Source organism: Mercenaria mercenaria, chromosome 3 (assembly GCF_021730395.1).
Source record: "Mercenaria mercenaria strain notata chromosome 3, MADL_Memer_1, whole genome shotgun sequence".
NCBI classification, from domain to species: Eukaryota; Metazoa; Mollusca; class Bivalvia; order Venerida; family Veneridae; genus Mercenaria; species Mercenaria mercenaria.
In genome coordinates, this window is record NC_069363.1 from 82126400 (window position 1) to 82411737 (window position 285338).

Genomic DNA, 285338 nt, shown 5'->3' on the forward strand with positions numbered 1-285338 from the left:
ATTTTATTGCAAAAAATGTTGTGGAAGATGAATATCATTTTATACTGGTATGTCCTGTATGCAATGTCCTTAGTGAAAAACATATACAAAACAAATCTATGAAAATGCAAATGCGCATCGCCTTGGAGATGTCATTAGCTAAAATACCATAGTGGAGTATAAAAAATTGAGTACCAATACAACGGTAAATATGTCGTCTGTTAGCCCTGTGTAGCAACCACTAAAAATATTCAACCTATCGTTCACATATGGATATCTCAACTTCACAGATACCGTTGCAAGATGATAATTCTTTCGGAAAGTTTGTATTGCTAGTAAAACGAGTGAGGTGTGCGTCAATGTGTATAAAACTAAATTTGGTCTCAGTGTACATTGTTCTTTTGCACCAAAACGTTTTCAGTTTTAACACATTTTAGGTCGCCTGGTTCCCATTTCTAAATATCATGGTCATTAGTAACATCGGTTTGATTAAATTTACTAAAATTTATAATTCAGATTGATCGGCATATGGGTATTTCTTTGAAAGTGTACACCTCTATTTTATAAACATATACATTTATAAAAATCTAAAAAAATCTCTATTGTTTTGTATATACCACAATTTATGAATATTTATAGCAGAGATTATTATGACATTTCTTTACTTATTACTTACTTATTTACTCATTAACTCCCATTTATTCAAAATATTTTGATATTACTAATAATAAAAACGACATTTTTGATCATCTGACTCGAAAATGAAATATGTATATGGTTATAGAAGATATATTTATGTAAAATACTATTCGGATCGCCATTACTGTTATTGCCAGGGTTACTGTATGATGTTCCATTGTCATTTTTTTTTCTTTCTATTTCTTTGAGCGGCCATATTGGACAGATCAAAGCACACGGCTAGCGATGTAGTCAACATACAGGGTTGTGCAATGATTTGTCCGATCCTTCCTATATCTATTTAATGCATCGATACAACATGACCTTCCATCGCAGTAGGTCTAAGTAATAAACTCAAATCCCAACAGATTAAAACCGCGGATAGATTTTATAGATTATTGTCAGGATTGTGATACGTTTGCCTTTTGTAAATGAGATCGTTCCTGTCTAAACGAAATCAAAATAAAATAGAACTACAACGAGCGATGACGCAGTTTCTTTGATGTCTTTATAGTAGAGTACTCTAAATGCACTATAGCGAAGAAGATAATGCAACAACCAGGAGATATGTCATGAATTATGTGTGCACTGTCTCTTGAAGTATTTCAAACCTTTTTCAGGTTGAAATTCATTTGGTTTTACGGCGTACCAACACACTACAGTTTATATGACGCCAAACGGAACTACAATTTTACTTTCACATCTCATTTAATGTAAGGCATCGAATCAAATTCTTACACCTGCTGGAACCACAACGATACAGCCAGACCCTATTTGTCACCTCTTGTAATCATGCAATGGTCAGACAGTAGTAACCGTTCCAATTCTTGTCATATACAAGTTTCATATACAAATTCCCAGCAACCACATTGCACAGTAAAATCTGTAAGAAGATCCTGTGGAGGCACAGAACGCAACCAAGGAAAATAACTGCAGACTCGGTTTGATTGAGTCTGTTCATGAGAGGTAATGAAATGTGCAACACCCCTCACACCCCCAAGCACCGGCTTAAGTGAAACTCTATTATCCATAAAAACTGAACCCGAAGGATCAGAAAATATAATAACATATTGTGTCGATATATCTGTTGAATTTCGTCTGCTATCGTTATAACAAATACTAGTATGATTAGTGAAAACATTATTGTAATAGAAAAATATCTGTAAGAAATACAAGTAGAAATAAAGATGGAGACATTATCTGCTTGGTCTCAAAACAGCCTAGCTGGATTACATGTTCTTATTGTTGTAATCCTTTGAAAATGTTTTAACTCGCCGATAAACGAGATACATTTGCTGGTATTGTATAGCGTTATTTCATCCCAGACATTTGTTGGAAAATATTTTATGGTTTAAAAATAATTAAAACTGACAATATACCATCTGCTGCTAAGCAGCATAATATGATTTAGGTTTCCACTGCAATTAGGGGGATGAATTGTACACCTGTGACAGTAGACTCTTAGACAGTCTATTGCTAAAGGTAAAGGGTAAAGGTAGGTAAAGGTAAATTTTATTTACGATCGCTTTCAATGTACATAAGCTCTGTAAAGCTTTTGAACGACCCTATTTTAAGAACAGTTAAAATCAATTACATGTATACCATTTCCCCGGCAAATTGCTGGTACCCATTTACAGTTGGGTCGACTGGGGCAATCGTGATAAAGTGCCTTGCTAAAAGGACACACTGCAGTAGGAGTTGCCGGGAATCGAACCAGGGGCCTTCACCTCCGTAGGACCACGTCTTAGCCCTCTCGACCAATGCGTCCACACTGAGACTTCTTGGCGCGAGAAATGCTGAAATGGTAAAGTAAGAGTACTTTTATTTTATTTTGTGGAACAATGATATAATATGCAAGGACTTTTAAAACGACATGTCTAAGCATTTGGAACAATTGACCCCACAAGATTTTCATAAGGCTTATATTTATGAAATATACATAATATTCAAAGGGTATCAAAAGTAGTAACTATTATTTTTCTAAATAAAGCGTGACTGTCGCTCATAAAGCTATTATTCGGATAAGTTTTATTCGGATATTTCGAGATCCGGTTATCGTCGACGGAAAAGATTATGGAAAATCTGTTGAAGGCGTAGTCTGGGAATCCAGTTTGACAATGTTTAACTTTTTTTTCCCCTGCAAATTTACAATTGATAGTATCAGAAACTCGATGGATGCCAGTTAACACTAATTAGCGCAAATTTAGTGGGAACTTGAATGCATAGATATTAGGTGTGATTTTCTCTGACAAAGCGCAAATTATCAACGACTTCCCAGGCTATTGAAATGAAATAAGGCACTGCCTCAATCGGGAATCGATCCGACTTCAACTCATCCCATAAGGCAACAACACAACACACGGTACATTTGTAGCGCCCTCTCTTCTTCTTCTTCCTCGTAACTTCATCCCTCATATTGAGTATTGTCGAAAAATATGCTATTTTCAGTCTTGACGGGAAATAACTCGTGTTTACCGCTTTAGTCGTTCGTTTTCTTTTCAGTCATTACAGCTAGTCCATCAGCTTGCCCACAAATATGCGTTTGTATCAATTTAAAAGTAGATTTTGGAATAAAAAATCAACACTGCCCATATTTCTACTGATGTGCAAGACGTTGCTGTACGGACAAGTTATTATATATCTGAACGCTTATAAAGCACAAGGAAAAACTGCGGCGTATTCTTCCAAAAAATCCGAAGTCAGACGCTCTGGGCACGTGCCGGAAGTACACATTGTTTAATTCGATAGTATATTTCATTCGGTAAATCGCATGTTACCGTAGAGAATCGGTAGGATCGATTCCCTATTAACCGGATTTTCCAATAATTAACGTGTTCGGTTGATTATTACGTTGTAAAACGCCAAGGTAGGTGACGCTCACGAATTTGAAATGTTCATGTGGCGGTATCAAACAATGAAGCCCAGAGCTGCAGTCTGCAGTATAATTTCGGTGACCCATTACGATATTGTGTCTGATGTTGTCATTCTAAACGGTTTCAGTAAAAGATTTTGAGAAACACCAACGTTTTAGAATAATAAGAGTCGAGGCATTTGATTAATAGGCCTTTAACTTAATGAAAATCGGAAATTGTTTGAACGAGAATGTCAGTAATAGATTTCAACATGTAATAACATTTAACTTTTGTAAATGTGTGCAGTGAATTTTGTGTTACGTGAATTACAGTTCGCCGGCGAGACAGGCAAAGCTGTGAATTATATATTTTCGTGATATAAATTCGGACAAATTTTTGAAATATGAGGTTGATACAAAGATTTTGCTATTTTATTTTTATGAGGCCACATAAGAAAATCATCAACGAATTAGAAATTTTAATTCTTTCTTGACGCTCATTTGACTGGCTTTCTTTTTCTTCATATGACCAGCATATGGATGGTTTGATGGAACGTATTGACCCCAATATGATTAGCAGTCATTGAAGATTTCTCTGTTTATTTTGGAATTCCTTCATTTTTTATTCTTAAAATGTAAGTATTGCATAGAGGACATTATTAAAGATATAATTATATTTTCGTACACTACAATTCAACAGAATCCTCACGCACGTGTTTTATATACACGTATTTCAAGACAGTTGAGTCGTCTGGGAAAATGTAAATATTTAACTAAACACGCATTAAGATAATAATGATATGCTTGAACAATGGCAACGGTTCCTCTATGGCCATGTAGTTAAGATTAACTGACTTCGAATCACTTGCCCCTCACCAGTGTAGGTTTGAAACCTCATTTGGCGGCGTAGAATTCTTCATGTTAGAAAGCCATCCAGCTGGTTAACGGAAGGTCGATGGTTCTATTCATGTGCCCGCAAACGCCTAAAATAGTGCCTGGATGGGCATTTGATGCCTCTTTCCACTGCCAGAAAGCTTGGAAAATCGATATATGAGCCGCGCCATGAGAAAACCAACATAGTGGCTTTGCGACCAGCATGGATCCAGACCAGCCTGCGCATCCGCGCAGTCTGGTCAGGATCCATTCTGTTCGCTAACAGTTTCTCTAATTCCAATAGGCTTTGAAAGCGAACAGCATGGATCCTGACCAGTCTGCGCGGATGCGCAGGCTGGTCTGGATCCATGCTGGTTGCAAACGCACTATGTTGGTTTTATCATGGCGCGGCTCAATTAACGCTAAACCCAACAAAAAATAAAATATAAACAATGACCCTGTTATAAAGCCTATGTATATATTGTAATGACCCGGGGTCTACATGAGTAAAGAGGATAAATAACTATAGAAATAATTCTATTAATTAACTACATTATAATATAATGCGTAATAACATTTAAATGCCAAGGGGATATGAGTCACATCTTCCCGATACGACAGCGAAACTCGGTCAGAATGATTAAATTTGGTCATTGTGAAAATCGGCAATTAAAAAATTCGAATCTTCATTTTTGTTGACAAACTCGCCCATTCTGAAAAACTTGTTTTTTTTTTGTTATTTTCTTTCTGACAAAAATATCAACATTTTGTATATATCACAGATCTCGAAAGGAGCTTAAAATCTTCATTGCAATTATTACAGCTATTTTTGTAAAACCTTAAGTGTTCTTTTTTTTTTCCTTTTTTTTTTAATTCTTTTTTTATTCTCTTTTATTGGTGCCTTGGAAATTTGAGCCTTCTTTATCAAAACAAGAGAAATTCAAAACTACTTATCCCTATTGCTGTCTTAAGATTAACATTAGAAAATAAAAAATATTTTATAGTTTATGACAGAAACCATCACTAATAAAGTGGTTTTATAATGGTCTTGTAATTGTGCTAAAGGGAATCAAGACCTTATGCTTTATTGTTCTCAGCTAAATACTCAGGTTGTTTTGAAATCACTTAATGATTATAGCTTTGCACTTCAAATAATTCCTATTTCAAATTAGTCTCATGACTATAGAATTGCGCCTGGTGTATAATAGCCTACAGTTTAACCCTTATCATGCTGAACATGACCGATTCTGCCTTTGCGACCAGTGTAGATCATGATCTGCACTGTTCGCCATTCAGTCAGTATCTTTTTGGTAAGCACCCCTTTTACCAGTTAATGGTACTGTCCAAATTGAAACATGGACAAATTCATTATAGAAATTTAGCAGGGTAAGGGCTAAGTCTTCTTTGTATAATAGAGAATTATGACGGGTCGTGGTAGAATTATGATTAGCATCACCATCAACAACATTGTAATTATTATTGTTATTATTGATTTATTTTAAGGCCCCTTTCTGGGTGGCCCCGTTTATTTTTTTATATCTATTGTATATACATTCATTACTAGACCTAGACTGGATGTTGGGGAATATGACGCCTGCCATGGGCTCGGCTGGAAATAAGTTGTTCCATCCATTCCAGGTGGACATTTCGTCGACTGCCCACGTTAAACATAAAACTTTACTTTACCTTTACCATGAAATCCTTTGAATATTTAAGTTAGCAAATACTATCTTTATTCTTTTTCACCAAGTCCCCTAGCGGCCAAGTATTGGCGAATTTTAAATTATTTGAGGGTCACAAAAAGGAACATTTCTGTAAAAAATATTTCGAAATCTGTCCAGTGGTTTTTGAAGAAGACTTTTGAAGTGTTTCATTTCTGTTGCAATGGCAATCAGAGTTCTGCATGGAATTGACTTGTTTAACAACTTTGAAACCCATCCTTACTTCATTCCATCAACTGGTTTAAAGAAATTGCTTACAGACGACGGACGGACGGATGGACTACGTTGAAAAATCATAATTGCTCGTAATTAGCACGTTGTGCTCTCGTTTGCTAATAAAAAAGGTTTGTGATTTGTTTTGTCTGAAAATATTTTCTATCTTGTTAATGTCGTGTTTTCTTTATTTCTTTGGAATATAATTGTATATTGATCGAATAACCAGCATGGTTATTCATATCATAGGAGCTTGTACTTTATATCAATTAACAACAACTATGTAATCTGTTTATGATTTTGTTCTTTTGTCAAAGTTGCAAAGTGTATATTTTGTCTTGTTTATTTTTTCATGATTATTTTTATTTTGATCCAAACACATGTAATGTATATACAATGATGGAAATCAGTAAAGTTACTACTGTCTATACTTTTGCCTGATGTATTTGACAATAGCCACTAATATATGGTTGATTCAAACTTTATCGAAAGAGGTTAAGAGTTTTTGTCTTCAAACTATGTATGTTTAGATCGAAATACGAATCCGTTGATTAAGCATATGTGTGACCATTATTAAGAAGTACCAGCAGATATCAATAAATTAAATGGCGTCTTTTATGTACAGTAGAGATTTACTATCGATCGATGAAGCTAATTTAAAACTCTTTGAGCACTGTTTCCTTAAAAATGTTCAGTCTGTTGCCATAAAAAATAATCTTTTTTGTCATAGAAAATATTCCCTTTTGTCATAAAAATATTCCCTTTTGTTATAAAAAGAATCCCTTTTATCACAAAAAAATAATTCCTTTTGACACTACTATAACAGGTTGATCACTATACTGCTTCATAGAAATAACCGGTTAAGTGTAATATGATGATAACTACTTTGACATTGATTCTTAGAAAAATCCAGTCTGATGTGATATGAGTGTAATCACTTTTGACACTGTGTCATAGAAAAGACCAGTCTGCTGTCATATGAGAATGATCAATTTTGATACTGCTTCATAGAAAAGACCAGTCTAGTTTCGTTTGAGTATAATCAATTTTGACACTGTGTCACAGAAGAGACCAGTCTTAATCATATGAGGATGTGAATGGCGGTTTCAAATATTTCTCAGGTTTTCTTTGCACTGCAGAGCATTTTTCTATGGCATGTATAGGCTTGATACGTTGGTAGTATTTTCATCATGAAATAATTGTACTATAGAATCAACCATGGAAACTTTGACCATACACCACCACTACAATTTGGGACATCAGTTTTAAGCTGCTTCTTTGGCAGCATGATTGTTTCAAAGAACTATGACCCCAACCTGTTATTTTGATTACAATATTGCCGTGAATAAATGCATTAAAAGAGTTTATTCATTATCACGGTATAATTTGTCTGGAAACAAATGCTATTTCGTAGAATTACAACTGATCAACTTGATTTTTGACATGTCATGGATTTTGTGAATGAACTGTACAACTAGTTTAGATCCTGAGTTTTTGTATGAACTGAAATATATTTAATTTCCTAGCCTTGTTGCCAAACCAAGAAAGAGCATTTTCAAACGTAAATGCAATATGTGTATAAAAATATATATTGACTGATTTTTTTTTTGATTTTTTTTTTTTTTGAATATTGGTAAGGCTGTTTTATAATCGTCATAATTGGTAAAATGGAATAATAACTTGGTAAAATATTTAGAAGAAAAACAAATGCTTCGTTTAAACAGTATTTATTGATATATTGTGTTCATAAATTGTTTTAGGAAAAAATATATCAAAATGAAAATTTACAAAGCAATCATGGGATTATAACAACGGGATTGGACACGAGTATTGTTTGTTTGTTTTGTTGTGTTTAACATCAAACAGACAAAATTATAGATAATATGACGGTCTTCCAGCTTTTGATGGTGGTAGAAAATCCAAGATGTTCCTGTGGGTATTATTTCAGGCATGAGAGGGATACTGTAAGGGTCTGTTATATTTTTCTAAGTTACTGTACACCATTAATACATGAACTTTTGATGAATAATTGAGGAAAGACTTACAATGGAACTTTACATGGAAATCCTGGTGACATTGTGAAATCCTGTGCCATGAACTGATCTTTACAAAGTATAGATACTCTTACCTTATAAACTTGCCATACTGGTGTGAACTGGTTAGAAATGAACATTTTATATATGAAAACCACAATAACATTGTGAAATACTTACCTTTTTGACAGAAATTTGTCAGTCTTCTCAGATTTCATTGTTACCAAAAGTTTCACTGGCGGAAATATTTGAAATCCGCCCACTTCAATATTTTCTTATAAGATTTCCATTTATAGTCAAAGTTTCTACCTAGGAACAATTCATGATCTGTATTTATTTGTAATTTATGATTGTTAAACACCAAGAAATCCATCAACTACCATTGTTATATGCAATTTATCGATCATTTTTCTTATTTAATTTTCGTGCTGCATTTCAATATGGCGGCTGCTGAAATGCTGATTTCAGCCTCGGAAATCCTTCTATCATTTGAATTGGTGGATCTTGGTGGATTTCTGGATTTTACTGTTTTGATTGGTGGATTTCAGATCCAAATGTTTATAAAAGCCGGTAAGAAATCCTGGCTAGCACTTCGGTCTTGACCTTCAAAAGCGTCACATCAAAAGTGCAACAACCGCCAACTTTCAATTTCACTTTGATTCAACCAACTCCTGTTTGTAAGTATTTGTGATCCAACTGTATGAAGGAACACTGTTGTTACTATAATTATGAGAATATTACTAGATCTATAACCTATAGTAAAAGTACTTTTAAACTTGGAAGAAATCTTTATTTATTTTCTCGAAATCCTGACAGATGTTTACAATACCTTTGTAGAACCACCGAATTGGATGGCTTAGTAGCATGAAACATTTTTTTATCCTAAGCAAGGTTTCGGACGGACAAGCTAGCATTGGGTGAAGAATTCTTTCATCTTATCTCAGCATTATTAAAACCAAATCCTAGAAAACTGACGAAACCATGACAACAAGAAAAATGCATGCAGTTACAAAATCAAACATTTAGATATGTATGTCGTAAACAGAAACAGTAAATACAGATTAATTACAAAATGAATGGTTGTGAACAATCTAGTAGCCATCATTCATGTCCGATAATAAATATGCATTAGTGTATTAAAAACGTTGCCCATTGTTTTGGAGACATAACAGGTTTACTCAAGAGGCATAGTTCCATTACTGAATTGCAAAAAAAATAAAGCGATACATCACTCACAAACACACTTTTCATCACGTCTAGTGTTTGTCATTATACAAACAACATTCACAAACATAATGCCTAGGATTATCACAAAGATTACTGTACGTGCAAGTTATATCGTCTACGTCATGAACTCTAAAGGCTGTACAGTAGTAAATAAATTTGCTGTTTGTTCAATATAAAATTAACAATATTCTGATCTGTAACTCATAGCCAGGTCCATTTTATAGAAGAATTACTAGCCTTATTTTCTTAAATGAGCTATAAACCACCAAAAACACAAAGACAAGTAGGGGTCATGTATCTTCTAAGAGAGATTTTTTGTCTGATAGGTCAATACTATGGAATATCTTCAAAACTGACAGCTAATATGGGTATGAACACATGAGTAATAAGGTTAGCTTACATTTCTATAAATGCAAAAAATCTCCTTGTAAATACTACCAAAATGTCAAGTATAGGTCCACAATGAAATAAAAACAAGAACTGGCTTACATAAAACATGTAAATGCCGCTTTAACTGGGGAAAAAATGAGGATTTTTTCTTTTCGCCATTATCCGCCCATTACCTGTTTAGTACTTTTGTACAATGAAATAAAAACAGAAATTGGCTTACATAAAACATGTAAATGCCGCTTTAACTGGGGAAAAAATGAGGAGTTTTTCTTTCCGCCGTTATCCGCCCGGAAGGGCTGCTTGATTACCTGTTTATTTCTTTTGTACCAAAATCATAAATCACGAGTAAATGGTATGATGTATGCGTTGACGGACTGAAAACTGCCACGTGTCATTTCACCCCTGGTTCTATATATCTGATCATTTTATAAATGACTATATAGTTTCTTTTGGGAACGGCATTAACACAGTGGCAAAGAGGTGACACAGGTGTTTTTACTTTTTATGCTATTGCGTGCGCCCATTATTAGTTATTGCGTGCGCATGTAATAACTAATTCATGCGCATGTAGTAAGTAATACATGCGAAAGCAATATATGTCACTTCTGTGCCACCGTACATTAAACTCATAAAGGCAAAAAGTAAGCATGGAAAGTAAAACTTTAATCCAAAGCAAAAGGTAGCCGCCCCATTCCAACTCCTACTTTCGATGTTTTCTTGACTTGGCCAGATCATCAGAACTTTGGTGATCATTTTTATCTCAGAAGAACGCTTCAGCCTTACTTTTCGGTTAAAACTAATAAAGCCTAACATGCACGCTCATTGTACATGTACTGTATGTAAAAATCAGGTAACATTTCCAACTATAACTGTTTTGCTATTTACTAAATTTTCAGCAAAAGTATTTTGCAAGTAAAAACTGCCATGCAGGGCCTCAAGATTGGCATTGTATTTCATCCCATGTCAGTATATCTATGAAAATCATGAGAAAAGTCTTTAAATATGAGATCTGTAATTGGTGTCAAAATATTCATCAAATCATGAAGAGACTGGTAAAATTGAATGCATGTATTTAATACGATATTACGACTTTAAACGACAAAATTTTAACTAAATACTCTACGGGCGATAAACTCCTTAACTTCATAAATTACAAACACTGAAAAACAAGTTTGTATTTAACACTGCTTGTTGCAATAACTGGTCCACCTACCCATACTTTAAATGAATAATTTAACTCAGTCGCCCAACTGCGAACCACAGTTAGAAATTAAAAAAAGAAAAGCTTAAAAACAACTTCTCCGTTTCAACCGTTTAATAGATATTCGCAAAACTTGGTCAGAAGCATTGTCAAAAGGCCAAGGTCAGATGAGCAACTTAGAGCCTTTATGACATCTTGTTGTATAATATGCTGATATAGAACCTATACTGACCTTTGCCTTTGCTACATTTAATAAACTTTTGACTTGACTTGACTTGACCGTCCTTTAAAGGAAACAATCACCAGAATCATAAACACTTCAGTCTCATTACGGCATAAACAGTCGTTGTCTCTGTTCATAACAACGAACGCTAGTCTCCCCTGAGGACCAAACATGCGACATTGATTCGTTGAGAATCAATTCTTCCTTCTAGGTGTGTCTAGATCCAATTGATCAATGTGTTAATGCTTTCATTTGTCGTCATCAAAGTAACAGTTTCTATATCAAATTATAAATTTGTATCTTGTTTTGATGAATCCGTTACAGTCAAACCTGTCTTAAAGGGACTGACCCACACATTTCAGGCGAAAAAAATATTTTTTCTCAAAAATCCATAAAAAGTGAGTACGCTGCAAGTGACTGGTGACACAAACTTATTGACATAAGTTTTTTGCAAGATATTCTTATAAATAAACCGTTGCAACGCTTTTGAAATAATGCAGAAAATTTGCATTCTTTTTGCGTTTTTACCATTATCTAATTTTTATTTTCATCCACTTTAGCATTTTTCAATGCCATATATACATTCTATGCCAAACTTGGTGGAAATCATAAGATATTCTTATAAATAAACCGTTTGCAACGCTCTTTTGAAATAATGCAGAAAATTTGCATTCTTTTTGCATTTTTACCATTATCTAATTTTTATTTTCATCCACTTTAGAATTTTTCAATGTCATATATACATTCTATGCCAAACTTGGTGGAAATGAACAATGTTGAAAAATTTCACTCAAACTATGGGCTAGTTGCTTTAAGCAAGCTAATATTTTTCGGTAACTTGCTACCAAGAGTATTCAGGTTATTCTAAAATATGAACGCCAGCGGGCGTAGTCATCCTGTAATTATTTTGTTGTTATACGATTTTACTTAAAACTCTACTCTTAAACTTATGGTCAGAATAAAGCCATCACTGGTCTACAGCATGCTGGTATGTTACTTTCTTATCTTGTTTAAATTGTTGTACTTTATATCTTTATGGACCCCAGGAGAGATCATCTTTCAATGACTTTTTTTTCATGAACCACGCCGTGGATCCTCAAAACACTTGGCCTAGTGTATCTACCGTATCACTCCCAATGGTTCAGCTTGATTCCACCAAGGGTTCGCAAGAGCTAAATAAAGAAAATATTTGAAAGAGTTCTACTTACGAACCGCTTGGAAGATGTTTACCAAACTTAGTCAGAAGCATACTTTATATATATTTTCCTCAACTTTTACCACATGAGGTCACCAAAGCTAAAGATAGAACTTTTTTTATGAATATTCACGAAAGTTTTTTCCAGGAGCTTCGTTAGCTTGACATTTCTTAAATGGGTGCGTGCATGTGTGCGTGCGTGATCACTGTTGTTTCTTTTTGTTTGTTTGTTTGTTTGTTTTTGTTTTTTTCAAATTGACCCGCCTTGATTTCGTTTTCTTCGAGATTAAGCTATGTGGACTAGATTGTGAATAACTATGTATTTTATTGGGTTACGGGTATGCTTCAGAATGAGGTACAATAATTTCTACCCACTCTGTGCTTCCGGAAGTAACCCATGAAAAAAACACATCAACCTGTCCCTTGCAAAGTATAAGATACAAGAAACTATTTTACGTCGGATAAAGATTGATGACTCGTGAGCCATTTACCGACAAACAAACTGAGAACAGAAATTAACAAGAATAAAGCGGCTACAATGAAAGATAAGTGAATAGTTTAAGCTTCTTCTTCTTCTCGTACGCGACTACATTGTCAGACCATTAGCCTCGATGAAACTTGTGGTTTGCCGCAGATCCTCAATGCCTCCATACAGTTTCTGGTGGATTGAGGTATCTATCGGCCAAGTCGCAGCTCGCTCCCGGTCATGCCTTTTACGTCTCTGAAGTATATGCTCCGCAGTCTGATCTTCCTCACCACATGGACAAGTTGGCGATGATGCCAGTCTGTATTTCTTGTACATGTGAGCACTGAGCGGAGCCTGACCATCATCACTTGTTCAGACCGATCAAGGAGATGAAAAGCATCTTCCTCCATCCTTGGTCTCGTTAGTGCCTTGATGATGGTGACTTTCTCCTTGTAAATCACAGGTTCTGTTGGTTGTTCTGACTGAGCTCCTAGCTTAGCCAGTTTGTCTGCCTCTTCATTGCATGCAAGTCCACAATTGGATAGAATCCACTGAAGTGCTACTTTGCAGGTTATACTCAGGCTCTGCATTCTCCTGGCTAGCTGCGGAGCTTTATTGTTGATCAGAGCTTCCATGACAGACAGTGCATCTGTGAGAAAGACGACTGAGGAGCTTTCTTCTGCCGAGTCTTCAACCATTGAGACGGCCTTCATGAGTGCTTCAGTCACTGCCTTGGTAATTGCTGCAGTGTTTTCCTGTGGCTGCATGTAGTGTTTCTCTCTTGCCAGACGGGTATTGAATGAAAACTCCTGCTCCTCCATCTTTGACGGCGCATGTGGCTGATCCGTCTGTATAGACATGAGTCCATGATTCCGGAGGATAGTCTTCATTAATCATAGCAAGTGTGAGGCTCTTCCGAATGCCTTCATCCTCTTGCTTCCCGCGGTCAAGATGAGGAACAGCAAGTCTCACAGTCACTGAGGACAGATCATTCGCTAGTGGGTTTATAATGTCTTCACTACCTAGGGGAGTCTTTGGTATGTTCAGCTCAGTTTTGAACTCTCGGTTGAGTTTCTTTGCCTCATGAACGAAGCTGCTACGTTTGAGCCGAATTTGGTGTAGCCATCTAGCTTGGCTTTCATGGGATGGTCTTGAAAAGACCTAACTTCTCTGCTTGAAGCAGGACCTTTACATGTCTCCTGTAACGGCTGTGTGCCTGTTAGCTTCTCCATGAAGCAGATTGGTGTAGACTTTGTAGCACCTGTCATGATCCGCAATGCTTGGTTCTGAACCAGGCAGTTGAGCTATACTCTAAATGGGGTCTCACTGTTCCCTGATATACTGTCTTGAGTATTTGCTCATTTGCTCCCCACGTTGTTCCAGCAAGTTTGCGCATCATGGCAAGCTTCCTACGGGCCTTCCCTTCTGCTTGACTAATGTGGGGCTTCCAGATTAGCCGTTTGTCAAAGGTCACTCCAAGGTATTTTGCCTCGTCTGCTTCAATCAGCGAAGTACTTCCCATCTTGATTTTACCCGCCCTCTGCTTTGACGACAGGGAGAATAGTGTGGTGGACGATTTCTCCGTATTGATTGATACACACCAATCTTCAGCCCAAGCTGAAAACTTGTTGATGGCTTCTTGCATCCTGTATGTGGCTGTAGTGGCATGTTCTTCCTTACACCATAACACCGGATCGTCAGCGTAGAGTGCAGCCTTAACTCCTTTCGGTAGTTCAGACACCAGATCATTGATGAAAACCAGGAAGAGTGTCGGGGATAAGACTCCGCCTTGTGGGACACCATGACGCAACAGGAAATTTCTACTGCTGGCATTTTCTAAACTGACTCTTACTCTCCTGTTGTGGAGGTATGACTTAATCCACCTCACCATGTAACCTCCTACTCCAGTCCTCATCAGTTTGACGAGGAGTCCATCAGTCCAGACTTTGTCGAACGCTCTCTGCAGATCAATCCATGCTGTAAGCACGACCTTCTGCTCTTGGAAGGCGTCCTCTATCTCTTGCGATAGATAAGTGGTCTGGTCCTCAGTGGAGCGGAATTGTCTGAAGCCAGCTTGTTGCGTTGCGAATAGGTTGTTAGTCTCCATGTACCACTTCAGGCGTGCATTCACAATCCTCTCCATGGTCTTTCCAACACAGCTGGTTAGGCTGATTGGGCGTTAGCTTCCAGCCTTCTTTGGATCCTTCCCTTTCTTGTGGATGGGGATCATGACTGCCTCTTTCCATATCTGTGGAAGCAGTCCTTGTGTCCAGCTGTAGTTGTAAATTTTAGGAGTTTGCAAATTGCTGCAGTGCCTAGATGGGTCAGCATTTCATTTGTGACTCCATCTGGTCCAGGAGACTTCTTTGTCTTCAACTGCCTAAGAGCTGTCTGTAGCTCATGCAGTTTAAGACTCTGCTTCATGCATTTTGGTGTCACTTTGCTTGTCTGCCTTTCCCCTTTTTCTCTTCGGGCTTCCCTTTGCCGTTCCCTGTTGATGGGGATGTTGGAAACATCTTTGTAGTTAGAGGCAAAAGTGTTTGCTGCTTGTTTACCCGTCAGCAGTTCACCATTCTCTTCCAAAGTTACTGAGCCTCTTCCTGTTTCTTCATTGTTCAGCTGTCTCGTCAATCTGCACAGCTCTAGGTTGAGCGAGGCTGTTTTGTTTCTCCAGCTCTTCCTCTGTGCTTCCCGTTTGTGCCTGAGGAATTTGGCCTTGGCTCGCTGTAGAGAGATGTTACTTTCTTGTGAGGGATTGTTTTCTGCTTCCTCCCTGGCTTCTGATAACTTTGCCTGTAGATTCTCCAACTCATCACTCCAGTAGGACTTATAGTCCTTTCTTGCTCCCCTTGGAATAGCGCTGTAAGCAGCCTTAAGTATACTGGCGTTGAAGTCTTTGACAACCCGGTTGATGTCTCTACCTTTCATTCTGATGTCTTTACAGAGCTCATCACTCAGACTTTGGTAAAAGGTCCGCCTGGCCTTCTTGTAGTTCCATCTGGGGATGTTAGGTGAAGTAGAGGTTATACGGTCCATAGTAAGTTGGACTGGGCGATGGTCGCTACCTCCTAGTTGTTCATCGACTTCCCGCTTGACATGTCCATGTATGTCATCAGTACATAAAGCAAGATCAGGGGTTGATGTTGTTCGCCAGCTTCTGGAGTAAAAAGTTGGGGATCATCTGGCTTGTTGATGAGGTTTAACTTGTTATCATCTTGCCAGGTCTCCACTTCCTCTCCACGTTTATCCAGGTGGTCATATCCCCAGCTTTGTAAGTGACTGTTAAAGTCTCCTACAATGATGAACCTGGTTTCATCAGTTGTAACTTTGTCAAGTGACAGAGCTTTGTCACTTGGAGAGTATATATTAACAAGTTTCAAGTTGAACTCGTTCTTTCTGAGGCTCAGAACTTGGAACTCCGAGTCATCCATATGCGTGTTGGTCTGGACAGCGCTGATGTTGCTCCTGACCAATGTCATGATGCCTCCTTTTCGTCTGCCAATTCTGTCACAGCGACAACACTGGTATCCTCTGACTTTGAATGATTTCTCTGGCTGTAGGTGAGTTTCCTGAATGCAACAGACATTGATGTCTTTCTCATGGAGGATATGCTCAAGTTCAGCTTTCTTGTTGAAGACACCCTCCGCATTCCAATGCAGCAGCCTGAAAGGCTGATGCGGATTGGTTCTTCTCCTTGGTATGTTCCTCCTTCTTCTCTTTGCATGTTGTGGATTGAAGGAGGGACCCCCAGAAGCTGTGGGTGGACTCTGTCGAGGCTCAGAGCCCGGCACTGAATCCCCCTGGAGGGACCTCAGAGATTCAGCACCACATTCTTGAAAACCGGATGGCTGTGTAGTCATAGCGATATTGCATGGTGCTGTGGTTCGTTAAGAGAGTGCCAATGGCCCAGCACCTCTGTCTTCAACTCTCTAGGTTTCTTTCGGGGTTACCTTACCCTTAGTTCCGAGTTAAAACCCTATCCTGGGAACACAGGAGCGATTTGTCCCATAGCTGGGGGTCTGTTCATAGGGCGTGTCAACACCCCGTTGGGCCTGCCATGCCACATGTCTGGGGGCAGACCTCCTCCGAGTCCCCTGCAGTTCTGCCTGAGGCCGCAAGGTGCTCAGTTACCGTGTGGCGCCAACTGGGAGGCACTGCAAAAGAGCTTGTCTGCAGAGAGGCTATGTACTGGCAGGGAAGACTTACGCACTCGGCTCCTTGTTCACCAGAAGGCTAGCCAGCGGTGGAGGCTGAAAGCGGAAGGTGACAACACACAACACACCACACTTGACGCATCAGCAGACCAATGCCACACAAGCATATTACAGCATTATAAAGATACAAGGATTAAGGGCAGTTCTACTAAAAATGATATGGTTAAATGTTTAACAGCAAACTTACACATACATGTAATTCATAGCACATATACGATCGAAAGCATAAACCTGAAAAAAGTGAAGTACATTTTTGTAAATAGAAAAAAATACAATTTGCTGACATATATACAGTATGAAATAACTGCATAGAATGTGCTAATCTTGGCAGCAGGGATAATAAAAAAACAGTTTCTATAATCTGAGCAAAAATGCATTATATTTTAATTAATGCTTAATAGCATGTCCATGCAGGTTAGTATGGCCTATTAGCACCTTCCTCTTGAAAGTAAAAATTCTTCATTGAAAACAACAACAGACGAACAAAACACTGTCTCTCACTTTGCTCTTACTGACGTTTGAATGTCTGATCTGTCCAGCAAGCGTATTCCTTCAGTTAACAACAGAAAAACTTCTCTAAGACAAATAGAAAAAAAATCACAAAGGGCAGCAGTGTCTTGCAGCAGCAAAGGTAGACTACAGGCAGGTATGTTCATAACAAACCAACACAAAAAGCAACTGCGAAGGAACATTGCAAATCGTACACAGCAAGTTAAAGCTTTTAAAGAAAGAAAAACAAGCAGGTGCAAAGCAGGACAACAGAGGAAACGATGCTTAGTTACTCGCACATGGGACATTTACATTTGGGCTCTGTTCAGATGCGGATCAGCTGGAAAAAATCTTTGAACTAATCAACTTTACGTAGGTTGTTTCACAGACTATTCCACAGTAGGGGTCGTCCTCTTAATAAACTCAATCATGTTATCAAGTTTGAAGGTTTTGGGTCAGTGGTTCTCAAGGTATTGAGCGGAACCGTTTTTTCAAGGTTCAGGCCCATGTGACCTTGACTTTTGATTTACTGACCCAAAACACAATAAGGGCCATCTGGTTTATAAGCCCAATCATGCTGTCAAGTGTGAAGATACTGGGTTAAGTTGTTCTCAAGTTATGGGCAAACAAAAGTGAGCTGTAACAGTCTTAGCTGTTTCATTGCTTGTGACCATTGTGCACAATCTAATTTGGTAACATGTCCAAGACATTTTACAGAACACACTTTAGAAAATAAATTTCTGTCTTTCATCCTGAACATTTTTCTACTTTGTAGCAGAGCACACCGTCTGAAAATTCCCTATTATAAAGGGCAGTTTCATTTGTATTGCACATATTATCTTCAGGAAATCGGACAGAATGTTCACAATCTAGATTTCTATCGCTAACAGGTCTGTGTGTTTTTTGTGTGTGATTTTTTTCACTCCGCATGCGCTTAATTCAATCGCAATGCGTTTGCTTCCAACGTGAAAGCTATTTTTGTTGGAGAACGGGGTCCTTGTGTCAGTAAACCTCGCTCCTATAGAATATCTTTTTATTTTTGGTTTGTTGTTTGGTTCGAATTACAATTAAACTTTGTCATTTTTTTTTATATTTTAGTTTACTTAACATTTATTATTGTTTATTAGTTACTATATTGTTAATTAATTGCTTATTATTGTTATTAAATCATTATTTCGTTTAAAATTACAACAATTGGCATATTTAGCATAAATATACTGTATGGATGTAGGTACATATTAAGACATTGATCCTTTTTTGTATATTCTGCTGGAGATTTACTTAAGGAACAAAAATGGTAATGTTTCAGATCATTGTGTCATTACCATCGCCCACCCTCTTTGATATGAACATGTTGCAAAAAGAATACTATTGGTTGCAGGACAGTAAAATATGCCATCCACATTTAAATTCAATAGCAAGGAGAAAAACTCTTACAAGTATTGTTGTAAATGATGGTGTTATTATGTCCCTTACAAAGGTGTACCATTCAACAGTTCAAATGTTAAGTTATAACATTATTTTAAGAGAGTTGGACGTTGAGGATCACTATTCTTTAACGCCCTCCGAGTCAGAATAAGTCAGTACTCGGAGGAATTCCTCGCTATGCAAGACTTTTCCTTCATGCTCATGCAGTGTTTTAAGCGAATGACTCGGAAAATGGCCTGTACTGGTTCTTCCCCGGAAAGACGGCTTCGCGTGTATCGGTGCTAAACACCGGGCACGTTAAAGGATCAGACTGTCTATTCACAAAGAGTAGGCTAAGCTAGCCGGACAGGCCTGTATCTAAAAAGGATGTCTCTCTATCTGTTATGGGGGCTTTATCTCATTCTGTCCATCTGGTCAGATCGCCGCTGTGTCTGTACTAGTAGAGAATGAATTTCGCGCCGTGTGTGGCTGCGTTTGCTATATGTAAAGCGCCTTCGAACGTGGGCGGCTATATAAATCTGGTAGAATAATAATAATAATAATGATAATAATAATTTTCATGTTGTATGCTAAGTAGGATAGATGATGTATGTGAATTTTTCAAGGATTAAGGTTTAGCAGTATATCACCAAATCACAGAAATGTTTGGTAAAGGAACAACATTTTTACCAACAATCTACCTGTTTTTTAAAATACATGTTTTACCTTACTGTCCTGTACCATTGGATACTTAAAATATTCTCAGAAGTTGTCCCTCTTTATAAAAGAATGTCATTTGTAAAGAAATAAAAGTAAACAATTGTTCAAATCGATGTTTAACCTAGTTATGTGAAGTTTATTAAGCACTGGGACATTATTGCAATTGCATCAAAACAAAGACATGTAACAGTTCTTTAAAAAAAGTGGTTGTTTAAAGGCGTTGAACTGTTCAGAAGTATGGCCCCTCCATGCAGTACCTTTCCAGAATTCAATAAATATGTGAGCAAATTGATGATGGTTTATATATATGCTTCATATGCTGTTTAATTTTCATGTAAAACAATTCTTTCTTTCTACGATTTGGTGATGTTCGTTTTTGTTTTCCAAAACCTGGACCTAACTCTTAATATAACATATTCAATGAAACGTTCTACGAAATCGGTACTTTCAGATTATAGAAATACATGTTTGTCCACAGGACACTGGTGCCCCCATAGAACACTGATGCACCTATAGGTCAATGGTGCCCCCATAGGTCTGTGGTGCACCCACAGATCACTGGTACCCCCATACGACACTGATACACCCAGAGGTCACTGTATAGTCATGTGTTACTTGTTGACGATGAAAGACTACCGGATAATTTTCATACTACCTCAGGGTGGAAGTGTCAGTCCTGGGGATGGGGGAGGTACTACCTCAGGGTGGAAGTGCCATTCCTGGGGATGGGGGAGGTACTACCTCAGGGTGGAAGTGCCAGTCCTGGCGAGGGGGAGGTACTACCTCAGGGTGGAAGTGCCAGTCCTGGGGATGGGAGGTACTACTCAGTGGAATGCCATCCTGGATGGGAGGTACTACCTAGGTGGAAGTGCCAGTCCTGGGGATGGGGGAGGTACTACCTCAGGGTGGAAGTGCCAGTCCTGGGGATGGGGGAGGTACTACCTCAGGGTGGAAGTGCCAGTCCTGGGGATGGGGGAGGTACTACCTCAGGGTGGAAGTGCCACTGGGGATGGGGGGGTCTACAGGTGGAAGTGCGTCCTGGGGATGGGAGAGGTACTACCTCAGGGTGGAAGTGCCAGTCCTGGGGATGGGGGAGGTACTACCTCAGGGTGGAAGTGACAGTCCTGGGGATGGGGGAGGTACTACCACAGAGTGGAAGTGCCAGTCTTGGGGATGGGGAGGGATGCTTCAAAACATCATCAAGAAACAGAAGATACAAGAAACTGAAAGAGTAAAAAACATTTTGGGTGTGTTGGGGAGTGGGGGGTGTGGGGGGCAGTAAATCCAAAATAAAACTTCTCGTACACAACTTCACATGCTTCATAACATTCCTGTAATGTTTCGCAACTCTTGGCTAAATAAGTTTAGCTACATGTGACATCAGTCTGCATATTTCTTTCACTAAATTAAGGGCAGTAACTCTCATCTTGCTAAGAAACATTTCAAAACAAAACCATAGGCTCACAACTAAAATTCCTGCAAGGTTTCACGACTGTAGGTAATTATACTTCTAGGCTCTTTAAGCATTTTTTGACAAAGCAAAGTAGTGAGATGTGGGATACAAACTTCTAGGTCATTTAATATTTTGACATGTTAAGGGCCATATCTCTGGTATAACTTAGGGAAATCCCAAATAAAACCACAGGTGCATAACTTATATGCTGATTGACAATCCTAGGATATTTGAGGATTTTATGTCCATAGTTTTAGCAGGACACAAATTCTAACAGACATATAAATGTACAGACTAGGGCAAATCTAAGCATTGAACCCCTAAACATTTTGCAGACAGAAAAACATTGAAAATTTACCAGAAAAAATAACTAGACTTGGTGAAAACACCTGATAAAGCCTTTTACAAGTGCAAAGCAAGCAATCTGGTTTGGTTATATTGTGTTTAAGTCACAACTATTGTAGTCATATGGTAACTTTCCAGTTTTGATGGTGGAGGTCGACCGAAGGTGCCCCTCACAACATTTTTTCATCACAGGTATTTCCATCGTTCACAGGCACCTGGGTAAAACCAACAACCTTACGCAAACCAGCTGGATGGCTTCCTCACATGGAGCTCAAGCCCACGGTAGTGAGGAATCAGCACCCTCAACCACACGGCCACAGAGTGCAAATTAAATTCAGATGGCAGTGGCATCAGTTCTAATGGTAATAACAAGAGGACCAAGATGGCCATAGGTCGCCCACCTGAGAAACAGACCATAACAGTGTAAACATGTCTGACCTAGTGATTTAATGGAAACAAATATTCTGGCCAATTTTCGTTAAGATTGGACCAAAATTGTGGTCTCTTGAGTTTAAACAAGCATTTCCTAAGACGGACGCCGGACAGCGAGCGATCACTAGAACTCACCTGAGCATTGCTCAGGTGAGCTAAAAAGTGAAGCAAGGAAATAACCACATACAAATCCATAGATTTTATTGTTGTTCAATAATCAAATTGAATAATTTATACAAAATCTTCATAAATTCTTAAAGAATGGCTTTGTTTGTTTTAAAGTCTCGCATAGAGACCACAACTTATAATTAACAAAATCTTACATACAAGTTCACAATTATGAGACAATGAGAACCACTATAATTCTACTGACAAGCAATGGGAAAATGGCGGCGACACTGAAACGATGAGATATGAGGTCAATGACGGAAAGAAAAAGTGAGGTAATTTATACGTAAATTGTGAAAATTGCATGATAACTGTTGCAAAATCTTGTCATAAGATACACATATTGTGTACACATAAATTGTCTGTACAAACACAGTGTAAACATAATCAACTTAAATTAAAGAACTATTTTTTTGCACAAAAATAACAAAAAAGTGAAGGTAAAAAAAAAATGACTTCTAATGTTGTCTCATACAGGCTAATTAGTAGCATAACAGGTGTTCACTTATTATTATCGGTTTTGAGAAATGTAAGCAACCAATCAAATATACCGGTACATTATCAATATTCTACAGTTACTGTTATCTCAACATTATCCCATTGAAGTCAGTATACAACAATTTTATGAACATGATGTGTAAACTTTTTCACAAAAAAATCTGAACAAAATAGTAACTTAAAACTTAAACAAAAGTCAACCTACGAGCCAGATCATGACAAAAGAGTTCTTTCATATAACTATATTGTATCAAGACAAATAAGCAAAAATAATAGCAAACGTTTTTTTGTTCCATCGAGATTTCTAACTCATTACCGGTGTCTTTTACAAAATTAATGTATTTATAACTAAGCCTATACAATATTAGGGCTTTACAGAAAACTGTTATAACTCCTTTATTTAATCCTTAGCCTGCTGGCGGCAAGTGATTCTGCCTTTGCGACCAGAGCAGGCCAAGATCAGCCTGCACATCTGTGCAGTCTGATCATGGTCAGCACTGTCCACCATTCAGTCAGTATCTTTTTTTAACGGTTAATGGTACAGTCCAAATTGAAAGATGGACCAGTCCATTTTAGAAATTTAGCAGGCTAAGGGTTTTAATACGAGTTATGTCAGTTTTCCATCCAACCCTCAACAGCTGTACAACTTTTTTTTTTTTCTCAAAAATATCAATCTATTTTTCATCACGGAAAGATCTTTCCGTCATGACAAGGCTCATACTTAATGACACAGAAACATAAACTGGCCAAAATGTATCACTCATAATTTGCCATACATATACTATGCACTTTAAAATATTTTTTTCTCAAGACATAAAAAAACACTCTTGATGTAAATGTATTTCATGTATCGTTTTACCTTACAGTGACCAAAAAATGTTACTGGTTCAAAATATATTAAATGTAGATGTTCAAAATATCTTTTTCATGTAGATATAGCAAAGTTATACTTAAGAACACTGTTCATTTTCTAATGACAATATAACAGGTAACCCGTTCATAATATATTACCTGTAGAGCTTGAAAAGTTGCACTGCCGACCTACGGTCATTCTAGCATATTTTTTATCAGAGGCTTGTAACCATGGTTTCCTGGTTGAACCTCTTGCATGTTTCCCTGATATTTTAGTTTGTTTACAGTAGAGGTTAAAATTTCAGTTACTCAGTGGTGTTTCATAACAAATCTTACCTAACCAATCTAAACATTTGTCCGCGAAAAGTACGGCCACGCCAATTTCAAAATCGACTCTAAATTGCAATGAATACTTTATTTCTCAACACGAATTTCTAAATATCCAACAAGAAGTAAATCTTTACTAATCACAGTAATTCTACATCACTTTTTTCATTTTTATCAAGTTCTTTTATTAGATGTTTTTTTGAATTTTCAATTTGGTGGGTTAAAAACATTAGCCGACACCATTACTTATAAAGTTTGTTCATGAGTCGAGGCCCCTCTATAGGCAGTCCATTCCTTAAAGCAGCATCAACTGTATACTAAAGTCCCCTTGAGTAATCTATTTGCAGCATTTCTTTTTCTGATAAATTATTCCACTGCATATAATATTTGCATCCATTTTTGAGAAGGAAGCCCAGTAGGCTTTCAACTTATAGTATCTACTATTCATATAATACCTTGATCAATTTTACAGTAGAGTCGCCATACTACAAAACCAGTGGTCACAAGTTCAATCCCTTAGTTCTGCATCTTGCATTTACCATCAAAATCAATACAGACTTAATATCCATCTTGAGATGACCCCCAAATGGTCGACCAGTGGTGGCTATAAATAAACTTAAATACACATTTTGTGTAAACATAAATCTATAGGGCCATGCTATCATTAAGTCAAGTGGACTGAAATAGAACAGTAAGAATGATTCGCACATAAATTTTCTCATTTTTCAACATTTAAACAATTAATATAGCATTTGAACAGCCTGTGACAATTAAATGAACAGGAAAAGTAATACTTTTTCAATACAATATTATATATTTAAATACAACATTATGTATGTTTAAAGCATTCATGCAAATTAATGGCTGACAGATCTTTTACCCAAAAATAAGATTCTATCATGTATACATGTATGACAAAGTAAAAGAATAAATGATGAATATAGTTCATAAATAATATTTGAAACCAGTTCATAAATAAAATACCAAAAAACTCCTTCTGGTAAAATAATAGCACACATTTTGCTTTTCCTCTGATATTTACATTTATAAATAGTGAAAAATCTGTACAATTTTAAATAAGTCCGCCATTAAGTATACAGAATAATTGTACACTGTTACTACAGTATGTCAAAATTACAAAAATGCTCTTTATTTGTGATGAACGAAATGAAAAGAATACAAATCCATCCATCAGTGAACTCAAATTATTTTACAGGAGAAAAAGGAAAACTTTTCATTCAAGTGAAAGATACAACTACAGATTTGTCCAATTCTTTTGGTTACAAATCAACAAAGAACATATACACAATTTTTCTTCTTTTCGTTAAAATCTGCTTAAGAGTTCAAAAACAATTTCTGCCTAGAATGACTGATAGTTAACAACCTTTACTGTAACTCAACAACTGGGATAATCGATATTCCATTATAAAACATATTCAAATGAGTTCCTAGAAATGAATAAAATAATGAAAAAAAAGGTATGAATTTAAAAACAAAAAAATGAGACAAACTTCCTTGCATCCAAAGTATTGCTTTATAAATCTACGTGATGTGAACAAGGTAATGGACCAAAAACGATAATCAAGAATTTCCTTGCGAATACGTCTTCTCTATGTACTATTTCAGCATCCTTAGGTCATAACAGAATCATTTTTTTATAACAACCGGAGAACACAGAAACTGCATACAGAGAATTTGTAAATAAACGGAAATTGCCGATTGTCATTAAGGGTCAACTACCATAAACTTGAAGAAATTCTACAAAGCAGGAAATTACAGTGCAACCTGTACGGCTCGAGGAAGATTATAACAGTTTGCTATTTTCTTTTAACTGGACAAATGGCGACTGCCCAAAGGTTTAAATCTAGTGTAAGTTTGTAGAAAAATTTCATAAAATTAAGTTGTACTGCACCATGGCTATTGTCAAATATTTTTCATGTCATTATAATTTTGAAAAGACTTTGCTGTGTGGCAATTTTCAAGGCATTGAAAAACATTGAAAATTATGCTAATTAAACAAATTTTGTTTGTTTATGTTTGGCGAGTGTAACACCATTTTTCAGCACAATTTCAGTGACTAACAACTTTTCCACGACTTCAGCAGAAAGACTCATTCATACAAAAAATTCTTTTGAACATAATTCTAAACAGATACTGTTAGAAGTGTATTCGCCAATTATTAACAGCAGTAGCCTATCAAAATGTCTCCCTTATAAATTTTTCTCGAGCCAGTAATCATCTAAATGAAACAGTCGTACTGCTGCAGTGTATGATGACTTCCAAGTACAACATGTTGAACAAAAACAGCCTGATGGTGATGTACAAATGAAACATCTTGACTGGAAATGTTTTAGATAATGGTCTTTGTATGTCACAGATACAAAATGAGGTAGGATCACTAAAAAAAAAAACCTAATGATAAAAAAACGTGCTTATTTCACATACACAAAACAACGGTGACATGTTACGTCCCCCGTTCTAAAAAATAAGAGTTTGTATATATGCATATTAATAATGGACAGATCTAGAATCAAATATCGTATATCAGTTCTGATCGTATATCAGATATAAATAAGAGCAACAATACGCTCACAGTAAATGTGCTTAAAGCACAATAATCACTATACATCATTCTCTCTCTTTCATACAAATTACAATAGAATCTATACCTGTGAAACCTTAAAAGGTTTGAATGAATTAATTTCTGTGGTTGCCTAAATTCTCAAAATTAATTGTCAAATAAACAAATAATATTCCTAATAATTTCATCTTTAACATTTGCTATCTACAAATTCATGTCGCCTCAAACAATGAAAACAAGAAATGTCTTGCCTATGATAAAAAAATTGTATTTTGTATTTTTATCCATGTCAGTTTTTCCCCTACCCCTCTCATCTTCACAAAAAAATACTCCCCCCATCCCCCAAAAAAAAACTGTTTCAAATCCAAGTTTTAAACCCTGTAAAACTTGTATTTAATAGCAGAAAAAACCACTAACATCAGTCGGGCCTCCTAGCGGCCAAACAAAAAAAAAGGTTTTAAAAAGGGCCCCAAATTAGGAAAAATACGGCCTTTTATGTAAAATTTTAAAAAAATAAAGAGTAAAAAAAGGCTATTTTTGTGGGAAATTCTCTTAAAAAACAAAAATTATATAGGATTCTAAAAAAATTTAAATTTTAATAGGGAAACCCACACTTAAAACCAGATATCAGAAACAGGCATGCTGATAAAACTCAAACTGTTGAATTATACTTAATGATAAAAATACTCCCTTAAGGGTATCCCACTTTACGGCACATTAAACCCTTTTTTGAATGGTTCCTGCTTTTTTTAAACTTACGTTTCCAAACACTTTTTTGGCAAAACTTGGGGCTAAATTAGGTTTTTTTGGCCAAAATTAGGGCTATTTTTGAAAAAAAAGGGGGGTAAATTGGGACTAAATCCCCAAAAGGTAAACCATTTTAAAGCCCCCCCTTTTATAATTGTTGCTTTTTGCGGGTGAACCATTCTAAAACAAATGTGTCTCCAAAAAGTTTTTGTTTTAAACAGGTATGAAATGGTGGACACGGGTCCCTTTTTTTTTTGGGGTACTTCTCTAAACGGGGGGGGGGGGTTGGGGGGCTTCCCCCCTGGAAAGTTTTAAAATACAGGTAGAAATTGGTGCTTGTGACAATTTTGTATTTTTTTTTCTAATTTTTGGGCATAGGGTGTACCCCCCAAATTTTTTGGGGAGGTAAGGATGCTGCCACCCTCAAAAAAAAATTAAAAAAAGGGAAAAAAAGCTTGATTGTAGTGCACTTTTTTTGATCTAATTTTGATGGGGGTAGAGGGAACCCTGTAGTTTTGGGGGGGTCAGGGAGTTTTCCCTTGAAAGTTTTGAAATTAAAATAATGGGGGCCCTTTGGGGAACTATATAATTTTGAGTCAAAGGGGGCAATCCCTCATTGGAAAGGGGGTCAGGGTCCCCCCCTGGAAAATTTTGAAATGAGAAAGGAATGGGGGCCTCTGGGCATTTTTGGGCCGATTTTGAGAAAAAATTTTTCCTTGCCAAAATGTTGGAGCAACTTTAAATGAGCCAAATGGGGGCACAGGCCACTGGGCCCAGCCAGGATCTAGGCTGATCACATAAAGAAGTAAATATATTTTCATGAAGATGTGCCTGGGAACTCATGAAACTGATAAAGCAACCTTGAAAAAGAATCTGTGAATAAGAAAATAAACTTCAAAAAAATTAATTGAATCATTATATGCATGACTGTTTGCAAAGACAAATTTATGTTCAGACAATATTACAAAACTCATAGGGACAATTGAAAAAAATAAGGCTTTTTTGGAATATTGGCTCTGTTTGAGCAATTGTTAGGATTTTAGGAGACCTAAAAAAATTAAAATTTTTTAGGAATCTTTTAGGGCCACTTTAAGCCTGATTTGTAGAGTCTGACACAACTTTGCTCAGATGCTGTATCTTTTAAGTTTACAGACTGTCCTGTTTACCATAGGTAAAAAAAAAACATGCCCAAAAACCATTTCAATAACATACAGCTGTCATGTCCCTTAAATTGCTGAATACATGGAAACACCTATGGTCTGTGAACACTACTGCAACATCTACATGTAAGTGGCTAGTGAACACAACAGCATTCCTGAAAAACTCAGATGAAACATGAACCAAGCATGAATCCTAATATACAACTACAAAAGGAGGGAAAATACACGAATAACTATTACATGCTTTAAACTGGCACGGCAAGCATGTCTGAACAAAAAATAGTGTTTGAGTGTAAAATTACAGGCTATTTGCGTTTTAAAGGTTTTTTCCATGATTTCTAAAAGTTTTAAAAAAAGGTTGCTCTGAAATAAAGGTTTTAAAGTTAAAATGTTTCACTAGAGCCTGATACAGACTTGATATCTTGAACTCGATTATCTCAAATTTCCGAAGACATTTTCAAGTCCCATCCCAAAAACACAAGCGCAAAATATTATTTTAAAGCTGAATTTCGGTTATCTTGATGTAAAACGCTCGATCCCTTGAAATTTGAGGTATTGAGTTTCAGCTGTATATAAATGTATTATTTTTCTCAATTGTAACTAATTTAAAGAAAGTAAGGTCTGAAATACCATAAAACATGAAGCTGCATTATGTTTGAGGAGAGACAACCTAGTTACTTACTCATTAGTTTTGCTTTCCTTTTTTTCTATTTCTGGTAAACAAGGTAATTTGTAATGACTGTTCTGGTAAACCAGACAATTTGTAATGACTGAAAAGCAACAGAAAAGTGTCTTCTAGCTTTTACAGCTGTTTTGATAAATTTGTTTGTTTGTTTGTTTTGGGTTTAACGTCGTTTTTCAACAGTATTTCAGTCATGTAATGGCGGACAGTTAACCTAACCAGTATTCCTGGATTCTGTACCAGTACAAACCTGTTCTCCGCAAGTAACTGCCAACTTCCCCACATGAATCAGAGGTGGAGGACTAATGATTTCAGATAAAAGACAGAAACATTTTCCCCCTTATCATACTAAACGAATATGAAAGCCTAGTTACACCAATTGTCCCTTATGTCATTTCATGACAGTAATTAGCAGCTCCCGTCTAAATATATCTCACAATCTTTAAAAAAAAAAAAAAAAAAAAAAAAAAAAAAAAAAAAAAAAAAAAAAAAACTATAAAAATGTACCTACAAGGTCCAGAAAACTTGACATGTTAATCATATACATTCTCAAATATATATCATATATTTTGTTCACTTTTTCCCCTCACATCCTGACATTCAAATACAAATCTCTGTATAAAAACGACAAATTAAATATCTATTATAAATTGTTCATCTTAAATATTGTCTTGCATCTATGACAGTATTAAGGTAGTGGCCCCATACTGATGATTGGAAATTTCCATTTCATTGCGTATTCTCCATACCTGACCACTCCTAATGAAGGGAAAGCCAGGTGCTCATACAAGCTACACAGTGGTCAGATTTTGACAAACCTGTTCTCCGCAAGTATCTGCCAACTTCCCCACATGAATCAAGAGGTGGAGGCAAATGATTTCAGACACAATATCTTTCATCAATTTGTCAGGGAGAACATAACACCCTATCCAGGGATCGAACTCAAGACCCTGCAATCCCTAGATCTGTGCTGTCCCTATTGAGCTAAGCTTGGGGAGAATGCCAGAACATTCTATGGTATGAACAGAAAGCCCTGCGCTTGTACAAACTACAATATCATCACAAGAATGCAAAATCGCCACATAAACACTTAATCTCACGGACATTACCAGCCACCATTCTGGGTGCACTACCTTAAATAGTTTCACTGTTAACACTAATATATACTTCCTCTGCCAAAATATGACTAAACACTTAAATAATACATTATTTATAAATACTAAACATTTCTCAAATGTTTGTGCCTTTACAAATAGTCCAACTGATAAATCAATCAATGAACAACTCTGTTCTTTTACAATAATAAAGTCGAACAAAAAAAAAAGATACTATGAGAAAAAATATCAGTGACAATAACTAACCAATACTTAGCAATAGAAGTAATAAATAGGCCTTTTTAATGGCACAAAAACCTACTTATACAATAACATATGAACATATAAGCACCTTTGTATATATACATTAAAAATTGCAAGAATTTGCATCAACATTGGGAGAAAAATGATAAAACCATTGTATTTAGACTGCACATAAATAGATGTATAAATGCATGGAGGTAAAAAGAACTTTGGCCATTACTTTCAAAACGCAGCAACTCGTCAGCACATCTATATTGGCAATACCTTTCAACATAGCAACAAATCAGCACATTTCTGCTGCCACTTCCTTTTAAAATATGGCAGCTAAATCAACAAAATTTCACTGCCATTCCTTCCAAAAGATGGCAACAAATCAGGACATTTTTGCTGCCATTTCCTTTCACAATATAAGCAACAAATCAGCACATTTTTGCTACAAATACCTTCGAAATTTTAGCAGCAAATTAGCACATTTCTGCTGCCATTTCCTTATAAGATATGGCAGCAAATCTATGTATTACAATTCTGCTGCCATTTCCTTCTATGATATGGCAGTATTACATTTCTGCTGCCATTTCCTTCTAAGATATGGCAGCAAGTCAATGTATTATATTTCTGCTGCCATTTCCTTCAAAAATGTAACAGCACATCAGCACTTTTTGCTGCTATTTCCTTTCAAAATATAGCAACAAATTAGCACATTTCTGCTGCCATATATCCAAAACTATAGCATTAAATCAGCATATTTTTGCTGTCATTTCCTTTTAATACAAATGGGTAAATTCAGCACTTAAAAACCTGCAATTTCTATCACTTACTGTAGCGAAATCAGCACACTATTGCCACATTCATTGTAGAGCAGCTGCACACACTTAAAACTCACAACTTCTAAGCAGCAACCAGCTTTATGTACCCAGTCAACTTTACAATTTCTGTTATGTTTTGAGACCATTTTTTCCACTCTACTGTGCTTGCAAACCAAAACTGGTTTCTAGAATTGATTGTACCATAATACAAAACAAAGTAACAGTATTTCATTAACAGATAAAGTCAGCACAAAAATTGTACCACAGTGTATACACCAGGTGTGAACAGTCATTCATAATAAATGGTCCCAAATTCAAACCTTACATTGTTCTCGTTTTTTTACAAATCTCCAATTTCTTTAATACTACTTAAAAAGAGGTACAGAATGCTGTCTCCAGGATATATGTCTTTTACTATATTTTTTGATATTTTACTCAGGTTCTTACAGAATGTACCACTGTCTGGAGAAAAAATGACAAAATATGCTCCATATCCTACAGTATAAACTCTCTCTGAAATGTGTTTGTAAAATTACCTTTGATTTTATGTTCTGTTATTCTGAAAAATTCATTCCTAACAAATTAATCCTAAAGACTTTTTCTAAATATAGAACTCTAGGGAAAACAATAGCAGAAATTGCTCAGAACCACAAAATGGAAAAAACTTTGCTGGAAGATTGTGATACCTTTAGACAGAGTAAAATACCAAAGTTTTCTGAATCATGCTACAAGCCTTCCTACAGAAATGTGTCCTTTCAAAAAAGTTACTGACCACCTGTACTATAACTGACGGAAATTGTTATAATAAACAGCAGAACATAAATGAGCCATGCCATGGGAAAACCAACAAAGTGGCTTTGCGACCAGCATGGATCCAGACCAGCCTGCGCATTGCGCAGTCTGGTCAGGATCCATGCTGTTCGCTTTTAAAGCCTATTGGAATTGGAGAAAGTGTTAGCGAACAGCATGGATCCTGGCCAGACTGTGCGGATGCGCAGGCTGGTCTGGATCCATGCTGGTTGCAAAGCCACTATTTGGTTTTCTCATGGCGCGGCTCAAATATGTCATATGTACTCAATGTGTGAACTGAACCCTGTTTTTACTTTCAAACTTGCCTAAACACTCAACACGACATCACAATCCAAATCTTTCTTTGATCAAAGACATCAGCTTTTTCTTTCCTTTATACACAAGTTTCATGCTTTCTATCAACTGCGTAAACTGCATATGACCGTCATGGGCGAGAAGGAATGTTTCCCGCGCTTTACTGAGGAAGTCTATAAAATCACCATAGTGACGCGGACTGATGTGCGTGAGTTTTGAATGAGTTGTATTGATATATGCACAGATGGTTGCTTCCATAAGTTGTCTCAATGGCTGTTTATCATACGACAATAACTTCACAGCTCTTCGTTTCCCGTCGGTGTTTGCCAAACCCGGAGCTGAATGGGTGCATCGACGCAAAATGTCTGATAACACAGTGGCACATTGCACGTTTTTGACTAGGAGAGGAATCATGTTGCTAAGTTCAACCCCTGGAGTGACTAGGCCAGGCCATTGTTTTTTTTAAGCTGGGGTGTCTGATTATTGCTAAATGAAAATTTTAATGCAATGTAGGGAAAATGTTACGCCGTTTGGGTGGGTTTAATGTTCATAATCTTGACGAAAAAAGAGATTATATATAAAGGGGTTGCAAAACTATTGGTAAGCGGGTTTGAAGAATTGCGTCTGTTACACATGTAACGCCAGGGACCAATTTGGGGGGGTTTTTCCTAGCCAAAATGAAGGGCCAGGCCCACCCGCAAATTTTGCAAGTTTCTTCAAAAAGTTCAAATTTAGTGATATTTTCTGGGGCATTTGACACCCAGGGCCCTGTAAATATTTCAAAAAAACTTTTGTACAATATGGAGAAAAAATATGCATCCTTAAAGGGCCTCTTAGAAATTTGGAACTGGGATGTTTTTGATAAACTTAAACCAGTTAAAGGCACGCCTCCAAAGGCAAAAATTACCCAAAATGAAGTTTTTTAAATTATTAAATTTGTATTTAAATTTTTTTTAAAGTGCCGGACTTGGGGCGACGGGTACCAAAATAAAATTTTAGGGGTGTTAAACCCTTCCGGAGGATACACATGCCTTAAAGTTTTAAATTAAGCCTTATACTTAAAGTTTCCCCTCTGGGAAGGAAAAAACTCTTTCATGTGGAAAATTTAAAAAAACAAATAATTCTGTTCTATAGTATGAAAATTAGTTTTGGTTTTAATTTTCAATAACTCATGTCTAAAAATATTTTGGTTTGTTTTGCAACAATTTTAAGAGGTCTGTATTGAAACCTTAGTAAAAGACATACCAAATAGGCAGTTTTTTTCCTTAAAAACCATTCCTATAATGTCCCCGCAGGGAACGAACTGTAAAATTTAAGTATTTAAGTCTTCACTGGTTGGGCTCAAGGACCCCACCTTTACAGATTGGTAATAAAAGACATCGAAAAATTTTTAAAATTTTAGAAACTTTTTCGATTATTTCGATGGCCCTGTAAAAATTTTAACAAAAACATCTTACCTGTAGCTTCTATTGGCTGGAATAGGGTGTACCAATTCTGCATGATTGACATCAAGGCCTGAATTCCGACCTCTGTTGCACATGTAACCAGCCAGCGGACCATTTCTCGTCGCCGCCAGTTTATTGTCATCAAGGGTTCATTTGCATCCTTGAGACAATTTTGTAGAAAGATTTTAAAGCGTAATGTTTGGGGTTGTTTGGTGGGGTGGCTATTTGAAAGCCCTGTGCCAGTTTGAACAATTGTGATGAGCTATGAATATGCGCGGGGCTGCTTCTAATACTGTTTTGCAATCTCTTGGGGACCCCCCCCCCCCCCCCCCAAATACAAATGAAATTTCTTCACCTTCTTGCACCTGAATATGCTTACAATAATCAATGATCACTAAAAAGTCGAAACGGAATTTGTGTTTTCAATACAATAATGAAAAAGTTTTTCCCTGAAAATAATTTTTCATGATTAAAAAAGTAGCACAAGAGAAACTGAAATTTTAGCTACACATGGTTCTTAAACCTTACCCTGAAAATTTCAAATGGACTGACCCAAACATTCAGTTTGGCAGTACCACTTATTATCCAAGGGGGATTTTACTGAAATTAACTGACTAACAGCGAACAGTGCAGCCCCTATCAGCCTGCCGGATCTTGGCCCCTGCCCCTGGTCCCCAGAAGGCAGCCACTTGCCACCAGCAGGCTAAAGGTTTAAACTGAGTTCACCCCACTGAGTTAACAAGCTGGGCAATAAATCAGAGTAACTGCTATATATTTACATTAGCCAAGATGTTATACGACCATTCATGCACGTAATTTTGCTGCCTGAACTTTCTGAATGAACTTTTAAAACAACCATCCTTTCTGATACCTGTGAGGCATCTCGGCGTGAATTACCCCTAATTACATGATAATAATATTGTAGACCATAATAAAATCACTCCTGTACTTTTCTACCTCCTACTGTGTGAAATTAGTAACCAAGGTTGACAGGTCAAAAAAAAAATTTAGAAGCTCGGAAAAATGCATCAGAACAAACGTATAATCCTTCCCTCTAGAACTTTACTTTTAAACATATTCAGGCATTTTTATACATCAAAAGCCATAGAGACATCAGATTTTGAAGTTACCAGCATTAACTGTTGTTGCGCAGCTGTTCATAATTATTCAGCTGGAATTATCCCTTATCATGCTGGACACGACTGATTCTGCCTTTGCAACCAGTGTAGTTCATGATCAGCCTGAACTCTTGCAGTTTGATCATGATCTGCACTGTTCGTTTTTTCAGTCAGTATATTTTTTGGTAGGCACCCTTTAACCAGTTAATGGAACTGCCCAATTGAATTTATTTATTTGTTGGGGTTAACGTCGCACCGAAAACAATTTTAGATCATATGGGACTTTCCCAGCTTTAATGGTGGAGGAGGACCCGGGTGCCCCTCCCTGCACAATTTCATCACGGGGCGGGCACCTGGGTTAGGAAACCACCGACCTTTCCGCAAGCAGCTGGTGGCTTCCTCACGTGAGAATTCTATGCCCAAAATGAGGTTTCGAACCCACATCGATGAGGGGCAAATGGTTTGAAGTCAACGACTCTAACCACTAGGCCACGGAGGCCCCGCCCTAATTGAAAGATGGATGAGTTCATTATAGAAATTTAGCAGGGTAAGGGATATGTTAGACAGACAGTCATTTCAGCTTTCCTGGAATTCACAACAGTACACAACAGCTCTCCACAGAGAAATTGTAACTTCCCAAAATTAACCTGTATAGTGACGGATAATCATCTTATATGTAATACCTTTAGTCTGGTGTTCATACAAAACATTCATTTTGCTCTAAAAGTTGAATTTATGACCTTTCATTTAATATTCTTGTGCCCTCTTGCCCAAGCTAAGCTAACCCATACAGTATGAACTGAAAATACCTTTCGCTGCATTGAGGAGTGTACAGGCCAGTTCACACTGCTGACCTTCCACATGTCCCAGTATGAACCAGCGCGGGAACCTAGACAGCACCACTGACCCTACATTATTGAGACCATCGTCCAGTTCCTCTGTATTTTCTAATACTGGTAACCTGCAAAAAATAATCAATTTAGCAATTTTACAGAGAGAAAATTTATACCAATTTTAGTTATTTCACAGAAATAAGTTTGTAATTATACAGAAATATAATAAAATGAATGTTAAAACTTTTCCCCATTTGTTTGCACAGAATGAGCATTGCCTTTTAATATTCAAATGTTATAGTAAGATTTCTTAAACCGTGTGCATTTCTGAATGATCCATTTTAGTGAAGCAAAATATAAAATATTTGTGTGTGTGTGTGTGTATCCATGTTCCTGTTTAGCGTCTTTTTCAAAAAATTTTGGTGTCTCCTTTATTTGCAGCAATGAGCACAATGCCCACCTTTATAGTGCTGTCACATTGAAATATCCATAGACACTCCCATCCAGATACTCAGCTGACCAGTCCTAGAACTATACTCTAAATGCCCTGCACCAAGCAATGAAGCTACTTGTACCATTTTTCACGTCATTAAAATATCGAGAGAAAACAACAAATGTAGACTAACCTTAATGCCCGTAGACCAACCCTGTACGCCAGGTCCTCACTGTGTGACAGTAAACTATTGAACAGGTACTTGGCAAAGGTATGCATTGGGTAACTCTCCGTGTGTATCCCCATACCTAAACCACACGTAGGACCACCTGAAAAAGACATCATCAGTCACACTATTATAACCACGTCTTAAACATATAATCAATCATTCATTGTCAATTTATACTTTCTCCACTGTATATAAAGCTAAAAACTATTAAAAAAATATGATTACTTTGGTCTTTTTTTTTTTTTTTCTGAAAAAAAAATCTTTGGTACTTTAATGTACAAAGGGAAAACAGCATTGTTACCCATGGCCTTCAGGTTAACTCATTTCATATTTGGAACTGATGTCTTAAGACACTGTAAAAACTTCCTAAAAGAAGTCTGCGCATCTGTCATAAATGAAAGCTTAAACTAATTCCTCCTAAAAATGACTGAGAACTTCCACAGACAGACAATTTTCAAATGGTTTGTTTGAACAAATAGCAAGGGACAAATCAAAAGCTACCCCGGCAACCCATAACAACCAATTTATGCAGGTGAGAAAATGGTAGCTACATTTAAGAAAGCCAAAACAATAAAATGGCAAAAACTAGTTACCATCTAGCATTTGAACACATTGTCGACACAGAACTTTGACAAGGGTACTATCTAGATCCAGAGCTTGTAGTTTGGCCAGCAGTTTCTCTTCTTGTTTACATGTCTTCTCCTGGGCATACAATCCTGTTGGCATATTTCTTTGCTGATCCAGTCCTACAAATGAATACATTTAAGACATTATCTTTCAGTTCCTTAATTTAATGCAATTTTTTCAAATTTTATGGACAAACAACATGCTTTTTACAGTAACATAAAGATCACTTAAACTAAAAGTATATTACCATAGCTTTTTTGCACTATCACAGCTTAATGTCACAACTTTTGTAGGCAACATACATATCTTAATGTCAGGCGAACAAAAATGCAGACCAAGTTAAATGTCCATAGAAATTTTTAGCATGACAAGCATTTTTGCTATTTTCAAGCTTTAGAGTTTTATACAAACACACATCACCAAAGAAGAGAGACTGAGCGAAACATAAATTTCTCTAAAATTTTGCTTTTGGCAACACACTCAGTAAAACACTTGCCAGTCGGGGCTTCAATGGGAAGAGCAAGATGCTCAAATTACCCAAGGTTTTGATTGATCAAAGCATAGAAAATATAACTAAATGCCTAGTGACCACATGAATTGGTCAAGGGAGCCCAGGTGCTCAAGTGGTGTTCCATAGTTAAAATTTATGTCTTCATCATGTACATCATTCCTCATCATTTTGTGTATACGTACCAATAAGTGCTACCTCTAACGCCAGCGTGAGATAGGACTCACTGTTGTCACAGTGACCAGGGATTACTTTATGCACATATCTAACTGGCAAACAGCTTGACCCGTTCTCATTGAAGAATAATCTACTGCTCAGAGGATCTGTTAACAAATTATTGAAAATTAGATAACTGATATTTCATCAAACATCTTCAGAATTTGTATATACTTCTGACATGTTTAAAATCAAGTAAAAAGCTTGAGTAAGTTCTGGGCCCAAGTCCATAAAAACTGAAACTGAAGATCAGTCTATAAACTCAACATCAGGAACCAGTTGTTCGAAACTTTAACAGGCGATTAAGCTAACGGTTGATTAACTTTTAGCGTTATTTTTCGGCATTTCAGAAGACTTTGAAAAACAAATGTATAGGGTAAGAATTTGGAAACACTGGAAAATCTTTACAATAAAATTTAAAACATCATATAGTGGTTTTCCCACCAATGTCTAGTATTTTGAATCAAAATTTAACTGGAGATTAGTTTAACAGCCGGTTAAAGTTTCGAACAACCGGACCCTGATTGGTTGCTTCTCCACATAATTTTGAAACTGACCAATGGAAACATTTCATTTCTAGACTGGTCTAAATATTCTACTTATTTGTTCTTCTTGATAAAAATACATGATCTAGCTTAGTATTTAATTCGGCATGTAAAGTCAAGTTATCTTATCAACAGAAACAGTGAACTTAGTGACTTTCACAAGTTTTTAACTCATACCTAGCTATCAAATAAACTTGACAATCTGACATTCATCACCATGGTGAAAAATGCTAGGAAAAGAAACATGTTTACCCAAGATATCTTATAATTCAATCAGAGCTGAGGTAAACATGACAAAATTTTGTCAACAGTATTTCTCATGTAGTATAACTTTCAACTTTCTCTGTTCATTCTGTTAGGTTTAATGACATTTCCCAACAGCATTTCAGTAACCTAAAGGTGGTCAGTATGTTTCAATTTCTAAATACTTCCAAAAGTATGGCTAAGACAAAAAAAAAAATAATATGAATATGCATCAAAAGAAAAATTGTCCTTGCCTCTGACCTTGACCTTTGAGGTATTGATTTGAATATCTTCTCATCATCCTTAATATTTGTGAGAAGTTCTATTTAATTCCCTTCAATAGTTCAAAACTTATGACTGAGACGCAAAATATTCTTTAGTTTGTTTTGGGTTTAACATCGCGCCTTTACACATTTACAGGTCATTTGGGGACTTTACAGCTTTTACAGTGGAGGAAGACCCCTTGTGCCCCTCCCTCCATTATTTCATCAATGGCAGGGGTAGAACCACTGACCTTCCATTAGCCAGCTGGATGTACTCCTCACATGAAGAATTCAACTCCTCAAGTGAGGTTCAAACTCACATCGCTGATGGGGGGGGGGGGGGGGGGGGGGAGACCCCTTTAAGATTAAATGAATTCCCTGCTATGACTGACACACAAAGTGCTTCTGACTTACAACTTCAGAAAAGGTACAGTGCAATTACTTTTTTGCCACCCTTTGGATGTAATGGTCACTCATTCATGAAATGTGTCCCTTCCCTCCTGAATCGTACTAGCATATAGCGTGCATGTTCTAAAAATGTATACATGCCTGTATCATAATGTAAAGCAGTTAACATTCGCTTTCTGTAGTGAATAAATGTAGTATCAAACAAACCCGTCTTTGGTTAGTCATTTAAAATACAAATCCCTTTAAAGGTCAAAAATGTTCATATATATAATCAAATCATTACAGGGCACATAAAAGAATCAATATTTTTCCAAAGGTTCCACTACTGCAATACTTTTCAATTATGAAAATCAACTTTCTCAATAAAAAGGTGTCTTTCCAGTAAGGGGAGAGTACTATATAGGAGACTGCCTCAAAGTTAGATGAGCCGTGCCATGAGAAAACCAACATAGTGGATATGCGACCAGCATGGATCCAGACCAGCCTGCACATCCGCGCAGTCTGGTCAGGCTCCAAGCTGTTCGCTTTTAAAGCCTATTGGAATTGGAGAAACTATTAGTGAACAGCATGGATCCTGACCAGACTGCGCGGATGCGCAGGCTGGTCTGGATCCATGCTGGTCGCAAAGCCACTATGTTGGTTTTCTCATGGTGTGGCTCAGATATAAATTTTACATTAAATCCTATGCAGATCAGGAAACTTAAAATGATCACCCTATCTCTGAGAATAAGTGTATCCACCAAAATGTTTACCTAAATTCTGTGGACATTCTTCTTTTGCTTTTGAAGCCTCGAGCAGGGTATCAAAGAGTACGCTAATAGGGTCTAATGGATGTCCAACCCAGGCCTCCATATTGGTCTGAACTAAGAAGGAAGTTCCGGATCCTCGACTAGTACTTGGCATGCCTGAAAATGGAGTAGATCTAATAAAACCAGATTTCATTAGTACTATGCGTCATTTCTTTGATGAAATAATTTTCATCTCCTGCAGTGTATAATAATGTGACACTATGAAGATAAATAAAGTAAATTATACTCAACCCTTACCCTGCTAAATTTCTATAATGAACTTGTCCACTTTTCAATTTAGACAGTGCCATTAACTGTTAATAGCGGTGCTTACCAAAAAGATACTGACTGAATGACGAGCAGGGCAGATCATGATCAGACTGCACAGATGGGCAGGATGATCATGATCTACACTTGTCGCAAAGGCAGAATCAATTGTGTCCAGCATGATAAGGGTTAAAAGAAATGTGACGGACAGAGTGACAGACAGACAGATGCATGCCCCATCACAATAATACCTCCATATTTCTAAAATGGGCATATAAATTGAAAACTTTTGTTTTACATTTAAGATCGAAATATCTTCCACTGGTGAACACCAGATTGCATATTTCCAGTGTTTACATCACTCATGAACACGTTTAAAAACTATTATAGTAAGCATTCCATCATTTTTATTCATAAAATCAAAACTAGGCAGCAATAAATTAATAAAACTTTTGTCCAACCTTCCATTTCTATTTGATGCTTTTTATGATTGATCATCTGCTGGTGTTTCAATGTTTGCACAATAACCACAGCCAATCGTAGACCTTCGCTGCTGTAACCATGGGAACGCAATGCATCTACTCTAGCACAAGCTGTCGGTAGATGTTCTGAAATAAATATCACCAGATGTCACGTGTGTAACTAATCTGTCAATAATTGGCCAGATCTGTATAATAATAAAATATGACAGAAAAATAAGCAAGTAGGTTTTTTTTTCAATTTTTCGTCACAGGTATTTTTTTCATCCTCATTTACCATTCTATAAGGAAGGGCTCAAAGATATGACCATGCTGTCAGCGTATCAGCATATACAATGTTATAAGAGAGACACATAACCAAAGCTCAAAAGAAATCTTTATTAAAATCAATGTTACTGAATGAAAATTTTTCAACCACAAATATGTTGATAACATACCTTCTGACATACTAGACTGTTTATACAAAATATGTTTTCGATGCCTCTTCATCACACACACTGTCAGCCTTTTAGCTTGAATTTCTGGTATAAACTGACTACTCAAACAGCAGATGACAACATAATGTATATGTACAATGTCTTTGGACCTACTCAAGCCCTCTGGATTTGTAATTAAAATTTTAATATTGAACAAGTTCGATCAGCCTATTTGAGAAATGTTCATACGTCTTGCAATATTTTTTTGTAATTTTACGGTATCAACCATAAATACCAACCATGCCATAAAGGAATGCCTCTACAGTCAAACATATCCGTGTCCTTGTCTGCTTCATCAATGTCAAGGTCATGTCTCAGTATCAACTGTAGGTGTTTGTCACGCCACGTCAGCTTACTTGCTTCCAATGCACGCTGAAATATGGTTCGCGCTCGCACTGGCTGGGGATTCAATGCAGCACCTGTTTTAAATACAAATAAATAAGTACTAATAACGTACCGTTTATTACTTAGGAGTGAAGGCTAAAGCACCGAAACAGTTCAGGGTTCAAACACTTCTCCTGGGCTCCACCTACCGAGCTAAGTAGTCCAGCACGAGACCATGGCATAGCATGAGAGACCCGAGTCTACGGTTGGAGACAAGTCTCAGAATGTACATTGGTAACAGGTTACAAAACTAATTTTGTAGTCCAATCTAAGAATGTACCTTGCCAACTGTCAATTTTAAAAGTTACCTCAGAAGTAACCAGTCAAATACCAGAGTTTCGAGACTGATTTCAAACTCGGCTTTAAAACCTAACAGCTTTATTAACTTGACCCAAAGTCTGTTCTTTACTGCTAAGGATGTGCCCTTTCAATTCATTTCTCGACATAAATGACATGATAACTGTTAAGAATTATACCTGGGGGTTACATACATGAAAATGAATTAAACCAAATCATATAAAGAAAGCTTTGCTTCATTTGAAAATTGAACAACAAAAAAAAAACATGTTTATTATGCGACTAGAGATTTGTCTTTTTATCAACATACATATGCCTAAGAAATGACTCCAGGAAGAGGTTTCAGTTTGCGATTTCTAGAAGTTTTTAATATGAAATTATTTTTGTAAAATTGTAAAAACTTTACAATATATAATGTATTTGCAATAAAGCCCAAGTCTTAAATGTGAAAATACGTAAGTTTTTCTTTTTTTTTCTTTTTTCTTTTGCAATTTATACAGCAATAAAAGTCATCAATTTTCAAAATTGTTGAAAACAATGTCAAACCTTGTTATGTGAACTGACAGTAACATTATTGCAAAAATGCCCCAAAATGAAGATATGTAATGGTGTGTTTTTTAAGGCACTGAACTGTCCAGAAATGTGGCTCCTACATGCACTCCGTTTCAAGAATTCATGGCATATATCAGTATTGAGTAAATTAACATTAATTTACATGTTTTACCTGCTGTTCAATTATCATGTATAACAACTCTTTCTTTACAGAATTTGGCAAGGTTTGCACTTCCTGCAAACAAATACCCATCTAAGTGTTAACTGACGTACTTTCAATTATCAACTAATTTGGAAAATTATCGAACATTTCTGTAAACACTTTATTTATTTTTAACATATTCTCACTTGAGAATCTGTGACGTTGAAAATGAAGATTTTGCAACATTCTCCGTAAACAAAAATCACAGTGTTGTAACTTCAGTCACAAACACATAACAAGAGCACCGCCTTGCGGGTGCTGACGCTCATCTGATTTTTTTTGTATAATAGAAATATTGTCCTACCCATGATTTTCTAAGTCTAAAAAGGGCCATCATTCTTGCAAAAAGCAGGATAGAGTTATGTTTCTTGATGTACAGTGTCCACTTATGATTGTGAAAAACTGTTGCAAGTTTTAAAGCAATAGCTTTGATAGTTTATGAGAAAAGTTGCCTTAAACATAATACTCAACCAAGAAAATGATTTTCTAAGTCCAAAAGGGGCAATAATTATTGCAAAAAGCAGGATGGAGTTATGTTGCTTGCTATACAGGGTCAGCTTATGATAGTGAACAAGTGTTGCAAGTTTCAAAGCAATAGCTTTGATACATTAAGAGAAAAAGTTGACCTAATAAATCTTGCAAAAAGCAGGATGGAGTTATGTTTCTTGCTGTACAGGGTCAGCTTATGATGGTGAACAAGTGTTGCAAGTTTTAAAGCAATAGCTTCGATAGTTTAGGATAAAAGCTGACCTAAACATAAAACTTAACCAAGAAAACTGATTTTCTAAGTCCAAAAGGGGCAATAATTCTTGCAAAAAGCAAGATGGAGTTATGTTTCTTGATGTACAGGGTCTGCTTATGATGGTGAACAAGTATTCCAAGTTTCAAAGCAATAGCTTTGATAGTTTAGGAGAAAAGTTGACCTAAACATAAAACTTAACCAAGAAATCTGATATTTTCTAAGTACAAAAGGGGCCATAAATCTTGCAAAAAGCAAGATGGAGTTATATTTCTTGCTATACAGGGTCAGCTTATGATGGTGAACAAGTCTTCCAAGTTTCAAAGCAATAGCTTTGATAGTTTAGGAGAAAAGCAGACCTAAACATAAAACTTAACCAGGCAACGCCGACGCAGACGCCGACACCGACAACCGCTCAAGTGATGACAATAACTCATCATTTTTTTTCAAAAAATCAGATGAGCTAAAAATTGAGCCACGCCATGAGAAAACCAACATAGTGGCTTTGTGACCAGCATGGATCCAGACCAGCCTGCCCATCCGTGCAGTCTGGTCAGGATCCATGCTATTCACTTTCAAAGTATAATGCAATTAGAGAAACAGTTAGCGAACAGCATGGATCCTGACCAGACTGTGCAGATGTGCAAGCTGGTCTGGATCCATGCTGGTCGCAAACCCACTATGTTGGGTTTTCCCATGGCGTGGCTCATATATCTTACCATTCCAGATTTTACATATTTATGTCAGGTTTCTTAATGTGTGGGTTTTGTATTTGCAATTCTATCCTGTCTTTATATCAAATTTGTGTCATAAAACAGTTTGGACTTTCGTACCCTTTGTACAGAATTTCAAGAAAAATAATTTGTTGTTTTACTTTTGTCTTTGTAATACAATGTCATCACATTTGAATACTACTGCAGCTGTATTTCGTGTGCAAAAGGAACAGGAACAGTTTGGAACATCATATTTTAAGATGTCACTGTTCTGATCCAATACTCATTCTTAGCATCTTCAGTGGATAAAGATCCCTTATCCCGCAAAGACTTCATGTCTCAAACATAATTTATTACTAAAAACTTCTCTCTGCAACAACTAGCCTACATGCATTATGAACAATGTTCTGTGTCATTCCTCAATCTTACAAGTCCTCCCAACTCCAGACTGCCAATGGAATACACCTTACACTCTTCTTGAAATTGAAACAAAAAACTAAGTTATCTGCCCCTTTTTATATGATTTTATATATCACAATTACCTAAGTTGTCTGCTCCTATGTGTGTAATTATATTTCGACTGTCGGCATCTTCTAGAGGGCAGACTTGATTGGAAGACCACTGTTCGAGCAGTTGTTGCCACTGTTCCTTCTCAGCGCAACTTGAATTGGGGTTCAGAACCACACATACCCATAGCGCACCTGAAGAAATTAGAATAAACTGTCCCTGTCTAGACTTTTGATACTAATAGCTCACAAAAACAGTAAAAAATATTCTATAACATATCTGTTCCTAAACATGTTTCAAATATCCTATTTTAATGTATAAATCTAGTTTGTAATGAAGCAAACAGATAAAAATTCCAATTAATGTTGAACATCATCTTGACTATAAAAGTGCTTTAACAGCATTTAGTCTCTTTGCATGCATGTTTTGAGTTAATTCTGTTTTCCAAGAGTATATTAGTTAATATGTAATGTTTACACATAAATGTATAAAAAAAAAAATAAAACAAGAGCACCGCCTTGCGGGTGCTGACGCTCATCTGATTTTTTTTTGTATAATAGAATATATTGTCCTACCCATGATTTTCTAAGTCTAAAAGGGCCATAACTTTGCAAAAAGCAGGAAGAGTTTGTTTCTTGATGTACAGTGTCACTTAATGAGTGAAAAACTGTTGCAAGTTTTAAAGCAATAGCTTTGATAGTTTATGAAAAAGTTGACTTAAACATAATATTACAACAGAAAATGATTTTTCTAAGTCCAAAAGGGGCATAATTATTGCAAAAAGCCAGGATGGAGTTATAGTTGCTTGCTGTACAGGGTCAGCTTATGATGGTGAACAAGAGTTGCAAGTTTAAAGCATTAGCTTTGATAGTTTAGAGAAAAAGTTGACCTAAACATAAAACTTAACACAAGAAATCTGATATTTTCTAAGTCCAAAAGGGGCCATAAATCTTGCAAAAAGCAGGATGGAGTTATGTTTCTTGCTGTATGCAGGGTCAGCTTATGATGGTGAACAAGTGTTGCAAGTTTTAAAGAATAGCTTTGATAGTTTGGATAAAAGCTGACCTAAACATAAAACTTAACCAAGAAAACTGATTTTCTAATCCAAAAGGGCAATTAATCTTGCAAAAGCAAGATGGAGTTATGTTTCTTGATGTACAGGTCTGCTTATGATGGTGAACAAGATTCAAGTTTAAAAGCAAAAGCTTTGATAGTTTAGGAGAAAGCTGACCTAACATAAAACCTAACCAGAATCTGATATTTTCTAAGTACAAAGGGGCCATAAATCTTGCAAAAAGCAATGACTAGTTATGTTTCTTGCTATACAGGTCAGCTTATGATGGTGAACAAGTATTCCAAGTTTCAAAGCAATAGCTTTGATAGTTTAGGAGAAAAGCTGACCTAAACATAAAACTTAACCAGGCAACGCCGACGCAGACGCCGACGCCGACGCCGACGCCGACGCCGACAACCGCTCAAGTGATGACAATAACTCATCATTTTTTTTCAAAAAATCAGATGAGCTAAAAAAGAGAGAGTCAGTATGTCACATGTACAAAAGAGAGTCAATTTTACTACTACGGGAAGTTTTATGGAGACATGCTTTCATATTCAAGAGACTAGGCAAGTGTTTCTATATATAAATAAATACGTGTAAATACTGAATAAACAATAGTGTTTCTATATATAAATAACATGGATTATTTTTAAAAAACAACTGACAGCTTTTGACACTTAGATCAAATGACTTTAGACACACCGTCTTCCATCAAACCATTGCAGAGATCATATACATTGTGCTGAAATCTTATGCCGACCAGGGTGGGTAATTCAAATATTTTTTTACCAAGTTCATCCCAGAGTTGTCTGCACTTGTCGTTCATTTGAGTCCCCTGTGTTCTCCAGACAACAAGTCGCGGGTCTGCCAGAAATTGTTCGGTGATGAGGCGCAACATTCTAGCACCATTGGAATCTTTTGCTTGCAACATTTCTCGTACCTGAAATAAAAAGTAATATAATATATTATATTGATAGAGCAATTTTCACACTGACTATACACAAGATATACTAAATTATTTTAACTACATTTAATGAATGGTTTCCCTGAAAAATGTAAAAAAATTTGTTGTGATGGAGGAAGACCCCAGGGGTCCTCCAGGAATTATTTAAGGCACAAGCAGTAACCTAGGTAGAATGAACCATAGATGTTCCATCTGCCAGCTTGACGGCTTCGTCACATGAATGACTTCTACACCCCGAAGTGAGGTTTCGAATCCACAGCAGTGCTCAGCAAGCTTTAACATCTGACTAACACGTCCCCTATAGGTTGTTCAATACCCAAAACTTCTCATGGATTGTTTTAAATACGTGTAACAGAGAATAAATTTTTCTTAAACTCAATTTTATATAGGAAGTTTTAATTAGACCTGTCTTCATATTTAAGAGACTTCACAAGTGCTTACATGTTTAAACAAATACTATATATAGAACTGCCTTAATCACCTCTGTTTCACTTTTTACTTGCTATTATTAAAGACTGATACTATAAAGTTTAAAACTGGATAGAAAAAAATCTTCGAATATTGTCCCCTTGAGATTGTATCAACAGTTAATAAAGACCCATCATCAAAATGCAGTTAGTTGCAGATGTTCAACTACTTAGATATAGGAGAGGAGAATAAAATCTTTCATTTTACTGCAGGCACAGTAACAGCTTTTATAGAAAACCATAAAGAAAATATTTTTTATTTCCAGCTTTACATATACTAAAACCGATATGCTGCTGTAAAATCTGTACAATTCGCATAGTTTTTATTTTATAGTTGGGAGTGAAGATCTGTATTAGCATTGCATTCAGGATAATATCTTGCAGACCTGTTCCAGAATATTTTGAAAACAAGTTTTACACACTGCCACTTTAAAGTTGCCACTCAAAGTAGTCAAGAATTAACACCGAAAACAAAACCATCATAAATATTATCTTATCTATGCATTATTCCGAATAATCAATCTACACGTCTCAGTGTAACACAAAGCCTATTACAAATCAACACAAAAGCCTATTTACTCATCGGCATTAATTTTCAAGCCTACAATTAGATTATTTGTTATGTATCGACATTACATTTGCGATTAAATATTTATCTTGGGAGACATTACATCCGAGGTACAATCAAACATACCTCGTTTTACACGTACTTAAACTAAAATGCATTCAGATTTTTCACAGAGGCTTAGTAATAGCTAGATTAATGATTCCTTTATTCTATTTAAATCACTTAACAAATCTGTGTATATGCATTATGTCGTACCCAATGAAGGAACGTAAGGTTTTCTTTAGCGATCTAAGCTCCATTTGTACGAAAACACTGATTTTGTACCTCGTCTATCAAATCTTGATGATGACTCAACCAATTGGACTTTGATTTATAACAATTTCAAATTATTCAATTGTAAAAAACACACACCTCAACAACTGTTACGTTTGTTCTCCAGAACAACAATTGAGTCATCTAGTAATTGTTATATAAGACAGACTTTCTCCAATATGCCTTAAGAAATTTGAACATTTAACATTATATTTAAAAACATCTTTAGCAAATTAAATGCAGATTAAATCAAGAAAAACACTCATTGACAAATGGGCTCTAGCCATTGAAAGTTTGATCAGATTTCAGCGCTGACAGTGAAGACAAAATCAAGCTAGCCCTAAACATGTGCTGTGAAAGGCCACTAGTCAGAAATGAAATGTGTAAACCAGCTTAGGCTGTAGAGGGATTGGTTCATGCTTTTGTGGTCACAATTTATTCACATCAATTTCTTTATGACATAACAGCCAGAGTTTTACTGAAAAAAGTTGCCTCACTATAAAAAGTAACAGGAAAGGCAAGTGAGAAACATTCAGGCAAGTGAGAAACAGAGTTTTTGTTACTTCCTCTCAATGTGAATATCACCATGGCATAAAATATTACCCCTCTTCTGAAAGTTGCACATGGAAGGAAGTTCGATAATATGTTGTGGGGAAGCAACAAAATTACCAGAATTACAGCCTTTATGCCAGAATTTAATAACCTTCATAGCTAAAACAGGGCTTCACTTCAGAGAACTGCAAAACACAATATCTGACAATTTGTCATGCCTGTTTTCATTTAACACAATCTGGTCTGTTTCCCATCAAGAATGCTTCACCTCACCTAATCAAAAATTCTAACAAAACAATGAACAAACTTTCTTACAAAACAATGTTTATAATAAATCAAGCACAGTCAATCAATGCCTTTGTTTGTTTACCGTAACTAATCAAGATATCTAGAAATTTTTTGTATTTCTTAGAAAGGAAATACTGCATCAAGAAACTGCAAAAATATGTAGTGAACAATCTCCGGATTTTACTACAGATCTGTTTTCCACGGCTATTGAAACTTTAGTTTCGTTTCCGTTTCACTTACCTTACTAATATTATAACAAAACCTCAAATATTACGTTACTTTGAAATTCACTGAAAACGCAAGTCATACAGAAATTATCAGCCGGCGATCTGAGTGCATTGGCTACTTCTCCTTTGAGACAGAAACATTTTGATATGCCATATAAAGTTAGCTGAAATAATGGTTCAAACATCCATTCAGGCAAATAATCAATGCTTTATCTTGATCATATAAACACCTTTTTTGTTATTTTGCAGAACCTAATGCGTTCAATTACATGTTGACGTGCCGATTACAAGGGAGCGAAACTGTATCAGGCACAGAATGAAGGAAAGGTAAATAAAAGGATAGGGGCCTCATCCTACAGGATATAGTATGATAAAATTTCGTGATACTTAATACTTTGGTGGGAATCATTTTACTTTATTTTAGGCTGAATAATTAGCATTGGACTTCAGTTGTTAATACAGGTATCTATTGCTAGATCATCTTTCTGTACACAATTTGTTGTGTAACCTCAGCATCAGAAAAAAATTTATTAACTTATCCCAAACACCAAGGTCCATTTTAGTATTTTCAGCTAAAAAGTGGTTCATACCTTACTTAATATACTGCACGACTGTGTGATGATTAAATCAATTGAAATTAAGTCTTGAATAAAAAACATTGAACAAAAGGCCATTTTACAATATCTTATTAGACATCAAGTTTATAAAACTGAGTTTACAAACATTTCCCAGGATGCAATTCTACCATAAGTCAGTCCCGAGACTGTGCTCCCTGATACAGCAAATCAAATACTTGAAATGCGAGACCAACCTAAAAATCTGGGATTTCCAACCTTAATATCTTGGTATTCAGAAACAGCATACTGCACAAGAACATTTAATGCTAATCATAATGACCCTCATTCTTATATCCCTGTGTTGAAAAAATCCATATGGAACAATGTATTACATTGACAGGACGTTCCTCTTCAATACGGCTAATTAATGCTAATTTTTCTCCGAACATAAATGAACCCTTATAAGTGGAGCGAAAGCTATTCAAACTCCTCTTTTCCCTTCAATAACATAAAATCTAACGAGACTAACAGTAAAAATAGCCTTTCTGTCCACAATCAATATCGACTATGAAACATAATCCCGGAAAGAAGAACTTCAACATCTGCAAGACATGTTTCCAGGACAAAAGAAACTTTTCTTCGATTACATCTCCGTTACATCTCCATTACATCTTGAAGCTGTAATTTGGTACTGAAGCTGATAGAAATAATATTTCTAGATTAGTGATTGAAATGTGTAACTTTAACGGAGTTGACAGAAATCATGTGTCCCTGTGGATTCACAAACATGAAATTTACAAGACTTGTCAAGAAGAATCAATTATAGGGAATTTTCTGCAGAAACTTGTCTTGATTTTGTACAACTTGATCTGAAATTCACAGTCAAATTGTTAACAGAAACAGGTCTGTGACTACACAGAACAAAAGCACTTGTCTGGCACCATATCTTTTTCTTCCATTTTTTGTAAAATCTACATTCAGTCATAGTAAACCAAAGGAAATAAAAATCTTTTTAGTTTGTATTTGGTATAATGAGAAAACTGAGAAAGTTTATATTTCTGCATGTAGGAAAGGGTGTTGGCTGGGAACTTTCAGCTATGCTAAATGTCAAAAATTCACATTCACTTCTCTTAATTATTCTATGGAATATAACTATATGATCAAACAACAGCAGGTCTAAAAAAGTGATATTTGAGCCGTGCCATGAGAAAATCAACATAGTGGCTTTGCGACCAGCATGGATCCGGACCAGCCTGCGCATCCGTGCAGTCTGGTCAGGATCCATGCTGTTCGCTAACGGTTTCTCTAATTGCAATAGGCTTTGACAGCGAACAGCATGGATCCTGGCCAGACTGCACGGATGTGCAGACTGGTCCGGATACATGCTGGTCTCAAACGCACTATGTTGGTTTTCTCATGACGCGGCTGATATTTCAGAACATTCATATCCTACGAACTTTATAATCAGATAAAAAAAAAAAATACCAGTGAAAATTAATTCAACTGATACAAGAATATTGCTGTTTTGGGAATTATCAGTAACAAGATGCAAATTTCAGAATTTGTTTTAATTGTTGTTGTTTTTTTTTGCTATTTACTGCGAGACAACTAATCGGTGTGCCTGTAATTATCACGCAGATGTAATAATCACACAATACAGAATGAAGTGCTGATCAATATGGCTACTCAAGAACAGTAATTGCCCAGAATTACATGTCAAAATCAATAGAGAAACTATCAGTGCAGGCCATCTCAGGTTCTGAGAAAACAACGGTTGCAATGCTTCCCGATGAAATTTTTCTGTAATTTCTTTAAATGCAAGCAAATATTGATAAAACTCTATTTCTTTTATTCCTAAAAGGGTAGGATGGATTTATGGTTCAGAAATCTTACAAAATCTTCAAATTATAGTACATAATGTTAAGTAAGTATTGGCTCATCATTTTTACTAGTTTTTTTTTTTTTTTTTTCAATACAAATAATAGGAATCAATAGTACAAAGGGACAAAAGAAACTTTTATTCGATTATATCTCTGTTACATCTTGAAGCTTCTAGATTTATTTGTTTTCATTAGAACTAGGCTGTGCTCCTCCAAAAATTCTCCACAACATCTGACATAATGGTCAAAACCCTTGGTCACTTCATCAAAGACGTTAAGGAATCATCCTCTTTCACTGAAGCTTATCTGTTATTAAAAGCCCTTGAATGTGACATCTTTTTTTGCATGAGAACAATGTGAAATAGATCAGCAAGGAAATAAAATTGTAAAAACTTCAGGGGTAAAAAGAATCATCCTTTCTCTTTTTACATAAACGACTCTTATTTCTTTATAGGATTGATAATGATTTTATCTTTGCAATTCAAACATAATATTTTTATTTCCTTTAAAGCATTTCTCCCTTATAGCATCTAGTCTTGTTCTTCACTTTTTGCATTGCATAAAATGGATTTCTGTGTAACTTAAAACATCCCCAAGCACTACCGTCTGTTTATTATTCATCAATAACCAACTTTGCCATCAATAAATAAGTTCTAAAAACCCATTATTTCCCTTAACAGAATACATCAACTCAAGTTTGAGCCAGTAGGCTTTATATCGGCCAAGACTAGGCCGTCTGACAGTAATCATTTTTTTATCAAACTGGTTACCATGGAAAACAATGGGCAGATATTTTTCTCCAGATAAGCCTAGATCAATAGACATGCCATAAAGACCCCAGGAGCAAGATCGGAATTCTGAAGTACCTTCCACATTCTGTTGTTACATTTTAATGAAGAAATCAATCGCCTATCACCATATTTGCCGGTGCCTTTTGGGCGCTAAGACGCATTTTCCTTTCTTGATTTAAGACAACAGCTTCGAGACAACTACAGATGAGATTGTATGCGATTATGCTACTGCCAGTGATTAAGAGTCGTCTAGGTGCTAGACGAATAGCACAAATCAGCTGGTGGAAACAGAAATGTAATTCAATAAGAACTTTTTCTTTTTAACGGAGACACATTATTCATTTTCTTCCTCTAAAGTTGATGTACCTAAGCTTAAATTATAAAAACGTCTCAGTTCGCTACAACATTTTAAGTGGTTTAGCTACAAGCATTTCAATTTTTCTTAACAGTACTAGCCTATTCTCCACAAGTAACTGACAACTTCTCAAAATGAATCATAGGTGTATCCTAAAAACTTACAAAATGTTCTCCATCAGACAAGTGAACATTATCGCCTCAAGTTCCAGCAAAAACAAAGAGCTGTGTTCAATAAACGCTTGATGCCCCCGGCTGCATCCTTGTTGATACAAAGCAACCTAAGTCCAAAACGAGGTCAAGTTCAAGGTCTAACTGAGGTCAGGTGATGTCTGAAGATGAGGAATGGTCACAGGTTACATCTGCATTAGTATAAAGTCATTCTAGTAAGGGGTATTGATGCTAGACGAAATGGTCCCATTTGGTTAACCTCGTACGAACGGAAGGACAGGGCAATCACTATATGCCTCCTGCATCAGTAGATGCCGAAGGCATAAAAAATCAAACAACTTAAGAAAATTCTATTTCAGTACTGTCTTCACAACAGCACATCACTGTCAAACTAATCAGTATGAATCATTAAGGATTATGAGCATGTCCATTAACCTTTATCCTGCTAAATTTCTAAAATGGACTGGTCTATCATTTAAAATGAGTAGTACCACTTATTATTCAATGGGGTATTCAATGAAAATTTACTGACTGAATAGCAAACTGTACAGACCATGATCAGCCTGCACGTCAGTGGTCTGCACTGGTTATAAAGCTGCCAGCAGACTAAAGGTTAAGACTAACCACTTGCATTAAGAGACCATTTGAGCCGCGCCATGAGAAAACCAACATAGTGGGTTTGCGACCAGCATGGATCCAGACCAGCCTGTGCATCCGCACAGTCTCGTCAGGATCCATGCTGTTCGCTAACAATTTCTCCAATTTCAATAGGCTTTAAAAGCGAACAGCATGGATCCTGACCAGACTGCGCAGATGCGCAGGCTGGTCTGGATCCATGCTGGTCGCAAACCCACTATGTTGGTTTTCTCATGGCACAGCTCAGTTTTTTTCAGTTTCTCTGTATTGTTAAAGAACTATTTTTAATATATTATAAGAGACCATTTATGTCAAGTGACCACTTTTGGCTCTTCCTTTAGATACTAAGCCTCTCAGTGCTATGTACTCTGTTACATTTTATTGATCTGTTAGTCAGTTTAATGCATAAATGTCATTTGTTTTCAGATGTACACTATGAATGAAAGTAGGACTTATATCTCAACAAAACATAGCAAGTCAGTCCTAAAGGTTTTTTTTTTCATATTTCATAAAAAAGTTCATATCTCCACTGGTTTTAGCGCAAACAATTTTGGCACAAGACAATGATAAAAATCAAAGGCCTGAATGGCCTGAGTCGGCTAATGATTGATGTACTGACAGTATAGTCTACCAGTTTCAGTTTGTTTTCAGTTTTTTTCTTACAATTTCATAACACAGCTCGATATTTACCCAAAATATTATATCCGAATACGATTACACTTTTCTCCAGTTTGAACAATATATTTTACAAATTGTGATGATACGAAGACATTTAGCAGCAATTGGCAGTATCTGACATTGAAGTTTACGGTTAAATTACCTCTTATTTAAGTCTTTTCATAAAAAAGTTGTTTCGTTTCGCCAAACATAGACGATCTACTTTCGATTTCAAAAACTACAAGAAAATACAATTTAATGTTTCGCCGATTTGTTTATTTCTCGAAAAATAAGAATTAAAATCATTTTTAATATCAGTAGTAACTAAACAAACCAGTAAGAGCTTCTTCTTCTGATAATTTATCCGTTTACTGACTGCAGAATTCAACCCACACAAAGTTTATAGAAATCATACGATGCGTGTTTACGTTCAATGTGGGAGAATTAAGGCTGATCGGCTATGTTACCTAACGCATCCAGACGATTCAGATTTTGTTTTTAAAAAAGCATTGTGTGCGTTTCTGTAATTTTATATACGTTTTTATACGCTTAGAAATTATTAGACATGCGTATTTGCATTATTTCTATACGCAATTTACGCTAATACGCATCTTATCTGGAGCCCTGCTGGAACTATTTTTTGTCTTTCGCTGGATGTTACCCAAGCTTTGTAAGCCTGCGCAATTCTTCAAATGTACATTTATGCTTAATGAGTTACATTCGAGAATTGCACAATTACAAATCATAAATATGACAGATTACATCGTATATTGGTCATAGCAAAGGGAATTGACACAATTTAACTTGATTCATGCAGTGAACTGTTTGAAGTTTGAGAAATCTAATGGAACTACATCCCTTCACTGTGTTATTTGGTCCATTTAGAGAATCGTTGGATAGCAAGGACTCGTCAAAAGGCTTTCAGCCTTTAGCCGACTCAATTATGGCTCTGAACACAAGAATTCCAAGTCTTAAATGAGGATTTTGCCTGTTCAAAAATATCAAAAAGATTAAGCATTTTAAAACTTGATCCCAGGGCTATGTGTTCATAACTTCAAAACCACAGAAATACAAATAAGTACTAGTGCTGCAAAAGCAAGATGAAATGGCGTTGGTTTCAAGTACAATGCACTTGCCTGCATGGTAACTTGAAGACACCACAGGATTCTGTTGATACTTAAACTAAGCCTAGATCATCTTAAAATTCTAAAAGTTCTCATATTGACAAGATATGGGAGGGTAATCACAGAATAAACAAGAGCATTGCCTGCGGGTGCCATCGCTAGTCTGCAAGTGCTTGACAATATGTAAGAAGAGTTATAGTTCAAATTTTCTAAGTATAAAAAGGGCCATAATTCTGAAAAAATGCAGGTTCTTGGCCTACATAGTCCCCTACTGATGATATGCATGTGTACAAGGTTTCAAAGCTGTAGTTCTTATAGTTTTTGAGAAAAGGTGGACATAAACAAACATTTTAACCAAGTTACTCAAATTTTCTAAGTACAAAAAGGGCCATAATTTTATCAAAATACAAATCAGGGTTATGGTTCTTGGCCTACATAGTCCCTTAATGATGACAAACAAGTGTGCAAAGTTTCAAAGCTGTTATTTATAGTTTTTCAGAAAAGGTGGACCTAAACAAAAAATTTAACAATACCTCGTAGGTTTTTTTTAAAGTTCTGTTTTCATATTTGTAGCAAAATCGGTTTCTTTTATAACTGGCTGTCCATAGGACATGCCCCGTTTTAACCACTATTTAAAGAGAATATAGTTTTTTTCCTTTCACAGAATTTTTTTTAATTCACATATATGATAGGAAAATTTGTGCTGAAAACAATGAACAAATAAAAACAATAGGTCACCAGGCTTGTTTTTTGTGAAAAATTGTTTTGAAAACACCCACTGTTGCTGAAACTGCCAGCGATTTTTCAACATTTTCTGCTTTTTTATAAATACCAACCAAAATATACATCAAGACAGCACAATACGTTTTTTTTTTCTTTTTACAGATTTTATTATATACTTATTTGATATCATAGTCATATTTGTAAACTCTGTCCTTACAGTAATTGGTACAAATGAAAAAAAAAATTGTTTCATATTTACTTTTGTGAACTTTTTTCAATGAAAAATACCCACAGTGAAGAATATTTTTTTATTTTTTTTATATTCTTTCATAGAATTTTTCCTGTTTTTCTTGTGTATAGATAATTGTATTGTGAGCATGAAAATGGCTAAAAATACATGGGTCACCAGGCTAAATTTTATGTTAAGACCGCTAGAATACATCGCCTGTTTGGACGGAAATGGCGCAAACCTGGCCAAATTAATTACATGTATGTCTGCTAAAAGTTAAAAAAAGTTTAAAAAATTCTTAATTCTTTCTATAATTGAATACTAAATAATCTGAAAGGTGATATTGTCTTATCAGTACTAAGTCAATTATCTTACATTATATGAACAACACTGTCTTTGTACTAAAATGTGATGTGAAAACACAACCACAAAAATAGCAAGATACCTGTCAGGCATGATACTTGTCAATACAACATAAACCAGTATCAACATTTGATTACTGATAAAACTTATCAAAAATGTCATTTCATTCAAGATTCCTCATATTTAAGGTTGTCTGTAACATGTTTCAACAAATGTTGACTTCAGTTCAGTTTTCCATAGAAAGTGTCGGCTGTGCAGAACGATGCGCATAAAAAACTATAGGAATTCCCTTTAACTAACTGCAAATGTCAGCTTTTTTTTGCCTAAAATATTAATAAATGTTATTTTTTCGCTGGTACTTTTTTTTTATTGATTTAAAGTACACAGTGTATCTACCTGAACTTCTATATTAAAACATAAATCTTTTTCTGTTAACTAGCATTATCCACAAACACCTCTCAAGTACCACAGTTCTAGGGTAACCTAAGATTTTCCCGAACATCCTTCATTTTTATTAATCTTAAAGTATTAAGGAGACATTTTCAAAGCACTGCTCAAGTTTCTCTGCCACTTGATCATCTTCTCACATGTTGGCCAACTTCATTTTCTTTTCCTCTTTCTGTATCTCATTTGAATAGAAGGCTATTTACTTTTGTAGCGAGTGTCAATTTGCTTTCGGTTGGCTTTAGTACAGTCAGTCAGTTCGCTCAAAAATATCGGCATTTTTCTGTCAGTGTGTTCACAATTTTATTGACTCTTGGCTACGTCTAGTGTTTGCAATGGACTTTGTTTGGGAGAAGAAATGAATTGCTTTTTGTCTTTCGACAATACTAAAATAGGAAAGGCAATGATCATTTTAAGCCTATGATAAAAGCTGTTTTAGGCATTAAGAAGACGCAATTGCATTCCTTGGTTAATCCTATATTGATACGGGAATATTTACACTCACTATTTTTAATGCCTTCTCACAAATTCTACAAAGAACAGAAATAACCAGAAATTAATAATACAAGAGATTTTCCTTTTTGGTTTATTTTGAGCTAATATGACAGGAAGTGGAATTGTTTATTCTCAGTTATCTCACCAAAAACTGCAGTACGTAATATCTTTGAACTGAAAGTCCAAACTTAAGGAAAATAACTAGCTAAGAATCTTTGGTCTCAAAAAAGGCTCTTCACAAAGCATCATGCTATATCACTCAGTACACGATTAAAAATTAAAGCAGAACTCCCAGGGCTGTATTCTTCTGTACGCTTTTAAGTGGTGCTGACACAATTTTAAGTCATATGGTGCTGTTCCAGCTTCAATGGCGGAGAAAAACCCATGTTGCTCTTTCAGCCATTTTTTCTAGCATGGCCTCTAGTATACTCAGCACCCTCGCACGTTGACCCTATCAGGGCTCAAACCCGAAGAGAGGAACTTCTGATTCAAAGTCTGTTACCTCAACGACTTAACCATTTAAAGGCATCAAATCCATGAGAGAAAAAAAACTTTAAAAAATTCATTCAAAGTGGAAGTTGCGGTTATATGTAACAGAGGTGATGGTTATAGTTTCAAACATATAATTCGTCTGTTTGTTTTCAATTTATCACTGTTTTCCAACAGAATTTCAGTTCTTTAACCAGGGATACTTAAGTAACCAGCATTTCTAGATTCTGTACCAGTACAAACCTGTTCTCCACAAGTAACTGCCAACTTCCCCACATGAGTCAGCAGTGGAGGAGGAAGAATGATTTCAGATTTCATGGAGAACATGCTCCTTGCCCGGGGATCGAACTCACGACCCCATGATTCGTAGATCTGGGTTCTCCCAACTGAGCTAAGCTGGCGGGTTTTCACACAAACAATGGAGATGAAGTGATCTGCAAAAATGTAATACCTTTGCTACCAGTATAGAACATTTAGAAACAATGCCTTACCTTTGCAAACATAGAGTTGAGGTGATTAGCGGAGCTGAGGTAGTTTCCCTGAGAGAGGTAGGATCGGACTTGCTCCCGGACTTGATCCTCGTCAAGATGCCAACTGTTGTCATCATCGACGGACGCACCTGCGGTAGGATCTGGAGCACCTGAAATATACAATAGTTAGAACAATTATGGTACCTACAAGACACATGGTGACTTTGCTCTCCATATCATTTCAACAGGCTGTAGAATGAACAGAAAGATCTAATAGGTCTCTTCATATACTTACATGCCATTCTCAGTGTCTGTGTTGCTTTGAACTGAATTGAACACAATTCAATGCATGGCTATATATGCACAGAACAATTATAATAGAGTTTGTATTTGTTGCGTATGTCACACAATCATAAGGAAAATGGTGACTTTCCAACTTTTCATGGGGGAGGGAGATCTCGGGAGCCCCTATGGCCATTATTTAAAGCACAAGCCAAAATATAATCTGTAAGCCAAATACACAGGACATAAAATTATGCTCATAAGTACCTTAATATATTAGAGTGAAAACTCACGACCAAGTACAAAGATGTTAAGAGAACTTTTTCTTATTGAACTCTATGACTGAAAAGCTGCTATAATACCACAGACTGTTCACTTTCTCAAATATAAACACTGACACCATTATGTTTAGTGTGGTTTTACACGTCAAGCAAAAAGAAATCTTTGTAAATACAGGAAATAAAGAGAAAGTTTAGTCGTTTTCCATTGTTTAGATTTCACTTGCCACTCCTGGTATTCTCTTACTGAAAAGGGTATTTTCAGTAATTAACTGCACTGACACAAAGGAGGAAACAATTAATAATTAGAAACAAAACATCCACAAAGCACAAGAAGTAACAATAGTTGTTCATGATGCCACTGCCACCTTTACTTTTGACAAAATGGCTCCTAACACAATACGAGAAATAGACCATCAACCTATGAAGTTTGAAGAATATACGCCAAAGCATTTTTTAGTCATAGAGTAGAAATGATCATAGTGTGTTTGCGACCAGCATGGATCCAGACCAGCCTGCGCATCCGCGCAGTCTGGTCAGAATCCATGCTGTTCGCTAACAGTTTCTCTAATTGCAATAGGCTTTGAAAGCGAACAGCATGGATCCTGATCAGACTGCGCGGATGCGCAGGCTGGTCTGGATCCATGCTGGTCGCAAACTCACTGTTGGTTTTCTCATGGCGCGGCTCAAATATTTTTTAGCTCCCAGGAAATTGTAACCTCAACCCTTGACCTACTCACTCAAAGAACAGTACCAGTCATCTACTAACCACAGGTAGTCATCCCATGAACACTGACCATTATAAAACCAATCAATAGGAAACCAAATGGTCTACCATCCAACAGACAGACTGTCCAGCAATGTGCAAAACAATAACACTCCCTCTTTGAAAAGTGGGGAACACAATTAACTGTAATGACTTATAGAAGCCGTTAATGACTTGCTGCCCCTAAGGTGACAAAATATCCTATTAATAACTTATAATCATCTCAGACAATCCTAAAATACAGATTATTCTGAAAAGACAAATTTTATAAGTTTTCCTTAAAATTTGAGGTAGCGCAGTTCTGCATGTCTTATTAAACAGAAGTCATGGTGTAGTGTCATTTATCTGGGTAACATAAATTTAAGTAAAATCATCGTGCATATAAATGTGGTCCCATTTGTAGAAATGGTAACATTACTTACTTTCTACAGATAACAAAAATATTTACGAAAATTTTGACACATGAAATCATTTGAAATCTGCTTAGAATTTGTGGATCCTTTAAATTTTTGGCAAATATCGCAAAATTTTAAATTAGCACAAGGACATATATATTTTATTTGATCATATAAAAGATAATATGCTGATTCACAACTTAAAAAATTTCATCAAAATCCAAGACGTAGAAAATTTTCTTTTTGTGAAAATGCCATCTAAACTGTGACTTTCCCAAACAAAATCTGAAGCATATGGCCCCATCTTAAGTTCTGCAAAAATGAGGGTTTTAATCAAATTCTACATTGTACATAAACTTAACTGATCCAAAATTATTATATAATATCTTAAATTAAATTCAATGTACTAAATTTTGAGCAGTCTTCTTCATTAACCTTTAGCCTGCTAAATTTCTAAAATGGACTGGTCCATCATTCAATATGGGCAATACCATTTATTATTCGAAGGGGTTTTCACTGAAAATTTACTGACTGAACAGCGAACAGTGCAGACCATAATCAGACTGCACGGATGTGCAGGCTGATCTTGGTCTGCACTGGTCGCAAAGGCAGAATCACTTGCCGCCAGCAGGCTGAAGGTTAAAGAATGTCATAATGCCGTTTCTAAAAGTTACAATAAAAACATTCAACATTATAAACTTGTTTCGGATTTCTGACAGATAAAATACGTCATGGCATAGTTATGTAAGCAAACGTCAGTATTCACCTGGCTCATTAATGCTAACTAAATCCTACCACCAAACTTTTTTATCCTAATTTATTACCATATTCTGACAACTTGTAACTTAAAGGGGAATATTTGCAATTCATATTTCCGTGATTAATAACAAAACATAAATGGATGTGCTGTTTTTTTCCTTTTTCATGATAAATCATGACAATCATGTTTCTCAGAATGAAATCATGCGAATCCTAATTTTAGTGCATCGTAACAGTAACACACTTTCAAACACTGACAAAAGAAACTGCTGACACGATGATTTGTCATCTCGGCATGAGAAGTCTGTAACTGCAGCAGTTAACCACTTTTCCTGGCCTCAGCCTGAGGCACAGACTTTCTGCGGTGAGGTGAGGTATTACAGAACTGCCTCAAACAACTTCTCACTAGAATTTAAACTTTGGTTACAGAATGAATGTTGGGAGACGGTCTTATAATCAAGATTAAATTTCCAGAAATAAACCTTTTGACTCACATTATTTTTGGAATTTTTTTTTCAACAGAAACAACAAAAAAACAACAACAGAAATGCCTACTGTGATTAAACTTTGAACCAAAATCATTTATAGACGCTGTTAAATAATAGCTATGAAGCAGAGAAGGGAGTGAGGGTAGGGGTGGGAGCGGGGGTCATGTCTTTAAAATAGTTCTTTTGGACAAAAACAATTTCCCGCCAATAAAATGTCAGCCTCATGTTGAGAAAGTCCACAACTACTGCAGGCAAAATGGAGAAGCTGTCTTGACGTCTGCTACAACATTAACAGAACTAAAATCTTAACATTTCATAACTAACAGTATGTCCTATAGGAGAAATATTTATGTGCTCCCAATTCAGAAAACTGAGATAAAGAAAAAGGAAAACGGTGAACAAAAGAACAAAGTAGAAACCACTTGAAGGAGAAATTTTCTTTGTTTCACCAAGTCACCAAGGACAAAACACACAGAGACAAATAAATATGTAATGAACAGTACTTAATAACTTCTCTAAGATGTTTCATAGCTTGTATGACATATAAGGAATACACTGAAAAGTTGGGCAATTTAATACACAATCTTCATAATACAAGAGATCACAGAGTGATCTTGGCGCCCACCAATGTGCCATTTTTGTGTGTTCCAAATTTCAAGACTTATTGACTAGCTCAAGGTCAAATTTCCTTTCCGTACATAACACTGTGCATGTGGTCTAAATTCGAAAGCTGTAGCTTGAGAAATGTGAAAGTAGGTCACTAGATCAGTTTCAAGGACAAAGTTCTTTGTACACAAAACTATGCATGTGCATCAAGTTTGAAGACTGTAGTTTGAGAAATTTGGAAGTAGGTCACTAGGTCAATCTTAAGGTCAAAGTTTATTTCGGTACACAAAACTATGCAAGTGGTCCAAATTTGAAGGCTGTAGCTTGAGAAATGTGAAAGTAGGTCACTAGGTCAAAATCAAGGTCAAATTTCACTTCAGAACACAAATCTATGCATGTGGTCCAAATTTGAAGCCTGTACCTTCAAAAATGTGAAAGTAGGTCACTAGGTCAATGTAAAGGTCAAAGTTTGTTTCGGTACACAAAACCATGCATGTGGTCAAAATTTGAAGGCTGTAGCTTGAGAAATGTGAAAATAGGTCACTAGGTCAAAATCAAGGTCAAATTTTATTTCGGAATACTGAATTATGCATGTGGTCCAAATTTGAACCCTGTACCTTTAAAAATGTGAAAGTAGGTCACTAGGTCAATGTAAAGGTCAAAGTTTGTTTCGGTACATAAAACCATGCATGTTTTCCAAATTTGAAGGCTGTAGTTTGAGAAACGTGAAAGTAGGTCACTGGGTCAAAATCAAGGTCAAATTTCATTTCGGAACACGAAATTATGCATGTGGTCCAAATTTGAAGCCTGTACCTTCAAAAATGTGAAAGTAGGTCACTAGGTCAATGTCAAGGTCAAAGTTTATTTCAGTGCACAAAACTATGCATGTGGTCCAAATTTGAAGGCTGTAGCTACAGAAATGTGAAAGTAGGTCATTAGGTCAAAACCAAGGTCAACTCATATCAAGGTTAATCTTGCCACTCAAAACCATACATGTGGTCCAAATTTGAATGTTGTAGGTTATTGACAAGAAGTTTTTAAAAGCTTTTCCCTATATAAGTCTATATGAACCATGTGACCCCCAGGGCCATATTTGACCCTAGAGGGATAATTTTAATAAACTTGGTAGAGAACAACTAGACGATGCTACATTACAAATATCAAAGCCCTAGGCTTTGTGGTTTGGACAAGAAGATTTTCAAAGTTTCTCCCTATATAAGTCTATGTAAACCATGTGACCCCCGGGGCGGGGCCATATTTGACCCTAGGGCGATAGTTTGAACAATCTTAGTAGAAGAACACTAGATGATGTCACATACAAAATATCAAAGCCCTAGGCCCTGTGGTTTTGGACAAGAGGTTTTTCAAAGTTTTTCCCTATATAAGTCTATATAAACCATGTGACCCCCGGGGCGGGGCAATATTAGACCCCAGGAAAATAATTTTAATCATCTTCGTAGAGGAACACTAGATGATGCTTCATACCAAATATCAAAGTCCTAGGCTCTGTGGTTTTGGGCAAGAAGATTTTCAAAGTTTTTCCCTATATAAATCTATGTAAATTATAGAAATAAACAAAGGGCCATAACTTACTAAAAAATTGTTGAACCAGTCTGATTTTCAGAGGGACACAACTAGGGTACCAATACATCATTCTGACAAAGTTTGGTCAAAATCCCCCTGGTAGTTTCTGAGGAGATGCGATAACGAGAAATTGTTAACGGAAGGACGGACGGAATGACGGACGGACGGACGACGGACCACAGATGCAGAGTGATTTGAATAGCCCACCATCTGATGATGGTGGGCTAAAAAGACCAGTGACTTTTTAAGAATAAAAATCAATGTACCTGTTTCTTCTTTTTTTTTTTTATTTATGAACTCTTTTGAGAATTGCAACAGACTAATATGATATGCAGTAATCTGTCTGTACAGACTGGCAGTAGACAGTATGCAGTACACTGTCAAGATTTCAAAAGACAGTATGCAGTACACTGTCAAGATTTCAAGAGATTGCAAAAGACAGTATGCAGTACACAGTCGAGATTGCAAAAGACAGTATGCAGTACACTGTCGAGATTGCAATAGACAGTATGCAGTACACTGTCGAGATTGCAATAGACAATATGCAGTACACTGTCAAGATTGCAATAGACAGTATGAAGTACACAGTCGAGATAGCAAAAGACAGTATGCAGTACACTGTCGAGATTGCAATAGACAGTATGCAGTACACTGTCGAGATTACAATAGACAGTATGCAGTACACAGTCGAGATTGCAAAAGACAGTATGCAGTACACTGTCGAGATTGCAATAGACAGTATGCAGTACACTGTCGAGATAGCAATAGACAGTATGCAGTACAATGTCGAGATTGCAAAAGACAGTATGCAGTACAATGTCCAGATTGCAATAGACAGTATGCAGTACACTGTCGAGATTGCAATAGACAGTATGCAGTACACAGTCGAGACTGCAAAAGACAGTATGCAGTACACAGTCGAGACTGCAAAAGACAGTATGCAGTACACTGTCGAGATTGCAATAGACAGTATGCAGTACACTGTCGAGATTGCAATAGACAGTATGCAGTACACAGTCGAGATTGCAAAAGACAGTATGCAGTACACTGTCAAGATTGCAATAGACAGTATGCAGTACACTGTCGAGATTGCAATAGACAGTCGAGATTGCAATAGACAGTATGCAGTACACTGTCGAGATTGCAATAGACAGTATGCAATGCTATCAGCTGCAATTGCAGTGGACATGTATTCAGTATACTGTATGTCAAGACTGGAAAAAACAGTATGCGGTACTGTCTGTCAAGATTGCAGAAGACAGTATGCACTCTATCTTATACAGTACACTGTCTGTTTGAAGTACTGTCTAACGATACTGCTACAGACAGTTAGCAGTTCTGTTTTGTGCATTTGTTTGCAGAAAGAGATTTTTTTTTTTAAAAAACCCTGACATTTTCGATTACTGTAAAGCATTACATATCTTTTAATTACTTAATTAAGTGATACAGTTAGGCATTACATATCTTCTAATTACTTAATTAAGTGATACAGTTATATCATTAGGAAATTCCTATACTATATATAACCTTTATAATTCATCGGAGAGTTAATTATTTCTGCAGACTTTAACATTCTGTTTTGAGATCATTCAGAATTCAAAACCCAGCGAACAAACAAATTTCTTACTGACATTAATTTTTCTTTAAATGTAATTCGTACCCAGGGAATTTTGGCCAAAATCACAGTATATTAACCTTTCGCCTGCTAAATTTCTAAAATGGACCAGTCCATCACTCAATTTTGGCTGTACCATTTATTATTTGAAGGTATGTTCACTGAAAATATACTGACTGCATGAATAGCGAACAGTGCAGACCATGATCAGACTGCATGGATGTGCAGGCTGATCTTGGTCTGCACTGGTCGCAAAGACAGAATCACATGCCGCCAGCAGGCTAAAGGTTAAATTTTTATCTTTTCACACTTTTTATTTTTGAATATTATAGATGCAAGTACAGACTAGAATCTAACAAGGGAAGATGTTATTATAATTTATTCAACCCTGTGTTTTGACCATTTAAATTTTAATTTAGGTCTTCATCAAAGATGATTATTTCAATCCTGAATATTGCTAGAATCTCTCACAGATCAACATGAAACTTTACCATACATCAATGCCAACTTTTCTGCAAAGTTTCAAATGAATCTATCAGGTCTCATGGAAAATAATAAGACAGGCCTGAAAAATATACCCAATATGCTAAACCTAATTCTGACAAACCAGTTAAGGACTGAAATATTGTTCTATTACCCATATGGAACTTGCGAATCAATGGCAAAAACTCATCAATAATTCTATCCAATTTGTTCTAACTCGATTATTACCTCATATTAACCAGTACACTGATGTATTAACTTATTGAACAAAGATCTGGATGGAGAATGGGTTTAATCCTCGTACAGTTTCCTGGCAATGTGCAAGATACCATCAACAATTCTTATCAAAACAGAATCCGCTTCTATGTTTTAAGCCCGCCTTTATATTACTAAGCTCTCCGAGAACAATGGGGATTACATCCAGGCTCCGGGGCTAGTGTTCCAGACATATACATTTATCACTAAAAAGCCAACATGCCTTTGTTCTAAAAACTTAATGAATTTCATCAGTCGAAATGAATGCACTGGAATAAGAAATAACAACTGAAATGAAATAAACATTATCTTTAATTCAATATTTTGACAAAAAAATCTCCAGTCAAGTTTATGTCTTTATCAATCAATTTTCCTTCATTCAGAGTCTTGGGACAACCGACCATAGAAAAAAAAATATGAATACTGGATTCTGAAAGTTCACCCTGTACATGCAGAAAACAGGCAATATGTCTTCTGAAATCTAAAAATCTACAAACTGTATAATCTGGAATAATGCTTTGTCACAGTGTATTCAGTACTACAGTCATAAAAGCATGCCAGCATGAAATATAATCACACAGTTTCTGAAATAATCAGCAACTTCTGTGATAATTCCCAGTAATTTTCAGTCATTGATCTCCATTTCTGTATCAAACATGACTTTTCCTTGATTCCGGCAAGGCCGTAACTTGCCATTATAGAAAGCATGATTTACTCGCTGCCAATAAAATTGCCGGCAAAAACCAGGAAATACAATGAGAGCCAACTACAGCAAATCTGATCCAATATCATACATATTCATCTCACGGCAAGAACACAAATCAAAATTACAGTGTCAGAATACTCTTCAATAATCTTCGGAACAATGGAAATTCCACAGAAAATTATGCAAAAATGTGAGCATTCTTCAGAATTTATTGCAATTTGAAATTTTAACTGTATCCAATAATCAAAGCATGAAATTCTAGGAAAAATTAAAATTACTAATAAATTTAGGCATATGAAATGAGAAGACAAGTTTTGTTTCTTTCTAAGAAGTTTCTATATTTTGTACAGCCTCAATCAGACACATTGTTTCAACTAAACAATACATTTAAAACATAAGTTTTTCTATCAACTGTATCATTTCTTTTTTTGATTTTTGTTTTTGTTCTATGTATAAATCATGTAAATCATTTGAGGTTTTTCGTGGACTGTATACATGCATGAACCTGCTGGACAAAGGCTAAGTTCATTTTATTATAAATGTCAAACACTAGTGTTTCATCTGAACATAAAACAGGAGCGGTCATTCAACGTGTCTGAAAAAGTATATATCACCTGTAGTAAAAAAAATGTTTTTTACGCAAGCATTAATTTGACTAACGCTTGTCATCCTATATTTAGAACATGACTGAGGTTTGACAAAAATTATCACCACATCAACTCTTGTCAAAAATCTTTTTATTTTTATTGCGAAATCATTTAGTATTCATCACGGGGACGTAAGTTTTCTCGGATGTGTCAATCTATGAAATTCAAACCCCCACAAACAATGAACAGTACAATTCATTCTTATCTTTAAAATTTATATAATTTTATTAATCCATAAATTTTTCACTGCAAATAACCATTTAAGCCGAAACAACAAATTATATGACCACAAATTTAAAGGATTCTACATTAATTTATTCAATTTCAAGGTGTTTTTTTTTTCTCAATATTTATGACTTTTACAAAAACATACATATTTACAAAATATTATCTTTCAATACTCACTGTAAATAGCGGTTTTGCATAACAAGCCAGAGAAGCCACAAGTATCTTTATTTCGATTTGCCAAAAACTTCTTGTCTCGCCAAAATAAATTATTCTGGTTAACAAAAAATTAAGCTAACTATTTGCCGAATTATCAATCATTTTCATTTTCTAATGAGTTTAACACAAACCAGAAAAGTTCATGTAACAACTTCTTGTTTTTCTAGCAAAAAGTCTACTGTCTAGACTAGAGCCTCTCTGACGAATAACAGGGCTGTTTATTCTGATTCCGGGTTGAATATGGTTCTCTTTTTTTAAAATACAGGTTAATATGCTAGCCCAATAACACAGCCAATCTGGATGCTGCAAGTTTGAGCACTAGTCCTGGCACATGTCCACCCTAACTTTGTTCTACCTATGTGGATCTCCATTTGTGTTAAATGTGGGGAAGTTGTCAGTCATTTGCAAAGGAAAACAACAATTTGAGCCGCGCCATGGGAAAACCAACATAGTGGCTTTGCGACCAGCATGGATCCAGACCAGCCTGCGCATCCGCGCAGACTGGTCAGGACCCATGCTGTTCGCTAATGGTTTCTCTTATTGCAATAGGCTTTGAAAGCGAACAGCATGGATCTGGTCTGGATACATGCTGGTCGCAAAGCTACTATGTTGGTTTTCCCATGGCACGGCTCAACTAATGTTACATCAGTATGATGAAAAGTTTTCATCGTTCTAATAAAACAAAACCATTGTGCAGCAGTTTTCAAAAATCTCATGTCAATCTTAAGTAATCGGGTACATTAGGGTTTGGAAGGGGACAAAAAGGTTGCTTTAACTGGTCTTTATCTTGGTTAAAATCTTGTTTAGAAAGCTTGAGAATTTTGAAAAGCAGTCAACTTAGATTTATATCTCAGTAAGAAGCTATAAATCTCGGACAAAAATAAAAAGTTTTATGTCTATGTAACAACGTATTAATGCCAGTGTTCTCTTGCATTGTCAAGTTTGACAAAGGTACAACAATAACACAACAGCAAGAAATACTTTTCTGAATTCCGTCCCCATCGTAACCTGCCAACAAAGGTAGTGTTGTTACCGCACACCTATTATTGTCCAGACAACCTATCCTGTAAGCCATTGTGTAAGTCGCAAACTGTATGCAAACTAAGGATTTAGGACAATTTTCGATAAAATTAAAATTCCCATTTTATTACGATTCTACATCAGTGACTTCATTACAGGCCACGGATATACTATTATCGCATTATATGATCCTTGACATATGAATAACTTAGTGTCAGACCAAGCACACATTGTGAAGGACAAGAAAAATTACTGTAGGTTAAAAACTGCTGCGTGGGACATCACACCAAAAGGGGTCATATTTTTCAACTCTCAATTCCTCGAGGCTAAACTGCTTTTGTTACACACAAAGCATAGAATTTGTTTACTATTTAGCAACATGTTTTTGCAAATGGTCCGCCCAATGAAATTTCTCAAAGTAAAATTTAGCAGAAAACAAACGGAAGTTGCGCGAAATAAGCTACAGCCAGACAGTCTTCTATCCTTTCGAAAAAACAAAAAGCGAAAGATCTAATCTTTGAATGTAATACTAGAAAAAGTTTCTACTCATTAGAACTGTTAATGATTTGAGTACTTTGATAAGATCTCACTGTTATTTATACATTCAGCTTGAAATAATTTAGTGCAGTTTAAAGTTATAACTTCAATATGAGTTAAAACAAAACATTACTGGTATCTTTACTTCACAGAAAATCTTGAATTATTCTATAATAACTCTATCTATGGAAAAAAAGGTTGCATCGCATTCTGTGAAAGTTTCAGAAATCGTTTAGCACATGTCTCTTTAATGGCTCCCTACAGTTCGCACACTTACCGTTTTTAAGATGACATTAAGTGTGGCAGATCCCTGTCTCCACACGTTGCCTACTGGGATTGTAATCACAGTCTCTCAATTCTTACATTTTTTTTACTTCTCAAAAAAAAAAAAAAACCATAAAAAAATAAAGAGAAACCCTTTTCAAGATATGATCAGCAAAGGGTGTGTTTTTTTCCTCGAGATCAAGTGGGGATTTGCTTGTATACATGAAAACGACTTTCACAAGATTTTGCGATAAAACTTCCCGGCCTCCTTTGAAAGAGAGAAAGTGATATTTTCTCTAAATGACTACTGTTGCTCTTTTCAGATGAATACATTAGCATAAATGACGAAAATTGGACAAAACGTCAGTGGGTTTAAACAAATTTAAAGCCATTTGAAGCCATGAATAGCAATTATTCATATCAATGACCAAATTAGTTCAAGAAAATAAAATTTAAGTACAATCTATAAAAGGAAAATATTTTTCATTGGCTGTAGCATCCCACATTGGCTCTTTAGCCTAATTTAAGTGTAATTGTGGCAAACAATTAGGGGTTTGGTCATTAACCTAGAAATCAAGACTGACTGAAAATAAAAATCTGAATTATGGTTTTCATGCACAATATTATAAAACTTTAGATTTTAATTTGTGATTTAATGGTACTTCAAAGCCCAAAAGCCCAGTGGTTGGAAAATATAAAATGCTTCCCAGTTTTGTGTTGAAAGAATATAATTAAGGTGTTGCAACGGGCATCTTCAGGGCATGATCGGGTATCTTGGTAGAAACACCCAATCCCAGGCTCCCTCTCAAGCCAGCCAAGACCAGCTTCCTAACATGAAGGAATATGCCATTAATAAGTTAGAAAACTTTCTTTTTCAATGATGTTTAATAAGTGTGTTTAAAACATAAGTAGCAAAATTAACTTAAGTAGCCAAATGTATTTATATTTGAAAGAGTTCCTGGAGTCTAAAATCTAGCCACCTGCAGCTCATACAAATGTTACCTTCAAAGAAAGGCAAAAAAAGCTTCAATGGTAACAAGGTGCACTAAATGCTACTTAATAAAGAGGATAATTGGGCATGTCTTAATGCATATGCGTGCACAAGTGCAATGTACGCACTCCGATAGACTGAACGCTACACTTAGTTTAATACCAACAAAAAACGTAATCATGTTTGTAATTCCTTCAGTACAAAAGCTATTGTGCATCCTTCAAAATCTGGCCACACCGTCTCAAATCGAGATGTCAGATGTCAGAACGCAAACTTCTATGTTTTAAACTTCAGAGGTCTGGTTAGATAAAACTTTTTACTCAAACAAGCTTTTAAATTTTCTCTGAAACTATATCCTGTATCCAGTGAACCTTTTTAATTGCTCCTGAATAAAAGCTTCCACTCAAAAAAAGTAGCCCGACTGCAAAATAAATCACATCTGAGCATGTAACTACTATGGAAGGCACAGTGATTCAGTCATAGATCTTAAGGCTCCGGACCTGGTGGTCATGGGTTCGAATCTGCCACGAGTGCCGAGTTTAACTCAATCTCTTAACATCGCTCAAAAACTGGTAAAAAGGTGCAGGAAGCAGTCACTGCTTGAGTATATTGTACATATTGTGTGCAACAACTGGAGTAAGTAAGTTCAACTTAATCTGCAGCAAAAAAAAAAAAAGTTTTAAAACCTTTATGTAATTGTGTGATCATAATTATTAACACCTTTCTAAAGGGAAGCAAAATTACTCTATTGTGCTTTTCAACATACTGCACTCCTCTTCCTTCCAATTGAAGTTTAAACATCATAAAAATAATTATAAGGGTAATAAAATCTTTTTTCCTAACATTAAACATTTTGTTGATGTTGTTTATTTTCTAAAAACATTAAAATATTAACTACCAGCAGAATATAAATCAAAGGTTTTTCAAGTGCAAATCTAAAAAAAAATCGCACAATGTTTAATAATTTTCAATTGTTCACATTTTCGCTGAAACATCAACAATACGTTTATTACCTCTAAGTCTGTACTGAATAGGATTATTTAGAAGTTCATCAATAGGCTGACTAATATGTAATGAATTCGCACAATATCTATTATCGGGACGCAGATTGGATAATGTTGACATACTCCAATCTCGGGTGCATTTTTCATTCAGTCGTCTCTGATCATTGCAAACTTGAGTACAAAACCTATAATCCTGTTGATTAATGAACGACATGCTCTGTGAGCTTAAGGGTTACACTGATCATGTTATAATGTAACACAGAGACAAAAAAGCCTACGGTATGCTGCGTGCACAATTAAGTTGAGGTACATTGCTGTAAAATTCACGAGAGGAGGTATCGAGAAAAATCATAAAACATTAAAACTGTTCTGCGTGTGGTACCTGATAAAGTGCATATTTATACAAAATCAAGAGCAGTCTATTCAAAACGTATTAATTTCCTATATAGGCACTCCTTTAAGGCTTCTTTGAGGAAAAAAAAAAACAATTAATTTACTTTTAGTACTAAATATAATGTCCCCTGTTACGATTTATGTACTCTGGTCTGAATTAAAACTGCATTTTCGTAATTTGACTAAATTCCAAACATCAACCATTCATGATGTACCTCCAGTGCACATATTTCTGGTGGTTAACTTTTGCTAGAAACTGAACTACCTTATTAAAAGAATGGATTTTTTAAAAAGACTTCATGAAATAACTTTTTTTTGTCTGTTTCTACATCAGACAAAAACAAAACTTTAATGTGCAGTACATTTACGGTAATTGTAATATTTTCTTGAAAATCTGTGAATTTACTTTTAAAGGCGTGTACTCAGGCCTCCAGATCGTTACGACAACTAAAAAAGACAAAGAAAAATAGGTATCAGGAAATTAATGCTGTATTTCTTAAGAAAGCTTGGAAACTTAATTACTGACAATATGTTATGGAAACACATGAGAATTATTTGTTTCAACTAATTTTTACAATGAAAATCGAAATTTTCACTGTACAAATATAAGATAAATGCATTTGTACAATGACCTGCACAACTGATAGTTTATCCTAGATGTTTAATACTACCTGTCCTTAAAAAAAAAAGGCACATTTAGAATTTAATAAAGCAACTTCAGCATTTTCGCTACCCAATGATTTTTATTCTTTAAATGAGCACCTTTTTAAATTGGGATAATTTTCATTTCAAAGGGATAATTGTCAAATTGTAATTCTCTTTAAAAATGAGTGACATTTAATATGTACTTGAAAACCAACATTGTAATTTGCATTAAACCAAACTATATGATTGAAACTGTTCTGAACATTTAGAATCTGTCAGATGTTTAGGCTTAAGACTGAAAATTTAAATTTTTTCATTTCCTGTATAAATTTTACACTTAAAATTCAAAGACTTTGCATAGAAACAAAAAAAAAACGTAATTATTAGCATAATTAATTTGTCCAAAATGAATAGAAAAAGTTTTCATTTTATGCACTTTTACCCTAGGTTTACTTTATACTGGCTTTAAATACTGAAAAAAGACCAGGCATGCTTACTCAAATTAAGATAGAACTAATTCATTTTAGCTAAGATAGTTTTAAAATTAATCCATACCATTAAACCTCTGTCACTGTTTTTGAACTATTTTTACCATTTTTCTAAATGAAGTATGTTACATCAGTCAAAGTGTGTGAACTATTTTACAAGGTCTTTGTCATAATTGTGTAATTCTTCAGTCATGATCCATGCCACAGTTGATCGAGAAGTTCTTCACAGGATCTTTGTCATATTTCATGAGCTTGTTTGACAACATCTTTGGCATCTTTGTCATAGTTCATGTGCTGTTTTGACAGAATCTTTGGCATGGTATGTGAATTATGTCACAGATAATGAGCCATTTTGACAGAATCTTTGAAATAGTACCGTATTTTAGTGTGTATAGGTCGCACTTTTTCTACCCATTTTGCTGCCTGAAAAAGTTCCTGCGACCTATACGACAGAACATTGCCAGCAGTTTTTTTTTTCGGGCCAATTTTCTGACCGTAGCTCTCGCAAAATTACGTGCATCTGTTACGAACAAACAAAATGGATAAAAAATATCAATATCCGCGGCTTTTCAACCAATAGCGGTTACTTTCAATAAAATATATCGTAAATAACCCATACAGACTATTAAAATTACGAATGACTTTAATTCAAAGATGTTTTTGCTGTCTGAATTACGTTTGTTTCTACTTTCGTTTTACTGGACGCCATTGACATGTACTCCGGGTTGGATAAAATCCAGACAGATCCGTCTCCATTCCAAACATTGTTTATACTAATTCTTAGTGTATTAAAAAGCTTGAATGATTATTTTTTACTTTTGATTTTTAAATAAAAGAAAAAAATCCAAAAAGAGATATTTTGTTAATCTTTTTACTCAGAATCAAAAGAACGCGGTTAATTACATGACACGGAAAGGTGTTATAATTGCTGTGCAAACAATTCACACTTAAACTTGCATGATAACAGACGTCTGCTGCCAATTAGTGTCAAAAAGCCGCTTTTCTTTGATGTAGTCTGTTACCGATACTACTGTTGGTACGAAACGGTTGGGAACGAAAATAACACAGTCCGATTTCCACCAATCAGGTTCTGATAATAATTCAGTCCGCGGCATCAATATGGCCGCCGCCATAACTTTTTTGCCGGTAAATATTAATATTGCTGGGGAAAAAATCCGAAATTTAACTGCGACTAATACGCTAGAAGTTAAATTTTCTGACCATTTCCAGAGCAAAAATTAGATGCGGACTGTACATTACCGCGACCTATACACACCAAAATACGGTATGTGAAATTCTTCACAGGATCTTTGTCATACTTCATGAACTCTTTTGACAGCATCTCTAGCAAAGAATGTGAAATCCTTCACAGTATCTATGTCGTAGTTCATAAGCTGTTTCGACAGCATTTTTGGCATAGTATATGTGAAATTCTTCACAGGTTCTCTATCACAGTTCATGTTTTGACAGCATCTCTAGCACAGAATGTGAAATTCTTTAAAATAACGGATTTTTGCAGTAGTTCATGAACAATTTTAGTGAGTCTCTGTAACAGTTTGTGAACTGTTTAGAACGACCTTCACCTCAGTTTGTGAACTGTGTAAACAAAACCTCTGTTAGGTCATGAACTATCACACAGGTTCTCTGTAATTCTACCAGTTAACAAATTAAAATCATGACCAGCAGTGTATTCTGAAGTTCAAACATTCATTATACTCAACCGCAAGCAAGGGATTTCCTACTCAGTGCACAGGAAAAACAGGATTTAGGACATAACTCTGATAATAACGCTGCAGGATTGGGATAAGGTGCAAATATGAATAATCTGGAGATGTAACAGGAGTGCCAAGTTCTTTCCGGTCTTAGTGACAGCTCAGGCCAGATTCCAAGCAATTTTTCCACAACAAGGTGATCTTTGGCAAAACCCTTACTGTACAAAAAGAAGGTTGTACTAAATGCACTACATGATCTCATTTGCTACAGTTAAATCAGTGCTGTGACAAATCACTGTTTTTATTTTATTTTTGGTTGCTGTAAGCTACAAATTCTTCAACCATACTGAAACAGCAATTGACGAGTCAAGAGGGGAACTAATTATAGATTGTGAATCATAACATACATTATTATTTATTATGTGAAGATAACTATGAATTGTTTTGATACAGATAATCATAAATAGTAAGTATTTTGCACCTAAATATGAGCTGTCAAAACAAAAGGTACCATATTGTTGCTGGGGGGTTCAATGCTAAGGTGTGATGTAAAGTTCACAGATAAACCCTGCCTTACTTTATAGAATCCTTAGTCACATTTCTCAAGTAAATTCTGAAAATGTAATTATTTAGTAATCACAGAGATACAATGAAATTCCACCAAAATTTTAAAACACAGAATTCCAAGTAAAAGTGGGTGTAACTGACTTATATTGGTGTGAGAGTAATGCACCTTGAGTTATATGGTGCGAGTAATGATGAGGAACAACTATTGAAGTTCGAAGCAAATCCACTAAGTAACAGTGCAAATAAAGTGAAACACACCAAAACTTCAACAAGGCAGTGGCCAGGGACACTGGGACAAGTAGAATGGCTCTCCATGTACTTCATAAAGTCAAGCTTAAAAGTACTAAAAGCTAAACCCTTACCTGGTAATTGATTGATTTGTGACTGAGCTTGTAAAATTTCATCAGCAATATTCTGTGCTGTCGGTAGGACATCCGTATGGTGTTCTGATATTAAATACTGAGCAAATTTTTGTAACTGTTCTCTATTCATCTGTAATAATGTTTCTGAAAAGAACATACACATACCAGTAAGTTTCTCTTTATATTGTACTTCTCTCTTTGTCTTAAAAGTGACAGAAGGAAGTCTGAAGCTTATTTGAATTACAAGACCAGTCTATAAACTCTTGCAACTGATTGGCTGTTTCTGAGAACAGTTTTAAAATTGACCACTGGCAAGAAAGCATTCTGAGACTAGCCTCTAAACTCAGTTTTATAAATCTGAACCCTGGGGAAAAAAACAGTACAAGGTGCTGCGATGGCCTCATTGGAATCTGCACCTCTTCTCTTGGTTTGACAACCAACACTCTCTGCTGCAAAATTACAGTAAGAAGGATCCTTTGTCACACATTCCCTTTTTAATCAAGTTGAAATTACAAAACTGTGCAACTGTGAAGTAAAAAAAAAAAATCTCAGTAACTACTCAAGGTTTTTCTTATTTTTAACTTAATGACCTCAAATTTCACCCAAATTTACAATTATTGCCTCAATTTCAGCAAAAACATCACCAATTTCTGTCAAGTTGAAAAAGCAAGTATCAAAATACAACTATTTTGCAAACACCTTAAATACAGTGCAAAAAAATAAAAGAAAAAAAAATCTCAATTGTCCTATTCTCCACAGCTTACGAATTATTTGCAATTTTTAACATAACTTCCCTTTGATTGATGGCAGGAAAAAAAGCTGCTTCTTTTGAATTATCAGTCAATACCCAGAGAAAACTACAAAATTACTTGAAATTTGACAAATGATGAAGGAGCCTAATATCACAGCAAGTGTGAAACCATTAGCTCTGTCTTTATTATTGAGTTTTGATCCATACATCACAATTATGGACAATTAGATCGACAATATGATAAAGGAAACGCAGCTACACCCTGAAAAACATTAAAATGCTGGAGCTGTATTCAGTGTAGTGACAGCTTCAGTATTATACTTTTTGTGTTTTGTTTTGGCTCTTAAATGTAAAGAAAACCTGTTAACATCAGACTTTTTTTAAATATCTCTGTAATTAGGATACCGTTGTTCACTTCTCATTTTTTGTTTTTCAATGCCAAGATACTCTTTCACCCCTTAGACAGTAAACAAGGATACAGAAAACACCACTCCCTCGTACACCAATCACACCGAGCTCCAAAAGTCACTTGAGCAACACATGTGGCCCTGATAGTTTTCCTTCTATTTTCAATGTTTTAACAGCTCGAATCCATGGATATCTGAAGTATTTTGGCCATCCCCCTTGTGACCTCGAGCAATGCATGTTTAACCCAACCTTTCCCTGAGATATTTACCTTTCCCAAAGTGAGCAGGAGAAGTTGACAAGTCTATCATAAATATAAATCCGATTTGCAAACTAATTTATTTGCAGACTTAACACTATGCCCATAAATAAAAACTGTGATGTTTCGATATTTTGGAGTGTCTTTAAGACACTAAGTAAAACTTTTGTTATGTTTAATCCTTTTAATGCTATTTCAGACAGTATTTCAGTAATGTAATGGCGTAAAGTTAACCGAACTGACTTGTTCTCCACAAGCAACTGACAACTTTCTTTCATCGGATGAATGACTTGAGACACACCGTTTTCTGTCAAACTGTCATGAAAAACATGCTGCGCCCACAGATTGAACACTTAACCATTTAAAGATTGAACACTTAACCATTTAACTCATAATCTTATACTCTACCATTACCGTACACAACACAACGTTTAGACAGCATATACTGTGTAGCCCAGTTAAAATATAAAGTGTGGATGGCTTTGTTCATATCATTCATTTCTTCAGGAAAGAATTCAGAATTACAAGCCGGAGCCGAGCTGTAGTGACCTTTAGTAATTTATACTATTTTATACACCTAAGTCTTGAAAATGACAAACACTCACTTCTTTCAGAGGTTACATTTGCAATTCAAGTTCGCATGCTTACCTGATATAGGGACCCGTAATTGGACGCTTTTAGCTTTCCGTATTCTATACAATGATAATGCTACTACATGTTGGCACCAAAATATATCTTTATTTCCACAACCACATTTTACTGAAGTTATCTTGCACCTGCAATAAAAAAATTATGAAAACAATTACTTTAAACCTGCATTTATAACAACTTCAAGTTATGCCCTAATATGCTATTTATCACCACGACACAGATAAAATTTTAATTGTTATTTTCATTAGTTCCAACAACTTGAATAAATAACATATTAATTTTCCTATTAATTTTCTTTGGCGACATGTTTTAAAAGGGAAAACAATGGATAGAAGGGAAAGCAAAGTGAAATAGAAAGAAAACAATCGTATCAATCCATCAGCAGGTGTGCAATCTTCCATCAGCAAAGTGAGATCATTTTAATTATTTCAAAGCACCATCATATTTCAATAAAAAATGAATAAAATCTGCCTTTGTCTGCACATATCAATATAAGCATTATCTCCAGATCAAGACAGATTGTATCAATAAGCAGACATAATCTCTACTCCTTGAATTTCTATTTCCAGAACAATTGTACATCACATCTTCAAAAGAAAACCACTATACACATTACCCTTACCCGCTATATTTCTAAAATGCTTGTCCATCTTTCTATTAGGACAGTACCATTAAACTGTTAAAAGGAGTGCATACAAAAAAAGATACTGACTGAATGGCGAACAGTGCAGACCATGATCAGACTGCACGGATGTGCAGGCTGATCTTGGTCTGCACTGGTCGCAAAAGCAGAATCACTTGCCGCCAGCAGTCTGAAGGTTAAGCATCAACTCCACAAGTTGCGTGTCTATATTAAAAGTTCTGAGTGTCCCCCTTTAGAGACAAGGCTTTTAAGGCCTGTAGACGCCTTTCTGCTTTTTTAACTTGCAATTTGCTTCATTTTGTTGGAAATTAAACTATAAACTTACCTATCAAAACTAATGGAAACTTGAAAGACACGCTCTGGTTGTGAGAATAATGGACTAGCAGGTTCTCTGACAGTACCACTCAAGTGGAAACCTGAAAAAAAATAACATACATATAGTACCTCAGCACAGTCTATTGAATAAAGTATGAAATGCTTTAATAAAGATAAACAATGACACCAGAAAATTTGCCTTCAGAAACAAGGATAAGACTGTTCCATACATGTATATCTAAGTACTTGCTGCAAGTGCACTGCAGTATTATATGCTGAAATGCTTGCTTTCATGATCTGAGATCATTCACACTGCTGGCTGCATCTGAGATTTTCAGACCTTTTATATATTTTAAGATCTCAGTGCCTGCTGCATGTACATGTACCAGAAACTCGGTGCTTGATGCATGCTACAGAATCTCAAATACTTGCTACACGCACCAAAAAACCAGTGCTTGACAAGGCACACGGACCTCAAATGCTTTGCTGCAAGCAAGTGAACCTTAAATCCTTGCTATGTGACATGGATCTCTATTGCTCAAGTGTTTGCTGCAAGCCAAATGACCTCAATGCTTATACAGAATGAATTACTTCTCCCTGCACATACAATGCTTATAAATTAAGACAACATGCTGAAGAAAGTGCAACATAAAGTATTTGAAGTCCTTGAACTTCTATATGGTGTACAATTCGGGTTGAAAGTCTCATTTGCTAGGGCGTGTAATATATGTGCACGTATATAAGTATGTGTGTACATCATACACAGTATATTAATACATGCACCTATATACATGTATATATTTGTAAGTCTATAAGTGCACACTTTGTTAATGTACACACATATGCATCTGTGCATGCAGAATTACGTGTCTTTATTTGTGTACAGTTACAATAGTTTTCCTCTGAGCCTTGAATTATATATTTATTATTTTACATTATATGCGAGCACCCATATATTAACAAGTGCATGCACAGAAAAATAAACCCACATATAATTTTGCAAGTGAATAAGTATATAAACACAAGTGAAACATGTATGTCCATATATGTTCTCACCTACAACTGTATGTATGTGTGCAAGCAAACTTTAAAATGATGGAATGTGTGCACTACATCTTTTGGCCCAAATGGAACACCATACTTCTAAACAATCTCAGAGCACACATGTAAGAGCTAGCTAATGAGAGACACCATTTCAGATGATATAAAACTAGAAAATCAGCCACATAAATTCAAGTCTGTATAGTTCACAGATGTATGGCAGTTCATTCCTTTATTTACGATCTGGAATTCTCATTTCTGCAACCACAATTTTTCAACTGAACTTAAAGACACCACTATAAACCAAAATGCTATATCTCACAACAGTTCTTGCTTCTTTCTGTGGTTTTTGATGCTCATCTAACAACCACAGAAAGACAGAATAATTACCGTATATGTCATTATATATGAGCTTGTACCGTATTACATCCTTCAATTCCTTGGAAACCATAAAAGTTAACTATCAATCACTAAGTTACAGCAGATATCACAAACTTAATCACCTCATTTAAGAAAGTATTTTCATGTCTTCATCGTCACAACTGTACTCCTGATGACATTACCTTTTTTTTTCTATTTGTCGTTCTCCCAATCTTATGCAATTTAAAGACTGTGCGCTAATAAAACATCACATAAATGATTAAAAAAACAAACAAAAAAACGTTCGTACAAGTTGCCATACTTCAAAAAATGTTCTTAAACTGCCAAAAAAAAGGGACAAAATTAAAATTGCAAAAACTTTCCCAAAATAGAACTGACCTAAATAAATACTCCATATAAAACAGGTGACTGTACACAAATTTAGCACAATCTCATTAACATTGACCTCAAAAAAAGACACCTATGATTTATAGTTCCTGTTGCATAAGCAACATCAATATTTATATATTATAAATTATAATTTTTATTTACCACTTAAGACATTTATGTTCATTAATTAAGTTAAAAGATTCTTTAAGCATTAGCATTGTAAATGGGATAATTCAACTTTCTAAACTAAAATGACTATGTTTTATTCTTCTGAAGTTTTTGACTTGTAATTCTTTTCATAAGTGTTTCTGAGTTATATACTGTATGAGTCAGCTGGTCCTAAATTCCTCACCAAGGCAGTATATATTAACTTGTTTCTCCACAAGTACATGATAACTGCCTCATCACAGAGACTCAGAAGCAACAAACGAATGACAAACATAAGGGGGAAGGTCTGATTCTCATCCATCAGAGGTTCGTCAAAATCTCGAGACAAACCTCTGATTTATTTATTTCATTTATTTGGTGAGCATGCGCACTCTTAATTACTAAGGGAGTGGTTTCTGCCAATCAGAGTTCGCCACTGTTCGAAAACACGCCAAATTTAAACTTCAAACAACATAAAGTAAAGTACTTGCTAAAAATGAATATAGACGATATTGCATGACTGCGATTAATAACGATTTTTTCCTATTATCGCATCTTTAGAAATTTACCTCAAGAAATATATTTGTTCCTATAGTTTTGCGTCAATATCCAAAAGGACCCGGTCACGCATTTCACAGTTGATTTTGATTAGTTTGCGATGATTTGTCATGAAACGTCGCCGACTGGCTGAAAAGTTTTACATGCAATGTTACCAAACTGAAGATATCAGTGAAATGTGCCAGAGGTTAAACCCTTAGCCTGTTAAATTTCTAAAATGGATTGGGCCATCATTCAATATGGGCACTACTATTTATTATTCGAAGGGGTTTTCACTAAAAATTTACTGACTGAATAGCGAACAGTGCAGACCATGATCAGACTGCATGGATGTGCAGGCTGATCTTGGTCTGCACTGGTCGCAAAGGCAGAATCACTTGCCACCAGCAGGCTAAAGGTTAAGCAAACCTCGGTAGACCTCTGGTATGTGAGAATGGTGGAACGTAACTGCCTAATATGATATTCAAACCTACCACTTCCCAGCTGGACAACAGCTGTTCTACCTAGTACTGGTTACTCTGATCTTTTTGGTTATTATGTTCATGTAGTTGCAACATATTTTGGTATGATCACATAGTTATGTTAATTTCTTGATTTCCTACATTCAGTAATAGTGTTAGTTCACGTTCTTGTCATAGGTTTCTAAATATTTCAATTAACAATAATAGAAAGTATTTATGAATTCACGCTTTTATTACCTCCCTTTAATAATTTCATAAGCATAACTTTATAATTTTGAACAAGTACTTTTCTACTGACAGCTGCTTTATCTGTTTTTAACATTAAAATAAAAGCACTATGAAAGTATTAGTTCAATGTATATTACTTTTCATGTCGACTCCTACATAATTTTGCATTCTACATGTTATTAAAGCCTTAGAGCTAAATTTAGTCGGTTTCCATTTAAAAACACAACGTAATTATTAAGAATATCTTAAATCTACTTTAGAAAAATGAAAAGATTGTCTGGACCAATTCAGAAAATACTTTCTTTCTAACCAAGCGTTTTTTTTCTATTGTAAAATTTCTATACAAATTATTTGATTTGATTAAACAGTAATTTATTAGACAATACAAATACCTTAAGTCTTTATATTTTCTAGTAAAATGGCTTAAATCGTACACCTGGTATTTGAAGTGCGTATTATTCTGCTACATTGGACCAAGCCCTTTCAAACAGAAGTATGTTTAACAATGTTACAATACGAAAAGAATAGAAAAGCCGAATGTGTCAAAAGCTACAAGAGAAATAAAGTTTTGAAACCCTAAGAAGATTAAATGGGGGAGATTTTCCTGTTTTATCATAGCTTTGGAACTTCAAGAAGGTCTTTCAACGAATTTGAAAAGACGACTGAAGTGTTTTGCTTGATACAAACCAAACATGATAGCCCTTCCTTGCCATTTGGGAAGTTTTTAAGCTATCTTTCAGTGCATTTACAAACACCGATCAAACATAAAATATCAAATTAATTGTACTAAATCTCAACACTGTAAAGACATATGTAAATAATTTGCATGGGGGGAATAGCATGCAGACAAGAAAGAAATGTCCAAAATTAAATGCTGCACAAAGAAAATTGGCCACATTGAGTTACATTCGTTTATTGCACCCAAAATTTTGTAATGTACATCATAATTTATCAAACCTCAATCCTGAAGGACAAAATCAGGCTCAAGTAAGCTTCCTGGAACAACAAGTAGCGTTACTGTGAGCTGGTGTGGTCATGACTCCAGCTTAGGTCTAGAACTTCGTTCTCCAATGCTCAGTAATAAGCTGAAATACCACCCTAATCAACTACATTAACTTACCTGTTCTGCATATTTCTTAAGTTTTAGGTGTCTCATTTAGTCTACAGGTGTGTCAAAGCTACAAATGTAGAAGAATAGACAACTGACACTGGAACAGAAACTTAACGTCAACCCAAATGTCATTAACGCATGTCAAGCAGAATACCCAAATCTAAAAGTCTGAAAGATTCTTTTCAATGTCATATGAACTGTTTAAAGTGACAATTGCTGAACTGTAACATGTATGTGTAGTTACAATGTGCAAAATTATTAATGAAACAAGAGCCGTCTGAGGACAGCAATGCTCGACTATTCAACAGCGTTGTCACTGAATGAAGTTAAATGCACAAGTTGAAAAAGGGGCATAATTTTGTAAAAATATAAAACAAGAGTTACTGAACCCGTGCAGTGCACGTTTGATCATTATAGTGGATTCCCATTAGTGAATACTGACAATCTGACTAAAGTACATATCCTATTACGCTACGCATAGGATCTGAGAACGACCTATTCATTGCCTCGTTCTGACGACCCTTTCGCTAGCCAATCAGAGCTTAACTTACAACATCTTGCAAATCTACCTGTAGCCTTGACTTTTGATATTTACAATTCTTATGTCATAATGTATCAGATAGCCGGTTAGCTCAGTCGGTAGGCCACTTGCTTTGTAAGCGAGGGGTCCTGGGTTCGAGCCCTGGAATAACTGCACATTTTTCTTACTCTTTGACATTCGAACATGTCGTCTGATTGGATAAAATAAAAAAAGCAATACTGGAAATCCAAAATATACAGAAGACGAATGTGAATGGGTCGTTCTCAGATCTTCGTTTAGAAGATCAAGTACTTTAGTCAGATTGTGAATACTGAGATAACAGCTTACTGTACACACAAAAGTTGAAAAAGGGGCATAATTTTGTAAAACTGCATAGCAGAGTTATAAAACCTGAGCTTTTCATGCCAGATCATTACAGTGAACAAGTTTGTGAAGTTATAATCCTGTCATGTTTCCCACAATTGGTTAAGGAAATACCAGCTTATTTTCAAAAGCGAAATCAGAATGCAGACGCCGACAAATTGGTGAGAGCAATAGCTCTACCTATTCTTCCAATAGTCAACCCAACCCTTTCACGCACTTTTCCTTTACATGCATCCTTGGGATTGTCAAATGCAAACGCACTTTTCCTTTACATGCATCCTTGGGATTGTCAAATGCAAACGGCATGAAAAAGATAACAGATATATTTGAATTGTATATGCTCATAAGAATCACCTGGTGGAAATTTTCTTTCATTAATTTGTGACATAAAACCTTTTGTTATAAAATATAAATACCTCATATAAATATTTTAACACTGGAATACACATTTAATATGACATATTAACCCTTATCCTGCTGGACACAATTGATTCAGCCTTTGCGACCCATGCAGTCTGATCAAGATCTGCACTGTTCGCCATTCAGTCTGTATCTTTTTGGTAATCACCCCTTTTAACAGTTAATGGTACTGTCCAAACTGAAGTTCATTATAGAAATTTAGCAGTGTAATTATTATAAGGATTAATTCAATTTCTAATACAGGGACTGCGTTTTCGGCGAAGTTGACCGATAACTTCGCTTTTAAATATTTCACTTCGCCCTTCCCGCCCAGAAAAGCGAAGTTCAAGTCGTCCTAAAAATGGATGAAAGGAAAACATAATCGGCAATAAAGTGCGCCGAGATTATACATCTCAGTTATGTAAAGTCTGTAAACACAATACGCAATACACAGGATGTCACCTGGAGGCATGCGGCGAAACGTGTCCATGACAACAAAAGATGATCACTCGGTTTCAGATTGACGCCGCAGAATAAGCTGCTAATTGTTTGCATTTAATGTGATTGCAGTACACGATAATCAAAGAACGAAAGAGTAATAATTGAAGTTGACCGAAATCGGAGATCAGAGAGCCCGAAAACTTCGTAAAACGGCGATAATTAACTTCCGAATTACAAACCTAATTACGTGATTGACATCTGTCAGTAGCTAATTAACATACGATGCTCCGCCTACTGTCATAATTCCGTTTGTGGCAGCGAACAGTATTGAAATTGAAATTCACTGAGATTTTGATTGACAAAGCAGAACTTTCAAACTCGAGACGCATATCGCGGATCGAGCCGACGCACGGGACACTCTTTTTTGTGCGGGTCAAATTCGAGTTTTTCTTGATTTTCGCGGGTCAAAACACGGAACCTCGGGTCAACCGCACGCCCTCGGTACTTTATAAGGAGATGTCTTATCCAGTAATTCATGGTTTCGGATAAAAAATCGTTTCGAAATTTTTATTGCCATCACAATGTAGACTACCCGTTACTCCCGACGTTTATTTTTCAATCGGATCTGCTTACTAATCATTTTAATCTGCATTTCTCTTTCATTAAAAAATATGTTAAATATCAGGCCCTTGACAAACTATTAAATTTGTTGTTTGATAAAAATAGCAGACAACTCTTTTAGTACATTTTGAAATGTGTTAAAGGGAGGTATTACACTTAACCAAATTTTAGATTTTTTATGTCAAAATATGTAGTTTTAAAAAATACTGCCCCTGATTTTTAAGTCTTTTATCTACTGATCAATATAAATAACATTTCATTGTAAGTTTGAGAGTTTTTTAAACTCTGTAGTTTGTTAAATTGAAGGAAAAACATATAAAAATTTTAAACTCAAAATGCTCACATGCGAGAAAAAGCTGCTCTAGGAAGGAAGAAATCCAAGAAATATTATTATTAAGTAATAGTAATATGAGGAAAGATTTTTTGTGTCAAGTTGTCAAACATTTTGCAGTAAAACAGTGCAAATATGTACTGTATTGTTGAAACATTGCACAATTTTTATTTATGTCATAAAAAGATAATACTACAAATGGAACTGAATAAACATTATTATTGTTATTAAATGCATGTAAGCAATGTCCTGCCTCATGTCTGCTGAACTTCTCCCAAAATTTCAAAACTTCTCCCTATTTCCCCAGGAGGGAGAAGTCACTTCTCCCTAATTTTCCAGGCTAAGGTAGTCCCTGCTAATATAGCACATGTAATTTCTAAGCAAATTTGTACAACATCTATGACGGTCCTTTGGAAGCTTAGAATGCAATCGAGTATAACAAAGTAACAGATTCCTTTAGAATAAGTCTGTTCTGAGAGGTAACGAAAAGTGCAATAATACCCCTCACACACCCGGGCCAGCACTGGCTTAAGCGGAACTCCAGTGCACAGACATTGAATAGACTCCATGATCCCAAACAACCAAAAATATAACAACACTGATTTTCAAAGATGATTACATATAATTATTTGAATTTGATGATACCCTTTAAGGCAACTTATGTCTAACTATATAAAAGAAAGCTTTGAGGGAAATATTAAAGTCACATAGAGATATTTTCAATACATCAGTGCATGCCCAAAGCTAGTACAATTGACAAGTATTTTACAATCTAAAATTTATCAATCTTCCATTGTTTCTAATTAAACAGTACAGAATGACATTTTGTTTTATGTAAATACAATAATATCTGTACTTTTAGCCACAAGCAAGACCAAGTGAACATTAAAACTTTACATATTACAGATTTGGAGAAAGCACACCCCCAGGGCATAAAATTCAAATTCTAGGACGACCCCATCCATCACCTACCTTTAATATTACCAAAGATACGAATTACTATTATAATGTGGTCATACAAAGACTTTTTTATGCTGAACTGTACTTCAAAAGGATATATATTGCACTAAATTTAGTACATTGTAGTTGCCATGATCATATTATATATACATTAATAAGTTCATATTTTACTATGATTATATCACACGGCTTTGATCTAGTATCTTACCAATCCCACGAAATGATGCGAATTGACGCATTATTTACAAATGCAACTCATCAAAATGCTCTTTATTTATTTCCATCTTTATTTTCGTTACACATCGTAACTTCAGCTGACTAAAATGCCTTTGAGCCCATCTCGTGAATTACCATGGCAGGAATATTACATCTTAAGTGTATAAAGTTCTTTCAAGTTTATGAACATATTTCATGTTTATGAATTTCTTTCAACTGGAGAACCATTGAATTTCAAGGAAATGTTGGTTGTATATATATATAACCCTTAATATATCCCTTTTTATGGCCATATGCTATTAAAAAAAAGTTGGGTATATGATAAGTAGGTAATAAAGTCCAATTCCTTGAAAGAAAAACTCTCAAATACATTATATTTCTTCAACTGAAAGCCTTTCCCCTTATCCCCATCGATCCTTATTTCAGGAAATAATGAAAACTATTTAACCCTAAGCGGGCTAAATTTCTAAAATGGACTGGTCCATCATTCCATTTGGGCAATACCACTTACTATTCAAAGGGGTGTTCACTTACAATTTACTGACTGAATAGCGAACAGTGAACAGATGTGCAGACTGAACTTGGTCTGCACTGGTCGCAAAGACAGAATCTCTTAAAGGTTAAAACTATACAAACTGAGAGGGGCTTTTTTCACCGAGTTCATTATTTACTCTCGTAAGTAAGTTAAGTGCACCAACTTTCCTTTTCGTACCTAGATGTTATATAGGTGCAATTTAACATTGATCAGGATACAGATATAAGAACCCTTGACGCATTTAGTGGTTTTAGTATCTGATTGTAGCTCACACTGCATGACAAGTATAAAACACTCCAGATATATGAGAATGAGCCAGTTTTAATATTATTAATATAAAGAGATGAAGTAAACAGAGCAAAGACAGAACTTAAAGTAGGACAGATTGAGCACACGAAAATTTAACTGGACAACTTGAAATGATAAAATTCACTGTTTGTACCTTAAAATTTTGTATATACCAGAAAAAGAAAGTGATGCCACAACTATTTTATTAGTAATATAACGACAAAACGAGATAATAAATGCCCCGAAACATGCCCAAAAATGCTACAATTGTCTGCACAAAATATGCCAGATTAGGGGTTAGGGTTTAGGATTAGGTTTTAGGGTTAGAGTTTGTGACCTTGACCTGAGAGACCCAGGTCATAAGCACGACACAGTCCTCAATATGGTTAACATTTGTATCAAATTATTTTCAAACCCCTGTATGAATGTTGAAGTTACAGCCCAGACAAGAATTTACAGATGGACAGACAGTGAATTAAATATCCCAACCTTTGGAGGAGGGGCATAAAAAGCAACAAAAAGACACTGATTTGTAGAATCGATATCAAACATGACCAAATTAAAAATATCACAAAACCAGTAATTCTCTTATTACACCTGTTATAACATGTTCTGGCCCTGTATTTCCCCATATAAAATAGCTGGAGTTCTTGCATGCAAATTAATTATCACAGCATACATAGAAAAGTCTGAATGTCATACCAAGGAAAAGAGATAATCTTGTCACAAAATGGATCAGCGTTTTATCTTATCTTAATAGCTTATTGAACTTCAGATTCTCCGGCAATCCAAATACCCATTGTATCCCTGATAAACAGACAATTGTCGATCTCATTTGCATTTCAAAAAATGTAAACAGGCTTATCATACACTGATAATATCATTTAGAAAGTCAATATAATGTCTGGCTAACAATTTATAAAATATTTCAGAACCTAACCTACTTATACTAAGTTCTTCTTAACCAAATTATCAAAAGCTTTAATTTCTACAAGAATATAATACGTACAATCGGAGAACTACTTTTTCTGTAAATATTATCAAGATCAATTTAATCTGAAAAAATAGTTTAAATCACATATTTAGCTGGTATGGTTTTTACTGGTACGATTTTTTAAAATAAAGTTTTATATAATTTTTTTATGGAGGACTGAAATCAGAAATGCAACCCTGCCATTGCTCACTTTCAAAATTGGGCTTCAGAAACAACCAATCAGACTGCCGAGTTTCAATTTTTTGTGGCTGATCCTCAGTTTCAATTTTTCTTTGAAGGTAAAATTGTACTACCATATACCCTATAATATATCCCCTCACCTTCTTTGGAGGTAAACTGCACTACCATACCCTATAATATATCCCCTCACCTTCTTTGAAGGTAAACTGCACTACCATACCCTATAATATATCCTCTGACCTTCCCTACATAAAGAAAGAACATTATATATAATTATATACAATACAAGCATACTATCATTATGTAAACACGCTGCCCTGCTGGGTGGGAAAAAAAGATGTACCAATGTTACCAATTTTAACCCATCCCTCTACTTTTAAATAACATAAAGATTTATTTATACTCAGAGGACACTACAGGAGTGGGAACCCTAAAGAGAAACAAGAGCAATACAAGCAGTTAAAGCTACTCGCCCATAGCTTGGCTGAAATTTTTCAACATGTTCCTTTCCACTGAGTCTGGCATAGAATGTATATATTATTGAACACTGCAAAAATGGTAAAGCGGGCAAAAATAGAGATTATCATTACATATTGGTAAAAATGCAAGAAGAATGTAAATTTTCTGCATTAATTTACCTTCTGCACAATATTTTTGGTTATTCATAAGAATATCTTGCAAAAATCTTACATCAATAAGTTTGTACTAACTTGTCACTTTCAGAGTACTCACTTTTTATAGATTTTTGAGGACTTATTATTCACCAAAAAGGTTTTGATTAGTCCCTTTAATTTTACAGTAAGAAAGTGTTCATGAATGTTGCAATTTGAAATTTGATGACAACATGACTAAACTACATTCATGACAGCGATCAAATAAATAATTTAAAGAAAAAAAAAACCTTTATTATTTATCTTTATTGGATCCTGATGAAGGTTATGGTAAATAATCAAAACTGGTAGATTAAATTTTAAATCAGTTAAACTTGACTTGGTGTTTGACGTGTTGTTCCTCGCTTTTATTATTTCCCAGTTCTTTATTATTTGAAATTATAAATAATTTTTTTCTTATTTCTTCATGTAAAATTTCTACTATCAGATATTCGCAAATATTTTGTAACACAAAGATATTCACTGATATAGTACTCTTGGACACATTTATATCCGGCACAAAAATTTTATCATTCTAAACCCAAACCTGTTGATACCAGAGAAGAATACACAAGATATTCTGTGTAAACAAGGCTTGTTTACTGTAGATATGCAGTTGAATGGATGTCATAAACTGAAGATGACAGAAATAAGTCAAAATGACAAAAACGGAGGTATGAAAAATCTGAACAAGTAACTTCCATTGTATGTCTTAGGTTTCAAGTCAAGGTAAATGAAAAGAGAAAGATCCCCCCCCACCCCATCCCCCCAACACCCGATTGTGAGAATGAAGAGAGCTCTTCAGTGGTTTTGTTGACTATGCAAGGGCATACTTTAAATCTATATCTAGTAAGCATACCATTAATGCACGAAAAAAAGTCCATGATTTCGAAACTTAATTTTGAGACCATTCAGAAAGCAGTGTAATAAGCCAGTAAAAGAAAGTTTAATTTCCCCATCTGCAAATGCAGAAACCAGATTCTGCTAGGAAGGTGAAAAACAGTGACATATGCACAGGAAACCTTAGAGTCATGTCTGACATTAATTTCAAAACAGGATTTACACACATCCTCAGCAGATAGTTCCCTGTTAAAATATCACTTCCTGTGAGTTACCCAGAGTTCCTGCTTCACTTCCTGTGAAAAACAGCAGCTGCCAAGAAGTGTGTCCTTGACACTGGTGCATTTTTTACAGCATAATGTATTTGACAGTCATCATAGGGTCTGCCAGAATGAAAGATGAAAACTTTAGAGCAGTCTACTTTGGTAAGCTATTGGATCTGGTCAGTACTTTGTTGACGCTAGGTCATATTAATTTAACCCTTACCCTCCTAACTTCTATAATGAATATGTCCATCTTTCGATTTGGGCAGTACCATTAACTGTTAAAAGGGGTGCATACTAAAAAGTTACTGACCGAATGGCAAACAGTGCAGATCATGATCAGACTGCAAGGATGTGCAGGCTGATCCTGATCTGCACTGGTCGCAAAGGCAGAATAAAACGTGTCCAGCATGATAAGGGTTAACACTTATAATGGTTCAATGTGAACTTAATACAAAATAATCATTATAGATACTTTTAATGTTTGAATTTACTATCCTTCCATGGTTCTGACCAACCAAGATATTTCAGCACAGTCGTATCATTTTGATAACATTACCGGTACTGTAAATACCTATGAATGTTATAGATTTAAAACGTTCAAGACTTGCACTTATTATCATAATCTATAATTCTAGAGTTGAATGCAAATGAGGTGTAAATGCTCCATTATTTATATGCACTTAGACTTCTTTCACGTTCATCACTCGCCACTTGCATTAGTTAGAAATGCAAGTTTGAACAATTATTATTACCTCCCTTTTGCCTATCTTGTTTCTGTAACCAACAGAGAGACTGGAAACAAATGGTTGTTAAAATACCCTAGTATTGAATATAATATCAAATGGAAATCTAACACTAGAAATTAAAAGAAATGAACTTTTTAAAATACTTTCAATTAAAAAATGTTAAAGATGATGGTGTGTGTGTGTGGGGGGGGGGGGGGATCATCATATCATAAAATGGGGGGGGGGGGGGAGATCATCATATCATAAAATGCTGCTTATATATGAGATTCACAACCTGCAGGTGTGCATCTAACTGTCACATATACATTGTTAAACAAATTTTAGGACAAAAGAAGAAAATTCCGATTACCATCCCCTCATTTTGAAAGAAAAAGCATACTTCCACAAAGATAAATACAATCATATCCAACATATCAAGTTACAAGGGAGTGCCAACTGGGATCTCTCAAAACGAACATAAAAGTTTGTTTTATTGAAGCAATGTTTACATGCTGTTGTTTTCATACTGCTAGAAAATCTGTTTTTTTCATTTATTTTCATCTTTGTCTATCTACAGTAGAAAGAGCCATTCAAAGTTGCACAGTATGAGACAACTGTGGAAAGTATTTCATATGTAATTTGAAGTGGCATACCAATGACACATTGAGCACACTTCTGGAGAAGTCAGCCGCTTCTGGGGAGGAAGTGCTGATAACCTCTGGATCAGGTTACACATTTAAAACGAATGATGTGCCACAGCCGGCATATTATAAAATATTACATACATCATTCTTATTCTGTTGATAATTCAAGCCACAAAGTGTACTCCTGATTACCGGAAGTAATGCAAGTATGTGTGCTACATATGTATAATGTTTTAAATGATTAGGGCGTGTCTGTTGTGTTTTATGTCACAATGACACAATAAAGATCATAATGCTACTGGTGTGGTGGAGGGAAACAGCTATTAGTAGTGCCAATGTTATTTCAAGCAAAGCTGGGTAATATTAAGTACAAACATCAACCTTAAAAAAAAATCATGCAAAAAAAGCCGGGATGCATTACTAATATGGGCGCTAATGGGTTGAAATTTTGGGCTGAGTAGAGCAGGAATTTTGAAATATTTTTAGTCATGTTACATTAGCAAAATCCAATCACAATTTCTGATAAAGATACAAGAATTATATTTTTCGAGTATGAAAAAGTATCTTTTTCTCCAAATTTCTTTAAAATTTTCAAGTCAAAAGTATTCACTGCGTAGGATACAGTTGCCCAAAACAGACTTTTTCAGGCCGAACAAAACAAAAATGGTTATACTACAACTGACCAGAATGACATGAGACAGGCTTCAAACTGATGGCGGCAAAGACTTTTGCATAACCTATCAAAAGAAGGCAATGACTTTTGCATAACCTATCAAAAGAAGGCAAAGACTTTTGAATAACCTATCAAAAGATGGCAAAGACTTTTGCATAACGTATCAAAAGAAGGTAAAGACTTTTGCATAACCTATCAAAAGAAGGCAAAGACTTTTGCATAACCTATCAAAAGATGACAAAGACTTTTGCATAATCTATCAAAAGGCCTTATGAAATCTAGTTGGCAAATATAATTTTCTTAACAGCTGCTGAAGTTTCTAACACAAAGTCTACTGCTTGTAATATTTACATAAATTTCCTTTAACATACGATTTCTTTTCAAACAGATAATGCAAAATCAATGCAGGAGCCATCACGGCTGTCACACCTAATTATTAGGTGCAAATCAAATTCACACTTTACTGAGTTTTATAAAGGTAAATGACCAATTATATGTAAATTAGCAGACAATAACAGAATATGCTGTTGCTATCTACTGGCCAGCTGCTGCAGAAATCTCCAGTAAATATGTAAATGAAACTAGACAGAATGTTGCCATAATATTGGGTATTCTTGCCCTCTTCTATGAATAATAAATACATACAATTTACAGTACTTATTTAAAATGGACCATCGATATAATAACAGTGTGCGTGTTCAAAGAAGAATCGGTAAAAGCAATCAATTTTGCATTTTTCATAAGTCAATTTCAAGCTTGACTGTGAGCACTGAGAAACAAGTTCCAAACAGCCAATCAGAATCTAGAGCTTTAAGAATGGTCTCGAAACTTAAGATTCACAAAACTGAATCTTCTTCAAAAATCTCCATAAAAAGAACTTAAAACGGTACCTAAATTTTAAAGCTGTAAATTTTGTTTTATAAACACTCAGTTTACATAAAATTATTGCACACAATATTAATAAATATACATTTTACTAATGTATCGCATACAACAAGTGCACGCACCTAGTGACCTTTGCACATTATTACTGCACTTTGTACTAGTCATTTATATCTTGCAATATGTAATAATTGTAACCCTCAGGCATATAAAATCAGCAAGCCATTTCAGGTCAAACACAGGCAATGGCAGGTCAGAGGAATGGGAGTTTGCAGGTTCACTGAACTGATACACTCTTCTGTATTGATTAAATACCCATGGATTCAGCTGGAGAATAGTGCCAAGTGGTTTACTAGTCCAGTTGTGGCCATTTTTACTGATCTTGTTACATTAGGTACCCGTATCGACTGATGCACAATACCAGTGTACAGAGCAGGACTACCAGTTAGCCATACATTATTTACATTATTTTAAAATAATTCTAGTGCCAGATCAGGTTAAATCTTTACTGTCATTACTTTTAAGCATTTTTTTTCTTTTCTCATGCATAAACATAAAAGTATGCTTTAAATTATTAACCCTTTGTGCTGGACACAATTGATTCTGCCTTTGCGACCAGTGTAGATCATGATCAGCCTGCACATCCGTGCGATCTGATCATGATCTGTACTGTTCACCATGCAGCCATTAATATCTTTTTGGTAAGCATCCCTTTTAACAGTTAATGGTTACTGTCCAAATTGGAAGATGGACAAGTTCATTATGGAATTTAGCAGCTGCAAGGGTTAACAAATTTTACACTCTCGCAAGAATTCACTAGCTTTACAACAATCTGTCAATGTAGAGAGATATATGCCCGGTTACCAGACAAGGCTATCAAATATTCTGGCAAATAATTTGTATTCTGGCAATTATTGAACAATCAATGGCTCAATACCAGTTGTTCCATAGCAACAGCTTATTATATCACTATAAAGCAATAAAGTACACAAACCAAAAAGTGCTTTTCAATGATTCAAACCTCAAGGTACAAATCGAGGGCTTAGAGCAAAACTAGTCTATCTGCTTCTATTTCTATATACAGATAGACCAGTTTCGCTCTAAGCCCTCGAAATAATGTAATTGAAGTTTCCACCACAAATACAACAGACATTTAACACTTGTAAGTTAATGCATATATATACTAGTATTTGAATTTATGACTTTAGTACCTGGTGAGTTATGGAAACAGAGCCAATTATTGAATTAAATGTATTCTTTTACCTTATAGTCAATTGACCCTCATTTTGAATGGTATATCCATAATGCCACAAGGTCTACCAGAAAAGAAGCCAGTTTCCTTTCCCTTTTCCAGCACAAGCAATGAAGGGAGCTAGTTGTACCATTTTATATGTCCCAAGCATGACAGTCTGGGGCAAGAAACCACAACAGCATTTGGGTTCTTTCTTTTGTTTGTTTTGGGTTTAACATAGTTTTTCAACAGTATTTAAGTTATGTAACAGCAGACAGTTAACCTTACCAATGTTCCTGGACCCTGTACAAGTACTTCCCGTTCTCCGCAAGTAATTGCCAATTTCTCCACATAAATCAGAGGTGGAGAACTTGGTTGCTGGGGGCTGACTTGAATAACATTGTAAAATGGTTGCACATGTACTTATCCAGACAAAATGTGAAAGTTGTGTCAAGACTTTTAGAATCCAAAATTTGCAGAGAATATAACTTATGCCCCTAAAAGTGATAAAAATATGCTTAAGAACTTTTGAGTCAAATTTTCTTTGACTTATACTCAGCGAAAGCAAAATTATGGCTGAACGGAGGTGAGATACGAAACTGCTAAACTAATTTGCAGCTATGATTCTGTTAATTTTAAGAACTCCCATATCATTATCACTGGCTTGCCAACTATTAAACAAGACTCAAACTGTTAATTTGCCTAGCCAGTAACATTTCAAAATGTGGAGCCTGGCCACTGACTTTACAAAAACACACATCGTTCTTCACAAATGAACTGGCAACAAATTGAAAAATTCTTTATCCTTGAAAAAAAATGTTTTCTTTTCTTTTATTGTTTTTTGTGGAAACATATCTAAATCCTTTACCGACTGATTATATATTTTTGTTTAGTAGCTTGTATTTTAGTCTGTGAACATGGACCTGACTGCTAGTCCATCAATGGGCTTTTACTGTGCCATCTGAAATTAATGCATAAATGCAGCATCTTTAATTTTAAAAGCATACTGAGGACTGCATGTTCCATGTGCCAATATGGCCAAAAGTAACCAAATACACTCTTATATAAAACACTTGCTTTATTGTCTCCATTGCATTCATTTTATCCTTTGCCTCTCACTTACTCAGAGGGATACAAAACACATTTGTACTTGTGCTGTTTAGGACAAAAATATATTCTATTTAGGTCAGTGTTTTTGTAAAGTTTGCAGCTGACACTTCAAAATTATTACCTCCCTTTTAGGTCATGATTGTGTGATTACATAGAAGGTTTTAAGCCTTGATTAAGGAGATGGCACCCTGAACCAACCAAACAGATTTAAGATATTTTAAAGGCTGTTTGAAAGTTTACAAAGGTACACTGTAACTTAAACTGATCAATGTATGACACAAAGCATTTTATCTCTTATGTCCACAAGGACTTTGGTGATAAAATCTGTATAAACACAAAATCTCTCTGGCCTACAGAGAAGGATGTAGCACAAGAGACACTTGGCTTCCCACTTCATGTTAACTAAGTACAATAACCTTCCAAACTAACAGTTTCTGCAAAACTGAAACAAAGAGTAGCAGTTTCCCAAAATTTAATTTCAATTTCAGGACCTCCCCTGGACCTCAGAAAGACGTAGCCATTTTTTGAGAGAAACTGACAAATTGAAGCTGAACTGCTGAAATTTGGCCAGATTTTAATAAAAATTTTGTCGCCACTTTCAAAAATCTGTAGCCAGTTCATTGAATTTGTAGCATTTGGCTACATTGGCGAATGACAGAGGAGCTAGGCTTTTCCAGCTCTGATGGTGGAGGAAGACCCCAAGGTGCCCCTCCATGCATTATTTCATCAAGAGCGGGCACCTGGGTAAAACCACTGACCTTCCGTAAGCCAGCTGGATGGCAAAAACAGTAATTCCAAAAACCTTTAAATTACTTAATTCTCATGTATAACAGAATATAGAACTGCCAATTTTTAGCAGAATACTATATAATAAGCTGAAAATGGCTACATATTTCTCTTTTGGAGATTGGGAAATTTTGCTACACTTTTTCAACAGTGCTTCTAAGGATCTGTCTCACCTAGAGATGGTAACGACAGAAAGAGGCAGCAATACATATATTGTTGTAAAGTAAGTATTGCTATTTTCAACAATGAAACAAAATATGGTAAAAATTAAAAATCAATGTAGTCACTTTCTGTAAGTAATATTATTATGATATCAGAAAAAAAAAAAGATAAAATAAATAGAAATTTATTAAACACTAGCTATGGTGAAAAAGCAAAAAATACGCCGGATACAATTAAATCAAATTATTATCTCATCACATACAGCAGACTAGGTGAAATCACTCCCAAAACAAAATTAATTTCAACCAGGAAATATATGATACTTTAAACATAAATTAGTCACCTATTGTTCCAGATCACTGGTTTTATGAACTGTTTTATTTGTTCCATTTGACAAAAATAACTACTTAGTATTATCATAAACTCAGAATAAAGATGCCTATTATTTATGTAAATGTTGGCATTGAAAATGCAAGCTACATTTCTATGTCCCAAAATAAATTTGCATTCTCAGTGTGTCAAACTGTGACCCAGTTCTTTCCTATTTTATTCAAATTAATTCTGTACTTGCAGCAAAGAATGAAACATTATAAACTGTTGATATACCATAAAGAAGATATAGGTTATAAATAACATTTGTATTCAAAAGCATAATTTTCACTTTTGATTAAAATGTACCGTAAGTTTTAGCTTAGTGTTGTAACTAAATTATTTTTAAGTGACATGCTTGGCAAATGCTACACCCCTGATATCACCATTAAACTTAACTGGTAGCTTATTTTTACTGAAAACGTCAAATTTCACTGCAGAAGGGCAATGTTAATACTTGTATCAAATCATGCAATATTGTGATCATGCCTGAGAACTTAAAGGCGTATGCTAGAATTCCCTGTATATGAGATGGGCGAAAATTTTCCCAATAACAGAATTTCTTTAAACTTTGGATATTGAAGGACAATCATCTAAGAAACAAAAAAATGCAATAAAAATCATAGGTCACCGGATTCGAAAAAGAGTTATCTGCCCTTGAAGACGTCATTTTTGGGGGAAATGCCGTTTTCAAGGGCAGATAACTCTTTTTTGATACCGGTGACCTATGATTTTTATTGCATTTTCTTGTTTCTTAGATGATTGTCTTTCAATATCCAAAGTTTAAAGAAATTCTGTTATTGGGAAAATTTTCGCACCAAATTCTAGCATACGTCCTTAAGTGCAAAGTAATTTTAATGGATTTCTATTTGTTTGTACACCTACATAATTGTAAATGTAATGTAGTCTACACACACAAGTGACTGTTCACAAGACCTACATTATATTTACAACATTACATGATTAAATAAATGAGTTAAGGTATATTTTGCCAAAATTTCAGTATGACAGAAACAACAATATTCTTTTAACTATTTTAGGCAACCTCATCCCTGAAAAAAAAAACGAAAATCAAAAACTACTGAAGGCACTGTTCAAGCAAGGGTATGGAAAACCACAGGTACATAAAACAAAAGATTTTTTTTAATGTGTTGTATGGGATATATACTAGAATACTAAGCTTATTATAGTATATAGCCCATATTATATACTTATTAAATGACTTGCCGGTCAATATTCAAAATGCTGCCCAAGGTCTGAAGGTTAAGAGTTTTTAATAATTGACAGACAAGCCATTTAGAAGTTTTCACAGTTCACAATATTTTTTAAATTTTGACTCATCAAGTTCAACCAAGTAAACTGGTGTTGAATATTGTATATACAGAAAACTGGTAATATATTTATATTTGGAGTCATGTAAAAAACAAATTATTGAAAGATACTTTTCAAAGTTCTGAACTTGGGTTATAGTTAGTATTCAACCCAGTTTTTTTGCCTTTATACTTAAGAACCAGTTACAAAGACCTCTGCAGGAAAACAGACACCCCGTGCCATCAATAAGAATGCCATGGGAATATACGGCATGTTTCTTTGATCTTTTGCCAAACGAAGCGTGACAAGTTAACTCCACTTTTCTCACCTATTTGTAGCACTTTATCAACAGCTCCAGACTCCAAAAGTTTAATCCCTTGATTGAATGGAAGTTTGTCACTGTCTGCATTTTCCTTACCAACTTGTGAAAAAGATGAATACATGCAAATATCTCGTTCATTACGAGGAAATGACCAAAAAACTATCCGACTTTGAACTGGTTCGGGTATCCTATCGAACCGCTGCTCAATTTTTTGAAATGGTATATTTTCGCCAACAATTTTAGCACATATGTCAAGAAGAGACTCTGTATTATGTAATTTCCCACTTTTGGAAGAATTTCCTTTTGAATAAGATCCATTTTGGTCCTTTGAATTTTCGCCTAGCGAAACTCGCATCCGCTTAGCAGCCGCCATTGGGAACATCTGATTACTTAGGGGTGTGTGCGCATGCGTCAATTAATCGGAGTAAACTTACACGCATGCGCAAGTCAGCTGTCAATCAAATGTATGCTCGATACGGGCTATTGGAATTCCCATTCTTCCGCAATATATTGTTATTGATGTGTATTGCCGCCCTGTAGCTAGCATTGACGAATCCCATTCATGTATTGATTACTAGTAATAAAAATGTCAACAATGCGTAAATGATGTATAGTACTTTTGTAAAGTTCGGAGACTGACGAATATTTGTTATTTCGAAATGCGCGTCAACAAGTTTAAAATACTGACAGTGGAAAAAAGAAATTTTACAGTTTGATATTTATGTAAATAAGTATCTTATACACGCGACAACGTCTAACAGACTAGCTTGCTATTTAAAATGCTTCAGTTTTTATACTCGTATTTTTCAAGTCATCCTATTATGATCATAATGCATGTAGGGCGTATTTATCAAAAATTATTTTAACTTCCGTGCCCGTGCAATCACGCTGATTTGATTTTTGATTTAATCATATTTTATTGCTCTTTGATATGTTATTACAATTACAATTCAAACATACATAATCAAAAGGCAAAAGGGTCGGACAACAAGTTCTGACAACATTAGAGACTGTCCTTCCCTTATTAAGCTGTAGATAGAAAAAACGAACACAAAAAATAACATCATATACACTCGAGCAATAATAAACTACAGATGGCGGATATACAAGTGTTTATAAGAGAAAAAAAAATGATGAAAATGAAAACACTTTTTCGTAATGAAAAAAAAAACACACACACAAAAGAAAAATACAAAGAAAAAAACTTTCAATATGATGGTATGAGTCTCTCTGTCTGTCTGCGACTGTCACGAGATGTTTCACGTTTATATAATTTTGAACAATGGTGGATAAATTTAGTCAGATACTAGTAAGATGTTGTTTTATCTGTTGTTAATACTATGTATTATTTAAACCTTTCTGTGTTTTATAAACTTTTGCACTTCGTTGAATATCAGTGATTTTTCCTCCATTGTTAAATCTTCTTTAGACTTTACCAAATAATAATGCGTTAATTAGTACTTAGGGGATGATAGGAAGGTGTGGATGTAAAAATTTGGTGTCTTTGATCTCGGAAACGATTGAATTTTAACAAGAAATGTTCAGCATCTTCAATGCCATAGCCACATTCACACTGAGCTGAATCTCTTAAATGATTTTTAAAAAGATCACCATTTAAACTACTACATCTATTTCTAATTCTGGCGTGATAAACAATGTCCTTACACCAGATAAGTAAAACACAGGAACTTCTGGAGGTTTAAATTTTTCTTTGAGACTTGTCTTAAAAGCGTTTAAAGTGGAAGATTCTCGAATATTAATTTCTAGATTGTTCCAAGCAGAAATAGCAGATGGTAAAAATGATTTTGAAAATATTTCTGTTCTTCTTGCAACTGTAACATAATTATTATCTTTCTTAAGTTACATGGAGTAGTTTCTGAAACTTCATGTGGAAAGAGAGTATTAAGATAGTCTGGTAAATCGCCGTGTTTAGTTAATTTTTGAATCAATCGACGGTCTGATAATGATACCCATCCTGTTTCTTGTAGTAACCTTTCGATCGAAACGGACTTTGTAGACTTACACAGTCTGTTGAGATTAAACATTTCCCATTTTATTTATTTTTTTTTTTTAAATATATATCAAATTTTCTGTAGCTCCCTTTTACTGTGGCTTATCTCAACAGAGACAGAGGCTAGAGATATTGTAAATTTTATGAGAAAGTGGTATCAGAGAGGATTTTATGGCCAAGTGCTTTACAGGTAATGACTCTAACGACTGATGCCAGTCTACGGACTTTGTTAAACCAGTAACTAACCTTGCAGCTTCGTACTGTAATCTTTCAATATTTTCTTTTTCGTATTCGGTACAATTATCCCAAATTACACTGGCATACTGTAATATAGGCCGCATGTACGAAATGTAAATTTGATTTAAAGTTTTCCTGTTTAATTTGAATTTTAACAATCGCATTGATCCCAATATTTTTGAGGCAGATTTAGTTATATTTGAAATATGTTCATGCCAAGTACCGTCTTCACTTAATGCAAGACCAAGATGTTTATGGTGTTGGGTAAAATGTAACTGAACATAATCAAAATACAAAGTAGGTTTAGGATTATTAGTAAAAGAGCAGTAAAGTACTTCTGTCTTGTTAGGGTTAAATGTATGCCCACTCTGTTATCCGTTTGAGGTCTTCATTGAGAGTAAATTCTATATCGTTTGAGTCGCAACTAGTTACAGATAAGGAACTGTCATCAGCAAAAAGACGTGTTAAACATTCAAGGTTTTCAGCTATATCATTAACGTATATCAAAAATAAAAGAGGATCTAACACTGGCCCTTGAGGGACGCCTGCATTTGCATATATAACATCAGAATACGAGCAAACAACAAAAACTTTCTGACTTCTGGATTCAAGATAACTTTTAAACCATACGTATAAAATGTCGTTAATTCCATATTGCTGCAATTTGAATAGTAGCCCTTTGTGCCAAACTCTGTCGCAAAAAATCTATGCATGTTGATTTTTTATCATCAAATGACTTATAAATCTGATACCTGTCCTATTTTTTATATTATTATTATTGTAATTTATACTGAATTTCAGTTGATAATGACACTGTGTTAGATTTTGACCCTTGTTCGAGTCTCTACACCCCTTGTACCTACCTATACCATATATGAATATGTTCGTAGATGACTTGGCTTGCATTTAAGCTACTTACAAGTCCATATGATGCCATCAGAGCTCAGGACAGGTATAAGAAAATGACCAAACTTGTTATATGCGGTAGGGTGCTGGCCAATACTAAGCTGACCCGACCCGGGGAGCCGTGAGAATTGCTCCAATGGTGTCATTGGACTCAGTGAAGGCAGTGCTTGGGTTTTCAGGACTGTCTTGACTTCTCTGACAAGTTCATATTTTGAGAATATTACTGGAATTTGACCTACGACCTTGGCCCCTAGCCGACCTGGTTCGAACCTGACGTGGCCTCTTTTCTCTAGGTACTGACTTGCCCTTTGCAACAAGGTATCAATTATTAAAATCGGACATCAGGTTATGAAGATATGGCTCCTCAGACAAGGACCACCCCTCTATTTAATATAAGAAGAAGTATGCATATTTTCACGAAAAATGATACATTTTGAGACGGTTCTCCGACGAAACCGTCGGCGATAAAAGTATACAAATTAAATATCCGTTTAGATGATATTTGAATTTAATTCATAAAAGTTATTTCATTAAATTATCTTGTGTTTGGAACATTCTACAATTATTTGAAGTTAATGAAAAACACGGACATTTTCCGTACGGAAAAGTACGGAAATACAGCTTTTATCCTAAATTACGTACAGACGGACGAACAGATGTTGTCTTTTTTTGTCACAAACATTCAGATTTTGTCATTTTCTTTCAAAACAAGTTTTTATTTGCAGTCATTTACCCAAAATAAATATTTTATAAGCACGTTTTCCTTATTTTACTGCTAAAATTTTAAGCCAAAATGGCAAAGTTCAGCAAATGTTCCCGACGGCGTGCCCGTCGGGGAAGAACATTGTTTTTAATATTCGATTAGGCAATACTACTTATTAAAAGAAATTTCAGTTTGATGCCTTACTTTTAACGCTTTTAATAATAAAATGAAATTGATGAATTGTTCGAAAAATGCGACCAAGATTAGCCGGTATTTATTTAAGTGAACACCGGTATTTATTCAAGTGAACAGCGGTCGACGCACGGCAATGCGATACGACATCGCGACAATGTCGTTTAAGAATGTCGTTTGTTGTATCGCATTGTCGCGATGTCGTATCGCATTGTCGTGTGTAGTATCGCGATGTCGCGCGTCGTGCTATTGGCACACAGGCGACACACGACAATGCGACACGACATCGCGACAATGTCGTTTGAGAATGTCGTGTGTCGTATCGCATTGTCGCGCGTCGTATCGCATTGTCACGCGTCGCTAAAATGCAGGACACGACGCGCGACAATGCGATACGACATCGTGACATTGCGACACGACATAGCGACAATGCAATACGACGCACGACAATGCGATGCGACAGACGACAATGCGACGCGGCATCGCGACATATCGTGCCAAATTTGCCAACTCGACGCACGACATTGCGAAGAGACATCGCGACATTTTGAAGAATGTCATATCGCATTGTCGCGCGTCGTATCGCATTGTCGTGTGTCGTATCGCATTGTCGCGATGCCGTATCACAATGTCGTGTGTCGCCTTTTTGACGACAAAAATGGAACTGATAATGTAATAACTGATACGTATTTATTTATCTCGGATATTTATGCAAGTACAAAAAAAGAAACAGAAACAAGCTTGAAATGGGAAACAGAGCTCAAGTTATGAACCATTTTCCGTTATGTAATAGCTAATTCCAAATTGAGGGAAGGTAATACTGATTTTTCACATCTTCTGGACAAACAGAAAATTCCCTCTTTGCTTAAGCGGGCGAAACGGTGGACATCAAAGATATTTTTAATGGAAGCCTATGGCAAAAATTGTATTCATACTTATGTATTTTAGCGCTGTATTATGCCTTTCGAAAAAAAAGGAGATAACTTTCTCATTTCTGAGCGAACGTTATTTATTTCTGAGTACCTATTTTCTTGGTTAGATTATTTCCTCAAGAGGATGAAATATTGGTGCGGAAACGTGTTTACCTTGAATTAAATGGATAAAAATAATGTGTTCATCATGTCTTTTGTACGTTATTCGGCACAGATTTACTTTTTCTAAATCGAGAAACATACTAGAAGTAAGAAAGAGGTACTGATACTGTACTTGGTTCAAACAGATTTTTGCAATAAAAAATCAAGAATTTACAATATTAAAATGTAGTTTACAAAATTAAAGTCGTATTTCACCCTTGGGTGCAAAATGGAGTTTTTCAGCATCACTGAAAACAAAGGAAACTCCTATCCGGATGCCAAAAATATATAACTTTTTGAAAACCCTGACAATATCAAAATTGTTTAAGGGATAGCCACACTCCTTGAATTTTACAAATACACTAACTACGGTGCTCAGAGCAATTGGTGTTTTGCCCATTCGCCGAGCAACGACGAAACGGTTCGATGATGCGATAAACGCGAAAGCACAATGCGAATCATTCTCGCATACCAGAGGTCTACCGTGGTTCCCCGTCTCGGGATTTTGACGAACATCTGATGGATGAGAATGAATGCGAATATATAAATATCACACTTTTGCATTGTTTTTTTTTCGCATCGTATTATAGCACATTTTTCTTACGATCTAAAGGTGCAATAGTGCGATGTTAATATCTCACGTTTATGTGATATCGCAATTTAGCCCTTAATCGAGAGGCGATATTGCAATAAACACGAATGTTGATATCGCGTCTTCGCATCATGTTTTCGCATCGTCTGATCGAGAATTCGCATCGCTTTATCACATTGTCGCAAAGGGGCGAAACGCTGGCCCTGATGAAACACCATACTTATCCGAACTTGAAATTATTCGTTACGTCATTTGTCAGTGACGGAACTCTAAAAAGACGTCGTTTCTATAATCACGACGTCTTTGATACTGACGTCAAAATCCAAAACAAAAGCTTGTCTGAACTGCTCACACGATTCTTTTGACGAATTTAAATATGGGCTGTTGTCTTGGAAAAATTAAAGCGAAAAGGAACAGTGTTTCGCCTTCATATATTGAGGATGAGATACGTAAACGAATATCGGGGAAATCAGTAAAACGTGATGCGCCTGGCGCATCACTCTTGAAAGAAATGGCCAAACAACTGGAAGATGGTAAGAAACTTATGAATGTATTTCATTTTAAAATTATACAACACAGTTATACATAATTATTTTTAAACAGGCTATAGAGAAATCAATTTATTGATATGAGAAACAAAAAGAAATCAAATTATACTAAAACGTAGCAGAGCAATTTTCAAGACGCATTGCGGGGTGGGGGGGGGGGGGGGGGGTTTACAATTCAAGAACGGAATAGTCCTTTTGCAGAATTAAAGCAAATGTTCTTTCGCTTATTTCATTATTTTGCATATCAAAGCAAATACATTTTGCATATCAGTTCATTTGAAACTCAAAGCGAATGTGTTGGGTTTTTTTACATAACAAGTGGGTTTTTTTTTCAAACTTAATGCAAATGTTCTTTTGCATAACAAAGCGGATGTTCTTTTACAAAATCAAAGTGAATGTTCTCCTGCATGTCAAAACGAATGTTCTTTTGCAAAATCAAAGTGAATGTCCTTTGCGTTCTTTTGCATATCAAAGCCAGTGTTCCTTTTCAAAATCAAACAGAAGGTTCTTTTTCATATCTAAGTAAATGTTCTTTTGCATGTCAAACCGAATGTTTCTTTTTTACATATCAAAGCAAATGTTCCTTTTGCCAAATCACAGCGTATGTCCTTTTGCATATCGAAAAGATTTTCTATTGCATATCATAGCAAATGTTCTTTTGCATATTTAAGGTACTGATCTTTTGCATATCAAAGTGAATGTTCTTATAATTACTAACTTTGAATAGTAGAGCTTTCCTGTCACCCTTTCATCTGTGTGGGTATCTAATCACAAAAGGTTTGCAAGTAAGGTTTCTCGAAAATGACTGTGCGAAATGTTTTCAAACTTCACACATGTATTTGGCATGAAGAGATGACCTGTTACATACAGTGATCCTACCGCTCGCTCAAGCATTGATGGTTCAAGTACCGAGGCTTGCTCGAGCAATTCTTTAGCTTTTATCTTGTCAAAATTATGTCCCATTTTAAGTTAGAAATTTTGGTTAAGTTTTGCATTTAAGCAGGGTTCTCAAAAACTGCTAAGCCAAACGCTAGGTCTTCTGCATAATGACAGGTCCAATCTTAGTACAATTTAGCTTCAATACATTTCTATATATTTCTGAACATCTTTCTGAATATTTCTGAATGACCGACTATTTCTGAATTGATATCTGAAATTTTCTGAATATATTTGAACTGATGTTTAAATATTTCTGATTTATGTCTGAATATTTCTGAACTGATATCTGAATATTTCTGAATAGATGTCTGAACATTTTTTTTTTAAAAATGTCTGAATTTGTTTGATTTTTTTTTCTGAATTTGTACTAAATTGTGCCAATTAAGCAGGTATTGCACAACTGAGCAAACAATGGCTTTTCAAACAGATTTTTTTTCATGATGAATATGACATTTTGTAGCAGTTTTTATGTACTTTCCTAACCTGACATACGTTAGTTAGGTTAGCAATCACGAAAAAGTACACACTCATGACGTCAACGTAAGAAATTATCAGCCTGATACGTCATAAGTATCAATTGTTCAATATCATCTAATTATCCACCTCTGTATCCCTTTAAAGCCATTTTCATTAATACATATTTTAAGTACTCATTTCTCTTAAAATGTGTTTGAGCAATAATAGAGCATCTTCAGAATACATAATTCTTCTGTGGGTTTTACTAGATCAAGAACAGAAGCAGACCAGTTCAGAATACACAAATTTTTAACTGTTCTTACGTTGTTCTTGAAATAACTTTAAGAACTAAAGAGGAAATTTTGTAGAACTTTCAATGGTCATGATAAGTCTTTAGAATGTTCAAGAACATTACAAAACTGTTCTTTAGTTGTACTTGAAGTAACTTCAAGAACAAAAGTAGAACAGAGTTCAGGATGTTCAAGAGTGAAACATGAACTATTCTAATTTAAAGAACTTAATAAATTCCAGAACAAGTTGGTGAACTGTTATTAATGATGAGTTACCTTTCAAGAGCAAAATGTTCATGAACATGCATAAAGCAGTGTTCAAGAACTATTTTTATTCTTGAACTGTTTAAGCAATTGTGCGTCTTTTTAGGGTAGCAGGCCAGCACTGACTGACATTTCACTTGGAACTATTTAATTCCCTATTTCTTCAATTTATTATAGAACTTCCATCAAAAGTAAGTGTAGGAAAAAGAGGTGTTCAATAAAGATACGTAAATAAAATCGTATGTGCTCGTTTAAATATTCATAGAATAGTGACCTTTGACAAATTTCTTCAATGATTCTTGGTAGGTTCTTAATAACTCCAGGAACAAAGTCGAGTATTTTTAGAATCTTTTATATCATAACAGGTCCTTAAAATGTTCAAGAACATTACAAGAACTATTAAAGAAATTCATGAATTCCTAAACCGTCCTTTAATTATACTTGACGTAACTTTACGAACGAAATGAGAAAATTTTAGGAAAAGTTGTTAAAATGATCAAGAACGTAACATGAACTATTAAAGAACTTAATGAATTTTAAACAAATGTTGATGAACTGTTTTTAATTAATGTTCAGTTACAGTTCAAGTACAAATGCTCATGAACAGCCATAAATCACTGTTAAAGATCTGTTTTTAATGTCATACATCAATTATTGAACTGTTAATATTAAAATATAAGAACTGAATTTCGCAGGATGTAAATTATTCTAACATACATTATGATTTGCTATTTTTTAAGCTGAAATCGAGGAGTCCAAGATGACAAAGGGCGGCGTTTCATTCACTCTAGATTTCAAAACCGGTGACCCCACTAGGATGCCATCCAGACTCGCTGATCAACTGGACGGGGCTCTAACCCCAACCGAAGACGAAAAAGAGGTATGACTTCCCTGGCTTTGAGAGATCAAGTTTTAATTTTGACACTTTGAATAACTGCCCTAAGGAAACAACCATGGAATTGCTTGTCTCTGAACTTAACCTGTACGCGTTTTTTGTATGTGTTTTTTTGTTTTTTTGTTGTTGTTTTTTTTTTTGGAAAAAAAAGAAAGAAAATTAAGTAATAATTTTACTCAAGTGGACTTCATCTGACAGTGTTTTAGTTGCGGAAGAATTCGAACGCCATTTGTGAATAGTATAAATAAATACATGATATGCAACTTGTACGGTCAATGGGGATATCTATATTACAATATAAGTGCTCACATTAGAAGGAGATTTTCTGGCCACGCTTTTAACCTTTAGCCTGCTGACGGTTTGCGACCAGTGCAGACCAAGATCAGCCTGCACATCCGTGCAGTCTGATCATGGTCTGCACTGTTCGCTGTTCAGTCAGTAAATCTTCAGTGAACACCCCTTCGAATAATAAATGGTATTGCCCTAATTGAATGATGGACCAGTCCATTATAGAAATTTAGCAGGCTAAAGGTTAAGGACGCTGGCTACGAATCACTTGCCATTCGCCTCTGTGTGTTCGAAACGTCGCCAGTGGTGTAGAATTGTTTCATGTGAGCAAGCCATCACGCTGACCCACGGAAAGACGGTGGTGCCCACCCGTGCCTAAAATAAAGTCCGAAGGGGGCAACTGGGGTCTTCTTCCACCTCGAAAGTTGATAAGTCTCCAAATGACCTTGTGTCTTTGTGACTTTGAACCTAAACAAACTCACATAAGACAGCTATGCAAAATAAATCCGAAAAAAAAAAACAACAAATAAAATCATGTTGGAAATCTTGAGTAAGTAGAAGTCGTTATGAAACATTTTAATGTGTTTAGAACAGTAATAATTAGTATTCAAACATTAAAAACACCGACTTTGACATCATTTTAGCAGGTTATAACGGGCGACCAATGTAAACAATATTTGTTACAACCAAACTACTGTATGGCGACATTTTTCATATTTTCAGGTACATTACACAGCCAGTGAAAAGGAGCTGCTTGCAGAGCTGTTACGCGAGGATATTTTACGAGAGAAGAGTGTCAAGGCTCGTAGAGATGTACAGCTGTATGACGCAGCAAGACGCCGAGCTGCGTATAATACTTAGACAGGTATTTTCAATATTTGAAAACAATATTTATGGCAGGATATTAACAAACCAAGTTTTTTTTTTTTTTTAAATTAGCATGTATCATTGTTTAACAGGATAACTACATAGAATTAATGATTATCACCAATTAAGACACGAGATTTGTCGCAATAATCTAAAGGAGTAATCTTAGGCAATCTATTCATTAACACATCCGAATTATTCAGCTCATATTTAGGTGCAAGGCAATTCATAAACATGTTAAAATCTTTTACAGGTCTGTACAGGGCCAAGCGTAGAAACAGAATGCGCTGACGAAGATAAAATTATTTTGTATATATATATAGATCTATATGAAATAGTTTGTAAATAGAGAGAAAAACTGTAATCGTGCAACAAAATAAAGTGCTTCAATTCTGAGTCTTCTCCGTCACTTCTCAAATCAACCGTAGTTTTTAATATGCTGTTGGGGTTGATGTCTGTACGGACAATGTTGTAGTCGCGCTTGAAGTAAGCATTACAAAAAAAACAAGAACTCTTACCAGGGCTTCGAGATCCAAATATCACATGCGTGCGCAGCTTGTGCACTGGAAATATTTCAGATGTTTTCTAGACTGGTAAAGTTTAAGATCGCTATTTTGTTCAAAGGCTAGGTGAAAGCACCAGACGTTCCTTTCTACGAGGATACCTGTTACATATACTGGTCCCAATTCCAGCCCTGGCAGTCGATTCCCTGCTACCACTGTCTCCGATAATACATTTGAACAGTTTATGTGTAGATACCGTTTACATACCAAGTGAAACATTTATTATGATTATGATTATTATTGCGTTTAAGACTTTGAAATGGTTTGACCTATTCTATTAAATGGTATTGTAATCATCAAATGGTTCATCATCAACAGGGAAATTAACTGAATAATGATATACAGAACAGAAAATAAAATCAAAATTTTGTTTTGAAGGATATTTCCGCGTATAAAACTTTTCAGAAGAAAGGTGTTGCCATATGGTTCTTAACATAGTTCTTACTTTTTGTAATTTGCAGTATTTTCTGCATATTGATGTGAAACATTTTTTTTTACAAAAAGAAGCGTCGTTTCATCTTTCTGACTGATCGGACGGTGGTTCGCCTTTGAGTAACATCGAAAAAGAAGAGTGGAATGTGACTTTTTATAACCTCAATGTAAAAAACCATAAATCTATTTTTGCGAAGCATGTCAGTTAAACCTGAAAATAAATATGTCATTTTGCAATCATTAAAAGGATTTTTTTTCGTCCATAATTTCACCTGTGTATCCCTTTAATTATTATCTTTAACACTGAATTATAAACAGAAGATTTGCAATCTAAATGAAATAAATAAAGTTAAACACCAGCGTGTAACATTAAATTTTTTTAATGTCTCTTGTATTCAAAATAATATTATTAATATAAAATTTATTCAGACATATGGTAAATCAAACTATTTATTATAACCTGACACAGCTAAACAAAGGTGATGTTTATTTCATAAGCGAAATGGATAAAATTTTACCTATGACGGAAACTGTTTTGCATATACCAAACAATAATTGCTTTTCCTGTATAAAGTGTTTTGAGGTTTATCAAAATAAAAATGCATTGTTTCATTAATGACTTTAGTTTTGTTTAAATACACGCTTTAATTTTGTAAAGAGTGAAAGACATATTGTTAGTCTGTATAAATACGTTGATGTGCATTATTTAGTGTCATCTAACTACAGGTGGTTATTATAGAGAAATATTGTCATTTTGAGGCTTTTATTGCTATACTTTTGTCTTTCATCAAAACGAATTATGTAATATACATTGTAGATAAAATCATAAATATTCATAATACTATGTCATTCCTCCACTTCTAGGTAATACAATGATATTTCTCATTCAACATTTTTGTACATAGATAAAGGCTTTACGAATTCATTCATCTGTACTAAATACATGCTGGGGTAAACATAGACGTAGGAGCAAGGGGTGGGGGAGGGCTGTCCCCACGCATATGCTTTGGCCCCCAAACTGTCGATCCCCCAAAAATCTGATTTCGTCAGAAATAACAGTAGATAAAGGAAAACAGCATTAACATGTACTGATAAGGATTTGGTGTGATATGTTTTGTCAAGAAGGGGAGTTTTTTTTTTGTCAAAAATTTCAGGGAAAATACGGATAGGTTTAGCTGGCCGTTCCACCATTGCCCCCCATCCCAACCCCAACATTGAGATCAATCCTAGATCAATGGTAAAGAAGTCAATCGGTAAAAGACAAACTAGAGGGATCTAGATCTATGTGATCAGTTGTCGTGACTTCAATAACTCAGTCCGCATCGCCTTAAATAAAAAAGTTTATGCTAAATAGAATCTACTCACAGACAAAGAGCAAATGTATTCATGTAATCAAGCGGATGTAGGAATTATTTTTGGGTAGTTTAAACATCAATGGACACCACACAACTCCATACAGTCCACCCACACCATTTCATCTTCCATTCTATATAACATAGAGCATGACGTCACTACTGTCGTCAGTGTGTCAGTATGAAAACACTACCGTGCACGGACAACAAAAACAACAACAAAGTATACCGATTTTACAGCGAGTTAAATTTTATTTAATATAATCTCTTGACATATTTTACTGTAGTCTTTAAACAATAATAAATTTATACGAAGTTCAGTAGCATAAATCAAGTATACAGATAGACAACACAAGTAAGCAGCACTTACACCAAGAAAGAATCAGATGCTTAAAGTTTTACTGGGGATTCAAAATACTTCGTTTCCTGCCTCAAACAAAGTTATTCCCCATCCCCCCACCCCAGTAAACTTTATTGACAAAACCCCGAAAATGGTATCACTGTGCCCCTGTACTGTGAAATCAGTAATCTCTATAAGGATTTCTTTCCACAATAAAATTTCACATTTTTGATTGCTTTGAAGTATTTTTGCAAAAACTCTGAATGTAATCAGTTATTCTTGCAGGGGTTGGTGAAAGGAATTTGATCTTACATAATTATAGATGAATTTCAAAATTTCTAAACATTTTAGTAATATAATTTTTTTTGTAACTTTTCTCCTTCTGATTATGGCATGATTTATAAATACAACAAAAACTAAATAAAAGAAAACATTAAAAATGATCTATAAATACATGGTTCTTAGTGCAACAGCACTTACATACACAAATTAAAGAGATAATCACATTTTCTAATGAAAACGATCTATGACATAACATCTATAACATATCTGAACTATTTTACTCAATGAAAGGAAATGGAAATAAGTCCTTATAGCCAACAAATCATGCTCAAAAAGGGCCACATATTTATGTAAACTAACAATATGTGACATCATGAAAATAGGTGGTCAACTGACAATCCAATGAAGTTGTAAATGTCCAAAATTATCAATACACTAATGGTAGTAACTGTTGTTAGATACACAAACATAAAAATGGTGCAACGCACTTTCCATTGACATTGTCTGATATAATGACCGTATCTCATACGATGACATTAGAACAAGTGTTTTTGTCCCAAATAGTGTTTAGTCCCCAGAAAATGCTCCACTTTAATGTCAGTATTGTTCATAGGAACTGGAATACAATCCCTGTAGTACATACGTTTTATCGAAGGAAACACATTTTAGGTAGAAATATTTTATAAAATGAAACTGTGCAATGCTACAATTCCATAACTTTATAAGTACAGATATAAAGTTGAAAGATAATTAGCTTTGAATTGAGAATTATGTGCAAGCTCTGCAGAGAAAATACTTGAACTTTGGCTTTCATATGTGACCTTGACCTTGAACCTAGTGACTTGGGTTGTGACCTCTGCACATTGTTTCGATGAGGTAAATAACTGATGCCTGTTTTATGAAAAAATTCCCCTGCAGTTTATTTTTGGATTTAACGTCACACCGACACATGATAGGTCATTATGGCGACTTTCCAGCTTTAATGGTGGAGGAAGACCCCAGGTGCCCCTCCGTGCATTATTTCATCACGAGCGGGTACCTGGGTAGAACCACCGACCTTCCGTAAGCCAACTGGATGGCTTCCTCACATTCCCCTGCAGTTTAGAAAATATGGATCATACAATAATTACGGTCTGATAGACAGGTGTACAAGCATGACTCCAATATAGTCCCCATATATTTTGTATCTCCGGGTATAATATTTTCATTAACATACCTCCCTACTCTTATCAACATTATATAAATTGTTCTTTAGTCTATGACAAACAGAAGAATATCACCATTTCTTAATATTTTAACATGATGTTACACATTAAAATGAGGCCACACATCTGATATGAAATCTGGATGTCAATATGGAAAAATATTGACCGGTCTTAAGTCCTACTGCATAGAGACTGAAAATACTTCTGTAATAATGCATAATATAGACATAACAAAAGATAATATTTTAAAGTCTGGTTAATCACTTATGTTACAGTACGTAAAAATAAATGATAAGATTGCCAACTGTGATGTCTTTATATTGATTGTATCAAATTTTAGCGTGTTAACACTGTAATTAAAGTTAATGTGACAAAATTGTACAGTAATTCAGAGAATTGAAACAAAAGAAATGTTGTTCAAACAAACTTGTTCAACAAATCAGGAGGGGTTAAGTCAAGAGTATATATCCATATCCTAAAATGGGGCTGAACTTTCTGAAATTTATCTACCTAAAACGATATTAAAATGATCACTTACAAAAACACACAAAAATGGTTCAAAAGGACTTATGCATATATGCATATAAAAAGTTTTAAAATGAAATTATGAACGTAAATTGAAGTTTAAACATGTATCTCAATGAGATTTTAGAAGTAAATCTACATTTATACTTAATCACTTTCTAAATAATAAATAATAATACAAAATGAAACCCTACATGAAACAAGAGGCCCAAGGCCTAAAAGTCACTCACCTGAGACCAACTTTGACCTAATTAGATCTTGCTTGTGACAAAGTATTAAATTTAAAAAAGAATTTTTTTTTTTTTTTAAATAGAATTTTAAATTAAAAAGCTTAGTATTTCTATTTTTAGCTCTAGTGGCCCCTAAAAGGGGTCAAGTGCCCTCATTTGAACAAACTTGGGAGTGGACCATACAATAGCCCATTTCACAGGAACTTCAGAATTTATCGGAAATTTTCGTAAAATCAAATCACGTGGAGGCTTATCATCTGATCGACTTGACCAATGAAATACTGGTTCTTAATTGTACATGACTGATTTGTAATGGCGAGTGCTTCAGCAGCAGACGAGCGTCCTTTTATTGAATTAAAAGACGCTTATTCTATTGGAAAACTGCCACAGAATTTCAGAAAATTCAATATTTCTACTATTTTTACTTATTTCCTCTATACGCATTCCGATTTTCGCTCAATCAGAAAAGTTTCTTTCGAGCACTACACGAACGGACATGTCCGAGTAAAGTATACATGTATATTGGTATCATAGCGTATGTAGGTCAAGTTCCAAGACAAAGAAAAGTTAGTTGTGAAGTTTTTCCTGCTGGACTGTTGTCCTTTTTTCACATTACCACTCTCTGGTTAAACGTACTGAGTGATAGTATAAATAATGAAGTAGTTTCAGTTGACGTTTTTACAATAAAATCCATACTTTAAAAAGTAAATACGCGCCGTTGTTTATGATTTATGTTACTATTTAAAGCGTATTTTGTACATGTATCCTCCAGCATTTGATTGGTCAGACGATTTGATGTTCGGATCATGATCGCCGATTTCCGTGGATTCTCGTTAAAAACCGTAGTGAAATGGGCTATTATGCTACATACCAAGTTTGATGAAGATCCATCAAGCAGTTCATGATAAGAAGTTGTTAAAAAGGTATTTCTATTTTTAGCTCAGCAGCCCCTTAAAGGTGCCAAGTGCCCCCATTGGAACAAACTTGGGAGAGGACCATATAATGATGCTTCAGACCAGGTTTGATGAAGATCTATCAAGCAGTTCATGAGAAAAAGTCGTTTCAAAGTATTTCTGTTTTTAGACCTAACAGCCCCTAAAAGAGGCCAAGTGCCCCCCATTTGAACAAACTTGAGAAAGGACCTTAATGATGCTACAGACCAAGTTTGATGAAAATCCATCAAATTGTTCATGAGGAGAAGACGTTTAAAAGTATTTCTATTTTTAGCTCTAGCGGCCCCTAAAAGGGGCCAAATGCCCACATTCAAACAAATTTTGGAGAGGACCATATAATGATGCTACAGACCACGTTTGATGAAGATCAATCAAGCGGTTCATGAGAAGTTGTTTAAATGTATTTCTATTTTTAGCTCTAGCGGCCCCTTAAAGGGGCTAAGTGCCCCCATTTGAACAAACTTGTGAGAGGACCTTATAATGATGCTACAGACCAAATTTGATCAAGATCCATTTAGCGGTTCATGAGAAGAAGTTGTTTAAAGTTTTTTTCTATTTTTAGCTATAGCGGCCCCTAAAAGGGTCAAGTGCCCCCATTTGAACAAATTTGGGAGAGGACCATATAACAATGCTACAGACCAAGTTTGATGAAGATCCATCAAGCAGTTCATGAGAAGAAGTCGTTTAAAGGTTTTTTCTATATTTAGCTCTACACGGGGCCAAGTGCCCCCATTTGAACAAAATTAAAAGAGGACCTTATAATGATCCTACAGACCAAGTTGGATGAAGATCCATCAAGAGTTTCATGAGAAGAAGTTGTTCAAAGTTTTTCTATTTTTTAGCTCTAGCGGCCCCTAAAAGGGGCCAAATGCCCCCATTTGAACAAACTTGATACAGGACCGCGCCAGGATGCTACAGACCAAATTTGGTGTTATTCTGACCAGTAGTTTCAGAGGAGAAGATGTTTAAGTAAAAATTTGGACGACGGACCATCCACCATATACTAAAAGCTCACCCTGAACCTTCGGTTTAGGTGAGCTAGAAAGTGGAATGATGAAAGTTAAACTGCCAAATAGGAATGAAATACGCAACATAAACGACCTTAGCGGGGCAATCAGTGCATTTTTTTATTGATATTACAAAATTTACAAAAACCAAAAATTTTGAAATTACTGCTATGTAAACTAACTAACAGGACAAAATTTGCAAAATATTTCAAAGCCTTGAAACAGCAACTACTGATTTAAAGAAAAAACATTTCGCTAACTCCTACAAAAGAAAAAGCAGTGCATCACTAAACTTTAAGAATTATTAAGCAAAACGCTAAATAACTGTGTTAAATATGTATGGAAAATTCAATGAACAGTCAAACCTGTATATACAGACCATTTCTGCAAATACAAAAGGGTAGCCTTTATGTGTATGCAGTCTTTATTCACAGATGAATATACACTGCAAATGTTTAACCTGTAAATGAAACTTGTGACCTTAACCTTTAGCCTGCTGCCGGTAAGTGATTCTACCTTTGTGACCAGTGCAGACCAAGATCAATGGCTGATCATGATCTGCAGCACTGTTTGCTATTTTGTCAGTGAATTTTCAGTGAACCCTTTGAATAATAAATGGTACTGCCCAAATTGAATGATGGACCAGTCCATTTTAGAAATTTAGCAGGCTAAAGCCGTATTGTTTCTACAGTGGTCTTCAGCACAGGTTTGTCTGTAATTGTTTCATGATCACAACAAACAAATGAAAGACAATCAATGGCAGGCAAAACCAAACCATAATATACTTAAAACTTTCATTCATCTAATTAATTGATTTTTGTCTACACATCTAAATGTATTTTCCCTCACACTTTGAACTTTAATTTCTAAATGCCCAAGTAAAAAGAGAAGATTATATTTTTTGGCTTGCATAGTATCAAACCTCTGTCCCATGGTCACCTGCCTTTGGTGGCAAGCCAGTGGCACCACTTGCATTCACTCTGAATCTTAAATTAGCACCAGTGTTATCAGTTTGGTTTTCATCACCTATTGCACTTTGAGAACTGTCTGAACTGTTTAAAGGTACACCTTCACTTGGTTTGTTTTCTAAATTTAGTCTTCCTGAATCAGACTGAGTATCACATGTTTCTGACTGTGTCACAGATTTAGTTTCTGAACAGGCACTTTCAGCACTGCAAGCAGTATCACAGTCTGGAGATTGTAAGTCTGCAGAAACTGAAACACTGTTTTCTGATTGGTTTAAAACATTACTATCTGACTGAGTCTGGTTAGTTATCAAATCACTCCTATGGCTATTACTTGAATTAACTGGCATTTCTTGACTTGCATTTACTTCAGGCAAGTTTTCAGTATTTGATACTGTCTGGTTATGACTAAACTGCAACTCCTGAATTTCCTCTTCTAAATTTTGTAACAACTGTTGGTCAATATTAAACCCCCCAACCTGTACATCTTCAACACCCTCAAAAATCTCATTTAGTAAGCCCTGATCTACATTATTTTGCAGAATGTGGCGAACTCCATCATCCCCATCATTTGCATCTGTAATTATATGACCGTTTGCAATATTGGGTTGTTGAGGATTTGTCGTATTCTCGTTCCCGCCATTTTCTGTTGTCGTCTGCTGCGCATTGTTACCAGTGTTTGGGGTGCTTCTGTACTGTCCTGCAGTAACTGTGATATTAGCATTTCCATTACGATTGAGAAGCTGCTGGACTCGGGCTTGTTGCAAAATTGCTGGGAGTTCGTAATGATGGAAAAAATACACCATCGAATGCTGCAATAAATCAATACAATGTTGCGTTATCTTTAAGTATATAAAGTCATTAACAATGAGTTTATTACTAGTATAGTGACTAATACAGCAGATTGTAAAATATATTAATATCTCATTTGAACCAGTAAAACAATGTACACTCTTTACAAAAAATTCTTGTTTAAGGTCAACTGTCCAACAGGATATAGATTTTGGTTGGTTTTCTCCACAGTATTTCAGTTATGCAACAACTGTAAATTAACATGACCAATGTTCCTCGATTCTGAACAAGTATTAATTTGTTCTCCCAATGCATCTGAAGACTTTTCCACATGACTCAAAATGGAGGATAAATAACTTCATACAATTACAGTACAATTTTATAATACCAATAAATGTGATCATAGCAACAGGGTAGGGCCACAAGTTCTGCTAAAGTAAGTAAATAAATGGCCCTTCTCTTGAAAAGGTAAACAGTGCATATGTAAATGAATTTTCTGCCAAGAGATAACCCAGTCATCAATATACAGGATCAATCGACCAGTACCTAGTTTCAAATCCACATACAGTGTGACAGACAAGACAGCCACAGCACTGAAAAACAACATTTACTTCTTTTTCCTAATTGAAGACACTTTTTACAGTTAATCAGTAATATTAGGTATTTCCTTGAGGTTAAAAGTTAGCTACACTCAAAACTGGAATTGGTTTGCAGAGTAGCATATTCATGGCCATCTTGTGAGACACAAAGAGCTAGTTTTATAATTATTTTAAAACATTTTCATGAAGGCAGACTGTTAGTGAATATAGTAAAATTAAATCCTTTAGGAGAATGTCCAGTTTTTACAGTACTTAATATTTACAGCTAGCACACTTTCCGTTATTCAGTATAATTGAGCCGTGCCATGTGAAAACCAACATAGTGGGTTTGCGACCAGCATGGATCCAGACCAGCCTGCGCATCCATGCAGTCTGGTCAGGATCCATGCTGTTCGCTAACAGTTTCTCTAATAGCAATAGGCTTTGAAAGCGAACAGCATGGATCCTGACCAGACTGCACGGATGCGCAGGCTGGTCTGGATCCATGCTGGTCGCAAACCCACTATGTTGGTTTTCCCATGGCACGGCTCAATATGATTCAAATATTACAAACATGTGTGCCCATGTTCATGGTCTGTGTGAGATTACTGGGTATGTAATTTTTCAGTCTCCAGTACAGTGATAATTACCTTTGGTATGATGACCCTATAATGTAGAGGTCACTTACTCACAACAGGAAATCAGCCTATGAAATTTGGCTGCAGCTGGCTGCAGCTGGCTCCAGCATTTTCCAGTTATTCATTTGAAACCATTTTCTTTCCGAAGGTTACTGAAACCTTAAGGGTCACCTTATGACCACAAGCAACCTTCCTGTGAAGTTTGAGAGCTGTAGGCACAAGCACTCTATGGACCGACCAACTGACTGTAAATTTATATATTTCGAAATATGTACAAACCTGAATAAACAGCCATGACGTGAAGAGAGCCAACCCGCTGTACTGTCCGTTAAAGCGATAGTGGTACGCATAAAATGCAAAATGGTACAAATAGAAGAACCTGAAATAAACACAATATTTCATACTGACTGACCAATCCTTCAACAAATTCTTTACATGAACTAAAATCGTATTAGAAAACATATGAAAGAACAAGAGCTGTCTGAGGAAAGCAATGCTCGACTATTCAACAGCCTTGTCAGACGAATGAATATAAGTGGAAAAAGGGGCATCATTTTGTAACAAGACGGCCATGATGGCCCTAGGTCGCTCACCAGAGTAACACACCATAACAAACATGTTTGACCTAGTGACCCAGTTTTTGACACTACTTGACCCAGTTTCAAACTCGTCTGAGTTTTCAAGGAGATAAACATTCTAACCAAGTGTCATGAAGATTGCAGCAAAAATGTGGCCTCCAGAGTTTTTTTCTTTGATTTCGCCTAGTAACCTAGTTTTTTACCCAACCGGACCTAATTTTTAACCTGTCCGAAATTTCATGGAGAAAAATTCCTCCTAGTGCACTAGTTTTTGACCCCCAATGACCAAGATTAAAACTTGTCGATGATTTTATGAAAACAAACATACTGACAAAGTTTCATGAAGATTGGAGCAAAACAGTGGCCTTTAGAGTATAAACAAGCTTTTCCTTTGTTTTTACTAAGTGACCTAGATTTTGACCCAACATGACCCAGAGTCAAAACCATACGAGACTTTATGACACCAAACATTCTGACCAAGTTTTATGAAGACTGAATAAAAAATATGGCCCCTAGAGTGTAAACAAGGAGCTGCTTTCAACAAACGCTTGATGCCCCCGGTGGCATCCTTGTCGATACAAAGCAACCTAAGTCCAAAACGAGTTCAAGGTCAAACTGAGGTCAGGTGATGTTTGAAGATGAGGAATGGTCACAGGTTACATCTGCATTAGTATCAAGTCATTCTAGTAAGGGGTATTGATGCTAGACGAAACGGTCCTATTTGGTTAACCAAGAGATGTCCCATATAAAGCAACCTAAGTCCAAAATGAGGTCAAGTTCAAGGTCAAACTGAGGTCAGGTGATGTCTGAAGATGAGGAATGGTCACAGGTTACATCTGCATTAGTATCAAGTCATTCTAGTAAGGGGTATTGATGCTAGACGAAACGGTCCTATTTGGTTAACCAAGAGATGACCCACATAAAGCGACCTAAGTCCAAAATGAGGTCAAAGTCAAACGGAGGTCAGGTGGTGTCTGAAGAATAGGAATGGTCACAGGTTACATCTGCATTAGTATCAAGTCATTCTAGTAAGGGATATTGATGCTAGACGAAACTGTCCTATTTGGTTAACCAAGAGATGTCCCATATAAAGCAACCTAAGTCCAAAATGAGGTCAAGTTCAAGGTCAAACTGAGGTCAGGTGATGTCTGAAGATGAGGAATGGTCACAGGTTACATCTGCATTAGTATCAAGTCATTCTAGTAAGTGGTATTGATGCTAGACAAAACGGTCCTATTTGGTTAACCAAGAGATGGCCCATATAAAGCAACCTAAGTCCAAAATGAGGTCAAGGTCAAACTGAGGTCAGGTGATGTCTGAAGATGAGGAATGGTCACAGGTTACATCTGCATTAGTATCAAGTCATTCTAGTAAGGGGTTTTGATGCTAGACGAAACGGTCCCATTTGGTTAACCAAGAGATGGCCCATATAAAGCAAACCTAAGTCCAAAATGAGGTCAAGGTCAAACTTAGGTTAGGTGATGTCTGAAGATGGGGAATGGTCACAGGTTACATCTGCATTAGTATCAAGTCATTCTAGTAAGGGGTATTGATGCTAGACGAAACGGTCCCATTTGGTTAACCTTGTACGGACGAACGAACGGACAGGACGATCACTATATGCCTCCCGCATCAGTAGATGCCGGGGGCATAAAAAGATTTTCCTTTGATCTGACCTAGTGCCCTAGTTTTTGAACCCATATGACCCAGATTCAAACTTGGCTTAAAGATCATCAAGATAAACATTCTGACCAAGTTTCATGAAGATAGGGTCATAAATGTGGCCTCTAGAGTGTTAACAAGCTTTTCCTTTAATTTGACTGGGTGACCTAGTTCTTGACCCCATATGACCCAGATTCAAACTCGACCTAAAGATCATTAAGATTAACACTCTGACCAATTCTCAAGAGTTTCAAACTTAAAACTGTGGACTGTAGAGTGTTAACAAGATTTTCCTTTGATCTGGCCTGACTTAGATCATTAAGATTAACATTCATGAAGATACAGTCATAAATGTGGCCTCTAGAGTGTTAACAAGCTTTTCCTTTGATTTGACCTGGCGACCTAGTTTTTGAGCCCAGATGACCCAATATCGAACTTGTCTGAGATTTTATTGAGGGTAACATTCTGACCAAGTTTTATTAAGATTGGGCCAAAATTGTGACCTCTAGAGTGTTAACAGTCGAATTGTTGATGACGACGGACGGACAGACGACGATGGACACAGGGCGATCACAAAAACTCACCTTGAGCACTTTGTGCTCAGGTGAGCTAAAAATGCAAAGTGAGTTATGAACCTTGTGTTCAAACTGATCACCACCGATAATATCATATTGAAAAATATATATCTGAATGCCTGTAGTAAATGTGATAACGGTGTTAATAACTGGGCCAGTAAGGTAAAAACGTTTTTGCATAATCTAGGATTTGCTGAAGTATGGGATTTCCCCCAAAGTGTTGAAATAAATTTATTTTTACCGATATTCAAGCAAAGATTAATAGATTGTTACTTGCAGCAGTGGCGTACTGATATAAGAAATAATAGTGTGTTAACACATTTATATTTTTATATTAAAGAAGATTTCTGCTTTGAAAAATACCTCAAACTATTTCAAAGTAAAACTTTCAGGTCTGCTTTGACGCGACTTCGTGTATCTGCTCACAGGCTCCGTATTGAGTCTGGGAGGTATGGTAGAAACCGTCTAGAACGTCATGAAAGAATATGTCAGTTTTGTGATTTAAACGATGTCGAAGACGAGTACCACTTCATTTTGAAGTGTAAAGCATATGAGCAATTAAGAAGTCAGCTTATTAAACGTTATTATTATACCCGCCCTAGCATGCTCAAGTTTACGCTATTGTTACAGTCCGAAAACAAGTCCATCTTACTTAATTTATGTAAATTTATTGTAAAAGCAAATAATAGTCGAAATGAACTATCTACTCACCTGTAGATTACCAGTTAGCAAATAGAGTAAATGTATCTTAAGAGAACTTTTATATTTCCTATACGATTAAGCATCTCATAGAGTTTAAATTGGAAAACATATCTCATTTTCGCTTTAATTCTGTTCATTCTCCACTTTGTATGATGAATTAAGGATTAAGTCAATAACTTCTAAATATTTCTTCTTTTTCAGCTCAGCACATTTGTATTGCTTTGATGGAATTATGTCTCTATTTTATATTGCAAAAGTTTTCCATGTGTTGTCATAATATTAGCCAATTTCATTATGCGTGACCTCTAAAATTGTATTATGTAAATCATGTTTAACAATGTACCTGTAGTGTACTCGTTAATAAACTTTCTGTTCTGTTCTGTTCTGTTCTGTGTAATGCATGTCAGATCATCACCAGAGTTGATCTGGCCTACTGACCTAGTTATTGATCCCACATGACCCAGTTTCAAAACTGACCTAGAGAGATCATAAAGATAAACATTCTGACCAAGTTTCATAAAGACTGGGTTACAATTGTGACCTCTATAGAGTGTTAACGAGCTTTTCCTTTGATTTGACTGGGTGACCTAGTTTTTGACCCCGCATGACCCAGAGGTCATTAAGATAAACACTTTGACCAAGTCTCATGAGTTTCAAACTTAAAACTGTGGACTCTAGAGTGTTTACAAGATTTTCCTTTGATCTGGCCTACTGACTTAGTTTCTGACCCCACATGACCAAGTTTCGAACTTGATCTAGAGATCATCAAGACAAACATTCTGACCAAGAATCATAAAGATTGGGTCACAAATGTGGCCTTTACAGTAAACCTCACTTATAGGGAACTCGGATATAAGGAACACTCGGTTATAAGGAACAATTTTCAATTCCCCAATCTTATTCCTTCTTTATTCAATGTAAAAGTCTTCGGTTATAGGGAACTCGGTTATAAGGAACACTCGGTTATAAGGAACACTTTTTCCAGTCCCAAAGTACGAAATTCAATGGAAAACCCCTCGGTTATAGCAAACAGACATAAAGAATAAAAATTATTGAAAACAGGAAATAAACAGGAGAATCGCTAATGATGTCAGAGTAACATCTTCACTTTGCACATGAATAAACACAAATTATTTCATTTCAATGATCTTTAGTTTGTTAATTCACGGATACGATAAAAATAAAATAAAATTATATAATATCAAATTACCAAATACTAGACGATAGTAGACTTATATTTACTCAAGATTATGTTCGAGAGCTACATGTATCAGGTATTTCATGTTAACAATAGTGAACGAAAATCAGTCACGGTCATACTATCCTAAATAAAAGTGCTAATTACACGTGATTAACAATGGCAAACAGTCCAGTTTACCAAATTTCCAATTATAAAAATTATAGCAGCCGGAGGTGCTAAAATGGACAATAGCAAAAGTATAGGTATAATTTACACTTTAATCCGTATGTATGGCGCCGTTGTCTAGTCGTAATATACTGTATGTCATAAACACCCTACTTTTAAATTTTAATGGGTAGTCTAATTTAACATTTTTGTAATAAAAAATTTAACATTTGTTTTATATTAGTATTGATGTATATTCACATAACATGCAGTCAAGCAAGGTAAGGGGAGTAAATGCAACATTTCTTATAGTCATCATGTAGCGCTCTCTAAAAAGAAGATAGAAATAACCGGCAAAAAATAAACATAAATTACGGTCATTCTTACCGGCGAACATTTTGGCTTGTTTTAGGTTTAACGCCGCGTTTCAACACTATTTCAGTCATGCAGAAACATGCAGGCAGTTTACCTTATCATCCCTCCAGGAAAGGACCGGTACTAGAAATGCAACTTTCTCGCATAAAGGTCGGCTCGGAGTGTGAACTCATAGCCCTTATCAAACGTCAGTCAAATAGTGTTCGCTATACAAATTGTGTTCGTTATACAAACCTCGGTTACAAGGAACTAGTTCGCTATACGGATATAAGGAACCTCGGTTATAAGGAACAATTTTTAGAGGTCCCAAGCTGTTCTTTATAAGCAAGGTTTACTGTAGAGAGTTAACAAGGCAAATGTTGACAGACAACACCGGACAATGACTGGTGAGCTAAAAACTTAACTGAAAACTGCTATTCCCATTAGTGGGTACTGTGGGTACTGTGCAATGTACGTCAATTCATCACAGTGAATAAGTGTATGAAGTTTCAATCCATTCCCACAAGTGATTACTGAGATACCAACTTACATACAAATACTTAACAAAATCGGGACACTGATACAGACACGAATGCTGACACACGGGTGAGTCCAATAACTCTACCTATTCTTCAAATACTTAATAAGATGGAAAGACAGGCAATCTAATGAATATGCCTACATATACAGAATACAGAGAAAGTTCACGCAAGTTGTTAAGCACCTTCAACTTAAACTTCAAAAGGCTAATTTTTTTGTTCTGTCATTCTTTGATAAGTACAGATTTAAAATGTTTGTTTGTATTGGGTTTAACGCCGTTTTTCAACAGTATTTCAGTCATATAACGGCGGGCAGTTAACCTAACCAGTATTCCTGGATTATGTACCAGTACAAACCTGTTCTCCGCAAGTAACTGCCAACTTCCCCACATGAATCAGAGGTGGAGGACTAATGATTTCAGACACAATGTCATTTATCAAATAGTCACGGAGAACATACGCCCCGCCCGAGGATCGAACTCATGACCACGCGATCCGTAGACCGACGCTCTACCTACTGAGCTAAGCGGGCGGGCTAGATTTTAAATGAACCTTTACTTTTCTGCAGCTACAAACAGTTCTGCAATTTTTCAATAGTATGAATCTACTGTTAATAAAATTATGGCAAACTGAGTATTTGCAGTTTTCAAGTCGAGGTCTCAGACTTTAAATGATGAATACAGGCCCTGGAGTCCGACGCACTAACTTTGCTCAATATACATCATGCCTACATAAGTTGCCACCTGTTTTAATCAGCTTTACACAGGCTTCAGATGCAGTAACAAGTTACATAACCTAGTACCACTGCAGGTCAGTGTCACAAAAGGTCTGTGCCCCCCACCCCCACCCCCCAATAAAAGTGAGGCCAGTGAAAACTTACCTAAGCCAGTGGCGTTTACTGATGTTCTGATGACAACATATAGCATCATATTGATCAGCTATCCATACAATAAGTATGATATAGAATGCTGTTGTTGTATCATTGAAAAATTCAGACATTATAGCCTCCATACCTGAAAAATTATCATATATCATATATATCAAAGAAAACGATTACTTTGTAACACCGTAATTTCATGAACAGACAACTACACTGTTAATGCTACAGGCATGATTCATACCTGTAGCATTAAGAGTGTAGTTGTCTGTTCATGAAATTATGATTCAAAACATGCTGCAAAACATTTTAGATTATATGAAATAAAGATGGTGCTTCAACTGCTCTGCATAAAGCCCCCACAGCATACAAATTATGTTTCTGATAATAAATTCATTAGTTCAACAAAAATCACATGTTGTGATTAAACCTTATTTCAAAAACTATCATTAACCTATAGTCAAATCGAAGTGCTTAGCTTCAAAAGCTCTAGTCCTAGATTTGTCTATTTATAATATAGTTGAACTTTCTTCGCTCGAACTCGGGTAATTTGAACACCACCCTTTGCTTGAATTGTTTTCCAGGTCCTGGCAAAATCCCTGTTTTATATTGCTCGATAGCACAAACTACTGATAACTCCAATAAATTCTGTCAGTCTTGTCGAGTCCAAGCCAATGAAGTTCGACTGTATATTGTTAACATCTTTACTCTGCCATGAGCAAACTATGTTCTTGTCACCACTGAAGCCTACAGCATGAAAATTTTCAATGAAAGACATAGGGTCATATCATCAAGTTTATATTAGTAGTTACAAAAGTATACTCACCAACTAGCGCCAGTATCACAGTAAGTAATGGAGCTGCTGGGAATGCTATCGTCACATTCATTTCTAACATCTGCAGCAAGTCAACTGTAAATCATATACAACAATTAAATAAGATCATTTTACTTACAACTTTAATGTGAATACTCCCAAATAGATGTATGGATAAGACAAAAACAACAATGCATATCCCCCCTATTTTTAGGATGACATAATTCCAAGAGAGTAATAAAAATTCGCAATAAAATGAGGTAATTCCAAATACATAAAGAAGGGTGATCCCAACTGAGTACAAAATCAAGTGTGATATGGCTGGGTGTGAGCCATGGAGGACGTGCCCTCTTGTTGGCCTACATCTTCCCTGACCGGTTTCGTTCAGCAGTTGTGAATTTCTTAAGAGGACTTCACCGTACTAGACAAATTTTGTAAATGCAGTTGAGTACAAAATTAAATTTATGCTCCTTACACTTGTAACTGAACAGACTGTGAACAAATGCTACATAGAAAACTTACCAATAAACATAAATATCTGATGATGAGAATACCTCAGTAAAGTTGACACCGACACAGTCTGAAATTATAATATTTTACAATTTAAATTCGGCCATGTTTGAACAATGAAACAAACCTACTATTTCATGTCTTTCAATGTTTTACTGAAATTTAACAGTACAGTGTTATCCTTTAATATTGCTTTCAGATAATTTACTGTGTAAGTGCATCAAGAACAATACTACATTTACTTTTTCTGTCTTTGATTGAAAATTTACAGTTCAAATGCGTTTCCTGCTACAAACCCATATACAGCTTATAGATTTCGACTCCCATGAAATCTACTGCCCTCCAGAACCGTGCGTTAAATATCTTAAAATTCAGTGAAACTCTTTGGTGGTAAAACACCTGTATATGCAAGACATCATTTTCTATTTACAGAGCGATTATTTTCTAAAGCATCAACAGTGTAAAAATAAATAAACCCTTTGCAAAAATCAAAAGAACATTCATCAATACAGATTACATAGAGTTTGAGAAACTGAGGTTTAATGAGGAAATCTAGAAATGGAAAACACTGATTTCTTGACAGGTGGCTTTTACAGAGGTTCAACTGTATAGTCAAACCCGTGCTAAAGACCACCTGTGACAACAAACCAAACGACCCTAAAGGCCATCCATTTCATTTCCAATTTAAACAGTTGTCATGCATTTTAACCTGTAACTAAAGACCATGTGCAAGTAACGACCACTTCAAGAGTTTCCCCCAAGTGTGGTCTGTGTATACAAGTTTGACCGTACTTACAAATACAAGCATTATAAATGCCGCAGCGAGGTAAGAACTTCTAGCCATCCACATGCTCACAAAACGGTAATGGTCTCCTGTCACCACATTACGTAAGAAACCTGCGGATTGAAAAATCTTGGATAAATAAATGGGACTACCAATATACTTACAAACATAAGAATAATAGATGCTGTTGCAAGGTAAGTGCTCCTGGTCATCCAAACGCTGACAAAACGATACTGATCACCTGTCATTCTATTACGCGCAAATCCTGCCAACAGAAAATAGTGGTTGAAATTCATTCTCAAAGAACAAGTGTTTCAAAACCTGTCCCAAACTCCAGCACTGATGTTGAGCACACATAGAAAGTGACATGTGGTACCAAACCTATAATTTATAACCTTAGGCTGTGCTTGTTTATTTCTGGGAGCAATCTAAACAATGACCAATGGCAATGCTGCATTCAGAGATAATTCTCCAACATCAGTTTTATAACCTGTAATCTGATTGGTTGTTTCTGAGAGCAATCTGAACAATGACCAATGGCAATGCTGCATTCAGAGATATTCTCCATCAGTTTTATAACCTGTAACCTGATTGGTTGTTTCTGAGAACAGTTTTGAAATTGAGCAATGGCAAGGTTGCATTCTGGGACTGGTCTACAAACTCAGTTTTATAATCTAGGAGCCTGCAACTACTCCTGTTTTAGTAGCCTAAGCATACACTATTAACCATTTTCCAAGCAAACAGAAACCACTGCTATAGTATTTAAACAAACAAAACATTTTACTTTCATTTTTGAAATTTGAAACATTCAGACAAAGTGACCAGTTTCTTCAGCTGAGCAAATACTAAACAGTCTTTTACAGTAGATTCCAGACAATGTCAGACAATATGTGTAGATGAAACTCAGTTTATTAGCTTGCCGTCACTGTCAGGAAATGCAGTTTATTTATTTTAGGTCACTAAAACTCCAATAAATGCAAGTAAATCTGGTCTGTACTCACTACAGGAATACAAATTCCCCCATAAATCAGTTAAGTTTATCTCTAACGTAAGTTTACCTACAGCTTGAATATAACCAGTTCTGTGACAATGCCGTTGCTGTGCTTTAACTCAATGTTTTAACCGTTAGCCTGCTAGCAGCAAGTGATTCTGACTTTACGACCAGTGCAGACCAAGATCAGCCTGCACATCTGTGCAGTCTGATCATGGTCTGCAGTCAGTAAATTGTCAGTGAAACCCCTTCGAATGATAAATGGTATTGCCCGAAATGAATGATGGACCGGTCCATTACAGAAATTTAGCAGGCTAAAGGTTAAAACAGAATTTCTGTTATATTATGGCTGTCAGCACAAAAATTAACACAAATATTTAATACATTTTCTAGAACTGTCTTTTGTGAAATTATCTCAAAGAACGTTCATCTTAACTGGGGCAAAAACATTCAGCTTTTGTTTAATCGGTCTGTTTTGTACTAAGTTACATACATTTATTCATTTATTTATTTGGGTTTTATGGCGCATCAACACAGTATAGGTTATATGGCGCCAAACAGGGCTACAAATTTTGGTTTCATATCTCATTTACAACGAAATAAAAACATGAGGTATGGAATCAAAATTTGCATACCTGCTGGAATCACAGAGTTACAGAAAAACCAAACGTTAAGACCCTATTAGTCGCCTCTTACGATCATGCAAGGGTAAGGCAGTGGTTCCAATTCTTTTTCATACATAGATCGTCCCAGAACCACATGGGGCACTGGGGCAAAAACATTCAGCTTCTGTTTAATCGGTCTGTTTTGTACTAAGTTACAAACAGGCAGTTCACTTTATAATGGTTTCTTACTGGATTTTATTGCGGATTATGATGCTAGGTGCCACTGTGGACATTATTTCATACACAGGTGGATACCTCGGCAGAACCACCAACCTTTCGAAAACCCGACTGATGGCTTTCCCATATGACGATACTAGAGGGGTTCAAACCTAGAGAGGTGTGGGACAAGTAAACTACAGTCAGTGACCTTGAACACTTGACAAGGGACAGCCTAACTTCTGGTTTTGAAGAATGTGGTCACCTGTCACAAGCATCAATGGACATATATGGGTACGCTGAGCTTAACCCTTAGCCTGCTGGCAGCAAGTGATTTTGCCTTATCGACCAGTGCAGACCAAGATCAGCCTGCACATCTATGCAGTCTGATTATGGTCTGCAACTGTTCGCTACTCAGTCAGTAAATTTTCAGTGGACACCTCTTAGAATTATAAATGGTACTGCTTAAAATGAATGATGGACCAGTCCATTATAGAAATTTAGCAGGCTAAGGGTTAAATGAATGCTGTTATAAAATGAAACATAAGACATTTATACAAAATTGAGCAGCACCATGAAAAAACCAACATAGTGGCTTTGCGACCAGCATGGATCCAGACCAGCCTGTGCATCTGCACAGTCTGGTCAGGATCCGTGCTGTTCACTATCAGTTTCTCTAATTGCAATAGGCTCTGAAAGCGAACAGATGGATCCTGACCACACTGCGCAGATGCGCAGGCTTGTCTGGATCCATGCTGGTCGCAAATGCACTATGTTGGTTTTTTCATGGTGCGGCTCATATCATAGTATAATCCAGCTCTAACCTTTATTATCTTCTTGTTCAGCCAGCTGCTTGATACTGGACATGAGTATATCATCATACCCCAGGAACTCATCTAGCAGAAACCTGCTGAATGCGTCTCCGAAACAGGCATCCCTCTCCGGATCTGTGATGTAACAAGCAAACACAGTGAGAAAATACTATTTCAAAATGAATGACATGTTTTCAAATCTCTTACTGAAACAATATGGTGAATACAGACTATGCACATTTCACAATTAAATTCAATAAATAATATCTGATGTCAGTTTTTTTTTTAGCACTGTCTCTACCTCATATCTTAATTGGGTAAACCAAACTGTCCTCAATTTTGCACACCTGAACCTCTAGTATCAAAACTTCTATTTCTAATTTTTGTGAAATATTGGTCACATGAAATTATCTGATATTACAGTAAGTTGCATATGCAAGAGTACTCACCAAGTGTAACAAGCATCACAGTTATGTTGAGCCGTTGGCGGGTTTTGGGTGAAAGACGTAGAAAGCCATACTCCAGGGCATATTCCACAATATACTTCTCCTCAGGCCATACTGTCAGAAATAAACATATATGTAGAAATAGGTTACTGTAACATTAAAATAAACAACAAAAAAAAATCCTCTTGGGAAGGATCTTTCTCTTCATTGTAAAACAAATGGTGCTGTTGTGTGAAAACCAATGTTAGAGCTTTGAGACCAGTATGGATCAAGATCAGACAGCACAGGGATCCAGATCAGCCTTCACATCTGTGCAGTCTGATATGGATCCATACCATTCGGGTATCAGTTGCATACAAGTGCTAAAATTGATAAACGAACTGCATAGATGTGGGTATAAACCAATATTATGAATGTTCACTGATCTAGATCCTTGCTGGTTGAAAAACTCTAACATAGGTTTTAGCACAGTGGCGCTCAAATATACATACTTAAAAAAAAATATTTGTGATTCTATGATAGTCTTTATAAAATCACTTAATAGGAATTTCAGATAAAGATTAAAAACTGTGGAAGTATTCAATTTACTTAATGAATTTTTATGCTAGTCAAGCTATTTATTATAAATCTTAATTTCCAGTTGTTTAGCTCGTGCAAAACACATCCGGGCAGAAGGTCACAAGTCTGAATCCCTGGCAAGGCAATTGTTCTAATTGATGATTATACAAAGACTAAGGCCATTTGTTTTCTATTCTGAATTAGATGGAAAATTTGTCAGTTCTAGCAGAAAACAGGTTATTACTTGTACAAATCTAAAACAGTAAAACACTTTGATAGGGATAACTGAAATATGTTGAAAAATAAACAAATCTAAATACGACATGCTTTAATCACTTGAACTACTTGGCATATGTATTTTAAACATTTATATGTTACCTTTTCTTCTGTAAATATTTGTTTGATGGCTTTAACCCTTAGCCTGCTGCAGGCGAATTTAACAGCCTTTGCAAACAGCTTGGAACCAGATCAGACGCCGATTAAATCGGCGTCTGATCAGGTTCCAAGTTGTTTGCTACTCTGACAATATTTCTTCCAATTTTGGGGCAAATTGAATGAACTTTACAATTTCAGCAGACGACATTTCCAGCAGACGACAATTTATCTAGCATGCTAAAGGTTAAAGCTCTTTTTCAACAATATTTTAGATACTGTAAGCCTAAGAGCAGCCTTTTATCATGATCAGAGTTCACAGATAGTGCATAAGTACTGATTAATTCCCTTCAAGTAAATTACTTCACCATCTGATTTTCCTACCCTAAGTTACCACTACTTAAATTAATACAAAACTAAACTTAAAACTAAAATAACACAAGTTACACACCAACTTTAGCCAGCATCTCAAGTTCTGACAATGTTTCCCGAAAAGGGCCGAGGTTTTCTCTGTCCACTTTTGTTATCTCAATAGAGGTATCATTTCTATCATCATCATCCTCGTCTTCATCATCACCACTACCATCACTCTGATTCAACTGAATAACACTTTCATCCACTGCCTTATCTTTCTTACCATCTTGTTCCTGCAAAAGAGATAGAACCAAAATCATTTGTGTACTTTTGTGTGTGTGTGTGTGGGGGGGGTCTTTTTGCAGAATATTAAAATATCTCTGCACAATGTATTATTTTACCATCTGCTTCTTTTCCAAATATGATCTTTAAGTGAGAAGCTAAGAATCTTTAAGTGATAAGCTAAGATACTTATAACTTGTAATTTTGTATTAACACTATTCTTCTTACTCTTAAAAAGAAAAGAACAAGAAACTTGTTTCTTTGCTACCAGTTATAGTTGTTATGTTCGTGATTTAGGTAAAAGCAGTAATCAAGTAAGTCATCAAAAGTTCTCCTGAAAATTTAGCTAGAAATAAGAATTCAATGGTATTCATTTCCCTTTCGAGCCCATTGGACACTGAATACCCCTTTCATTATTAAAATCTACATAACATATGTTTCATCACACTGTGGGTTTCATAGCAGGCAGTGAAAGTGAAAACCAAAACAAAATGTACTAATAAAAAATTGATGTGACACCAAAACTAGATTCTAGGACAGCAACGCTCGACTATTCAACAGTCTTGTCAATTGAATGAATACAAAAGTCGAAAAAAGGAGCATAATTTTGTAAAAATGGGAAACAGGCTTATGGAACCTGCATAGTGCTTATCAGCTCATGACAGTGGACAAGTGTGTGAAGTTTCAATCCATTCCCATTAGTGGGTACTGAGATACCAGCTTACATAAAAGAGTTTATTAATTATAACGAAAAACTGCTAAGTTGTAAAAGGGGCATAATTTTGAAACAAGAGCACCGCCTTGCGGGTGCTGATGCTCATCTGATTTTTTTGTATAATAGAAATATTGTCCTACCCATGATTTTCTAAGTCTAAAAAGGGCCATCATTCTTGCAAAAAGCAGGATAGAGTTATGTTTCTTGATGTACAGCATTGCCTTATGATGGTAAAAAACTGTTGCAAGTTTTAAAGCAATAGCTTTGATAGTTTATGAGAAAAGCTGACAAACATAATACTCAACCAAGAAAACTGATTTTCTAAGTCCAAAAGGGGCAATAATTATTGCAAAAAGCAGGATGGAGTTTTGTTTCTTGCTGTACAGGGTCAGCTTATGATGGTGAACAAGTGTTGCAAGTTTCAAAGCAGTAGCTTTGATAGTTTAAGAGAAAAAGTTGACCTAAACATAAAACTTAACCAAGAAATCTGATATTTTCTAAGTCCAAAAGGGGCCATAAATCTTGCAAAAAGCAGGATGGAGTTATGTTTCTTGCTGTACAGGGTCAGCTTATGATGGTGAACAAGTGTTGAAAGTTTTAAAGCAATAGCTTTGATAGTTTAGGAGAAAAGCTGACCTAAACATAAAACTTAACAAAGAAAACTGATTTTCTAAGTCCAAAAGGGGCAATAATTCTTGCAAAAAGCAAAATGGAGTTATGTTTCTTGCTGTACAGGGTCGACTTATGATGGTGAACAAGTGTTGCAAGTTTTAAAGCAATAGCTTTGATAGTTTAGGAGAAAAGTTGACCTAAACATAAAACTTAACCAAGAAGTCTGATATTTTCTACGAACAAAAGGGGCCATAAATCTTGCAAAAAGCAGGATGGAGTTATGTTTCTTGCTGTACAGGGTCAGCTTATGATGGTGAACAAGTGTTGCAAGTTTTTAAGGCAATAGCTTTGATAGTTTAGGAGAAAAGCTGACCTAAACATAAAACTTAACAAAGAAAACTGATTTTCTAAGTCCAAAAGGGGCAATAATTCTGGCAAAAAGCAGGATGGAGTTATGTTTCTTGCTGTACAGGGTCAGCTTATGATGGTGAACAAGTGTTGCAAGTTTCAAAGCAATAGCTTTGATAGTTTAGGAGAAAAGTTGACCTAAACATAAAACTTAACCAAGAAATCTGATATTTTCTAAGTACAAAAGGGGCCATAAATCTTGCAAAAAGCAGGATGGAGTTATGTTTCTTGCTGTACAGGGTCAGCTTATGATGGTGAACAAGTGTTGCAAGTTTTAAAGCAATAGTTTGATAGTTTAGGAGAAAAGCTGACCTAAACATAAAACTTAACCAAGAAGTCTGATATTTTCTACGAACAAAAGGGGCCATAAATCTTGCAAAAAGCAGGATGGAGTTATGTTTCTTGCTGTACAGGGTCAGCTTATGATGGTGAACAAGTGTTGCAAGTTTTTAAGGCAATAGCTTTGATAGTTTAGGAGAAAAGCTGACCTAAACATAAAACTTAACAAAGAAAACTGATTTTCTAAGTCCAAAAGGGGCAATAATTCTGGCAAAAAGCAGGATGGAGTTATGTTTCTTGCTGTACAGGGTCAGCTTATGATGGTGAACAAGTGTTGCAAGTTTCAAAGCAATAGCTTTGATAGTTTAGGAGAAAAGTTGACCTAAACATAAAACTTAACCAAGAAATCTGATATTTTCTAAGTACAAAAGGGGCCATAAATCTTGCAAAAAGCAGGATGGAGTTATGTTTCTTGCTGTACAGGGTCAGCTTATGATGGTGAACAAGTGTTGCAAGTTTTAAAGCAATAGTTTGATAGTTTAGGAGAAAAGCTGACCTAAACATAAAACTTAACAAAGAAAACTGATTTTCTAAGTACAAAAGGGCATAATCTTGCAAAAAGCAGGATGGAGTTATGTTTCTTGCTGTACAGGGTCGACTTATGATGGTGAACAAGTGTTGCAAGTTTCAAAGCAATAGCTTTGATAGTTTAGGAGAAAAGCTGACCTAAACATAAAACTTAACCAGGCAATGCTGACGGCGACGCAGACGCCGATCAAGTGATGACAATAACTCATCATTTTTTTTCCAAAAATCAGATGAGCTAAAAAATGCAAAGTAGAGTTACTGAACCTTTGAATTGCATGTCATATCATGACAGTGAACAAGTGTGTGAAGTTTCAATCCATTCCCTTTAGCAGTCAGTGGTGTAACTGTTTCAAGTTATCGCATTTTATAACCCATTTGAGTTATTGCTTAAACTTTCATAACTTGTTTTAGTTATCACAAAATATTATGAAGTCCTCCTGTGCCAATTCCTCATTTTGAATGAGACTAATGCAGTTATTTCCTGAATCCTTGACCTATCTTTCTAGCTATGCAGTAAAATGTTTTACGCAAAAGTTTTAAAGCTATAAAACTCTTAGTATCCCATTATGCTTATCAGGTCATGCTCAGACTAAAAGAGAATTTGATTAACCACCGTTTGCTACTAATTTCACTTTAAAGGTCACTTTGTGAGAACAGCAAAAAGACTTTTTTTGAATAACTAACCTGAGTTAACTATATTTTATAACTAATACAGGTTATAAAATGCTTAAAAAAGTAACTGAAATAGGTTACATAACTTAAAACAGTTACACCCCTGACTGATTAGTGGATACTGAGATACCAGCTTACATACAAAAACTTAATAAAAAACTGCTAAGTCGAAAAAGGGGAATAATTTTGAAAAAAATGCAAAGTAGAGTTATGGGACCTGCGTAGTGTATGTCATATTATGACAGTGAACAAGTGTGTGAGGTTTCAATTTATTCCGATTAGTGGATACTGAGATACCAGCTTACATACAAAAACTTAACCAAAGACTTCTAAGTCGAAAAAGGGGCATAATTTTGAAAAAATGCAAAGTAGAGTTATGGGACCTGAACAGTGCATGTCAGATCATGACAGTTAACAAGTGTGTTAAGTTTCAATCCATTCCCATTAGTGGGTACTGAGATACCAGCTTACATCCAAAACCTTAACAAAAAATTTCTAAGTCGAAAAAGGGGCATGATTTTGTAAAAAAGCAAAATAGAGTTATGGAACCTGTGCAATGTAAGTCAGTTTACCACAGTGAACAAGTGGGTGAAGTTTCAATCCATTCCCATTAGTGGTTATTGAGATACCAGCTTACATACAACAAGAGGGCCATGAAGGCCCTGTACCGCTCACCTGACCTACTGACCTAAAAATCATCAAGATTAACATTCTGACCAAGTTTCATTAAGATATAAATGTGACCTCTAAAGTGTTAACTAGCTTTTCCTTTGATTTGCCCCCGTGACCTAGTTTTTGACCTGACATGACCCAGATTCGAACTTGAACTAAAGATCACCAACTTTAACATTCTCACTAAGTTTCATGAAGATACATTTATAAATGTGGCCTCTAGAGTGTTTACAAGCTTTTCCTTTGATTTGACCTAGTGATCTAGTTTTTGACCCCACCTGACCCAGATTTGAACTTGACCTATAGATCATCAAGATTAACATTCTGACCAAGTTTCATTAAGATATGGTCATAAATGTGGCCTCTAAAGTGCTAACTAGCTTTTCCTTTGTTTTGACCCAGTGACCTAGTTTTTGACCCGACATGACCCTGATTCAAACTGGACCTTGAGATCATCAAGATTAATATTCTGATCAAGTTTCATGAAGATACAGCCATAAATGTTGCCTCTACAGTGTTAACAAGCTTTTCCTTTGATTTGACCTGGTGACCTAGTTTTTGACCCCAGATGACCCAATATCAAACTCGTCCAAGACATTATTGAGGATAACACTCTGACCAAGTTTCATTAAGATTGGGCCAAAAATGTGATCTCTAGAGTGTTAACAAGCATTTCCTTTGATTTAACCTTGTGACCTAGTTTTTGACCCCAGATGACCCAATATCGAACTCGTCCAAGATTTTATGGAGGGTAACATTCTGAAAAAGTTTCATTAAGATTTGGCCAAAATTGTGACCTCTAGAGTGTTAACAAGATTTTCCTTTGATTTGACCTGGTGACCTAGTTTTGGACCCCAGATGACCCAATATCGAACTCATCCAAGATTTTATTGAGGGTAACGTTCTGACCAAGTTTCATAAAGACTGGGCCAAAAATGTGACCTCTAGAATGTTAACAGTTAAACTGTTGACGACAGACTGACGGACGGATGACAACGGACACAGGGCAATCACAAAAGCTCACCTTTGAGCACTTCGTGCTCAGGTGAGCTAAAAACTTAACCAAATCAGGACGCCGACGCATGGGAGTCCAATAGCTCTACTATTCTTTGAATAGTCGAGCTAAAAATTAAAGGGTAATAAAACATACCATAGTACTGATGTTGTTGGAATGTCTGAGCTGATTTAAACTTATATTATCGCCGCCTCTATCAACCTCAGACATATTTATCATATTTACATCCTCGGATTCTTCATCATCTATGTCAAGTGATAGATCACGACCATCCTGTTTTTTACCTTCCATTTCATTTAACAATCCTTCAAGAAAATGAGCACTGAAGTCGGAATACTCTTTTTCATAGGAGTTTAAGATTGTGTAATTTTCAGACACGTTTCGAACAATCTCCACACGTAGTATACCATCTCGTGGCCATTCTTTCTGTACATGTTGCAGACAGTTGATTGGGGATCTCGAGAATACAATATGAATGTAAGCAAGGATACCTAGAACAACCAGAGCCTGAAATGATAGAACAGTACGACCTGTGTTAATGACACCTCAAAAGAGCATCAACCTCTTTACGAAAGCCAATATTTCATTTCCTAACAGATATGATTCAAATTGCAGGGATTTTATTACGGACTGGGGGAGGGGGGCAGGGGGCAAGGATTTTCTCTCCGCTATAGCAGACTGAAGATGTGGCTACTTTTTCTGTAGCAAGTAAAATTCTAAATGGCAGAACTCCAAGACCTCAACTTTGCAACTTACACCCTCTACTTCAATACAATGTAATTAATGAAAACCTTGAAGTAGATTAACTCTTTAAAAATCTATCAGTGAATCATTAATAATTTCAACACTTCTTTTCTTCTCTGTAAATATCTACATTCCAAACTATCAACCAATCTTTTTAATATTTACTTCTTTAAAACCAAATATATGTGCATAATATATGTGCATAATACTATTACACAACAATTTCACAGTGTGAGCTGTTCTTGTCTAACACTGGACCAATACTTGTCATCCACTTTATCTTCTCTGATTAATACAGTTTTACAACTTGCACCTATTGAATGTAAGTACACACTGAGTGTATAATATACTGTCTAAAGATTAGGGTTAGGTTCAACCTAGGTTTGTAGGAAGCATTCAATGTGTGTGTACATTCAATGTGGGAGAATTAATACCTTCTGTTTTAAAACCCAATCATTTAAGGTGACAATTGGCAATTTCTGTGCAATTATGTATTCTTCATTTAAGAAATAATTTATAGCAAAAGCCTGTTTTAACACTATTTATGCATGATGGGCGGTTATACGTTGGGCGTAATAATTTCACGAGGGTGCAGCCCGAATGAAATTATTTTACGACTTATTACCGCCCGAGTGTATAGTGTTAAAACACGCTTTTGCTATGAATTATTTCAATTCTAATATGCCCTTAATCTAAAACAGTAGATAAAATATAGTAGCACTCTTTCTTGGTCGCAACAAAAACCTTGACGTCACCGCACTTTAACGAGACGTCATTCTAGCGCAAGTGTGTTTTAACAGAGACAGGCATATTAGAATTGCAATTTCTGACTGCGTTCGCCTTAACAGAAAATTCTTTTTCATAACAACCAGAGAATGCTGAAATCGCATATGAAGAATAAGTAAACGGAAAATACCGATTTTCATTAAAGGTCCATTACTAGTACCTCAAAATGGACAGATTGTGTTAATAATATTTATCATTTTATGTTAGAATAATCTCACCTTTATCAGGATTGCAAATTCTATCACTCTCCTTACTGGTTTAGGAAAAGCTCTGGCGTAAGCGAGAGCAATCCTGTAGAACAAGGCATGGAACAACCTGTCTCTCACATTCAATAACGGGTTCTGTGGCCCGCGGCGTCCAGCATTACGGGCTTGTCCAGGAGCGTTGTTATTGTTGTTGTTGTTATTATTTTCTGCATCCATGATGACGGTTGTGTTGGGTCATACTAAACAGTCATACTGAAAGAACAAAGCATAACAAGAGCTGTTTGAAGGTCAGTGCGAATGCTATTTAAAAATGTTTACAAATTTTTTTTTGACAGATGGGGTGGTGGTGGAGAGGGAAGTGATGTTATGAGGTACTAAGGGACAATATGACATGTAAGCAAATGTGAGTATTGTAATTATTTATTTTGGTTGGGATGGGGTGGGGAGGGAAGCGGGGTGTAGTTATAAGGGATACTTTAAAGTTTGAAACCATATGTTAGTTTAAGAAGTACAAAAAAATACTAATAACTGTGGGTTTTCTGGGGGTGGGGTGTGTGAGGTTTGGGGCAGGGAAGGTGGTGTAATGATAGTGTGGTAGGTGTGAGCGGTATGATGGAATCCATGGAGCAATGTGAGATAAAAGTACCTGTAAGAAATGCAAAAAATCTAATTTGTTGGAGGGTTTCTAAAATACAGTCTATTAATTGCAAAACAACTGGGAAAATACCTGGGTATCACTAATTCAAGAGATATAAATCTAATTCATCATCCGCAAATTAGTTTCTGTTTGTAGATCCCACTCAAATGCAGTGCAGATATGGAGAAAAAAGCAACTAGACCTAAATGAAAAATATAATGATTTTTCATCAGCTTGGTACATATATAGATTAATATGGTATTTATTTAATAAAAGTGTATCTGATTAGTAACTTTATGAGGTATTATACCTCATACAGTTACTAATCAGATACACTTTTATTAAAATGTGGCCAAATTTCAGCAATTCAGCTTCAATTTGGCAGTTTCTCTCAAAAAATGGCTTAAAACTTTCTGAGGCCCAGTGGAGGCCATGCAAAGTTCCCTATGTTTACCTTTTCTACTTTTGGTTTGAATGCGCTAGCACAGTAATCCCAAATCAGTTTAACGTTAATATTTACATGTTTTCAATAAAATAAAATGCTTCAACATATTTCCAGCAATTGCCTGCATCATTATATGAAGAATTGCTATTTCATGCAGGGTTTTTTTTTTCGGCCAATTTTAGTAGCCATTATTCGGCTATATTCCCAATGCCAAAAAGTATGTATTTTTCCCAAAATGAATGCAAAAATTCCCAGTCTACATTCTAAAAAAAATTTCATCAAAATTGCACAAATATTGACCAAATTATGGACAATTTTGTAATGGAAGTATGTTAAAGAGGTTGTGCAATATGAAACAAGTGTATGAGAAAGTGCTTAAACACATCCTTACTATATCCTATAGGACTAAATATTTCCCAATTTGGAAGATCTATGCGTCAAAATTCCCAATTTTGGGGGTATAGGCTATATTCCCAAATTAGCTAGAAAAAACCCTGGGATTTATAAATAAAAACTTCTGTTTCCTATCACCTGCAATATGTTTGAAACAACAAAAACAAACAACAGCTAATTCATAGACAATTTGTAACTATGTATATATGGTATATGAAATCATAGATAATTATGTACATGTATCCTCTCTGCAAATATCTTATTCAGAATTAACAAAGATTACCGGACCTCTAGACTGCCATACTGACTTCAAAAGTCCTACAAGGCTGTGTTTCAGTTAATGAAATGATCACATTCTTTGAAAAGATACACTATCGACAGGAAATGAAAAAAAGAACACATTTACTCCTCACATGAGTGTGCCTGTGACATGGGCAAATGATGCCATGCAAATTTTGCAAACTGAATATACCAGAAAGGACTCCTTAATTTTAGTCTTGCATGTGCCATGTAGAAACTTCAAATGGGTTGAATATAACTCATAATTTAAGATAAGAGATTTAAATCTTCGGAAATGTGATGCAAACAAGTGCGAGGGGATATTTACCGAAGCACCAGTTTCAATACACTGCAGACTGCCAATGACAATAAACTGCAGAAACAAAACACAAAATATACATTAAAAAAATATCACTGAGGCAATCTTATGCTTTAGTGTCATTAAAAATTATATATTGTACATGCACCATTGATCCTTTCCAACAGATTTCATCGGGGATTTCCTAAAAGAAATATGCTGAATAACTTTGGACATGATGGTACAGCGAAGTCAGAAGTTATCATGCTGTCCTGAAACATCCTATTATTTGGACTAGGATCCATATTACAAGTCACTGCCTTTCCACAATTAGTTTTGAAATAGCTAACTTAACACCGGTATGAGTCAAAGAAGTATAAAATACGCAGAATGGCAACAAGAGATAATCTCACGTAAGCTCCTGTCAGCCCGTTATCTTACTGAAGCATTTGCTAACTTGATCACTCGTGATCAAATCAACAGACGCTTATTAAAGTATTACACTGGTGAGACGGTCGGCACATAATAAACGGAATCGGGTCCAATTTTCAAACGACAACTGTCGTTTTCTCAGACTTCCAATCATAAAGTCATTCCTTCCCAGTGTAGAAAATACTGATAGGGAATAGATTCTACCAATTTTCGTCGCATAGCGAAGAAAAATCGGGATCGATCCCTCTACGGTAACATGCAATATATACGGAATGACATATACTATCGAATTAAAAAATGTGGTCTTCCGGCACGTGCACAGAGCATCTGACTTCGGATTTTTTGGAAGAATAAGCGTCCACATAACTTGTCCGAACCGCAACATCTTGCACATCAGTACAAGGCAGTGGCTAGGGTTACGGTACCGTAATCCTTGCCTCAGATTCTAGGATTACGGAACTTCCGTATTTCTAGACAACCCTATGAGAATAGGCTAGGATTACGGAAGTATTTAAGAGGAATCATATATATATGTTAGGACATGCATAAATGATGTTGTTAACTTAATTGTTTCACTTAAAATAGCGATTTTTCATGTCTGTCGTATTATGGGTTAGTAAAAGAAGAAAGAGAAAAGAAAACAAAATAGATAAAAACAATTAAAAATGGAAGAAAAAAATTGCATAATCATGACTATGAAATAATAACGTTCTCTAAACAAAAACAAAATTACAACAATATTTTTTTTAAAAAAAAGAACAACTATTTTTTATGGAAATTGAAAAGTAAAAGAAATGGGCCAATTGAACTGAGCACTCCTCGTGATGTGGCCCGGATATAGTTGGACAATTATGTAAACATTGAAACGTTACTATTTTCATTAAGAATATTTTAACTTTTATCATTCATAATCATTCATCAACAGCGCATAAATAACTGTCCACCTATATTTTACTAACCCAAAATGGCGGATCGATAACATGAAATAATATGGCAGACATAAAAATTCGCTATTTTAAATGAAACAATTAAGTTAACAACATCATTTATGCATGTCCTAACATTTATATTTGATTCCTCTTAAATACTTCCGTGATCCTAGCCTATTCTCATAGGGTTGTCTAGAAAAACAGAACTTCCGTAATCCTTGAATCAGAGGCTAGGATTACGGCACCGTAACCCTAGCCACTGCCTCAGTACAAATATGTGCAGTAATACCAGTATCGATTTTTTTTTTTACAAAATTTACCTTTAAATTGATACAAACGCATATTTCTAGGCAGGCTGATGGCCTGTAACGATTCCTGATTGAAGCATTGCCTTATTTCATATTAACATTAAAAAACACCATTATCATTATAAACAAATGATCTGATAGAAAGTTTTTCAGGACACAAATTTTTATCCTTCTGCTGTCTGTATTACAGTGAACTTGCCAATTCCGAACCAGTCTGTAAATTGACTCATTTCCAAGTTTTTAAGCAGCCGTGGCGCATATGTCAAGAAAAACCGTAAGCTATGTTTTGGTTTTATATCTAATGCATTAAACTAATAATTAATTGCTGGTAAATGTTCAAGTTATTCTTACATAATCCATATTTGCAATATTGTCCAAATGCTATATTTTTTCTTATGTGGAAATTTTATGCTCTTTCCAGCCATATATCCCACATTAAAAACAACTTGACCATTGAGATGCCTAAAGAGGACATATAGATGGCATACATTGTGCCTATTCTGAATCACACATTTTCAGTTGTTCTGCTGCATGTTGTTTAAAGATTGCAGAAAAATTTTTAATGCCGATTCAATGTGTCCAAAATATTAATTTATGTTATTATTTTTACCCCTGGCCAGATGTTAAAGAAAAAGGCGGAGGTATTATTATACAATATGACTATTTTATTCACATGAAGGACAAGTCCGCCCACATGACTGTTTTAAAACAGAATATTTGAATAATGCCAGAGAAAGATATCATGCCTTAGTATCGTTTTAGTCATTTAATTGGCCTTAAATGCGATTATTTCTATTCCCGACATAAAATAATTTCAGTTTTCGATTCAAGATGGTAGTTTTATGTTGTTGTGGATAGTAGTAAGAAATCCATTTCAGGTCATTTGTGGTGATTCGGAATAGGCGCGTATGACTCGGATTACGCACAGTACCAGTCTGATCAATTACAGAAATCTGTAACAAACAATGTTTTGTTTCGAATTTCTTTTCACATTATTTTAATCGTGACATATTTGTCCAGCATTTAAGATGAAATTTATATTTAAAATATAAACTTGACGAAGCAAAACGATAAAAAATTAAAAACTGGTTTGGAAAGGGCAAGTTCGCTGTATATACAGGTAAAACTAGATCTCATTCAGTTCCCATGTGATGTTGGTGAGATTTGCTCTAAATGCCTTTCAAGTTGCCGATCTATTTATTTTTATAGTTCTTTGGGTGTGTTATGGAAATTTTTGACCAAGTGAAAATAATTGCAAGTGAGCACCTTTCATAAAATCATTTCAAATGGATCAATCTTATTTTCCATTTCGTTTCTAAGAGTCACATCAACATAAGAATATATACCTGCTATGTGTGCAGACTGATTTGGAAGCAAGAAGTGACTTAATCTGTTTAATTATCTGTAAAAAAAATAATCACGTCAGTTTTCCCGGAAGTAGTTGCTGTATGTAACCTCTACATCTTTGATTATTCCATTTTATTTTATAAATATAATATAAGTACTGAATATATTTTTATATATATACTTTAAAATTTGATTTTAGTTTGTGAAGAAAATAAGATTTTTTTTATCTCTTTTGATTAACTAACTTCTTATTTTATTTGCATTTCAGATTTACTATTCAAGATGGAGGAGGAGAGGGAAAGCGTTTCGAAACAAAATGAACAATCAGACAATTATTCTAATATTGTGTCAGGCGTCATTCACGAATACGATGTAATTGACAGCGAGAATGATAATGTGAATATTTAGCTATGACTTATGAAATGGTTGCGTTTAATTTTGGCCAAGTAAAATTATGGAGTTGCATTCGTACTTAAAAGATTTCGAACCGTAAAATATCCCTGCCGTGTGAAAAAAAAAATCAAAGCATAAAGGCCAAGTTCCACTACTATATAAATGTCCCCCTTCACCCCCCCCATCCCAAAAAATAAATGATAATTAGAAGATCAGGGGATTGTGACAGACATGAATATGTGGTCAATGAAGTTGAAAGAAATTAATTTTCCTTCTGTGAATGCAGGGTTTCCTCTGGGTCAATTTCACTTTGCGCCAACAAATTCGCCAATCAGGAAAATTTTGCGCCAGTGGCTCTCAAGTTGGAGCCAATAGTCTGTGATGGGCGACATACCATTTTCTTTTTCAGTCTCTTTTTCATTTGATTCTTTACAGTAACCATGCAATTTGGGTTATTAATAAAACCTGGCCCAGCCCGGCCAAAACCACGGAAATAGCCGATTCTGATTGTACGGAAACCACCGGAAACTTACGGACGGAAGCCTAATATAATTACGAATGATATCGTGTCGATATCAACTTACATATTTAGAATTTAGTAAAAAAAAAAAACACTGAACTTTATGATGCCCGCGAGGAACTTCTTTGATGACTTCTTTGGGTTAAAACTGCGTGTTCTTTCTGGTTGCAAAAACGTCTTATTAATACAATTTGTAAACTTATACACAGGAAGTCGTTATACATAGCGTTGTTTTGACGAGCCTTCTAATTAGTTCCCGATATTTTGTATCGTTATCATTATATACTATTTTATAATCACGTTTTGTCCAAAAAGTTGTTATATTTTGAAGAAAGGAATTCCTCTCGGGCCTCAAAGAGTTTTTGTTTCATCTGTGCATTCCCAAAGCCTAAATAATTCTTTGTGTCCGGTAACATGCCTAAAAAAAATAGGTAGTAAACAGGCAGGATTTTTTATACTTTTTGTTCAATGAGACTTTACGGAAATTATTTTTATGTCAAAAAAAAGAATGAATACGAATAATTTCTAATATCACTGACAATTTTTAAAGAATAGAATGAGCAGTTTTTTAAAACTTTTATTAAAAGTTTTTAAAAAATCTCAAAGACCATAAAACATTTAGGGTCATGTAAAAAAAAATAGGATAGGTCGGGATACCGATTACGCACGAAGAATGCAGCGTTGAATATTGAAAAGTTTTACACACGGTACCCCATATTTTTAAAATATTCCTCTATAAATATATAGAAACAAATACTGAGATAGGTTTGTTCACGCAGCATTCTGAGTATCTCTTGAACTTAGTCAACTGAATTGACGTACGATGAAAGTCACAAATTGAATATATTGTGGTACATTGCAGTTTGTGGCATAGCCTTTGCACTTTCGATAATCGATTTCATACTCGGCAGGTTGCTATAATGTTTGAACATATTTTTTTTTTTTTTTTTTTTAAGTTTGCAAGTAATCTTTGAATAAACTAACTTACTTAAATTATATTCAAATTAGTTCAAAACTATATAGAGTAGTATATATTAGAGGTAATATTTTACCTTTTTTCATTTTTGTACAGATGTCTCGTAAACCTGAGGTCGCGGGGTCGAATCCTGTCAGCGGATTTTGACCGTGACTCCAACAGTCCCTTCTTTCGGTGCGAGTACTGGTTACTTTCCAGGAAGCAGTCATCGAGTGTATTTCACATTAGTTGGTGAACCAAAACTCGACGCGAAAAAGAAATCTTTTAGATGGGAACAAAATTACCATTTAACTGCACTCAATATACAGAACGATTCACACTGTTTCGTGAAAAAAGACCAAGTAAAAACTTGTTAAGGTTCGTTTGGATATTTACCAATGCTCTACACTTTCAGATTATGCATTTAGATACTTCAAAATTAAAATTCAATGGTTAGACATATCTTGCAAAACTTTGAAAGTTTTTAGGTTGATTTGATATATTGTTGTATACAGAATGCCTTTTCAGTCAGTTTGCTAGTGCTCGGCATTTTTGATACAGAACAACTGAAGAATCGTTTGAGCCCGCTAATCATAATTTACAAATAAGTCTCGAAAAAGCAAAATAAAACTTTGAACGGATGTTGTTTCTTCAAATCTCACAAATTTCTTCATTAAGATTTTTTTTGTAAATTTATCAATATCACAATGTACTGCAGACGATTTACTCTAACACTGCTTACTTTACTATGGTTACGTGACCACACCGGAAGTGAACTGTACTTGGATCTATATTGAGCAGCTTTAATGCTGTCGCATTCTGAGACCTTACGTTTTGTGAGTTTTTCATTGGTAGAACCAAACCGCGGTATTGTCTTAATTTTCTCCTACCCTATTTTCACGCGCAGCTATTGGACACTCAATTTTTACATACAAATGCTTGTATCTAAGGGGAAAATAAGTTAATCACCACAAAAAAGTTTACAACAGCATAAATTTCATTTAATTATATTCTTATTTTGTTAGCCATTTTCGATTTCTTTCCGATCTTTATTGTTACGCGTGTATCCCTGAATACATGTTACACACAAAAGCGGTGTAATGAAAAACATAATATAGTACTTCTTATTAAACATTTTACTGATCGTTCGCCACTTAGTATGTATCTTTTATTTTCTGAAAATGTTCCTGAAATGTTTTTGAATGAAATATAATTATAAAATGACTATCAAGTTCATTTTTATGCTGTGGTGCTAGGAAAATTTTGATTGTGCATATCAAAGTCCCGACCAACTTAAAAGTCGGAATTAGCCGGGAAGAATTATTTCCTGTTGTGGCCTTTTAAGATTTTAAGCCCATTTTCGTCAACATTTTATTATACATTTATAATTTAAATACTAAATTCTTTCTCTAAAGTAACTTACAATTGTCGCATTGCAAAAATATTAGTCACGGATAGAGTTATTTTGAGGGATCACTCTCTCAGGAATACATTATTTATTTTATTATACCGAAAAAATAATGAAATGATTTATTTAACATTAAAAAAGTTATTACTTACCAAATAATGAAGACAGAATTAAGGAGGCTTTACTAGTAAGCACTTAGAAATTGCCGCGACTTTGCTGTATAAAAATCATTACTTTTTGATAGGTATTTATAGTCTTGAGGTTACATAACGCTGTATTTATGGGCATACTTCAACAAAATCAGCAGCAGTAACATTCGAAAAGCGGCGATAACTACGGAACATAATGAGAACACTCATTTTCTTAGTAGTTAGTAGTTAGTTAATTTCCCATCTGATGGTGATAGTTTCAGTTTGATATTTGATGAAAAATTGTTTTCAAAATGTTGCATGTAGAACAAATCATTCAAAAGCAGAAAAGAAAAACAGGCCGGGTTCACACATGTATGAACACAAGATAAAGTAATTAAATCCTATGTATAAATAAGCGCATCGTCTTTTAATCAGTACGAAAGTATCGATCTCTCATAGGGAGACATGAAAATGTAATATCACATGCGCAGAAACACAAAATAGCGTTGTTGCGCATGTGATATGAAATTATTGTTTTTATCATTAAATCTATATTTATAGTCCTTTCCATTGTTCTAGATGTAGTCACATGTTCAACGATAAAAAATCGTATTTTCTCGAAGGCGGAGCCAAACACACATATTGACCTCCAGCTGTGACGTCCACGCGTTATTACGTTAAAACAATGCGACGTCGTACACAATTAACCACGAAAGATGACCTAAGGCTGCAGACATTTGTATCTAATGTTTATACTTATGAGTAGGCTGGATTTGATAATAAAACAATTGTCGTTTTTATGTGTGGTCGATATGTGGATTTATCGACCTGTAAAAGCGATATCAAGTCGATAAATTCGCTCGAGGTTGATATTGCTTTTATCAGGCCGATAAATCCACATATGAACCAAGCCATGAGAAAACCAGCATTGTCTATTGCGATTAGTTTTTAGTTTATACAAATTTGTTTTAGCTCGATTGCGATGAAAGCTTCAAGCTTATTGTAACCACTCTCGAGTCCGCTTCCTGGAAAAACCAGTACTGGTGTCATATGAGAAGTCATGGTCGTGACCCCAGTGGGGCTCGAACCCACGACCTCTTGTTTGAGCGGCCAACACCTTATCCACTAGACCTCCGCTCCCTATTGCGATTAGAGAAACCGTTAGCAAACAGCATGGATCCTGACCAGACTGGACGGATGTTGGTTTTCTCATGACGCGGCTCATATCGACCTCACCAAAAGGCAATTATTGTAAAATATCACATGCGCAGAAATTGAAAATAACGATTTTGCGCACGAGATGTAAAAACTCTTATGATATATTATTCAAGTTAAACTAATGGGAAAAGTGCATTGGACATTATGTGGGGTATAATAATTTAACATCTGAATTGCACACATTTGTAATCCATGCTTTAAAATGTTCATTTTAAAAACAAAAAAGTTAACATTGTGTGAATAGTTGTATAAGCATATAGCAAAAGCATAGTTCGTAGTCCGACCGGACCGGTTTTTAGCTCGACTATTCATAGAATAGTAGAGCTATTGGACTCGCCCATGCGTCGGCGTCCGCGTCCGCGTCCGCGTCCCGATTTGGTTAAGTTTTTGTATGTAAGCTGGTATCTCAGCAACCACTTGTGGGAATGGATTGAAACTTCACACACTTATTCACTGTGATAAACTGACTTACATTGCACAGGTTCCATAACTCTATTTTGCTTTTTTACAAAATTATGCCCCTTTTTTGACTTAGAAATTTTTGGTTAAGGTTTTGTATGTAAGCTGGTATCTCAGCAACCACTTGTGGGAATGGATTGAAACTTCACACACTTATTCACTGTGATAAACTGACATACATTGCACAGGTTCCATAACTCTATTTTGCTTTTTTACAAAATTATGCCCCTTTTTCGACTTAGACATTTTTAGCTCATCTGATTTTTTGAAAAAAAATGATGAGTTATTGCATCACTTGAGCGGTTGTCGGCGTTGGCGTCTGCGTCGGCGTTGCCTGGTTAAGTTTTATGTTTAGGTCAGCTTTTCTCCTAAACTATCAAAGCTATTGCTTTGAAACTTGGAAGACTTGTTCACCATCATAAGCTGACCCTGTATAGCAAGAAACATAACTCCATCTTGCTTTTTGCAAGATTTATGGCCCCTTTTGTACTTAGAAAATATCAGATTTCTTGGTTAAGTTTTATGTTTAGGTCACCTTTTCTCCTAAACTATCAAAGCTATTGCTTTGAAACTTGGAATACTTGTTCACCATCATAAGCAGACCCTGTACATCAAGAAACATAACTCCATCTTGCTTTTTGCAAGAATTATTGCCCCTTTTGGACTTAGAAAATCAGTTTTCTTGGTTAAGTTTTATGTTTAGGTCAGCTTTTATCCTAAACTATCAAAGCTATTGCTTTAAAACTTGCAACACTTGTCCACCATCATAAGCTGACCCTGTACAGCAAGAAACATAACTCCATCCTGCTTTTTGCAAGATTTATGGCCCCTTTTGGACTTAGAAAATATCAGATTTTTTGGTTAAGTTTTATGTTTAGGTCAACTTTTTCTCTTAAACTATCAAAGCTATTGCTTTGAAACTTGCAACACTTGTTCACCATCATAAGCTGACCCTGTACAGCAAGCAACATAACTCCATCCTCCTTTTTGCAATAATTATTGCCCTTTTGGACTTAGAAAATCATTTTCTTGGTTGAGTATTATGTTTAAGGCAACTTTTCTCATAAACTATCAAAGCTATTGCTTTAAAACTTGCAACAGTTTTTCACAATCATAAGTGGACACTGTACATCAAGAAACATAACTCTATCCTGCTTTTTGCAAGAATGATGGCCCTTTTTAGACTTAGAAAATCATGGGTAGAACAATATTTCTATTATACAAAAAAAATCAGATGAGCGTCAGCACCCGCAAGGCGGTGCTCTTGTTGGTTAAGGTTTTGTATGTAAGCTGGTATCTCAGTGCTCACTAATTGGAATGGATTGAAACTTCACACACTTGTTCACTGTCATGATCTGACATACACAAAGCAGGTTCCATAACTCTGTTTTGCTTTTTTACAAAATTATGCCCCTTTTTTCGACTTAGAATTTTTTGGTTAAGGTTTTGTATGTAAGCTGGTATCTCAGTACCCACTAATGGGAATGGATTGAAACTTCACACACTTGTCCACTGTCATGAGCTGATAAGCACTATGCAGGTTCCATAACCCTATTTTGCTTTTTTTAAATTATGCCCCTTTTTCGACTTTCGTATTCATTCAGTCGACAAGGCTGTTGAATAGTCGAGCGTTGCTGTCCTCCGACAGCTCTTGTTTTTTTAATTCTGTGTTAAAAAGATATGCTAGTATTATTTCAAATATAAAAGAAAGAGAAATCAAAAATTAAATAATCTAAAAACAAAAATAACGTTAGCAGTAAATTGTTAAAACATGAAAGTTCATTGCTATCACTACCCTCCCATTTATCCGTATTAGATATTTACCGTTTTTTATTGTTTTGTTTTAAACAGACTGAGCGGACATGTTTCGGGGTGTTTGTGTGTGGGGGGGGGGGGGGTCCGGGTTCGAAACTTTGCGACCGATCTTTTATATTTTATACTCCAGTTCATTCCTTTCTACAACTTACTGTAACTCCGGGTATCATCTCCATACAAAATCACCCGGTTTTGTTTAAAGCTAAATCATATGATTTATCATTTGAGCAATATTTTATGATATTTTTTTTTTCAGTTTTCTTGTATTTCAGGAACAAAGACCTTTTACATAGAGTTATACCTCTTCTGGAAATGTTTACTTTGATATTTTTTATGAAATTTTGTAATTGCCTCCCTTTAATATGAAAAAAATGTAAAAGTGGACTATGTTTTTAGATTTTGATATAATTTATTAGTTTATTTAGTTTTATATTCAAATTTGAATACTTCAACAACCTGAAACAAATGGCATGTATGAAAACAGCGCATAGCTTCGTAGTTCATCTATTTTCGATCTATTTTGGTTGCGCAACCGAGATAGGCAGAAGGAGTATAATAATAATTTCATAAACTTACATTTATAGTAAATTTTCGCAAAATGTGTACTTATCAATGCAAATCTTTGACAACCTTAATATAAGAGTATTTATATATTTATATGTTCCCTAAGACAAGATATTTTCATTAAATTAATACTTAATATGCTAAAACGCTATCTTGGTCGGTCAACCAAATTTTATAAATACTTCCAGTGCACGGTATAGACCCCTTCGCCTTACTACACAACCTAGTGTCACATCGTTAGGTGTGAAATAACGACGTACATTTAACTAGCCTGTCCAGTTCTGTTGAAAGTATCCTGCAAACTGCTATCTCGTGTCTGTCCGGTACACAAAATGACACATCGACTGCCGAACGTATTACTTCTTTGACTGAGTGTGATTCAAATATCATGTTATTTTAGGTCTTTGCTTATGTCAAGTGCAATACTTCATCAAACATACATATCATCAATATTAAATATTTTGCTTCTACTTTTGTAATAATGAAATAAAATACGCATAATTGCCTTGATAAAGATGACGGTATCACCATTCGTAATTATATTAGCCTTCCGTCCGTAAATTTCCGTACAATCGGAATCGGCTATTTCCGTGGTTTCGGCCGGGCCGGGCCGGGCCGGGTTTTATTAATAACCTGCAATTTGCTCTTGAACCAGTCTATCCTAATATCACATTAAATCAAAAATAGTTTTTAATCTTCTCAACCATTTTCAAGAACATTTTCTAAACAAAAGTAATTGCTCAATCTATAAAATTATCCCTTTATATAGTTTGCCATTTTTAATTATCTCCCTTAAGGGTCATTTTCACTAAATAGATGTTTTTAAAACATGAATATTTATCCTAATATCACATTGAATCAAAAAAAGTTTTTAATCTTCTCAACCATTTTCAAGAACATTTTCTAAACAAAAGTAATTGCTCAATCTATAAAATTATCCCTTTATATAGGTTGCCATTTTTAATTATCTCCCTTTAATGGTCATTTTCACTAAATAGATGTTTTTAAAACATAAATATTTATCTCTTTATTCTTTTAACTTTTTATTTCAAAATTAATTTAGGTCATTTATCAAAAACATTAATTTAGGTCATTTATCAAAAACAATGTTGTTTTATATTATTTTATAACTTTTGAAAAGCTTTTTAAAATGCTTAAGTTTCATTATATATAACTAAATTTCTATTTCCTTTCATACATACTAATGTATAGCGAAAATACCACCTACAGGTATTATTAGCACTTTGTTTTGAAGCTCTGGGGTTGAGCTTTTTAAAATTATCCCCTGTGTATCAATGCTTTACGTTGCTTTATGTTGGGCACGTAAAAGAACCAAAAGATCTGCTTTAGTTCATTTGTATCTCAAAAATTCTCCGATTGAAATTATACAACCGCGACTGAAATTTACGAACGCGTAGATTTATTTAACAACGCTTGTGCAAAATTTATCTATTTACGATCGGAGAATATGTGTATCTTTTGATCGCGCTTTGACGTGTCATTATTTCCGGCATTTTCTCGGTCTCAATTACTTCTTACTTCGGCGAATCGGATCGTTATTAAAATAACCTGTAAATTTATCTCGCGTTTTTTTGCATCATAAAAAAGGTGGTGCATTAGACGAAACACGCAGCTAATATTTCGTTTCATTTGCTTTCGTGTAAGTAGGCGGGGCTAAATTTGGCGAATCAGATTGACTGATAATCGTTCTTGCGTGGAGGAACGCTCTAGTGACTCCGCGAAGTTCTAAATTATGCCCCGAGGTGTAAATCGATATTGACGCGTTGTGTATTGTCTTTGTGTAGTGTTAAATATTGGATAATCCGCTATTGCGTCATTGAGAAAGATCAGAAGATCAGATCAACGATTATCTTATAGGCGCCAATGAAATTCGCCAATTGAAGATTTTTAGCGCCAGAATTTATATTTTGTCGCATTTGGCGCCATTGGCGATCGACAGCGGGAACCCTGGAATGTAGACAGTCAGGGGTGTAACTGTTTTAAGTTATGTAACCTATTTCAGTTACTTTTTCAAGCATTTTATAACCTGTATTAGTTATAAAAATATAGTTAACTCAGGTAAGTTATTCAAAAAAAGTTTTTGCTGTTCTCACAAAGTGACCTTTAAAGTGTAGAGTCAATGGAATACCGGACGTTTCCCCCCCAAGACAGTTCCCCCTTAAGACATTTCCCCCCCAAGACGTTTCCTCCCAAGACTTTTCCCCCCCAGTTTAGTTATACCCAAGACGTTTCACCCCCAATTTTTAAATAATTTGTTTCTTAAACAATTTCACCTTAAGAGTAAATCTTGGATTGTATTGAAATAAAGTGTACATTTGTAATGAACTGCAGCAAGTATTTAGTGATATAATTTGGACATTCGAAGAAAAATATAGCTCTTGTTGAGTCAACCTTTTATCCCTTAATTTCATCATTTATTTTGAGATATGGCCTCAATGAATATGGTTAAAAGCTTTCATATAATTAACTAAAATTATCTTTTACCAGTTCCTGTTCTTATGATTTTTTAATCAAAGTTCAAAATTTTTGTTCAAGTCAGATGAAATTCTCGGATAAAAAAAATGTGAACTCCCTTAGTTTAGCACTTAAATTATCAAAAGGTGTGATTTACACCTTTTGATTAAATTAACACCTGGGGATTAAACACACAGCTATGCGTAAAAAAATTTTACGCAAGGCTGATAAAATTTTGACTGAATTTTTGCATTTAATATCAAAATGTGCATTTCATAAAGGTCTCGATCATTCCACCTTTCTGTCTTGTATTGAAAGACACTACAGTATTGAACTGAGCAACTTTATTAAAGATTGTGATGCAGAAACGTTTTTAAGGAGTATACTTAATGTTCATGTGTTCATGTGTTTGATATATATTGCATAGATGAAATGCTCCACAAAAAGCTCGTACAGTGTGCTTGTAAATTTATACATGATTGTATATCCTATGTTGACTTAAACTTAGTCTAACCAACTTGTTTAATAAACAAGTAGTTTGTCAAGCTATAGAAAAGTAATAATATCAAAACATTATCAGTATTACCTGCCCTAAAAAGCTTATATTTCGTTTCGATAAGCCGGTTTCGTTCAGCAGTTGTAAACTTCTTCAGAGGACTTGACAGTAATGACTAGGCAGTAATACTATCAATGACTGCCCTTTCTGCAAGATTGCACGTGTAATCTGACATCCTTCACCAAACAATGAACAAAATGGTCTCGTTCCAAAAATTCTTTCAAATTTGGACGCAAATACTTTCAAAAACAACATTTAATGATAGCCTTTACTAATTACTAAAAAGAATTGACAAAGACCGTATGGATTTTCACTGAAGTTAAAAATATTTTAAATAAAAATCAGGAGCTGTATTTTTATCGGAAGGCAAATTATAATTAAACATGGGCGGGGGGTCTTTTTGACTGTTCTGTTATAAGATGACGAAAATATCCATATCTTGACATTTATTTTGATTTTCTGATACTCCTGGAAAGAAGATCAGTTATTTTTGTATCAAGCTATCGTAAAATTTAAATATAAGAATTAAATGCTATTTTTTTGCGTTTATACGGGTATGACCCTCACTGGAAGGCGAGATTCATGAATTTGCAAGAAGTCTCAGTGTGATTTATACCTGTATAAACGCACAGAAAATAGCACTCAATTCTTAAAGTAAATATACGGAAAATTATCTTTTAAATATTGCAGTTATAGGAAAATGTTGCAAGCATTATATTGATGTCTAGACCAAGTTAATTGCTAAAAGTTATTGTTTGCCATCTGTTGCATGTTTGCATGTTGCATGTTTTGTAATATGAGCCGTGCCATGGGAAAACCAACATAGTGGGTGTGCGACCAGCATGGATCCAGACCAGCCTGCGCATCCGCGCAGTCTGGTCAGGCTCCATGCTGTTCGCTTTTAAAGCCTATTGGAATTGGGAAAACTGTTAGCGAACCAGCATGGATCCTGGACCAGACTGGCGCGGAAAATGCGCGGTGGTTGGATCTGCTGTCGACACCACATGTTGGTTTTCCATGGCACGCTCATATCACAATCATCCTTGCCATGAACATCTCGTTTCAAAACTTACCATTTCCGTGAAATGTATCTCTACATTCTTGGAGACAATCGAGTAAATAGTGATAAAGAGACAAAAGTCTTGTGACAGGTGTTAAATCTAAATTCAGGAAAAGCTGATCAAGTAAATGTGTAGATGACATTATTAGTAATAAAATATTTGCTGGTTATGCGATTTTATTACATATGTATATCCGAGGTTTAAAGAAATCGAGGTATTACCGTATTTCAAAGGTATGTATGATTATTTCGTGCGTTAGATAATTTTGATTGATGTATTTTTTTGGCGATAAATTTTGGGAAATGGGTGTCAGGGCATCAGAAGAAGGTTGCTCAGGTGTTGAAACTTGGTTTCTTTATACTACCCTCTCCCAAGACGGAGTTGAGTACGGTTGATAATGACCCGGAAAGTATATTCATAACCTTATGTTTTCCATGTAGAAATTAATGAATTGATAGTTTATATGACTGAAGTTGAGTGTTATACTATGACAATGCGGATAACAAAACCTAAATGTTAATTTATGAATCTGTTCTTTTTGCTTCCGTTGATTCTCTTTGATTACGAGATAGATAATTCATTTTTGTTTGAGCGTAGTGAATTATGAAATAATGCTTGGGAATTCATAGTTGTTACAGACACAGTTGTTTATACATCTAAATTTTATTGATGGACAGTTGCCAAGATTGTTCGTATGGTCAATAGCAGCTATAGTATATATGCATCTGAAATCATTATGTACTAATACTCAAAATTTTAAATGTATTTAGATTTAAATGTGTATTTACAATAACAAGTGGAAGTGGAGCAAGAAAATTTTTATGCCCCCAAAGGGAGGCATATAGTTTTTGAACAGTCTGTCAGTCCGTCATTCTGTCAGTCTGTCGGTCTGTCCGCAACTTTCGTGTCCGTCCATATCTTTGTCATCGATGGATGATTTTCAAATAACTTGGCATGAATGTGTACCACAGAAAGACGACATGTCCGCGCGCAAGGACCAGGTCCGTAGCTCAAGGGTCAAGGCCCACACTTAACTTTAAAGGTCATTTTTCTGTATGCATTCGTGTCCGTCCATATCTTTGTCATCGATGGATGGATTTTCAAATAACTTGGCATGAATGTGTACCACAGTAAGACGACGTGTCGCGCGCAAGACCCAGGTCCGTAGCTCAAAGGTCATGGTCACACTTAGAAGTTAAAGGTCATATTTCATGATAGTGCATTGATGGGCGTGTCCGGTCCATATCTTTGTCATTCATGCTTGGATTTTAAAATTATTGGGCATGAATGTGTACCACAGTAAGACCACGTGTCGTGCGCAAGACCCAGGTCCGTAGGTCAAAGGTCCTAAACTCTAACATCGGCCATAACTATTCATTCAAAGTGCCATCGGGGGCATGTGTCATCCTATGGAGACAGCTCTTGTTTTTTTATACGCCTGTTTGAAAAACGGGACGTATTATGGGAACGCCCCTGGCGGGCTGGCGGGCCATGTCCACAGACTTTGTCGGGAGCATATCTTCTACATGCATGAAGGGATTTTGATGAAAGTTGGCACATTGTTCATCATCATGAGGACGGAGTGTCATGCGCAAGAACCGGGTCCCTAGGTCTAAGGTCAAGGTCACACTTAGGGGTCAAAGGATACAAGAAAAAAAAACTTTGTCCGGAGCATATCTTCTTCATGCATGGAGGGATTTTGATTAACTTGGGCACAAATGTTCACCATCACGAGGGGGAGTTTTCATGCGCAAGAACCGGGTCCCTAGGTCTAAGGTCAAGGTCACATTTAGAGGTCAAAGGATACAAGAATGAAAACCTTGTCCGGAGCATTTCTTCTTCATGCATAGAGGGATTTTTGATATAACTTTGCACAAATGTTCACCACCACGAGGCGGAGTGTCATGCGCAAGAACCAGGTCCCTAGGTCAAAGGTCAAGGTCACACTTAGAGGCCAAAGGTCAGAATACAAGAATGACTTTGTCCGAACATTTCTTCTTCATGCGTGGAGGGATTTGATGTAACTTGGCACAATTATACACCATCATGAGGGGAAAGTGTCAGGCACATCCTTTCTTTAGAATTACTTCCCTTTGTTGTTACTATAAATAGCTTATTTGTAACTTCTTCATTACTAGTCGTAGGGAAAAATCGAGACCATTTTTCTGTAGTACAAAAATGCATGCTACATCCAATTTTGAGGTGTATTTTGACCAATCTCTACCTGGTAAAGATTTTTTGTGTGGACTTCCATTGTTTTTTTGGTTTTTTTTTTTTTTTTTTTTTTTAAGATTAACTTCCTTAGTTGTTACTATAAATAACTTATATTGTAACTTTTTTATAATTGACCATAGGGAAAAACCAAGACCACTTTTCTGTGGTACAACATAGATGTTACTTTCAAATTTTAGGTGTATTTTAAGGTCTCTCTACCTGGTAAGGAATTTTTTTTGTGGACTTAGGAAAACAAAAGACTTACAATGATTACTAAACAACCACAAAATTAAAATTCATTTGCAATACAGCAGCTAGAGTAAAGAAATTTGCTGTGACGGGCATATATTGTGACATTCTGGCACTCTTGTTAGAAATTATGATATAAATATTGATAAAAGAGCAACAGCAGTCTGTCGTCGCAAAAATTATAACAAAGTCAATGACCAAGACAACAGCATACTCATATGCTATGACATTGTCCCTGCCCCAATACCCGCTCCTGATCAGTTTTTTATTGTTCTATGGAGTTTTTAGCCTTTTTGAGTTGGATTTTAAATGTTACTCAGCGAGTAACTGAGTATGCCATGCTACACGCTTGGTGTCGATATCGAATTACACCTCGGGGGCATAATATAAAACTTTGCCGAGTCACGAGAGTGTTCTGTGTTCCTTCACACAAGAACGATTATCAGTCAATCTGATTTGCCAAATTTAGCACCGCCTACATCTACGAAAGCAAATGAAACAAAATATTAGCTGCGCAACTCGACTAATGCTCCACCCATTTTTAGCTCGACTATACGAAGTATAAGAAGAGCTATCCTACTCGACCCAGCGTCGGTGTCGGCGTCTTTCCGCGTCCCCACCTTGGTTAAAGAAATACTTATTCCTCATCATCATCCACATCATCTGACATAAGGGCCATAACTCTGGCACCAATATTTCATAAATTATCCCCCCTTTTCTCTTAGATTTTCAGGTTAAAGTTTTGATGCACTTTCACTCTATCTCTGTTATTACTGAATGGATTTGATTCAAACTTAAAATAGTTGTTCAACATCATCACCCACATCATATGACACAATGTGCATAACTCTGGCACCATTTTTTCATGAATTATTTCCCCTTTTTACTTAGAATTTCAGGTTAAAGTTTTGGGGGACTTTCACTCTACCTCTGTTATTACTGAATGGATTTGATTAAACTTAAAATAAGTTGTTCAGCATCATCACCAAAATCATATGCCAAGTTTCATTTAAATCTGGCACAATTTTCATGAATTATTCCCTTTTTACTTAGAAAATTTTTGGGTTTAAAATTTTGAGGCACTTTCACTCTGTCTCTGTTATTACTGAAAAGGATTTGATTCAAACTAAAATTTGTTGTTCAACATCATCACCCACCACCATATGACACAAGGTGCATGCATAACTCTGGCACCAATAATTAATGAATTACGCCCCTTTTTGCTTAGGATATACTTATATAGTGTTTTGATACATTTTATCTTTACCTCTCTTATTACTTTAAGTTGATATTTTTGACATAGACTCAGGCTATTGTGCAATATCTTCATCCACCCAAATTGGAGTCATTAAACATCCAGTGACAGCTTTAGTTTCCTCAGATGTGCCCAGTTTCACTTATCCAGCATCGAAATAGTCGAGCGCGCTGTCTCCTGTGACAGCTCTTGTTAGCTTGACTATTCAAAGAATAGTAGAGCTATTGGACTCACCCATGCGTCGGCGTCCACGTCCCGATTTGGTTAAGGTTTTGTATGTAAGCTGGTATCTCAGTAACCACTTGTGGGAATGGATTGAAACTTCACACACTTATTCACTGTGATAAACTGACCTACATTGCACAGGTTCCATAACTCTATTTTGCTTTTTTAGGAAATTGTGCCCCCTTTTCGACTTAGAAATTCTTGGTTAAGGTTTTGTATATAAGCTGGTATCTCAGTACACACTAATGGGAATGGATTGAAACTTCACACACTTGTTCACTGTCATGATCTGACATGCACTGTGTAGGTCCCATAACTCTACTTTGCATTTTTTTTCAAAATTATGACCCTTTTTCGACTTAGCAGTTTTTGTATGTAAGCTGGTATTTCATTATCCACCTATGGGAAAGGATTGAAACTTCATGCACTTGTTCACTTTATGAGCTGATAAGCACTGTGAAGGTTTCATAACCCTTTTTCCCATTTTTACAAAATTATGCCCCTTTTTCGACTTTCGTATTCATTCAATTGACAAGGCTGTTGAATAGTCGAGCGTTGCTGTCCTCCGACAGCTCTTGTCTTGATGCTAAAAACGCAAGATAAATTTACAAGTTAATTTTAATATCAAGCCAGTTCAGAAAGGAATCGAGAACCGAATAAATGCTGGAAATAATGACACATCAAAGCGATATCAAAAAAAAAAATTATGTGATCGTAAAACTATCAATATTAGATAAATTTGCATGATCGTAAATTTCAGTCGAGGAATCTTCGAGATACAAATGAACTAAAGCAGTTCTTTTACGTGCCCAACATATTGCATTGATAAACGGGATGAATTTTTAAAATCCCCACCAAAGAGCTTCAAAATAAAGAGCTACTTGTACCTTTAGGTGGTATTTTCGCTAAACATTAATATGTATGGAACAAAATAGAAATTTAGATACATATTAAACGAAACGTGAAGCCTTTTTAAAAAGCTTTTTGAAAAGTCAAAAAATAAAATAAAACAACTCTGTTTTGGATAAATGACCTTATATAAATTTTGAAATAAAAAGTTAAAAAATAAAGAGCTAAATATTCATGTTTTAAAAACATCTAAGTAGTGAAAAATGACCATTTGAGGGAGATAAACTATATAAAGGGATAATTTTATAGACTGAGCAATTACATAACAAAAATCTATAATGCAAATCAATAATCAGAATCCCAGCCAGCATAATCAAGTTATTTTTGTGTGGTTATTTATTTATAACCGTAACATTGTAGTATACTTTAAGCATGCAATTTGCTCTTGAACCGGTCTATCCTAATATCACATTGAATCAAAAATAGTTTTTAATCTTCTCAACCATTTTCAAGAACATTTTCAAAACAAAAGTAATTTTTGTTATGTGCAGGGACATACTAGAAAATCTTTTTGTAGATTTTAGCTCATTTTTGTACGTGAAAAATGTAGATGAATGGAAACACTGTTTAAAATCATATAATAATACAGACCTTTTAGAAATAGTTCCAATTCTTCATTTGCCATATTTTAGCATTTCTTTACATTTGATAAGTTTTTTCAGGATTGTTGACATAGCTACAATTGCCCCCCCCCCCCCCCCCCCCCCCCTTCCACCCTTCCAAAAAAAAAAAGAAATAGGCGGGAAAATACATTACATTCCATTCAAATGGTGTATGAACTTTCTGTTAGCAAGTTGTTAGTACCTTATTCAATAAATGTTCATATGTCTATGTATTTTGAAAGGTTTTTACTTACAAGAGCATGCAGTATACCAGTAAAATCATTTATTTAATTCATGTTGAGGTTAGGTTATAAAGAATAAATGCATTCAAGCCTTATTGAAATATTTTTATTTGTTACAGGGAGACCAAATTATAAATGATTCCGAGTCAAATGCACAGCGACCCATTGTCAAAGACGGAGGCTGCAATGGTGGTCAAGCCCCAGTAGAAGAAATCAGTAGCAGACATAGGTTGTCCAGCTCCGAGAGGTCCCATACATTGGCAGAGGATAAAATTGAAGTAATTTCCTGCCCTAAAGTCAACTGCCCAGAGAAAATTGTAAGTTTTTTTAGCTCACCTGAGCACAAAGTGCTCAGGGTGAGGTATTGTGATCGCTCACCGTCCGGCGTCCGTCGTCCGTCCGTCCGTCCGTCCACACTTTCCTTTAAACAACTTCTCCTCCTAAAACCCAAAGGCCAATTTTGATGAAATTCACAGGGATGTTTCCCTTTGGGTGGCCCCTTTCAAAATTGTTCAAAGAATTGATTCTATGCAGAACACTGGTTGCCATGGCAACCGAAAGGAAAACTTTTTAAAAAATCTTTCTCAAAAACCAGAAAGACCTAGAGCTTAGATATTTGGTGGAAAGCATTGCCTAGTGGACCTCTACCAAGTTTGTTCAAATCATGACCCCGGGGTCAAAATTGACCCCGCCCCAGGGGGCACTTGATTTTACATAAGAAAATCTAAAAAATCTTCTTCTCAAAAACCAGAAAGCCTTAGAGCTTAGATATTTGACATGTAGCATTGCCTAGTGGACCTCTACTAAAATTGTTCAAATCATGACCCCGGGGTCAAAATTGACTCTGCCCAGGGGCACTTGACTTTACTAGGAAAATCTTCAAAAAATTTCTAAAAATAAACCAGAAGGCCCAAAGCTTAGATATTTCACATGTAGCATTGCCTAGTGGACCTCTACAAAATTTGTTCAAATCATGGCCCCCGGGTCAAATTGACCCGCCCCAGGGGTCACTTGATTTTACATAAGAAAATATTTAAAAAATCTTCTTCTCAAAAACCAGAAGCCCTAGGCTTAGATTTTTGACATGTAGCATTGCCTAGTTGACCTCTACTAAAGTTGTTCAAATTATGACCCGGGGGTCAAAATTGACCCCGCCCTAGGGGTTTACTTGACTTTACAACGGAAAATCTTCAAAGTTTTCTAAAAACAAACCAGAAGGCCTAGAGCTTAGATATTTCACATGTAGCATTACCTAGTGGACCTCTACAAAATTTGTTCATATCATGACCCCCTGGGTCAAAATTGACCCCGCCCAGAGGTCACTTGATTTTAATAGGAAAAAACTTCAAAAATTTTCTAAAAATAAAACTAGAAGGCGGAAGAGACTAGATATTTGACATGTAGCATTGCCTAGTGGACCTCTACAAAATTTGTTCAAACCTTGTCCCCCGGGGTCAAAATGACTCCGCCCTAGGGGTCACTTGATTTTACAAAAGGAAATCTTAAAAAAAAAAATTTTAAAAATAAACCAGAAGGCCTAGATCTTAGATTTTGACATGTAGCATTGCCTATTAGACTTTTACAAAGTTTATTCAAATCATGACCCCTGGGGTCAAATTGACCTGCCCCATGGGGTTACTTGATTGTCATAGAAAATCTTCAAAATTTTCTAAAAATAAACCAGAAGAGCTTAGATATTTGACATGTAGCATTGCCTAGTGGACCTCTACAAAAAAATTTTCAATCTTGTTTTTAAAGTTACTTAAAGAAAATTTCAACTATATTTTTTCATAATTCTTTTGATTGATTTCTATTATGATCTTTTGACCTTGAAGACTTGTCCTTAAGTGCAATGATAACAGGTGAGCGATATAGGGCCATCATGGCCCTCTTGTTTATTAAAGCGATTATGATGATTTACAGTCCTTTGTTAATTACTTTATCTTCTTGTTGTACCCCCTGACAACAAAGTTGTAAGGGGGGGGGGGGTGTATACTGGTTTCAGGTTGTCTGTCTGTCTGTCTGTCTGTCTGGCCGTCTGTCCGTAGATGCAATCTTGTGCGCACCATCTCTCCTTATCCCCTTGACAGAATTTAATGAAACTTCACACAAGTGATCAGTAACAACAGTAGTTGTGCATTGGGCATGTTAGGTTCTTTTAGAAAAAAAATTTGCAGAGTTATGGGACTTTGTTTTTTTGTTACTATACTATACATAGACACAATCTTGTGCGCACCATCTCTCCTCATCCCCTTGACACAATTTAATGAAACCACACAAGTGATCAGTACCAACAGTAGTTGTGCATGGGGCATGTTAGGTTCTTTTAGAAAAAATTTTTGCAGAGTTATGGGACTTTGTTTTTTTGTTACTATACTATATACATAGACACAATCTTGTGCACACCATCTCTCCTCATCCCCTTGACACAATTTAATGAAACTTCACAGTGATCAGTAACAACAGTAGTTGTGCATGGGGCATGTTAGGTTCTTTCAGAAAAAAAAAATTGCAGAGTTATGGGACTTTGTTTTTTTGTTACTATACTATATACATAGACACAATCTTGTGCGCACCATCTCTCCTCATCCCCTTGACACAATTTAATGAAACTTCACACAAGTGATCAGTACCAACAGTAGTTGTGCATGGGGCATGTTAGGTTCTTTTAGAAAAAAAAATTGCAGAGTTATGGGACTTTGTTTTTTTGTTACTATACTATATACATAGACACAATCTTGTGCACACCATCTCTCCTCATCCCCTTGACACAATTTAATGAAACTTCACACAAGTGATCAGTAACAACAGTAGTTGTGCATGGGGCATGTTAGGTTCTTTCAGCGACAAAAATTGCAGAGTTATGGGACTTTGTTTCTTGTTAACATACTATGTACATACAGTCTGCATATGCAATCTTGTACGTGCCTAATCTACCAAACCCTTAAACACAATTTAATGAAACTTCACACAAGTGATCAGTACCAACTACCAACCCTAGTTGCACATGGTGCATGTTACATTCTTTTAGATAAATATTCTGCAAAGTTATGGGACTTTGTTTTTTGTTACTATACTGTATACATACAGTCCACCTGATTATGCAATCTTGTGTGCGTCAAATTGCAATGTACTGTGTCAGTGCATGCGGGGGGTACATTCATCACCTTTAGTGATAGCTCTAGTTCACATTGTTGTAATATTACATGTAAGGACTTCATTGTAAGAGTCAACGCAATCAGGTAAAACCCGATCTTCCAAGCAAGCCGCATTTTGTAGTGCAAAGAGATTACAGTTTGCATTATTTGGTTGTTATCAAATCAGTCCTAGCTTATATTTTGTTGAATATATATATAGCAGTTATACCGTCCATAATGTACTGAGCTTGTTAGCTTTCCCATGAGAAAATCTCCATGTGATATATCTCAGCTATAACTGTGAAAAAATTCAATGGATTCCAGTAAAACTTTACACAAATATTAAAGGTATACTAGACCTACATGTTGTATCTGAAAATAGAAACAATTTCTAAATACAGATTATGTAGACATAAAATTAATCTGTTTATATGTATTAACAGTACCATGTTCTTAATAAATGTATAGCTCAACACATTATACATGTGTACTAGATCAGTGAAAAACTGGAAGTTTTTTAACAGTTGAGTGTTAATTATGCTCTACATATATAATCAGCTCGACTTTTTGAAGAAAAAGTAGAGCTATTGCACTCGCCCCAGCGCAGGCGTCGCTGTTGGTTAAAGTTTTTGATAAAGTCAGATATCTCTGTTACTATCAAAGCTATTGACTTGAAACTTAAAATAATTATTTACTATCAAAAGTCTAGAAACAATCCCCATAACTCTGATTAGAATTTTGACAGAGTTATGCCCCTTTTTAACTTAGAATTTATGGTTAAAGTTTTCTAAAGTTTTTACTGGCTAAGCTCTAATTCAGAGTCAAGCAGTGAGAAAAGTTGAGCGTGCTGTCTTACGGACAGCTCTTGTTGATTTATATCTGAAGTATAGTTAAATGTATTTGAGGAGGGTTTTCTTCATTTGAAGTAAATATCTGAAGGTAGAATATTATAATGAAAGATGGGCATTAGAAACCTTTAAGCATTGTTGCACACTGGATTGTGGTCTGAACCTCCGAGGACAAGGCTACATGCAAAAATCCTAACCAAACCCTTAATCCTATCATATAGGCAAGGGTATTTCACTTTGGGGAAATCTTTAAGTCACAAGTGACATTTTTAGTATGATTTTGCAAAATTTACCAAAAATGAAATAGCATTGATGATATTTTTCTTTAGTTTGATTACTAGACTGGAATACCTTAGGTTAAATACTAAGTGTAAATTTTATTTGCTTGTTTTATCTGTAAAATATGCATCCAAGGTATTGAAGTTATGTCTGGTACTCAAGTATTCTGTTTTCCTTTTGTTTTCAGATATTTTGTATTGATGCCAGTGTTGAAATGGAGAAGATGACTTTTAGATCAAGAGCTGGGTAAGACTTTTGTTGTAAAAGAGAAAAAAAGGGACATATTTTCTAAAATTAACAGGAATAAAAATGTATATATAATAGGTAAACTTTCCTTGAGACTTCAAAAGCAAACAGATATTAAATAAATAAAAAATAAAATGAAATAAATACCTCTTTATAATAGTTAATAATATTAACTCATTTTGGCTCAGTTAGCATGATCACTTTTCCCTGTATATGTATATAGTGGAAACTTCAAAAAATTTCTTGTGTGAAACTGTTGGCCCAAATTTAAAATTATTTCACACAAATAATCCTTGTGTGACTGTTCAAATTATTTTGATTTGTCAAAAAACATGGCTGCCAGAGGCACATGGTCACTTTTCCCTATATGTATATGATAGAAACTTTAAAGATGTTATTGTCAGAAACAGCAAGCCCAATTTAAAACTAATTTTACACAAATGTTTCTTGGATATTTGGTATGTGATAGGGTTTGACTGTCTACCATAAATGTTCAAATTATTGCCCTAGGTTCAAAAATGGCCATGCCCTTATACAAACACACTTGAAGCCTTTTACTTAGGTGTCAGAGCGCTTTAGGGTCAATGACCCTCTTGTTCTTAGAAAACTAATACTTATATATTATGGTACTATGGCTGTTAAGTCAAAATGTTCATGATTTACAGAGACAAGTTGAGTCCAAAGCAACTGGTGAAGAAAGGACTAGCAATGTTTCTACAAAGTAAAGCCAGGATTGATAGGAAGCATGAGTTTGCTCTCATATTGATGCAAGAAACTGCGATATGGGTAGGTTTAACCACTGCTCAGTAACTTTACTCAAGTCACAGGAGGAGTGTGATTGGGGGATAGACAGAGAATTGGATTTTGGTCTCTTGAATTTTGTTTGGTACTGTACAGACTAACCTACCACTTGATTATCATTTCTATGAGCATATTTACTCCAGTGTTGGGCACGAAATGTCAATGCCATACTAATTGAGCCCATAGACCTGCACCAAGATTGCCATGAACCATAGTTCTAACTCTGACATAAAAAAAACATGCTACTCTTTTGAAAGGTTTGTAAACAGAAGATTAAGATCATTAAATTTTATTGAAATAAATGCTTTTAAGTTTCTAAATTCAGTCAGACACCTGGGTATTTTTCCTATGGATAACCCTAATCTGCATATAATATCTTAGTTATGTTTTACTTGCAGGTTAGAGACTTCACTCGTAACCCTCGGGATATACAGTTAGCCCTGGATGACAATCTGGACCCACCGTTCTGTGAAACCTGTGATATGGGATCAGTTTTTGACAAAATGTAAGTGAGCTATTATATTGGTGGTGAATAAGTTTTAGATAAATGCCCAACACCCTTTGCAAAATGCTATGCCTAAGGGTAAATATAAGTATATTCATGGTTGTATGTAATAGAAGATCTTGAATTTTATTAGCTGTTGGAAAAGTTCAAACTTAAGAACTTTTTCCTTACTGAGGGCAGCAGAACCTTTTATTTCAGTTGTTTTGATTAAAGAATCAGCCAGACACACAGAATTAGCAGTAGGAGTAATTTTCATAAATAATGCAAACAATTCACTATGAATCATCTTTGTTTGCTCCTTATTTGCAGTTATTAACAAGTATTATTACTTTCTACATTAAAAAAAGTTGACATTAATCAGGAGACAGCCCATTTAACAGGAGTTGTAGAAACTAAATCTTGAGACAGCTCCTTAAGTAGATATTTTAGAAACTAAAAAGAATTCTATAATTGCAGAGCAGACAAGGTTGAGCTACCTCACATTGAAGGCAATCCGGAGATAATACCACCACCTTACACAGTACGACTTGTATTTATCTACGGAAGATCACATTGTGTACTCGAGTTTCCAAAGAAAGAGGTATGCTCTAATTTTTATCCAGTATTATTTTACGATATGTGTATGAAGATAGCTTGCCCTGCTTCTTGTTTCTAGAGGGGGAGACTATAATGGAGCTATAGTCAGTGGTTTTTCTTAATTCATTTATACTAGGATTCTTTCTTGTAAGAAAGCCATCCAGCTGGCTTGTAAAGCATTTCTTCCCAGATGCCTACCTGTGATGAAATAATGCCCGTGGGGGCACCTTGGGTCTTCTTCCACCATGAGAATCTGGAAAACCTTACAGACTTACGGAAAGTCGTCTGTCTGACGGTCATGACCGCACAATTTTGATGTGGTCCGCCGTTTTTTAACCCAGATGCAGTCCTACTGACAACCCAAGAACCGCAACATCTTGGACAAAATGGCATCATTAAAAAATTATGGGTGCAGAATCCAGAAATTAATAAAAATACACGTCTGCCGAATGTACAGAAAGCAAAAATGGGTACGAAATGAAGAGGTTCTATCTTACTATAAATGATAAATGAGCCGTGCCATGAGAAAACCAACATAGTGGGTTTGCGACCAGCATGGATCCAGACCAGCCTGCGCATCCGCGCAGTCTGGTCAGGATCCATGCTGTTCGCTAACAGTTTCTCCAATTCCAATAGGCTTTAAAAGCGAACAGCATGGAGCCTGACCAGACTGCGCGGATGCGCAGGCTGGTCTGGATCCATGCTGGTCGCAAACCCACTATGTTGGTTTTCTCATGGCACGGCTCAAATGGTGAAGATTTGTGCGTATCTTGTAAAACAGCTTTTTAACTGGTAGTTTACTGAGGCTTTTTTGGTTCTGTATAGTTTCAAGTTGATTTTCGGTCCGGTGAATTGTTTTTTGGTCAGTCAGATTTTTAGCTTACCTGAGCGAAAGGCTCGTGGTGAGCTTTTGTGACTGCTCACTGTACGTCGTGTGTTGTGTGTCCGTCAACATTTTCTAAAGAAATCTTTTTTTTGAAAACCACTGGGCAGAATTACACCAAACTTCACAGGAATGATCCTTGGGTGGCACCCTTTCAAAATTGTTCATCTACAGTTTTTCACACTGATCTTAAAACTGACTTACAGTGACCATGAATGTGAATACTTAATATTTTAGCATCAGTTTGCCATTTGAAACAAGTGGCTCATATTACTCAGGTGAGCGATGCAGGGTCCTCTTGTTAGACATTGCCGGACCAAATGTCCGATCATTTTTCCCAACTTTACGGAAGTCTGTCTTATGACCTGTGATTTTAAACCCAACCAAAAAAAAAGATAATTAATATCAGTTGCTATTAGAATTAAACGCCAGAGGACCAGTATAAAAGGGAATCAAGCCTAGAGAAACTCTTTTCTGATCTGTATCTGGTGAGCTTTTGTGATCGCTCTGTTTCTCTCGTCTGTTGTCGCATTTTCGGCCATATAGAGACTTCATTTGTGGTTTGATTTGACACAAACTTGCAAAATATCTTTAACAACAATAAATCTTGGATTCTATGATGAATCTGTCAGATCCAACCATAGGTTCCAGAGTTACGGCCTCTGAAAGAGCCAAAATTTGTTAATTTTTACCTTGTGAAGACGATAGAAGTGACATTTTATATTTGATTTTAACCACACTTACACACAACTTAAGTTACAATAAGATCTCGTTTTTTTTTTTGTTTTTTTTTGAGAACTGGCTAGATTCCATCATGGGTTCTAGAGTTACTGCCCCTGAATCAAAGGAAACGCTAGTTAACAACCTAGAGGCCACATTTATGATCCTATCTTCATGAAACTTGGTCAGAATGTTTATGTTGATGATTTCTAGGCCAAGGTCGACATTGGGTCATATGGGAACCAAAATCTAGGTCACCCAGTCAAATCAAAGGAAAAGCTTGTTAACACTCTTGTTCATTTGATATGCATGAAACTTGGTCAGAATGTTTGTCTGCATGAAATATCGCATGAATTTTATCTGGGTCATGTGGGGTCAAAAACTAGGTCACCAGGTCAGATCGAAGAATAAGCTTGTGTACAGCCTAGGGGGCACATTTTTGATTCTGTCTTCATAAAACTTGGTCAGAATGTTTGTTATTATGAAGTCTTGAATGATTTTAAATCTGGGTCACGTGGGGTCAAAATCTAGATCACTAGGTCATATGAAAGGAAAAGCTGGTATACACTCTAGAGGCCACTTTTTTGCTGCAGTCTTCCCAAAACTTTGTCAGAATGTTTGTTTTCATGAAATGTTGTACAAGTTCGAATCTGGGTCATGTAGGATAAAAAACAAGGCCACTAGATCAAATCAAAGAAAATGCTTGTTTACACTAAAGAGGCCACATTTTTTGGTCCAATCTTAATGAAAATTGGTCAAAATATTTGTCTCCATGAAATCACTAGGTAAAACATGCTTACACTGTTACGGTATGTTACTCAGGTGAGTGACCTAGGGCCATCCTGGCCCTCTTGTTGAGAGACAGCCTTGAAATTTACATGTCATGTACAGTTTAACACACCCATCTTAAAACTGACATTCAGTAACCATGAATGTGACCTACAGACCTACTTACTTGTTTTTAGCTCACCAGTCACAAAGTGACAAGGTGAGCTTTTGTGATCGCGCAGCGTCCGTCGTCTGTCCGTCTGTGCGTTCGTAAACTTGCGCTTGTGACCACTCTAGAGGTCACATTTTTCATGGGATCTTTATGAAAATTGGTCAGAATGTTTACCTTGATGATATCTAGGTCAAGTTTGAAACTGGGTCACGTGCCTTCAAAAACTAGGTCAGTAGGTCTAAAAATAGAAAAACCTTGTGACCTCTCTAGAGGCTGTACTTTTCATGAGATCTTCATGAACATAAGTGAGAATGTTCATCTTGATGATATCTAGGTCAGTTTTGAAACTTGGCCATGTGCGGTTAAAAAACTAGGTCAGTAGGTCTAAAAATAGAAAAACCTAGTGACCTCTGTAGAGGCCATATTTTTCATGAGATCTTCATGAAAATTGGCGAGAATGTTCATCTTGATGATATCTAGGTAAAGTTCAAAACTGGGTCAAGTGCCTTCAAAAACTAGGTCATGTCAAATAATGGAAAAACCTTGTGACCTCTCTAGAGGCCATACTTTTCAATGGATCTTCATGAAAATTGGTCCGAATTTTTATCTTGATGATATCTAGGTTAAATTGAAAACTGGGGACAGCCTTGAAATTTGGTTGTACAGTTTTGCATACTGATCTTAAAACTGACTTTCAGTGACCATTAATTTGACCTACTGACCTACTTTCTTAATATTTTAGTATCAGTTTGACATTTGAAAACATGTAGTTCGTATTACTCAGGTGAGCGATCCAGGGTCATCATGACCCTCTTGTTTATTGATAACATTTCTTTGAAATTTGGCACAGTTGTATATTAGGATGTTCTTTAACATTGCTGAAAATTTGATGTTATACAGTTATTCAGAAATGCACCTTTGAAAAAGATTTTTTGCTGTCTGCTACAAAATTATTGTTTTTGCCTTGTCCGTCCGTCCATCCGTATGTCACACTTCATTTCCGATCAATAACTAGAGAATCATTTGACCTAGAACTTTTAATCTTCATAGGGTGGCAGGGCTTATAGAGTAGATAACCCTTAATGTTTTTAGGGCCACTCCATCAAAGGTCAAGGTCACAGGGGCCTGAACATGGAAAACCATTTCCGATCAATAACTTGAGAACCACTTGACCCAGGATGTTGAAACTTCATAGGATTATTGGTCATGCAGAGTAGATGACCCATATTGATTTTGGGGTCACTCTGTTAAAGGTCAGGGTCATGGGGGCCTGAACCATTTCTGATCAATAACTTGAGTACTACTTGACCCACAGTGTTGAAACTTCATAGGATGATTGGACATGCAGAGTAGATGACCCCTATCAATTTTGGGGTCACTCGATCAAAGGTCAAGGTCACAGGGGCCCTAACATGGAAAACCATTTCCGGTTAGTAAAAGAACCACCTGACCCAGGATGTTGAAACTTCATAGGATGATTGGACATGCAGAGTAGATGACTCCTATTGGTTTTGGGATCACTATTAAAGGTCAAGTTCGCAGCGGACAGAACATGGAAATCCATTTCCGGTCAATAACTTGAGAACCATTTGACCTAGAACCTTCAAACTTCATAGGGTGGCAGGGCTTATGGAGTAGACGACCCCTATTGTTTTTGGGGTCACTCCATGAATGGTCAAGGTCACAGTGGGCTGAACATCTAAAACGCTTTCCAATCAATAACTTGAGAACCACTTGACCCAGAGTGTTGAAACTTAATAGATGATTGGACATGCAGAGTAGATGACCCCTATTGATTTTAGGGTTACTCAATGAAACGTCAAGGTCACAGGGGCTGAAATAGAAAATGGTTTCAAATTCTTAACTTGAGAACCATTATGCCCAGAATGTTGAAACTTATTTGGATGATTGGACATGCCAAGTAGATGATCCCTATTGTAGCCAACCATCAATGTCTCTTTGACTTCTGCTCCTGTGCCCTGTTGTCGACTTCTTGCTTATACGACTATGCATTGGGGGAGACATGCGCTTTTCTACAAAAGCATCTTCTAGTTTGAATTTACCTCCTAGATGATGGGCATGTACATTCATTGGGTGAGAGGAAATTACAGTGTAGCTAACTAGTGAGTCACACAGGCTATGTTTACATTTCAGCAAGTGGCGGGAAAAGAGCACATGTTTATATCAGTCACATTCAGTGGAAACTTGTTCAAGTTATGTTATTAATTATTCACTCCCATAAATGTCCAAGATATGGATGGCCAGGTCTATTAGGATACCACTGTTATACAAGAGTCAGCACACACTTCCGCATAATGTCCCTTCTGTGCCATAAATATCTCCTCATTCTTGGATAATTTTTCAAAGCTTCCTGTTTTATGGCTTTGTATCTCCCTTTGTCCCAAACTTGTCTATGAAACATCATAGTCCAAAAACGCTTATAAAGTTCTTTTAATGATTCCTTGAACTTGGTGTATGATTTTCTGTTTCCCACCATAACTGACGGTTTCACTCATGTGTAATACATGATCTGCAAAAACAGTATTCACAATCGTCTTCAATCATATCCTGTTGAATTATGAATTGTCTGTGTTCTTCTGAGTTATTTTCTTTATTATGATTATTATTATGACTTATATTTTCTTCACTTGTTGAAACTTTATTTCTTTTACAGTAATGCCAGGCATAATGCATAAAAAGATTCTGAATAGTATCAGCCTGTTCTTGTGTAACATCCAAAGTTATTCTAAATTTTTGCACATCATTAGCCATATTTAAATGGTAAATTTTAAAGAGATCTGTCACTGTAAAATAGCGAAATTATAAAAATTCAAGAATAATTTGTGCAAATTTTGCAACATAATGTTTAACAAACATAAAACTGATAGAAAATGACATTTAATTAGACCCGACAGCATCTGGATTGTATATTCAGATAATTGTCTAATGTCTAGAGTTAGTGATTGTTTTGAGTATTGCAGATTTCTGTTCATATCTAAATTTATGAAGTGATGTAGTTTTCTGTGCATGATTAATTTATGAAGTAATTTTTGCAACAGAAACTATGGATAGACAAGTTAGGCAAAGATCAGCTAGTTTCAAAATTGAAATAACTGGAGATGAGCAAATGAAATATATGTTTTATGGCATAAGTACAATTTTTACGAAATAGACTGAAGAATATATTAAATAAACCAGAAATAACACTTGGAATAGATATGTGCATTCAATGAAGAAACAGAAATCAAAGGTTGTGAATGAGTATGTAGAACTTTTTCATTATTCATATTAACAGCTGTTGTACAGATTACCGGCCTTTTATTATGCCCTCCTTTGAAAAAGGAGGGGTATATTGTTTTGCAGATGTCGGTCAGTCGGTAGGTCTGTCGGTCGGTCGGTCGGTCGGTCGGAATGTAGACCTATCCGTTTCCGGATCATAACTCAAGAACGCTTAGGCCTAGGATCATGAAAGTTGATAGGGAGATTGGTCATCACCAGCAGATGACCCCTATTGATTTTGAGGTCTGTATGTCAAAGGTCAAGGTCACAGTGACCCTGAATAGTAAAACGGTTTCCGGATGATAACTCAAGAACACTTGGGCCTAGGATCATGAAAGTTGATAGGGAGGTTGGTAATGACCATCGGATGACCCCTATTGATTTTGAGGTCAGTATGTTAAAGGTCAAGGTCACAGTGACCCTGAACAGTAAAACGGTTTCCGGATGATAACTCAAGAATGCTTGGGCCAAGGGTCACGAAAGTTGATAGGGAGGTTGGTCATCACCAGCAGATGACCCCTATTGATTTTGAGGTCTGAATGTCAAAGGTCAAGGTCACAGTGACCCTGAATAGTAAAATGGTTTCCGGATGATAACTCAAGAACACTTAGGCCTAGGATCATGAAAGTTGATAGGGAGGTTGGTAATGACCATTGGATGACCCCTATTGATTTTGAGGTCAGTATGTTAAAGGTCAAGGTCACAGTGACCCTGAACAGTAAAACAGTTTCCGGATGATAACTCAAGAACGCTTAGGCCTAGGGTCACGAAAGTTGATAGGGAGGTTGATCATGACCAGCAGGTGACCCCTATTGATTTTGAGGTCAGTATGTCAAAGGTCAAGGTCACAGTGACCAGGAACAGTAAAATGGTTTCCAGGCAATAACTCAAGAATGCTTGGGCCTAGTGTCAAGAAAATTGATTGTAAGGTTGGCCATGACCAGCAGATGACCCCTATTGATTTTGAGGTCATTAGGTCAGAGATCAAGGTCACATTGGCTAGGAACAGTTAAATGGTTTCTGATCTTCTTGTCCAAAACCATAGGGCCTAGGGCTTTGATATTTGGTATGTAGCAAAATCTAGTGGTCCTCTACCAAGATTATTTCCCTGGGGTCAAATATGGCCCCACCCCTAGGGTCACATGGTTTACTTAGACTTATATAGGAAAAAAAATTGAAAATCTTGTCCAAACCACAAAGTCTGTGGCTTTGGTATTTTGTAATGTAGCATCATTTAGTGGTTCTCTACCAAGTTTGTTCAAGTTATCCCTCTTGGGTCAAATATGGCCCTGCCTCAGAGGTCAAATGGTTCATATAGACTTATATAGGGAAAAACTTAGAATCTTCATGTCCATAACTTACATCTTTCAAATTTGGACCACATGTATAGTTTTGAGTGGCAAGATGAACCTTGACATGAGTTGACCTTGATCTTGACCTAGTGACCTACTTTCACATTTCTGTACCTACAGCCTTCAAATTTGGACCACATGCATAGGTTTGTGTACTGAAAAAAACTTTGACCTTGTTATTGACCTAGTGACCTACTGACAAAATTTTGAAGGTACAGGCTTCAGATTTGGACCACATGCATAGTTTTTTGTTCCAAAATAAAATTTGACCTTGATTTTGACCTAGTGACCTACTTTCACATTTCTCAAGCTACAGCCTTCAAATTTTGACCACAAGCATAGTTTTGTGTATTGAAATGAACTTTGATCTTGAGATTGACCTACTGACCTACTTTCACATTTCTGAAGGTACAGGCTTCAAATTTGGACTGCATGCATATTTTTGTGGTCTGAATTGAAATTTTACATTGATTTTTATCTATTAGCTACTTTCACATTTCTCAAGCTACAGCCTCCAAATTTGAAGCACATGCTTAGTTCTGTCTACTGAAATGAACTTTACCTTAAAATTGATCTAGTGACCTGCTTTCACATTTCTCAAGCCACGGCTTTCAAATTTGGACCACATACACATTGTTTTGTACCTAAATGAAATTTGACCTTGATTTTGACCTTGAGCTAGTATTGAAATTTGGAACATTCAAAAATGGCTCAGTGGATGGCGCCAAGATCAATCTGTAATCTCTTGTTAGGTTAATAGGTTAAAGGTCAAGGTCAGATTAAACCAGAATGGTAGAATTTTTGTTTACAGTGAGCATATAATTTCTGTTCCTTGTGCAATTACTAAATGCATCAAGGGGGGCATTTCGTGTTCGACGAGCTCTTGTTAAAAGATTAAAGTTTGATGTTAAGAAGGGTTCTGGAGGTATGCTTTTTAACAGTTTGAATTATTTTTTTTTTTTCAGAGTTATAATATCCTAAATCTGTCACCACATTTTTTCCTTGATGCTTTATATCTACACGAGCCTCCATCACAGGAAAATAAATGCCAGGTATTTACTGTTTCTGTATTGTATATGAAAGTCATACTGTTAATTTGATATAAAGATGATTGATAAAGATGCAGTATGAAAGTCAGAGCTGCCCAAAAAGAGTCAGTCTTTTTAGCTCACCAGAGCACAAAGTGCTCAAGGTGAGCTTTTGTGATCACCGTGTCCGTTGTCGTCAGTAGTTTGACTGTTAACACTCAAGAGGTCTCAATTTTGGCTCAATCTAAATGAAACTTGGTCAGAATGTTACCCTCAATAAAATCTTGGACAAGTTCCATATTGGGTCATCTGGGTCAAAAACTAGGTCACAAGGTCAGATCAGAGGAAAAGCTTGTTGACACTATAGAGATCACATCTTTGACCCTATTTTCATGAAACTTGGGCAGAATGTTTACCTTGATGACCTGTAGGTCAAGTTCGAATCTGGGTCATGTGGGGTCAAAAAACTAAGTCACCCAGTCAAATCAAAGGAAAAGCTTGTTAGCAATCTGGAGGCCACATTTTAAGTTTAAACTTATGATGAGAATTGGTCAGAATGTTTGCCTTGATGACCTCTAGGTCAACAGGTTTCTCACTAGCAATTTCAAGTTGCAGTCCTGGGACTCACAAAGCTGAAAAAGTTGCAGTCCCAACTAGACTGAGGGACAGACTTTAACGTTTCGTCAAAACAAAGGCCTCTATTGTACTATGAAATTAAGTGTAGACTGACAGACAACTTGTAACCACAAATCTTCACCCAAATATTGTTAAGGTGAGAGACTAAAAAGGTGAAAAATGCAATCAAAAATGAATGTAGGACAAAATCAGCGCTGGCCCCCCCCCCCCCCTGCTCTTTTCTGATCTACCCGAACAAATTCCCCCTGTGAAATTATCAAGGTGGACAAAATCCCCGTTGTGAAAATATCAAGGTGGACAAAATCCCTCGTGATATTTTTTTCTTTACCTCTTTATTTCAGAATGGAAACGTATATAAACATACTTGTTTATTCGTAGGTTTATGTAATCAGTTAATTTTCATGGATTTAATGCTTGCGTCCCACTGCAGAAACGAGCATCCGGGGACTCCCAAGCTGCAATAAACACGCATATACTGGGACCAATTATGGGTACAGGAACTCCGATTTCGGCGTTTCCGAGAACCCTGGGTCAAGTTCGAATCTGGGTCATGTGGGGTCAAAAACTAGGTCACCTATTGAAATGAATGGAAAAGCTAGCTAACACTATTGAGGCCACATTTATGACCCTATCGTCATGAAACTTTGTTAGAATATTTATCTTGATGATCTTTAGGCCAAGTTGAATCTGGGTCATGTGGGATCAAAAACTAGGTCACTAGGCAAAATCTTGTTAACACTCTAGAGACCACATTTTAAGTTTGAAACTCAGGGGAATTGGTCAGAATGTTTGTCCAAAACTAGAAGTACAAAATCTGAACTATCAAGGGTTGTCACAAACTTTGGACAGAAGAAACCTTCGTAGAAATTTTATAGGCGAATTAGCAACTAGTGACCTTCATGACTTTCTTGTTTACAGATATTTGGTGGTAAACATGTTTAACATATTAGAATACAATTCCTGTCTATACATGACTCTCCCAAAGTTTTCTTCAAACTGTTTGCTAGATTTTAGTGAGAAACTTAATTGCCAAGAATTGCCATAGTTTAAAAGATTTGCTATGTCTATGAAATGTTTTGCTATGTCTATGAAATGTTTTGAGTCTGACAGTTATTACATGGTGGAATTGATTTCATTTCAAAGTTTTACGTTTTTCAGGAAGTGTTTGACACAGTCTGTGATCTTGACATAAAAGGACTTTCATACATTCTTGGAGCAAGCCGGAACCCAACAAAAGTGTATGACTCCATGGCACAGCTGCTTGCCCATCCATTACAGAGGCCAGTACAAAATGATGCAGCATATAGAATAGGCTCTTCAATACCAACTATACCTGTGCCTGAAAATGGATGATAGTTTTTGTTTGGTTGTATAGAGTGCAAGAAGCCAGTCATGTGTTCATTCATCATACCTTAGTGCTAAGTTCTTTTTGTTTGTCCATTATTTGTGTAATTTAATTTATGTTTGCCCATTGAAGAGTTAATATGACATTTCTGAGTTTGCCTGCCATATGTTACATGTAACATAGATGAAAAGTGGACATTCCCAGTCCATCATAGATAACAGAATGGAAAACCTCAGTTTTGAGAGTAATTTGGAATCGTTAATATCCATGAGGACTAATTTCAAATTTCATCTAAGTATAGACAACTTTAACTGTATGCTGGGATTCAATTTCATGGTTTGGAAGAAATTTGCAATATTTAAATCTTATGTACTGATAAAATTCTAATTAAATTTAATTTTAGAAATTGAAATAATCAATTCATAGCTGAATAAAATGTGTTTTGTGCTAACCATAAACTTCATGGTAATAGGATCTAGTGATTTTACAGTAATTAGATAGTTATTTCATAAAATATTAAGAGTGGAGATTACCTCATCAGTACCTAGTATTAACTTTGTGTTCAAGATCATGTCTACAGATTCAATGTTAGTGCTGTACATATTGAGAATGAAATTACTGTGTCCATCATGAACGAACTTTCTTGCTGGTGGGTGCTGTAACATGTATATACAGGTCATGTGTCGAGGAAAGCTCTTATTTCTAATACAACTAGAGTATTTATCGTCTATATCTTGCAACAGTTTTAGAACTTTTTATTGAGGTACCAACATGAAAGGTACATGTATTTCTGAAATTTTTATTTTTAAGGTACTGACCACCTTTTCATTACCTTGTTCCTCCGAAGCAGTTCATGTCTCGGTTACAGCATTTAAACGATTCAAGGAATTCCAATGAAACTTTACACAAATGACAAGAAGGTGTGTCATACGCAGGATTGATATTTTTACATTCAAGCTGACAGGCAAACATGCTCCAAGAGCATACTTCGTTAAGTTGCAACATCTTTTGTTAAAAGCAAATTAGAATTTGGAAAAAAATACTTATGAAATTGTAGAGGCACTTGAAAATCATGATGTAAGTAAATTGTTGAATGTATTTGATAACTACAAGTTTGACTTTCTCAAGGATAAGAAGGGTTATTGCACTTGTTCTGCTATTCACATTGCTTTCAGTTTAAAATTTGATGGTTCTCAGTTTCATTGTATCATCAGTTTAAGACCATACATTGATATTTGCCAAATTTAGATTGCCAGTACAAAGTGGATAGAGAGCTAAGCCACTTCGCCTGGTATCTATATTTGCTTGTGTAAAATTCATACATTTCAATACAAAATACCAGTGCAACTATGAAGAGTTGTTTTAAAATGTAAGCTATACTTGTTATTCATTATTATAGGGTCACTAGTTCTGGGCTTGTTTTTAGCTCACCTGTCACAAAGTGACAAGGTGAGCTTTTGTGATCGCGTGGCGTCCGTCGTCCTTCGTCCGTCCGTGCGTGCGTGCGTGCGTTCGTGCCTGCGTAAACTTTTGCTTGTGACCACTCTAGAGGTCACATTTCTCATGGGATCTTTATGAAAGTTGGTCAGAATGTTCATCTTGATGATATCTAGATCAAGTTCGAAACTGGGTCACGTGTGGTCAAAAACTAGGTCAGTAGGTCTAAAAATAGAAAAACCTTGTGACCTCTCTAGAGGCCATATTTTTCATGAGATCTTCATGAAAATTGGTCAGAATGTTTACCTTGATGATATCTAGGTCAAGTTCGAAACTGGGTCACGTGGGATCAAAAACTAGGTCAGTAGGTCTAAAAATAGAAAAACCTTGTGACCTCTCTAGAGGCCATATTTCTCAATGGATCTTCATGAAAATTAGTCAGAATGTTCACCTTGATGATATCTAGGTCAAGTTCGAAACTGGGTCACGTGCGGTCAAAAACTAGGTCAGTAGGTCGAAAAATAGAAAAACCTTGTGACCTCTCTAGAGGCCATATTTCTCAATGGATCTTCATGAAAATTGGTCAGAATGTTCACCTTGATGATGTCTAGGTCAAGTTCGAAACTGGGTCATGTGGGGTCAAAAACTAGGTCAGTAGGTCTAAAAATAGAAAAACCTTGTGACCTCTCTAGAGGCCATATTTCTCAATGGATCTTCATGAAAATTGGTCAGAATGTTCACCGTGATGATATCTAGGTCAAGTTTGAAACTGGGTCACGTGCAGTCAAAAACTAGGTCAGTAGGTCTAAAAATAGAAAAACCTTGTGACCTCTCTAGAGGCCATATTTCTCAATGGATCTTCATGAAAATTGGTGAGAATATTCACCTTGATAATATCTAGGTTAGGTTCGAAACTGGGTCACGTGCGGTCAAAAACTAGGTCAGTAGGTCGAAAAATAGAAAAACCTTGTGACGTCTCTAGAGGCCATGTTTCTCAATGGATCTTCATGAAAATTGATCAGAATGTTCCTCTTGATGATATCTAGGCCAAGTTCGAAACTAGGTCACGTGCGGTCAAAAACTAGGTCAGTAGGTCTAAAAATAGAAAAACCTTGTGACCTCTCTAGAGGCCATATTTCTCAATGGATCTTCATGAAAATTAGTCAGAATGTTCACCTTGATGATATCTAGGTCAGATTCAGAAGTGGGTCACGTGCCTTCAAAAACTAGGTCATTAGGTCAAATAATAGAAAAACCTTGTGACCTCTCTAGAGGTCATATTTTTCAATGGATCTTCATGAAAATTGGTCAGAATTTTTTATCTTGATGATATCTAGGTCACATGTGCTCAAAAACTAGGCCACTATGTCAAATAATAGAAATAACGACGTCGTTCTCAGTTCAACACTGGGTCATGTGGGGATAGGTGAGCGATTCAGGACCATCATGGTCCTCTTGTTTGCTTATCTTACAGCTGCATATTTCCAATTTTGAAAAAAAAATTCTCCCAAATTTGAAACAAAAATTTTTGTATGAAAAAAAGAAAAAAGGAAATGTCTTTCTCTGCAAATAAGTTATAAAGAAGTATAATTGAATTTGTCTTTGTAGCCACCTGTATTTTTTCAGCCACTTGCCCTAAGCAGCCAGTAATCCAACTTTCCATATTCACTTTTTTTTCTTATTTCAACTGGCTTAAGCAACCACTTGCCTCAAGCAGCCAGATTTTATCTCTTCCTTGGCTGGCTACTTAATACAAGTTTGTCTGTATAATCCACTTCCAGTTGAAACATGATTTTACAAACGACAGTTTTAATAAAAGTATTGGAGATGGCAGTACAGAAAGCTGAAAGCAACGAACACAATATGAAGATTGTAATTCCTATATGCATGAAAAGTTTCTTCTGATGATTTGGCAGAAGATGTGTTAAAACAAGAATGTGGCCATTTACTTGAGTAGGGAAGAACAAACTGTTTTATAATACAAATTGTTTTATAATAGAAATATTGTGGAAGGCCATATGAAACCGGTGGCAAAAGTAATTGTACCCCCCGACAACAAAGTTGTAAGGGGGGGTATACTGGTTTCAGGTTGTCTGTCTGCCTGTCTGTCCGTAGACGCAATCTTGTGCGCACCATCTCTCCTTATCCCCTTGACAGAATTTAATGAAACTTCACACAAGTGATCAGTACCAACAGTAGTTGTGCATGGGGCATGTTAGGTTCTTTTAGAAAAAAAATTTGCAGAGTTATGGGACTTTGTTTTTTTTGTTACTATACTATATACATAGACACAATCTTGTGTGCACCATCTCTCCTCATCCCCTTGACACAATTTAATGAAACTTCACACAAGTGATCAGTACCAACAGTAGTTGTGCATGGGGCATGTTAGGTTCTTTTAGAAAAAAAATTTGCAGAGTTATGGGACTTTGTTTTTTTTTTGTTACTATACTGTATATATAGACACAATCTTGTGCGCACCATCTCTCCTCATCCCCTTGACACAATTTAATGAAACTTCACACAAGTGATCAGTAACAACAGTAGTTGTGCATGGGGCATGTTAGGTTCTTTCAGAAAAAAAATTTGCAGAGTTATGGGACTTTGTTTTTTTGTTACTATACTATATACATAGACACAATCTTGTGTGCACCATCTCTCCTCATCCCCTTGACACAATTTAATGGAACTTCATACAAGTGATCAGTAACAACAGTAGTTGTGCATGGGGCATGTTATGTTCTTTCAGCAACAAAAATTGCAGAGTTATGGGACTTTGTTTCTTGTTAACATACTGTGTACATACAGTCTGCATATGCAATCTTGTGTGTGCCTAATCTACCAAACCCTTGCACACAATTTAATGAAACTTCACACAAGTGATCAGTACCAACAGTAGTTGTGCATGGTGCATGTTACATTCTTTTAGATAAATATTCTGCATTGTTATGGGACTTTGTTTTTTGTTACTATACTGTATACATACTGTCTATATACATACAGTTCACATAATTATGCAGTCTTGTGTGCGTCAAATTGCAGTGTATTGTGTCAGTGCATGCGGGGGGTACATTCATCACCTTAAGTGATAGCTCTAGTTGATTTATGTTTCGATTTGTGCTATCTGTTTAGAAAGCATTATTCATTGATTTCCGTTCATCTTTTCCATCTTTTCCTTATATATATTACTCTCTTGCCTGGCTGTCAGCCTTCCGGCTGATCTCAACTATCTTACTCTGTGTCCGTAGTCTTCCTCTGTTTGAACCTGTGACCCCCTCTCCCAAGTTAAGTACTGCTCCATTTGGCCTGAACTGGGTTGCCCCTTACAGTATCCAGACTGCAGGCTCCCTCTTGGGAGTACCAGATGGACTGTCTAAAAGCAAATTGCTTGCTTCACTCTTCTTGAACAGCAGTGTACAAATCTGAATCAAGGGTTTTTACAAAGTCTTAACTGAAATTAAATTCAAGGTTGAATAGAAAACCATCTTTACTGAAATTAAATATATCCCAGCATCCGATCAGACTATCAGATGTAAATGAGCTATATAGCAGGCAGTGCTTATCATGATGAATCAGTGGAGGTTATCTATTTATAACTAAGATGTAAACACAAGCATGCTTTACATTGAATTATAGAGCCAAGTTTGAAACAGTGAAACAGAAGTTTATATCTATGTTGTAGATCACAATATTAATGTTGTTTATGAAACAGAAAATTAAACAATTTTATAATTCCATCATATATTTAATATTACAATTTTATCACATTATTTCACTAAATAATGTATGTAATCACACTTGTCCTTTTTGTACCTCAGTTTCTGTCAGTAACTATGTACATAGTTCAACCAAACTGGTGGCCACCATTGGTATGTTTTCCTTTTAAGGACCTTTTTTACAGAACTTTTTCTCACATTTACATCTTGTACCAGTTTTGATGATGTTGCTGGTCCGTGAACATTTTCATTCCAGTCGAGGACTGCCAGGTTTGTTCTAAATATGTATATTATATCTGTAAAATTAATCTGTTTGTCTTGGTACTGGAGCAAAGCATTGTTGAAACTTTGAACATACAGAGTGTCCATGCAGTGAATGTAATCCTGTGGATTCTTACAGATTTGTACCTTTGTCAGTGCCTCAGTCAATAAGTGTTCTGCTTTTGGATCTGTAATGATTATCTTGCTACTCCCATAGTTTTTATCATATTTACATCTGGATGTTGAGTGACAGTGTTCGTGGTTGTTTTTATAATGTTCTACAATATTTAAAATCCGAGATTTCAGTTGTTCTGCATCCATCTGACAGTCTTTCATACACCAGTACACGTGAGTTTATGCTGGCAGCCTTGTCTGAAAGTTGATGATGCCACACTGGACACAAATGTTCACCACATCGAGACAGTTGGTGAAGTTTCAAATCACAAGGCACAGCTCAATTGTCCCATTAGGAAACTGTTCCATATTTTAAAGTTGATTTGGTTTTTACTCATTTCTTTATTCTCCACTGCAAAACAACTTCCAAAAATTTATATTAACTGACATCGAGTCTCACTCCAGATGAGGTGGAATCAACCTCAAATAGAGAGGTACTGTGGAATTGAAGGTTTTGCTTAAGGATATTGCCACCATGGAAATGGCGAGGATTGAACCTTGACCCTTCAGTATTGATAAATATATGTACATTCAAGCACTCGGCCATGACGTGTTCCATGTGACTTACTGGACTGCAGGATTTCTCCACAGTAAAGCCTTAGGTATGAATATACTGACATAAACACCAGGTAAATGGAGAAAATTAAACCAGCTATTAATGATAATAATTGCTGACCTTCATCTTATCATCTCTTTCCTTCAACAGATCAGTATCTCTTTGAGTTTGACTGTCTGCTGCCTGCCACCTTCCTCGGCCTTGTGACCTTGACCCACCTCAAGTGCCACTTCTTGACCTTTCCCAGCTCCACTTTTCCTACTGCCTCTTCTGGCTGACCTCAAGCACCCATTCCTTCCTCTTGCGGTACTTATTGGACTGTCTTGAAATAGATTTCCGTTTCACTGGTTTCTACTACAAAGAAACTTACTCCATTTTATTTCACAACCAATGAATAAATAATAACTTGTACAGTCATGTCAGTTGTTAGTTGTAAAAATAAGTATACAAACAGTATTATAGGTCACAGACAATACACTGGGACCCCTTTATAACGCTGTCGTCGGGGTCCAAGGTTCGAGACCCGCAGATCTAGCGGGGGTTAAATTTATAACGCGGGTTGGCCGTATGAGCGGTATAGACAATACCCCACCCACCGGTAATATATTAAACATATTTTTAAACGCTGTTCTATGTTACATAAGAAATTCTAATTGTATAAACAGGACATTTGTTTACCTTAAATGCTACTGAAAAATACATTAAAAGAATTATAACGCTATGTCAGCTTCTCATTTCGTCGTGGGGGCCTCCGTGGCCGAGTGGTTAGAGTCGTTGACTTCAAACCATTTGCCCCTCATCGATGTGGGTTCGAAACCTCATTTGGCTTACGGAAGGTCGGTGGTTCTACCCAGGTGCCCGCTCGTGATGAAATAATGCACGGAGGGGCACCTGGGGTCTTCCTCCACCATTAAAGCTGGAAAGTCGCCATATGACCTAAAATTGTGTCGCTGCGACGTTAAACCCAACAAAAAAACATTTCGTCGTGATTCTAAAAGAAAGTTAGAATTGTGTATCCCTCAAGTAAACATATAACGCGGGGGAAAAGAGAGGTGGTGTATCATCCTGAATTCGTTTTCTTCTTTTTTCGGAACTAAACCAATAGGCGATATAACGGAGTTGGGCAGCAGGGAAATGCGTTCCGCTTCTGAAAAAGGGCCTGCTAATCAACAGGCTTTGAGTTCTTTTATAATTTTTTGTTTAATTATCTGCGGATGTGTTTTACAAGAATGCAGGTTTTCTGAATTGTGCTTTATTCGCGGGCCAGAGTACTGTAACGAAAAAACGTTTTCAAAGCCGTTGATCAGAAAATCAGCCTCCGTTTTATCATAGGAGACTAAATGTTGTTTTAGAGCAGCGATGTTTATGGGCGACTTTGCCAAATTTTTTAGATTTTTATTGTAGAAAGTATCCGGCCAAGGTGTTTCGTCTGTCTTAATTTCTGCCTCTTCCGCGGTAGTTGCCTTTTCCCCTTGAAAATATATGATATCTTCGGCCATGAAAAGGGGGTGAAGGGGAAACAGATGGGGGACGGTTTACCGGAAAGTTTGGTCGGAAGCAGTTTATTTCCGGGTGTACCCCTGAACACTTAGAGTATACGTGTTTGAATCTGCAATCCGGCCATGAGCAGTTGCCTGCATTAAAATCGTTGCAGGTATATCAGAAAGGGTTTGCTTGATTTCTAGTATTGTTAACCATGTTGTTTCCTCTTATCTGTAAACAACGGAACCAAAGGTCTGGGTTGATCTTAGCCCAGGATGCTGGAGCGATAGCTTGCCGTAGACGAAACTGTTCGTCATATTCACGCCACGCTAAGGCACCAGCACCTGTTCTAGATGCATACTCGCGTATATTGAACATGTAGTGTAAAATTGTGGCTTGAAAATGAAAACAGAAAAAGGAAGATGCTGAGTCATGTGACAGACTTTTGCCCGCGATTTGATGGGACAGTAATGTTAACAAACTGGAACCAGCTTACCGGAAGCTGCATTTTAACCGAGATAACCGAAGCAATCCGAACGTTTTACAATTGTAAACAAACCGTATTTCTGGAAAAAATAACTTTAATTAATTGATCTAAAGCGATCATAATTATTATTTGGCTATATTCCTAATGCCAAAAAGTCACTCATTGTGAAAAAAAATGTCCACTTTACAACACTTCCTTAATAGTTAAAGAATTCTATTCTTAAACATATATAAAAATATTCTGTTCATTTACATGGGCATTGTAAGTAATTATGGTCAATTTAAAGACAGAATTCACAATTTTATTCTCAATGAATCGTTCTTTTTTCAATAAGATGGCCTCTTTTAATATTGAGGTTCAGTTCAATTAAACTGTTTAAAAATTATTAAATCAAGAGTAGAATATGATAAAAAAGACAATTTGACATGAAATAAATTACTTGTGTATAAATCCATGTACAAGAATGTCCATGGTTTCATAAAAATAGCCCTTTTTAATATGACAAGGCTCAATTCTATGAAAGAGAAAATATTATTAAATTATAAAGAAACAAACACTTACAATTAAAATAACTTATGTGTATATAAATCTATGTAGAAGAACGTCCATCTTTTCCTCCAACCTCCAAGAATTAATTCAATGTTTATTTTATCACTCGCGACTGTCACTATTCAAGGTTGTTGTTTTTTTTGGCTGTTGCTTTAGTCGTTATTTGGCTATATTCCTAATGCCAAAAAGTCACTCATTGTGAAAAAAAATGTCCACTTTACAACACTTCCTTAATAGTTAAAGAATTCTATTCTTCAACAAATAAAAAATATTCTGTTCATTTACATGGGCATTGTAAGTAATTATGGTCAGTTTAAAGACAGAATTCACAATTTTATTCTCAATGAAACATTCTTTTTTCAATAAGATGGCCTCTTTTAATATTGAGGTACAATTCAATTAAAACTGTTTAAAAATTATTAAATCAAGAGTAGAATATGATAAAAAAGACAATTTGACATGAAGTAAATTACCTGTGTATAAATCCGTGTTCAAGAATGTCCATGTTTTCATAAAGATAGCCCATTTTAATATGACAAGGCTCAATTCTATGAAAGAAAAAATGTTATTAAATTATAAAAAAAACATTAATAAATAAAATAACTTATGTGTGTATAAATCTATGTAGAAGAACGTCAATCTTTCCCTCCAACCTCCAAGAATTTATTCAATGTTTATTTTATCACTCGCGACTGTCACTATTCAAGGTTGTTGTTTTTTTTTTGGCTGTTGTTTTAGTCGTTATTTGGCTATATTCCTAATGCCAAAAAGTCACTCATTGTGAAAAAAAATGTCCACTTTACAACACTTCCTTAATAGTTAAAGAATTCTATTTTCCTTTTCTTTTCAGCCTCCAGAGCAATGTCATCTGCATCTTTTTGCATAGTTACTATAGATGACTCAAGTTTTCTTTTGTTTTTTCTGAGATTGGACAACTCTTTTTCAATTTCGGTCTTTCTTTCATTTTTCTTTTCCAGAGCTTCAAGTTTCTTTGTATCATCAAGATACTGCTGATACCTGGACCTAGCTGCTCTACAGTCAGATAACATTTTTTTGGTCACAGTCACTTTTGAAACATCCAACTTTTTTGCTTCAGTTTTGGTTTCAGCAGCTGCTTGTGAGTTTTTTTTCGTCAATTTCTCTTTTTGCCCCATCATACACTGTTCTGTATGAAACTAAGCTCTCTTTTGCTAGGTTAGGTGTAAGCATGTCCTTATTTATTGAAAAGCCCCTTTCAACAGCCGACTGACCATGTGATAGTATCAACATCATTTTCACCACTTCAAATAGATCTTTATATTCTTCTCTGTCGGAAAAATATGTGACATAAAATTTGTCTAATCTTTCATTTTTCATGCTGTAGCTTTTGAAGAGCTCCTTTGTAGCGTTGTCCATATCTAGTATCCACCTTTTGAATTGCTGAAGAATATTGTCACACATGTCAGATGTTAGCTACTTACAATCTAGCAGCTTCTGTAGCAATACCTGGAACTTCTCTGTAGCTTTCTCTGTATGTAAAGTAACAAATCTAGGGTCAAGACTTTGCAGAGCTCTAACTAATGAGTATTTCAGCGGGCTTCTTTCATTTAGCTTTTCAACTATCTTCGACAAGAATGTGATGCATTCTTGATAAAACTCATACCTTTGTAGCTGGCTGACAGAAATTGACTTGTTTGCATCATCAACTACTTTCTTGCTGGCAAAGCCAATGTCAACTTTATCAGGTGCTACTAGATGGTCTTTGTTGCTGACGTCTACCTTAGCCAACCCTGATGCACTTGTTACCGAACTTATAACAGTTGGTTTGACAAACCTTGACAGGAGGCTCCTAATAATAGACTCGAGCTCTTGACTGAGAAAAGGCAGCATTGGTTTTTCTGTCTAGAATACTTTCAGGAACTCGGTTAGCATCTTTGCTATCGAAATGAAAAAGTGAAGTTTGGCCACAACAAGTGGATCCTGTTTGAAGTCTAGAAGGTTGCGGTAAGACTGGCATGTTGGCTGCTTACTTTTTGGGCGTTTCTGTACAGCAGATAAGTATTTACAAACATCAGGCCAGATCAAGATTGCTCTTTCTGCGACGGACACATCTTCGAGCCATCTGGCACACAACTTGTATCACCATAAGATCTTGGTTCCTTTCTTGAACTGGCCAGATTCCATTATGGGTTCCAGAGTGATGGCCCCTGAAAGGGCCAGAATTAGCTATTTTGACCTTGTCTACACAATAGCAGCTTCATTTATGATTTGAATTTAATCAAACTTGCAAACTTGCACAAAACTTGTGTCACCATAAGATCTAGGTTCCTTTCTTGAACCGGCCAGATCCCATAATGGATTCCAGAGTTATGGCCCCTGAAAGGGCCAGAATTAGCTATTTTGACCTTGTCTGCACAATAGCAGCTTCATTTATAATTTTATTTTAACCAAACTTGCACACAACTTGTATCACCACAAGATCTTGGTTCCTTTTGTTGAACTGGCCAGATTCCATCATGGGTTCCAGAGTTATGGCCCCTTAAAGGTCCAAAATTTGCTATTTTGGCTTTTGCAGCCACATGGAGACTTCATTTATGGTTTGATTTGATACAAACTTCCAAAATATCTTCAACAACAATAAATCTTGGATTCCATGATAAATCTGTCAGATCTTAAAATTATTTTATATCTGATTACTCCCCTGATTGTAATCAAAATGGATTTATATCAGTAAACCCTACAATGTGATATAACACAATATCTGTATTAAAATTTGCATGAACAAAAATCTACAGTTGTTGATTACTTAAAACATTATAAATGTGACAATTTTGACTATCATTTTATTTTCAAACTGGTGGGAAAATATGAGAAACAATGTAAGCAATCATCATATTAAAGAGAAGTACTTTTGAAAAAATGCATCAACATTTTATAATTTGGTCCATTTGACAGATTAGCGTATGAGGCAGTATTTTTTTTGGTTGAAATTTGCATGACCAAAAAAGTAAAATATGAAACTAATCAAGACTTATTTTTTAGCTCAGGTGAGTTTTTCTGATCGCTCGATGTCCGGCGTCTGTCGTCTGTCGTCCGTCGTCTGTCGTCCGTCAACATTTAGCTTGTGTATGCGATAGAGGCTGTATTTTTCAACTGATCTTCATGAATATTGGTCAGAATGATAACCTTGATGAAATCTAGGCTAAGTTCGAAAATGGGTCATCTCGGGTCAAAAACTAGGTCACTAGGTCAAATCAAAGAAAAACCTTGTGTATGCGATAGAGGCTGTATTTTTCAATTAATCTTCATGAATATTGGTCAGAATGATAACCTTGATGAAATCTAAGCCGAGTTCGAAAATGGGTCATCTCGGGTCAAAAACTAGGTCTCTAGGTCAAATCAAAGAAAAACCTTGTGTATGCGATAGAGGCTGTATTTTTCAATTGATCTTCATGAATATTGGTCAGAATGATTGCCTTGATGAAATCTAGGCCGAGTTTAAAAATGGGTCATCTTGGGTCAAAAACTAGGTCACTAGGTCAAATCAAAGAAAAACCTTGTGTATGCGATAGAGGCTGTATTTTTCAATTATTCTTCATGAATATTGGTCAGAATGATAATCTTGATGAAATCTAGGCCGAGTTCGAAAATGGGTCATCTCGGGTCAAAAACTAGGTCACTAGGTCAAATCAAAGAAAAACCTTGTGTATGCGATAGAGGCTGTATTTTTCAATTGATCTTCATGAATATTGGTCAGAATGATTGCATTGATGAAATCTAGGCCGAGTTCGAAAATGGGTCATCTCGGGTCAAAAACTAGGTCACTAGGTCAGATCAAAGAAAAACCTTGTGTATGCGATAGAGGCGGTATTTTTCAATTGATCTTCATGAATTTTGGTCAGAATGATAACCTTGATGAAAGCTAGGCCGAGTTCGAAAATGGGTCATCTGGGTTCAAAAACTAGGTCACTAGGTCAAATCAAGGAAAAACCTTGTGTATGCGATAGAGGCGGTATTTTTCAACTGATCTTCATGAAATTTAGCCAGAATGATTACCTTGATAAAATCTAGGCCGAGTTCGAAAATGGGTCATCTGGGGTCAAAAACTAGGTCACTAGGTCAAATCGAAGAAAACACATTGTGTATGCAATAGAGGATGTAGTTTTCAATTGATCTTCATGAAATTTGGTCAGAGTGATTGCCTTGATGAAATCTAGGTCGAGTTTGAATATGGGTTATCTGAGATCAGAAACTAGGTCACTAGGTCAAATTAAAGAAAAATCTTGTGTATGCGATAGAGGCTGTTTTTTTCAATTGATTTTATGAAATTTGGTCAGGATGATTGCCTTAATGAAATCTAGGTCGAATTTGAATATGGGTCATCTGAGGTCAAAAACTAGGTCACTTGGTCAAATCAAAGAAAAAACTTGTGTATGTGATAGAGGCTGTATTTTTCAATTGATCTTCATGAATTTTTGTCAGAATGATTGCCTCGATAAAATCTAGGTCGAGTTTGAACATGGGTCATCTAGGGTCAAAAACTAGGTCATATCTAAGAAAATGCTTGTTTTATCACAAGAGACCAATTTTTTGGTCCAATCTTAATGAAAATTGGTCAGAATATTTGTTTCCATGAAATCACTAGGTCAAACATGTTTTACACTGTTATGGTGTGTTTCTTAGGTGAGCGACCTAGGGCCATCTTGGCCCTCTTGTTTTACTTTGCAGTGACAGTAGTATATATGTATAACTGAAATAAATAAGAGAGCAGGCTTAATTCATCCTATAAAGGTCAAAGGTCATATAGGGCTCTTTCAAACTGTTGTCTTTGCAGTAACAAGTTTTTAATTCATTTAAATCATAATTTTTTCCTTAGTTTTATGAAAAAAATCATTTTTATTATACATCTTAAGACAAGCTCTCATAAATTAACAGTGAAGGTTTTGGTTATTTTCCTACTGAATTATTTTTAAGCCAATATATGCACATTCCTTAAAAACTAGATAAAATGTAATAGTTTTTTTTTAACTTGGACTTCAAAATAAGCTTGAAATGCCATTTTATTCCTGTGCCAGTATATCAGCAGCATGTAGAGTATGCTATGGAAACCCTCAAGTCCATTCATAAAAACAAAGATGGTTTGGGGTCTTCTTTTGTGTAGAGCTATTTTGTTACTCCAAAGACATTTGTTGTTACTGCAGAGAAATATTTGACAAATATCTGTGATTTTACAATTTTTTATTGAACGTATTGAACAAGAACAAGATACAAACATAGTATCAACAGTAAAAATAATGAAATGAACTGTAGGGGAAAAAATTAACTATCACATATATATATCCACACAACACCTAGTGTATTTTCTGTTACCGCACAGACTATTAATGTTATTGCAAAGACATGGAGCAGTTTTCCAGCTATGTAAGATTTTACACTATGAAAGAGGATCAATAAAGTAACTATATTATTAACAGGAAAATAGAGTTTAATGTTTTTCAAATTGTTGTACTCAATGCTTAGAAGAGACCACTACTAGCAAATACTTTAAATATGCATTATTGCAAATACAAAGAATTATTCTCGCATAGACACATAATTATGATATATTTTTCTCTGAGTTATAATATGATGGTATAGTTTTAATAAAACTAAAAATGGCACAATCATCATATCCATTTCGAAATGAACACCTGAAATAGAAATTATCTCTTTTTTGGGATCCGGACATTTGCCCCCCAGGACATTTGCCCCCCAATGAAAAAGTGGACTGCTGGACATTTGCCCCCCAGTTGAAATGGTAGATAGGACATTTGCCCCCCAGTGCTTATTTCTGAAACGGACATTTTCCCCCCAATAGTTTTGTCCCCCAGTGATTTTTTGGGAACTTGATACAAGACATTCGTCAAATTTTAGGGGACAATGGCTTTGTTTTATACAATTTTGTCGTAGATAATTGCCAAATTAACAAGTTTGAGTGTTAAAAACATTGCACTAATTAAGAAATTATATCACTGTTATGAACACTTTTATTACTCAATAATAGGCTATTATTTACCTTAACACCTGAAAGTAATTTACATATTTATCAAATTATTATTAATAAAATACTTTTTTTTACTGAAAATTGCCTTTTAGAGTAATTTTGATAATAAAACAACCAAAAATACAGTTATATATACTGGCATATAGGACAAAAATATTGGGGGTCAAATGTCCATTCCAAAAATAAGCAATGGGGGGCAAATGTCCTATCTGCCATTTCAACTGGGGGGCAAATGTCCAGGAGTTCATTTTTTCATTGGGGGGCAAATGTCCTGGGGGGCAAATGTCCTACAATCCTCTTTATTAGTACAAAACTAAATTGTTACTGCATGGACATTTTCTATCACTGTAAGAAAAAAAGAAGATATACAAAAATTGCTAGCTTTAAATCTGCTGTTTGAAATGTCCACCTATTTGATGGAAAATAAATGTTTTGAACTAAATGTTGTAAACTAGCTAAAGTCTAGTTGTGCTATCAAAACATAATGTATGAATTTATGAAGATTAGAGGTTACTAATGCAGTAACAAAACATATGTGATACTTTTGAGGTATCCAGTTAAACGTTAAGTAGAAACACCTCTGAATTAGATCTTGTGTGAATAATTTGCGTCCATATATAGAAATTAAAAATTTATAGGAAAGTCAACATGAAAGGTACTGTCAAATTTAACACAGTTTTGAGCAAGAGTTGATTACTAATTCATTGCAGTGAACTGATGCAATCTAAATGTGCGGTATAAATACAAGGATATCCTCCCTTGAAAACGACAATTTAAATAAAAAGAGATTTCCTGACAACACAACAAGTGCAGTATTTCTAAAACAAAAAACAAGTATCAGAAAACAACCTGGCACAACAAAGAAGTCTAAACAATGTCCAAGAAAAACAGCTATTCTAAACAACTAGTGTTTTAACAATTCAGTCAGCAGTCATTTATTTAAGGAATTTGACACTTCTTCCCACATTTTCTCATCTACTTTTAAATGATTAGTTTTTGGAATAGGTGTTGGCTCTGGAATTATGGTAATGATTTGTTCATATTTGTACCATAAAATATCTTTAAAATTTTTTGGCCAGAAAAAAACAGTTGGCTCGCTTTTTACCCACTTGATGCATACATGAAATTTCCATTTCTGTTTCATCAGTATCTGTGACATAGCCAGGGTAAGGTCTACCATAAAAATTTACAAATACATATTTATTTAATAATTCCCTTATCCCTGGCACACTGAAACCTTTACCCTGAGTGCTTTTACTTTGATTCATTTGATTGTTATTTTCATCATTCATACTTGGTCTTTCATTTGAACTCTGTTCATCCGTCTTAGAATATGAATTTCGTCCATACTCGTTAGCTTCATCTGTATTCATTTTGTTAACTACTTCTGCATCTTTTCCATTAGATTCTTTTTCGTGAATCCTGCAAGGATCAACTTCGGTTTTGGTTGTGGTTGAACCTTCTATTTTTTCACTGTTTTCTTGGCAGTCAGTGTTAATCTGATTATCTATTATTTTTTCTGGGTTAATAACATCATTCAGGCATTTGTCATCTTTCATTTTAGTAGGGCTTTCTACACTATTTTCCACCTTACCTTGCTGGCTCTGTATTTTCACATCATCCTTGGGTTCTGATACGTCATGTGTAGTGTTTGTACTTCTTAAACACCTTTTTGTGAAGGGCACTACTGAGACAAAATGGTTGGGTACCCAATGCTTATTTGGAATATTCTCCCTATGATTTGTCTATAGAATATGTACAGCCTCTGAGACAGTTGGAGTACGTGGCAGTATCAGTCGGTTCAGATCTCTTCGTACATTAGCAGGGTTTTCCCTGACGCACAAATCCTGCGTCATAGTCGCACTTTTCTGACAAATGACCCGTAAAAATAAATTCTGTGCGTCACAGTGGACGCAATTTCTTGAAAATCAAAATCAGGCCAATTTTGTTTACATCGAGCGATTTTCTGAAAATGTACTTTCAGTTTCGTAATTATATGCAGACTGTGTCACCAATTTTTATGCCCCCGAAGGGAGGCATATAGTTTTTGAACCGTCTGTCGGTCCGTCAGTCTGTCGGTCTGTCAGTCTGTCCGCAATTTTCGTGTCCGGTCCATATCTTTGTCATCGATGGATGGATTTTCAAATAACTTGGCATGAACGTGTACCACAGTAAGACGACATGTCGCGCGCAAGACCCAGGTCCGTAGCTCAAAGGTCAAGGTCACACTTAGACGTTAAAGGATAGTGCATTGATGGGCGTGTCCGGTCCATATCTTTGTCATCCATGGATGGATTTTCAAATAACTTGGCATGAATGTGTACCACAGTAAGACGACGTGTCGCGTGCAAGACCCAGGTACGTAGCTCAAAGTTCAAGGTCACACTTAGACGTTAAAGGATAGTGCATTGATGGGCGTGTCTGGTCCATATCTTTGTCATCCATGGATGGGTTTTCAAATAACTTGGCATGAATGTGTACCACAGTAAGACGACGTGTCGCACGCAAGACCCAGGTGCGTAGCTCAAAGGTCAAGGTCACACTTAGACGTTAAAGGTCATTTTTCATGATAGTGCATTGATGGGCGTGTCCGGTCCATATCTTTGTCATTCATGCATGAATTTTAAAATAACTACGCATGAATGTGTGACACAGTAAGATGACGTGTCGCGCGCAAGACCCAGCTCCGTAGGTCAAAGGTCCTAAACTCTAACATCGGCCATAACTATTCATTCAAAGTGCCATCGGAGGCATGTGTCATCCTATGGAGACAGCTCTTGTCTATATTTGCGTCGATTCACATTTCACAAATTCAATACCCAGTCTGATACTTTGACTAATTAACACTTTGTAACAGTTGTTATCGCTGCTCGCTACTACTACTAATAGTACCAGTCTGCTGTTTACTAAAAAAAGATGGCTCAAAATCAAAGCATGCTGACGATGTTTGTGACATCGTCGGCAGCAAGTTCAGTAGGACCCAGTGGTTCAGATCGCCTGTTTCTACTATAACACTGCCTGGTAAAAAGTACTAAAACATATTTTAGCACATATATAAATAAAAGTCAAACTGTTCAGCTGTTTTTATCATTTTATTCAGTGACAAATATGAGGAAAGACTTCAATCTGTATAATCACTAGTATAAGAAAAACAAAGTTTTATTCAAAATACTAATTTTAGTATATCTGTATGACCCCCAAAATTTGAAAATGACCCCCACATGTGAAACACTGGGGGTCACCATGACCCTTATTTTCGAAAGCCAAGGGAAAACACTGCATTAGGGTTTCCTTTATTGGGATACACGGAATAAATTGGAAATTCAAGAATACTTGCCAGAGCGGATACTTGCCAAATCCCCATAAATGACTGATCTGCAGTGATTGAAAGTGTTTCTTTTCTATATATTTCTCTGATGCTAATTGCATCAAGATCAATTCCAGGAATGTAATATTCTGAATACTGAGCAAATTGACTACTTAGTGACCTGGCTGTTTCACTGCTGTTAGTAATCAATCCTTTTTGCAGATTGTCATGTTAACATGGCAGCCATTTTATGAAGAAGTGAACCTCCTTTTGAAGAGTAAACATTTAGTATCTTTATGCTGCTTCTGGTATTACACCACTAAATGTTACTGCAAAGACATTTTCCACAAAAAGTTAGAGACAAATTTCAAACATGTATCTTACCTGAAAAGAACAAAAAATATACTTGTTTCTGTTGTTTACACAACTGGATGGATCCCAAATCAAAATATAACGAAAGGGATTCTGAAAAGGTAGTTGCAAATAACTTAAAACAAAGGCCGGAATGTGTAAATTTCACTTGAGGGACAGCAAAATTTACTTAATTTTGGTGTCTTAATGCCAATAGAAAGTGTTTTACAATGTAGATTTTAACAAACTTGATGAGTATATTTGTTGATCACAACTTCTTAGATATCCTACAACTTTGAGTTTAGATTTATTTCTTTGACTTTCTGAGAAAATACAAAAGGACAGCTTCTTCAACCAAATAAAAAATTGCCTCATATATACTGTCTGGATACGTTTCTTCTACTGTTTTAGGACAACTTTCTACTACATCACTTGAAGACAATGTCCTCTCATCACACTCATAGTCACTGGTTCTGGATCTGGGCTGCAAATCAAAATGACAAAATAAAGAAACATTTCAAAAAATTATTTTAGTAATACTTTTTACCCTTTCTAATAGAATCTGTATTTTTTTCATTAAAATATGATAAAATGCTGAAATTACCACAATGGACAAGAGCTCGTAGAACATGAAATGCCTCCCCTTTGATGCATCCGTTTATTGCACAAGGAGCAGAAATTAGTCACTGTACACAAAAGTTCTACTGTTTTGGGTTCTGTTACCTTGACCTTTGACCTTATAATCAATAGAGGTCATCTGCTAGTCATGATTAACCTCCCTATCAACTTTCACAATCCTAGGCTCAAGCATTTTCAAATTATCATTTAGAAACAATGTAACTGTTCTGTTTATACTATACTTATAAATTTCAAGAATTTATAACTCTAAAGTCAATAAATGTTGATAATATATTGTTAATACATACCATACTTTCATAGAAATAGTACAAGCAAGTATGGCCTTCATTTTTTTCGACCCATAGCTGCTTGGGTCTTCAAAATCAACACCATTTGGAAGACCAGTAGCCTTTACTCTGATCTTTCCTTTTTTGATGTCCAGATATGGTACGGCCTTCTTTTGCCCAGTTGCATTTTCTGTAATGATATTTTATAGATTTTCTGTTTCTGTTAGTTAAACTTTTCCCCATTTTGCATCATATCAGGAACAACTTAGGGAAGTTAAAGCTGTATGCCTCCAGATCTAAGTCACTTTTGTAATTGCTACTGAAACATCTCAGAATTACATTCCGCATGTTTTAATTAACAACAAGATAGTCTGAAAGACAGCTAAATTCCTCGCCACTGTTATGGATAGTAAAAGGGTAATCCTTCGACTTAGTGCTGTGACCTTGACCTTGAACTAACATGGATGATTTATAAATTCAGTACATCATCTTGACGAGGTGATCATTTGATCAAAGTTTCATGAAAATCCTTCAAGGGGTTTAGGATAGACAGAGCTCAAACTTTTGTCCTCGAGTTGTGACCTTGATCTTGAGCTGACATGGCTGACTGAGTTTTTGATGAGATGATCGTTTGACCCAAATTTGGTGAAAATCCTTCAAGGGGTTTAGGAGATACAGAGTGGACACAAAATGGAAGACTCAAACTTTTGAACCTAACTTGTGACATTGACCTTGATTCAGCATGGCTGACACATAATATCTGCACATGGTATTGAAGAGGTGATCATTTGACCCAAGTTTTATAAAATTCCTTCAAGGCATTAAGGAGATGTAGAGCGGACCTAGAGCTGTGACCTTGACCTAAAGCCAGCATGGCTGACTCATGAGTTCTGCACATCATCTTGGATAGGTGATTATTTGACTCAGGTATCATATAAATCCAGGGGATAAGGAGATACAAAGCAGACACAAAAATTAAGGCTCAAACCTTTGAACAAGAGTTGTGACCTTGACCTTGAGCCAACATGGCTGACTTACAAGTTCTGCACATTGCCTTGATGAGATGATCATTTGACCAAAGTTTGATGAAAATCCTTCCAGGGGTTTAGGAGATACAGAGTGAACACAAAATGGGAGGATCAAACCTTTGACCCTAACTTGTGACCTTGACCATGGCTGACTCATGGGTTCTGCAATTTGACATTTGAACCAAGTTCTATAAAATTCCTTCAAGGGGTTAAAGAGTTGTAGAGTGGACACAAAAATGGAAAACTAAAACTTTGACCTTGAGTTGTGACCTTGACCTTGAGTCAAGAAGGCTGACTCATGAGTTCTACACATTGTCTTAATGAGTTGATCATTTGACCCAAGTGTCAAGGGAATCCTTCAAGGCATCAAGGAGATATGGAGCAGACACAAAAGTGTTACGGACAGATGGAAAGACGGACAGACTGACAGAGACCATTTAAACCCCTGCCACCAGTCATGGAGGGGGGTTAAAACGCTCATTTACTAAAAAAAATGTTGCAAACTCTCGAATGCGGTAGCCATTAAAATTGGATACAAAATACAAGATATTACTTATTGTTATCTATTTCGCAAAATCTAAAGTAATGATGAATATATGGAGGCATATCCCTTTAAGAACTAGCAGATACTAGCCATGATAGCCCTATATTGCTCACCTGACTTTAACTGCTTGCTTGAACAAATTTCTTTGCTTAAGCTTCAAGAAAAAAAAAACTAGGTGAGAAGGTCATGGTAAAGATTCTTCAAGATAAGTACTGAAACCTGTTAAAATTTTTTACAGGTGGTCCAAATCTCTTTCCTGTAGCTTCAAAAACAAGAAAGTAGGTCAGTAGGTCACAATAAGAACATTAGAGATGAGTACTGAAATCTTTATCAAAAGTTATTGCCGTGATCCAAATTTCTATGCTGTTAAGATCAGTGTACAAAACTGTATATGTCAGCCTAATTTCTAGGCTGTATTTTAAAAAAGAAAAACATAGGTCAATAGGTCAAGGTCACGGTCAAGTGACCCCTAGTTACTTAGGGTCATCAGGTAATTATAATTAAAAACTTTAGGAAATATGATCAGATAATTTTTGAAGTATATTTCCCTATATAACACATATACAAGTGACACCTGGGGCGGGGCCTCTTTTCACCTCAAGGGCATAATTTGAATAATCTTATTAGAGAACCACTAAGCAAAGCTACATACCAAATATCAGCGGCTTAAGCCTTACACTTTCAGACAAGATTTTAAAAAAAAATTTCCTATGTTAGTCTATGTAAAACTTAGTACCCCCAGGGGCCTCTTTTCACCCCAGGGGCATAATTTGAATAATTATGGTAGAGGACCACTAGGCAATGCAACATACTAAATATCAAAAGCATTGACCTTGCAGTTTCAGGGAAGAAGATTTTTAATGTTTTTTTTCCAATACAAGTCTATGTAAAACTTGGGCCCCCCACCCCTCTGGGTGGGGCCTCTTTTCAACTCTGGAGCATAATTTTAAATAATCTTGGTAAAGGATCACTTGGTTATGCTACATACCAAATATCAAAAGCTTAGGACTTGCAGTTTCAGACAAAAAGATTATTTTGCTTTAGCTATATGTCTATGTAAAACTTGGTATCCCCTGGTGCAGGGTCTCTTTTCACCCTAGGGACATAATTTGATCAATCTTCGTAGAGGACTATATGGCAATGCTAAATACCAAATATCAAAGGCCTACGTCTTGTGGTATCAGACAAGGAGATTTTTAATTTTTTTCCTATTTAAGTGTTTATAAACCAGTTGGCCCTGGGGTGGGGCCATATTTGACCCTATGGGAATAATTTGAACAATCTTGGTAGAGAACTACTATATGATGCTACATACCGAATATCAAAGCCCTAGGCCCTGTAGTTTTGGATAAAAAGATTTTTAAGTTTTTCCTTTTGGTGGCCATGGCAACCAGAGTTCTCCTTGGAATTTTGAAAGGGGACCACCCAAGGATCATTCCTGTGAAGTTTGGCGTAATTCTGCCCAGTGGTTTTGAAGAAGAAGATTATTTTAGAAATTGTTGGACACACAACGGACAACGCAAGACACACTACCCACAACAGACGACAGACATTTAGCGATCACAAAAACTCACCATGAGCTAAAAACAAGTTTCAAAGCTTACAATAAGCCTTTCAATGATAGCTTAATGATTAATTACTTTTAGGTGACTTCTAAAATAAAATGAAGTCCAGTGCATAAGTTTCTTACCCCAACATGTTCTGTACTTCTGGCGTACAAGTTTGCGCAGGTCTTCTCGTTTTGTGTCCTCTTTAGCTGGAGCCCTTTGTTTGACATCTGAAAAGATTTATTGAACAAGAGTTACCAAATACGTTTGATGTATAATAGGCCCAAAAGTAATTTTTAGGTAAAAACCTACAACTTGAGATATCTAAATGCTAAATTTGTTTTATTTTTGCTCTGTCACTGTTTAATATGCATGGTATTCAGTGAAGGAACTTTCAGTGAACACATATATTCACTTTTTAACTACAGACAGCTCTGTAGAATTACATTACTATAGGATATACCATTAACAAAGTTAAAACAACTGCAATATTTACTATTACTCAGTTACAGTCTTTGAATGCTACTTAATACATCCCCAGGTAGTTAATATATACAGTTCACATGATACATGCAACATATATTGTAACTCTTCACAAAAGTAAAAAATATAAAAATAGCAGACATGCTGATGATACCAGGTATTAACCTTAAATTCTAAGTTAATGGGGGCATAATTCATGAAAAATTGGTGTCAGAATTATGCATCTTTTGTCACATGATGTAGGTGTTAAGGTGGAACATCTATTTTAAGTTTAAATCAAATCCATTTAGTAATAACTGCGATATACATGTAGTTTATGCGACTTGACAGGGCGGAACAAAACTGACTCCGACAAAGCGCCCCTAAACATGTTTAGTGGTGGTATAAAAAATGCAAAATAGTCATACCAACGTATTCATGAAACTTCTCCAACAGTTTTAATTCTTTGGAGATAAACTCCACAGCAAGGCTGGACCCAATAGTTGTTGAATCAATTTCCCCTCTTGGATCCAGCCCCACTCCTCCAAACTGAAAATGAACTGATGACAGGACACGGGTCTGAAAAGTAAAATTTAATACTATAATTTTAACATATTTTTCTTTTCAAACAATACTTTATTTTTCATAAATGAAAAATTGTGAAAATATAAAAAAAATACTAATCAGTTATGTCCATCATCATGGTTGGTTATCAGGTGTGCAACAAGAGCTGTCACAGGAGACAGCGTGCTTGACTATTTTGATGCTGGATAGTGAAACTGGGCACATCTGAGGAAACTAGAGCTGTCACTGGAGTGTTTAATGACTCCAGTTGTGGATGAAGATATTGCACAATAGCCTGAGTCTATGTCAAAAATAACAACTTAAGGAATAAGAGAGGTAAAATGTATCAAAACACTATATACATATATCCTAAGCAAAAAGGGGCATATTTCATTAAATATTGGTGCCAGAGTTATGCACCTTTTGTCATATGGTGTGGGTGATGATGTTGAACAACTATTTTAAGTTTGAATCAAATCCATTCAGTAATAACAGAGACAGAGTGAAAGTGCATCAAAACTTTAACATTAAATTCTAAGTAAAAAGGGGAAATAATTCATGAAAAATTGGCCCCCTGAGTTATGCACATTATGTCATATGATAAGGGTAATGATGTTGAACAATTGTTTAAGTTTGAATCAGATCCATTCAGTAATAGCAGAGATAGGGTGAAAGTGCATAAAACTTTAACCTGAAATTCTAAGTTAAAAGGGGGGAATAATTCATGAAAAAATAGAGCCAGAGTTATGCACCTTGTGTCATATGATGTGGATGATGATGTTGAACAACTATTTTAAGTTTAAATCAAATCCATTCAGTAATAACAGAGATAGAGTGAAAGTGCATCAAAAATTTTACCTGAAAATCTAAGTGAAAAGGAGGGAATAATTCATGAAATATTGGTGCCAGAGTTATGGCCCTTATGTCAGAGGATGTGGATGATGATGAGGAATAAGTATTTCAAGTTTGAATCAAATCCATTAAGTAATTACAGAGATAAGTTGAAAAAAAGAAAGTGTAAAAAAACTTTAACCAAGGTGGAGACGCGGAAAGACGCCGACGCTGGGTCGAGTAGGATAGCTGTCCTTATACTTTGTATAGTCAAGCTAAAAATCTGTTGTGATTTAACTTAAGTTGTACATGTGATGATCTTATAAAGGATAATTCACAAACTTTTTTAGCTATGTTAAAAATTTTGGATATGAAAAAGGTTGTAAACTACTGTTCATGTTAGTTTCATGTCATGATTGATGACTGATCTATGAAATGACAAGGAAAAATTGTTTGATACATATATTGATTGCTCTGCACATAATTTTGAAAAATAAATGGAAAAGAACTATAACATACTGATTTAAGCTAAGAATGAAAATTTAAATTCCCTGATGAACTTGCTTTCTTCCGTTTAACATTTAAAGATATCCATGTACTTCAATAATTTCCCATCCAATAATTTTAAACAAACCAATTAACTTACTGGCTGATCAATAATTTTTAATTGTGTCTGCACCACTTTATCTCTAGTTTGCCCTTTAAACGGCTCTGCCCTTTTTTCCGCTGCAGCCTGTGCATACTTTTGCTTCTGTTCAATGGTCAAATCTCGCCACTTCTGGCCAGCATTGGCCATAAATGTTGGGCCATCTACAGAACCTTACATAAAAGAAAATCACTGTAAAAAATCACAGACTTTTATCTTGTCTGCATGGTGAACAGCCTGTTGAATGAAATTTGGATTACTGTTTTAAATCATGCAACTAATTTGTTTTCAACTTTGGGGGTTATTGATATTTTAACAGAAAACAAAGAAAATGATGCAAGTCAGTTACAGTGTTACTGACCACCTTTAATCATCATATTAAGTATGGAGGCCATAGGACTCAGAAAGTTCCAGACACTGATCAGCAAAAAGATCAGTGTACCACGTGAGCTTGAACTTTGTAAAATAATGGCACTAATGGCCCTAGATCGTTCACCTGAATTATTGTATGTCGAATTCATTCACAATTTTCGGTTATACTGTTAACTGGATGATGCAAATGAAGGAATTTGTTGGAAAACATTGTGTAGTCTAGTTAATCGGCGTGGAGGTTGAGGTGTAAAAAAGCCAGCTGGTGTTGTGGAAGGCTGAGAGGTCGGAAGTGGTGAGAGAGCTGGTAAAGGTTGTGTGTCTTGCATCGGTTGCGGGGTTGGCATCTGTGGTGTGAAAAGGAGAGAGTCCGAATGCCATGGTCTATGTACTTGGAATCTCGCCTTTACTCCCATGAAGTTAATGTCTCTAAGATGAAGTCGACCAGTGCAGTGTAATGCAATAAGAGTAATTGCAAGAGTCAGTCCAAAAGCTGTTGCAATGCCTAGAGGAATAGCTGAAAAATAGGGAAAGGGTGTTGCAGTGCGTTAGGTAAAACAGTCATTGCAATGTATATGAAGTGTTGTGCAAGGTTTGACATTCTTACTATTATGTCTCCCCTAGGAGACATATTGTTTTTGCCCTGTCCGTCCGTCCCTACGTCACACTTCATTTCCGAGCAATAACTGGAGAACCATCTGACCTAGAACCTTCAAAATTCATAGGGTTGTAGGGCTGCTGGAGTAGACGACCCCTATTGTTTTTGGGGTCACTCCGACAAAGGTCAAGGTCACAGGGGCCTGAACATTGAAAACCATTTCCGATCAATAACTAGAGAACCACTTGACTCAGAATGTTGAAACTTCATAGGATGATTGGTCATGAAGAGTAGATGACCCCTATTGATTTTGGGGTCACACCGTCAAAGGTCAAGGTCACAGGGGCCTGAAAATTGAAAACCATTTCCGATCAATAACTAGAGAAGCACTTGACCCAGAATGTTGAAACTTCATAGGATGATTGGTCATGAAGAGTAGATGACCCCTATTGATTTTGGGGTCACTCCGTCAAAGGTCAAGGTCACAGGGGCCTGAACATTGAAAACCTTTTCCAGTCATTAACTTGAAAACCACTTGACCCAGATGTTGAAACTTCATAGGATGATTGGTCATGCAGAGTAGATGACCCCTAACGATTTTGGGGTCACTCTGTGAAAGGTCAAGGTCACAGGGGCCTTAACATTGAAAACCATTTCCGGTCAGTAACTTGAGAACCACTTGACCCAGAATGATGAAACTTCATAGGATGATTGGTCATGCAGAGTAGATGACCCCTAACGATTTTAGGGTCAATCTGTTAAAGGTCAAGGCCACAGGGGCCTGAACATGGAAAACCATTTCCAATCAATAACTTGAGAACCTCTCGACCCAGAATGTTGAAACCTCATAGGATGATTGTTCATGCAGAGTAAATGACCCCTATTGTTCCCTATTGTTTTTGGGGTCACTCCGTTAAAGGTCAAGGTCACAGGGGCCTGAACATTGATAACCAGTTCCGATCAATAACTTGAGAACCACTTGACCCAGAATGTTGAAACTTCATAGGATGATTGAACATGCAGAGTAGATGACCCCTATTGATTTTGGGGTCAGTCTATTAAAGGTCAAGGTCACAGTGGCCTGTTCATGTAAAATCATTTTTTGGAAATAACTTGAGAACCACTTTACCTACAATGTTGAAACTTAATAGGATGATTGGACATGCAGAGTAGATGACCCCTATTTATTTTGAGGTCATTTGATCAAAGGTCAAGGTCACAGGAGCCTGAACAGTGACTTGAGAACCACTAGGCCAAGAGTGTTAAAATTTAGCGGGATGACTGGACATGCCAGGTAGATGATCCCTATTGCAGCCAACCATCAGTGTCTCTTTGACTTCGCTCCTGAACCCTATTGACTTCTTGCCTATAGGACTTTGCATTGGGGGAGACATGCACTTTTTTACAAAAGCATTTTCTAGTTATAACAGTGATTTTCTTCAAAGTTTTCATTTAAAAAAAACCAAGTTGTTTAGCTTAGTTATTTCTTCCTCTTAATACATGAATTACAGACGTGTTGAAAGGTCTGGATATACTGGATCGTCTAAAGATTGATATACAGGTTCACTTGTCGAATCCCACATATAGCTAGGCTGTTCCAACAAAGGCTGTGGTTGAGTTTGCAAATATTCATTTTCATTGGTATAAAATATATTTGTATTTCTTCAGACAAGCTATCATCATTTGTAATACTGCTTTGGTCTAGTAACGCTCTAACCATAGGATTAGGGTGAAATCCAGTATAAACTGGTTTTTCTAGTCTTGAAAACCTTGCATTGAATTGACGTTCCAGCTTAGCACTGGATAGACGAACAACTGCTAATGTTGCTATTATAAGACAAAATAATATTGCAGTGATACAGTATAGAGGAACAAATGCGCTTGACTGGGTAGTATGAATATACATACTAGTTGCAAGGAAGGTGTCATCAATAGTTGATGTAGCTCCTGGTTCATGCATAGTAGCCTATAAAAGAAAACAAAAACTAAATTAAATCCCCCTGTCTTAAAATGATTATTAGGTGTGAAGGAATAAGATAGAGCAGATCTGATTGCACAGATGGGTATATGAGTTTTTACATTTCTTCCTTTGTCATAATGTTTTCAAAGCTTTTCAAACATACGTACATACATATATAAGTAGTAAAGACATTTATCTAGAAATTTTTTAAATGTTGTCTGCTGCAAAAGTACTACCAAAGACGAGTTTTGTCTTTAGAACGTAAATTTGAGGATTTTTTCTTGGAGTAGATTTTCTTTTAAAATTTATTCATAAGTTATGACAACAGACATATAAATACTATCAAGAAATGGCTATGTTTGACTCATTTTGGATCGACGATACAAGAAGACAACTTTGGGCGGATGATGAAATAATCGCGCTATCATATTTAGTTTATTGGACTACTACTTATTTAGATGTACGACCTAGACATTTACTCGCGTTGGCTTACCACAGCAGAACTCATTTATCTCATCGCTGGTGGAGCGATTTGTGTGAATTTATCCCTGCTTTAGTCGAATACAATGCTTTAGAAGATTTGTTAAGAAATGAATAAATATCTCGAACATGATGAATGATTTTGAATATCAATATATCTCCTATAACGTTCACATACCTATAAGGACTATTGATCTTGTTGTAAACTCTGTTCGCAACTTTACGAATTGGGAAATTATTCAAACATTTTTTGACATCACCTACATCTATGGAGAATGTAACTCACTTTTAATTTTATTACCCAGATGGGGATCAGAACTCGATGATTTTGGAAGCGATTTAATGAAAATGGTGACTGATAGCTACTTATTTTAATGCAACCAATCACATTTTTTAATCCCCCGCCGTGGCGGAGGGATTATAGGAATGGTCTGCGTCCGTCCGTCCTTCCGTCCGTAACAAAATCATGTCCGGTCCATATCTCCTAAACCCCTTGAAGGATTTTCATGAAACTTGGGTCAAATGATCACCCCATCAAGACAATGTGCAGAACCCATGAGTCAGTCTTGTCGGTTCAAGGTCAAGGTCACAACTCAAGGTCAAAGGTTTGAGCCTGCCATTTTGTGTCTGCTCTATATCTCATAAACCCCTTGAAGGAATTTTATAAAACTTGGGTCAAATGATCACCTCATCAAGACGATGTGCAGAACCCATGAGTCAGCCATGCCGGCTCAAGGTCAAGGTCACAACTTAGGGTCAAAGGTTTTGAGCCTTCCATTTTGTGTCCGCTCTATATCTTCTAAACTCCTTGAAGGATTTTCATGAAACTTGGGTCAAATGATCACCTCATCAAGATGATGTGCAGAACCCATGAGACAATCATGCCGGCTCAAGGTCAAGGTCACAACTTAGGGTCAAATGTTTGAGCCTTCCATTTTGTGTCCGCTCTATATCTCCTAAACTCCTTGAAGGATTTTCATCAAACTTGGGTCAAACGATCACCTCATCAAGGTGATGTGCAGAACTTATGAGTCAGCCATGTCGGCTCAAGGTCAAGGTCACAACTGAAGGTCAAAGGTTTGAGCCTTCCATTTCGTGTCCACTCTATATCTCCTAAACCCCTTGAAGGAATTTTATAAAACTTGGGTAAAATGATTATCTCATCAAGATGATGTGCAGAAATTATGAGTCAACCATGCCAGCTCAAGGTAAAGGTCACAACTAAGGGTGGAAGGTTTGAGCCTTCCATTTTGTGTCCACTCTGTATCTCCTAAACTCCTTGAGGGATTTTCATCAAACTTGGGTCAAATGATCACCTCATCAAGAACTCATGAGTCAGCCATGTCAACTCAAGGTCAAGGTCACAACTCAAGGTCAAAGGTTTCAGCTCTGTATCGCCTAAACCCCTTGAAGGATTTTCACGAAACTTGGGTCAAATAATCACCTCATCAAGACGTTGTGCAGAATTCATGAGTCAGCCATGTCAGTTCAAGGTCAAGGTCACAGCTAAAATCAAAGGTTTACCCTTTCACTAGCCATAGCAGTGGCGGGGGATTTAGCTGTCTTTCATACTGCCTTGTTTTTTAAAAATTGTTGATGGGTGGAGCTATTTGTATGTATAGACAATCCTTGTGAAGAAAACTTTCTAAAGGGAATATGACACAAACGCAGTTGGATTTGTTAAAGAAGTGTAAAACATTAGCACGTATTTCTTCTTCAAAAAAGTCTATCATGTCGAAGAAATTAAAAAAGGATGGATTTGGGGCGTAGAATTCTTCACGTGAGGAAGCCATCCAGCTGGCTTACGGAAGGTCGGTGGTTCTACCCAGGTGCCCGCTCGTGATGAAATTGTGCACGGAGGGGCATCTGGGGTCTTCCTCCACCATTAAAGCTGGAATGTCGCCATATGACCTAAAATTGTGTCGGTGCGACGTTAAACCCAACAAAATAAATAAATAAATAAAAAAGGATGGATTAAAAAATATATACTGTTGTACATACGAGAAATTTATTACTGAATTTTATTTACTTTTTTACACAAGGGACAATTTTAAAGTCATCAAGAGTGAACATTTGTTCATCACACATATCCCAATTAATGTAGTATTCAGTTAAAATGTCCTCTGTGGGAACAACTGATAGAGATAATAATAATGAACAAAATATACCGTACTATATATGGAAAATGTTGCTGATTAATCATAAAGTTTAATATCAAAATGAACACAAAATAAAAGTACTATCTAGGTATTTTACCTAAAATGCACATTCCGCAATAGATTGGTTTGAATAAGTTGACTTTGGCTTTATGAAGTTCCACCGCAACCAGGTCTTCATTAAAGATGGTGCTGTGTTTGTAGGTAGGTTTGGCAGCAACTTTCTTGAGTCTCTTTTCTTTATGCACCAATTCAATATTCTTATGCTGTCTGGCATTCTCCATTGTTTTTCCGAAGATGGAATTATTAAGGAGCTTATAGAAATTTTTCTGGAAAGTTGATGTTGCCTTTTTCCGCATTTCAGTGTTTAAGTTGATATATGGCTTCATCCATGCTTCCTGTTCGAATGTGAGAATTCTGTGAATGGATTTGAGTTTCATGCCCAAACGAAGGTAGAGCTGTAAATTCCTGTAGTGTACCACATAATGATCTTTATCTTCTAATGTGGTCAAAAGTTTCTTAACATTTCCACGATGAGGTAGTGGATCTTCATCAGACAATCCATGCAACTTCTTTAACAGCTGTTGCGCGTATGGGGAAAGCTGTTAGTTTGAAATAGCCTTTCTTTCTGGTGCTAAGGGAAAACAATTATGGCTATCATGGAGGTGCTAAGGGTTTTCCAATGATACCTCGAGAATGTAGCCTATGTTTCCTTCTTCAGGAACTGACATTACTTCAAAGTTTTGAACGTCACAGTTGTCCATGAAGTGGAAGTCACCTACCGGAAGTGGTTGTATCATTGCCCATGAATAGAGATTGTTTGCATCGAGGTATTGCAAACATTTAGTAGGTTGTGAAGGGTCATAATCAGGCAAGTAAGCGTTGTTTGCTTTTTGATAACAATGTGAAATCTGAGACACACCTCCACGAATGCCGGTCTCAATCATCAATATTTTATCCATATCTGTCAACAACTCGAGATGAACACTCGTTATTTTCAAGCAAGCTGACCAAGATAGGCCCGGTGAAGTGTAGAAATGACAAGGGTCTAACTCGTACTGCTTCAAGCTCATATTACTGAATGATTCAAACACATCACTCAATAACACAATATCAATTTTCAGGTAAAGGTTGTGATATTGTCCTAAAGTCTCCATGTTAAACGTTTGAAACACAGTCTGAGCATGTTCATAATCCGCATCCGAAATATGTTCCTGTTTAACAGATGAATAAAACTTGTCTATCGGTGGTAATTCTTGCTCTTCAAATCTGTCAAAGGAGTCCATGTATTCGTACGGGTAAACGCCTTTGCGAAGCAGTAGATTGGCTTCATCGTGCGTATCACATTCTGAAAGCAAATGTGGGAATGCTTCCATTCCATCTTGAGCTAAATTGTCAACTAAGGTCTCTAAGGAGCTTGGTAGAAACTGAAAGCTGTCAATAAAGCGAAGTCTTCCCAGTGAAAAACTAACGTAACGCTCCGAATTCTGAGCAATGCAGGTTAATCTGTGCTCTTTGAAGCATCCAATATGCTCGCAGAGTATGTGAGCATCAAAATTTTTCAGGTTATGAAATATCACAGGAATGAACTTCGCTTGGTGGCAGTTCAGGTTGCAACTGTTGCAAGCTGGGCCTATTATCTCCCCTGTCAGATGGTTATGATGTCTCACAATCCTGTCGTATGTCTTGTCATAGATACTAAATTGTTTCTTACATATGCAACATTGGACAGCATTTTGTATGAAGTCCTCGTGTTCCTCAGTGATATTCATGGGTTCAATCACTTGAAGAATTTCTTGAATTTCTGTTTGCTCTTGTAACAAACATTTCTTTAAATGAATTCTTCCATTATTAAACTAAGTTTTCGATACATTTCAAAATGTTTGTTCATGTGACTGTCCTTTTCAGTTCTAAGTTTTATTGAAATTTTTGCTTGACGGTCTAGATCTTTTTGCATTTTGTTATTGACAGCAATCAGCTCGGCCTTGGTCTTCAAAATTTTCTCATTTTTTTTGTTTCAACTTGAGCTCTGCTTTCTGCAGTATCTTCCCTTATTGTCCAAGTTTGCTGCTGCAAATTTTTAATTTCATGTTTCAAGTTCGCATTTTCTTCACTGTAAATTCCAATTTCCAAGTTTAAATAATTTTTTTCTGACCTTAAATTGTCTCTCTCAGCAATTGCATTGCCTCTTTCGACTTTCAAGTCAGCATTGCGCTGCAATTGAGCATTAAGATCTTGCTCCTTATTATATAAATCATTTCTCATTTGCTCGATTTGATTTCGTAAATCTCCTATAATGTAAGTGTTTGCAGATTTACTCTCTTCCCACATCTCTGCAGACATGTCCAAAAATTTGTTCATAAACCTTTCAGTCATAAGTATTAATTTTGAAAATACTGATGAAATAAAAATAAAAGCGTGTTGTAACGTGTTGTAATGTGTAAGGCTAGAGACAGTGTATTTAAAGAAAACTCAAACAACTCCACCTCCTTATAAGTGAGACCAAGTGCTATTGGAAAACGACAGAGATAAATGAACATTTCAGTTCATGAAATCATTGATTGACAGGAATGATTATGTTGAAGTTACAGCCTGGACAAGAATTTACATGGCACAAGAGCAGGTCTGATATGATGTTACAATGGTACATCAAACCCGATGGTGTCTATATATCCAATCATAAATTACAGAACTAATTGCTAGTGAAACTGTCACATCTAGTAGTACTACATTATTTTGATTATGTTTCAAGAACTGCCAATGTTTTCAGTTTCTCTGTTAAGACCAGTCATGTCAACAGTAGTTTAACTCCACCTTCCATACCTTACTGCTTATGTCAATCATATCATTATCTATGTATGCATGCATTCAGTGACCACGAGTGATTTGGAATTCACGAGTTAATTGTGGACACAGTTTTATGAAAGGATTATCAAAGGAAAATGCCCCTGGGTCCCGAGTGACGCACAGGCATGTATCATGCCGGGTCCTTTGAGCATCGTTTGAAAATCTCTCGGGTCCGGACCCGGAGTCCTGGGTCAAATGGAACCCCTGTCCCATGATCAGACTGATCAGGTTTTACCAGTTTATTTCATAGACTGTTTCTATCAAATATCTACATATTGCCTTATGAACTTGACTGTTTTAGTGTGACTTCAATCCCAACAAAGAACAAACATAAACAACTACCTCACTGTCACCCTCCTGTCCTTTGCCTTTTACTTGGTGTCTTTGCATCTGTAAAAGACAAAATGTTCAGATATTAGGGTTGTGTATCAAAACACAAATTGATTCAATTTTTAATTTTAAATGAAAGGGATTTTGCAAAAAAATTGAAAAGGCTCTCTCACCATTCAACGGATGTTTTTTCTTCATCAAGATTTTACTGAATTTTTATAATTCAGCTAGAGGTTATTATGTTAGCTCTAAGTTTTCATGTCTTTAATCTGTGAAACTAAGAAAGTTTTAAGTAAATATGAAATCAAAATATGTTAAATGTTAAAAAATTGTGAACTATGTTTTTGTACTACACCTTTATATTCCCTCAACTCTTCTTTTAATGATTCCACCTCTTCTCTTAACCTGTCTATTTCTTCCTGATGCTGAAAATGAATAAATTATGGTAAAAGTATATTATCAGAACCAAAAATATGTTACTGAAGGTCATTCTTATGATAAACATCCTGCATCATCACATAAAATGTTGCGTTGGGTATTTAAGATCAGCCTAGATTTCACTTTTTTATTTCATTAAAATTTTGGACTCATGGATGAAATTTCATGTAATATTCTACTAATTGGCTTTCTTTAAACAATATCCATTTGGATAAAAAGTAGTAGAAACAATAAACGTCTTAACAGTATTTATCATTTAAACAACCAATTACTGCTGTGGTTTTGCTTTGTTTTAAGAGGGATGAGGATGTTCGCAATTAATGAATAATGAACTGTCAATCATTAATGTTTACATAAAACAGACTGTCCAATCAGGACTGTCAAATACAATTGACCTGGTTTACACAAGAGAGCATGTGTATTTTGTGTGTGTGATACCCCTTGTGAGCACTTGGCCTTGGTATGAATAGAATAACAATAGAGGGAGGAGTTAGATAAAAATTATCGAATTCATAATTCTCCTTTTAATATTTGTCTTTCTTTTTATTATATAATAAAAAACAGCATCAACTATCAAACCTTCTTTGTTGTATTAAACATGAACAGTTCATTAGTCTTTCAGTGTTAGCAAGCATAATGTCATGTCACTACCATAATGAGCCAGGCATTTTTTTAAAAGCTTAAACCACTGTACTTATTTCAAACATTTTTGATTAGGTTGAAATAAACAAATAGAAAATTGAATTATTTCATTGCTTTAATCATTTTACTGATTATTTCAAGTGAATTAAATTCCCACCTTATTTGTTGCTGCAACATCCTCTGTGGCATTTTCTTCAACACTGTCTTCTGTCATATCTGTTTGGTCATCATCAACCTGTTAACAAAGAGTAGAGCAGTCTGATAGTCATACATTTCTTCTAAGGTTGGCCTTCACACATATTTAACTGTAAATATTTGTGCCTTTATTTGATTTTAAGGACTCACTTGGGGATCAGTTAACATTTTTTGAACAGTTTTGGTTTTCATTTCGTATCAATTCACAATAATTTCCTCTCTCAGAAGCCAAAAATGAATTTGAAAGTTGATATCTTTTATTTGATGAAATTCCAGAATTATCAGAAGATATTTGACATGTGTTTACAATGACACCCTTGTGAAAACAACAGCCAGGATATAAATTTAGTCAAGGTATTTCAGGACCTAGACTGGCCCCAGTAGACTGATAATAAATATATTTTTACATTTTTCCCTTTCTGATGAATTCAATTCCATAGAGACAAAACCAGTCTATTTTAGAGATTTTCACAGAGGAATGATGTTGAACTTATCTGTCTAGTACAATCCAAAATGCTCTCAGAGAGATGATTGGCACCTATGGCTATTAGATTACCCATGGATAATTTGATACACCATGCCGGCAGCCTGGAAAACGTGGGATGGGCTCCTGGGATGGGATGGACTGAAGGTCATGGGATCGTGGGCCCAAGGTCAGAGAAATATATAGTGAGGAACATGAATTAAAAGTTCAACTGGGCAATTAAGAGGTCAGCTAAGGATAACAGGGACACAGCCTGTAATTACAATTCCCAGAGTGAGACTCGCACTGTATTGACCACCAAGAAGGGAAAGAAAGAAAGAAATTACCAACACTAAATCCTCTAACTTGTTAGAATGTACTTCTACGGTTCCAATATAAGTGATGAAAAATTTATGGACTGTATTTTTTATAGTAGCAAATGCATTTTTGGAAAAAATATAATATATTATTGTCATCACTTGGTGTTAATGCGTAACATCCATTTCTGTTATAAGTTTATGTAAGGCAAAAAAGCAGTTATTTTTGAACAAAACTATGAATTCTTGTCACCATTAGGTGTTAATGTAAACTCTTTTTTTTATGATAGTATATAAAGCATTTTGGTACAGAAATATGTCATTTTTGGTCAATTTGTGTTAATGTAAACATCAAACTATTCCATGAAATTGAAAATTGTCCCATACACTGTCTCAAGAAATACTCCATCCTTTTTAATATTGCCCCTGGACAGACGTTGTAGCTGGTAGGAGATTATCTACAAAATTGTCTGCATCCTGTCCTTCGTTGCCCTGTACAACAAAATCTGTCCGCTTCAATTATCCCCTCTCTCTGTAAGTTTTCATGTTTAGGTCAAACTTTCCTACTATCAAACGATTGCTGCTCAACACCTTGATCAGCTCTTGTCGGTTCAAGCAAGCACGTACTCCATCCAAGCTTTTGCAACCCTTTTGGACTGACCTCCTTTTCTCATAAACTACACTATGCTTTAAAACTTGCAACAGTTTTTCACCATCATAAGTTGGACCTGTACATCAAGAAACATAACTCTAGTCAGCTTTTTGCAAGAATGATGGCCCTTTTTAGACTTAGAAAATCATGGGTAGGACAACATTTCTATTACACAAAAAAAATCAGATGAGCGTCAGCACCCGCAAGGCGGTGCTCTTGTTTATCATAAGTAAGCAAAAAAGCAATTATTTGGAACAAAATATAATCATAATTATATTGTCCACTTGGTGTTAATGTAAACATCATTTTTGTTATAAGTAAAGCAAAAAAGCAGTTATTTTGAACAAAATATAATCATTTATTGTCCACTTGGTGTTAATGTAAACATCTTTTTTTTATGATAAGTATAACTAAAAAGCAATTATTTGGAACAAAATATGGTCATTTATTGTCCACATTGTGTTAATGTAAACATCAAAATCTATTACCAATAAATTGAAAATTGCCATATGTTTGAGAATCTCCCTTTTTAATCCCCGGCCGTGGCGGAGGGATTATAGGAATGGTCTGCGTCCGTCCTTCCGTCCGTAACAAAATCGTGTCCGGTCCATATCTCCTAAACCCCTTGAAGGATTTTCATGAAACTTGGGTCAAATGATCACCTCATCAAGACGATGTGCACAACCCATGAGTCAGCCTTGTCGGTTCAAGGTCAAGGTCACAGCTCAAGGTCAAAGGTTTGAGCCTGCCATTTTGTGTCCGCTCTATATCTCCTAAACCCCTTGAAGGAATTTTATAAAACTTGGGTCAAATGATCACCTCATCAAGACGATGTGCAGAACCCATGAGTCAGCCATGCCGGCTCAAGGTCAAGGTCACAACTCAAGGTCAAAGGTTTGAGCCTTCCATTTTGTGTCCGCTCTATATCTCTTAAACCCCTTGAAGGAATTTTATAAAACTTGGGTCAAATGATCACCTCATCAAGACAATGTGCAGAACCCATGAGTTAGTCATGCCGGCTCAAGGTCAAGGTCACAACTTAGGGTCAAAGGTTTGAGCCTTCCATTTTGTGTCTGCTCTATATCTCCTAAACCCCTTGAAGGATTTTCATCAAACTTGGGTCAAACGATAACCTCATCAAGGCGATGTGCAGAACTTATGAGTCAGCCATGTCGGCTCAAGGTCAAGGTCACAACTGAAGGTCAAAGGTTTGAGCCTTCCATTTCGTGTCTGCTCTATATCTCCTAAACCCCTTGAAGGAATTTTATAAAACTTGGGTCAAATGATTACCTCATCAGAACAATGTGCAGAAATTATGAGTCAACCATGCCAGCTCAAGGTCAAGGTCACAACTAAGGGTCGAAGGTTTGAGCCTTCCATTTGGTGTCCACTCTGTATCTCCTTAACCCCTTGAAGGATTTTCATCAAACTTGGGTCAAATGATCACCTCATCAAGAACTCATGAGTCAGCTATGTCAATCCAAGGTCAAGATCACAACTGAAGGTCAAAGGTTTCAGCTCTGTATCTCCTAAACCCCTTGAAGGATTTTCATGAAACTTTGCTCAAATGATCACCTCATCAAGATGTTGTGCAGAATTCATGAGTCAGCCATGTCAGTTCGAGGTCAAGGTCACAGCTAAAATCAAAGGTTTACCCTTTCACTATCTATAGCAGTGGGGGGGGGGATTTAGCTGTCTTTCAGACTGCCTTGTCATATGTTATAATATGTCTTAATATATTAAATTCATTTCTGTCATTGTTTTATATTGAAATTTGTCAATTATTGTTTTCTTTTTATTTCCAGTGTCTTTATCAGTTTTATTTATTTCCTCACAATTGGCATGACAAAAGCCCACACCAACTCTTGCACCATCACAACAAAAGCCCTGTGGTTTAAAACCACAACTTTTGCATGGCACTCTAATGTCAATTTTCATATTTGCAGCCAAACTGAACCACCATCTTATAAAATCTATTAGACTCAAACTTTGCATTTCCATGTCTAAGTTTGTAATTTTCAGTCTTATAATTGCAAAAAGATGCAAAAGTACAACCAGATTTCATAACCGTTGAAACAATTCACTTCCCATCTCGTTCCTTGCAGAAGTTTCCCTGCTAAGCACATGCAATGAGTCTAATTTACCTTCATTCCACATAATTTTACAAGGTCTTTTATTATAACATACCCATGTATGAACCTCGCACTTGGAGCTTAGTCTAAAATGTGTATATATAGTCAAAATTGGGCTCTTTGGAGATTTTTTCTATTTCTGTTAAACCTAATTCACTATACTCTTCATCATCCTCCCTTTTAAGCCAAACACTACCACATTCACATGTATTTTCAGGAATGCCAGGACACAGTATTTCAGCTATCACTGCAAATCAATTTACTTCGTAAAAGCTTACTGTCCCTTTTACTTGGTGGATGATCACTCCTACATTCGAAATTCCATAACCCTATGTCCACCTCAAAGTTTCCTATAAAACTTTCATCCAAAATGTCGGTATTTATCTCTAGTTCATCATCTTCAGCAATCAAGTCACTTGTTGGATTGTTGTTGGTTAGCAATGATTCAGTTTCAAGAATGTCCAAGCAATCTTTGTTACTTTTCAAAACAGAAAGATGTTTACAGACCTCCGCAACTCTACATTTCTTTTGTGACCTTTTAAAGCAGCATCCGTCAGTCTCTCCATTCAATTGACTGTAAGCAATTTCGTGTCAGCTCTGAAACTCTTGAAACCCTTAAGGATTTTGATGAAATTTGACACAAATGTTCACTACATCGATGTGACATGCAGAGCACATGTTTGAATGATTCGCTTCAAGGTCACACTTAGTGGTCAAAGGTCGTATAACTTTGTTTTGTGTCTGCTCTGTGACTAGAAATGCTTGAAGGACTTCAAAGAAATTTGGCACAATGTTTACAACATTGAGGAGACGTTTAGAGCGCATGTTTCGGATGGCTTGCTTCAAGGTCAAGGTCACACTTAGGGCCCAAAGGTTATACCATTGGGCGTATATATTGCTCTTCATTGCAGTAATCTTGTTACTTGTTTCTTGAAGGTTAAATGCATAAATGCTGGACAGTTATCATGTCCATTTAAAAACAGAAAACTTTTGTGTTTCTTTCCCCCATATTAATTCCAGAGGTCACAATGAAGGCACAGCTTCTTTCCAAAGTCTAACAAGACATGAGGTCTGTCCCGCTGATTTAAGAAGTGCTGGACTCCTTTCAAACTGTTTTTTATCAAAGTGAAGTTCATGCATTATTGCTGACTTGGCAACTTCACTTTTCTCAATAATATCCAACCACTTTGTCCTTAGAACTGGCACGTTAGGAAACGAATGAAGTGAAATTCATATTTCTGCGAGTTGCCCCACAGCCTTCAACAACACAGTTAAAATTAGCTATTAATTGCCTAATTAATCCAATTTTTGCACAGAGTTGATCAGTAGTGATAGCATTTCCCGTAAAAAGTACAATATGGCGTGGGTTAAAGGTCGCATGATACCTTTTTAGCCAATCAGCAAGTATGAACAAATGACGTCATCTGTTCATTGTCAAGGGCAGTCAGTCAGTCAGGATTTCTCGCCCTTGGGCGCAACAGCAATAAAATGTAATTAAAAGCAACAAAAGTAAAAACGCAAGTTCTGATATAAGCTTTTTATTACATTATCATGCAGGATCAAAAGCATATGTTAAAATCAGTTTTTTTTTAGCTCACCTGAGCACTTCGTGCTCAAAGGTGAGCTTTTGTGATTGCCCTGTGTCCGTCGTCCGTCCGTCCGTCGTCAACAATTTGACTGTTGACACTCTAGAAGTCACATTTTTGGCCCAATCTTATTGAATCTTGGTCAGAATACTACCCTCAATAAAATCTTGGATGGGTTCAATATTGGGTCATCTGGGATCAAAAACTAGGTCACCAGGTCAAATCAAAGGAAAAGCTTGTTAACACTGTAGAGGCCGCATTTATGACTGTATCTTCATGAAACTTTGTCAGAATGTTAATATTGATGATCTTAAGGTCCAGTTTGAATCTGGGTCATGTAGGATCAAAAACCAGGTCACCCGGTCAAATCAAAGGAAAAGCTAGTTTACACTGTAGAGGCCACATTTATGACCATATCTTAATGAAACTTGGTCAGAATGTTAATCTTGATGATCTATAAGTCAGGTTCAAATCTGGGTCATTTGGGGTCAGAAACTTGGTCACCAGGTCAAATCAAAGGAAAAGCTTGTTAACAGTCTAGAGGCCATATTTATGAATTTATCTTCATGAGACTTAGTCAGAGTGTTAAACTTGTTGATCTTTAGGATAAATTCGAATCTGGGTCATGTCGGGTCAAAAACTAGGTCACCAGGTCGAATCAAAGGAAAAGATAGTTAACACTTTAGAAGCCACATTTAAGACCATATCTTAATGAAACTTGGTCAGAATGTTAATCTTGATGATCTTTAGGTCAAGTTTAAATCTGGGTCAAGTGGGTTCAAAAACTAGGTCACTAGGTCATATCAATGGAAAAGCTTGTTAAGACTCTAGAGGCCACATTTATGACCGTATCTTAATGAAACTTGGTCAGAATGTTAATCTTGATGATCTTTAGGCCAAGTTTAAATCTGGATCAAGTGGGTTCAAAAACTAGGTCACTAGGTCATATCAAAGGAAAAGCTTGTTAAGACTCTAGAGGCCACATTTATGACTGTATCTTCATGAAACTTAGTCAGAATGTTAAACTTGATGATCTTTAGGTCAAGTTCGAATCTGGGTCATGTCGGGTCAAAAACTAGGTCACGGGGTCAAATCAAAGGAATAGCTAGTTAACACTAGAGGCCACATTTATGACCATATCTTAATGAAACTTGGTCAGAATGTTAATCTTGATGATCTTTAGGTCAATAGGTCAGGTGAGCGATACAGGACCTTCATGGCCCTCTTGTTTTTCATTTCTTCGATCTTATGACCTTTAGAACTTAGAGCATTTTTTATGAATTTAATAAGATTGGTTTTAACTGACTCTACTCCATTCACTATGCAAGGAATCAAAGAATTTTTCAGAAACTTACAATACATAGTACATTTTATTACACTTTCATCCTCCAAATCATTTACCTGAACTTCATCACCATTACTTTCAGTCTCTATGCAATTAATAAGTGTCCTGTATATATACTGCAACTACAGTAAAAGTACTCGCCTGTTTCTTGGGAAATTTTCACTGTATAAACAAAATTATTTTCTTAAGATCCATCCATCTCACTATAGGCATTCATACAGGTAACTCTATGCTATGGTCATTTACTGATCAAATAATCAACTTTCCTCTTTTTGTGTGATTTCCTGGTTTTCGAAACTGAACGGACACTGGTACCTTTTTTTCTTGTGTATTTCTTCTTATCTGTACTGGTCTAACTTTGTTGGATTTTTTCTGTTGTTTAGGAACTGGGTGGTTTATTAGAATGTCTTTTTAATTCCACCTAATTGTTTTTTAGATCTTCCATTGTCAAGACATTATAATGTAGCAATACATTTTCATTAGAAAATTGAAGTGATTCTTTTAATGGATTAAGGTATTTTTGTTTGTAATACCAATATATATTCCTGTCTCTATATAGCTGATATAGTAAATACATTTGTGGTGGCCTGTGCTGCATTTCATCACAGTGAATACAAAAGTTCCTGCTGAACAGTTTGAAAGCATCATTGCCAGAAATACTACACTGGATATGTTGATGCAGTCTGTTCATTGTTTTTCAAAATCTGAGGTTTAAACAACAAAATTAAGGTATAATAATGTCATTATTTACAGAGGCTACACATTTGGGTAACCCAGTCTTCAATGTGGGCCTCTTCAGATATTAACATGCATAATATGTAGAAAACAAACAAAATTCTTGACAAAATTAAGAAAAAAAAAGAAATGATAGCAAGTACAACAGTGAAAAACAGTTTAGACAGATGAACTTGCCATGAAAGTTACAGATCAATGTACTCTAGTGTCAAGGAGAGGAGTTCAGACCGCCAGGGAACTTCCATTTAATGTAAAGATTTTTGAACTGTTTTAATGTATCTGTGTGTCTGATTGCAAGTGGTATTGTGTTCCATAGGTCCTGAATAATCAAGTGATTTTTGAAAGAATTCTAGATTTGGTTTGGGTATGTATAAAAAAAGGTAAGAGGAGGAGAACAACATGTACAATAACAGGATTAAGTCGTTAGCTCTTTTTATTTCCACCTAATTGTTTTGTTTATCTTCCATTGTCAAGACATTATATGTAGCACATTTTCATCAGAAAATTGAAGTGATTCTTTTAATCGATTAAGGTATTTTTGTTGCGTAATACCACTATATATTCCTGTCTCTATATAGCTGATATAGTAAATACATTTGTGGTGGCCTGTGCTGCATTTCAACACAGTGTATATAAAAGTTCCTGCTGAACATTTCGAAAACATCATTGCCAGAAATACTACACTGAATATGTTGTTGCAGTCTGTTAATTTTCGCAAAATCTGAAATTTAAACAATAAAATAAAAGGTAATAATGATAATGATAACTTCTTTATTTACAGAGGCTACACATATGGGTAACCCAATCTTCCATTTCACACAAATGGTCCTTATGTAACCCTCTACCAAGATTATTCAAATTATATTGATTCATCAAAAAACATGGCCACCAGAGGGCATGGTCACTTCCTTACTGGTATATAGTGGAAACTTTAAAAAAAACCTTATGTGAAACTGCTGGCCCGATTTTAGAATAATTTTACTCAAATAGTCAATATGTCACCCTCTACCAAGAGTTTTCAAATTATTTTGATTTATCAAAAAACATGGCCGCCAGATGGCTTGGTCACTTTTCCCTGTATGTATATAGTGGAAACTTTAACAATCTTCTTGTGTGAAACTGCTAGCCCGGTTTTAAAATAAATTTACACAAATGTTTCTTGTGTGACCCTCTACCAAGATTATTCAGATTGTTCTGATTTGTCAAAAAACATGGCTGCCTGGGGGTGTGGTCTCTTTTCCCTTATGTATACAATACTTGTCCAAATTATTGCCCTAAGATCAAAACATGGCCACACCCCTGTGTATGGCTATAGGCTTTTATATTAGAAACTTTGCAAATCTTCTCTGAATCAATAATAGCTAGAGCCTTGATATTTGGCATGTGATACCAGATTTGAAATGTCTACGGTTATTTGTCAAGTTATTGCACTAGGTTCAAAAGTATGCGTGACATGTATGTGTATTAAATATAGGTTAACATAGAAGAACCTAAATCTGTACTTATGCAGGCACACTTGAAGCCTTGTACACAGGTGAGAGCTTTAGGGTCAATGACGCTCTGGTCTTACGTTTTTCTGACTTGTTTTACTTCCGGCGTATTATTTCCGGTTTGACCTGAAGTAGACAAATTCAATACAGAATGTTTATCGACATCGTCATTGTTAACATGGCTGCAGACATGAGCAGAAGTTTCTGAACCAAATTCAAAAAACTCTGAAAATTTGGAGTCCCAGGGACAGAAACAACATCGCAGTCTTTCTTGTATGAGGTTGCCATAAGGCAAAATACCACAGACACAAAAAACCGAAGGCTGTCCTAACAAGAGGTAGCCAAAAACACAGGTACCTAGCGGCTGGAAACCTGTGCGGAAAAACTGTAAATAAAAAGCATTACAAAATAAAACACAAAATAAAGATCCTCAGGTAATAAAGAACCAAAAAATAAAACAATACAATTCAAAATTTCAGTCAGGGAACACGTGGGGAACTCACCCGAATCAGAAAGAAACGTGCTGTAAAACTGTAGGTAAAAGGGAAGTGACGGGCGGTGAGAAATTATGTGCTTCATTGGGTTTTATAGGTATGAGTCACGTGTTTCACAGTTTCATGGTCAGTAATTTTGTTTTTCAACAGCGATGTGATGGTAGTGATGGAAAATCATACTCTATTGGTTATATATTGAGGGAGGAGGCCTGTATGAAAATAATGTCATATGAGAACTTGCTACCAAGTGTCCTCCTCCCCCAAATAGAAAGCAGTGCTTACGTAAGTACTGACACCACAACCCTATTTTGCTGAGACTGTGAAAGCAAAAGAAGAAGTTCCTTATCACCTGGTTACCTTTTACGTTAGGTATTGGTTTGTTAAAAACTGGAAATCATAACTTAACAAAATTAACCAAAGCATTCGAAATGCTTGAAAACTCGCAAACGAACAGTATTTCAAACAAAAATGACTTGAATTAATTGATGGAATGCGATCTTAATTTTGATGATTGTGTCCTGTACAGCTGTCATCTTTAACAGGTCCTCTTGTGGTTTGTATTTAACGTTTTGTGGAAGCAACACAGCATAATCCAGGTGCTGAATTGGTGCAGGTTAATCTAGCTTGGCAAGGACTTCTACTACATTCATCTGTATCATGAAAATCACGAAAACCAATCTGCTGAATCAGATATTCTTGTTTTATTTTGTTCCTGAATAAGAATTTGCAGGCAAAATTCAGTCAAATTTTCTACCATTTGTCTCTACAGTAACACTCACCTTCACATGTAACTCCATCCCCAATCCAACCTTGGTTACACGCGCACGTAAAGCTTCTGTGTCTTTGCACGCTGCATTCGTATCACAATTGTCTGCTCCAGTTGCACACTCATTAATGTCTGAAAATAGTTGACAGATTATGTTTCATTCAGGTTATGTGAATGTTCCTTAAAATAATATGATAATACATATAGATATAAATAAAAATATAAAGTTTTTCGAATCACTGAGATTCAGTTCCATAGCATACAGTGTGTTTAATGATGTAAAATAAACTTCAACGATGCTGTTAAGGGGGAATGGTACTTTGTCAAAATTTAAGATTTGCTAATAGTCGTATATATCAAAATAAACTTGAAGATATTTCAAATTTGTATCATCATCTTTTAGAGCGATAAACATGCGTATGACGTTACCATGACGTCGCAAACATGACCTGTTTTCGCGCTTTTTACGTCCGTTAATGGTAGCACTAAAATAGTATAAAACTCGATACTACAAACGTATTGTTGGCGTCAATGCATTAGTTTATATATCAAACGACAGAATAAAGCAATTTCTTAGTGATCATTAACATGAAAAGGTATTTTCTATCCGAATTTTCGAAGGAGGTGCGAAAACAGACTTTTGGTTGTTTAAGAAAATTCAGGAAAAAAATCGCTTCTGATCCATTTTGTCAAAGAATGGCCCGTGGAATTTTTGCCAAATTTTTTGTATGTTAAAAATTCATTATGTGTGTTAATGGCTGTGCCAAATAGAAAAAAGTTCACCGTAGCGTTTTTCTAGTACAACCGTTTAAATTAGAGTATTGTGACGCAATAAACAACGTCGCTTAAGACATGACGTAAGCACGTGAATATTTACATTATTAGCCTTATTTTTACACCAGTGGCTGCAAAGATGGTGCTCTCCATACATATGTGGAACGATGCTTTCTAGCGCCTGTATTAATTCAGCTTCTCCTTTTGTTTGTTTTGATTGACAGCGTATGTGAATTGTTTAATGAATGATGATTTCACTTTTTGGGTTAATGATGGACAGGCTCGACTAATCTTTTCAAATTTATTTCCTACGATCCGTTTTTGTATGTGCTGGATCTGAAAATTTTAAAATGTCAGAATTAACTTTCTCCTATGTTTATTTCGTTGCTGTAGAGTCATCGTCCTCTATAATATGTTTGTACATCAGTCCAGAATTGCATGCCTCTTTATGCAATTGAGCACGAATATCGGGCTCCATAGCTTTTACAGAATTGCTCCAATTTTTTGGCATCTGTGAAGTTGACCATATTTAATTGTTTTCGTGTAAACTTTGATAAGTTTTCACACAGTTATTGTTACTTTCAAACATTACATATATTGCAACAATATTTGTTACTTATTTATAAACTTGAACCCAAATAATAAAACAGTTATTGACTGTTAAGCCATCAGATATGATGTGATATTCAACGGAGGAGGACAATATTGACCTCTTCCAGTGAATACCATAGCATATCCAATGGCTCAAGGGTCAATAATAATATAATTTTCAAAACGAAATTAACATAAATAATTGACAGAAAACTCAATAAAAATATTGCTCTTTTTCACTCTAACTTTTAGAAAATTATTATATTTATATAGCAGTCATAGATAATTATCACTCACACGGGTGTGTTAAATTTGCATATATATATTTTTGTATTGTATTTATTTTATGTAATAAGTTGTTTTGAAACAAACATAATATTTTGATGGCAAATTTATATTTATAGATAGATTTATTGATAATATTTCTTTAGTACTAATATTTACGAGATTATCCCATTTTGTTTTCATGCAAAAATATAGCCAAGGGAGACAAACAGATACCGATTAAGTACGGCTGTTATATACATTCTTATTACAGAAACACAACCTAAAGTATAGATTTGTACCAGCATCGTGTTGACTTGTCAGGAAATTATCAGTAGCGCGGTACGGTGACCTCGGAAAAGGGCGCATAACATGCGAGATTGTCGGCTTATATGGAAATTCCAAATGAATTCATATTATTGTTTGTTTTGATTGATAGAATCCTTTTTTAAAACCGGCCCTTTCAGTATTTCAGTTATGTCAGGCAGGTAGACAGCTTACTGCCGCTCATTGGCTATTTTTTTATTAAAAATATAAGCATTCTTAATTTATTAAGATTTATTATACAGCCATTCTATTCAAACTTATTCTTTCTATAATACGTGTAAAATAAAAGCTCAGTACATAATCCGGGATGGGGAACGGATTTAGCATCTTTTTGAGTGACCGTTCTCTAGTGTATATGCTAGTTTCTATTTGGACCAACATTGCAAACTTTAATATATTTTTTATTGAATTTTAGGAAAGACAATATTGTGAAACAAGCCGCGAAACAAAAGGGCATCTGGACGAACATTCACCATTCTATATCGTTATGTCGTCATGTAAACGGAAGGGGAACCTGTACTGATGGCATGTTTAAAATTCATAATTTAGTCGTTTCTATTCAGGCTTTTTCCCCGTCCTGTGCAACAAATAACAAATAACAGAAATATTTAAATGAAATGAGCCGCGCCTTGTGAAAACCAACATACGGTGGCTTTGCAGTCTGGTCAGGATCCATGCTGTTCGCTAACGGTTTCTTAAATTGCAATAGGTTTTAAAAAAGCGAACTACATAGATCCTGACAAGACTGCGCAAGCTGGTCTGGATCAAAGCTAGTCGCAAAGCCACTATGTTGGTTTCTTCATGGCGCGGCTCAAATAACATATGTTAAAACGGGTAGAACGGTAACCATTTATGTAAATGTTTTGACGTGTAATCTTTGCAAACAGTACACGGCGGAATCTTAAAATTCATACGTAACATTCGAATTTTAAAATTCCGTTGTACTGCTTGCAAAAGAAAAATAGCGTATATATATAAACTGTCAACTTTGCGGACTGCCTACGTGGTCTGATTCACTGAGATATCTCACTGATGGAGGACTGTAAGTTCGAGCCCCGCTACCGAACATGGCTCTTTATGTGAGAACACTTGGTAGGTTGTGTCATAGGTTAGGGGTTTAGTACTGGTCGTTCCCAGGAACAATGTTTAAGGAAACTACCCGCCATACTGTTGAAACGAGCGTAAAAACTTGATTCAGAAAATTAATCAACTTTTTAACAGTCTTATTACTGTAGTACTTACTTAAATTCTATAAATCTGCCTTTAATTGTATCATTAATACAATTTAAACGAAATTCACATTCGGAAAAAAACTGTGCGGAAATGTTTGTATTTTAATTATCCCATGCTTACCTAATGCAGCTGTAACGTTTATTAAATAGGGGTTCCGTAAAATGCCATAGCATTTAGATTTTACATTTTAAAATGTAGTACACTATATAGACCATACTTAGTTTTCGGATTCGGAAAATAGTGTTTTTTCCAGTAAAGTCTTTGTTTGAGTTTAACGCTTTTTTTTTCAACAATTTTTCAGTCATATAACGGCGGGCTGTTAACCTAACCAGTTTCCTGGATTCTGTACCAGTACAAACCTGTTCTCCGCAAGTAAACTGCCAACTTCCCCACATGAATCAGAGGTGGAGGACTAATGATATCAACACAGTGTCGTTCATCAAATAGTCACGGAGAACATACGCCCCGTCCGAGGATCGAACTAGCGACCCCAAGATCCGTAGACCAACGCTCTACCTATTGAGCTAAGCGGGCGGGCTTCAGTAAAGTCTTTTTCCGCATATTTTGCAACCATTGTCAAATACATTACCAAAATATGCATTTAAACGACGATTCTTCTTTTTTGCTTTTCTCCGAGTTTGAAAAGGTTCATGAAGTGGCTATTGAAATGAACATCAAGAACTTCTAGTAACTTAAAAGATACGCACTTTTTAATGAAAATATTTTGAAATACTGCAGGTTATAAAATGTGTAATATTTTTACGATTAGATTGAAATATTTTAATTCATGTCTCATAACTGCTTGTTTATAGGTTTTTCCCGGTAGAATTATTACAAGCCATTTAAATAAACACATGTAACGTTACTAACGATTACATGTCTTTTAACGACGCTGCAGTAGTCAAGTTCAAACGGTTTTACTACAAAAACGCTTCGGTGAACTTTTTTCTATTTTGGCATAGATATTAACAACATAATGAATTTTCACATACAAAAATTTGGCAAAAATTCCACGGGCCAATGTTTTGCAAAATGGATCAGAAGCGATTTTCTTCCTGAATTTTCTTAAACAACCAAATGTCTGTTTTCGAACCTCCTTCGAAAATTCAGATAGAAAATACCTGTTCATGTTAATAATCACTAAGAAATTGCTTTATTCTGTCGTTTGATATATAATCTAATGCATTGACGCCAACAATACGTTTGTAGTATCGAGTTTTATACTATATTAGTGCTACCATTAACGGACGTAAAAAGCGCGAAAACGGGTCATGTTTGCGACGTCATGGTAACGTCATACGCATGTTTATTGCTCTAAAAGATGATGATATCAATTGGAAATATCTTCAAGATTATTTTGGTATATAAGACAATCAGCAAATCTTAAATTTTGACAAAGTACCATTCCCCCTTAAATGAAATACAAATTACGATGATATACACCTTTGCAAAAAGTATGGATGTTTATTCTTATTTTATACCTGTCTTCCTGGCTGTACAATTTCCTAGGAAAAATCTACCACTTGTTCATGGTAAAAACCTTGGAGTACTAATTACATATTACTTTCAGCAAGTGAAAATCAAAACAATGACAGGGGCATAATATTCCTAGGGTCAGTGCTCAGACAGTGACTTGGAAATTACTTGGGTCGAAGTTTTTATCCTTGGACATGTCCTAGATATCTCCGAAACTTTGGAGTATTGTGCAGAAGTTTTTTCATTGGACGTCCTTGGAAAATTCAGAATGCTGGAAGATTTTCTTGGAGGTCTGAGGTATTTTCCTTGGAATTATCCAAGATTCTTACAAGTATAAAATAACTGATGTTTAAAGAAAAAACCTCAGATGTCCTCAAGGAAAAAAGTCTGATGTTAAAGGAAAAAAACTTAAGACTTCTGAGGAAAAATCTTTGAACACCTACAAAAATGCCTTGAATGCCTGTACAAATCTTTAGCCTACTTGTCGCCTTATCCTAAAAATGTTCCATCTACAATTTTAATATTTTTGGGAAAACGAAGTCAAAGATTTCAATCTTCATAACTTTTAATTGATAACTCTAAGGCCATAATAAATTAATTCCTAGATTATCATCCACCCCCCCACCCCACTCTTTTTTATGCCGCCCCGACCTTTTTTAAGCTCACCTGTCACAGAGTGACAAGGTGAGCTTTTGTGATCGCTTTTCGTCCTTAGTCCATAAACTTTTACTTTAAACAACATCTCCTCATAAACCGCTAGGCCAATTTCATCCAAACTTCACAGGAATGATCCTTGGGTGGCCCCCTTTCAAAAGTGTTCAAAGAATTGAACTCCATGCAGAACTCTGGTTGCCATGGCAACCGAAAGGAAAAACTTTAAAAATCTTCTTGTCCAAAACCACAGGGCCTAGGGCTTTGATATCTGGTGTGTAGCATCATCTAGTGGTCCTCTACCAAAATGTTCAAATTATCCCCCTATGGTCAAATATGGCCCCGCCCCGGGGGTCACATGGTTTATATAGACTTATATAGGGAAAACTTTGAAAATATTCTTGTATAAAACCACATGGCCTAGGGCTTTGATATTTGGTATGTAGCATCATCTAGTGGTCCCCTACCAAGGTTGTTCAAATTATCCCCCTAGTGTCAAATATGGCCCCGCCCAGGGAGTCCCAAGTGTTACATAGACTTATATAGGAAAAAAAGTTTAAAAATCTTCTTGTCTGAAACCACAACACTTAGACCTTTGATATTTGGTTTGTAGCATTGTCTTATGGTCCTCAACCAAAATTGTTCAAATTTTACCCCTTGGTTGAAAAGAGGGTAGTGTCATGTACTCCTCTTTTTATATAGACTTTATATAGACTTGTATAGGAAAAAGCTTTAAAACTCTTTTTGTCTGAAACCATACGACCTAGGCTTTTGATATTTGGTATGATGCATTGTCTAGTAGTCCTCTACCAAAATTGTTCAAATTATGCCCCTGGGGTTAAAAGAGGCCCCACCCTGGGGTCACTTAGTTATTATGCGAGTTATATAGGAAAAATACTTAAAAAATCATCGGATCCTATTTCCAAGACTGTTTAATTATACATGCACAAGAACCAGGTCCCTAGGTCTAAGGTCAAGGTCACACTTAGAGGTCAAAGGATACAAGAATGAAAACTTTGTCCGGAGCATATCTTCTTCATGCATAGAGGGATTTTGATGTAACTTGGCACAAAAATACACCATCATGAGACGAAGTCTCTTGCGCAGTTCTCTTCTTTAGAATTACTTCCCTTTGTTGTTACTATGAATAGCTTATATTGTAACTTTTTCATTACTAGACGTAGGGAAAAATCGAGACCACTTTTCTGTAGTACAACATGCATGTTACATCCAATTTTGAGGTGTATTTTGACCAATCTCTACCTGGTAAGGATTTCTGTGGGGGACTTATTTTTTTTTTTTTTTTTTTTTTTAAGATTAATTCCCCAGTTTTCTATAAAAAACTTATTTTGTAACTTTTTTTAATTGACCGTGGGGGAAAAAAAAAGACCACTTTTCTGTGGTACACTAGTTGTTACTTTTAATTTTAGGTGTATTTTAGGTATTCTCTGGTGGGGAGTTTTTTTGTGGACTTAAAAAAAAAAAGAATTTACAATGATTCTAAAAAACCCAAAAATTAAAAATTACATCTGCAAATCGGTGCTTGAGTAAAAAATTTTGCTGGCGGGCATATATTTGACATTCTGGCACCTTGTTTTTTTTTATGAAAAGTGTTGAAAACCCTGGTTTCGTGCATTGCCGCTTTTCTTTTTTACATATTTTGACTTTTAAAAATATATGGCTCAATTACTCGGTGAGCGCCCCGGGTCTCATCCCCTCTTGTTAGAAAAAAGGCGCGCCCTTCTATAGCAGCCAAATTATATAATTTTCTGAGAAAAAAAAAACAAATTTTTATAATACAAATTTTTATAATAGAAATATTGGGAAGACCATATGAAACGGTGTCAGAAGTAATTTGTTTTATTTTCCCAATTTGTGTATTCCAAAATTTTTCGTGATTTCCATTTTTCTTTCCTTTCCTTACATATGTTCCTCTTTTCCCTGGTGTCAGCCTCTTCACCCTGCCCTTCCCAGTGACCTTTACTATCTTACTCTGGACCATTGTCTTCCTCCGTTTAAAAACCTGCCCCCCCCCTCTCCCGTTGAGTTTTGCCCCTTTTTGGCCCTTTAAAAAGGGTTCCCTCTGCGTATAAATGAAAGATGGGTTTTTTTGCAGGTTTCCCCCTCATTTAAAAAATTTTTGTTCAAAAACGTACTGGGTTAGGGTCTTTATTGCTCGGAGTTTTTTCCCTTGCTAAATGTTTTTGCCCTAGGCATATATAACGGGCCCCAAAATGGTATTCCACCAGATGTCTTATGATATTTGCCCGTCTGGGGTAATATCTGGGGCACAATCTGCACTGGTAAGATGACTCCTGGAAGTAAAAAATGAATGAAGTTTTAGTTTTGGGGTTTGAAATATTATCTGTTTATGTGAAAATTTTAAGCAAAGGTTTAAAGGTTATGCTTGGTACGGAATAAAGACTTTATAACATTTTTTTTAGTAGAATATATTACTGAGTTTTTTATAAAAAAATTTAAGTTAAATTATATAAAAAATAGAAAAATTATATGTATATTGTGTAACTGTAAAAATGATAACTTGGAGAAGGGGAAAACCATAAAATTTAAAAAATGTAATCCCAGAAAATATTATTAGAATACTTGTATAAGAATGTTTCTTTCATTCGGGACAACAACTTAAAGGGAAATTTTAATTTTCTTTAGTTTCTAAATTTCGCTTATTTTGACATTGACCATGTGGTCTTATGTGGGCCCATTTGGGGAAATCAGCGTTTAAATAGTTTGTTTTAAATTTTAAGCCTATTTTCGAAACAAGATGTTATAAATTTTTTATAAAAAAAATCTTTACCTTTTTTTCCCCTTCTTTGCCTTATTAAAACTTGTTCTACCTTTCCGTTACCTTGTTAATGAGCTTTTGCTCAGATCCATTGCATAATGCAACAATTTTATTAAATTCTCCCCCACCCAGCATACACAACTGCAATACACCGGCTTCGTCAATTAACTCCTGTTTCTTTAATGTTGTTGTTGATTTTTCATTCACAAGCCCCTATTTTGTTCTTTCAATATCCCTAAATGTCTTTAAAACCTCAAACGCAAATTTTTCCATTTTTCCAAGGTGATGTTGCTTAGGCAGAGCGACTTGCACTGTGATAGTGAACACCTATACTCGGGAGCTGTGGGCGGAGCATGAAAATAGTATAAGCTCCCTCGTTTATAAGTATTAAATAAGAGAACTGTTAAGTCGACTACTGATGTCATCAAACATCAAGGACTATAAAATAACAAAACCCATTATACAACAAAGGAATCATTTTCATGGGTTACAATATCTATTTAATGCCCATTAACCACCATGTGTGTGACACATTTCATTAAATGCTGTTGAAATAAAACATGACTTTTTCAATGCTGGACAGTAGAATAGGGCATTTCTGAGGAAACTAGAGCTAGCATTGGAGCGATTAATACCCCTGATGTTGATTATGATGTGACATCTTAAGTTGGAGATAGAATGAAAAGGTATCAAAATATTAACCAAAACTTGTAAGTATAAAAGAGAAATAATTCATGAAATATTTCTGCCCGGGTAAAACCTTTGTTTATATGTGTGGAATAAATGTTTTTAAATTTGAAGCAAATCAATTTAGGTAACTATTGGGGGGTGAAAATAATCAGTTCAAGGCGTCGGTCTGGGAAATTTTAAAAATTTTATACGGCTAATTTGTCAGGGAATGTTTTAAAATGTTTGGCATAACGCCTCCGTGTACTTTTAGTTTGGGTTTTACAAAGTGGGCAACCGTTTTTCCACGGGTTGGGTTTTTCTTTTTATGCCCCAGAAGGCCCCTTTTTGTTTATAGGTTTTGGGACAATCCAAAAAAACGGGAAGGCTAATTAGTCTTTTGATGACGGGGCACCGCTCCATTTAAAAAAGGTAGAGGGCATACTCATACAAAAGTTTCTGGGAAAAATAAAAATCAATTATGAAAACAAAAATAATGACACAGATTATCCTACATTTTAAAGATTTTTGAGGAATTTTGGGCAAACCATTTACTCAACTTCCCTTTGAAGGTGTTTAGGCGATTGTGAAGTAATTTTTGGGGAAGTCTTAGGAGACTTTTTAATCTGAAAAGTGACACATGAAATTTTGATAACTTTTTATGGACCACCCCGCGTAGCATTAGTTTTCTTGTTAACCTTTACCCTTTTTAAAATTTCTTAAGCCAAAGGTTCATTTTTTTTGGGAAAAAAATTTTATGATGTGTTTTTCAACAGCGTTTTTTTTTCAAATTATTGACGAGATTTGTCTAGCCCCCTGAAAAAGACTTTTTCCCGTTAATCTAAAGTTAACAATATTAGAGCATCTGAAGGCTCTGATTACATCGCTAATGTACGTACATTATGTCTCAATTCGTCCACATTATCCTGTTTTTGTCCGGAGCGAAAGGCTCGGATGACTTTAGGATCACTCACGTCCCGGCGTCCCCTTTTCTGTAAACTTTTACTTCAAATGACATCTCCTCAAAACTGCTTGGCAAATTTCATCCAAAAATTTACAGGGAAAGTTCCGGGTGAAGCCACAAAAAAATTTTTCAAAGAATTGAATTCATCAGAACTTGGGTTTCCATGGCAACTGAAAGGAAAAACTTTAAAAAAACTTCTTTTTAAAAACAGAAAAGCCAGAGCTTAGTATTTTGGTGTGAAGCTTTTCCCATTGGACCTTACAAATTTGTTCAATCATGACCCCCGGGGTCAAAATTTTACCCGCCCCCGGGGTCACTTGATTTTACTAGAAAAAAATTGAAAAATTTTTCTCAAAAAACCAGAAGCCCCAGACCTTAGATATTTGACCTGTAGCTTGCCCAGGGACCCTATGAAGTTGTTCAAGCATGACCCCGGGGTCAAAATTGACCCAGCCCCCGGGGGCACTTGATTTTACTATGAAAATTTCAAAAATTTCTAAAAATAAACCCGAAGGCCTAGAGCCCGAATTTTACATTAGCATTGCCTAGTGAAACCCCTTTCAAAATTTGTTAAATCATGACCCCAGGGGCAAAAATGACGTCGCCCCCGGGGTTACTTAATTTTACATAGAAAAACTTAAAAAAATTTTTTTCTCAAAAAACAGAACCCCAGAGCTTAGATATTTGAATGTTGCATTGCCCAGTGGACCTCTACAAAATTTGTTAAAAACTTTACCCCCCCCCCCCCCGGGGCAAATTGACCCAGTCCCAGGGGATACTTGATTGTACATAGGGAAATCTTCATAAATTTGCTTAAAATGAACCAGAAGGCTTAGATCTTAGATATGTAACATTGCCTAGTAGACTTCTACAAACTTTTTTCAAATCATGACCCCCGGGGTAAAATTGGCCCTGCCCCAGGGGTTACTTGATTGTACATCGGAAAATTTTCCAAAAAATTTCTAAAAATCATCAGTTTTACATTTGAAACATGTAGCTCATATTACTCTAGTGAGCGATCCAGGGTCATCATGACCCTCTTGTTCTTGTTCTAACTGTTCAATTCTCTTAATCAAACTTTCCGCATCATCCAGCGCTTCTGTACATCTAGCCTTTTTATGAATAGGTTCAACAGTGGAAGTACCAGGAGTAGTCCTGCTTAGCCTGGCTACATCCGGGTTATCCTACAAACAGAGGAGAGAATAGCTTATGTATGATTGATATGTGATTACCTCCAGAACTTATATGACCGAAACTGGAGGTGCAGAAATGAACCAATGAGGATAGTGTCATGTACTCCTCTATGCTTTACAGTTCTCTAAACAATAGCTTACTTGCATTTACGAAGTCGTCACTGTATTATACATAGCCATACAGTTGGTCCTGAAAGAAAACAGCTGGTTACTTTTTTTTACAAAATTCATGTTAAGATTGTCCTTTGAATCACCTCCTTTAAATCACTTTAACTAAAATTTTCTATACTTTGTATTCGTTTATGTCTGTATTTATTTTAAACATTAAATAGAACAGCTATAATTTAAGCTAGTCCTGCATGTTCAGTCCTCGGTCCGCTGCCTGGCTGTGGTTACACTGCCATTGAAGCAGTGCAGATGGATTAATTGTTCCCTCTTCACTATCTTCATAAGCATATACCTCAAACAGGTATATGCTTCGCTGCTATGGGCTGCCAATGACCTTGACAGTGAAGAACCAGCACTTGAGTTTCCTGGACAAAGTGGAGAACTCGCCTCAGTTGCTGCATCTTGCCGTCCCATTGACCAACAGGTTCGGTGCGGTCTAACCCCACCTCACATAATCCTGCTCTACTCAGATGCTTCAGGAGCTGCTGCAACTGCTGAAGCTCCACCTGGTCTATGGCCAGACTACAGGTGTTACATTTGAAACTGAACTAGAGTATAGTATCTGTGAGATCTTTTTAGCTCCATAAATTATTTTCACCTTGTAGACAAAAGTTGCTGCCAATTTTCGAAATGTCATACACATTGAGATCTTTGTTTGAAGGAACATTTGATGTCAACTAATTGTTCTCCATGGCAATTTCTGATGCTGTCTTGCAAGGCGGACTTCATAGATCTACAACCAGTCCACTGTCACATACAGTGAAATTGTTATGTTCTTTACTCGCTTTCTCAGTATAAATTCTCTTCTCAATTTATCATACTTAAGGCCATAGGAAATGCTGGCTTAATTACTCAAGTTAGTAACTATATTTCATGACTTTCTTCAGCATCGTTACTGGGTCCGTTGTGTCTCTCATTGACTTAACATCATGGGCTATTGATACAGTTATATGCGCTACATATTGCCTTGTCCATAATGAACTTTCAGCCTGACCACATGTCATTCTCTCCAAATTTGTGATCTGAGTTTTCAGACAGTTAAATCTTTCAAACTATAAATGTCACAGAAAACTTCTTTTGCACCAAGCTTCATGAATAAACATGTTTTGGACAGAAAATTCAAAATTTTGAAGAAAATACCTATCAGAATGACTTGGGAATTTTTATGCTTATAGATGCCTGTCATACAAAGCCTATTACCGGTATGTATAAATTGTGTAAATTGCTATTTGGGGGTATGATTTTTCAGAAAAATATTTGAAAATATTTTCAAATTTGAATTTGTAGGAGGAGCTACATATATATATGAGATCACATGACTTTTTGTTTATAAACAATGATTCATTCATGCACATGTTAAATGAATGGATGTTACATGGGTTATAAACTTTATATTTGCTCTCTCTGGCCACTGAAGTTCTATTTATGACACGTTAAGGGAAGACAACAAATAAGCTGGATTGAACATGTCTGACTCTTGTAGAGCCAGACGATTTATTAAAAAGCACAAATTAATACCAAAGGTTATTACATATTAAACAGTAAAATTAATACGAGATGTATTACATGACATGACATGAAGTTGGACAAGCCAAAAGTCCAAAATCAGTTTTTTTCTGCTCTTAACTGATGGAACTTTTCATCATAAGTTTGCCAGTTGTTTTAGTGTTGGGTTAAGTTTTGAATAAAAGTTATGTAACGAAACATTTGAGAGCTTTCCTCTGGATATTTTGAGCAGTAGATCTCAGCATATTGTTGGAAAGCACACGACCAAGTGAGAATATTCGAAATTTGTTTTGCAGAAGCTCGGTGAGTGGATGTAACAGTGGAGTGATTAGTTTTGTGAATAGTGGTGGATTCATTAACATTCGCTTTTAGAAAGTATATGGAAGCTAAATCAATATAATAATTATTGTTCAGTTTCGTCTTCTTATCCACTAAGGGATGTCCCCCTTAAAAAGGTCCCAAATCTGCTTTTATTTCATAGGTGTCCAAATCGGAATCACCAGCCTCTGAGTCCGAGTCATCATAATTATCAGACTCAAGTTTAGAGTCATTGTCATATGTGTCAACACTTTCAAGGTCAGAATCCGCATCCGAAATTATGAGTAAGTTTGTACCATCATCTTTTCTCTGTTTTAATGGTAGGAGAGTGTTAATTTCCTCCATGACTTCATCATCCTGACTTATTGTGGCCGCGATGAGTACTGCTAACCTGCTTGGCTCAGCAGAAGGGGCTTTTCGTTTCCCACCACTAACCATAGATGGTGTTTGCTTGGGCATTCTGAAAAATATTATGCAGGGCAACAAAATGTTTTATATTAAAATGTTGTGAAAAAATATATTAACAGACTCACTCGTCTCATTTATGAATGTCTTCCCATTTTGTTTCCCAGAAATTTACCAGAAGGAACTGAAAACAGAAATAGTACAAATGTACAGTGTTGAGGGATAATGAATGAATTGTTGTAAATTTATTTCTCAGATTTACATGAAAACTAACATTAAATTTCAATCTATTGGAGCCAATCTATAGTCAAGTAATTCAGAATCTTACTGGAATGGATAGGCATTTTGCATGCAGAAGGCAAGCCTCAGTTCTAGATGCAACCGAACACCAAGCATCTATGTTAAACGTTTATTGTTGTAAATATTTTTTATAAACAGCTCTCTCTTGGGGTAATTCTTCAATCCCAGAAAAAACACAAATATATCACCTGCAATTCACTTAAAACCACAAGAGAAAAACAAGCATATTTTTTTAAATCATATCCAATCTTTGATAGCTGCATATTTTTAAATTTACCAAGTATCAAAAAAATTATAAGAAGGCATTTTTCATAACTTTATGTACAGCCTAAATAAGGTTATAAAAACAATAGACCAGAACCTTGTGTTTTAATGTGAATATTAACGGAATTGCAATATTTGGATTATGAAAATATTCACCTGCAATGACCTCAGAATTGAATTTGAGATTTACAGTCTCCATTTGCATCTTCAAACAAGGCAAAACTTCCTCAAGCCATGTACCCGGATAATCTTAACTCTGTTCAGCGACCCTAACTCAGTGCCAAAATGGCTGACAGAAAGACGATGTATGTAGTTAATTTACTTGTCTTTTTCATGTTTTTATGTGAGTATGCAATGTTAGCGTAAAACTTTTGATAGTCATAATATCCTGTATTGATGACATGTTTTGTGAACTAAATATTTCAATCGAAATGTCACATTATGTGGCTGGAATTCATTAAAATGTACTAAAAAAAGTCTTCAGAATGAACATGTTTTATGTTTCTAACTGTTCTAAAGTACCAGAAATTGCAGTAAGACCTTACTTATTAAATGTATTAGTTCCATAAATATCTCTTTGACAATGTTTAACAGTATCAAAGTTTGAAATTGATTTTTATAGTTTAAAAATTGTATTGATTATGAGGTAGGTTTAAATTTTCGGATAATTCCTAACTGGTATAGGAAACAGTGTCGGATAAATACGAACTTAGAATGGATAAACACCTAACCAAACGAAAACGGCTGTTCGTTTGTGCTTTTTTATGGACTGTTGATGCTCGAAGTTCTTTGATCTACCCACCCCTGCAGGGATGTGGGATTCCTATGTCCAAGCATACTTTTTCAGGTATAAAATGATAAAACATAAAATATCATTTAGATTGTGTGTTGCTTCAAGTGTATGGAGGTGATAAAGATAATGGGTTCTTCGACTAGGTCTCGCGCACACTGTAATTCGGTGACTATGATAAAATATCAGAGAAGATTTAGATACAAGAAGATTTATTTAACGTCGGATAAGTATAAACATATAACACTAGCTTAAAATATAACTTTTTGTCATGACTGTAATTATGTATTTTATTACTATGATAATTTGAAAGTCTACACTGTTGTAAATATTGTATATATGATGAGGCTCACAGGGAAGATCGGGTTACCTGACTGTGTTGCCTCTTTAAATAAAGTCTTTATTATTATTATTATTATTATTATTATTATTAAAGCTATTTTCCGACAAACACATGTAAATAAGCTCAACATAACTAAAACAGCTGTAATAAAATGCAACTATGTTAAAGCACATTAAAGCAAATAAAGCATCTGGCTCTAAGTAGATAAGAAACAAATCACAAAGTATCACATACATGTTACAGCGCATTAAAACAAAATAGCACATGATAGGTACTTGCAAATAAAAGGAAAAAGTAATTTACCACATACAGATTTAGCACATTTAAAGCAACATAAAAAAAGATTAGCCGACACTACAGAAAAATAAGAAGAGTCACATTTTACAACATGCATTTAAAAGAAAAACAACATAAAAGAAGAAATCATATACATGCTAAAGGGAACATAAGAACTACTTAAAGTAGCTGAAGAAAAATATTTGTATCATCAGCATATAGCATTCTGTAACTAAAACTAAAACAGGAAAAGGAAGGGTTACACACAGAGAACTATAAGGACATTTAAAGACATCAGAAACGTAAACAACTTAAAAAAGTATTATGACAAGCTTGTAAGTAGAATTCCAACTGCTGAGACAATAAGTCACTGTCAAAGGAAATATTTGAGCCAGCCAGTAGTCAGCCAAATTAAAATCAAAAGCACACAGAGATCGCAAGTATGACTTAAATAAGTCGGAAAGTTTTAAGAGTCTTTCTCTGAATTCATCTGGCTTTGCATCATTGCGTGGGCAGTGTTTCGGGCATGACCCCAAAAGACCCCGAACACTGCTTACGCAATTTCAGACTTTTATAAACGTTAAAAGGCAAATATTTCAACTGCTTATTTTTTACCACAGTTACTGAGATATGCTTTTCTATTTTATTGTCCTAAATAAAGACCTCGATCTCAAGTCTATTTGCGCTTTCATGAAGGTTTAATATTACAAATCAAAGCAAGTGAAATTTGACTATGGACAAATGGGTTTTTAAGTGTCCGTGGACAAGTGAAAAATGTAAGGATAACCACACCCCTGTCCCGTCAGTCCATGCATCATTCCCCATACCACACTACACACATACACACTTTTCTTCCCTATTTACCGTCTGAAAAATATCATATTTAATAATTAATCATAAATCTAATCCAATTTAAACAATGTCAAAAATATTCCATTAGCACCTCTATAAAAATCTCTTACACTATACGATATACAAGATTTGAAACAAACACAATTCTTCTGAAACAGTGTGTGTGTGTGTGTGTGTGTGTGTGTGTGTGTGTGTGTGTGAGATGGAGGGAGAGGGTTGGAGACTACAGAACTTCGAACATCGGTGGTATTAAATAATTTCTTATATAAATATAATAATTTTGACATTTATACTGAGTTATTTTTGAGGGTTTATCCAGATTTTTCCAAACATTGCTATTTGCATCATATTAAAATTATGAAAAAATATTTGACTGTAGTGGGCATACATATAACATGTCAACTCATTCATTTCTATAGAATACTAGCCAGTTAGGTGTTTATCCGTCACGCAATTTCGTGTAAGTTAGGTTTTTATCCATTCCTCATGTAAACTGAGTTCGGTTTTTATCAAATCAAAGTTAGGCTTTTATCCCTTTTCTCGCTGTCAGTACATTTGAACATGTATTGTGTCAACATGTAGTGGGTTAACAACACAGTGTAAACGGGCCTATAAAGCAGTATATCTTTGCTTTCAAACAACAAAATAGTCGAGACATCAAAAGCATAGAAGTATTTTTAAAGATTTTTTGTACAAGTTTTCATTGAAAAAGTTGCCTTGTTCGTCGTTTTTCCACCTGAAAACACAAGGGTTGATCTATTTAACATGATACATTTTGAAATAAATATATACTTGATCAATGGAGATAGATATAAGAACAGAAAATTCCTTTATACATTGAAATTACACAGAAAACAAAGTTGTATCGGCTTTACATCCGCCATGTTGGCACTGAGTTAGGGTCGCTGAACAGAGTTAAGATTATCCGGGTACATGGCGTGTTCCTACAAATGGTATTTTCCTTAACAAACAAATACTTACTTGTACTAACTCTGTGGCTAACACCATGCCTGTCTCAAAATCCATCAAGGTGTAGCTTCCATATTTTGGTAGTATGTCCTGGAGAACAACACCTAGCATTGCCACCTTCACAAATGCTTCTCCCTGTACATGCCAAGAGGGTCTCATTCTGTTTTTGCAGCCATATATTTGCTATAGTCAAAGAAAGATTTCTGGTATCTATTAAATATTCTTTCTTTGATCATTACAATATGTTTGTAAACTTAAAGAATTTGAAGAGTTTAGAAGGTGACACCCGAAAAACACCAATGCACCTGCTGACAACACATTCCCAACAGGAGCACCACTAATCACTGGTTTGCTACGCCAGATCCTTGAATGTCCAGTATCGCAAACACTTTCAACATTTACCATTGTTTGTGTTTCAGTTCAGATATATTTTTCCAGAATCAAATTATGGTTTTAAACATTTTAAGGTTCCTCAGTTTTTGTTTTTTTTTTATACCCCCACCAAACATGTTGGTGTGGGTGGGGGCTATTATAGGAGTCAGTTTTGTCGCGTCACATCACGTTCCGTCCCATCGCATCCCGAAATCTATATCTCAGTAATTACTAAATGGATTTGATTCAAACTTAAAATAGATGTTCCACCTTATCACCCGCATCATGTGACACTATGTGCATAACTCTGACGCCAATTTTTATGAATTATGCCCCCTTTTACTTAGAATTTAAGGTTAATTTTGATGCATTTTCACTATATGTCAGTTATTACGAAATGCATTTGTTTCAGACTTGAAGTAGTTGTTCCACATCATCACCCACATCATATGACACAAGGTGCATAACTCTTGCACTCATACTTCCTGAATAATTCCCCCTTTTTGCTTAGAATTATACTTGTATAGTGTTTTGATACACTTTATATGTACCTCTCTTATTATTTGGTATTTTTAACACAGACTCGAGCTATTGTGCAATATTCATCCACCTTTGGAGTCATTAAACACTCCAGTGACTGTTCTTGACAGATTTAAATGTTTTTGGTACACAGGTGTGACATCATAAAATACAGGTAAAGTTCGACTTTGTCTACAAACCACCAATTTTAGATAAATTTTGGTGCACAGGTGTATCATCATAAAATACAGGTCAAGTTCGATTTAAATTGCACCTTCTTGTGGCCATGTCTTTTTTATGGTTGCCATTTTTCTGTGACAAGACCGTATTGTCGGGGTATTCGTCACTCCTGTGACAGTTCTAGTTTTTGTTGTGGACAAAGACGTGACACTATTAAAGACATTAAATACAACGTCTGTGATATGTACATGGTCACATTGACCTGACATCTACATAAGCCATCTCCCTCCACAGCGTCACCTTAGCCCTTCCACTTGTACCCTCCACATACACATTCCTCAGACATACATCCTCTCCCCTTACATCAACTCTACTTGGCTCGTCCTCCTTAAACACCAGAGTAGCAGTATAAAAGGACCACACACTCGCAAATGTCTACTTTTCAGTTGAACACTGGTGTGTAAAGAGCAGAAAACACAATGAATTTTTCACAATAGTTCTATCTGTATTTAACCCTTATCCTGCTAAATTTCTAAAATTGACTCGTCCATCATTCAATTTGGGCAATACCATTTAATATCCGAAGGGGTGTTCACTGAAAATTTACTGACTGAATAGCGAACAGTGCAGACCATGATCAGACTGCACGGATGTGCAGGCTGATCTTGGTCTGCACTGGTCGCATAGGCAGAATCACTTGCCGCCAGCAGGCTAAGGGTTAATACTTTTCACTGAAATTTGGTGTACATATTATTTAGCATACAAACAATATGTGTGTATTTTGTGTGTTATGTACTTATAATTGTGCTACAGAAAAGATATTTTTGCTGTCTGCTTGAAATTCAAAGTTCCCAGGAACTGCTAAGCCCAGCCCACTTGAAATTCATGAACTTCTCTCAGCCAGTAGATAGTGAATGACTCAGCACAGATTATACACTACAGTCCAAACGTTATCTGACAGATGGTGACAGATGGCGGGAACACAATGTATACAGACTGAAAATCATCATGAACATCTCTAACAGTTGTAATTCATATTTACAATCCCATTTTGTACTGAAAGATGTGATGAAACAAGACTGACATGATCTATTCCCATAGATCGCCCATGTATGGCATATTTGGTGGGTTTTGCAACCATTGTCGAACTAATTCCAATACACATTTTGGCATTATTTCTCTTGTGCCACTCATATTTTTTGCATCTAGGGTCTTTTTTAATGCCCCTTTCTTCTTAGCTCACCTGAGCACGAAGTGCTCAAAGGTGAGCTTTTGTGATCGCCCTGTGTCCGTCGTCCGTCATTTTTGGCCAAATCTTAATGAAACTTGGTCAGAATGTTACCCTCAATAAAATCTTGGATGAGTTCGATATTGGGTCATCTGGTGTCAAAAACTAGGTCACTAGGTCAAATCAAAGGATAAGCTTGTTAACACTCTAGAGGTCACAATTTTGGCCCGATCTTAATGAAACTTGGTCAGAGTGTTATCCTCAATAAAATCTTGGATGAGTTCGATATTGGGTCATCTGGGGTAAAAAAAACTAGGTCACCTGGTCAAATCAAAGGAAAAGCTTGTTAACACTGTAGAGGCCACATTTATGACTGTATCTTCATGAAACTTGATCAGAATGTTAATCTTGATGTTCTATATAATAAGTCAAGTTCAAATCTGGGTCAGGTGGGGTCAAAAACTAGTTCACTAGGTCAAATCATAGGGAAAGCTTATTAACACTAGAGGCCATATTTATGACTGTATCTTCATGAAACTTAGTCAGAATGTTAAACTTTATTATCTATAGGTCAAGTTCATATCTGGGTCAGATGGGGTCAAAAACTAGGTCACTAGGTCAAATCGAAGGAAAAGCTTGTTAACACTCTAGAGGCCGCATTTATGACTGTATCTTCATGAAATTTAGTCAGAATGTTAACCTTGATGATCTTTAGGTCAATTTCGAATCTGGGTCATGTCAGATCAAATCTAAGGAAAAGCTAGTTAACACTTTAGAGGCCACATTTATGCCATATCTTAATGAAACTTGGTCAGAATGTTAATCTTGATGATCTTTAGGTCAATAGGTCAGGTGAGCGATACAGGGCCTTCATGGCCCTCTTGTTTTGATTTATATCGTTCATCATCCCACACATTTCTGTGGTGCATCATTGTCCAAAATCTTTTGTATTTTTCTTTTCCCAATCCAGAAAATCTGTCACTTACTTCAACGTTCTCTGCCTCCCACCAGAGCTGTCTGTTTCTTTCATTCGTGATACATGGTCTACAGTAGCAGTATGGACATTCATCTGCAGATTTATCTTGTGCAGTATGAAAATTTGGATAATTTTCACGATTTGCAGGTTGAACATTTTCACATACCCATTGCCGTTCATCACACTGACTAGCTATTGTGCTAAAATGTTTATCCTGTGTATTTTCATTCCATTCCTAGTCATTATGGTTAAATACTTGAGTTATTGTGTTTAACTGTAATTCCGATACATTGATATCTATTCTTATGTTTTGATCCTCTACATTCATTTTAAACAAATACACAAAACTTTCCTTCCTTTTGATCAAATTGTGATAAATCACATTAAATAATTGAGTTTAATTGACTGTTATTCTGATACACTGGAATATGCACTTGTGAATAGACTATCCATAGTGCTAAATAAAATAGTGTGAGTTCTTAACATGGCTAATCATCACGGACATTATCCAGGCACTGTCCTATACTATTTCTCTTCTGTGTTTGTGTGATTGTTATTTTGCTCAGCCAGCCACATGACCGGTTGCTTCAAATGTGCCAAATACATGGGAATTGATATTAATTTTGAAACACATAGGGCAGAAAAAGGTTGCTTTGAAATATAGTAATTAACAACAAAATAATTTGAAATTTTAACTCTTGGAACTTAAAAGATTCAAAGTAAAAATCCAACCTTTTTCTTAAATGCACAGGCCCCCAGATGGTTCGAAAACAAAAGAAAAAGATTTTTTTTAGATTATCTGGAAATTAATGCTGTATTTCTTAAGAATGCTTTGAAACTCTCTATGTTTCAGAAACATGTAAGAATTAGTTGTTTTTACTACTTTTTACGATGAAAATCGAAAAACGTTTGTAACGCTTTATGCGAGATAAATTGCCTTGATTATAAATATCTTTATTTAACGCGCATTGAACACTAAATCCTTTATACCGGTATTGGTAACAACAGGGGAAAGCTTCTTTATTGCTGCAACGGTCCGGGTTCGATTACCGACGTGGTCATCTTTTTTTCTTGATTTGGCATTTTTAAAAATAGTTTAGAAACAAACACTCATATTCTAATGTTCGTAATATGACCAAACTTCAGTTTGAAAGAAAGATAATCTGGAGGTCAGCGCCTTTAAGATTTTCTAATCACAATTACTGTACATAATTTTCATATATATTGATGTTAAAATGAATTACAAAAGCAGATTTTCAGACATGCAAATGGCATTCCAAACATGTTGCATTATTACATAATATTGTATAAAACTAAGAAAAGTACGTCATTGACAGATGTTAAATCACAAGGTTATGCTGCAGTTTAGATAATGTGTTCTCTTTTGGTAAGAAACTCACATGTACTTATATCTTTTTGTAGCCGGTTTTCTGTAATTTTCACTTCCCTGTAATTTTCACTTCCCTGGTGGCAAAATATTTGAATAGTCGAGCATGCTGTCCTTTAACAGATCTTTTTTGATACCACAACTATAAAGATTTAACCCTTACCCTGCTATATTTCTATAATGAACTTGTCCATCTTTCAATTTGGTCAGTACCATTAACGGTTTACCAAAAAGATACTGACTGAATAGCGAACAGTGCAGATCATAATCAGACTGCACAGATGTGCAGGCTGATCTGGTCGCAAAAGCAGAATCAGTCTTGTTTAGCATGATAAGGGTTAAGTCCAGTTGTCCTGCTTTTTAAGGATAGTTGGATGTCCATCGTTGTAATTAATATTTGTATGTATGTGAGCAGACATGAAGTTAGGTTTATAGTTAATTTGAACTCTTTATAGCAAATGAAATATAAGAATTGTTTGAAGATATTTTCCATTGAGGTTTTGCATTTACAGCGAAATACCATTCGCTGAAGCATAGGTAAGTTTTCCATATATTCTCTGTGTTTTGATTGCTAGAAAGCCTGGGTACCTAGAACAGTTTGCTAATTCCCCTGCTGCTTCAAGCGATTGGTGTTTAACTGGACTTTATTTTTGAAGACCTTCATTGTTTACGAGATGAAAAAGACATTTTAATGAAATTGTGTTTTTTTTCCTTCTCTGCATTGTTCAAGTAGTGTGCAATATTTGACTAAATGTTAAATAGAATGTTGTGTATGAAATTTGTTATAAAATGATTGTTTAATTACTTGTTTAACTTGTTTATTTATTTGCTCACTATGAACCGTAAGTTCACAGTGAGCTATTAGTACAGGTGGATGGTCCTGCGTCCATTGCCCTTTAGATCTGGTCAGAATTATACCACACTTGGTTTGTAGCTTACATGTAAGGTCTTGTCAAATTTGCCAAAATGATTCTGATTGACTGATTTTATGGGCTATGACTATGCTCATGAATCACTTAAGTTGGATCAACACCAAGGATGGTCTAACATCTTGGTAAGGTCTTCTCAAACTTGATATGTAGCAGCCATGTGACGTCTAATTGGTGCATTCTCATCAGCATTTAACACTTTGTCCACTGTCAGTAAGATAAATGGTGTGTCTTTGATTATTAAGCTTAGTCTGGGCACTAGTTACAAGCCACTGATCAAAGAAAAAGACTGTGTGCCCAGGAAAAAGTTTGTGCAGTTTCATTAGCCACTGATGAAAGAAAAGACTGTGTGCCCAGGAAAAAGTTTGTGCAGTTACAAGCCGCTGATCAAAGAAGACTGTGCACCCAGGTAAAAGTTTGTGCAAAGGTGTACCTCAAATTTTTTTTATGAAACTAGAGCAATCTTCCAAAATGTTTAGTACAAATACATGTATGATGACAAAAGACACTGAACCAATGACAACTCCCAATTCATAAAAACTCTGGCTATTGGAACATAACACAGATCTAGATCATGCCTCCTTCCAAATTTTGTTGAAATCTTTACAATAACTTGTGAGAACAATAACTTGTGAGAAGAAGTTGTTAGTCAACCATTAGAGAATGCTGCAAACCAACACACATACTCCAATTAGACATTGATGTGCAAGTATAATAAGCTTTCAAAATGAAGTTGATGAGTGTAAATGGTGAAATATGGCATTTTTCATAATATAAGAGCACACACAAATGTACCTTGACCTTCTAATCTGATCCGACCCATAATGGAGCCTAAAAGAACACATTCTGTGAAAATATGGGTATTTGTTCAGAACTGATGGTGCTTAAGTGTAAACAAGATGAAATATATGGCACTTTAAATAAATCAAGTGCACATAACTCTCATTCTCGCATACCAGAGGTCTACCGTGGTTCCCCGGGTAACCTCTGGCACATTTCGCCGATATCTGTGGTTTGGTTACATTACAGGTAAAACGTTTCAGCCAATCAGCGTCGTTTCGCGACAAAATGTAGCGAACCAATCAAAATCGTCCGTGAAAAGCGTGACCGCGTCCTTTCATATCGATGCCGACTTATGAGGAATATTATTATTTCTTCAGGTAAATTTCTTAACATCGAATAACAGAAATAAATCTGTATTAATCGCAATCATGGAATATAGCCTTTATCCATTGTTAGCAACTACCTTGCTTACATATTGTTTGAAATTTTAATTCGGCGTGCCAAATAGTGGCGAACATTGATTGGCTGAAACTTCTCCCGGTAGTAATTATGAGTGCGCATGCTCACCAAATAAATGACAGAAATAAATCAGAGGTTCGTCTCGGGATTTTGACGAACATCTGATGGATGAGAATGATAACTCTGGACTTTCTATAAGACATGATGGTGCTAGAATATAAACAATAAAATATAGGGGTTTTCATTTCAAAAGCACCTTAACTACAAGAAACTTTCATTCAACCAAAACAGTCTGTAACTATCCAATCCTACAGATTGTTCAAATCTAATCACTTGTATTGGAGGAGTCAGAACACAATTTATGAAAGAATGATCTTTAAGGGGCCATAACTCTGCCAAACTATCAACTGGAAGTTACTGATAACAGGCAAAACTAGCTTTGGTACTGACCCTGTCCAGAAAGATCAGTTGAAATCCCCACCAGTAGTGTATCTATCATTTTGAAAAAGTAAGTAGAAAATGGGTTAAAAGTTCCTGTGTAAACAAGAGGGCCAAGACGGCCCTAGGTCATTCACCTGAGTAACACACCATAACAGTGTAAACATGTTTAACCTAGTGATTTAATGGAAACAAATATTCTGGCCAATTTTCATTAGGATTGGACCAAAAATGTGGTCTCGAGTTTAAACAAGTACTTTCTTTGATATGACCTAGTGACCTACTTTTAGATCCCAGATAATCCATATTCAACCTTGACCTAGATTTCATCAAGGCAACCATTCTGACCAAATTTCATAAAGATCAATTGAAAAATACAGCCTCTATCGCATACACAAGGTTTTTCTTCGATTTGACCTTGTGACCTTCTTTTTAACCCGAGATGACCCATATTTGAACTCGACCTGGATTTCATCAAGGCAATCATTCTGACCAAATTTCATGAAGATCAATTGAAAAATACAACTTCTATCACATACACAAGGTTTTTCTTTGATTTGACCTAGTGACCTACTTTTAGACCTCAGATGACCCACATTCAAACTCGACCTACATTTCATCAAGCCAATCATTCAGACTTAATTTCATGAAGATCAGTTGAAAAATACAGCCTCTATCGCATCCACAAGGTTTTTCCTTGATTTGACCTAGTGACCTACTTTTTGATCCCAGATGACCCATATTCGAACTCGACCTGGATTTCTTCAAGGCAATCATTCTGACAAAATTTCATGAAGATCAATTGAAAAATACAGCCTCTATTGCATACACAAGATTTTTCTTTGATTTGACCTAGTGACCTAGTTTTTGACCCCAGATGACCCATATTCGAACTTGACCTAAATTTCATCAAGGCAATCATTCTGACCAAATTTTATGAAGATCAATTGAAAAATACAGCCTCGATCACATACACAAGGTTTTTCTTTGATTTGACCTAGTGACCTACTTTTTGATCCCAGATGACCCATATTCAAACTCTGCCTAGATTTCTTCAAGGCAAACATTCTGACTTTATTTCATGAAGATCAATTGAAAAATAAAGCCTCTATCGCATACACAAGGTTTTTCTTTGATTTGACCTAGTGACCTAGTTTTTGACCCCAGATGACCTATTTTCAAACTCAGCCTAGATGTCATCAAGGTTATCATTTTGACCAAATTTCATGAAGATCAGTTCAAAAATACAGCCTCTATCGCATCCACAAGATAAATGTTGAAAGACGCCGGACATCGAGCGATCATAATAACTCACCTGAGCATTAAGAAAAAAACGAATTTTTAAGCTTTAGTGTAATATATTAATATATAGAACTTCTTTACCTTAATATTGTTCTTATAACTATTGCTCCTGTTGCTGTTTTTCTGGACTAATAGTGCACCAAACAGGTCATACTTTGATGTTATAATGTCACGGTCATACATTTGTTAGTATATATTGTATGTTTGCCTGAAGAAGTATTTCAATACGAAAGGCATTGCAAACTTAAGTTGTCTTCTTTTTTTACCCATACTGAAGCTTTAGTCAGAACCTATAAAATTGTTTTATCTGCAAGTACCACTAAAATTAGACAGAACCTTTATTTTCATGTTCTTCCAATAACAGAAAGCAGTCTTTTAACAAGAGCTGTCACAATAAGTGACAAATGCCCCCCAGAGCATTTATGCCAAGTAATTTTAAAATCCCTTCATCCATGGCAGAGTTATGGACCGGACAAGAAACAGACCATGTTTACCTTTAACCTCTAAGTGTGACCTTGACAGGTCGTCTCATTATGAGGAACATTTATGCCAAGTAATTTCAAAATCCCTTTATGAATGGCAGAGTTATGAACCGTACACAAAATGGACCCTGTTAACCTTTGACTTCTAACTCTGACCTTGACCTTGGAGCTAGGGCATGACACATGGTCTCATTATGGTAAACATTTATGCAAAGTTGTTTCAAAATCCCTTTATGGATGGCAGAGTTATGGACCGGACGCGAAACGAACCCTGTTAACCTTTGACCTCTAAGTATGACCCTGACCTCGGAGCTAGGGGTCTGGGTCTTGGGCATGACACGTCATCTCATGGTGAACATTTATGCAAAGTTATTTCATAATCCCTTCATGGATGGCAGAATTTATGGACCAGACACAAAACAGACCCTGTTAACCTTTGACCTCTGCGGCATTTACCTTGGAGCTAGGGGTCCGGGTCTTGCGCATGATACCTCATCTCATTGTGGTGAACATTTATGCCAAGTTATATCAAAATCCCTTTATGGATGGCAGAGTTACAGCTCGGACAAGAATTTACATGGAACGACAGACAGACAGTGCGATTTTAATATGCCCACCTATGGGGGCATAAAAATCGAGGTTCTAACAAAATATGACAAGCTTTCCATTTTCTGGTTTTCATTTATTCTATCAAATGTGCACAAAATTGCTTTAACATTACAGAAAGATAAACTAAGGTAATAATTTCACAAGAACTCCTTCACAAATAATACATACACTTAATGAATAGTAATAATACAGGAGCATACAAAGACCTAGATGATGATGATGACGATGATGATGATGATGATGATGAAGATGATGATGACTTGTGATCAGATGAATAGCAAGGTAATGTTAAAGCAGTAAAAACAAGTCAACAATACACAGTTAACAAATAACTTAATGCAAACAAAATAAGATAATAGCACTATATTAAATGGTTCTTGTTTTTAATCTCCTCCATAAACAACACAATTTTGTTCCTGTTTTTATATAGGCATTTGGGCCAAAATTTTCATAGACTTTTTCTGGTGAATGCTGTGAACTTCATTTGCCAAGCAGTTTTCCAATGCAAAGGATTACACTTAAACTTGACAAGAAAACATTGTTTCTATCCACTTTTCAGCAAGGCTTCATCAGTACGTTATGCCATTCCCTCAAAAATGAAAGATTTTAGGTATTGAATCATTGTTTTAGAAACACTAATCTAAATTAGATGTTTTTTGAATAATCCGGGCCCACTTTACCCCCCAACAAAAATCTTTTCTTCAACATCAACTGGTATTAATTATTTGTAATAGAAACTTTAATCTAAATTTTAAAACATTGACTAAATAATCGGGGCCCTGTTTTACCCCCGAATACAGCACAGTTTAACGACCTCGTGGATCTAACCCAAAGGGCTTAATATCCAACCTTGAACGCATGGTAAATCGAATATTCTTATACTTCTAAATTTCTTTAATAAAAGATTTAGTTATTCCTTTCATTAAAACCGTTTATGGCCAAAACGACCTTTAACCCTTTTGACCTATTCTCCCAAAAAGGTTTCCGGGTCTATGCATCCTTCCATTGTGTAAATTTCAAGTTGTTAAAATATGGAATAGAGTTACAGTTGGGCAAGAATTTACAGCAAGAAAAAACGTTTTTATATGCCAATGGGCATCAAATCGAGCCAATTATGACATCTTGCCATTCGGGGTTTTATTATTCCATCAAATGACAAAATATGCTTTAATTAACAAAGATAAAACTAAAATACTGTTCCAAAATCCCGCAAGAATACATATTATTATATTTACACAAAAAACCAATGTAACATGCTTGATATAATAAAATATATGTGATAATAATAAAAGGGTAATTAAAGCAGAACAAAACATAAACAATACCAAACAACCAACTTAATGCAAATTACCAATAGTGGTATTAGCACTATATAAAATAGTCTTGTTTACCCCAAAAACAACACAACCTTTTTTTAAACATGCCAAATTCATGAATTTTTGGGAATGCGAAAATCCCAAAGAGTTTAATGGCAAAGAATTATCCTTAAAAAGTTAAAATTTTTTACCAAGAAGCTTCATCATACATTATCATTCAATTAAAAGAAAATGTGTTTGATTGTTAGATAAAACGTAATGTTGATTTAAATATGTGAAAACAAAAATGAAAAAAAAAAAAAAAAAAAAAAAAAAAAAAAAAAAATTGGGTGGTAATGGAGGGGGTGACCAATGAAACGGTTGACCAGGTGATACACAACACAATGTTATAATAAATGTGCATGGAAAAAATGGAAAATTATGAAATTCTCCAATTGGTTGGTTTTTTATTACAGATCTTGCGATTTTTGAACAATTAAAGAGCAATAACTAATGGAAAATTGACAATCGAAAAAAATGAAGGCATCGTCGCATAATCATGTTTCATGTCATTTAAATTTTGATGAAATTCCACTTGGCTTGTTATTGATAAATGACTGCAAAGACTTTTTTTATTAAACAAGGAAATAACTTAGGAAATTGCCATCAAAAAGAAAACTTGAGGCATCTTCGCAGTAACTGGTTCATGTATTTCAAGTTTTCATTGAATTCACCAATAGTTACTGAGAAAATTCTTTGGCAGACTGACGACGGACAATCCATTTCAATACCCCCCCTCCCGATTTCATCGGCGGGGGATAACAAAGGAATGCAGCCAAGTTAGAATCTTTAATCTAGAAGCACTGCTCACATCTGAGAAAGGACTTGCTATATTCATAGATACTCAAGTTTATATAAAAGAAAGCCTGTTTCAACACTGTGCACAATATAATCCATTTTAATTAACAATTGCAAAGGGCAAATAACTTGAATAAATGTACATCCAACTTTATACAAATCCATTTCAGAACATAATCACTACATTATACATGCATTTATATTAAAATCGGCCCTCAAGATTAGCATGTGTAAAGTCTCAGCACTAATCGCCTTTATGAAAACAGAGGTGTTTGTTTACCTGAACTTAAAACCATTTTTAAATGCATACCTACCGGGGTATATTAATTTAGACTAAAAAACTGCCAGTGAACACTATATAAACTGATGTTTTACTGGATTTCCAACCAATACAATACTGCTCTGTGGAGAGATAACTAACAACCTGTACACTTATAACTGAGGATGTGGATGCATGATCTAAGAAACACTGGCTAAGGTCATATCATGAAAGAGAAAAGAAAAGGCGACATATTTTAAGGAGAACAAGGCATCTGAAAGATGGCTATTTCCCCTGCCGGTTTTATGGATAGTAAAAGGGGGTTGAGGGTATTGGTGAACATTGATGTTGGTTAATATATTCCATAGTCTATTAAATGACGACATCAATGAATTTGAAATCCTTCAAGGTGTTTACGATATGCAGAGCGGACATAAAATGGAAGGCTCAAACCTTTGACCTTGAGTTATGACCTTGACCTTAATTAAGCCAACATGGCTGACTCAATTGAACTGCTTTCTCATGTACATTATCTATATGTTTGTAACTCCCATTCTGATTTTAAAAGAAAATGTTTCAAATGACAGTGTGTACAACAAAATTATGTTAAAAATTGCAATGTTGTGAATATGACACCCCAGACGATCATCGTAAGAAAGATTTAAATCCTACATGTACAAGTACTAGACTAATTAAGTACAATGGGTGTGCAAAAATACATTTCCATACTCTTAGGGCAATATAACATGTACACTTAATTTGCTCTGTGTTCACGAGATAATATTGATGGACAAATTATGTGTATACATACAGCGCTCTACACATTTGAACATTTTTTCACAAAAATAAGATTAAAAACATGTTAGGATTGCAAAGTCTACAGAATATCGATTTTCTACAATTTTCTACAATCTCACAACACATATAAAATGATTGACAATAACTTCACTTTTCTGTAAGAGTAAAATGTAACCTTTGTACAATGTTTGGGGGATGGGGGAGGGGTGGGGTGAGTCTGCAGATCTAAACATCCGAGTCATTTTTTAACAAAACTTACAAGTGTATGTGTATATCAAGCTTGACCCTAAGAAATATTACAACGAAATGTATCTAAACTTCCTATTGTCATGAACTCTGGTCATTCTTAACGTGACAACCCTGCTAACCCAAAATTTTATGTTAGGAAAAGAAAAAAGATTAACAATAATCACAAGGACATAAGTAAAACAAGTTCCATCAGTTGTTCTGCAACTCTCACATATGAGCCGTGCCATGAGAAAACCAACATAGTGGCTTTGCGACCAGCATGGATCCAGACCAGCCTGCGCATCCGCGCAGTCTGGTCAGGATCCATGCTGTTCGCTAACAGTTTCTCCAATTCCAATAGGCTTTAAAAGCGAACAGCATGGCTCATATATTGATTGATCGGAATACGTTATAACAACATGTACAAAGATTCCTAAAACTAGACAAATGCATTACCAACTGTACTGAAAACAAGAGGGTCATGATGACCCTGATCATCACCTGACTAATTGAGCTACATAGCCCAATTTGAAGAATCAGGTAAAAAGTCAAATATATAGTAATCATTGATCTTTTCCCATGTGACAATGTTTCAAATGTAAACAGATGCTAAAATAATTAAGAAAGTAATCAGTAGTCACAGTCATGGTCACTGAAAGTCAGTTTTAAGATCAGTGTGCAAAACTGTATGCCATCCAAATTTCAAGGCTTTATCTAAAAACAAGAAAGTAGGTCAAGGTCATAGTCAAGTGAACCCTAATTACTTGGAGTCATCAGGTAATTATAACTAAGCAGTCTAGGAAATATAATCAAATAATTTTTGAAATACTAGTATTTTTCAAAAATAACTCGCACAATAAGGGACCCCCTGGGCATGGCCTATACTGACCCAAGGGTCATGATTTGAACAAAACTGATAGTTGACCACTAGACAATATTAATTACCTAAGCTCTGGGCCTTATGGTTTAAGACAAGAATTTTTTAAGGGTTTTTATGCCGCCCGGGGCGGGGCCATTTTTAACCCCAGGGGAATAATTTGAATAATCTTGGTAAAGGACTTCTATATGATGCTATATATCAAATATCAAAGCCCTAGGCCATGTGCTTTTGTACAAGAAGATTTTCAAAGTTTTCTCTATACAAGTCTTTATAAACCATGTGAACCCCAGGGTGGGGCCATATCTTACCCTAGGGGATAATATTGAATATTCTTGTAAGACCACTAGATGACACACTCCCCAATTTAAAAGCCTAGACCCTGCTATTTGGACAAGAAATTTTCAAAATTTCTCCAAAATAAGTCTATAAAAAACAATGTGCCCCCAGGGCAAGTCATATTTGACACTAGGGGATAAATTTAAAACAATCTTGGTAGAGGCCCACTGGATGATTCTACATACCAAATATCAAAGCCCTAGGAATTCTGGTTTTGGACAAGAAGTCATGGCAACCAGAGTTCTGTATGGAATTCATTTCTTTGAACAATTTTAAAAGAAGACCAACCAAGAAACATCCCTGTGAATTTTCATCAAAATTGGCCTGGTAGTTTAGGAGGAGATGTTGTTTAAAGGAAAGTGTATGACGGACGGATGGACATCAAGATGGTGAGCAATCACAATAGCTCACCCTGAGCTTAAAGTGCTCGCTGAGCTAAAAAGGTCACCAAAAATCTTTGGTTTAAGAGCGGAGCATGTCAAATTAGTTCTTCCTACAGAGAAAATCTGACTTAGCCGTATGAAATCAGTTGCCAAGAAAGTAACATAGCCAAACACATATCAAGAGACAATTTAAATTTCCCGGGTATTTAACCAAAAGCATAATTACATAAAAGTTAATTATTGAATTATTAGTATGGTTTAAATCGCGCACCAAAAATAGGTCACTCTCATTCCAATTTGAAATCTGTTGAAAAAATCTGTCATATCCTTTGCATATTTCGTTCCAATTGAGTACAAATTTTAATGAATTATTTAAAAGTTTTTAAATATAATAATGACATCAGATTTGTATTAAAACTAAAGTTACTTATGCAAGATACTTTGCATACCATGCCCTTTTAAATATCTTTCATTCTCAATAAAAAAAATAGCAACATTGTATGCACCACCATATAATCTTGGGTGACTTTAAATAGTGTTGTCGCTCAAAAATGATTTAATTTTACATTTTCAGTAAAAAAAAAAACATAATTTCATCCATAAAAATCTAAAAAAAATGTGAAAAGATCTTTAACCAGGGGGAAATTTAAAAAAATTTTAAAGGGTTTTTAATAAAATTTCCAAAGCCCAAAAATTTCGGTTTTAAAAGTCGGAACCAAAAATTTTAGGGAAAATTTTTTAAATTTAAAAAGGCCACCGAAAAGGAATTTACAAAATTGGCCCCGGGAAAATTTGGAAATTTAAAGGAAATTTTTGCAGGGGTTTTTTTTTAAATTAGAATCCAAAAATGATTAAATCCCCAAGAAAAAACCCTTAAATTTTTTTTAAAATTTACGGAGCACAGAAAGTTTTTTCCCACAAGAAGAATTTGATTTACCAAAATTAAAAAATTTCCACTTCTTCAAAAGCTTAGGAAAGTTTTTTCCATTTTTCCCAAAATGCTATCAAAAAAGTTTTTTCATTTATTTTTTTTAATTTGGGTTTTCACGCACCAACACGTATGGTTACTCTCTTTCCCAAATGTGTGAAATACGGGTAATAAAATCTGTCATACCTTTTTGAGTTTTTCTGCCCATTTTGAGTACAAATTTTAAATGAAAAATTTTAAAAATTTTTTTAGAAATATAAAAGACATCAGTCTTTTTTTCATTAAAACCAAAGTTAATTATCAGAGTTTACTTTAAACACCCCCTTTTTAAAATACCCTTTTTTTCTCAAATAAAAAAAATGCTTTATTGGTAGCAACATCTTTAAATCTTTGCCCTTTTTAAAAGTGTTGTCGCTTGAAAACATTGATTTAATTTTACATTTTATTCTGATTAAAAAAAACAAACATAAATCATCCATAGGTATAAATATGTAATAAAAATATTAATATCTTTGCAACAAAAATTATGGCCTTTTATGGCAAAATACTGCTCTCCTCAGGAAGCGAAGCCTAAACAGTTACCCGAGAGCCGGATATTCCCATCTGCACCTATAACCAGTGACAGAATCTTTTTCTTGCATACCGATATCAAGATATAATAATAAAAATAAAATCAGTCGTACGGCTTTCTTTTTAGAACTATTTCTTACAGCAGCGTATTTAAACAAAGCGCGGGAAACCAACGTCCGTAAACAGGAAAGACGTCATGACGTTTCAAAGACAAATAACAATGTTTAGTTCCGGTTTTGTTTTATCATTGCAGCGTAAAAGATAAATTTTTGATAAAATAACGTGTTTTGAATCGAGAATATACTATCAGGAACAAAGAGGAACTGTCAAGGGACTGGATTTTTATTCCGTTTTTCGAAATAAAATTAAATAACTTAATAATTCTTCTACATATATGTAGTTCGTAATACGTCATTTAAAGCACGAGTTATCTTACACCCCGGGGTGTAAGATGGATTTTTCCAGCACCGGTAAAAATAACGGAAATCCCCGTCTGGTATGCAAGAATATATAATCTGACCCTGATCTTGCAAGAGTTCTGCTCAATCCTTAACACAACACTATGATGGCCAGAAAAGGGTGAACACAAAAAACCTATAAAAGTATCATTAACTTGGCCGATCAGCCAGCAATGCAAAATAGACGCCCCTTTAATATGTAAAAGATCGTAGCATAGTATATTACAGAAACAGAGTTAATAAGAGTTGTAAGCACAAAACTGGTGTAACTGTATATGAATTAAGAACAAGATACAATAGTTTTGTGCTCAGCCCCTCAAATATTATATATTTAATGCATTTTCATGCTGAATTTCAACATGATTCAACAGTAATAGTTGAACTCTGTAGCACTGAAGGAATTTCTACGCTGTGTTTGCACTATTTGTCACCTTTTTCCGCTACCACATAGAGTAGTCCAAATCCTCATTTGCAAACACGTAAAAATATCCAAGAATTGTTAGAAATACAACAATACTGCCTGATACTGCTAGTGCACATGCTCCCCACTCTATCTGAAAAATGGAAAGAAAAACTTCTTTTTAAAATGTAATAATAACTGCAGTATAGCAATTACAGGGAAGGAAAACTTTGTCTTGGGAAAGCAGAAGGTATCTGAATGATACATTTAAGCCTCACATAAGACATGACAGGTACACTCAAGGCCATTGAAGATACCTAATCCATAAATGGCAATTAATTCATCCTTGTAACTTGTATTCAAATATCTTTATATTCATTTATTATTTTTCTTAAAAACTGATCCAATATGGTGGCTTCTTTTGTGATTTCTTTAAGTGTGGCTTGTATCACCTGTACCGATGTAGCTCATGCTGTAATTAACACCAAACAAAATTCACTGCGCACATTTACAAATGTTAATTGTTATTACATGATGAAGTTGAATACAAAGTCATAAACAACCACTGTTGTTCATCTGTGCAGGCTGATCATGGTCTGCACTGTACGCTATTCAGTCGATAAACAAGTGGCACTGTCCATATCAAATTATAAATGATGGACCAATCCATTTTAGAAATTTAGTAACCTTACGCATATTTTATAAATATATGCATTATAAAGCTTCTTTGATCAAATTTTCCAAATGCACTGAAGTGGCATCTTAAAAGTCCTTGAGTGTAGTACAAAGTAATATTTTCTGAATGGTTTATTGAAAAGTATCAGCCCCTCGGTCCTTCATACCTCATGCAAGTAGTTTTTAACTACTGACCAGAAAGCCATTCATTGCATGACATCAGATATACATGCAGTAGTTATCATTTCTTTCTCAACTTATTGATTTTAGCCCAGCAACACAGTGTTAAACTAAAGAATGATCAAAAGCACAAACTTAGTATTCACTTGCAGTTCCTCTAAAAAATCCTGCAATAATAACTGTTATGTACATTGTATTTATCATTTTGTTTGTTTCGGATTTAACATTGTTTTTCAACAGTATTATGGGCAATTACAATGTAACCTAACCAGTGTTCCTGGAAACTGTACCAGTACAAATCTTTTCTCCGCAATTAACTGCCAACTTCCCTACATGAATCAGAGGTGGAGGACAAATGATTTCAGACACAATATCTTTTATCAAATCCTCTTGGAAAACATATGCCCCACCCTGAGATAGAACTCACGACCCTGCCATCCGTAGATCTCACTGTGCTCTCCCTATTGACTATGAGCTAAGCAAGTGGGCTCTTATGTATTTATTTTTTTCTATTAACAAAAAGAAATAAAAAGTCCTTCCCCTGTATTCTCATTACTATTATTATCTTACAAATTCAAATCATAAAGAACTCAATCAGACATCTGTTTGAATGGAGAACGTGTATACTGATCAGTGATGGACAAAAATTTTAATCATCTTTTTGTAACACATATACATAATCAAAATTCTTGAAAAGTATGGTTCAAGTACATTTCATATCCTTTGCACCTACATGTTTTCCAGGCTGCAAGCCCATTTTAATGCAGGCCTTATAATATATGCTATGAAATACAAGCAAATACATTTGTGTAAGTGCTCCAACACTATTTTGAACTTAAATTATACATACCACTGAAACTCTCGCTAAAATTATTGGTAAAGATAGACACGACACCACTATTCCTGTAGTTAGAAATATACACAACTCAACACACGCACTGCTAGCAGTGTCAAAATTGTTAGCCATTCGCCGTGAGATGATGGTGGGTACCGGAACGAGGAAATAGAATATCAACACAAACATTGGCCACCAGTTGCTGGAAAAATATGCACCAATAAAATCAAACCATTCCTGGCATTAAGCAGGGCCTCCTCTGCCATTCACCAATGTAGCCAAATGCTACAAATTCAAAGAACTGGCTACAGATTTTTGGAAGTGGCTAAAAGATTTTTATTAAAATGTGGCCAAATTTCAGCAATTCAGCTTCAATTTGGCTATTTCTCTCAGAAAGTGGCTACAACTTTCTGAGGCCCAGAGGAGGCCCTGATTAAGTATTGTTCAAAATTTTATCAGACAGACCATCGAAAATCTAAATGATCCTTTAATAAGTTATCTTTTAAATAATGTTTAAAACAGTATTTACTGGTACGGGTAAACTCACATTTTAAACAACTTTTAAAATATTTGTGTGTACTGTTCTGCATCCCAGACCTAAATAGTTTATTATTTCTACATTTATTGCTAGGTTGTCTCAATTAATGGACCAGCCAGTAATGACAGAACTTTAGTTAAATGAATGTTTGATTTTGAGTTTCATTGTTAAATTTACATAAACAAGATTAAAAATCAGGAATGCTAGTCTTGACTCAATTTTTCATAGGATTGATACTGATATGGATGCACAATATGGATAATAATAGTTTTTAACCATCAAAACATGCAAACTAGTTCAAATTTCTTCTTCAACTGACCATTGTTTACATTTGCCTGTGAATCATTTAAAGTGAGCTATTTTTAGCTAACAGACAGCCTAGAGTAGCGTTGTTATTTGACAGGCTCCTCCTACAAAACTTACTGCCAGGGTAGTAATGTTGGGGCTTTAACATACTATATATACGGTATGCCAGTCTATCACAGACTTAAACTATCAGCAAAATACTATGTATTGCAGCTTGACAAACCAAATGTCTATGTCAGGCCACATTTAAAAAAGTCTTTGTTTGCTGCATCCCGACCCTACTTTTTAATGTTGGGTAGGTAGGTAGGTAGGCAATTTTTTTTTTGTTGGTGATTCTTTTACCACCAGATAGAATATTATGATCATTTCTTACAGAATATTTTCTTCTGTAAAAATAAGTTGTATAAAAGGATGAAATAAAATAATACAGTTTAAACATTCTCAATTATTATTTTGCTTACTTGAAGTATATGCAGCACCTGTCATATCGCAACTTAAAACAAGAGGACCATGATGGTCCTGAATCGCTCACCTCTTCCCATATGACCCAGTTTTGAGTATGACGTCATTTTTTCTATTATTTGACATAGTGACCTAGTTTTTGAGCTCATGTGACCCAGTTTTGAACTTGACCTAGATATTATCAAGATAAAAATTCTGACCAATTTTCATGAAGATCCTTGAAAAATATGGTCTCTAGAGAGGTCAAAAGATTTAAATAATTTTAGACCTACTGACCTAGTTTTTGACCGCAGTTGACCCAGTTTCAAACTTGACCTAGATATCATCAAGATGAACATTCAGACCAACTTTCATACAGATCCCATGAAAAGTATGGCCTCTAGAGAGGTCACAAGATTTTTTTATTATTTGACCTACTGACCTAGTTTTTTAAGGCACGTGACCCAGTTTCAAACTTGACCTAGATATCATCAAGGTGAACATTCTGACCAATTTTTATGGAGATCCATTCACAAGTATGGTCTCTAGAGAGGTCACAAGGTTTTTCTATTTTTAGACCTACTGACCTAGTTTTTGACCGCACATGACCCTGTTTCAAACTTGACCTAGATATCATCAAGATGAACATTCAGACCAATTTTCATACAGATCCCATGAAAAATACGGCCTTTAGAGAGGTCACAAGGTTTTTCTATTATTTGACCTACTGACCTAGTTTTTGACGGCACGTGACCCACTTTCAAATTTGACCTAGATATCATCAAGATGAACATTCAGACCAATTTTCATACAGATCCCATGAAAAATATGGCCTCTAGAGAGGTCACAAGGTTTTTCTATTATTTGACCTACTGACCTAGTTTTTGACCGCACGTGACCCACTTTCGAACTTGACCTAGATATCATCAAGCTGGACATTCTGACCAATTTTCATGAAGATCTCATGAAATATATGGCCTCTAGAGAGGTCACAAAGGTTTTTCTATTTTTAGACCTACTGACCTAGTTTTTGACCGCACATGACCCATTTTTGAACTTGACTTAGATATCATCAAAATGAACATTCAGACCAACTTCATACAGATCCCATGAAAAATATGGCCTCTAGAGAGGTCACAAGGTTTTTCTATTATTTGACCTACTGACCTAGTTTTTGAAGGCACGTGACCCAGTTTTGAATTTGACCTAGATATTATCAAGGTGAACATTCTGACCAATTTTCATGAAGATCTTGTGAAATATATGGCCTCTAGAGAGGTCACAAGGTTTTTCTATTTTAAGACCTACTGACCTAGTTATTGACGGCACGTGACCCACTTTCGAACTTGACCTAGATATCATCAAGGTGAACATTCTGACCAAGTTTCATGAAGATCTTGTGAAATATATGGCCTATAGAGAGGTCACAAGGTTTTTCTATTTTTAGACCTACTGACCTAGTTTTTGATGGCACGTGACCCAGTTTCGAACTTGACCTAGATATCATCAAGATGAACATTCTGACCAACTTTCATAAAGATCCCATAAAAAATGTGACCTCTAGAGTGGTCACAAGCAAAAGTTTACGGACGGACGCACGCACGCACGGACGACGGACACCGCGCGATCACAAAAGCTCACCTTGTCACTTTGTGACAGGTGAGCTAAAAAAATTGACAAGCATATTTGACCAATAATGTAGGTAGGGAGACAGCAAGCAAACATATTTTAATTTCGGCCTCATTGCAAGGGTCTGACATTACAGAAAGACAGATAGAAAATATCCATCAGACATCATCACATGGTTCCATTAACTTGTGAGTCTAAAATAAATGAAATAAGTTTAACTAAAACCAAAGAATGATCAAACATGTTGTATTATAATTTTATCATAAAATAAAACGTGATTAAACCCTTACTTGTATGCATCTAGAGCACATCCTAACACCAGTAATGTTATACCAACTGCGGCAAGAAATGCCAAACCTATCAATCTGTAAAATACAAAATGCAAGTACGAAAATACATAATGAAAAAAAGTTCCACATCTACATGTAGGTGCTAACAAAATACCGCAAAATCAGAAATTTTTGAAAGGGAGTTGGTATTTATATTCAATATTCACTGAGCTGTATGCATGAAAATAGATATTGCTAATACTATTACAGGTAGACCTACATATTTCACAACTTGGACACTAACTTTAAATATTCTACCTTGTGAACTCAACCCAATTTCAAAAACAACAATATCCGATTTAACAACAGAATTCAATGCGGAAGAGTACTGGCTTCATAATGCACATGTATGCCACTGTCAGTTTGAAGTTGTGCTTAGAAACTTCTATTCTAATGCTAAAGTTCTAAGACTCTTCCAAAATCTCAGTTCTACACATTTATCCTAGGAACCAAGACCACCATCTCACTCATTCTGCAGTATTTCTTTAAGACTTAATCAAATTTTCTAATTTATAGTCACTTTTATAACAAGGATAACTTTGAGCTGAAACAAGTTATTCTTATTTTCACAGAAAACGAAGTCACCGCAAAAAAGGCAGCAAGTTATACAAAAATTGTGTCTTTACACAGTTCATATATTCTAAAAGAGGAAGACATAAATTATGAAAAAAATCTTCTTGCTTTACATTATTCCATCTTCAAAAAAAAAAAAAAAAAAAAAAAAAATGAAAGAAGACACATTAAACAAAATGTCACAAAGAATCATAGTATACTTACGCTGCAGGATGGTACAGCACATGAAAAGAAGAAAACAAAGTATTAGAATAAAATCATGACTCTAGGTGAAATATTTTTAAGATGTTTGCAACACAAACAATTATGCATATTTTTGACAATCAAGGGCTGCAACTCTAGTCTGACTGAAAGAAATCTGAAACAAAATCCCAGGTGCAAAACTTCTCATGCTGAATAATATTCCTATCATGTTTCATGAACCTAGATTAAACACTTTTTGAGATACCGTATGAGCGACGCAAATTTGGATGGACAGATGGAAGGACTGCCTGTGGCGGGAATTGAACCCAGGTCGCTCAGGTGCTAGTCTAATGCTCTAACCACTGAGCCAAAGAGTCGACTCCTTGACGCAGTTGTCAGAGATTCGCTTTAAACTTACAGGCTATGTAAACACATGATGACATGTAAGCCATTTTGGCATAGAAAGTGCAAGATTCGACACAAGATAAAGTCTGAATCCCAGACTAAACCCCATCTTACGACTTTTGGGCATAACAAATCAAACAGCATAGCATTTTATGACGAAAAATCTCAACTGCCTATGGCTGGATTCAAACCAGGGTCGCTCGGGTGCTAGTCCAATGCTCTTACCATAGTTCTGGCTACCATAACCAGGGTTTTCCCTCGGAAATTTTGATTGAGGGTCATTATGACCCCTTCATGTTTGGCTTTGGGGGTCATTTTCAATTTTAGGGGGTCATTTATTTTTAATCATCATAATAACGAATTAGAAATAAGGAAAGAGAAATTAATAAATGATGTAAATAAATGGACCCTGAGTGGACAGACACTTTCAGAGTTTATACGCTAACACAGCCGTGACTTCATTAAAATTTTTACGGTTAATGTTTCCAATAAAAAGCCAGCCATGTTTGTTCAAGCACTACGTACTTCAAGCATCAATCCTCATGCATATGAAAAAACCCATTCTCATTCATAAGATGTTTAACATGGTACCTGAGACAAACCTCTGGTATGTGAGATTGCGAAAGACCACACAGTGCTTTCTTCGTGCAAACAGCAGATGACAGAAACATGTTTTTGAACCATTTTGTTGAACGGTTTATTTTATGAAGTCATCTTGATGTGTATCAGATTAATAAACTTTAGACGCAGTCTACCTATTACGTAGTATAGACCAGTTAACAGTGTGTATTGACTGTGAAGTGTACCTGATAATTAATTTTTGGCCGCAGTCCACGTTACTGATTCGTACTGATGCATGAACCAGTGCTTACTTAACTACATTGGGTAGGAAAACCCTGCATAACTTGATGCTGTGGTCATGTCCATTAAATTATGGCATAACCCCATTTGGGTACCTAACCGGTGCGGAACCGCAACATCTGTGCACTGACTTTCATGAGAAACTAATGATGTCATGCAAAGTTAATAGTATATGGTTATTTTTGAAAATCAAGATCAACATTTTGTATATCCATGGATTTTATTGAATTATAAATATAGCTACATGTATTTTCAACAAAGTTCATGAAAAACATACTGTACATACAAGTTTTATATTCACACAAAAACATTGATAAATAATGACTCTCTAAGGCCTATTTGTTTTATGAAGAGTATCCTGATCAGGTCACAAAAGCAATGGCAGGCAAAATATTGCGGACAGCAGTACCCATTTGAAACTTCTGTGTATAACTTGTGTTCAGAATATACACAAACAGTGTAACTGAAATGTTGAAATCCCTAGAATGGAAAACTCTCCAGTATCACAGGTTAAACTGACCAATACCTTTGTTTTACAAAATAAGGACCCAGACCGTTGCAACTGACCAAGGTTACCTGACCCCCATTAGAAATCTGAACTACTAGATCCCTTATTCCAGCACCCAATACTTTGCTAACTCTTATCTCCCTAGAACCATCAGACTCTGAAACTCCCTCCCCACATCAGTCAAAGCTAGCCCCAGCCTCAGTATCTTTACAGAGAGGCTGGCGGTGGTCACTATGTAATTCTTCCATTCTGTCCTATTTTAACTGTAGCATACTGTCCTTTTATCTTTTACTTTTAATACTGTAATATACTAAATTTCTCCAACAACTGTCTCTCTGACAGTGCCAACAAGTCATAATCGGAAATCGATTGTTGGTTTTTCTGATGTAGATGTATGTTATATGGTTTATTCGATGTCAGATCAAAAGAAAAACGGATTAGAAATATGTTAAAGTAAAAGGTGAGTCCATGCCATGGACTCCATGGCATTTGGTTTGCGCAAAAGAGTTCTGGTACAATTTCAGGTTGGGTTTCAATACAGAATTAGTTTCCGCTCAGAGATCAATGACAGCATATAACACCTATGACTGACCAAGAGTCGGCTCCCTGAGTGATAATTATACCGCGGAGAAATACCGATGTGACCGACTACCAGAGACAGGGTGCAACACCTTATGTACCAGTCACTTTATGTACCAGACACTTTATGTACCACTTTGACACTTAGTTTACCACCTATATATTATATAGTAATTGTATCTCATTGTGTAACACTTGTCAATATGTGATAATCAGTGATAATTACCTGTGAAAACAACTTTGATTTAATCAGCTTAAGTCCATAGAATGTTGTTAACATTTCTATGTGCATATAATTTTACCTTATTAATTATGACAATTAACATTTAAATTTAGTAAAAAAACATTTCAAGTAACATAAAGTATAACATTTTCTTCAAATCAAAACAAAAATGATCATCCACTATATATCATATAATTATGTGGTACATAAGGTGTCCAAAGTGGTACATAAAGTGTCTGGTACATAAAGTGACACATTCCCAGAGACATTCTAATGAAGGCAGTGGCTACGATTACGGTTCCGTAATCCTAGCCTCCGGTTCTAGGATTACGGAAGTTCCGTATTCCTAGACAACCCTATGAGGATAGGCTAGGATTACAGAAGTATTTAACCCTTTACCACACAGAACAGAAGCCAAAGCAACCTCTTTTACATAACACTGATAAGTGATAATCAATAATCAATAATCGGTATATGGCTGATAAAGGTGACTGTCTTATCTGAACAGAGGTGTTGGCATTATTTTGTGATTACACACAATGTTAAAAATGTCATTATTTTAATATTTTCTGTAAGTTTGACATTATTTTTGTCAATATAAAGTTTATAGCAATTTAAATTCTGTTTCCGATGATACAAAATTTATTGTGGTTTCTCTTTGAGTTTCGAAGATATAAAGTGTTAAAGTACGGGAATATATATTTTTAGGCATAAAATTCTGTTTTGGATTACTTTCACATTGAAATTCATATACAATTTCATTTTGATGTTTGAAAGTTTGATTTATAGTTAATAGACTTATCTTCCGAATCCGAATCGGTAAGTATTTATATAAAAAACAACCATCAAACTGAATGACACTACAAAAATAATGGATCGTAAAATTTCTGAAAGTGCAAAAAGATTGTGGAGATCGAGACTCGTAACCGACTACAGTATTCTTGTGCTAAAAATTAAATATTTTTAAGATAATATTACATAATATTTTGATGATCAAACGTCGGTACATCACGAGTGACTTACGCAGCAATTAACTCTTGGGGTGTCATAAAATATTTGAAAGCCGCGGTCCTTCTGTTTTGATTAACACTTCCCGTTATGTAAGGCCATAAATTCCGAGCCATCGTATACACAAATTGTTGTTTAGGGGAAATCTGCATGTATCATGCGTGACCTTCATGACCTAACACATTTAAAAATACTTTGATGTTAAATGGTTGTTATTTTTAGAACGAGGAAAGCCCCGCAAAACGGCTAGTTGCAAGCAGTTTCTCAGTAATTTTCCATGACGTAGCGTCGTGCACATGTAGGAAAAAAACCCGGTGTCTTTCTTTGCAAAGTACTCGATAAATTTAAATAGTAACCACATGATCTTTTACGTAAATAATGATGACGAAATCCCATATTTTGAGTTAGTAAACATCCGGAATTTGTTTCTTTAGGAAAAGAACGAAAAAAAAGCGATTGATTATGAGTCACGGGATAAAACGATTCTGTTCAAATGGCCGTTAATCGGTATAATACGTTTCTATCGGGGAACCGATAGACACGGGTCAATACGTTTCTGTTTGGTAATCGATAGATACGGTGATAAACGTATCCATGTGGGAAAGGGTTAAGAGACATCAAAAATATGTTAGGACATGCATAAATGATGTTGTAAACTTCTTATTTCACTTTATTAAAATAGCGATTTTTGATGCCTGCCTTATTATTCCGTGTTATCTATCCGCCATTTTGGGTTAGTATAATCTTAAACACTATATTAATGGCAGCCCGCGGAAATATTATAGAAATATGAGGGTAAAAGTTAGGTTTAAAAAAAATATTCTATACTTTGCAGGGGTTCCATTTGACCCGGGACCCCGGGTCCGGACCCGGGAGATTTTCAAAAGACGCTCAAAGGACCCGGCATGATACTTGCCTGTGCGTCCTTCGGGACCCGGAGGCATTTTCCTTTGATAATCCTTTTTCTTATCATTCATTTCCTTCAGTAAAACTATTTCCACGATAGACACTGTATTCCAAAATAAACACTCGCGGTCATGCCCTCCTGTCTTTGATCTTCTGCTAAATCCTGCCCTTTCTCCTGTAGACATGCCTCGCTGATTTTTTTATCAGCAGGTTACGTCATGGTGAGTGCACATAGGTAAAAAGAACCAATGAAGGGTTGAAATTAATTGATAAAGAGTATTGATCCTGTGTACTGTCAAAAAAGGCGCCAATTATTAAATTATCGTAAGCAGCTGATTACCGAGCATGTGAAAAGTGCCCTGCAAGATTTTTTCATGCCAACTTTAAATTAGACCATTGTTTAGTGATCATACCGTAATTTCAACAAGAAACTTCACAAATTTTGATGAATTCTGAAAGCAAAAATAAATTTAGAATGTCCGTTCACGAGTCTAATTACACCCGATGTCATATGCATATTTCCAAAATTCCTTAAAAAAACTGACTTTCAATGCAGTTTTTAATGATAAATAGCATCATTATTTGAGGAACTATCTCTGATTTAGCTTAGTTGGCCAAGTAATCTAAGTAAAAACTATTTTCCGATGACATTCCGGAAGTGTACCAGTATCCGGATAGTACATTTTGGATACATTTTTATAGTGTTATAGCACTGTTCTGTTATTAACAAGAGATCACAGAGTGATCTTGGCGCCCACCAATGTGCCATTTTTGAGTGTTCCAAATTTCAAGACTTACTGACTAGCTCAAGGTCAAATTTCATTTCCGTACACAACACTTTGCATGTGGTCCAAATTCGAAAGCTGTAGCTTGAGAAATGTGAAAGTAGGTCACTAGATCAATTTCAAGGACGAAATGTGAAAGTAGGTCACTAGGTCAAAATCAAGGTCAAATAACACTTCAGAACACAAATTTATGCATGTGGTCCAAATTTAAAGCCTGTACCTTCAAAAATGTGGAAGTAGGTCACAAGGTCAAAATCAAGGTCAAATTTTATTTCGGAACACAGAACTATGCATGTGTTCCGAATTTGAAGCCTGTACCTTCAAAAATGTGAAAGTAGGTCACTAGGTCAATGTAAAGGTCAAAGTTTGTTTCGGTACACAAAACTATGCATGTGGTCCAAATCTGAAGGCTGTAGCTTGAGAAATGTGAAAGTAGGTCAGTAGGTCAAAATCAAGGTCAAATTCCAATTCAGAACACAAAACTATGCATGTGGTCCAAAATTGAAGCCTGTACCTTCAAAAATGTGAAAGTAGGTCACTAGGTCAAAGTCAGGTCAAAGTTTTTTCAGTGCACAAAACTATGCAAGTGGTCCAAATTTGAAGGCTGTAGCTACAGAAATGTGAAAGTAGGTCACTAGGTCAAAATCAAGGTCAACTCATGTCAAGGTTCATCTTGCCACTCAAAACCATACATGTGGTCCAAATTTGAATGTTGTAGGTTATTGACAAGAAGATTTTAAAATCTTTTCCCTATATAAGTCTATATGAACCATGTGACCCCCCAGGGCGGGGCCATATTTGACCCTAGGGGGATAATTTGAACAAACTTGGTAGAGAACCACTAGATGATGCTACATTACAAATGCCAAAACCCTAGGCTTTGTGGTTTGGACAAGAAGATTTTCAACGTTTTTCCCTATGTAAGTCTATGTAAACCATGTGATCCCCGGGGCGGAGCCATATTTGACCCTAGGGGGATAATTTGAACAATCTTAGTAGAAGACCACTAGATGATGTCATATACAAAATATCAAAGCCCTAGGCCCTGTGGTTTTGAACAAGAGGTTTTTCAAAGTTTTTCCCTATATAAGTCTATATAAACCATGTGACCCCCGGGGTGGGACCATATTAGACCCCAAGGAAATATTTTGAATCATCTTGGTAGAGGACCACTAGATGATGCTTCATACCAAATATCAAAGCCCTAGGCTCTGTGGTTTTGGACAAGAAGATTTTCAAAGTTTTTCCCTATATAAATCTATGTAAATTATAGAAATAAACAAAGGGCCATAACTTACTAAAAAATTGTTGAACCAGTCTGATTTTCAGGGGGACACAACTAGGGTACCAATACATCATTCTGACAAAGTTTGGTCAAAATCCCCCAGGTAGTTTCTGAGGAGATGCGATAACGAGAAATTGTTAACGGACGGAAGGACGGACGGACTGACGGACGGACGGACGGACGGAAGGACGACGGACCACGGACGCAGAGTGATTTGAATAGCCCACCATCTGATGATGGTGGGCTAAAAATTAAATGAAATATAGAAGAAAAGCCTAATCAAAATAACATGAATTTTGATAAATATTAGTTTACAATATGAGACTATATGACCTGAAACTGACATTTTTTATTATGCTGTAACATGATCTTTGGTTTATTGTTTTCTTAGGTAAAGATCTACGTATTACTAAATAAAAAAAATATAGTCAATTATATGGACGTGTTGGGACAGGACTCCTGTATTTTGGAAAAGGACCCTTCAAAATTTGGGCCCAAGGGTCCTGGGACTCTTGGGTTTTCAGGTCTAGTGGAACCCCTGACTTTGATTTTTTTTATTTATAACCATATTGTATGTTATTAAAGACCATTTGTGTTGATTTGATGACAAAAATTGCAGGTATATATGAAACATAGATAATTCTATAATATTTCCGCGTGCCACCATTAAGATAATACCAAAAAAGTATAAAATACACAGAATGGCAACTGGCTGTAATCTCTCGTGAGCTCGTGTCAGAGCGTGATTCGGAGTTATCTTACTAAAAACAAACATCGGCGAGCATGGAGTTACAATTTGTACCTTTAAAACTACATTTAAAATACATGTTAGCTTCTAAAACAAAACTAGTTTGATGAGAAATGGTCTTAAGACACGAAGTACACGGTTTTTTTTTGCCTTCGAAAGAAGCGTGGTCATACGGTGATAATTATTTTACCGATGAATAGTTGCTTTCGCACACAAAATGGCGCGTGGAGAAAGCGCCACTTCCGGGAAACGAGATCTTGTTTTTTTCTCACGGGAGGTTTGCGAGATTTGCTCTTTATGCCTTTCAAGTTGCCAATCTATTTATTTTTATAGCTCTTTGATTATACTAAGTAACTAACCCAAAACAGCGGATCGATAGCATGAAATAATAGTGAAATAAGTAATTTTACAACGTCATTTATGCATGTCCTAACATATATTTGATGCCTCTTAAATACTTCCGTAATCCTAGCCTATCCTCATAGGGTTGTCTAGGAATACGGAACTTCCGTAATCCTAGAACCAGAGGCTAGGATTACGTTACCGTAATCGTAGCCACTGCCTCTAATGAAAGCCTATCAGGGCTCATGATTCAATGAATGGCTTTAAACCTGCTGGCTATGCAGAAGCAACTTTAACAATGGCATATGGAAATGGACTGTTCCACATACATAAGCAAATGTTTGACAGTGAACGTGTACTATCTATATTCATTTATTCAATGTCTTCATCATTTTCATGTGACTTCTTCATAACATTTTTTTTTATCAAAACTAAAATTTGAGAAAAAGTTAAATCTTTATGATGAATGAAGAGCTATAATGTTTTCACAATAAATAGGATGTTTATTTTATTGTCTGTCCAGTCGATTTAATACAGCGCCAAAACAAATATAGTGAAAAATGTGATTTTGACAGCTACCTCTAATTCCAGCCATTATTTTGATTCTGACGTCATAATTTATAAATACATTGCGATTACAATCCTGAATCGCTATCATCTCTACGTTTATAGGTAACATACGCCTAAATAGTATTCTAGCTATATTAGGGTAGAGACCACCAATTGTTTTCCCATAGACTTACATTACAATACAATACAATACAAATTTTATTTATTGTCGGTATGGCATAACAAATCAACATTGGCTATGAATAGCTATTGACCGACTTATTTAACAAATATATACTAATTAATACACAATTTTAATATGAGTAAAAGCATTTGCACACATATTATTAAAACATCATAATGTAATAGCACATTTACATATAAAAAGAAAAGCTGAGTTACTGGTGCTAATCTTGACCATAGCCTAAAATGCCTAAGATAACATCGGATAAAAACTGAAGATAAAAGACAGCACAAGTGTGCCTTATTTACTTTTATAACATTATGGCGTGTACGGCCTTCCATACATCGAAACATGTATATTTTACTACATTTTTTTCAAGAACTATCTTAGTTCTACCAAAATATCGGACAAAAATATATGAATAGTGATACTTTATTTAAGTAATTTTCGTGTGAATGAGATGACCCCCTGTTTACATCGTTGGCATGGCGGGAGAAATTCGTTTGATAAAACTTTTTTTCAATACACATAAAATGTAGCAAATTTTGTCAAAATGTATAATAAAATACTGTAAATGCAGTGAAAAAAAATATCAATTTTGAAAAAATAATCACTTCCTGGGTTTGTTTACATGACTGACCAATCTGAACGCACAGACGTTACCTTATTCCCAGGTATACACTTACCTCATTCCCAGTAAGTTCCCTGTACTTTTTTGAATTGGTGGTCTCTGACCTATAGGTGAATGTTTTGTATCACATTTTCCAATTTTTCAGTGATATTGTCAAACATGATCCAATACCAAATGTCTTACAAAGTTTCATCAAGAAATGTTCAGTTTTAAGAAAGATATGGACAGTTTACTGAGGTCACCCTCTGTCGATTTATATGCCCAGATTCAGTCCCTGTCGTCGTCTGATTGCAATTTTTTGTGAAGATTTAAGTTATCTGCATTGGATTCGACTTGAAAGCTGAAATATGATTCATTCCGTAAAAAATAGAAATAAAGTCTATTAATTTTGATCATTCCCTGACATTACAGAGATAAAAATGATCCCTTTTGGCCCAAAAGCTCAGATAAAAATGGGCACATTTGTCCAAAAAAGAGGCCAAAAGTTAAAAAATATTCAAATTTCACGCTTATTTTTGCACGAAAACGTATTTCTACATCATTTACAACAGATTTGTGGCCATTAACATTACCTGTGTTGGCTTCCGACGAAAGTCATGTTTTAGCTCTAATATAGGGTAGAGACCACCAATTGTTTTCCCATAGACTTACATTATAACATTATGGCGTGTACGGCCTTCCATACATCGAAACATATATATCTTACTACATATCTTTCAAGAACTATCTTAGTTCTACCAAAATATCGGACGAAAAATATATGAATAGTGATACTTTATTTAAGTAATTTTCGTGTGAATGAGATGACCCCCTGTTTACATCGTTGGCATGGCGGGAGAAATTCGTTTGATAAAACTTTTTTTCAATACACATAAAATGTAGCAAATTTTGTCAAAATGTATAATAAAATACTGTAAATGCAGTGTAAAAATATCAATTTTGAAAAAATAATCACTTCCTGGGTTTGTTTATATGGCTGACCAATCAGAACGCACAGACGTTACCTTATTCCCAGGTATACACTTATCTTATTCCCAGTAAGTTCCCTGTACTTTTTTGAATTGGTGGTCTCTGACCATTAAACTGGCAAGTTTAAAGAGCTGCCAAACATAGCTAGTCCCATTTCAGGGAACAAATCCATACCCATCTAGAAGAATTATGATAAAACTGACATAAAATGAAGAGAACCTTTTAACAGAAATCTCTCCTGTAAAATCACATCAAAATCACCCTGCTGTGACCTGGTAGTACTATTCATACTAAAATTGACTTTGGCTTCACCAAAAATTACCATTCTCTCCCAATTTCTTTACCAAATGTCAAAAATACATCCAGAATGAAATTTAAACATCTTTCATTTAGACTCTGTTGAAATGCTAAGTGAAAAACTAGTGTTGAAATACCTGCCCAGCATTACATGACTTGACATGAGTGTTCCACGCTGGTTCCTTTAGGCTTGTCTGGCCTAATGGCATCTTAAATGTTAAATCTGCTATCTGCCCGTTTATCATATAAAAATGAAATTGATCTTCAGACTGTGGGAAAGTCTATCAGAAACTCTCCAGACTATTTCATTACGTCGGATATGTCAGAATATGCTATGTTTTTTTTATTTGCAAGACCAAATGGTTTGTGGCATCTAGACTGAAATTTTATGGTATCTCGATCAGCACCAAAGAATTTAGTTATTAGTGTTTTTGTTTGTTTGTTTTTTTTTTGTTTTTTTTTGCAGTATGTATACTTACTGTTTGAAGGCCTTTCAAAAGACGAATATGAATACAATTTCATAAATTGTGCTTTGGTATTTTCAAGAAATCTAAACTCTTTTACAAAAAAACACACACACAACACTACTTGTCCTAATGCATTTCGTCACTGGCAACATGCGGCCTCAAGGCGCATCCGGTGTTGAGTCGATAAGTGAATTTCAATAATGGGCCAGTATCGGCTGTCACACCGGGCCTACATTAGGAGTGCAACACGCAACATATAAGACAGATATCGGCTACAGGCACCTAGCCGATAATTTGCTCACTTAAAGCCAGTATCTGCAAAAGTACTGTGGCCTAAATTGTGCTAATTTAATACGTCTGACTCACTTCTGCGGTTTAAAAGCAATTTATTAAAAGAAATGCTACAGTTTTAATATCAGTTACACCGGTCATTGGACTAAAATTAGAACAATGCCGTTACTTCATCTAAGGGAGATGTTTGACTTAACCAATCAATAAGCAACAACACAAAATTCAGTTTTGTTAATTTATTTTTGTCGTGTTTTAGACTAAAGTTATCATGTACAGTTTGTTGATACTACGTAAACACTGTCACAATCATTTTCGGAATTACAGGACTTAGCTTTCCAGTACCCAACAGAGCTGCACGTTACATCTATCTTTCTCTCACATTTTTGTGTGGTTTAACGTCGCATCGTCACAATTAAAGGTTAGATAGGCGACTTTTCAGCTTTGATGGTGGAAGAAGACCCTAAGTGACCCTCCACGCATTTTTTAATCACCGGCGGGCACCTAGGAAGAACCACCGACCTTTCGTAGACCAGTTGGATGGCTTCCTCACTGAGAATTCAACGCCTAAATGAGGCTCGAATCCACATCGGCGGGGGGCAACTGATTCGAAGTCAGTGATCTTAACCACTCAGCCATGAATCCCCCTCCCCTTCTTTTTCAGTTTCGTTCAATGTGTTGAGACACGAAACCAGTTTTACAAAAAAAAGCTCTTGTTGCAAAAGCGTATCATTATATTAAGCAACCTTCGCGGTAACAAATTCTGATTTCAATCAAAACATGCTTTCAACATATATTTTCAATGAGAAATGTTTGTGAAGTACAGAGTCTGTATTCAGCAGCATTTTAAGTCTTACGTTTAGATTTTGAATTGCTAAAATTACCTTTTACCCGATATCTGTTAATCTTGTAAAGATTCTAATGTCATTTGACATGAATATGATATATAATACAACTAAAAGCCATGCAATGTTTCAGCAAATTAAATTTATTACAAAGAAGTTACGGCAATTGGTTTTTTATGAGTTTTAAAGTCGGATTCGAAAACGTTGGTGAATATGGGCCAAGAAGTCTTCTATTTGCAATTATCTGTTTTTTGGATAATCACTCGGTCGGTGATGGGCAGCAACTTTTTCTGATAAAAGTAAGAAAATACCGTGCCAAAGCTAATAACTGGAAATTTAAAACTTAAAATATATTTCTTTAGATATTTCTATTCAAAATAATTCTACACGTGTATGTTTCATTAACTGCATAGTGCAAAAGAAAGTAGAACAAAATGCAATTTACATTAACTACTTGCATGTATAGAAAAATTGTAAGACATATACATGACCTCATACTATTAGGAGTTAAGTATTACAACGATAATGAACATAGAAAATGTAGTGACTGCCAATAATTGTGTCTCAGACTGGTCTGTACATCTAATTCACATGCGAATCGTTTCTTAAAACCTCAATGTAGTCACTGCTAACAAAACTGTTTCTCATACAGACCTGTGCATTCAATTCAAATGCGAATAGTTGGTGTCTTAAAACCTTATATAACCTCAGTAAATGAAATAATCACTAAATTCTTCTTGGAAAGTTTGAAGAGCTAGGCTTGGCCCATGGTCTAATATACAAAAGGACAGCAAGCACGTTATATGTTTTGCACAACAAGGGAAAAAAGGAAGGAGAGTATTAGTCATACTTGTGACATCAAGCATATCAAGACTGATAATAAATTCAGGTAATCGATAGTCAGTTACATTAGATAATTTATCAAGTATATATCTCGGTATCATACATTCAGAAACAACATATTAAGTGGTGTGTTTATGATAACAAAGACAGATGAAGAGTAATATATTATTTGTCAAAAATGTGATAACGTTTTCATATATCTAGATACCATAATAAAGAAAAATATTCTTATCCAATGCTTTTAGTAAATACAATCCTTCAATAATATCACAATTTCAAAAATTAAACACATATAAAACATCCGTTGGAAGCAAAATAAAAGTGTTAAGCCTCTCATGCAATCAAGCAAAAACAAAAATGATTGAAACCGTAGTGAACGACTGAAAATTGAATATAGTAAAAAAAATCAAGGATAAATATCCGACAAGGAAGGCCACGTTCTAAAACCGCAGCCTCCCCAAACGTTAAACCAGCACCCGGACGCGCACCGCGACCAACACACACACTCACACAAATCAAACACACCAGGAAAAAAACAAACAAAGGAACACAGTGGGGCACCGCCTTGGAACGGTCAGAAGCAAAACCACCACTGGGGATCTTTAACCGGTTTATGGTGCACCTAATAAAATCTGTAAATAGATCCCTTGGAAGCATAGAATGCAATCAAAAAGAATAATAGCAGATTCGGTTTTACCCTTTACTTTATCTGGGGACCAAACGCCGCTCTTCATGGAATTACACGCCTCAACACGTGTATCATTGAAGGTTCCATGTTCACCGCCGTTTGGATATATCTGCGGATGTTTCTAAATTGCTTTTTGTACTTTCAGCATGTGTAAATGTTGAGTTCTGCTCAACCCGGGGCTAGAGGGTGTGGACGGTAGCATGCATTTCCACTACCGTCCATGAACAGGCTCAATCAAACCGAGCCTGCAACATTTTCGTTTTTGACGTGTTGAGCGACCTGTGAAGTTTCCACTTTTCTCTATTTGATTGAGTCTGTTCATGAGAGGTAATGAATTGTGCACCATAGCACCGACTGAAGCGGAACTCTATTACACATCTATTGAATGGACTCCATGATCCCAAAGGACCAGAAACTATAACAACGCTGAATCCAATTAAGTACGGGGCCGCCACACGGCACTTTAAGATTGCTGTTGTGATAGTTAATAAAATTGTAAAAAGATCCCTCAATCTTTCCGCATAAAAGAATATTCATCCAGTCAATACATGATGGAAGATCACTAAGCATTTTGGAGATAGTTAACGTCTCAGCAATCAAGAAATACATTAGAAACCTATTGTCCTATCATCGTCAATCAAATATGTTGCCGAATTATGGTAATAAAAAGCAGTAGTTAAAGGCCTAGATTCACTACTATATAAGTGTACCCCACCAAATCCAATATACAACTCCCATCTTATCTGCTGCTTATCAGCGATTATGTAACAGTAACTGATTAGAGAGCAATTAGCACAGCAGGGACCCCAACTAGACCATGAAGATGTGTGCAGTGGAGTTGAAAGAAATTAATTTTTCTTCAGTGAATGTGGAATGATAAGTGTAATAATTATAATAATAATAAAAATAATCATAACTAATATTATTATTGTTATTATTGTTGTTGTTATTATTATTATATTACATATAGGATGATAAAAGATACAGTAATAATACTGAAAATAATAATGATCATAAAACACAAGTATAGTGAAAACTTCTTTGTGCTGACAAACAATATAATATAAAATTAATGTGTTCCATCTATACTCAATTTTCATTTTTAGTATGTTGTCAAAAGTGACTTTTTCATGCTTTGCTTTGTAACTTTGAAATGCACATTCTGTTTTCAATTTTAGACAAATGTTATTTACAGTATTCTGCAAGCTTTAGATGAGTGAAAGTTACATTTTTCTGCAATATCACAATTATCCAGACATAATTTGAAAAAATAAAACTTGCATATTTCTTTAAGTAAGTTTCTCATTATTTCATTATTGTGAAAATAAGTTTCTGATTATTTTGTTATTGTGTTTGATCAACAATATTTTTCTTTACATAGAAATGCAAAAAAACTAGTATAACTTTAAATGTTATAATTTATTCTTTATTTTAAGATAAATTACATTGTTTCCCCTTCTCACTAATTCATACACTTGTAAGGTAGAGTGACACTCCAATAAACAATGACCCTTGTTTATTGGAACCATACTGTGATGGTCATTAGCCCCCAACTGTGCTGGTGAAGACAGAAATCCCTTGGCCCACTGCCAAAATCTAGGCCTTTAAGTTTTGTTTAAAGGCCTAGATTTTGGCAGTGGGCCAAGGGATTTCTGTCTTCACCAGCACAGTTGGGGGCTAATGACCATCACAGTATGGTTCCAATAAACAAGGGTCATTGTTTATTGGAGAGTCAGTCTACCTTTCAAGTGTATCAGTTAGTGAGAAGGGGAAACAAAGTAATTTATTTTAAATTAATGAATAATTAATAACATTTAAAGTTATACTAGGGTTTTTTGAAATTTCTATGTAAAGAAAAATATTGTTGATCAAACACAGTAATAAAATAATGAGAAATTTATTTTCACAACAATAAAATAATGAGAAACTTTCTTAAAGAAATATGCAAGTTTTTATTTTTTTCAAATTCTGTCTGGAGAATTGTGATATTTCAGAAAAATGTGACTTTCACTCATCTAAAGCTGGCAGAATACTGTAGATAACATTTGTCTAAAATTGAAAACAGTATGTGCATTTCAAAGTTACAAAGCAAAGCATGAAAAAAGTCACCTTTGGAACAAACTGAAAATGAAAATTGAGTATAGAACACAATAATTTTATATTAATTTTTTTGTCAGCACAAAGAACTCATGAAGTTTTCACTATACTTGTGTGTTTTATTATCATTATTATTTTCAATATCATTACTGTATCTTTTATCATCCTATATGTAATATGATAATAATAATAATAATAATAATAATAACTATGATAATAATGATAATTATTATTATGATTATTTTTATTATTATTATTATTATTATAACATTTAAGTAATAGTAATTATCAAAATAATAATAATTATTATTATCATTCATTAATTTCTTTCAACTCCACTGCACACATCTTCATGGTCTAGTTGGGGTCCCTGCTGTGCTAATTGCCCTCTAATCAGTTACTGTTACATAATCGCTGATAAGCAGCAGATAAGATGGGAGTTGTATATTGGATTTGGGGGGGGGACACTTATATAGTAGTGAATCTAGGCCTTTAACAATGGAATACTCTCCAAACAACAATATGGATTTAGAAAACATATATTCCTGTATTCAGGTTGATGAACAAATTTTGAACATAATATTCTTTTAAAATCAAAGCAGCGTTTAATACAGTTCTGAATAAAAGACTTCACTTTAAAGTTTGAAACCTTGAGTTGACAAAGAAATTGCAGGCGATCTTCAATACAAGAAAATGCAAAGTCTGACCATTGGTAGGGAAGGACAGAGAACTGAATTCTCTCCGGAACATAGGTAATATGCGGTCACGAAATTACAGCCTATTCATGCAAAGAACGTTTTGGGGAAATATTTTATAAAAATCTAAAACTTGATCAGTACATCTACAACAGGAAAACAGAAAGTAGAAATCAAGGACTTATCATGAGAAATAAAGAAATTATCATTACAAATCATGTGCTAATATTGAAAGCAGCTTCAACAAACATGTCTACTAAAATGCCCCTGACTTTTAGTGTTTTATTTTCCTGTCCTTTGAGATCATGGAGTCTATTCAATATCTATGTAATAGAATTCTGCTTAAATAAAAAAAAATCAAGAAAAGTTCTTCCGTTTTTGTGTACTCATCTCATCTATTTTCAAATTACCCTCAAATATTGGGGTAAGCTGAAACACTGCCTTTGTTAAGTTGAAACATTAATATATACCGGCCAAGCACCCTTGTCCAAAAATGCAATAAAACTTTAAATTCTAAATGGAATATTCATTCTTTCAATTAAATTGATTTCGGTAACGTCTTTAAATAATAAAATATGAAACAAAATTGTTTTGTTCCAGGCTAGAAAAAAAACAAGTGCAAGAGCCACATTCAAAGATCGCAGTCGCACATACAGCACATCATATAAAATATAAAATATACACTTAAACATTGGCTGAGCACATGTATACATTACCACAAACAGATGCAAGGATAACACGGAAGTATCAAACTGACACAAAACATACACGAACAAGGAACACCGTAGGATACCACCTTAGAAAAGTCAGTGGCAAAAACACCACTTCAAGGGGAGTTTAAAATATTTTACTGACGGTAAACCTCGCTTTTAAAGCCCTACCATGATACTATGTACCAAGACAGTGTAAATAAAATTGCTCCCCTAAAAAAGATAATAGGTAAGGGTAGATTTCTCGGAAGCACAGAGCACCAAAAACACAGCCTCAGAGCCACGCATTTACAAAGTAGGCCCACAACAAAAAGAAGCTGTAATGGAAAAATATTTCAGACGGGTTGCTTCAAACATCCAACAAGTACATATTAATTTAAGCTAAATATTGATAAAGAGGAAGAAAGTGGTAAGGGGTGAAATGGGGTCAGGGGTGTGGGGAGGAATCTGAAGGGGAAAGTTGAACAAGGACGAATATACAAGGGAATGCCATGTTCTTTAAAAACAGTCGCACTAAACGTAAACCACAATAGCGCAGACACCCATGTACCAAAGATAAACACACAACGACGATCAACTGAATAACATAGAAAAACGAACACACAAGAAAACAGTAGGGTACCGTTATAGACTCACAAGCATTCAAACGCACCCACACAAGTAGGAAAAAACAATTAAGTACCGTTTTGGGATTCGGCCGCCAAAACAAAGGGGGCCACGAAGACTTACTAAAAGTAAAGGGGGAGGGGATACAAAAAGTAGTGTAAATGCAAAGGAAAGGAGAGGGCAAAAGGGGGAGTGGGGCGGCGGAAAAACGCTTACAACAAACAAGAAAATATACGCAACACACAATACAAGACAGACAAAACAACCTGTTGAAAATAGGGGCACCGCCTTGGAACGGTCAGTAACCTAAATAAAGGAAACTGGGGGTTTAAACGCGTTTAGAGCATGCCAACCTCGCACTTACCGTATTTTCAACAAGTTAAACAACACAATGTAAATAAAATCCCCGCTGAGGAAGGCTCTAACATTAGTGCAAAAGTAAATAAAGATAAATAAAACAAAACATAAAATTAAGATAAATTTAAGGTACAATTACGCCAATGTACTCAACAACTTGTCTGAAGTCAGAGCAACAAGAGTCTAACTTTTAAGGGCACGACTAAGAAAACTGTAAGACAAAAATCAACTCCCTCCGTCCGTTGTATGTAGGATTTAGGAGAAAAGCATCATGGAGTCCTACACTTTATTAGTCATCGCACCATCAAATAGGAAAGCGTAGCAATTAACTGTTGAGGGTCAGTCACTAAACATGCACTGTGCTTCACGATTTTCGCTAACACACGTAACAGTAACCATAAGAACACACTGTAAAACACTATGTTTGCATACGTAAAGATGAATTAATCAAAGCCCATTGAAACATAAACATATTTACTCGATGACTCCAACGAAGACTGAACTTTTTTTTTATTTCTGTCTTCTGGTCTGTTTCGTCGGACCCTTAAGGGTGTTTCTCTTGATGCTCTGTCTTCTGCAAAGGCACTGAATACATGTATACGTTTTTGGTTCTTAAGGTTTGCTTTTTATAGAATTGTTTTTGTGTTCCTTTGTTTGTTCGTCTTATCCTCGTGTGTTGGCTTTGTGTGCGAGTGCGTGCGTGCGTGCGTGTGTGTGCACGTCTGCGTGCTGTGGGTTTCGTTTTGGGGAGGCTGCGTTTTTGGTACGTGGCATTCCCTGTTTGATATTTGTCTTTGTTTTTTTACATGCCATGCCTTTTGTTCCACTGCGTGTGTTAGAGATTCACCTGGCGGGTATTACTTTTATTTACACTGTCCCGTACCTTTGGAATATGGTGGGGGTAAGAGTGAGGTCAAGTGCGCACCCAATCGAGTTTTTGCCACTGACCATTCCAAGGCGGTGCCCCACTTTGTTCTTTTATTTGTTCGTTTTGTCCTCGTGTGTTTGCTTTGTATGTGAGTGTGTGTGTTGGCAGTGTGCACATCTGAGCTTCGTTTTAGGGAGTCTGCGTTTTTGGAACGTGGCATTCCCTGTTTGATATTTGTCCTTGTTTTTTTTAAGAAGCCAGAACACCAAGGGAAAACCAGTTGTAGCCCGATGAAGCAGTGCAAGGGACAAAAATCAAACCAGTTAGTCTAAAGAATGGGGATTTAAGAGTTAGCTACCATGGAATCCCCCACCTGTCCCGACTCCGTTCAATCAATGAGAAAACAAAGCGACCAAGTGTGAAAAGGCTGAACGTGCAATGTTATCAAACAATACGGTCATAGCCTCTAGCAATAAAACGTTTTGTTATAATTTTAGTAAGTAATGGTCGTAAATAGTTAAACCTGAGAATTTTTTGAAGTTTGTAAATCACATCTACATAAAATCATGTTTTTAAAACCTTGTCGCAGAAGAATCTTTAGATTACTTTTGAATTTAATCACTACAGTCGACATCGTACTTGCGACCACCTCTATTAAGCGATTTTTGTATTAAACGACCAGTCAAAATCCCTCCCGAACGTTTTCAGTATATAAATTCATTCCATTAAACGACTTTTTTATTAAACGACTAGCGACCACATAAATTTAGTCCCGACAGGTAAAATATTCGACAAAAGTATCTATTAAGCGACCGGCTACCAAAATTCTACTGGGCATTTCTTCATCTGTGTAATTATCGAGTACGTTTGGCACGTGACTAAAGGCAATTAACCTTTGTATCAGTCAAACTGACAAAAAATCTAGCCATAATTTTCAAGGCTTGCGGACTTGGAAAACTTTTCACGATGTTAAAACAGGTTTTGAAACCATACATGTATGTTCATATTAAATACAGTTACACTAACAGTTAAATATAACTTGCCTTTTCATCTGACTGAAATTCATTAAGAGACCATTCCATTAAGAGACCACTACTTAACAGTCCCTTGGGTGGTCTCTTAATACAATGTCGACTGTAATTCCGAATTACGGTGATAAAATTTAGCAAACGATTTACGAAGTTTATGATAACCGTAGCCCTGCTGATCAAACTGTCTGATAATACATGTAGCAATAATGCACAGACTGAAGTCTTCAACATGACTACAGACTAATTAGCTGTGAACTATAAATTCCACGGGGTACATCTCCATCAAATTTAAGTGAGGAAAATTAAAAATATAAAATTAAAGTCATATCTCTTATCGTATTATACCAATATTAATGGAGACATGTAAATCTAAACAACAAGAAATGGTATAAGCAATGTTAGCCTTATTTAACTGCTACCATATGAGAAAAATACGGATTATCCATGTTTAATATATCGTCCACATAACTTGAAATGCTGTTAAAGATATTAATGAATTCTACCTGCATATCTGGCGATAAATTTAATTATAAATTCTCTTTCATAGCAATATAAAAACAAGTCTGCAACAAGTTGTTCACAATTAGTTCACATAGAGTCACCTAACTTTCGACAATTATATAGCTACTATTAAACCTTAATAAAAAAATATAGTTCTCTAGTTTATCACCTTAAATTTTCACTTTCGAAATAGATAAATAAATACAAAACGGTATTCAAAATGTAATAACAAAATTTGTATAGAATGGAAAATTTACTTTCATGCTTCAAAAGGATTTTTTCTGTAGTATCTTGTCACCAGCTCTTTTGTAAACAAATACAATTGAGGGCCTTTTAAAACAGATTTTTTTCAGTACATTTTATAATTGTAGTTTTAAATGTTGTGACATTATTCCCATCGTTTTACTTTCCTCGTGCTCAAACACTAATCTCAGTATATAATTTTGGAATTATATTAGTGTTTCTAGCCTACTTTTCAATTAGCAATGTAGCAAATCTTCATTGTGAAAATCATGTGAGTGCCTTGAACTGTGTGCCTTATCAGTAGCTATGCTGCTGAGTGCTTCATCCAAGTACCTGCCTGGGAGGTCAATTAGCCCTTTCGCGATACGCAATAATGAAACATCAAAATGTTACATTTAGTAAACAGACCATAAACTTCACACAATCGTGGAGACCAGACGTGTGTTATATATCACATATAAAAATTTCGGTTGCGAGGACATGCCTCCTCTAGCATTAACATGTATCAATCTGACATTCAGTCATATTTCAGCATGTGAATACGAGGCACGGCTCTCTGTCCGCGTTTGGAGTGCGGGAATATATAGGGAGAAACATTTGATAACAAATAAAAATTTTAGTCATACTTCAAATACAATATAAATTTATTTAAAGTCGGTGCATATAAAAACAGAGGATAATAGCTACGCATAGCTGACAATTTCATGAAAGATTTGAAAATTGATCAGGTCGGATATCCGGGCACTTCAGCGTATCGCGTTGCGTAGCAACAAGCGGAGGTGACAGCAAACGCTAAATTGTAATTGAAAAGCGTTTCATGTTTCACTAGTGCTGGTTGTTTTTCTTTGCTTAAAGTAAAATTTTGGGCAATATTAATAAGTCAGTGAATTTATAATGTAGCATGATGTTCCAGAAATCACTCCCGAGAAAGAAACCTTTCTTTTTTAGGTTTCAGACGTGATATTCAACATTGATCCGTGTAAGCTGCAAGGTCTCATATTTGTGACGGACTGGATGAAAATTATAATTTAAAAAATCGGAGGTCTTTTTAAAGTAAATAAAACAGAAAATCTATTTCATCTAATTAGGTTTCTCCATTCGTTTCACTTTTCTCGTTCTATTCAGTAGCCTGCCATTAAAATAGTTCTGAAAGCCAGATAGCTTATACTGTGGTGTCAAAAGTGATTCAGTCACTCCAAATTTAATCAAATCAACACCTCTTACCTAAATCCTCATTCGTATGAAATTTAATGAGAGGTGTCATAATTTAAAGCTTAATAGCACATTATGCGTAAATACTGGAGAAGGGATTTTTTTTCTCCCTCGAAGGGTATCAGGATCACAATAGCATTTATAACACAAAGCGGTTTTTTATATGTTACAATTGTTTTAAATGTAATATGACATCTAGAGCTACTGTGTTACACGTGGAGATAAAATGATATATATAATAACTGCATGCTAGTTTCTTTTTTACGAAAAGCCAGGACGTATCAATAAATTGATGACTTCCAATTACGAAAATACTAAAAAAAATACTGATCTCTGTTTTGTCAATTATTTAAAACTGAGAACGATAATTTGCATGCTTTGTCTAGAATAATGTAAGACATATCTTGTAGTTTTCAATATCCATTTTTTTTTGTTAATTGTTAGACTGTCACAATTGACTGCTTCCACATACCACAAAATTAAAGCATTCATTCCAGTCATAAATCACTATGGAAACCAATCAGTATGTGGTATATTGATGAAAATCAGTTTTGACCAGTTTCTAATGACTATCACTTTTTAATAGATTGATTTCCTGTTTGTTTTATCCCTCTGATGTACCCCTTTGGGGCCTTATGGTAATTTCCTGTCTTATCCGTTTGATGTATGCCTTCAGGGTCTTATGATATTTGGAAGATGCACATTATTGTTATTTGCGTGTCAATTGACAAAGGGATTAATAGAGCTACTATACATAAAAAAACTTTAACCAATACACATGCCCGAACATTTAGTTCATTTGAAACTTTAAAATTAATTCACCAAACTATTTTTTGGCTGGAA

General features: G+C 35.6%; 7 protein-coding genes across 11 annotated transcripts; 2 read left to right on the forward strand and 5 right to left on the reverse strand.

Annotated features, from left to right (window-relative positions):
• Positions 1 to 32423: 32423 nt before the first annotated feature.
• LOC128555948 (zinc finger SWIM domain-containing protein 5-like) lies at positions 32424 to 32807 on the reverse strand. Its single transcript, XM_053539794.1, has one exon. It carries the CDS (start codon positions 32805 to 32807, stop codon positions 32424 to 32426), a length of 384 nt encoding a protein of 127 aa, XP_053395769.1.
• Positions 32808 to 35698: 2891 nt separating this feature from the next.
• Positions 35699 to 99352, reverse strand: LOC123524259 (zinc finger SWIM domain-containing protein 6-like). The gene is made up of 14 exons (XM_053539070.1): positions 98941 to 99352; positions 78809 to 78899; positions 77838 to 77965; positions 75775 to 75918; positions 58505 to 58653; positions 46512 to 46662; positions 44701 to 44859; positions 41511 to 41690; positions 40778 to 40924; positions 40014 to 40166; positions 37772 to 37909; positions 37045 to 37197; positions 36416 to 36551; positions 35699 to 35917 (listed from the first exon to the last, which is right to left on the reverse strand). The coding sequence occupies exons 1-14, from the start codon at positions 99314 to 99316 to the stop codon at positions 35737 to 35739; spliced, it is 2286 nt and encodes a 761-aa protein (XP_053395045.1). The 5' UTR covers positions 99317 to 99352; the 3' UTR covers positions 35699 to 35736.
• A 5603-nt stretch (positions 99353 to 104955) lies between these two features.
• On the forward strand, positions 104956 to 109839 carry LOC123523395 (uncharacterized). 2 transcript variants are annotated; one of them, XM_053539976.1, is made up of 5 exons: positions 104956 to 105181; positions 107886 to 107943; positions 108007 to 108025; positions 109052 to 109193; positions 109449 to 109839. In XM_053539976.1, the coding sequence occupies exons 1-4, from the start codon at positions 105025 to 105027 to the stop codon at positions 109187 to 109189; spliced, it is 372 nt and encodes a 123-aa protein (XP_053395951.1). In that variant the 5' UTR covers positions 104956 to 105024; the 3' UTR covers positions 109190 to 109193; positions 109449 to 109839. The 2 variants fall into 2 exon arrangements, with proteins under 2 accessions (XP_053395951.1, XP_045157013.2); XM_045301078.2 differs by having other exon boundaries at positions 107886 to 108025; positions 109449 to 109793.
• A 1931-nt stretch (positions 109840 to 111770) lies between these two features.
• LOC123525658 (membralin-like) lies at positions 111771 to 144320 on the reverse strand. Of its 2 annotated transcripts, none has more exons than XM_053539073.1 (12): positions 144198 to 144320; positions 139143 to 139382; positions 137530 to 137901; positions 132249 to 132444; positions 130871 to 130981; positions 130434 to 130556; positions 127962 to 128062; positions 127026 to 127083; positions 126516 to 126599; positions 125693 to 125825; positions 119337 to 119436; positions 111771 to 117861 (listed from the first exon to the last, which is right to left on the reverse strand). In XM_053539073.1, the coding sequence occupies exons 2-12, from the start codon at positions 139344 to 139346 to the stop codon at positions 117001 to 117003; spliced, it is 2343 nt and encodes a 780-aa protein (XP_053395048.1). In that variant the 5' UTR covers positions 139347 to 139382; positions 144198 to 144320; the 3' UTR covers positions 111771 to 117000. The 2 variants fall into 2 exon arrangements, with proteins under 2 accessions (XP_053395048.1, XP_053395046.1); XM_053539071.1 differs by lacking the exon at positions 127962 to 128062 and adding an exon at positions 127810 to 127910 and having other exon boundaries at positions 144198 to 144319.
• A 115-nt stretch (positions 144321 to 144435) lies between these two features.
• LOC123524257 (BRISC and BRCA1-A complex member 1-like) lies at positions 144436 to 181730 on the forward strand. 2 transcript variants are annotated; one of them, XM_045302323.2, is made up of 8 exons: positions 144436 to 144594; positions 161569 to 161766; positions 165901 to 165959; positions 166625 to 166745; positions 167159 to 167265; positions 167722 to 167845; positions 175981 to 176067; positions 177838 to 181730. In XM_045302323.2, the coding sequence occupies exons 1-8, from the start codon at positions 144481 to 144483 to the stop codon at positions 178030 to 178032; spliced, it is 1005 nt and encodes a 334-aa protein (XP_045158258.2). In that variant the 5' UTR covers positions 144436 to 144480; the 3' UTR covers positions 178033 to 181730. The 2 variants fall into 2 exon arrangements, with proteins under 2 accessions (XP_045158258.2, XP_045158259.2); XM_045302324.2 differs by having other exon boundaries at positions 144466 to 144570.
• A 15004-nt stretch (positions 181731 to 196734) lies between these two features.
• LOC123524256 (uncharacterized) lies at positions 196735 to 213293 on the reverse strand. 2 transcript variants are annotated; one of them, XM_053539074.1, is made up of 9 exons: positions 212871 to 213293; positions 211989 to 212058; positions 211646 to 211693; positions 205769 to 205826; positions 202894 to 203066; positions 201281 to 201431; positions 200534 to 200620; positions 197293 to 197461; positions 196735 to 196850 (listed from the first exon to the last, which is right to left on the reverse strand). In XM_053539074.1, exons 3-9 carry the CDS (start codon positions 211691 to 211693, stop codon positions 196790 to 196792), a joined length of 747 nt encoding a protein of 248 aa, XP_053395049.1. In that variant the 5' UTR covers positions 211989 to 212058; positions 212871 to 213293; the 3' UTR covers positions 196735 to 196789. The 2 variants fall into 2 exon arrangements, with proteins under 2 accessions (XP_053395049.1, XP_053395050.1); XM_053539075.1 differs by lacking the exons at positions 205769 to 205826; positions 211646 to 211693; positions 211989 to 212058; positions 212871 to 213293 and adding an exon at positions 203390 to 203525.
• Positions 213294 to 256725: 43432 nt separating this feature from the next.
• LOC123525657 (leptin receptor gene-related protein-like) lies at positions 256726 to 262835 on the reverse strand (the record flags this gene model as incomplete). The annotated part of the gene is made up of 4 exons (XM_045304801.2): positions 256726 to 257229; positions 258781 to 258967; positions 261970 to 262044; positions 262786 to 262835. Coding segments are annotated over 4 exons (426 nt in total), but the record flags the coding sequence as incomplete, so codon positions are not given.
• Between the last annotated feature and the right edge of the window lie 22503 nt (positions 262836 to 285338).

Coding starts and splice junctions, on each gene's coding strand:
- LOC123524257 (XM_045302323.2), top strand. CDS start 144,481: ATGGAGGAGGAGAGGGAAAGCGTTTCGAAACAAAATGAACAATCAGAC. Junction 144,595..161,568: donor TTGACAGCGAGAATGATAAT/GTGAATATTTAG, acceptor TATTTGTTACAG/GGAGACCAAATTATAAATGA. Junction 166,746..167,158: donor TGCAAGAAACTGCGATATGG/GTAGGTTTAACC, acceptor TTTTACTTGCAG/GTTAGAGACTTCACTCGTAA.
- LOC123525658 (XM_053539073.1), bottom strand. CDS start 139,346: ATGGATGCAGAAAATAATAACAACAACAACAATAACAACGCTCCTGGA. Junction 137,902..139,142: donor AATTTGCAATCCTGATAAAG/GTGAGATTATTC, acceptor CTATCATTTCAG/GCTCTGGTTGTTCTAGGTAT. Junction 132,445..137,529: donor CCAACAACATCAGTACTATG/GTATGTTTTATT, acceptor TCTCTTTTGCAG/GAACAAGATGGTAAGAAAGA.
- LOC123524259 (XM_053539070.1), bottom strand. CDS start 99,316: ATGTTCCCAATGGCGGCTGCTAAGCGGATGCGAGTTTCGCTAGGCGAA. Junction 46,663..58,504: donor TCAACTCTATGTTTGCAAAG/GTAAGGCATTGT, acceptor TTTTTATTTCAG/GTACGAGAAATGTTGCAAGC. Junction 35,918..36,415: donor GTTGGTCTACGGGCATTAAG/GTTAGTCTACAT, acceptor TATTTTTTGCAG/GTTACCAGTATTAGAAAATA.
- LOC123523395 (XM_045301078.2), top strand. CDS start 105,025: ATGGGCTGTTGTCTTGGAAAAATTAAAGCGAAAAGGAACAGTGTTTCG. Junction 105,182..107,885: donor GGCCAAACAACTGGAAGATG/GTAAGAAACTTA, acceptor CTATTTTTTAAG/CTGAAATCGAGGAGTCCAAG. Junction 108,026..109,051: donor CAACCGAAGACGAAAAAGAG/GTATGACTTCCC, acceptor TCATATTTTCAG/GTACATTACACAGCCAGTGA.
- LOC128555948 (XM_053539794.1), bottom strand. CDS start 32,807: ATGATTCCTCTCCTAGTCAAAAACGTGCAATGTGCCACTGTGTTATCA.
- LOC123524256 (XM_053539074.1), bottom strand. CDS start 211,693: ATGCAAAGACACCAAGTAAAAGGCAAAGGACAGGAGGGTGACAGTGAG. Junction 200,621..201,280: donor GAAGTTTCATGAATACGTTG/GTATGACTATTT, acceptor AAATCTTTTCAG/ATGTCAAACAAAGGGCTCCA. Junction 197,462..200,533: donor GAAGTACAGAACATGTTGGG/GTAAGAAACTTA, acceptor ATATCATTACAG/AAAATGCAACTGGGCAAAAG.